Consider the following 254,302-nt stretch of genomic DNA (forward strand, 5'->3'; position numbering starts at 1 on the left):
ACATAGCCCATTATTTATGATTTCACCATGAATATGCATTGCCTGCATGGCAATTGTGGACAGCCTGAAAACTAGGCCTGCTTGTGACTCTCGAGGGCTGAAGTTGGCCACCCCTGCTTTAGCCAATGACCTGCTGACATTTTGTTTAAAATTTGTGCAGTGCTTCCTCCAGTTAGTATCAACCACACCTGTGGGTGATTATTATAGTGGTGCACCTTAACACAGCAAGCGGACAAGTCCATTTCATCCAATCTGCCTATTGCAGTTTGTGCATATGATGGTGAAATACAGCAAGCAGGCCAGTATGATCTCATCACAAGAAGAATACTAAGCCCTCCTGATTACTGCAATTCTAGAAACTTGAGTCTCCCTAAGAGTCAGCTGCAAGCTTTGCAGCTAATTCAGCATTTGGCCATCCAACTATAACTGGCTGTGGTCACACAGACCACATCACCCCTAGCCTTATTGAGCTCTACTGGTTGCCTGTTGTTTTATGGGCAAAGCTTAAGACATTAATCTTCAAATACAAAGTTCTCAAAGAATATGGTCCAGTTTGTTGAGAACAGGGGTGTTTAGTGTGCCCTTGGGCCTCAGCCCGACCCCAGATGAATCCAGGGCCGAACCGAGGGGTGACGGCATGCTCCAGCATGGCTGAACACGGTCTTACCCTCTGCCAGGCCTGCAAGCTCCCAGAGCCAACAACATGAGATGTTGGTAGGGGAACGGTCCTCCAACTGTTCCGAGCCCTTTCGGACCTGCCGCTTGATCGGCATTGGAGCAGCAGGCCTGGCCTGAGGTTGAGGGCAGACGGAGGCCTTGACACGTAGATGAGACTATGACTGATGCAATGGCATCTCGGACAAGACTGGGCTGATGCGACGGCATCACAAGCATGACGAGGAACTTGATCCAAACAAGACGAGACATAAGGCAGGAGGACATTGGCACTGTCTCTCAGGGTGCCCTACACAGCCCATCTTCATGGGCAGACCCAATGGGCTGGTCACGGACCACCCTGTCCCACTACTGAGAATGGGACGAGCGCAGGGCAGACCCAGGCAAGGAGGAACTCCAATGACGAAGCCAGTATCATCCGAAGCTTCCCCCAAGGCTGGCGGGAACAGATGCTCCAGGGCGCAGGGACGAATCCCACCTGTTGGCCACTCCTAGGCCCAACAGGTCAGAAGGCCCGGAGCTCATGACGAAGACGCAGGGAAGAACATCCTGGCAGGCAGACACAATAGGATGAGGAAGATCATGACGGAACATCAGGACATGGTCAGGGACCTCAGGCAAAACATCAAGACACGAAGACGTGGTATAAAAGCAGATGAGACGAGGAGCTCCACGAAGAACGGAAGACTTTACAAAGCTCTGGCAGGCGGAAGCCTCCAGAGAGAACTCACGCTGATGCAAGGCAAAGACAGACTGAACTAGAAGTCCTTTTATAGGGCTGCAGACCGGCGACTCCCTGGGAGGAGTTTGGCAGGCCCACACCTAGCAGGCCCTATAACTAAGGAGGAGTGCTGCGGGCCGGCCCGTAGGGGAAGGGCGTGGCTCACACCAGGAAGTCCATGCAAACACAAGCAGCCTCAGGCAGGCCCCACGGACATCGAGGCCTCCCAGGCCCTGGAGCAAATCCTGGACAGTTTGCAGGCGAGGCCCTGGCTTGGAGCGGCCTCCAGAAAGAGGTAAGAAGCCTCCCGTAGCCCAGCTACAGGAGGCTTCATAACACAGTTTACCTGAAAAATCTTTTACAGCCTTATGATGTTCCTTATTGAAGGCTCTGTTCAGCTGAAAAATCACTGCTTATTTTCCCCTCTTTTAAGCAATACATAGTCATACTTTTTCTGTAGTTAGTCCTCTGATTTGGAATACCCTCACATTAGAAATTAGGAATGAATGTGACCTTTCATCTTTCAGGAAAAAGGTATAAACCTTGTTTGAGCAACCTGCAGCCATTGTCTGGACAGCTTATCTCCGTCCTCTTACATTAGCTTTTCTGTTTTATGAGGTGATGAGATTAGTCTGTGAACAATGGCCCTCACCCTTATCTTGCAGCAAGCTCCTCCAGTAACCTGGAATCAAACAATGATCTGATCTCGGGACCTAGCTGGGGAGATACTATCAAGGATACTCAATCAAGCATTGTCCCTCTCCCAGCCTGCTGGGAAAATGGCAGAAGGACTCAATCTAGTCAACTGCTCCTGGTAACTGTATACATTTAATACTTTGTCACTGAACCTTGGTTTTTAGATTTAGGTCGTAGGTAGGATTGCTTAAAGAATCTATAATACCAAAAGAGAGATTTTATAACTTGGTGAGGTTCAGCAGAGATCCCGTGTCTTGACTGGCATGTGGCAGTGAAGGCAATGCCTTAACAAACAGGGAAAAGCTTTCTGCTCAACAGCAACAATTAGATAAGATCAGCACTGAAATGTGGACCAGGAGCTCTCTGGTGAGGAAACAGGCTGAGGATTCTTTAATAATTTGGGACAAATAACGAATGGGTTGGAAATTTGTTTACTGGGCCAGACTTTCAGCACTCTTTAGTCTTCCCACTAAAGTTTAGCTTTACTTATTTTAGCTATTCCTACTTTACTAAACTGAGATGCCATGTCTTTAACCCAAAAAGTATTCCACTGTAAATAGGAATTTAAAAACCACAGTACCACTAACAGCCAAGAAGAATGGTAGCCATCTCACTGTATTTTTTATTTCACCAAGCATTAAAGAAGCTACTGTCAAAGAAAGGGACATCTCATCTCAGAGACATGGTGGAAAGAGGATAACCAATGGGACAGTGCTATACCGGGGAACAAATTATATCGCAATGACAGAGAGGAGCACTTGAGAGGAGGTGTGGTGCTTTATGTCCGGGTAGGCATAGAGTCCAACAGGATAAATATCCTGCATGAGACTAAATACAAAGTTGAATCTTTATGGGTAGAAATCCCTTGTGTGTCGGGGAAGACTCTAGTGATAGGGTTATACTACCGTCCACCTGGTCAAGATGGTGAGACGGACAGTGAAATGCTAAGAGAAATTAGGGAAGCTAATCAAATTGGTAGTGCAGTAATAATGGGAGACTTCAATTACCCAGACAAAAAGTGCAGAAAGAATTTAGTCCAAACCACAAGGAAGTTCAAAAGCTCTACAGAGCAAGACAACTTTTATTCAATTTTAAGCGGCAACTCCACTGACTTAAAATCGCCCCAATTTCGACCGCGTCCCCAATTTCGACCGGGGGACGCGGTCGAAATTGGTGCGATTTTAAGTCAGTGGAGTTGCCGCTTAAAATTGAATAAAAGTTGTCTTGCTCTGTAGAGCTTTTGAACTTCCTTGTGGTTTGGACTAAATTCTTTCTACACTTTTTGTCTGGATATCATTGAAGTGCAGCAACTTGCTCTGTGGTGTTTTTGAGACTTCAATTATCCCAATATTGACTGGGTAAATGTATCATCGGGTCACGCTAGAGAGATAACGTTCCTGGATGGAATAAATGATAGCTTTAAGGAGCAATTGGTTCAGGAACCGACGAGAGAGGGAACAATTTTAGATCTAATTCTCAGTGGAGCACAGGACTTGGTGAGAGAGATAACGGTGGTGGGGCCGCTTGGCAATAGTGATCATAATATGATCAAATTTGATTTAATGACTGGAAGAGGAACAATGTGCAAATCCACGGCTCTCGTGCTAAACTTTCAAAAGGGAAACTTTGATAAAATGAGAAAAATAGTTAGAAAAAAACTGAAAGGAGCAGCTACAAAAGTAAAAAAGTGTGCAAGAGGCGTGGTCATTGTTAAAAAATACCATCCTAGAAGCACCAGTTTGTAATCCATATTGACTGTGTCCCATTTACCCAAGGGAAGTCTTGCCTAACAAATCTGCTTCATTTTTTTGAAGGGGTTAATAAACATGTGGATAAAGGTGAGCCAGTAGATGTAGTGTATATGGATTTTCAGAAGGCATTTGACAAAGTCCCTAATGAGAGGCTTCTACGAAAACTAAAAAGTCATGGGATAGGAGGCAATGTCCTTTCGTGGATTACAAACTGGTTAAAAGACAGGAAACAGAGAGTAGGATTAAATGGTCAATTTTCTCAGTGGAAAAGGGTAAACAGTGGAGTGCCTCAGGGATCTGTACTTGGACTGGTGCTTTTCAATCTACCTTATAAATGGCCTGTGACCGACGGCCCGCAAATGCGCAGTAGAGACCAGCTCTACCGCGCATGTGCGGGCGAGCACGTCGCTCTGAGGCAGCTTCAGAAAGAAAAAAAAATGGCGGCGTCCAGTGGCAGCAGCGGCGGTACCGGCAGCGGGCGGCGACGGCGGTAGCGAGCGGCGGCGGTGGCGACGGCGGTAGCGGGCGGTAGCGAGGGAGGGAGAAGAGAGAGAGAGGGAGGGACGGACTGAGTGGGAGGGAGGGACGGAGAGAGAGAGTGGGAGGGAGTGACTGAGTGAGGGAGGGATTGAGTGAGGGGGAGGGATTGAGTGAGGGGGAGGGAGTGGGACTGAGTGAGAGGGAGAGGGGGGGACTGAGGGAGGGAGTGGGACTGGGAGAGAGAGGGAGGGAGTGGGACTGAGGGAGAGTGAGTGGGACTGAGTGAGTGAGAGGGAGGGGGGAGGGATTGAGTGAGGGAGTGGGACTGAGGGAGAGGACGGAGGGAGTGGGGACTGAGTGAGAGTGAGTGGGACTGAGTGAGTGAGAGGGAGGGAGAGAGGGGGGAGGGAGTGAGTGAGACTGAGTGGGAGGGAGGGACTGAGTGATAGGAGAGGGAGGGTGGGGAGGAGTGGGTGAGGGAGGGGGTGGTGAAGAGTGAGGGGAGAGAGAAAGAGGGGGAGGTGAGAGACAGAGGGATGTAGCCCGTTTTAACGGGCTTAACGGCTTGTATAGATATAAATGATCCTGAAAGGACTACAACGAGTGAGGTATCAAATTTGCGGATGATACAAAATTATTCAGAGTAGTTAAATCACAAGCGGACTGGGTTATATTACAGGAGGACCTAGCAAGACTGAAAGATTGGGCATCCAAATGGCAGATGAAATTTAATGTGGACTAGTGCAAGATGTTGTATATAGGGAAAAATAACCCTTGCTGTAGTTACACGATGTTGGGTTCCATATTAGGAGCTCCCACCCAGGAAAAAGATCTAGGCATCATAGTTGATAATACTTTAAAATCGTCGGCTCAGTGTGCTGCAGCAGTCAAAAAAACAAACAGAATGTTAGGAATTATTAAGAAGGGAATGGTTAATAAAACGGAAAATATCATAATGCCTCTATTTCGCTCCATGGTGAGACCACACCTTGAATACTGTGTATAGTTCTGGTCGCCGCATCTCAAAAAAGATATAGTTGCGATGGAGAAGGTACAGAGAAGGGCAACCAAAATGATAAAGGGGATGGAACAGCTCCCCTTGAGGAAAGGCTGACGAGGTTAGGGCTGTTCAGCTTGGAGAAGAGACGACTGAGGGGGGATATGATAGAGGTCTTTAAGATAATGAGAGGTTTTGAACGAGTAGATGTGACTCTTATTTACACTTTCGAATAATAGAAGGACTAGGGGGCATTCCATGAAGTTAGCAAGTAGCACATTTAAGACTAATCGGAGAAAATTCTTTTTCACTCAACGCACAGTAGAGCTCTGCAATTTGTTGCCAGAGGATGTGGTTGGTGCAGTTAGTGTAGCTGGGTTGAAAAAAGGTTTAGATAAGTTCTTAGGGGTAGATCTTAAAAAAGTACGCGCGCGCGTACTTTTGTTCACACAACCGGCGCAAACAAAAGTACGCCGGATTTTATAAGATACGCACGTAGCCGCGCGTATCTTATAAAATCCGGGGTCGGCGCGTGCAAGGCTGCGCAAAATCGGCAGCCTGCGCGCGCCGAGCCGCACAGCCTGCCTCCTTTCCTTCCGCGTCCCCCCACCTTCCCCTATCTAATCCACCCCCCAGCCCTACCTAAATCCCCCCCACCTTTGTTATACAAGTTACGCCTGCTTGAGGCAGGCGTAACTTGCGCGTGCCGCCTCGCCATCCCCCGGCACAGGTTGCAGTGCCGGGGGACTCGGAACCGCCCTCCCGGCCCGCCCCCAAACCGTCGCCACGCCCTAGACCCGCCTCAGACCGCCCCCTGACCCCGGACATGCCTCCAGACACACCCCCGGACTGCCGACATGCCCCCGGACACGCCCCCTCCCACCCCTTTTACGAAGCCCCGGGACTTACGTGCGTCCCAGGGCTTTGCACGCGCCAGCGGCCTATGCAAAATAGGCACGTCGGCACGCAAGTGCCCTGCGCACGTAAATCCGGCAGGATTTACGCGCGCAGGGCTTTTAAAATCTACCCCTTAGAGAAGAAGTCCATTAACAGCTATTAATCAAGTTTACTTAGAGAATAGCCACTGCTATTAATTGCGTCAGTAGCATGGGATCTTCTTAGTGTTTGGGTACTGCCAGGTTCTTGTGGCCTGGTTTGGCCTCTGTTGGAAACAGGATGCTGGGCTTGATGGACCCTTGGTCTGACCCAGCATGGCAATTTCTTATGTTCTTAGATGCCACTCTCCCTGACATCAGAATTCACTTAGAAAGGGAGCCATCCATACCATTGAGTCCCTCCCACCTGGAGGTTCTGATTGGGTGCCTCAGCGATATTTAGCCCAGCCATGTTAACACTGGTGAGGTTCAGTTAGAGAGAGCTGCTGCAGAGTAAAGATGTATTTTCCCAGGGCCGGTGGAAGCACTAGGCGAACTAGGCCTGGGCCTAGGGCGGCGAGCATTAGGGGGCACCGAGCAGTGGTATACTGAGGGGAGGTCAGGGGGAGTCAATGCGGCTGCCGGTGGACCTCATCCCACTGGGGGCTGAGCAGCGAACTACTGCTGTGCTGTGCTGTGTGCCGGACACACCCAGCAGGAAGATCGGCAGGGCCGTGGTGGAGCTCATGTCACCGCGGCCCGAAGTAAAAGGTCGCGTCCAAACCTGCAGGTGCTCCTCCTCCTTCCTGCTCGCGCGGCCCCGGAAGAAAACGTTGCCGGAGCCGCGCAGGCAGGAAGGAGGAGGAGCATCAGCCACGTGCAGAAGAGGAGCAGCGTTTATAGTCATCCGCGAATCTCAAGTCACAGTGGGCTGAGAAGAGGAGGAGGCCCGGTAGCAGGGCCGCCGCCACGGATCCCACAAAACAGGTGGCCCGAGAAGATCAGGGCCGCTGCAGAGCCCATCCTGCAGCGACCCGTGAAGAGAAGACCCAGAGGCAAGAGAGAGGCTGAGGGCCTGTAGAGTGTGTGTGTGTATGTATGAGATGAGTTGAGAGACTGTGTGTGAGAGACAGCATGTGACATTGAGAGCCTGTGCTTGAGCAAGACAGCATGTGGGAGTGAGAGAGAGCCTGTGTGTGTGAGTCAGACAGCATGTGCCAGTGTGTATGAACGATTGTATGAGAGAGAGCATGTAAGAGTGAGAGCCTGTGTGTATGTGTGAGATTGAGAAAGCATGTAAGAATGAGAACCTGACTGTGTGTTTGAGGGAAGAAGATAGATGGAGAGAAAAGAAATAGAAAAAAAGACAATATAAAAGGAATTGGCAAAAAAATAAGAAAGGGAAGGTGGAACAAAAAAGCCTGTGACCAACCGATTAGAAAACTAAGATCAGACAGCAAAGGTAAAAAAAAAATTAATTACCTTTTACTGATTGGCACATGTAATCTTTGGTAATGTGCAAGAGTAGCACTTTCTCTATGTGGATCTCACAATGAATGAGATCAGCATGGAGGAAGTGGAAACCTACGGGGCCTGCACAGAGGAGGCAGCAGAATGGGCTTCAATGCCAGTAGCAGCAATCAGCGCCTCCCCAATAGCCATGTGGCAGTAGTGACAGTGGCAGCAGAGGAATGAGAGAGGCTCCGAGGTTGCTGGCAAAAAAAAGAGAGGGGGTCTGCCTTTAGTGTGTGCATGTGTATGAATGGGAGTCTGCCTGGGGGTGTATGTGTGTGAATGCATGGATGCCTGCCTGGGGGTGTATGTGTATGAATGCATGGATGCCAGCCTGAGGGTGTGTCTGTGTATGAGAATGAAATGGTGTTTTCCTGGGGTTTGTATATGTAAGAACAGGTGCCTGCCTGTGTGTGGTGTATGTGTGTGTGTGTGTGGGAATGAATTGGTGCCTGCCTGGGGGTCAGTGTGTGTGTGTGTGTGTGAGAATGACTGGGAGCTTGCCTGGGTGTGTGTGTTTGTGTGTATGTAAGGGAGCCAGTGAGTGTGAGAGCATGAGTGTGTATGTGAAAATCCAGGGGAGTAAGAGTTTGTGTGTGTGTGTGTGGGGGGGGGGGGGGGGGGGGGGGGAGAAAGTGTCTTAGAGCCTGAGAGTGTATCAGTGTCAGTGAGAGCGAGAAGTTATGGTGGGTATAAGAGCATGAATGTGTATGTATGTGACAGTATATGTGTGAAAGAGAATGGAAATGTGAGTATGTATGAGAGAGAGAGGATAACCTCCTAATCCTCGACAATATCAGGGTGACTGGAAATCAAGAGCTCCCATAGAAGGGGACAGCAAGGGCTTTTAAAAATCCTTATTAGTTTTAATTATTGGGTGTTATTTGATATATGTGCTGTTTTGAAATATTTTATTGGTGTTTGGGAAATTGTAAAAAATGTATATGATTTTAATTAACAGAAATTCTATTTATCAATAGTTTTAAAATATTATTTTATTAGTATGGTTTTACTATTATAACTGATGCTTTATGTTTCTTGATTTCATTTATTTATTTTTATTTATTTATATATTGGTTTTTCTTTACCGTTGTTTGGAGCAAGCCTTCACAATGGTTTACAGGTTTAACAACTAATTACATATAACAAAGTCAAATGTTGAAACGGTTTACAGATTTAACCACTAATTACATATAACAAAGACAAATGTTGAAAACATTATAACGGGAGGATTAAGGCTGGGCTCACATATTACCGGTGTGATTTGTAGTTTTTTACAGGAATGTCGGTATATAAAAAGTCCAATACAAAGGAGGAGGATGACTGCTCATCAAATGTGATCAACACACAGAGATAAACGAGAGCAGGAAATTAGTCAGTCCAAATCTTCATAAATTGAAAGTGTTCAATATTTATTTATATATTGTAAGGCAGCTACCCCACAAGCTCCGGTAAAAAAATGCAAGTTTTCCATCAGGTCCCCCAACACGGACCGTGTTTCGCCAGGAGCTGCGTCGGGAGGGACTGAGTACAGTGTATAATTTCAACCACTACAAACAAAACAGAACAATAAATTGCAATAATCACCTAAAGGACTATATAGGGCAAAACATACTAAATAAGCCGGGACAGATACCTTCACTCAGGTCCAAATTGGTTTAAAGGGAGAGCGGGCAGTACTTACAGAAACGCCAATTTAAAGAACTGTAAAATGGCGCGAAACCAGGCAGCCAATCAGAAACCAGCATCATGGATGACTACAACCAATCAGAAAATCATTAAGATAGAATTACAGTCAGAGGAAACGGAACCATTCGATTTCATTATTCAGCCCACCCGGGGTTAAACAATTTAACTGAAAAATCCATTTTTGTTCTCTGCGTGTAAGAGTTTCAGAGAAGTTCCCGCCACATGACGGGGGAAGCATTATATCAATAACCAAAAATTTCAAATCATCCACTGAATGCCCAAGTGAGGACCAATGAGAAACTAAGGGGGCCATATCACGATTCGTGTGTATGTTAGATCGATGTTCAACAATCCTAGTCCGAATAGATCTAATGGGCATTAAAAAGTCAAAATAAATAAAAATAAATAAATAAATAAATTACAAAGTAACAGGGCCAAACAATGAGAGCGTTATAACAAATAATTTGGGGGGAGGGAGGAGGAATTTTCATAACTGTTAACTGGGATTATAACTTATTACATAAAATGGGGCATTAGATCTATTCGGACTAGGATTGTTGAACATCGATCTAACATACACACGAATCGTGATATGGCCCCCTTAGTTTCTCATTGGTCCTCACTTGGGCATTCAGTGGATGATTTGAAATTTTTGGTTATTGATATAATGCTTCCCCCGTCATGTGGCGGGAACTTCTCTGAAACTCTTACACGCAGAGAACAAAAATGGATTTTTCAGTTAAATTGTTTAACCCCGGGTGGGCTGAATAATGAAATCGAATGGTTCCGTTTCCTCTGACTGTAATTCTGTCTTAATGATTTTCTGATTGGTTGTAGTCATCCATGATGCTGGTTTCTGATTGGCTGCCTGGTTTCGCGCCATTTTACAGTTCTTTAAATTGGCGTTTCTGTAAGTACTGCCCGCTCTCCCTTTAAACCAATTTGGACCTGAGTGAAGGTATCTGTCCCGGCTTATTTAGTATGTTTTGCCCTATATAGTCCTTTAGGTGATTATTGCAATTTATTGTTCTGTTTTGTTTGTAGTGGTTGAAATTATACACTGTACTCAGTCCCTCCCGACGCAGCTCCTGGCGAAACACGGTCCGTGTTGGGGGACCTGATGGAAAACTTGCATTTTTTTACCGGAGCTTGTGGGGTAGCTGCCTTACAATATATAAATAAATATTGAACACTTTCAATTTATGAAGATTTGGACTGACTAATTTCCTGCTCTCGTTTATCTCTGCGGGTATATAAAAAGTCAAAATAAAAATAAATAAATAAATAAATAAATTACAAAGTAACAGGGCCAAACAATGAGAGCGTTATAACAAATAATTTGGGGGGGAGGGAGGAGGAATTTTCATAACTGTTAACTGGGATTATAACTTAACTTATTACATAAAATGGGGCATTTGTTTTATGAGGAATGGTGGTTCTGTTTTTCCATTATTAATACCCAGAGTCTGGTTTCTTGGGGTTTCCATTTCAGTTTTTGTCTAATTTGTGCTCCTTTATTTTGTATTCTGTATTTGGTGAGGATCTGTGTGTGACCATGACGAGAGATTCTGCTAGCATAGGGATCTATAGCAATCTGGTTTGTTTTGTTTCCTCAGTAGGTGGTGTATTGGTATTCTAGGACCCAGTGTAATATTTACCCATGCTTTTTCACAGGTAGGGTTATTGTTGTTTGAGTCCTTGGTGTTATTACTGTTATGTTATGATGGGATTGCAGAATAGATTTTGAGTGTCTTTTTTGTGGGGTTTTGTGTTAGTTCACAATGTGCCTGGCAGTGGAAGGTGTTTGTGCTGCTGTTACTGTGAGGTGACACCAGAATTTGAAAATATCTTTTAGTATGATGAGCTGTAAGGGAAACATCCAAGCTCCATTGTTTGGGGGAATTTCAGTGGATGCACAGAGTTACAGAACTGGAGGTGCAGGATTTATATTGACATTCTGAACCTTCCTATAAATTCCAGACTTCACTCTCATAGCCCTATAGAATTAGTTGAATGAGGCAATCAAATAATTTTATAGTGTGAAACTGGCCAGCTTTTTAAAATTACGCAGAGGACCCTTTGGACTTTTTTATTAACATTTTTTTTAATAACCAATTTTAAAGCAGGGTCCATGCTATAGAGGTGGGTGTGATGAAGAAATGTCATTTTGGTTCCCCCCCAAATTCTTCTGTCTAGAGACGCCACTGATTTTCTGTGACCTTAAGCATTAGTACAAGAAGGATTCCGGGGGGGATGCTGGAGAGGCACACAAATGCATTGGCCCCCAGGCACCGGAGACCCTTGGTGCGCCACTGGGTGCGAACCATGTGGGGCCGCAAGCGGCCGCAAAGAGGAGTGGAGATTTGGCAGGCCGCAAGCAGTGCCCAACCTGCTCGCGACCCAGAAAACCACACAGTCGGTGGGCGTGATCGAGAATGATGTAGGAGTCGGGGCCGAGACCGGGGGTGGTGGCGCGACCCGGGGGTGCGCAAGGGAGAAAGCTCGCCTAGGGTGCCTAATCCCCTTGCACCGGCCCTGTATTTTCCCCACACTCTGGTAGGGCCTCCCGGCCTTGCCCAAAGGAGTTTTATTTTAGAAGAGACACTCACCGAGCACTCCCTGCCAGAGGGTCCTTCTTATAATTTACAGGGAGATAGACTTTTAAGCCTGATACTCCTTTGGGGCAAGGAGCTCTCCTCAGGGGACCAGAGACCTATGAGCCTACTCTACTCACTAGGTAGACAAGCACCAGTGATGAATCCTGCTGCGAGAAACGGTGAGGGCAGAGAAGCTATCCAGAGTAAGACTTAAAGTCTTTTTTGGAACTAAAAAGTAGTGGGGGAAGTTTTTGGGTCCCCCTTCCCCATTGGGATTGCAGTGCTGAGGAATCACCTGGTCCCCTGATGTTCCCACAAGAGAAATCACCTGAAGTAACAGCTAAGGATAAAGGAACAGCATAACCAAAGGAAGACAGGACAAGAGAAGGAGATCCCATCTGGATTTCCTCCCAAGGAAGCAGGACAGGCTGGGTGTCCACAGAAGAGAAGATTTCCAAAGGTAGGATTTATGCAAAGTAAAGGGGGACCCCTCCACTAGGATTCCCACAGCACAGCCGCTGGGAGAGTAAGCAACTTTAAAATCACCATGGGCTCTACCCAGAGGTCTGTAATAAGAACATCCACCTACACAGAAAGAAACCCTGTAACTACAGTCAGATGGACAAATGGACTTTATTTAACTTTATTAATCAGTAAACTTTATTTTAACACCCAGACCTGGTCCTGTCTGAGTCATTAAAGCCTCTCACTTCATGGGAAGCACCTAATGTACAGCGCACACACACCGGCGACCTTCTTTCATCGTCTGGGCCATAAGCGAGAGCTTCCCCCCATAAAAAGAATTACTCCCAGTGTTTAAGAGTCAGTTTGGGAGTCAGGGGTGGACTGCAGGAAAATATCGGCCTGGGGGATTTTTTAAAAACAAGCCCATGGGGTAACTGACGCATTCATGCACTTTCCCTGCAGCACATGTGTCAACAGCTCCCAAAAGCACGCCAAGTTAACTCTGGAACCCGACAGAACTGAGCCAAAATATCTCCAAAATAAACGCCTTGTGATTTAAAAATATCACTTGCAACATGTATATTATACTTGTAAAGAGTGCTGTAAAACTCTGCAAAAAAGTAGAAAAGACCTTGGAATTGGTATTAGGTCCATTGTAATGTGTGTTGGGTATGAGCTTGGCCCTCAGAAAGTCACATGTAAACTGGATTACAATTTCAATACAGTAAATCTCCATATCAAAACTGCAATAACTGCCAGCACGCAAACACTAACAACCCTACTTATGAAAAGGCAATACTGTGATCATTACACTAGACTCTAAAAAGCCAATACACCTACTGTTAGGAAAACAGAAAAATCCAAACTGCTACAGATCCCTACACAGAACCTCCACACTAGCAGAATACGTCAGTCACACATGCAAAATACAAACAGACCCTCACAAAAATGCAGAATAAAGTAACCATAAAGTATTATTACAAACATTCAGACAGAAATTGAACTGTTAACCGCAACAAGCCAGACTATTATGCAGTGCAACAACGGAAAAACAGAAATATTACAATTCCTCAGAAAACAGCAAAATCAGTAAATATAAGTCATCAGTAGAAGTAAAACATACTAATAAAAAGAATATTTCAAAACAGCTGACAAACAGAACAACATCTAATAATTGAAAACTCATAAATTTTCCAAAGACCAATAAAATATTTCAAACACCATCCAATACTTAAATCTTAAAAAGGATAAAAAATCCCCAGTTTTTTCACACCTGCAATCTTTTTGATTTACAAATGCCCTGAGATTGTCGTGGATTAGCAAGGGAGAGGTGAGGGGTTGTTCCTCACACACTCTCTCTCTCTCATATATACACGCATGCTCAATCATAGAACATGCTCTCAGACACACACACATATACACACACACACACACACAGACACACACTCTCACACACACACACACAAACATGCTCTCACACACATACAAACACACTCTCACACACAGACATACACACACATGCTCTCACACACATACAAACACACTCTCACACACAGGCATACACAAACATGCTCACATGCTCTCACACACACACACAGACATGCTGTCTCAGACATGCTCTCACACACAGACATGCTCTCACACACAGACATACACAGACATGCTCTCACACACACACACACAGACATGCTGTCTCACACATGCTCTCACACACAGACATGCTCTCACACACACACACACACACAGACATGCTGTCTCACACATGCTCTCACACACACAGTCATTCTCTCACATGCACACGGACATGCCCTCACAGACAGATATGCTCTTTTACCCTCACATGCCCTCACACACACACACTCTCACTCATTCACTTCCGCCCCCCTCCCCAGTAGAAGTACAGCAGCAGCCTCCTCTTTCAGCCCCCACGTCAGAGGGCCGTGGGGGCTGAATGCTGCTCCGTTTCCTGCGGGTTGGGAAGGGGGGAGGTGGCAGTGTTGCTTTTCCTCCGGTGCTTGATGCCTCTTCCTGCGACGACCTGGGGGATGTGCTTGCGAAGAGGTGGAAGCCGAGACAAGAGCGCTGTTGCTGCTGCTTCTTGGTCGCCGCGCAAACTTGGGACCAATGCTGCCTATTCCTGCATCGTCGACGCTCTTCTTCTTTTTCCCACTCGCATGGACCCACCACTTCCTCTTCCGGTCTGCGTGGGGAGGAAGGAGGAGAAGTCATGCCATCGCCGCCCCCAGACCGATGGAGCACCAGTTTCAGCGTCCCCGCAGATCCCTCTTCACACTGCAGCTTGCAGGTCCTCTTTCAGGCACAGCAGAATGAGCTCTGATGCACCCCTTAGGCCTCATTTTCAGTGCGGCTTCATTGGCTCTGCCACGACTTTGTAGATCTTTTATCGGCCACAGCAGCCCATCTCATTTTCTTTGGCGGGAATCCTTATTAAAAAAAAAGCACGATGGTAGCGACCAGCTCACCTATCAGGGGAAGCCCGATTCCCCAATAAGCCAATTCATCTCTATCTAGTGAGAGTGAATGGTTAGCCAGAGCAGCCCCGAAGAAATAAATTAGATTGTGTGCCTTTAAGACTTAAAACACTCCACTAAGAGTTACACAAAAACCACAAGAACCAAAGAACAAGACACTGGAATTGAAGAAAAGAACGAACACCCCGAACTGAAGATGCTGAGGCAACTCATGCTACAGAGGCTGTAGTAGGACCTGTTGCTGAGGCGTGGAAGAGATGCTGCAGTGGCCTTTTATAGGCCTTTCCTGATGATGTCATCACAGGGCGCCACTGGCCTTTTCCTTTCGAAGGCATCTGCGGTGTCCTGCCCCCAACAAGGAGCGGTGTCCCTCTGTGCAGGCAGGGGGAGCGTCTGGAGGTGCCGGAGTGTGGCTGCTGGGGCCTGGCTCAATAGGTGAGTGTGGCCATCTATTTGAGAAGCCCACGGACCGCCAAACGCAACAAGTTTGTACAAACTGGGCAGGTTTTCAAGATAGCCCTAATAAATACGCATAAGATTTACACATAGAGATCTGTATATTCTAAAAACGTGAACTGGTTTGTAGCCCTTAAGCACTGCAGTTGAACACCCCTCATCTAACAAAAGGTAAAGGACATTCTGAGCTGAAGAGATCCCCAGCAGGTAATAGGATCTCAGTACTGACAAATAGACAGGGAGATACCCCCAGCTTGTACCAGGATCTCGGTTCAAGAGAGGGTGAGAGAGACCCCCATGAATGTATCAGGATCTTGGCACAGAACGATGGGGGGAGATCTCCAGCAGGTTTTGGGAAACGGATACCAAGGATATAGCGGAATCTCAGTACTCTTACGCAGTCTCACGCTCACACAATAAACCCCTTCTCTCACGCACTGGCAGGACCAGAGCAGCCCAGCCAGCAGTGTTCCTCAGACTCCACTGGCAAAGAAATAGAGGAGGTGGGACTGAAGAGGTGTGATGGCCAGGGCCTCCCTAGGTCCTGCCCATGAGGAAGTGAAAAGGAGGCAGGCACCAGAGTAGCAGGAGCCCCGTAGAAAAACAAATGAAGTGGGAGTATTGGCTGAGAGGAGTGGAGTGATTGAGGTCAAAAGTGGGAGGGTTGCTGGGGGGGGAGGGGCAGATTGATGGAGGCCAAAGTGGGGGATTAGGAAATTGAAGTCAAAAGGGAGGGTTGCCTGGGGGGGGGGGGGGGGGGGCGCGGGGGCCATGAAGGATGTTTTTAATGTGATAAGATGTGTTTATGTTATAGATGCAATATGCTTTGTACAATGTTTGTTAAGAAAAATGCAGCATATACATTTTTTTATAAAGAAATAAAGGGTGGTGATAGAGATTTGTTGGAGATGGGATGGAGCAGGGAAGAGGATAAATGACTGAGGGAGGGGAGACAGAGCAGTGGGTGCTACACCCACCCACGCTCATGCACACATACCTACATCCATGGTAAAGGAACACCTTTGGAAAGACGGACACTGCGGTGCATCTTGTTTTCAAAGCGAATTAAAGAATTGTAATCGGAAAGGGCCCCCAGAGCAGGGTGCTGAGGTGCTCTTTAGAAGATCGTGGAGCCGCTGTGAGCAGGCCCCCCTTCTTCCTTGGGACCCCCTGCCTTGCAGGAGCTGCTCGGGTGGAATTTATACCGGCACTTACAACCGAAGTAAAACCAAAGAATGTGAAATATCACTTTGTACTGCTATTTTCATTTGCAGAGCAGTAGAACACCGAGATCTTTCCAGATTTATACCCTTGGACCCACCACCTGAAAAATCTCACTCTTTGGCCTCCGTCTCACTCAAGGGGGTGGTAAATCTCACTCTTTTGGATGGACAACTTTTGGCATCTGTCTTAAGGGAAAGTGAAGCTGAGGAACAGAAAACATGATTCCATTAAGGATGGGCCACGGATAGGGCCGGAACGATTTAATCAGATTATATTATCATTTCAGAGGCCCTGAGGCCTAGTGTCGTTGTTGTTATAAGGCTGCAGCGTTAAAAGCAGGCCGAGCCTGCCCCCGCTGTGAGCAGTCTGCAGATAAAGGAATACCATGGTAATATTCCATTAATCATCAGCGTGCAGTCACTCACATTTTATCCAATACTGGGATTCATTTATGACATATATGTACAGTTATATGTTGTAAATATTTACAAGTTAGAGTGAAACTGAGCCACAAGGAAGAGAGAATTTAAATAAACAACATCGGAATAATCTAGACATTAAGGGCCTCAATGGGTTTATAGGGACGGCCTCTTGGAACACTTCCCATTGCCGTGCACATGTGGTTGTGATATCTTTCGAAAGAGTAAAAGTTATACCTTTGTTAAAATAATATTGCAAAGGTTTTTTTCCCCCAGGGTATAAAAATGAAAGAAAAAAAAAAAAAAAGTGTGCGGTATCTGCTTTAAAATTGGCCAAAATGCAATGCACAGAATGGGGCCAGAGATCCCCTACCTGGGCCCCAGGAGGAGACTGGATTCAGTGTCAGCCAGAGAGTTATTTATTTATAAGTATTTGATTTGCCTTTCCCTAAATTCTTCTCTCTAGGATATGGGAAAAGAGATGAGTTGGGCTGAGCCTAGAGATTCCCTAACTGGATCACAGTAGAAGACCAGGTTTGTTGTGAGCTAGGGAAGCTCCTGTCCAGGACAGGGCCCAAGTATGGAATAGAGGAAGGGTGCACTTTACCAGGGCCCAGACCAACCTGCCACCCTGTTACCATGAGGAAAAAAAAAGATAAGGCTAAATTGTAGGCGATGCTCATTTATGAAAAAAGTGTTAGATCTGGGGTAGGCGGGGTCCGGAGCAGCCATGAAGCAGGTATCAGCGTTGGGCCGGTCCAGGAGCTACGGTTTCCATTCTCCCCCATCCACACACATCATAATAGTTTGGGGGAGATGCCCCCTACTCTTTGTTCTTTTGGGGGTGCGGCCTGCTCTAGCAGAATTGCCCCAGCGCCACAAGCCCCGTCTGATCCGCCCTGGCCACCGGTTTTGCTGAAAGGATGCACAAGCCCAAGCATAAGTAATGAGCTAGTGCTAGTGGTCTTAAACATTGCACAAAGAAGAACTGAAACAGGCATAAGGAACAGTGTCTGGAAGGAAAAGTTGTGTCCTCTCTCTTTATCGCTCTCACATACAGGCCGATACAGTACAGTGCGCTCCGACGGAGCGTACTGCTAGCCGGCATTTGGACGCGCATTTTGGACGCGCTAGCTTTACCCCTTATTCAGTAAGGGGTAATAGCACGTCCAAAACGCACGTCCAACCCCCCGAACCTAATAGAGCCGGCAACATGCAAATGCATGTTGATGGCCCTATTAGGTATTCCCGCGCGATTCAGTAAGTAAAATGTGCAGCCAAGCCGCACATTTTACTTTCAGAAATTAGCGCCTACCCAAAGGTAGGCGTTAATTTCTCTGGGCACTCGGGAAAGTGCACAAAAAAGCAGTAAAAACTGCTTTTCTGTGCACCCTCTGACTTAATATCATGGCAATATTAAGTCAGAGGTCCCGAAAGTTACAAAAAGTAAAAAAAAAAAAAATTTGAAATCGGCCTGCGACTCGCGGGTTGAAAACCGGACACTCAATTTTGCCGGCGTCCGGTTTCCGAGCCCGTGGCTGTCAGCGGGCTCGAGAACCGACTCCAGCAAAATTGAGCGTCAGCTGTCAAACCCGCTGACAGTCGCCGCTCCTGTCTAAAAAGAGGCGCTAGGGACGCGCTATTGTCCCTAGCACCTCTTTTTACTGCCGGGCCTAATTTAAATAAATTAATTTAGTGAATCGCATGCACAGGAGAGTGGCTGTATCGGTCCGACACAGTCTTATCGTGTCTGGCTGTAAATACAAATCAGTCAGTCAAAGACATAATAAGGTAAAAGAAAGGGAGCTAACAGAAGGTACAGGATACTAATCAATACTCCAGCTTTTCAAAACAGACAAGGCCTTTCTGTAATCTGGCTCAGGCAGTGCACTAACCACGGAAATAGGATGACCAACAGTGAAATGGAAATTGTTTTAATATGGAGACAGTGTCATGGAAGCAATTAATGATGGAGACAAGCTGCCGGCTGCATCGTGCGACTCCAAGCTGGTGCTTTCGTAAGATAGGTGATGCCACCGTTAGCACCACTACATCCGGGAGAAGGCTTACAAAAAGCAGACGTGAGTAGCACAGTATTGTCTGATGCATGCTTGTTCAAAAGGCCCAGGACTGGGACCTAAACACTCTAGCAAAAAAAAAATAAAAAAAAATCGTCCTGCCTTGTATGCCGACGTTTGAAAAAAAATGTGGAAGTTAGCAACGTCAGTTCCAAAAGATGTTGGTGGGAATAAAGTTTCCAGAATTTCTTCTCTACGGTAATACTTCTAATGGAGAACAGACACCAAAAAACTGGCTTGTTTGGAGTCTTATAATCAAGCACTGTATTGTTTTCCATGTCGATATGTTTTTCTAACGGGAGACAAAAACAGCACAGTATGCTGGTAAAAAGTGAAGGGTATTTATCAAATGGGAAACAAAATGATATAAACTACAATATATTTCAAAGAAAGGATAAACTGATTTTGCTTGCAGGACGGCTGAGAAAAAGGTAGGGACTTTAGTAAGTCTTTCTCATTTCTCTCAGCAGGTAACAGCAGAAGGATGGCCGAGATACTCCGAGTTGCCAAAAAAAATTTACCACTGTTCCAATTTCTGCCTCTGTCCAGATGGGACCTCCTGATCTGCTGGGAGAAACTGGTAATGCAAAAGATGCATGTCAACTTCCTCGGAAAACAGGCACGACAGAGAGGAGGCGGCAAGGCTGAGAAGCATCCTGGAACACGAGGTCTACATCAACGAAATGCTGGCTGCATCACAGATGGGGAAAACTTCAGCAGAAGGGCAGATGAAACTAGAGCACAAGCTGAAAGGCTGGACCCAGATTATCTCATCCTCTAGAGCCTGCTGGTGGACTGATGGAAGAAGATCATCCTCCAGACAGACAGCAAAGGGTTCATGTGCCTCCTAGCCATGTCACCTGACCCTGTGTGGGAGGGCGTAGGTCTGCAACACTGCCTAGATAGGACTTAACCTGTACTAGCGAGTTGTGTCTCCATCTTTCCCCCTGCCTGTTGTGCTGGTTATATATGTACCAGCACGATCACCTGTACAGAGCCATGTAACGTGTCTGAAATGTTTGTTTTCTATCCCAAGTAAAGAATCCTTGCACGCTGCCACAGAAAGGCTCTGAGTCATTTCTGCTTCACAGTAAGTGTTTCTCCTGGAGGCGTAAGCAGATCAGGCCAGAACTGGTTCCAGACAAGGAGAGAAAAGCCCATCAGACTCTACACCCCAACTCCATTTTCTCTTGAGCTCAAGAACCAGTAGGAGGAGGAGGAACTGGAACTCATAAACCCCAAAGCTGAAGCATCAGCAACCACTGAACCTAGGAAACAAAGGGAGGTGGGAGTCCATCACTCCCTTCTGAGGAGCATGGAGGCATCTCTCTGCCAACTAGACGTGATGTCCCAGGAGGCGTAACCACTGGCGGTCTGGCTCTCCCTTTCACCAAGTCTGGAACCTAAGAATTTTATTAGACTCATATCTCACTGCCGATATCCAAGTCCGAGCAGTGATTTGTTGTGGCCCCTGGCCGTGCCCCGGGTCCCCCACTTACCTCGAGGCCGGCCCAGGCCGCCGCGGATCCGATTAGGCCTGTTCGGGCCTCTGCCGCGGCTCTCCCTCCTCAAGGGAGACGCCGGCGTTTCGCCGCGGCTGGTCCCGCCCCCTAGGCGCGCGCGCGCAGGGGCTGGAGATTTAAAGGGGCCAGCGCGGGAAACCTCAGGACTGTCCCTGGATGACGTCAGACGCTCTGGCTTATTTAAGCCCTGCATCCTGGTTCCTTCCTTGTCTTGCAATGAGGTTCCTCAGCTTGTCTGAGTGCTAGTTGCCGCTGTATCCTTGGATTGCGTTTGTCTTCGACCCGCCTTGCTTCCTGACTTGTCTCTTGCTACTGCCCATTGGTTGTGGTATCGACGTCTGACTTCTGGCTTCTGACCTGGCTCCGTTCCACGACTTCGGCTTCGGCTTCTGTTCCTGGCTTGGTATTGACTTCTGACCTTTGGCTTCCGACCCGGCTCCTTCCTCGACTCCGTCTTCTGCTTTTGTCCCTGGCTTTGGTTTGGATCTCTGACTCCTGGCTTCTGACCCGGCTTCGCTCTTGGACTCCGACTTCAGCTTCTTCATCACCTCAGGTATCCGGTACTTGCTGGCCCAGAGGATTCTCCTAAGTCCCAGCAGCTCGGGCTCCTCCCAGGGGAGCCGCAAGCTTCCGAGGGTGAAGACTCTTCATCTACCTGGGCCCAGCCTTTGTCCAACTCTTCAGCCACTGCCTGGGTCCTTGGTCGCATAGGATCACACCTAAGTTCAAGAGGTCCGGGTCCCCTACGGGCTCCTCCTGGGGGGACCTCGGACTTCCAGTGGTGAAGCTTCCTCTGAGTCTCTTCCGAGCCGCCTCCCGGCTGGGACGCTTGCTGTGGTCTTCCATAGCATACCATCCACTGTCCCAACCGGCCCAAGGGACCACAATCGTAACATGATTAAAACAGCCTCCAACCTACACCAGCTACAGCATCTCTGGCTTCTTTATGACTCGGCCTTTGCACCAGCCATCCAGGCCTTTGTGATCTCCCGCCTGGACTACTACAACTCACTACACATCGGGCTGTCTATCAGACAGAACCAGCGACTGCAACTTGTACAAAATTCCACAACGTGTATATTGATACATTAAAACAAAATTTGAAAAAAAATTATACCAAGCTTACAGGCCTTCCACTGGCTCTCAACACACTGCATAATTGTCAAAGCAGACATCTGTGCATAAGTCTGCTTTGAAAATTGGTTTAACCTATGTAATGTATATTGTATACTGGTTAACTTATGTGTGGTGCCACAAAGTTACCCCCATAGAAGGCTTACATGCCATAGGTGCAAATAAATGTACTTACGTGTTTATTAAACATTGGGCCCTATGTACCACATAGACAAAACAGGAGAACAATTTTAGTGGATAGATCCCATTATATTGTAAGGTTGTGATAACAACATTTCTAGCCCTCTCCTCCTGGGCAGTCTACTAAACATTTAATTGTAACTGATGTCAGAAATGATTTTGTTTGTACCTTGCTTGCTCGGTGACTCAGCCTGAATTCTTATAGAGCACCGTTCTACTGAATCTACACGTTAGGCTCTGGAAAACACCCCAAAAGCTGGAAAGTCCATGAGAGAGAGAGAGAAAAAGCATTTCCTCACCTCATGTCTGCCTTTCCCAAGAAAGCAGGGGATAAGCAGAGAGGATCCTTAATTGCAAAGACTTGAAAGGAAAAAACAGAGATTAACTGAGGGGAAGTAAACTGGGACTACTAGATGTTCCTTACCGTCCTTATTTTGCCATCAAATTCTGTTTTGCGAACCTCTTATCCCAGTAGTCACCTCCGCTGATTCTTCTCTTGTACCCAAAGCCTTGTCTGTGTGTCTTGGGCTCTTCTCTTTTTGCTTGTCTTAGTTCCTTGATGCTTTTCACGTGATGCGATTAATCAGAATGAGGCTGGAGAGAGGAAGGACAGGTCTGGAGGTAAATGGAAGGAATATTTATCCTCGTATGCTGCCTTCTTCCATAGATCGGTGGTTCTCATCTTAGTGCTGGAAGCACATCTACCCAGTTTGGTTTTCAGGAGAAGCCACAATGAATAGGCAAGCAAACTGGTATGGGGTCTGCCCTGGAAGACTTATGAGATGAGACTGAAGGACCTAAATAATGTATGCGCTGGAGAAGAGAAGGGACATACTCTTAAATATCAGAAATGTATTAATTAGGCACAAGAAGCACACCTTTACCGATGGAAAGAAAGCTGCAGAACTAGGGGGTCATATGAAGCTCCAACTCGGGAACAATGCTGGGAAATATTTCTTCATGGAAGGGGTGGCGGATTCATGGAATGCCTGGAAGATGCAGTGACGACGGTGAGGACAGTAATGGAATTCAAAAGGGCTTGGGATAAACACCGAGGAGCCCCCTAGTGGCTAGAGGATGGAATGAAGATAAGGGGTAACCTGCAAGGAGCGGCAACGTCAACCCTTAACAGAAAACATGGGGGGAGGGGGGGGGGCGGGGATCTGCAGGGAGCGGCGTTAATAGCAATTTTAAAAAATTGCTGGGCAGCCTGAATGGACCACTTGGGTCTTTTTTTCTGCTGTCATTTACTATGTCACTGTGCATGAAAGAAATCTGCATACACTGCGTCTCCAGTCTAGATAAATACATCTCATACGTATTCATTACAACAGAGTGCCATTCAATAAAGATCTTAATGTTGTACTGGATAGGTTTTATTATGCTGGCTGGTGCTGGAGGAGGCCCTTAAAAGCGACGGTGAGGAAGGTTTTCAAGGCCTTTCTGAATTCTCTTGGCGTCTTCGACGTAGCTGCACAGGGAGTGAATTCCACAAGGAGGGACCCGGAAATGGAAAAGGCTCTTTTTCCCTTGTTGAGTCGAGTCTGGCAGCTCTGTGTGATGGAAACTTCCAAAGGTTGATGGCTGGAGGGCGCGATTGGGTGTCTACATGTTTAGCGCTGCATTTATCCAAGGAGAGGTGTGATGGTGCAGCAAATTGTGAATAATCAGAACTAGGGGTGAGATGTGGCACCATGACCCTTCGTTTACAACTGCCTGGGGGGTTTCCCCCTCCTTCCCACTGTTCCTGGTCTGCTCATTGCAGCAGTGGTCCTGAGGCCTTCCAGAATCCTCTATCATGCTCTCTACATTCATTAGATAGCGCCTGTAACAATGACCGTGACGCCTTTCCTCCAAGGACACTGAAGGCTGCTTCTGCCGCATCGCCAGCCCCAGGGGGGCAGAAAACCAAACTCCGGATTTGAACTGGGGATCTTCCGCATGGCAATGTGCAGCCCCTGGGCCCTATTTTTCTGCCTCCCTGGCATCTTCCCCCTTCCTCTATGGCTGGTATCTTTGATTGGATGGAAGCGCACGCAGGCGAGGAGGAATTGGCGAAGCAATACTGGAGACAAAATGAGACAGCCCAACGGCACTCCTGCTGCCTTAGGCTGCAAAGATTTGAGATATGGAGGGTGATTGGGGATGGAAGGACAAGTCAGATAGTGAATGATTGTAGGGGAGAGTGCATGTGAGAGGGGATTTTGATGGATGAGAGAAAACCAAAAAGGGGACGACTCAAGGGGTGGGGGGAAGGGTGTCAGAGCATGACAGAGGGGCAATGGGGTGAATTGTATAACAAGAGGTAATGGGGTGATGGAAAAGAGCAGGGCTTCCCAAACCTGTCTTCAGGATGCCCACAATGAATATGCATGAGATACATTTGCATATCAATGGAAACTCTGTGTATGCAAATGTATCTCATGCATATTCATGGTGGATATCCTGCAAATCCGACTGGCTGTGGGGTCCCCAGGACAGGGTTTGGGAAGCCCTGGATAAGAGAGAGGGAGGAACTGATAGTGGGAAAGGAAAAGCTTTTTTTTTGGGGGGGGGGGAGGGGGCAGAGCATGAGAATGGGAGGATGGGCTGGGGAGCATGGGAGAGGGGCAATGGGCTGAAGAGGGGGAGAGGATGATGGATAGAAATAAAAATCAGAGAGAGGGGAGCTAATCCCGGCAGCGCCTGTTGGGGAGAAAGAGAGTGGGAGGTGATAGGTGAGAGATAGCCCGAGAGGGAAGAGCTGAGTCCCCTGCAGTGAATCTCACCACACGTCACTACATATGGGCTTTAGACACAGAACCCCTTGTGTTCAGTTTCCTGCTGCTTGCACACCTCTGTACATATTGCTATTATTATCGGCTAAGAATATGTACAGTTTAATCGTGTGTGAGTGAGACTCTGGAATAAATTAGACTATAAATATCTAGAACATGGAAAATGTTTAAAAGAAGAATTGTGAAAGCAAAAGACTGACTTTGGGTCTGTAAAGAGTTTCTTAGTAAGAATTTGTATTTAAGGTTAAAGAAAAGGCTACTGAGCACAAAGGTGAAACCATTTTTAAACAACAGTCTTTGTACCAACTTTCAAAAAGGGAAGAATTTTCCCCTTTGAAAATTGCCTAAGAAAAAGCACCAGCTTTTTGTGCAGACCCATTTTTCCTGAGTAAAGCTGCGCAAAATGCTTTTGAAAATGTGAAAGTATGTGCACTCTTGCATGCCCCTCCCCCAACCCTGTCCCGGGACCACCTCCTCACTCCGCTGATAAAGTCACAATCGTAGTGGCACTGCCTGCGTAGTTTCACCTGTGCGAAGGATGGGCAGTTTTCCAAGCCCCTGTTCCCACAGTTAGAGAGCTCTGTTTTACCCCTTTGAAATGGCTTGGAAAACTGCCCTCATAGCAAAGAGTTCATGAGGCAAATACAGACTTTCAGGACAGGCTGATCCAGCCCTGGTTTTATGCCACAGCATGCAGGGACTTGTAGTTCTGATTTTCCTATTGCATCCCTTAAGTCTACAAGTACCTTTTCTTCTGTGTCCCCTGCGGGATGCAGGGCACAGTTATTTGACTGTTATTTCGGTGGGAGAGCGGGCTGGTGCCCCTCTCCCGGGCACTTTCGTACGGTCTGAAATAGGCCCTTAAGTCTACAAGTACCTTTTCTTCTGTGTCCCCTGCGGGATGCAGGGCACAGTTATTTGACTGTTATTTCGGTGGGAGAGCGGGCTGGTGCCCCTCTCCCGGGCACTTTCGTACGGTCTGAAATAGGCCCTTAAGTCTACAAGTACCTTTTCTTCTGTGTCCCCTGCGGGATGCAGGGCACAGTTATTTGACTGTTATTTCGGTGGGAGAATGGGCTGGTGCCCCTCTCCCGGGCAACTTTCGTACGGTCTGAAATAGGCCCTTAAGTCTACAAGTCCCTGCATGCAATGAGGTAAATCCAGGGCTGGATCAAACCGTCCTGAAAATCTGGAGCCAACTGGAAACCATAAAAATAGAGGCATTTGAGATGGGGCTTTCTAGAAGGACTCTGCAGATCAGCTAGAAGGACGTGATCTCAAATGAAAGGGGTGCACGAGATGATGGGAAGTGGATGAACCCTGGGAGATGACGCTGGTTGAAATGAAGGTGAGAGGAAAGCAGAGAGCAGTCTGAGGGAATGACATTAAAAAAAAAAAATAGTCAAGATCTAAAAAACGGGGGAGAATCAAAGAGGAAAGCAGAGCACAGAGAGAGAGAGCTGGTGCACCAGAAGACGGCCATTGATGATAAGGACACCAAGTAAAAAGTAAAACAAAAACAATAAATTATTCTTTAATTCCTTTGTGTGCAATTCCTCAAGCCGATCCATTGCTGGTCTGCTCCAGAGCTTTATCACGCAAGCTATAACAATGTTTCCCTTGCTACAGTTGTTTTATCCTTGATCAGTTTTAACCTCTGCTCTCTGGTTCTGGAAGTCCCTTCTACGTAAAATCCCTTGAATGTACAGTCCTCCAGCAGAACCTCCACGATATTCTCATCTCATACTGCCCCCCGCCCGCTCAACCAGTGGGAGCATTCTTTGTCTCGGAATACCGTACATGCACCATCCCCCAGGGCAGGGCAAGCTACTTACAGGGGTAAATAGCGGTGTGCCCGCATGGGAAGTGGCCACCATCCCTCAACATGGCCAAAAGTCCATACAGACAGGCCCAATGCAATAGGGCCACGCCAAAAAAAAAGGGGTCTCCAAACTGGGCGCCCGTTTTCCTAACACACGCCCCCCTTCCACCTCTCCTGGGCGTGTGATGCGATATGCAAATGAACAGCCGCGTTATAAAGGACGCTCTAGGGGAAACTGTGCATCCTTTGAGCATCCTTGGCATCGGGCGCCCAGGAGACGTGGCCGACACAGCCACGGGTTAGGAAAACGGATGCTGGTAAACTAAGCGTCCGTTTTCCTAACTTGACTGCCGTACAGACGTTTTTTTTTTTCTTCATGTCGCTGCTTTCTGTGGTTCCTCCTACTTAGTATCGCGACGATATTAAGTCGGAGGAGAACCACAGAAAAGCAGTATTTTCCTGCTTTTCTGTTGACGGCTTGGGGGCGCCTCAAGGCAACGCCAGCTCCGGGGATGGCATTCATCGGGCGCACGGTGATTTTTTACATTGGGGAGGTTTCTAGTTAACGGCCTCATCAACATGGCATTTACATGTGACGAGCGCTATTAGTCACGCGCAGGGTCTGGACGCATGTTTTGGACGCGCTAATCCCATCATTGCATCGGGAGTTATTCTAGCGCATCCAAAACGTGCATCCAACTGCGTGTCAAAGCTGTGCGCTAGGCTGAGCGCGGTTGCTGCATCGGCCCCCATAGTTCCACCATGCACGCACTCTCAGCCACGTTTGGGGGAGGGGCTCCCAGGGGCGTGTTTTGCTTGGGATCAGAAAATAACGTGCGTGAAATTGCATTTCCAAATCTGTGCGCGTTATTTGCCCAGAAAAAGATCTGCGGGTACTTTGCGCCCACCACAGGTTTGAAAAGGAAAGCACGGGTACGCTTTCTCATTGAAACTTGATGCAAAGGCAAAACGCCTGAACGTTGCCCTGTATAAGCTTTGCTGTTCTTCTTTGACCTACGTTGATCTTGTTGCTGTCCTGCCAGCATTCATCCTGGTGACCAAAACTGTACCCTGTTTTACAGCTGAGGGGGGTAGTGTCACCCAGGGGCGGAGCGAGGTGATGCTGAGGACCGGCGGTGGGGGCCACCTGTGGGCATCTTTACGCCACACAGAAGCAAACGTGCAGGAGCCTGGCACCCCCTCCCCTCCTCGACCCATCTCGCCCACCTCTTCTGACGGCCCTGGTCTCACCTTCATAGCCATACTTCTGATTAGCTTGGCCTTCCTTGTGCATAGGCGTGATGACCCGGTTCTCCCTCAGGATGCATAAAGAGCGCTAATCAAACTGGCCCATATTCCTGCAATCCCCGTGCATAGTGGTATATGCCACAATAATCAAAGCAAAATGGTGCCTGCACAAATTTGTGCCTGTTTTTTTTTGTTTTTGTTTTTTTTTTAGGTGCAGCCGCTTTTTCAAGGCAAAACTACATGGGTGGTTTAGATTGCTGGAAACTGTGTGCGGAGTCACCCTCCCCGAGCCATCCCTGCCTTAGGACCACCTCCAAATCGCCACACCGTCAACTCCATGCACACTTTTACCCAAGTAGAGGGTGGGCAATAATCACAAGTTAAACAGCGTGGACGTGGCACCTACAATTTGAGCAGGCAAAAGATTTGCTGTACAGTAACAGGTGCAGACTGAAAATCAAATCTGCCTGCCTTGTTACCCTAACCCACCCTTCCCCTTGCCACCCCCCGGATTGTGCTGCTTTAGACTAGCAGGGCAAATGAGGGCAATTTTCAGCCAGTTGACCTGGGTTGATGACCTTGAAAATAGTTTTCTGTGAGAGTGCAGTAACATAGAAACAGATACCCTGTCGACAGATAAGGACTGCCTAGTTTGCCCAATGTTACGTTCTTGTGCTATCCCAAAGATCCACGCATGAAACCCACTATGAGCCCACGCTGGGCACATGTCCAAGTTACAGAGGACCCGAAGCTCCTGTGTTGACTGTCTATGCCATATCCCTCTGCCCATTACTACCCCCGTATACTCCTGCAGTTGTTCGCTGCTCAGGGAGCTCCACAGCTCTCTCTCTCTCTCTCTTTCTTTTCAGTGGCTGTAGAATTGTTTGATAAAGCCATCATCTGTACTCCCAGGCCTAACAGAGCTCCAGTATGCTCGGTCCTCAGGACCCTTCTCATGGAAGAGAAGCCGGGTTCTGCCTGAAAGGTATTATTATCTATTTATTTGGATGTATTCCTTGCCTTTTTGAATACGAAATTCACTAAAGGCAGTTTACAGCACATTTGAATAGCGGCAGACAAGCAAAACGTTTATTTCATTACAAAGAAGAGAAGAGCACTGCAGGCCTTCCCGGAGAGCTAAGGAGGAAGTGACTGGGGCGGGCATGTGACCCCCCCCCCCCCCCCTCGGATCTGCTTTGGAGCATTAATGAGCCTTCCCGAGGAGCTCCTGCTAACAGGAGGAACCGGACACCTTGCAGGCCGGGTCAGGGTCAGACCGCGGCGGGTGCGCAGGTGGCAGCAGGCTGTGCCCTAGGTATACACTGCTGGGCAGACGTCCGCATGCAGTCCTGGGCTTGCTCGGCCCCGGCGCAAACTTTCGCTCGCTCGGAAACAGCTGTGGATTCCGGGTGGGGAGAGCGGGTTTTCGGCACCTCTTTGGCGCCCTCTACCGACAGCTGGAGAGTACGACATCGCGCGAAAGCAGACCATTCAGCCAATCTCCACCGACGAGTAAGGAGAGGAGAACGCGACTTTCTCCTCCCTCCTCACCTAAGTCACAGCCCCCCCCGGTCCCTGTCTGCTCGCCTTCGGCACTGTCACGGTGGTGGGCACTGTGCCGTACGCACCACGCTGGGCTGGAGCTGGGGCTTTTTTTTTTTTTTTTTGCACATCATTTATCTCTCGCACTTTCCCACGCAAGTGGTTCATGGCGGATAACAATTAAACACTCATAAAACCATAAAATACAATAAAACAAAATTAAACACAGTATAAACATGAATATAGCAACGCTTCTCTAAAATAGCACGCCTTTGACTTTTTTTTTTCCTGGCTTATGACCTTAGCCTGCTCCTCTCCTGTGGAGGGGGGCACTAGTGCTGCTGTGGGGGCCACCGGTCCGGGAGTAAGATACAATATTAGTGACTATAAAGGGGGAAATAGGAACCTCGGTAACACAGCGGTGCGAGCTGTGCTCACTGCTCGCAGACCCTGAGCCTCCTCTGCTGGTACTCGGAAAAGTAAAGTGAAAAATGTTTCCTGCGTATCTTACCCCGAGTATTTACAATTCTCCTCCCCTCCCCCGCCTCATCGCTGCAGGGTGCTGACCCTGCTCGTGGGGCATCTCATCCTCACAGTTCTTACTTATTGTTTACCCACTCTCCTCTCATTTCTCATCTATTTCTCTACCCATATTCAGTGCCCCAGCTCTCAGCTGCACAGATGCTGCAGCTGTTCTCACACACATGCACACAAATAGGTGAGACGTGTGCTGCAGACCCCTGCCGTCTGCATGTCCGAGCTGCACAGTTGCTGCAGCTCTGCTCATATACAGATGCTGCAGGTGAGACATTGGGTGCAGTCCCCTGCCGTCTGCATGTCCGAGCTGCACAGATGCTGCAGCTGTGCTCATATACAGATGCTGCAGGTGAGACATTGGGTGCAGTCCCCTGCCGTCTGCATGTCTGAGCTGCACAGATGCTGCAGCTCTGCTCATATACAGATGCTGCAGGTGAGACATTGGGTGCAGTCCCCTGCCGCCTGCATGACCGAGCTGCACAGATGCTGCAGCTGTGCTCATATACAGATGCTGCAGGTGAGACATTGGGTGCAGTCCCCTGCCGTCTGCATGTCCGAGCTGCACAGATGCTGCAGCTGTGCTCATACAGGTGCTGCAGGTGAGACATTGGGTGCAGTCCCCTGCTGCCTGCATGTCCGAGCTGCACAGATGCTGCAGCTCTGCTCATATACAGATGCTGCAGGTGAGACATTGGGTGCAGTCCCCTGCCGTCTGCATGTCCGAGCTGCACAGATGCTGCAGCTGTGCTCATATACAGATGCTGCAGGTGAGACATTGGGTTGCAGTCCCCTGCCGCCTGCATGTCCGAGCTGCACAGATGCTGCAGCTGTGCTCATATACAGATGCTGCAGGTGAGACATTGGGTGCAGTCCCCTGCCGCCTGCATGTCCGAGCTGCACAGATGCTGCAGCTGTGCTCATATACAGATGCTGCAGGTGAGACATTGGGTGCAGTCCCCTGCCGTCTGCATGTCCGAGCTGCACAGATGCTGCAGCTGTGCTCTTATACAGATGCTGCAGGTGAGACATTGGGTGCAGTCCCCTGCCGCCTGCATGTCCGAGCTGCACAGATGCTGCAGCTGTGCTCATATACAGATGCTGGCAGGTGAGACATTGGGTGCAGTCCCCTGCCGTCTGCATGTCCGAGCTGCACAGATGCTGCAGCTGTGCTCATATACAGATGCTGCAGGGTGAGACATTGGGTGCAGTCCCCCTGCCGTCCTGCATGTCTGAGCTGCACAGATGCTGCAGCTGTGCTCATATACAGATGCTGCAGGTGAGACATTGGGTGCAGTCCCCTGCCGTCTGCATGTCTGAGCTGCACAGATGCTGCAGCTGTGCTCATATACAGATGCTGCAGGTGAGACATTGGGTGCAGTCCCCTGCCGTCTGCACGTCTGAACTGCATAGATGCTACAGCTGTGCTCATACAGATACTGCAGGTGGGACATGGGCTGCACACCCCTGCCGTCTGCATGTCTGAGCTGCACAGATGATGCAGCTGTGCCCAGACACACACAGCAAATGTAGTTGAGCCATTGGTGCAGTCCCCTGCCGTCTGCATGTCTGAGCTGCACAGGTGCTGCAGCTGTGTTGATATACAGATGCTGCAGGTGAGACATTGGGTGCAGTCCCCTGCCGTCTGCATGTCTGAGCTGCACAGATGCTGCAGCTGTGCTCAGACACACACAGCTGCTGTAGGTGAGTCATTGTGTGCAGTCTCCTGCCGTCTGCATGTCTGAGCTGCACAGATGCTGCAGCTGTGCTCATATACAGATGCTGCAGGTGAGACATGGGCTGCAGTCCCCTGGAGGTCTGCATGTCTGAGCTGCACACATGATGCATCTGTGCTCAGACACACACAGCTGCCGTAGGTGAGACACTGGGTGCAGTCCCCTGGAGGTCTGCATGTCTGAGCTGTACAGATGCAGCTGTGCTCACACATAGACAGCTGCTGCAGGTGAGACATGGCGTGCAATCCCTTATGGTCTGCATTTCTCAGTTCCAAGTTGGCTTTTTTTGGTATTTGGATGGAAAGAAAGCACTGGCAGACACACAACCCTCCCCTTCTTTTTGCTTAAGACTTTTTTTGGCATCTTGCTTGTCTTTTTGGCAGGGAAAACAAAACTGGAGCAATCACAACTGAGCAAAACTAAAGTACAAAAAAAAAAAAAAAAAAAAAGCAAAAGTGAAATTGTTCTTGGAGGCTCAAGAGATTACCCATTTTAAATTACGTAGTGTCCCGTGGTCGCTCCCCATCTCCCGCGCCTTTCCTCCCCCTCCTTCTGTCCCTCTCCAACCCCCATCTCATTTTCTCTTCCCTCCCATCCTTCAGCCCCCACCTCCTCCTCCGCAGCTCACATCCTTGGAAGCACCAATTAAGCGGCTCTGGGATAAACACACTGGCTGAGAGGGAACTGGGGCATTTCTCAGAGAGATGGCAACGGGTTGACTGCTGTGTCCTCCTTCCAGGGGTTCTTCTCCTCTCCTTCCTCAAGTCTTCTCTCCAAGGAGGTAAGCACTACTGCTTTCTGACAAACCAGGCTTAGTTTCACGTTTTTAAAAGAGACAGCACTGCTAATGTGCGAGCCTTTCTGTGTTTTTGAGCGAACACAGCCAGGACAGTGGTGACTCATATTTGACATGAACATAAGATGGGCTTTCCTCAGAGTCTGGGCAATGATGACATTTTCTTGAGTCTGTGGGGCATTAAAGAAGGTATCAGTGCATTGAACTTTCCTTGGGTCTGTGGGGGATTATAGCAGGTTTCAGTGCAGTGATGAACTTTCCTTTGGTCTGTGTGGGATTATAGCAGGTTTCAGTGCAGTGATGAACTTTCTTTTGGTCTGTGTGGGATTATAGCAGGTTTCAGTGCAGTGATGAACTTTCCTTGGGTCTGGGGGGGGATTATAGCAGGTTTCAGTGCAGTGATGAACTTTCCTTTGGTCTGTGTGGGGATTATAGCAGGTTTCAGTGCAGTGATGAACTTTCCTTTGGTCTGTGTGGGATTATAGCAGGTTTCAGTGCAGTGATGAACTTTCCTTGGGTCCTGTGTGGGATTATAGGCAGGTTTCAGTGCAGTGATGAACTTTCCTTGGGTCTGGGGGGATTATAGCAGGTTTCAGTGCAGTGATGAACTTTCCTTTGGTCTGTGTGGGATTATAGCAGGTTTCAGTGCAGTGATGAACTTTCCTTTGGTCTGTGTGGGATTATAGCAGGTTTCAGTGCAGTGATGAACTTTCCTTGGGTCTGGGGGGGATTATAGCAGGTTTCAGTGCAGTGATGAACTTTCCTTTGGTCTGTGTGGGATTATAGCAGGTTTCAGTGCAGTGATGAACTTTCCTTTGGTCTGTGTGGGATTATAGCAGGTTTCAGTGCAGTGATGAACTTTCCTTGGGTCTGTGTGGGATTATAGCAGGTATCAGTGCAGTGATGAACTTTCCTTGGGTCTGGGGGGGATTATAGCAGGTATCAGTGCAGTGATGAACCTTCCTTGGGTCTGTGGGGGATTATAGCAGGTATCAATGCAGTGATGGACATTCCTTGGGTCTGTGGGGGATTAGATCAGGTTTCAGTGCAGTGATGGACATTCCTGAGAATCTGTGAGGGATTATAGCAGGTATCAGTGCAGTGATGGACATTCCTTGGGTCTGTGGGGGATTAGATCAGGTATCAGTGCAGTGATGGACATTCCTGAGAATCTGTGAGGGATTATAGCAGGTATCAGTGCAGTGATGAACTTTTCTTGGGTCTGTGTGGGATTAGAGCAGGTATCAGTACAGTGATGAACTTTCCTTGGGTCTGTGGGGGATTATAGCAGGTTTCAGTGCAGTGATGAATTTTCCTTTGGTCTGTGTGGGATTATAGCAGGTTTCAGTGCAGTGATGAACTTTCCTTGGGTCTGGGGGGGATTATAGCAGGTTTCAGTGCAGTGATGAACTTTCCTTTGGTCTGTGTGGGATTATAGCAGGTTTCAGTGCAGTGATGAACTTTCCTTGGGTCTGTGTGGGATTATAGCAGGTATCAGTGCAGTGATGAACTTTCCTTGTTTCTGGGGGGGATTATAGCAGGTATCAGTGCAGTGATGAACCTTCCTTGGGTCTGTGGGGGATTATAGCAGGTATCAATGCAGTGATGGACATTCCTTGGGTCTGTGGGGGATTAGATCAGGTTTCAGTGCAGTGATGGACATTCCTGAGAATCTGTGAGGGATTATAGCAGGTATCAGTGCAGTGATGGACATTCCTTGGGTCTGTGGGGGATTAGATCAGGTTTCAGTGCAGTGATGGACATTCCTGAGAATCTGTGAGGGATTATAGCAGGTATCAGTGCAGTGATGAACTTTTCTTGGGTCTGTGTGGGATTAGAGCAGGTATCAGTACAGTGATGAACTTTCCTTGGGTCTGTGGGGGATTACAGCAGGTTTCAGTGCAGTGATGGACATTCCTTGGGTCTGTGGGGGATTAGATCAGGTATCAGTGCAGTGATGGACATTCCTGAGCATCTGTGGGGGATTAGAGCAGGTATCAGTGCAGTGATGGATTTTCATTAGATCTATGGGAGATCACAGCTGATATCACTACAGTGATGGGATTTTCATGGCTCTGTAGGCATTGGGGGGAACCAAAACTGCTGTCAGTATAATGATGGGTTTCCTTGGATCTGTGGTGGATGTCTGCAGGTATCGGTGCAGTGATGAATTTTCTTTGGGTCTTGTATAGATCATACCAGGTAGCAATGCAACAATGGATATTCCTCAGCATCTGTGGGAAAATACAGAGGGTATCAATGAGGTGCTGTGCTTTTCTTGGATCTGTGATAGATTACAGCTGCTATCAGTGTACTGATGGATTTTTCTCCGGGTCTGCGGGGAATCACAGCAGGTACAAGTGCAGTGATGGTTTTTCCTTGGGTCTATGTGGGGGAGGTGGATCACAGGGAGTATCATTACACTGATGGTTTTTCCTTGGTCTGTGGTAGTGGTGGGGAATCACAGCAGGTATCAGTGCAGTGGTGGATTTTTTTTCCTCAGTGTCTGTGGAGAATCACTCAAGCAGCAGTACAGTGAAGGGTTTTCTTTTGGTCTGATGGATTGTAGGAAATATAAGTGCAGTCATGGTCATTCATCAGCATCTGTGAGAAATTACAGAAGCTTTCTCTCCAGGCTTTAGTGGGATCACACCAGGTATCAGTATGGTAATAGGTGTTCCTTCGGGATTCTGTGGTTTCTTTCCTTTTTATAGGAGAGGATTCAGTGTCTGTTAATAATTATGCAGAAAGTTAGCTCTCCGGTTGTATTTTCTGTCTCAGTATCATCAAATGTTGGACTGGTGACCACAGAAACTTGTAAATGTCATTAGTTGCACAGTCAATTTTGTCTTTCTGGCTGTTCTCAGGGCTATCAGACAGTGACAGCACACCAAAAACAGGCTGAGCACATCCCAATTGTAAACACACCCCCATTTCCTCCTCCCTGCACACATATATACTCCAGTGCCTGCTTCAGTAGTCCTTCCTTTCTTCTGTAAAATGTAGCTACAATCCCTGCATCTAATAAGACAAAACCAGGGCGCTACCTATCCCTAAAGATATAAGCCCTTCGGTGCCCCTGCTTGCCATCCTTTTGCCTCCAGAGGATGGTTGTTTCTCTTTATTCCTTGCTGGCCAGGGCAACAAATGTTAACTGCTTCAGAGCTAGTTTATGACTGCAAGCAAACTGTAGAGCAGGGACACAGGGAGAAATATGAGACACTTGATGGGTAACCTTTGGAGAAGAGATACAGGGAACCACATGAGAAGGGAGACGGAAATCCTCAAGCAAAGGAACATAGGCAGACACAAGGGGGGGGGGGGGAGGCAGAAACTCACAGGAAGCCATATGAGAAGGACATGTTGAACATGGATAACAAAAGGAGAAGGAACACACATAACAACAGAGGAAAGGAGACGTGAAGCCACAGGAGTCGGGATAGAGGAAGCTAAAAGAGAAGAGACCCAGGAGGAAGAGGTGGGAACAGGTTGCTTTGGATCCCAGGCTTGTGTCTACAAATCTATGTGCGCAGCCATGTTTGGCCCATCAAGGACATTGGAGGAAATATCAACAGATATCTATGTGGTCTGTTTTCAGAGCTATGCCATGCAGGAAACCAGAGGTGGTCCTGAGGTCGAGATTGTCCCCTGGTCCTTGGGTCCAGACTAATGGGTTTGCAGAATATCTTTTCACCTAGAAAACTAAAACCTATTTTGAGTATATTTTCCCAAAATTATTGTATATTATAGGGACAGATTTATAGAAATATATATTCCCTAAGAGAATGAACTTTTCTTTCCAATGTATTTGAATGAAGCAAAAATGTTTCATTCTAGTGAGGGAGTCTCTCCATTATAGGGAAGGAGATTTTTGGTATGTTGATGACTTTTCCTATTATAAACGTGTCTTCCTGTTATAGTGAATGAGCAGGAGCAATTCCATAATTAGGCAGGGTGAGGCAGCTGCCAAAGATGGCAAAGTTTTGGGGCAGCAAAAATTCCCCTCCCCCACAATATGCTCCTGCCTAAAGACCCAACATGTGGCACGGATTTTAATGATGTGCCCACGGAGGTTCCCACTCCCCATGAGCAGGAAGAGAGGAACTATGGTAGTGCAAGAAGGTGACATGCCGAGGGGGGTTCCAAACCCCCCCCCCCCCCCCCCATGAGCAGGTATATAAGAACATAAGAACATGCCATACTAGGTCAGACCAACGGTCCCTCGAGTCCAGTCTCATGTCTCCAACAGTGGCCAATCCAAGACACAGTACTTAGCAAGTACCCAATCATTAAACAGATCCCATTCTACTAATGCCGGCAACAAGCAGTGGCTATTCCCTGTGGATTAATAGCAGTTTATGGATGTCTCCTCCAGGAACTTAACAAAACCTTTTTTAAACCCAGCTACACTAGCTGCCTTAACCACATCCACTTGCAAAGAATTCTAGAGCTTAATTATGTGTTGAGTGAAAAATAATTTTCTCTGATTTGTTTTAATTGTGCTGCTTGCTAACTTCATGGAGTGCCTCCATTCAAGTCCTTTCAACAATTTTGTAGACCTCTATCATATCTCCCACCCCCCTCCCCCCCCCCCCTCCAGCCTCAGGTAGACAAGACCTGTGGTGGCACAAGAAGAGGATGTGCTAGCAGTGGTTTCCCACACCCCACAGGCAGGCAGACAAGAACCAAGCCATGTCACTGAAGATGATGTGCCCACAGGATTCCCATGTCCCATGGGCAGGAAGAAAGTATCTGTGGTAGGCCAGGGAGGGGAGAATGATCGAGATGGGGAGCTGAGCAAGTATAAGGGAAGGGGTGAGTGAGAAGGGAAGAGAGGGGATTGTGAGTGAGGGGAGGTTGTGCAATGAGGGAGAACGGGTAGAGATGGAACATGATAGAGTAGAGGGAAGGCAGGAGTTATGAGAGGGAAGGGGAGGTGTGAGTGAGAAGGGGTTGTGAGATGGAAAAGGAGGTGGGAGTGAAAGGGAGATATGAGTGAGAGGGAAAGGAAGGGAAGTGGTTTGAGGGGAAAGAAGGGTGGTGAGAGAGGAGGTGGGAAATGTAAGAGTTGGAAGAGGAGAGTGAGGAAAAGAGGTAAAAGGTGGTGAAGTGAGAAGGAGAAAGAATATAGAGGGAGGGTGTGAGTGGAGAGATGCAGGGACAGTAGAAGCATTAGGAGGACTAAGTGGTTACCTCAGCTGGCACAGCAGTGGCAGGACTATGATAATTGCGACTCCTTATTCTTCCCACCCATGTGGGCCCATAGAAAGAAGTTGTGTTGCGTGGGTCTGTGCGGCTTGGGAAGAAGGAGGTGCAGTCACTTGGCCTGAAGAAGCAGAAGCATCAGTAGCAATGGCCCCATATGGTCAGAAGAAAAGAGCAGTAGCAGTGTCTGCCCTGCTCCGAGAGGAAGCCCAGAGGGGGAGAAGAGAGTGTGTGTTGTGGATGTGTTGAGCATGTACATATGTGTGTTAGAGAATGTGAGTGTGTGTGTGTGGTTGTGTGAGCATGTACATATGTGTGTTAGAGAATGAGAGTGTGTGTGTGTGGTTGTGTGAGCACGTACATATGTGTGTTAGAGATGTTAGAGAATGTGAGTGTGTGGTGGATGTGTGAGCATGTACATATGTTGTTAGAGAATGTGGTGTGGAGTGTGAGCATGTACATATGTGTGTTAGAGAATGTGAGTGTGTGTGTGGATGTGTGAGCATGTACATATGTGTGTTAGAGAATGTGAGTGTGTGTGGATGTGTGAGCATGTTACATATGTGTGTTAGAGAATGAGAGTGTGTGGTGTGGTGTGTGAGCATGTACATATGTGTGTTAGAGAATGTGAGTGTGTGTGTGGATATGTGTTGCATGTACATGTGTGTGTTAGAGAATGAGAGTGGTGTGTGGTGGTTGGTGAGCATGTACAAATGTAGTGTTGTGAGAGAATAGAGAATGTGAGTGTGTGTGTGGATGTGTGAGCATGTACATATGTGTGTTAGAGAATGTGAGTGGATGTGTGAGCATGTACATGTGGTGAGAGAATGTGTGTGGATGTGTGAGCATGTACATATGTGTGTTAGAGAATGTGAGTGTGTGTGTGGATGTGTGAGCATGTACATATGTGTGTTAGAGAATGTGAGTGTGTGTGTGGATGTGTGAGCATGTACATATGTGTGTTAGAGAATGTGTGTGGATGTGTGAGCATGTACATATGTGTGTTAGAGAATGTGAGTGTGTGTGTGGATGTGTGAGCACATACATATGTGTGTTAGAGAATGTGAGTGGATGTGTGGATGTGTGAGCATGTACATATGTGTGTTAGAGAATGTGAGTGTGTGTGTGTGTATGTGTGAGCATGTACATATGTGTGTTAGAGAATATGAGTGTGTGTGTGTGTATGTGTGAGCACGTACATATGTGTGTTAGAGAATGTGTGTGGATGTGTGAGCATGTACATATGTGTGTTAGAGAATGTGAGTGTGTGTGTGGATGTGTGAGCATGTACATATGTGTGTTAGAGAATGTTGTGTTGTGTATGGAGAGGGGATAAACTTTGTGTACAGCCCCCCCCCCCCTCCCAGGGCCGGTGCTTCCATTAGGCAAACTAGGCGGTCGCCTAGAGCGCCAAAATTTGGTGGGGAGTGGGCAGCAAAATCACACTAGCATGAGGCCCAGGGATGGAAAGCCAGTACTGCCAAAGAATGGAGCACTGTGCTGGAGTTCCTGCCAGTAGTAAGCTGGAGGCAGGGGGGTGCATGACTGAAGGTTCACCTAGGGCACCAAATACTCATGTATCGACCCTGCCCCCTCCCCTCACTTTCCCACAGCAGTCTCAGGGTGACTGGAAATCAAAAGTTCCCAGGTGTGGAGAAAGGGAAATGTTTTTATCTTTATTAGTTTTAATTATTGGATGTTATTTGATGTGTCTGCTCTTTTGAAATATTTTATTGATTTGGGGGAGTGTTTGAAAAATGTTTTTGAGTTTATTGAATGTTACTTTTTTTGCCAGCTGTTTTGAAATATATATTCTTAGTATGATTTTATTCTTATGACTGACATTTTATATTTCTTGGTGGTTTTTTTTTTCCAAATAAAATTTTATTGAAAGAGATAACAAAGATAACATGTAAACAGGATGTACATCCCAGTTCTCAAAAGCCAAGGTGTACAAAGTCACAAGTTTCTCCCACTTTTCCTTCACCCCACCCGAACTGGGTAAACAAAGCCCTACACACCATGGAAGTATATGCAAAAGTACTATGCATACCACCTCAGCAGAGTCACAAAATATATGTACTGGAGATTCACAGCCTTCCATCTGACATATGGGGCCCATAGTTTCTCAAAGTTGGTGAACGTTCTTTTATGCAAAGCAGTCATTTTACTTAATGTGTACACCTTATCACGTCACCTATAGACATCTGTTAGGGTCGGCGCCTCAGATACCACCCATTTTAATGCAGTCGCTCCCCTCGCCACAAGGAATACCTGATGTACTAATAGATTAATTGAGAGATTACCTTCAGAGATGGGAAAATTGAGTAATAACATTTTTTTGCACTAGATATCAATTGTAGTCCTGTTCAATTAGTTCGAAATTTATAGATTTTTTTCCCAATATTTCGTAGTAATTGGGTAACTCCACCAAATATGCGCCACATGTTCTCCAACATCTCTCACTAACACTGGGGCACACTCTATTTAGTTTCTCTGGAGTCAGATACCATCCAAACAATAATTTATAGCTGCTCTCCAAAATACCTGCAGAAACCGAACTCTTTGACGAATGAAGGAAGATCAAATCCCATTCTTCTGTTGACATGGATGCTATACGAGCGGTTTCTCCTTTAATTCTGTGTTTAATAACCCATATATTTTAGAAATAGTGCCTTTTCATTGGTTGGCCCCATGGCAGTAACCCTCAGAGAGAGTCCTGCCCTTTGAAAGGACACGTATCTAAGAAAATATTTATCATCTAAAGCATATGTAATCCCTGCATCCACCTGCAATAACATATGATTACCACCTCATATCTGCCCCATAATAAAATGACCACTGTCAGCCCAACTTTTAAAGTGTAAGATATCTAATCCCGGAGGGAAGTCAAGATTATGATATAAATGGGTATTATAAAAATAATTTCTGTGGCCCACTATTGATCCTTTCCCTTCTGTCCAGATTTTTAAAGTGTTGAGGGTATTAGGCGGCAACAGACAAAGAGGGCGCCACGTTTACTTAGGTTGCCAAAACGTCCCCGTTATAGACATCTCACCCACAAAACTCTGCTCTATGACCCACCCATTGCTTCTTTTCCCCTCGTCTGTGCCAATCTACCACCGCTCTTAGTTGGGCTGCCACATAATACAAAACCAGGTTGGGAGCTCCCAACCCACCTCTACGTTTTGATTGGAATAGTACAGATTTGCTACCCTAGGTAGACGTCTCTTCCATATGAAAGCATACATATTTCGTGATGTTTTATGAGGAATGTTGATGTTTCTGGTTTTTTCTGCTGTTGCACTGCATACAGAGTCTGGCTGGTTGTGCTCTCCGGTTCAGTTTTTGTCTGCACACTGCTATGTATACTTTAAGGTCTCTTCTGTATTTGGTAAGGGTATTTTGCCAGTATATAGCTTCTATAGCAGCCTGGCTTATTCTGTTTTCCTAATAGAAGTATTGGTGTTTTAGGGCCTGGTGTAATATTTGTAGTGTTGCCTTTTCATAGGTAGAGTTGTTACTGTTTGAGTGTAGCAGTTAGTGCTGTTTTGATATGGGAGTTTACTATATTGTAACTCATGACTTTCTGAGGGCCAAGCCCACAAACAACACACTTTACAATAGGCCAAATATCATCTGGGTTCCAAGGGTCTTTTGTTTTTTGGGTTTTTTTGCAGAGTTTTCTGATTGGCACCACAGCAGTACATGTAAATATAACATACATGTTGTGATATTTTTCCTCAGAATACTGTACTTTGAATGCTCTTTTTCCATATACAGTCTTTTACTATAAATGCATAATTTTAAATTATGTGTTCAGATGAGGCCTGGGGTAGAGGTGGGGGGCATAAGGTTGTAAGTTTCACTTAGGGCGCCCAGTACCCTTGCCCTAGCTCAGAGACATTGCATCATACACAGACCCCCACCATTCACCCGTCTCCCACTTCCTAAGAGGGCACATGCTGGAGAAGGGTGGGAGACAGGTGGTAAGGTTGCCGGGAGTGTAGCAGGGTTATCAGCTTCCTTGAAATATTATCACTGATGCTCCATCTCACTCCTTGGATTCCTGGCCTCTGCCCCTCTCCCTCCCCCCCAGACTGCCTTGAGCCGCCCTTGTGATTGAGTTAAAAATGCCTCTTTCATGTGGAAGGCCTCCTGGTAGTGAAAGAGTTTTCCGGTGGTGCCCATGTCAGTAACCACAGAGCCATGCAGATTCCTTGGTGAGACCCAGGGAGGGCGGTTCTCAAAGGGCTTTAGCTGAGGGATTAAGTCCTTGACCCGGCTCGTATGCCCTGGGTGAACCCTGCACACCTCAGAGTGGCTCTAAGTACATCCGGGCTTCCACAATATGCACCCTTTCAGAGGCCTTCCCAGAGGTGTGGTAAGGTCGGGGGTGAGGGGGAGGGGAGGGAAAACAGCACGATGACATTTGGATTCTCAAATGTGCCTGCGGCATTCTGCCCCCATTCCACCGCCCGCAGGTGAAGCAGGCGCAGCAGGTCCCGGGTGCTTTTTGTACCATGTCGCCAGTTTTCAAAGGGGAAATCGCCTGCATCGTTTGCTTCTGAAAATTAGCTGCTGAGGTGTGTAGATGCAAAAGTGCCCCTGGACTCTGGAGTTAGGCTGGCGGCTGAAAAATGCTCCTGTAACCATTGCCAAAGGTCTCAATGTCAGCCCTGATGGCATGGCAGCACAGTGAGACCGAGGAGAGACAGAAGCACCTGGGGATGGTCTTTCTTCCTTGCAGTTTTATTCCTTGGCAGAGCACCTGACTGAGCCTTTGAAAGAGGATGAGGCATTTTGGGCTGCTTGGGCTTCAAGGCGCAGAATGCATTATTGGCCTCGATTCTGCATCCATGAACCTCCTCCTTACCCCTTCGTAGACATGCAAAGTAGATATGGGCAATGTTGATTCTCACTACCAAAAGACAGCATAAATTAAGGGCAAGAAGCCTTAATCATTGGTCCACACTTAAATCACAAACCTGTCTCATTTGCATACTCTCGACACGTCCATCCAGTTGGGATTTCAGGATATCCAGAATGAATATGCATGAGATAGATTTGCATGCTGATCTCTGGCTTTCCCTTCACTTTTTCCCCAACTAGGGATCTTCTGTGCTTATCCCGAGCTTTCTTGAATTCTGTTACTGTTTTAGCCTTCATCATTTCCACCGAGAGGTCATCCCATGCATCTACCACCCTTCCCATGAAGAATTTTCTAATGTTAGTCTTGAATATAACCCCTTGAAGCCTCATACCATGACCTCTTGTTCTATATCTTCCTTCCCACAAAAAAATAGTTTACTTCTTATGTATTATTTATACCGCTGAGGTATTTAAATGTCTCCATCATATATTTCCTCTCTTCCTAGGTTTGCATATTTAGGTCCTTAAATCTCATCTCCAAGGACTTTTCTTGCATATCCTGCATCATTTTGATAGCCTTTCTCTGGACCTGCCTGCACTCCATCTAGATTTTTTTTGAAGTACAGGCTCAGGAATTAGACACAACAATCCAAGTATTATCACCTCCTTTTTTTCTACTGGTTATGTTTCTCCTACTGGCTGTGGCCACCGCCTTGGTGCAGTTTCACCACCTTCAGATCATCAGATATGATCACCCTAAGGTCTCTCCTCCAGGTCTGGCACATCCCAAAAGGCAAACCAGGTGGTCGCCTAGGGCACCAGTCATTAGGGAGCGGCAAAGAGCAACCATATGGGGCAGCGTGCAGAACCCATCCCACTCTTGGCTGAAAGGAGTAGAGACTCAGCGGGCCGCTAGCGGAGCCTATCCCACTCATGGCTGAGAGGAGTAAAGACTCAGCACCTCTGTGTGTGTGTGTGTGTGTGTGTGTGTGTGTGTGAGAGAGAGAGTTAGTGAGAGGGATTGTGTGTGTATGAGAGAGCAATGGTATTAGTGAGAGAGAGGGAGGGAGCCTATGTAAGGGGTGTGTGTGAATGAGACAAGTAATCTAAGTGTGTAAGAGTGAATGAGGATGAGCATGGGCACAAGGCAGAAAGTTCGCTTAGGACACCTATTACCCTTGCACTGGCCCTGCTCTCCTGCTTGGTGGACATCCGTTTCTTGCCTCCATCATGTACTCTCAGATTTTTGCACCCCAAATGGCTATCTTGCATTGAATCTTAACGGACAATCACTTGACCGCGCCTCAAGCTTTCTTAGAGCAGGCCTTATTCTGTCTGCTCTTTCAGAGGTATCTGCTCTGTTGCAGATCTTAGGGCGGGGCGTCCCAAACCTGTCCCAGCAACCCCGCAGCCAGTCAGGTTTTCAGGCTGTCTGCAACAAAGTCCATATTCAGTTGCTGGGCGGTTGGCAAAGTTAGCTAGATAAACTTATTTGGCTAACAGGCGTGCTACTGAATATACCCAGCTATTTCTCAAGGTAAGCCAGGTAATTTTTTTCGTCAAACTTTAGGGCTGCTCTTTGGCTGCCCTAAAGCTATTGGCCATGGTAGCCATATAACACTGAAGATCAGCGTTTTCCAGCTAACTTAGCTAAATAATGCCACTCTGCCCCACGACGCCCCTGCATCATCCCTGACATAGCCAGATAAGTTTTTAGACAGCTAAAACCATATCCAGCCATGTCAGGGACAATCAGACCGATGGGATTTTCAGATCCTTGTGTTTGTCCGGCTACATGCCAAACGTAGCTGGACAAATGCACTGAATATGAACGTCAGTGAATATGCTTGAGATAAATGTTCATACATCGGAGACCCAGTATGTGTACTTTTATCTCATGCATATTCATTGTGGATATCCTGAAAGCCCAGTTGGTTGTGGGGTTATCAGGACAGGTTTGGGAAGCCCTGACTTAGTGTCATCTGCAAAAAAAGTCTAACTTTTCCTTTTACTGGCCTCACCTCAATATTGCTTACTATGATATTGGACAAGACCGGCCCCAGGACAGATCCCCGAGGCACTCCATAATCAACTTTCTCTCTTCCGAGTGAATTCCATTTACAACCTTCTGTTGTCTACCACTACCCCAGTTTTTAATCCAATCCACTACCTTGGGGCCCATCCCTAGACTGCTCAGTTTATTCATTAACCTCCTGAGTGGGATAGTATTAAAAGCGTTAACTTACTCACCACCAAAGTCAGGTTAACCAGACGGGGAAATGTGGATACTGCTGAGGAGGGGAGAGGGATCAGAGTGATTCTGGGAAGAGAAGGTCTGGAGGGGAATGGGGTCTGGAGATTTTGGGCAGAGGGTAGAGGAGAGAAAGGGGTTGGGGATGTGAGACAGGGAAAGGGTCAGAGAGAGATAGTGGAGGAGTGAGAGAGAGGGTCAAGGGGATGTTGGTCAGAGGATGATGAAGAGGATGGGATCTGGGAGATGGGCAGAGAATGAGGGAAGAAAGAGGTCAGGGTACTGTTGGAGTGGGGGGATGCGAGAGGATCAGGATAGGGAAGGGGGAAGAGATGGGATCCTGGGGAAGAGAAGGGAAGGAGCTAGAGGTGGAGCTTGGTTGGTTGTTTGCTTTTTCTCCCAACCAAAATGGCATCTACTGCCCTTGATCACACCTCTGCCCCTCTTCCTATCACTGATATACCTAAAATGACTTCACCTCGTTTTATTGCCTTAACCATCTTTTCATCTTCTCACACCTCTGCTGTCCTATCTTCCCTGCTTCTCTACTTTTTTTCCTGTTTTACCCTTTCTAAGATCCCTTGTAGTTTTAGAAAACTAATCTTTTTGCACTTACCGTACTTATATATTGTATCTGGATTTTCTGAAAGCATTTGACAAAGTTCCTTATGAAAGACTCCTCAGAAAATGAAAGAGTCAAGGGATAGGAGGCAGTGTCCTATTGTGGCTTGGTAAGTGGTTAAAAGACAGGAAACAGAGGATAGCACCAAATGCTCAGTTTTCCAAGTGGAGTACCACAGGAATCTGTACTGGGACCTGTGCTGTTTACCATATTCATAAGTTTTCATGGAAAATGGAGCGACAAATGAGGTGATGAGATCTGCAGGTGACCCAAAACTGTTCAAAGTTGTGAAAACAATGAACAGATTGTGAAGAGCTGCAGAAGGACCCGGCCAGACTGGGGAGTCGGGCATCTACATGGCAGATGAGATCTAATGTGGGGCAAGTGCAAAGTGATGCACCCAGGGGAAAAAGCACAGGGCACGAGATGCCGGATTCCATATCAGGAGTCCACCAGCCAGGAAACAGACCTTGGAGTCATTGTGACATTACCTCCAAACCTCAGCATGCAGCGGCAGTTAGAAAGCAAACAGAACGTTAGGAGTTATTCAGAAAGGAATGGAGAATGTCCAAAGGCCTTTATCAAGGGCTGGTGCTACCCCGCACTGAGTATTGCATCCACCTCTAAAAGACAGTGCAAAACTAGAAAAGGTGCAGAAAAGGGAACCCTACACGGTGAAGAGGATGGAACGATTCCCTTAGGGAGAAAGGCTGAGCAGGTTAGGGCTCTTCAGCTTGGAGAAGAGACCGCTGAGAGGGGCCATGATGGAGGTTTATAAAATCATGAGGGGGGGGGGGGGGGGGGGGGTGGTGGAACAGGGGATGATGATTTTTTTTTTTTTTTGCCCTTTTCCTTTTTTTATAATTTTTTTATTTTTGAAATTTTTCAAATATTATTCAAGCAATACACTTGAATTGTAAATAAAGAGACAAAAATGGATATCGTACCATGGATAAACAAAAAAGGAAATGAATAACAATAATTATCTCTATATCCAAGTCCTCTACATGAGGATCCATAACTCTGCCTCAGGAAAGGTCACAAATAATAGAAAGGCAGGCATTTGGGGATCGTTCCTATCTGCGACGGGTGACAGTGCTAGACTTTTATACTCAGTCTAAGGCAATGGGAGAAGAAGCAAGATTGGCAGCAGAAAAGCAGAAAGTTGTGCCGGAAGAAAGAAAAGATAAGACACATTCCGGTACTTAATGATGCATTTACACGGGAATTTCAGAAGGAAAAACCCTCCTCTCTCTAGTACCCTAGGTCTTAATAATAAAAAGGGCTTTCTTTTCTTTTGGGCTTGCCTTGCCGAGTCTGGATAAATGCAAATTTTATAATTTATTTATCAGGTTTTATATACTGTCATTCGGCTTCGTTATAAAGCCATCCAATAGGAAGGTAACACTAAGTGTAGCTGGTGAAATCAAGTCCCTTTGAGTGGCCTCCAACATGTTAGGAAAATCCATCTGGGGAGATTCAGTTGGCGATAGAACGTGAAGCCTCTTTTGATCTGACGGGAATTTTTTTAAAGGTGGAATGTAATAGACTCTTGAGACCAAAGGCAAAGTTTGTTCTGGGGATTTTTAAGGACCTCTAATAGTTATCTTCTCCACATGTGCTTAGGGAGGACTGTAGGATCTTTAGGGAAATGAATAATGCGCGAATTCTCCCCCCCCCCCCCCCCCCCGCACCTGATTTTCTAGCTGCTCCAATCTGTTAGCTAGGGATCTGATTTTCTCTAATCGTAGATACACTTCCCATTTCCAACTTGAGATTCGCACAGGAATTTTTATGCAAAGAAACGCCACTTTCTGCTATTTCCAGGCGATTATCTAGCGTGCCCAGGGAGGTAATCGCTGGGTTTAATTGCTTAGAGATATTATGATTCAAAGTCTGTATCACTTCCTGGATAGATTCTAGAGTGATAGAAGCGGGACTTACCAATTCAGGCAGCACTAGTCCGGGTACGCTATCTTCTTCTTCCTGCCGCCGAAGATCAGAGGAGCTAGCATTGTCCTCGGAGTCCCCGGGGACTTCATAAGACATCGGATCGAATCCCGGTGTAGCCACTGCTCCAGGACGTAAAGTGCTTCCCTCTTTAGCACCAGAGGGTGTCGCTCCGCTGAGCAATTGTGCTGTTCTGGCCTCTGCGGGGTTAACTGGGGCCAACCGTTGCTCCGGGGAAAATGATGTCAAAAGTTCAGGGAGGGAGTCGGGTGCCGCTTCCTCCTGACTCACCTCAAGCGAATCGTCTCCCGGACTGACAGATCCCCGGCGCACAGGGGCATCCATCAGGCCCAAGACTCTAGGGAAGGATGGTAGAGGCAATGCTGCTCGTTCCCTGGCCCGACGCTTCCTTTCAGAGACCGCAACGAATATGCCCCACTCTGGCAGGAAGCGGATAAAATGTGCATCCAAACTGGGTGCACGTTTTTTCAACGCGTGCACATCCCCCTTTCCTGGGCGCTTGTTGCAGTAAGCGAATGAGCTGCCGCGCTAGTGATAAATTGTGCATCCCTAGCGCATCCATAGCATTGGGCACCCAGGAGATGTGGCTGTGCACCAGTTAGGAAAACGGATGCTCAGTTAATGAGCAGCAGTTACTACCCATAACAGAAGGCATGGGGGTGACCTGCACAGAGCGGCAGTTACTACCCATAACAGAAGGCATGGGGGTGACCTGCACAGAGCGGCAGTTACTACCCATAACAGAAGGCATGGGGGTGACCTGCACAGAGCGGCAGTTACTACCCATAACAGAAGGCATGGGGGTGACCTGCACAGAGCGGCAGTTACTACCCATAACAGAAGGCATGAGGGTAACCTGAACAGAGCGGCAGTTACTACCCTTAACAGAAGGCATGGGGGTGACCTGCACAAAGCGGCAGTTACTACCCATAACAGAAGGCATGAGGGTAACCTGAACGAAGCGGCAGTTACTACCCTTAGCAGAATGCATGGGGATAACCTGCATGGAGCAGCAGTTACTACCCATAACAGAAGGCATGGTGTAACCTGCACGGAGCAGTAGTTTCTACCCATAACAGAAGGCCTGAGGGCAATGTGCATGGAGCAGCAGTTACTACCCATAACAGAAGGCATGGTGTAACCTGCACGGAGCAGTAGTTTCTATCCATAACAGAAGGCCTGAGGGCAATGTGCATGGAGCAGCAGTTACTACCCATAACAGAAGGCCTGAGGGCAATGTGCATGGAGCAGCAGTTACTACCCATAACAGAAGGCCTGAGGGTAATGTGCACGGAGCAGCAGTTACTACCCATAACAGAAGGCCTGAGGGTAATGTGCACGGAGCAGCAGTTACTACCCATAACAGAAGGCATGGTGTAACCTGCACGGAGCAGCAGTTACTACTCATTACAGAAGGCATGAGGATAATCTGCATGGGGTGGCAGTTACTACTCTTACATTTTAAAAAAAAACAACTTGTTGAGCAGACAGGATGGACTGATTGGCTCTTTTTCTGCAGACATTTCCTATGTTACTATTAGTTCACTGCTCAAGGACTTGCCACCAGTGATGTGGCACTGCCCACTATACATCTGAAGGCATCAGGCAGGTGCTGCTGGTCTTTGCATGACTGAGAAGGCACCATGGTGACAGACTGAAGCTGGGGCAACTCTGGCAGATCAACCCCTTCATCCACCTGCTTCAGTTAGGAGAGGAGCATGGTACTGTCGCTTTAAAACAGACGAGGAAGGCTTTAAAACCAAAGCATTGAAAATCTCTTCACTGATACTTTTTTTTAATGTTCCATTCTGATGAAATATGAAAGAATAAAAGTTAAAAAAAAAAGGTAGCGCAGGCTGATCCCCAGGATTTTCCATGAGAGGAAAAAAAAAGTCATTTTTCTTTTCTTTGGGAATAATAAGAGCTGCATAGAAAAAAGAAGTTGAACAGTTACTCCTGCCCTGAGCAGAGGCAGAGGGCTTTGGGAGGTGAATCAATGCCACATAAGTGTGTGGATGACCATGACCTGGTGGGCCAGGGCAGAGGAGGCAGAACGCAGTACGTAAATGGAAAGCCTATGGTGGATCCTCCTCTCCTGCTCACCCTGGATATCCTTTTTCTGGCCTTGCTGAATACATTTTTTTTTCAGCCCAAAATAAACGTGAATTTTCCCCAGATAGATCCTTTTAGGACCTGCTGATGTTAGGCAAAAGCTGCTTATGTGGTGCTAGTCACCAAGTCGAGATCCAGGAGGCCTTTGGAGAAGGGGAGGAGAATGAAGTCGAGCCCTTCTTGGCTATTGTATGATTCTAAAATTACAGAAGGAAAATACTCCTCGCTTAAAATCACAGAATTATGGGAAAATAGTACTGAAAGGCACGTCAGGAGGCATCTAGTGCATCGATATGCCATTGGGGAACTAATAAGAACATAAGAAATTGCCATGCTGGGTCAGACCAAGGGTCCATCAAGCCCAGCATCCTGTTTCCAACAGAGGCCAAAACCAGGCCACAAGATCCTGGCAAGTACCCAAACACTAAGAAGATCCCATGCTACTGATGCAATTAATTGTACATCAACCAACCTCTTCCCTCCAATAGTAAATCATAAACCTACACCAATACAAGGGACAACTTGTGCTCTGGTGTTGCTTATGTACGGTGGCTATGTTAAAGGACAGCCCATTTGGTGGGTGCCCTTATCTTTCGCCCCGTCTATTATTCTTTATTATCTCAATTTATTGTAAATCCTTTTTTTGTTTTTTCAATTTTCTGCAACGTCAATGATTATCATAAAAAACCCCAATTGCCCGTTTTTTTCGAGGCGTCCCGCTATTGATGTGTGTATACTTATCGAGGCAGCCGTCTCAAATTCTTCTCACGGGTACGCGTCTGCTAGCCCGACATGGGCCATGTTTCGGCACTTCCGTGCCTGCTTCAGGGGCTACGGGTGGGGTAATGCTGTGTCCGAACAGGTACACAGTGGCTGTTTGAGTTTCCAATTATGTGATGACCATACTTCTGCGTGGACGGCACCAACTCTTCCGTGTCCACGCAGAAGTATGGTCATCACATAATTGGAAACTCAAACAGCCACTGTGTACCTGTTCGGACACAGCATTACCCCACCCGTCGCCCCTGAAGCAGGCACGGAAGTGCCGAAACATGGCCCATGTCGGGCTAGCAGACGCGTACCCGTGAGAAGAATTTGAGACGGCTGCCTCGATAAGTATACACACATCAATAGCGGGACGCCTCGAAAAAAACGGGCAATTGGGGTTTTTTATGATAATCATTGACGTTGCAGAAATTGAAAAAACAAAAAAGGATTTACAATAAATTGAGATAATAAAGAATAATAGACGGGGCGAAAGATAAGGGCACCCACCAAATGGGCTGTCCTTTAACATAGCCACCGTACATAAGCAACACCAGAGCACAAGTTGTCCCTTGTATTGGTGTAGGTTTATGATTTACTGATGCAATTAATAGCAGTGGCTATTCCCTAAGTCAACTTGATTAATAGCCGTTAATGAACAAGGGGGGGGGGGGGGGGGGTTCAGGACAGAATATGCGTTCAGTATAAAACAAATACAGAGTTTGGTACAGGCCCCTCTGGTTCTAGAGCTACGTTCAGCAGAACTCTGCGGGAGAATTTCTATAAATCCGTGACTGCGTGCTCAACAAAAGCTCTGCAGGATTTTGAGAGCCGACCGAGCACTTCTACAGAGCATTCAAGGGGTTCCCCTCTTTGGCGAGCTCACCATGAGGAAAAGACAATCAGTGCTTTTAAGCTGCCTGGAAAAGGTGGCATTGGCAGCACCGGCAGAGACGTCTCTGCATGCCACCTCGGGCTGGCAAGGCACATCCATCCTTCTGCCCTTCCTCGGCAGTGTGGGGTTAAAAGGCCTCCTGCTTAAACAAGGAGGCACAGCCAGCAGTGTCACCTAAAGTAAGATAAGGCGACAGCAGGTGGGCTAAGAAAAATCAGCAAAACCGTTATTCCTTTCGGGGGGGGGGGGAGATGTCACCCGAGCCATTGGCCCTCTGGATGTCTTGCTGCTGTCATCAGCTCTTTCCGTGGCTGAGAGGTGGTGCTGGGAACAGCTCATGTTAAACCTGTCTGCAAGGCCCGAGCAGGAAGCAGAGGATAGGGCTGGGATTCAAGAAAGCCGGGGATCAGCACCGAGGAGTAAAAAGATATTCTCCTTCCCGGGATTTGTAATACGCGCATAACTCCTCCCGAGCTGCTCTTGTCCTAATACGAGTGGTATCTCAAGTAGACCGTGCACTAGACTTGAGAATGAGGGGAAAGCCCCCAAATCCTCTTCAAACACACTTTCCCCCATCTTGTAATATATGCGTTATTTGTGTGTGTTTTGGAGTCTTTCCAGTTCTTGGGTCTTAAGTATTTCTATGAGGTTGCTATTAGGGAGAAGAGACCGTTCCCTCCTCCTCCTCCTCCTTCTTGCTCCCCATCCCCACCCCTCCCTCGCCGAGAGGTGGTGCCAGACAACAGAGATCCCAGGAGGCATGGGAGCCAACTTTTGAAAATGACTGGAGGTGCTGAACTCCACCCGAGTTACAGCGCCCCCCCAGCAATAAAGAAAAACGGAGCCCAGTGGGTTGTAAGTAGGACGGACCAGCCTGGATGTGAATGTCCAGCGAGGAGCAGATCATGTGGGACACGGAAAAGACTCGTGGAGAAAAGAAAAGCTAGGGAAGCACCCAATCCCGCCTGGCGCTCTCCTTCCCAACTCCTCATCCCTACCAGCCTCCTCTCCCATCCACACCACAGTCTCTTCCCCCGCCCTCACCTGTCACTATCACTCTCTCAATCCCCACTTTTCTCTCATTCTAATCTCCTCTTCCTCCTCTCCCCATCTTTTCCTCCTTACTCCTTCTTCAATCTTAATTCTCCCCCTCCTGCATGGGCATAGTTTGAATTGTATATTTGGGGGAGAAGCTCCACTCCCTACATCCCCGTTAGCCTGCACTGATCTCCATTTCCCCTGAACTGTCTTTCTCTGTTCGTTCCTCTTTCCATCCCTCCACCCCCTCCTTAGCCAGCTGCCCTCCTCTACAGGCTTGGTTCACCCATCTCATCATTGATTCCCACCCTCTCGTCGGCGTATTAGGCTTCCCTTCATCGGCAGGCTCAGCTCACCTTTCAGTTTGTGATTCTCCCTCCTCCATAGGCTTGGATCACTTCCTTGCTCTGCAGGCACTTTTTTCCCCCTGGAGCTGCTCCTGCTGCCTCCCCATTCCCTGCAGCGCTTCCCCCGGCACTCGCAGATTCCAGGCCAGAGCCCGTCCCATGCCTGCAGAGTCCACAGAGGACCCTCCACTTCCTGCATGTCCTGAGCCCGAGCAGCTCTGCAGTCAGTAACCCCCAGCTCCAGGGCCACTGCTGCTCGTGGTGCTTCCTGCCCTCGATTTGGAAGCCCCAGAGAGAAACTGCTGTCCCAGGTGGGATATAGCAGGGCAATATTTATTTATTTTTATAAGAAGAGGACAAGCGTTCACCTCAATTCAAACCTGACCGCAGCCCCTCTCAATACTGGAGCTGCCAATTTAAAAAAGAGATTTTTAGCCTACATCATCAAAGGCCACTACAACCTGCTCCCTCTTCCCCATCCTTCCAGTAAAATACCTTATTTGCCCCACCCTTGACCCTGTTCAGCTAGCACAGAAATCTTCATCAAATAAATAATTTTCCAGCCTTTGTGTCTGAAGTTTGAATTTATCCTCCATCTCTGTATGTTCTTGGCTTTCTCATCATTTTGTTTCTGCTTCCTCCTTCCTTTTTCTTTTAAAGCTTATTTTCTGGTCTTCTTCTCAATTTTTCAAACCATTTCTCTTGTTTTTCCTCCCTGTGTGTGTATGTCTCTTTCCATCCACCAGCTGTCTCGCCTCAGCTCCTTATCTTCTCTCACTTAGTCTCACGCCCTCCAGCCAATTCCATTTCTCTCCTCGCCTCTTCTTGCATTTTCTGTCTACCTCCTTGATCCCTTTTCTTCCCATAACCCTTCTCTTGGTCCACCTCCCCTATCAGCCCCCCCCCCCTTCTCTATCCACACAGCTCCTTTCCAAGTCCTCTTCTCCTCTCTCTTCTTCTGAAGTTCCCTTCACCTCATCCCTGCTCCTCGTCTTATCACAACCCCTGTCCTCTCTCCCAGCTTGAATCTCCTTTTCCCTTCTCGCAGTCTATGTCCCCCTCTGGCCTCCCAGCCTGTGAATCCCTCTCCCTCTCCCACAGCCGTTCTCCCAGACACTCGCAGCATTATTCTCCTTCCCAGTCAGTATCCCCATCACCCTTCCACACCCTCCTGGTAGGCTGCAGGTGGAGGCGGGAGCAGTAGCTGGGAGACAGAAGTGCAGTGCCTGACCTCTTTCTGCCGTCCTTTGATGAAACATTCTGCAGCCGGCCAGTAGGATGCAGGGGAGGAGGCAGGAGCAGTATCAGAGGAAACACATGAGAAACTCCCTCATGAGAGAGGTCTTAGGAAATTAAAATGTCATGGGATAGGGGGAGGTGGCCTATTGTGGATTGCCAACTGGTTAAAAGATTAAAAAAAAAACCAGAGAGTCGGGCTAAATGGTACATTTTCCAAATGAAGAAAGGGGAATAGCAGAGTGCACCAGGGATCTGTTTTGGAACTGATGCTTTTTCATATATTTATAAATGATCTGGAAATGGGAACAACAAGTGAGGTGATCAAATTTGCTGATGACACAAAATTATTCAAAGTTGTTAAATCACAAGTGGACTGTGAGAAATTGCAAGAGGACCTTTGCAAAACTGGGAGACTGGGCATGCAAATGGAAAATGAAATTTAATGTGGATAAGTGCAAAGTGATGCACTTAGGGAAGAGTAACCCAAATTATAGCCACACAATGCAAGGTTCCACATTAGGAGTTGCCATTCAGGAAAAGGATCTAGGTGTCATCGTTGAAAATGCATTGAAATCTTCTGCTGAGTGTGCAGCAGCAGCAGCCAAGAAAGCAAATAGCATACTAGGAATTATTAGGAAAGGAATGGAGAATAAAACAGAGAATATCACAATGCCTCTGTATCGCTCCATGGTACAGCCTCATCTTGAGTATTGTGTGAAGTTCTGGTCACCACATCTCGAGAAAGATACAGCAGAATAAGAGAAGGTACAGAGAAGGGCGACCAAAATGATAAAGGGGATGGAACAATTCCCCTATGGAGAAAGGCTAAAGAGGTTAGGGCTCTTCAGCTTGGAGAAGAGATGACTGAGTGGAGTATAATAGAGGTCTATAAAATGAATGGAATGAGTAAATATTAATCAGTTGTTTACTCTTTCAAAAAGTACAAACACCAGGGGATACACAATGAAGTTACTGGGTAATACATTTAAAACTAATAAGAGAAAATATATTTTTACTCAATGCCCAATTAAGCTCTGGAATTTGTTGCCAGAGAATGTGGTGAAAGCTATTAGTGTAGCTGTGTTTAAAAATGGTTTGGACAAATTCCTGGAGGCAAAGTCCATAAACCATTATTAAGGTGGAGTTACAGAAATCCACTGCTTAATCTTGGAATCTGTCTACCCCTTGGTGACCTGCCAGGTACTTGTGACCTGGATTGGCCACTGTTGGAAACAGGATGCTGGGCTTGATGGACCCTTGGTCTGACCCAGCATGGCATGTTCTTATGTTCTTATGTTCTTATATTCTTGCCTGCCCTCCCCTGAAGCCTATTAGTCCACAGCCAGGCTGTAAGGGGAAATGGGAGCACTAGGAAGGAGACAGAAACACTTTTTTATTGTCCTTCCTCACAGCCCTGCATAAGGGATCTTTCAGGTCCCATTTTATAGGAGTGCAGGAGACATTATTGGGGTTGCTCAATCATCCATAGCATCCACAGAGCTGGTTTTTAGGCCAATATGCCTTGCTGTCCAGCTTCTCCCAGCAGATTTGTGATAGGTGACAGCCTTTGGGTTGTTGTGCAGGCAGCACCTGGTGCCCTCTGAAGCTGGAGGGGTTATCTTCTGTCTGCAAAGTTATATCTGCCCAACATAATTGTCGGAAGCTCTACGGGGCGTTTTCTTCCCATGCCTTCTTCCAGATAGCCACCAAAACATATCAGTGGCTAAGCAGGGGTAGGATGAAGCAAGCTGGGCTTTCTGCTCCAGGGTCTTTTTGCGGCTGGCACAGCTGTGGAATCACCGGGGGAGGGGGGGGGGCTGTGTGAGAGCAGAGGCTGTGGCCAACGCACGTCCTGCCCAGCACCGGGCGCAGACAGGCATTCAAAGCCACCATCCCCAAAGTCTGCGGCAAGAAGAGCCATCCATCCTGTCTGACACGAAATCCCAGCCAGGGAAATGGATCAAACATCACTCATCCCAGAAAAACAAAACCTCAAACCTGCATTCCGCTGTGAAGGCTCTGACGAAAATAGCTTTTATATCCATGGGAAAAATGCTTTGTACGCCTGATCCCTGAGAACCTGCTGCTACCTTCTGGCTTGGACATATCAGATTGTGTGTCACATTGTGTGTGCGGAAAACTCCCCCCACACGCCAGACTAAAGCACGAAACAGCAGGCAAAAACCAAACAGGAAGTGCTCTTTATAAAACCATAGTGACCAGATGAAGAGAGAAGCAAAGCACCTGAGGCACTGCCAGCAGCAAATATAGACCCTCTGTTTATCTATAATATGCCAAAAGCTTCTAGAGAGCCGCCTTTCCCCTCATACTAGTGCTGCACCTTGTGCCACTATTTAAATATGTGGTACTCTAGCACTTCTTACTAGGAAATGCCACAGGATCCTGCACTCTGGCCCAGGTCCGATGATGATGGAAGGATTTCAACTGGGTAGACTGCACGGGCCCATTTGGTCTTTATCTGCCGTCATCTACTAGGTTATCGCAGTGTCCATCCCTCTTGTCACTCGTCTCAATTAGCGCCAACAGTGCCTTCCTTCCCGGCGAGAGTACTGTGGTTTCTGCTTGAGGAAACACACGAGTAACGTACCCCACCACTCTGAACCCCTGCAAAGGTCAGGCAGATTGCAAATCTGAAGAGCTTCCGATTTCAAATCAGACCATATGCAAGGCGAAAGTTAATGCTAGGGAGTCATTTTCACAAGGACTTCCACGTGTTTCTCCGCTGATAGAAAGCCCTTTCCAGGCTGCCCCACCTCCCATAGTGCATGTACTTTCCCCCCACAGGGAACAGGGGCGGCACAGGGGGAAGGAGTCAGGGTGGACGCGACAAGCATACACAAGGAATTTTATTTCGAAATCCTCACACGTTCTTTACCTTGCACACGCTGCACCTACAAAATTCTTGGGGGTGAAAAAAATCCCCTCGTCACGGGCCTGCTGTCAGATTTTTAAAGAGAAACTTTGTGGGAAGGGGGGTTTCCTCTGAAAGCTGGCCTACAGGTCCATGGATACTTCATTTAATTAAGGAACATTTGTATCCCATTAGTCCTATGTAGCTTGCTCCTAGCAGGTCCCGTACCAGAACATGAAATACAATTGTCCCCATCAAAAAATAAAATAAATCACGATACGGCTCATGTACGTAAAACGTGTTAGTTGCTGTATTCTCTCTGATACCCAAACTAGAGAATTCAGCAACTAAACAGAAAGATATCCTAAAAATCGTTGCAATCAATTTGTGCGAAACAAGCACGCCACCATGCAACAGAACGTTAGTAATTCTCCCCTGGGAAGTCCTGACTGAAAAACATGGATTTCAGTTTCTTCCAAAAGGCCAAATAGGTTCTTGGTGAAAGTCCTCTTTGGAGCTTCACCAAGAAATGGAAAAAGACCTAGCCAGACGAAAAGCTGACACTGTAGGGATGCAGAGAAGATTTTTTTTTCTACCCGCACGCAATGCCCGAATAGGGCCATATTCGGTTAATACACATCTCACCAAGCAGTTAGTGCATCGCACTGGAGGGCACTGGAGAACAGGCAAAGAACCTTGGGGGTCCTGCTGTACTGAAGCTTAGCCAGACAAACAGCAGCATTTAAAAAAACCCATTTGGTTTTATCTGTCCTGACATGGCCAGATGGTTTTTAGCCAGCTAAATGTTTATCCAGGTGTGCCGGGGGCACTACAGGGATGGAGCAGAATTATCAAGTCAGTCTGATTTTGATAATGCTGCTTTTCAGTGTTATCAGGCTAACCTAGCTGCTGGCTTTAGGACTTCCAGAGAGCAGTCCCAAAGTTAGCCTGATAAGCTTATTATCTGACTAGATTTTAGTTAGCCAGGTTTACTCAGTGGCGCGCCCACACTGCTGAATATCCCAGCTAAGTTAGCTGGATAACACTGCCAGCCGCCCAGTGTGTAAAAATGGGCCTCCTTTAACGTAACTCTCCAAGAGATAGGTAAAATCGAAGTTCAGCTAGAAGAGGGGTTAAGGGGTTCATGGTATTTGGTCCCAGTGAGAAGGTGCGCAGCCGCCTCTTGTATAAGCTGCAGGACTCAGGTGAATGACAATGGCAGACCCAAAAAAAGAACAGAATTACAATAGTCAATACCAAAGCCTGAACGAGTGATTGTGAATCCCACGAAGAAAGGGAATAGCATTTCCTGTGCCCAAGCAGTTTACATATACAAAAGGCTGAGCAGGCCACTGCATGCACATGGACTTTTATTCATAACTTGGTAGTCACAAAAGACCCTCAATTTCTGAACCCTGCGAACAGAATCGGATTGACTTGTCATCAACTTGGAGGTCACCAGAGGGGTCGGAAATCGACAACCGGCTGACCCATAATGCTTCTGTCATCTTTACATTCAGTACCAGCCCTTCCCCCACATCCAAATATTTACTGCCACACTTTCTAGCACACAAGTCTCAGCAGGTATCAAAGGAAAAACAGCCTAGATATTATTAGCAGAAATTCTATTGCCCCTAGCAAAGGAGGCCAACAGTTGTCCTATTGGTTGGAGATAGATGTTAAGCCATACAGGGGCAGGTGTGAAATCTATGAGGAAAGGCTGAAGAGGTTAGGGCTGTTCAGCTTGGAGAAGAGACGGCTGAGGGGGGATATGATAGAGGTCTTTAAGATCATGAGAGGTCTTGAACGAGTAGATGTGACTCCGTTATTTTCACTTTCGAATAATAGGACTAGGAGGCATTCCATGAAGTTAGCAAGTAGCACATTTAAGACTAATCAGAGAAAATTATTTTTCACTCAACGCACAATTAAACTCTGGAATTTGTTGCCAGAGGATGTGGTTAGTGCAGTTAGTGTAGCTGGGTTCAAAAAAGGTTTGGATAAGTTCTTGGAGGAGAAGTCCATTAATGGCTATTAATCAAGTTTACTTAGGGAATAGCCACTGCTATTAATTGCATCAGTAGCATGGGATCTTCTTAGTTTTTGGGTACTTGCCAGGTTCTTGTGGCTTGGTTTGGCCTCTGTTGGAAACAGGATGCTGGGCTTGATGGACCCTTGGTCTGACCCAGCATGGCAATTTCTTATGTTCTTAACTCCGTATCAATATGTTTCCAAGAGGAACTGCTGCTAACTGCTGGTCAGAAAAGACTAAAACCATGTGATGATTGATTGTTAGGCTGAAGCCTGATGTTCTCAACTGCATGAGCATCATAGAATTGGTTCAAAGTATAAAATGCAGATGAGGTGTCTAAAAACATTTACAAGGACAGCACCCCTCTTGTCCAAATTTGGTCACAGGGAATCCAATGGTGAGAGCAATTATTATTTCAGTGACATTTATTTATTTAAATAGTTATAGCCCACATTATACAATAAAACTTGTTCCAAGCAGGTAACAGCATGATCAACATAGATTTAAAACAAAACATGGCAGATCCCCATGGAAGCCTGAATGGAAGGAATCAAGAATGCCTTGATTCTCCAGAACATCGTGAAGTCACGCTAATCCCACCTGCTCAATTTCCCTAAGAAAGGGAGATTGGAAATAGGTATTTACAGAGGTCCAATGGTTCTAAATTTATTTTCTTAAGCAATAGATAAACTAAGGCTTGTTTTAAGGCTGGAGGTAGACAGCTCTCAGATAAGGAGGCTGTGAGAGAGGATACAGGAAACTCTCTCAGAACACCTCAAAGGACTGGCCATTGCTATCTGGGCCAGTCCTCCTTAAGAACCAAGGGATTCTGGGCTGAGAGAGAGTCCTCTCAGTACAGGATGAGAAGCCAAGGCCCAGAAAGATTAGAGAGGCCCCAGGGAGAGGACAGGAAGCCAGCCTATGCAAGAACTACCTACATTTAAGAGTTTTGGACTGAAACAAAAGACGGCTGAGGTAAGCAGTCTTAATTACATTGGCAAAACAGAGGTCTAGGGCACAGTTGGGAGTGCCTTGAGGCATATATCAAAATGCCGCCGCTCGCATCCTGTCAAACACAAAGAAAAGAGATCACATCACCCCCGCACTTATGGAACTACACTGGCTCCCTATACAGTCACGAATTCTTTATAAAACTCTCTCAATCATACACAAAAGTCTATTAAACTCCAACCTCAACTGGCTCAACCCCCCCCTCATACCCCGTACCTCCAAGAGACCTACACGCCCAGCACTCCAAGGAACACTCCAAGCCCAATCTATTAAATCCTTTAAGCTTTCCTCCACTATTAACAGAGCTTTTTCTCTGGCCGGCCCCACGATATGGAACTCTATGCCCCATGATATTCGCACTGAGACCTATACCCCCACTTTCAAAAAGAAACTTAAAACCTGGCTCTTCCAACAAGCTTACTCCATCACACCCCCTATTACATAACTCCCCCTCCGACCCTTACCCTTACTCGGATTTCCTGATATGACCACCTCTATGCTTGTCGATTTGGTACTGTGCACTAATTCTGTATATAGTTTTGATGTAAATAGTTTTGATGTAAGGGCACTAATTCTGTATATAGTTTTGATGTAAATAGTTTTGATGTAAGGGCTCCCCCCTAATTTCAATTATATGTTTCCTAGTTCAGTATATTATCTGTTTTATGTAAGGGCCCCGCCCAATGGTTTTGTGTTCACTGTAAACCGATGCGATGTGCGAACGGTCATCGGTATAAAAGAAACGTTAAATAAATAAATAAATAAATAAATATATCAACTTTGTCACTTCTGGCCCATTCACTGGAAAAAAAAGTGTCCCAGTGTACCTGCTAATAAATTTGCCTTAGGAGCAGTTTTATTGATGGAAACAAATGCATCAAACAGCAGCCTGACTTTAAAGATTTAAAAAAAAAAAAAAAAGCTGACCGTATACTAACAATGCATAATTCAGATGTGGTATTTTTTTTTTTAACAGCCTTTAGGTTATAGTAAACAATTCACAAGATTGTTTCAGCTCGGAATGAACTTTTTTGTGCAAAATATGCTTTTTAACAAGTCAGTTGCTTTCTTGTAAGCTTGTAAAGATGATTGATGGACTTACTCTGAAAAAAGAATGGCGATAAGTGGAGTGCCTCAGGGGTCAGTTCTGGGACCTATCCTGTTCAATATCTTTGTGAGTAATATTGCCGAGGGATTAGAAGATAAAGGTTGTCTTTGAGGATGACACTAAAGAGAGGACAACCCTGAAGGAGCAGAGAGAACGATAAGCAATCAAAGAAAGCTCAAAAAGTGGTTGAAGGTTTGGCAGATAGCATTCAATGCCAGGGAGTGCAGAGTCATGTATTTGGAGTGTAGTAATTGATGGGCAGTAATTGCGTAATTGAGTGTAGTAATTGATGTAGTAATTGAGAGACCTCAGGGTGAAAGTGTCTGACAATCTGAAAATTTCAAAGCAATGTGACATGATAGTGGTGAAGGCCAGATCGAGGCCAGGCTGCAAAACGAGCAAGAAAAAGGAGGTGATAACGCCTCTGTAGAGGTCTTTAGTAAGGCCTCATCTGGGGTACTCTGTTCAGTTCTGGGGACCGTATCTCAAACAGGCTAGAAACAGGATGGAAGCAGTCCAGAGAAAGGAAAACCAAAATGCACCAAAAGACTTATGAGATGAGACTGGAAGACTTAAATATGTTTACACTGGAGGAGAGGAGGGATAGGGAAGATATGATACAGACTTTTAAATACACGACAGGTATAAATAATACACAAGAATCAAACATTTTCCAAAGGGAAAGGAGCTGTAGGACCTGGTCATGATATGAAATTCCAAAGGGGTAAACTCAGGATCAGTGTCAAGAAATATTTCTTCATGGAAAGGATTGTGAATACATGAAATGCCCTCCTGAAAGAGTTGATGAAGAACAATAATGGAATTCAAAAAGGCATGGGATAAACCCAGAGGATCCCTAGTGGCTAGAGAATGGAAAAGAAGAAACGGGGGTAACCTGTATTAATTTTAGGTGCAAGATTTTTCCATGAGGGTAACCTGCATGGAGCAGCAGTTTCTGCCCTTAACAGAAGGCAAGAGGATAACCCACATGGGGAGGCAGTTATTTCCCTAAACTGAAGGCATGGGGATAATCTGCATAGAGTGGCAATTACTACCTGCTGGACAGACCGGATGGACCTTTGTCTGTCCATCTGCCAGCATATATACTATGTTACTATGATAGGAGATTTAGATTGCCTTCATTTCCAATTTTAGCTTTCGTAAGGTCTTTTTTAGAATTGCAATACCCACTGAATACCAGGGAATCTGGTTTTTGTTTTTTTTTTACCACCTGCAGTCCCTTACATATCTCTATGGGGGTCACATCTCACAGAAACATGGAGGATGAAACATCAGGCAATTACTCCTTTTATTTTTAACTTGCAGCTATAAAATCTTACTATGGAGAAAAATAAGATGGATCTGCGTAAAGCCCCAAGTGTTCTTACAAATAACCACTACACCTCCTTTTCTCTTCGTCTCTCTAGGCTGATGCTTGCACATAAAACCTGGAGGGCAGAATTAACTGAAAAAACACTATGCCTGTATCCAAAAACGAGGACTCAGTAAATCACAAGATGTCAGTCCTATTGTCTGTCAATATTTCTAAATATTGGGTCCCTTGTTGTTAAATGATGGGGCATTCACAAGAGTTATTGCCAACTCATGTTGAGAGCAGCAGGGTAAGGCCTTAGCTGGCAGCAAAAGACCATGTACTGATCGTACAGGTAGACCGAAATACTTGGTCTAACACGTTGAGTCCCAGCACAGAAAATGGACAGCTGCAAGTTTTGAGTGAATAGGGATGGAGCAGTAAGACTGGCATAGGTGGAAGGGATAAGGGAAAGTGGGAAACAGAAGTGAAGAGGTAAAAGTAGGAGGAGGAAGATAGGCAGAGAAGAGAAAAAGATGGAGAGAAGCGACATGAATGACACAAAAGGGAGCCCCGGTTGGGGGTCAGACATAACCAGATGGAAGAGAGGGCCTCACGTTCTGGCCCTCTCTTCCGTCTGCCCTTCAGCTTTGCATTAGTCTAAATGAGGTTCCCTTAAAATGGGACTCAGATGTCGCTCGTTCATTGGACCTTTACCTTTGGCATCTCTGAGTGCCTTTCAAACATTGTAGAAGTGGGCTGAAGAGCTGGCAAGCGGCGTGCCGTCACTCCCGAGGTGGAATGCGTTTGCTCTTCTGTATTACCTCGCCCACAAAACTCCTTGTTTCTGTCTGAACATAATAGCTGTAGTTTTCCCTTTCTTCCCTCCTCTCTCGGCCTCTCTTCCATGGTCCCGAGCCTGTGATGCATTAGGAGATTAGTCCGGGACTGCCAGCCTGACCCACCGACACGCATATACACAGACACACACGTCTACAAACACTCATGCCCAGACACAGACATACACATTTATAGAATACTTTTATCCAAATTATTGCACAATTCAATGAGAAATACATGCACTGGAAACAAAGAGTGTTTTCTGGAACCAATATGTTTTTCTGTGGGGATTTTCGGCAGGCGCCAGATTGCAGAGCATGTGTTGAAATTCAGCCAGGCCACTGGGATTAGCAGTCTTAAATTGGAGAAAGTTTCTATAACAGCGGCTCTAATATCCACCAGGCAGTCGGGGGTTGCTTTTTAATATCATATCTGGGAGATGACACCTTTAACTATGTAATATACCCATCACTATTCTGGAAGACTGGGTCAGGACCCAGGGAGAAGCCTCCCCTAACACCAGGCTGCCAAATTAAGTCAAGGCTTACACGGGAAGAGTGCATCCAACATCATGCTAGGACACTGGTTCAGTTCAGGCTCAGGGAGAAGAATGTCCCTATTATCATCCGGGAATACTGGATCAGTACTGGCTCCGGGAGAAGAATGTCCCTATTATCATCCTGGAATACTGGTTCAGTACTGGCTCCGGGAGAAGAATGTCCCTATTATCATCCTGGAATACTGGATCAGTACTGGCTCCGGGAGAAGAATGTCCCTATTATCATCCTGGATCAGTACTGGCTCCGGGAGAAGAATGTCCCTATTATCATCCTGGAATACTGGATCAGTACTGGCTCCGGGAGAAGAATGTCCCTATTATCATCCTGGAATACTGGATCGGTACTGGCTCCGGGAGAAGAATGTCCCTATTATCATCCTGGAATACTGGATCGGTACTGGCTCCGGGAGAAGAATGTCCCTATTATCATCCTGGAATACTGGATCAGTTCTGGCTCCGGGAGAAGAATGTCCCTATTATCATCCTGGAATACTGGATCAGTTCTGGCTCCGGGAGAAGAATGTCCCTATTATCATCCTGGAATACTGGATCAGTACTGGCTCCGGGAGAAGAATGTACCTATTATCATCCTGGAATACTGGATCAGTTCTGGCTCCGGGAGAAGAATGTCCCTATTATCATCCTGGAATACTGGATCAGTTCTGGCTCCGGGAGAAGAATGTCCCTATTATCATCCTGGAATACTGGATCAGTACTGGCTCCGGGAGAAGAATGTCCCTATTATCATCCTGGAATACTGGTTCAGTACTGGCTCCGGGAGAAGAATGTCCCTATTATCATCCTGGAATACTGGTTCAGTACTGGCTCCGGGAGAAGAATGTCCCTATTATCATCCTGGAATACTGGTTCAGTACTGGCTCCGGGAGAAGAATGTCCCTATTATCATCCTGGAATACTGGATCAGTACTGGCTCCGGGAGAAAAATGTCCCTATTATCATCCTGGAATACTGGATCAGTACTGGCTCCGGGAGAAGAATGTCCCTATTATCATCCTGGAATACTGGATCAGTACTGGCCCCGGGAGAAGAATGTCCCTATTATCATCCTGGAATACTGGTTCAGTACTGGCTCCGGGAGAAGAATGTCCCTATTATCATCCTGGAATAGTGGATCAGTTCTGGCTCCGGGAGAAGAATGTCCCTATTATCATCCTGGAATACTGGATCAGTACTGGCTCCGGGAGAAGAATGTCCCTATTATCATCCTGGATCAGTACTGGCTCCGGGAGAAGAATGTCCCTATTATCATCCTGGAATACTGGATCAGTACTGGCTCCGGGAGAAGAATGTCCCTATTATCATCCTGGATCAGTACTGGCTCCGGGAGAAGAATGTCCCTATTATCATCCTGGAATACTGGATCAGTACTGGCTCCGGGAGAAGAATGTCCCTATTATCATCCTGGATCAGTACTGGCTCCGGGAGAAGAATGTCCCTATTATCATCCTGGAATACTGGATCAGTACTGGCTCCGGGAGAAGAATGTCCCTATTATCATCCTGGAATACTGGTTCAGTACTGGCTCTGGGAGAAGAATGTTCCTATTATCATCCTGGAATACTGGATCAGTTCTGGCTCCGGGAGAAGAATGTCCCTATTATCATCCTGGAATACTGGATCAGTTCTGGCTCCGGGAGAAGAATATCCCTATTATCATCCTGGAATACTGGATCAGTACTGGCTCTGGGAGAAGAATGTCCCTATTATCATCCTGGATCAGTACTGGCTCCGGGAGAAGAATGTCCCTATTATCATCCTGGAATACTGGATCAGTACTGGCTCCGGGAGAAGAATGTCCCTGTTATCATCCTGGAATACTGGATCAGTTCTGGCTCCGGGAGAAGAATGTCCCTATTATCGTCCTGGATCAGTACTGGCTCCGGGAGAAGAATGTCCCTATTATCATCCTGGAATACTGGATCAGTACTGGCTCCGGGAGAAGAATGTCCCTATTATCATCCTGGAATACTGGATCAGTTCTGGCTCCGGGAGAAGAATGTCCCTATTATCATCCTGGAATACTGGATCAGTACTGGCGCCGGGAGAAGAATGTTCCTATTATCATCCTGGAATACTGGTTCAGTACTGGCTCCGTGAGAAGAATGTCCCTATTATCATCCTGGAATACTGGATCAGTACTAGCTCCGGGACAAGAATGTCCCTATTATCATCCTGGAATACTGGATCAGTTCTGGCTCCGGGAGAAGAATGTCCCTATTATCATCCTGGAATACTGGATCAGTACTGGCTCCGGGAGAAGAATGTCCCTATTATCATCCTGGAATACTGGATCAGTACTGGCTCCGGGAGAAGAATGTCCCTATTATCATCCTGGAATACTGGATCAGTACTGGCTCCGGGAGAAGAATGTCCCTATTATCATCCTGGAATACTGGATCAGTACAGGCTCCGGGAGAAGAATGTCCCTATTATCATCCTGGAATACTGGATCAGTACTGGCTCCGGGAGAAGAATGTCCCTATTATCATCCTGGAATACTGGATCAGTACTGGCTCCGGGACAAGAATGTCCCTATTATCATCCTGGAATACTGGATCAGTTCTGGCTCCGGGAGAAGAATGTCCCTATTATCATCCTGGAATACTGGATCAGTACTGGCTCCGGGAGAAGAATGTCCCTATTATCATCCTGGAATACTGGATCAGTACTGGCTCTGGGAGAAGAATGTCCCTATTATCATCCTGGATCAGTACTGGCTCCGGTAGAAGAATGTCCCTATTATCATCCTGGATCAGTTCAGGCTCTGGGAGAAGAATGTCCCTATTATCATCCTGGAATACTGGATCAGTACAGGCTCCGGGAGAAGAATGTCCCTATTATCATCCTGGAATACTGGATCAGTACTGGCTCCGGGAGAAGAATGTCCCTATTATCATCCTGGAATACTGGATCAGTACTGGCTCCGGGAGAAGAATGTCCCTATTATCATCCCTGAATACTGGATCAGTACTGGCTCCGGGAGAAGAATGTCCCTATTATCATCCTGGATCAGTTCAGGCTCTGGGAGAAGAATGTCCCTATTATCGTCCTGGAATACTGGATCAGTACTGGCTCCGGGAGAAGAATGTCCCTATTATCATCCTGGAATACTGGATCAGTTCTGGCTCCGGGAGAAGAATGTCCCTATTAATATCCTGGAATACTGGATCAGTTCTGGCTCCGGGAGAAGAATGTCCCTATTAATATCCTGGAATACTGGATCAGTACTGGCTCAGAGGGGAAAGTGCCCCTAGCACTGAGGTCCCAAGTCACATGCACTTTCCGCGGCCCCAGCAACGGTTGATGACGTTGTCTGTGCTGAGTCTAGTCCTGCTGGTCACTGTATGAGGTTTCAGGGTTCTCTGGGAGTGAAGCAGCCTCGAGGCACTCGATGTTACTGTTTCATGATTGCTTGGCAGAATTTTATCAGTAAAATGAGTGGTGCCGCATCCGGAGTCTGGAGTGTGACTGACAGTATGAAACATGGCGTCAGAAGTAAACCAATAACCACAGAAAACTGATGAGGAGGAACTTAGTAAGGAGCTGGCTGGTTATGAATGTCAATCAGAAAGGAAAAGAAAACCAATTGAGGCCTGTAACATGGCAGTAAGCCAGAAGCATGGAGCTGCTGAAACAAGCACCAGAATGGAAAAATGCAAGGTAATTAAGAAGAGACACGGAAAATGTTTAAACAAAGGCTCCTCCTTTGTCAAAGAGCAATAAAGGCCCATGAGGAGGAGGATGTGCAAAAGATTGCCCTGTTTCTAACAGTGGCTGGCCAGGAAGCCAGAGATGTGTACAACGCGTTCTACTTTGCAGAAGCAGAGAAAGATAATTTTGATGCAGTGCTGAAAATGTTTGAGAGCTACTGCAGTCCAAAAGAAAATGTCATATATATGGGAGGCATGGTTTTTGCTTCCTGGATGCAAAAAGAGCATGAAACTGTTGAAGAGTAGATGACAGAGCTGAAGCCCAGGAGCCAGTTCTCTGATTTTGGAGCCCTCGCTGATTCACTGGTGACAGGACCAGCTAGAAACAGGCACAGGCAATGCCAAGAGTGAAAAAGAAGTTGCTGCATGAGGCCGACCTGACAGAAGAAATGTCTGGAGCCAAGGTCTTTACGACTCTAAACGCCTCTAGTGGCTTTTGGCAGGGACCGTTGGACGAGACGAGTCACCTGCTGTGTGCATTTACTACATCCTTTGGGGCGCTATTACTTTCAGCGCTGGCCATTTGGACTGTGCTCAGCCCCAGAGGTGTTTCATCGCTCCATTCAACGATGGATGGTGTGCCAGGTCCTCCGCAGTCTATGTGGACAACGTCCTTGTCTGGGGCAAAGATGCGAAGGCGCCCGATGCCAGACTTCAAAAGGTACTAGTGCAAATAGCTCAAGAGCGAAAACTGAACCGGAAAAAAAAATGTCACTTTTGAAAGGCTTCCAAACAACACCTGGAAAAATATCTAACTGACAGCGGTCTATGCACAGATGAAGAAAAAAGAAGTAATGTAACCCCCTGGCCTAGTGTCCCTTTACAGGAGCCCCAAAGACCACACCTCAAGTAAGATTCAAACTGGTAAAGTCTTTTCCAGATGTGAATTCAGTCTGAATATCCAGAATACCCAGTTGTGGGCAAGATTCTCTTCTAGGCCCTGAGTATTGTTTAAGTCTTAATCAAGAATAAAAGTCTATTGTAAGCAGCACTAAGAATCGTGCTGGAAGCTGATGTGGTTCCAACTCAAACTCTTACTGATTAAAGATGAAAACTGTGATGAAGAGGTTCCTTGCAGCTCTTAATGTTTACACTGTCGCTTTTACAGCTTCAGATCGCCTTACTCTTCCAGTCATTCCATTCTGTGGTTAAAGCCAAATCCAATTAATTCTTTTATTCCTTTTCCTTTCCAGGTAGTTTTTAAGCTTCCTCCCGATCGCTGGTGGATAGGAAATTATCCCAATTTAGATGTGTTAGTATAAAGTCCCATTTGTCATGCCTTTACTCCAATCGCTTTGTACTCTCTTCACTCCCTTGATGATGCCTGGATGGCACCTCCATTCTCCTCTCTCGCTTCTGCATCCTGGCGGATGCCCCGGATGGGTGCCACTCTTCTTCTTCCCACGCCTGACCCTCCTCCTCCTCCCCGGTAATGAATAAAATCTCATTCCCCAGCGGGGACACTGAGGGTCCACTGACTCTTTCTCTGTGAGAGACACACCTCTTCTTTCAGATGGTAAACAAACGGAGTCCCTGGGCCCTAGGGTGCTCAGCAAATAGCAAAAGAAAACCAGAGGAAGGAAGGGTGGGAAAAAAGCTCCTCCCCCAGACACAAAGTTTCCCATAAGATATGGTAAAATAGGCAAAGGTACCCTGTCTTCTTTACTTCACCCGGGTCTCAATCCCAGACAAGCCAGGGTCCTTCCCTAGAAAAAAAGACCATACTGGAGCAGCAAAAAGCCATACTGCCCATAGGAGGCTTAACTAAAAGATGCACAACCTAAGGATGATGGCAGGTTGTAATATACTGTGAGAGCTCAGCATCTCACATTCGTACATGGGGGAGCTGAAACCCAGCACAAGATACCTCTAACCCCCCCCCCCCCCCCCCCCCCATGGACAAATGTAACACTCCGGCTAGTAGCGATCCTTTAGGCTCTCTACACTAACAGCAGTGAAAGAAATGCCCACCACACAATGCAAGAAGGATGTTCAGAGAGTAAAGGGTAGGCTTAATTGTGTTGGCAAATTCATACCAGATTTTTCACAAAACTAAAGAAGCTTGAAAGACCTGCTCAAACTAGACACTGTTTGGGAATGGAATGAACATCATGAGATGGTGTTACGGCAAATAAAAAAAAGCATTAAATACGAACCCAGTGCTTCAGTTCTTTGACCCTGCTCTGCCCGGTAGGCTTTCTACAGCTTCCTCAGAAAGTGGGCTGAGTGCTGTTCTTCAGAAGACTGGGGAATGTCTGCCAGTGGCTTATGTGTCCCAGACACTGACCAACAGAACAATTATATGCACACATATAAAAAGACAAACACAAAAAAGGTTCCCCTGTGAAGACTTGCTTCAGTGTACTCTCACATATTGGATAACAATAGTAAGTAGGATGACTGTCAGTCTCCTGATACGCTGACTGCACTCAGTAATAGAGCAGCTGAAGTCTGAAGATCCAAAGGCGTCAGTGGGTTATAACCATGAGTCATCCACATGTAACATAATGCTTTGTTTTTTTTATTTGTCTTATTTAGTAACGTAATGCAAGTAAAAACTTATCTCAAAAAGAAGAGTGAAAATTCATCTCTCCGAAACTGGCCTGACACTGTAACAGTGTTTCGTGATCTGCATCAGGGGCACATTAAAAAAAAAAAAGCAAAAGTGTTATCTTAATTGTTATAAGAACATAAATGGAGAAACATCATATACAGTGGAAACACAGAAGATAAAACATAAATGTAACAGGCTATACAATAAAAAAAACGAGCAATCTCACTGTTAAACACTGAATCATCTCTTATATTTCATGAACACATTCACGATGAACTCTCTAGATTATAACAAAATATGGTGAAAGGCTTACTCCAAATTCATTCAGAAAGCACTCATCAGCGTCTCAGTGTTGAAAAAAATATTGCTATAATAGACGCCATTTTTAAAGAGGAATTGCACAGTAAACAAATAGCTGAACGTCAGTGGCCCAGGGACGGGCAAAACTCAAGTGAATGACAGGTCCGCTGAAAAAAATAGTAACCCCAGTCATAGAGTATATCAATCCCAAGCTTCATTTAAGCCAGGAGGAGCCGCACTGTTTGTTTAAACCAAAATTGTATCATTGCTTCTGACAGTTCAAAATCACCTATGTATTGCCTCCTCTCGGGGAAGAGTGGATCACTTGCAGAACAGATCATTTTAAATCGGACAAAGTATTGTTAGGATTCACATCCTGCAAGAAGACCCCGTGAGCCACGGCACTCACTCCAGCCAGTCACCGATGCCACCAGATCCAACTCTGTAGCGGAGACACTCCTGCTGGGCTTTCCCGCCACATGCTTCCCTAGGCGTGCACGCTCATCGCACGGCTCCTCTTGTGGGCTCCACAGTGGGAATCCTGAGTACCACCGCCCTCTGATGGCGGGTATAAAAGGCCCAGCCATGCGCCCTACCTTGCCTCAGAACAGGTCTCCTACCTGTGTTGCCAGTATTCATGATTCTTTGTCTTTCAGTCCAGCCTCAAGCCTAGCCTTCCAATCTTGCCTTGTCCAGCTTTGTCTTCCAACCTTGCCTTGTCTCCCTTACTTATCTCATCCAGTGTCTTCAGTGTGTCTTCGTCAGTTTCGGCTTGCCTCTTTGGATCTTGACCTCTTGCCTGGACCTAACTATTCCTCCTAGCTGTCTGCCCCGACCTTAGCCTGTTTCTGGCTCTGGTAGCCTGCTGCCTTCCCTGACCCTGGTGTGTCTCTGGACTCTAGTTATCACCACTGCCCTAGGGTCCTGCCTACGTCCTGTCAGCCACCAGAACCGAAGGGCTCAGCCTATGGGGGAGGAGGCTTATAAAGCTGAAATAGTAGTCTGGCCTGCTACTGGTCACCTGCTGTCAGCATAGGCCTCGTAGGTCCTCCAAAAGGCTGCGACAACTACGCCACAGCACCAAGGGCTCACACACCCTCTATCCATCACAAGTATGTGGTTGTTCCATGCAGGGTTTCACTACAAGTGCACTCAACATGGAATTGTTGATCCTACTGTGAAGTTCAATGAGTCTAACTCGAATGGTATGACTTGTGCCTCCCACATAAATCAGAGAGCATATAAATGATGCTCTTAGTGTTATGGTCTGAATATGATTTGTGTCGCACTATTTTATGAGGTCAGATGCTCCCATTCTACTCCAGAGATGTTCTTGCTGCACATATCTCACTGTACTGCAAACCTTGCGAGAGGAATAACCTGAAATTTGACCAAGTTGGCAAAGCTGGAAGATCTGCAAGCTGAGGGGGGTAGTAAAGCATGCCAAGTCTGTTCTACCCCAAGATTGTATACTAAGGGTTATCATTACTAACAATGGACCACAGTGTGCCTATAAAACCTTTAAAGACTTTGCTTTGACTTATGAGTTTCTGCACCTGACTTCAACACTCGACCATCCAGAAAGTACCAGATTAGCAGAAGCTGGAATTCAAATACTCAAAAGTATACTGAAAAAAAAAAAAAAAAAGACCGTGATTTGGTCCTGATGTGATACCATGCAGCTTCCACAAACCTGTGGCAAATCACCAGGAGACCTTTGATTTGGTCACTAGATAATTACAAGGGTACCTACCCTTGAACCATGGCTATCGTACAAAGATGAAACTGTGGTGTCTCAAAAGCTGCAGACAAAAGCCAAGGACAACAAGTCTCATCCTAAGCATGCAAGAGATCTCCAGCCCCTAGCAAAGAATTACATGGTTCGCATCCAAAGATCTAAATTCTGGGAAGGACCTGCAAAGCTACTTAAGAGACTGAGTCCCAGATCGTATCTGGTAAGCTGTGATTCATGCCACAAATGCAAAAGAAACAGAAAGCAGCTTCTTCAGATACCGGCAAAGGAATGCTCACTGATGTCAGCAGTTGCATCTCCAGCGCCAGAGTCCAAGGAAGAAGCCAACTCCCCAGCATCTGCTATTGAGGAAACCATGACTCCTACATTAATAACTGAAACAGCCAACGTGATGGCTGTGGCTGATGGGCCTGTCCAAAATGACCATATTATTACTGGTTATGGAAGAGTTAGCCGCAAGCTAATCTGATTAATTGTGGACTTCTAGGCCAAAAATGATTCAATGTGAGGTTATATGGTTAAGCATGCTGTAAAAGTTAATATTCTTTATGGTACATTATTTCTGAAAGGGAAAGATGTGCTGAGTCTAGTCCTTCTGTCCACTAGAGGGGGTTTCAGGATTCTCAAGAACATAGAATCACTTGTTACCATAACCCCTTCTTAACGTACAAGTTGAGTACAGAGGGGGACATGAAGTTATTTGTAAGTTCTTTGGGGCAGGGACCCTGGCTAGCTTTTTTATCTCCTCCCATCCCAAGGTGTAGGTCCTTCAGATTAGAGGTGGAAAGAGTCCTCTTCTGTCCCAGTACAGGGTGACTAGTGAACTGTGTTGGAGCTCCCTCATTCTGCTGTGTGCTGAGTGTTGTGTGTCAACCACACTTGGACCACATAGGCAGTGTCCAAAATAATGCTTTACTGATGCACTTTCATTGACTAGCACAATGGGAAGGGATAAAAGGTAAAGTTTGCCTATTTGCAGATGATACTAAGATCTGCAACAGAGTGGACACGCCGGAAGGAGTGGAGAGAATGAGACGGGATTTAAGGAAGCTGGAAGAGTGGTTAAAGATATGGCAGCTGGGATTCAATGCCAAGAAGTGCAGTCAGGCATCTGGGGTGTGGTATCCGAAAGAACTGAATGTGTTGGGGGGTGAAGGGCTGATGTGCACAGAGCAGGAGAGAGACCTTGGGGTGATGGTGTCTAACGACCTGAAGTTGACGAAGCAATGTGACACGGAGATAGCCAAAGCCAGAAGAATGCTGGGCTGCATAGAGAGAGGAAAATCTAGTAAGAAAAGGGAAGTGATTATCCCCTTCTACAGGTCCTTGATGAGGCCTCACCTGGAGTATTGTGTTCAGTTCTGGAGACCGTATCTACAAAGAGACAGAGACAAGATGGAAGCAGTACAGAGAAGGGCGATCAAAATGGTGGGTGGTCTCCATCAAATGACTTATGAGGAGAGGTTGAAGAACCTGAATATGTATCCCTGGAGGAGAGGAGGAGCAGGGATGATTTGATACAGACCTTCAGATACTTGAAAGGTTTTAATGATCCATGGTCGACAACAAACTTTTCCATTGGAAACAATTTAGTAGAACTAGGGGTCATGATTTGAAACTCCAGGGAGGAAGACTTAGAACCAATTTCATGAAGTATTTCTTCACGGAGAGGGTGATGGATGCCTGGAATGCCCTTCCGGAGGAAGTTGTGAAGACTAAAACTGTGAAGGATTTCAAAGGGGCATGGGATAAACACTGTGGATCCCAAAGGCTAGAGGATGGGAATAAATAAAAAAGCTTGGGGGTAACCTGCTCGGAGCAGCAGTTACTAACTTGGGAAGCTTGCTGGGGAGACTAGATGGACCATTTTGGTCTTTTTCTGCCGTCATTACTATGATACTATGTTACTATGTTACAGTTAAATATTTTATTTATTTATTTATTTAAAGTTTTTCTATACCGGCATTCGCGATAAATATCGCATCATGTCGGTTTACAATTAACAAGTGGATAGGGAACAAAGTCAAAAAATAACATTTAGTAATAAATAATAATAATAATAGTAGTAAAAACATAAAACAAGAGAAGGCTAAGGAATGCAGTTACAATAAAACAAGGGAGTAAAATAACTTGGATCGGAGAAAAGAAGCAGGGGTTTAAATAAAAAGAACATATATGCCAGTCAATGTGCTTATAGCATTGATGAATTGCCCTTATGAGGTAGGGATGTTAATTACCATGATTAAGGCAAAGTCTGAGCGACTGGTTGATAATGGAATAGGTTCAGTTTAGTTCAATCACACACCAGCGCCTCTGCAGTTTCTCTCAGACTTACAGATCTTTTCTCCTCTATCTGTGCAGTGGTCTTTATTAGGCCAGGAATCCATCCACACTTCTGGGTTAGAATGTGTAGTGGTCGGGAAACCCCTCCCAATGGCACAAAAATCTATCTTGGCAAAGAGTTAATGTCTCAATCCCTCAGGGCTGTCATGAATCCTGCCCGCGAGCCTCCTCCGCGGCCGGTGCCGCAGACTCAGTTTGCCTCTTGCGGCCCGGAGGCCGCCCATTGTGTCCTTCTTCACTGCGGCAGGAGCCGCGGACTTCGGCCTGCCTCTCCAGCACAGCAGGCCTGCCGCCATGCTTCTTGCGGCTGGAGCTGCCGCTGACCTCAGCATCATCTTCGCAGCTGGAGGCCGCTGTCCCCGGGCTTGCCTGGCTGCTGGAGCTGTCCTCGGGTCCTCCTGCAGCGGCAGGAGCCGCTGCCGACGTCGGGGCCTGCTTCTTCCGCGGCGACATCAGTGCAGGGCCGCTGTCCACGGTCCTGCATAGCTTCCTGTTCCTGCTCCTAGGCGCGCAGCCGCGCCTCCTTTCAAGATTTAAAGGGCCTACAGCCAGATATGCCCTGGGCCCCACCTAAGGACTGTTTCCTGTGTCAGAGGGCTGCTCCTGCATTTCACCTTTGCCTTGCATTGGAAACTTCACTCCTGGAAGTCCCTATCTTCCAGCGCTCCGTCAGGTCTCCATCTCCTTTGGAGCTCCATGTCTCGTCTGTTCTTGTGCCATGTCTTCGTCTCCTGAGGTCCTCGTCCAGGTTTCCTGATGTCGCGCTTCCTGATGTTTCAGCCTTCCTGATGTTCCTCTCCAGTGCCTTCCAAGTTCTCCTGACCTGCCAGCTCCATGGTTCTCTGGGTGACACGTCTCCGTCATTGGAGTTGCCTGCAGCTGGATTCGTTTCCTGCGCTCCTGAGCCTTCCTGACCTGCCAGCTCTTGCGGTTCTACGGGTGACACCGGCTTCATTATTGGAGTCTCGCTTTGGCTGGATTCCTTCCTGCACTCGTCCCGCTCCCTCGTGGTCCGTGACCAGTCTCCTAAGACCTTCAGATACTTGAAAGGTTTTAATGATCCATGGTCGACAACAAACCTTTTCCATTGGAAACAATTTAGTAGAACTAGGGGTCATGATTTGAAACTCCAGGGAGGAAGACTTAGAACCAATTTCATGAATAAATAAAAAAGTTTGGTGGTAACCTGCACAGAGCGGCAGTTATTATCCTTAACAGAAACGTGGGGGTAACCTGCTCGGAGCAGCAGTTACTACCTTGGGAAGCTTGCTGGGCAGACTAGATGGACCATTTTGGTCTTTTTCTGCCGTCATTACTATGATACTATGATACTATAAGAAGCCAGAAGTCAGAGGTCCGAAGCCAAAACCAGGGGCAGAAGCTGGAATCAGAGTCGATGGACGAAGCCGGGTCAGAAGTCCGAAGTCAGGAACCAGAAGAAGGGAACAGCAACTGGATGCTCTCAGCAGAGAGGGAACCTCGTTGCAAGGCGAGGCATAGCTGTGACTGGAGGAAGTGGTGAAGACCAAAACTGTGAAGGATTTCAAAGGGGCGTGGGATAAATACTGTAGATCCATAAAGTCTAGAGGATGTGAATGAAGAGAAGAGGCATGGGGGTGATTTGCGGGAATGACGGCTACTACCTGGAGATGAATATTTTTATTCAATAAACATACACACGGTTAATGCGACTCCAACATTGCTCTATGCTTCAATGTGGAAAATGTGGAAAAAAGGATTTGCATCCACATAAAAGCAGGGGAGTAGCTTGCTTGTTACGGCGGTTACTACCCCAAACCAAAAATGCCTGATACTTCACTTTCAATGCATATCCATCATAGCTCTCTGCTTCAATGGCAGGTGGAATGAAGAAAAGATGTTTTATATTCAGACATCTACCAACAAGCACTGAATTACATAGTCTGGGTAAAAACAAATAAGCATGGGTGTAGCTTGCTTACTACCCCAAATCAAACCTGATACTTCACAGAGGGGCGGATTTTCAGAGCCCTGCTCGCCTAAATCCACCCAAAACCGGGCGGATTTAGGCGAGCAGGGCCCTGCGCGCCGGTGAGCCTATTTTACATAGGCCTACCGGCGCGCGCAGAGCCCCGGGACTCGCGTAAGTCCTGGGGTTCTCCGAGGGGGGTGTGTCGGGGGCGTGTCGGGGGCGGGCCCGGTCGTCGCGGCGTTTAGGGGGCGGGTACGGGGCGTGGCTACGGCCCGGGGCGGTCCGGGGCGTGGTCGCGTCCCGGCGCGCTAGCGGCCCGCTGGCGCGTGGGGATTTACTTCTCCCTCCGGGAGGCGTAAATCCCCCGACAACGATAAGGATGGGGTTTAGACAGGGCCGGGCGGGTGGGTTAGGTAGAGGAAGTGAGGGGAAGGTGAGGGGAGGGCGTTAGAGGATTCCCTCCGAGGGAACGGGGGTAGGCTGCGCGGCTCGGCGCGCGCCGGCTATACAAAATCGATAGCCTTGCGCGCGCCGATCCCGGATTTTAGCGGATACGCGCGGCTCTGCGCGTATCTACTAAAATCCAGCGTACTTTTGTTGGCGCCTGGAGCGCCAACAAAAGTACGCCTATGCGCGCTATTTGAAAATCTACCCCTTAGAATACATATCCAGAGCAGCTCACTGCTTCAACGGCAGGGGGGAATGAAGAAAAGAGGATTTATATTCAAACAACCAACAAGGACTGAATTGCACAGGCTGGGTAAACAAGCGTGGGAGTAGCTTGCTTATTACGGCGGTTACTATCCCAAATCAATTAGCTGGATACTTCACTTAGATGCTGCTCCAGCACTGCTATCTATGATGGCAGGGGTGGAAGGGAAATAGAACCAAAAAAATTATTTAAAGGGGCAAGAGTAACAGAAAAGTATGAAAAAAAAAAAGTGTGAAAGCTTGCTGGGCAGACTGGACGGACCGTTTGGTCTTTTTCTGCTGTCATTTCTATGTTTCTATGTATGTATGTATGTATGTATTGTCTTTCTTTCCCTACTGCTGCTCTGAGGTGTGGGGCTGCTGCTAGTCTCCTGCTGCAGGCTCTCCCATGGGGCAGCTGTGGGTCACCACTACAGTCTCTCTGCTGTGGGGCTGCCCTCAGCCACCACTGTCCCATAGGACCACTCTGGACCGCTGCTCCAGTCTCTCCTTGGTTGGACCACTGCAGCCTTGTTGCTGCAGGCTCTCTTCCATAGGACCATTCTGACCTTGCAACTTTAGGCTCCTCTCTGCTGCCCTGTGACTCGAGGCAAGCTGAGCCCACTGTGGTGCAGCAGAGGGGAATAACCGAGGAAGGAAGGGTTGAGGAAACAGGAAGCAGGAGCGGGGAGGAAGGGAAGGGGAGCCGATGAGAGACCTGAAATGGGGGAAAGTGGAAGATTAAAGGAAAGGAGAAGGGGAAGGCAAGACTAAAGGGAAAGGAGAGACAAATGTCATCTGATAGAATAGGAGATGGGAGGAGATGAAGGAAGATGAAAGGAGAGGGGGAAAGAAAATCTGGACGAGAGGGAGCAGAGTCAGATGGCAGAAAAAAAGAAACCTCTTTGATAGAAGAAGAAGAAGACTATAGAGAGTGAAGAGGGGGAGGGGATAGGGAAGAAAAAGTTTTCTTTGTATTATATTATTTGTAAAAAAAAACCCTTTAAATGCAAAAGATTTTTTAATTTAAAAATGATTGTTTGTGTGCACATTAATATGCAACCACATGCAGATTTCTGCAAATAGAGCCGCACATCTCAGGAATGGCACTGCCATGCTCTCCAGCCTTTGCTGCAGATGCTAACCCATGAGCTGCTGCGGGAGGCCGGGGCCAGCCTGACCCCAGGAAGGGGGTCACTGGCCCTCTACCCCCTGGCTGTCCTGGGGACACAATCCCAGACCCTCCCGCGTGGGTGGGGGGAAGGGAGGTGCTCTTTCCTTTCAGACTGGCTGACAGCAACCGGAAAATTATTGCCCGTGCTGCTCCCCAACTGCACTCCTCACTGAGAAATGGAAAGCAATCTTGACTGTGAGCACAATTAACTTTACTTTTCAACAAGGCAGCTGGCAAGTCACAGGACCCCCTGAGTCGACCGCCAGGAAAAACCTTTCCAATGAGAAGCAGTTCAGTTCCAGATAAAACACTTGCTCTGTTCTTCTTTCTCTTGTACTCCCAGTGACATCTGCAACCCTGCCACAATAAAAAGCATCCTGCTGTCTCTGTCCTCTCTCTCTTCTTCTGCCAGTCCCTGCCCTCCCTCCCTCCTCTCCCCATGGCTTCTGTTCCCAGGTCTTCTCTGTCTCCACCCTACCCCCACCACCCGTGGATCTGTTGTTCTGGACTTTCTCCCGTCTCACTCGCTACATTCACATGCAGAGGAAAGAATACCCTGTTTATCTGGCACACTGAATATTGCAAACCCTTATTCCACTCAGGGCACTAAACGCCTTGTTCAGATGATGATGCTTGGGAATACTGAAGGGTGCTTAACCCAACTGTATTCCCTATATTCACAATAGGAGCATGCACACACGAGGTATTCAGAATAATATTTCTATCAGTGAATGTACGTCTGCATGACCTTTGACCCTCCGCGCAGCCCCTGTGCAAGACCTGCACCCTTAACTTGAAGCGTGCGCACGACCTGTGATTTACAGCTCGGTATATGTGCCAGACCTGTAACCCAGAGCTCAGTGGTGTGTGCATGACCTGTGATGTGTACCTTACCACGAGGGCTTGTAGGGCTGGATTGTATGGGCCTAACATGGATCACAGGAGAATGTGCTGCTGGTTACCTGGAAAAGGTATTGTCAGCACTAGAGTTAATAGATATACTGAGGCACATGGATAGAAGGCAGCGCTGCAAGAGTGACGTTTTTAATAGCTGGGTGGGAGAAATGAAGGAGAGAAAGGCATGGAAGCCAATCCTCTACCTGTCTGAGTGCTTCCTGAAATGTACACGCACAAGATTCTCTCGTTCATCGTCAAACACATGTACTTGCAGAACAGAAGTGCACTCATGTAAGCAGGGAATACAGGAGTTCCCCAGCCATATACTCGGACTATCAAAGTAACATTCCTATTATTTGCAGATAAATACAGGGTTGATATTTTCTTGCAAATCATATATAGACTAGAAAAAGATCTGCTGAATATCTATAGCGGCAGCATGACCCAGACTTCACATCCCACCAGACATCTCAATATGATTACAGGCGACTTCTGTATGGCTGGGGAGAGTTTATAGCTCTTTGGACTGTGCATATTACAATTTTACAGAGGTTATCCAGGTTTGGAATAAATGTGACTCCTACCTGCTTCCCAGGACAACACTTTCATGTGTGTAGCGATACGAACAGCTTGGGCCTCTTAGCCATGCCGACCTCTTCTGGAGGGTAATTTGGGGTCCTACCAGAAGAGGCACACTTTAATTTACTGGAACCGCAGCAGTGAGACTCAAACTGTATTGTATATTCGGCAGGTAAGCTGGAAACCCTAGTACCCCAACCAGCCACGACCTTCTGCTGGAATGACAAGATACTGCAGGTCAGGACCGAAGTGCATTAGCAGAGCTGTGTTGGGAGTCTCGGTGCCAGCACAGCAGAACGTGCTTCGGCTCAGGATTGAAAATGTCAGTGCTAGAATAGGAGCGAGTGCTGCAGATCAGGACTGAGGTGGAATGGCAGAGCTGTGTTAGGGGCCTGAGTACTGGAGTAGTACGGATGGTGCTACAAGTCAGGATTAGGATGTGGAGCCAATGCAATAAATCTGTGAGGAAAACGGGCGCTCAGGGTTGAGCGCCCGCGTTCCTAATGCACGCCCAGCCACTTCTCCTGGACGCGTGTTAATTTCTGAGGAGAATAGCTAATAGCCTCATGCAACCTCCATTTGCATCTGATGAGTGCTATTAGTTTCACCGCTGGGGGGGGTTGGATACCTGTTTTGGACACACTAATCCCCTTATAGAATAAAGGTTGTGGACAAGTGTCCAAAACCCGCATCTAACCACGGGTTAAACAGTTACGCTCGGCTGAGTGCACTGTATTGCATCGGCCCCTGTGTGTGTGTGAATAGCAGGGGGTGTTACAAGGCAGGTTTGAGGTACTCATCCATATGGGGTCAGATATTGCCCTGCATGAAATGCATGAATTGCACATCAGAGTTTAACCTGGAAGAAGAGTTAAGGGGAGTTTGGCTGAGTCAGTGCAGCTGCCCTCTCTCCTGGAGTAAAAGACTCTCTTCTCTGTCCTTGTCTGCGGCGTGTGGAGTCACCAGGTTTGATACCGAATGTGAAATTCCAGGTGGCAGAGCTACGGAAGAAGAGGATCTGTTGGAATGTCCAAGCACTGCCATACAGAGGGACAACAAAATACCAGACTCTCGGTACACAGGGCTCTGTCTGTGCTATACAGACATCCTAATGCTAAGCATACACAGTCATGCTAAACACAGACAAGTACTATCTAAACACAGCTACACACACACACACAAACACACATATATATATATACACACACTGAGGTCTGTATTCAGACACAGTCCGGATAGCAAAGTTAGCCGGATAAACTTCCTCAGCTAACTTTGGAGGCCTATTCGCTAGTGCAGCCGCACTATAGTGAATATAGCCCTCTATCTTAATTAGTTAGCCGGCTAACTATAGCCAGTGAACTCTAGGACAGCTCCTTGATTCGACCAGACTTAGCCGGCTAACTCTGAATATTATTGGAGTTATGTCCCCCGGAAGGCCCCCAACTTATCCGGCTACATTCGAGCTCCCTAATTTATTTGCCGGCTAGAATTTATCCAGATAAAGACTGAATGTAGCCGGGTAAGCCATTTAGATGGATAACTTTTGAATTCCACCTCACTGTATATAGACACTTATCTAGAGACTGTATGTACAGATATGCACACTGTAAATACACACACACACACACATACATACTAACTATAGAAATGCAAACTGTACCAAAGTGAAAAAAAAACGTTTGGAAAACAATTATGCAACCTGCAAGAATTTTCACAGGTTTGCCAAATTAGGTTGCCATATATATATATATATATATATTTTATTTTATTTTTTTTTTTTTTTGCCAACATCTGATACAGATTTTCATGCACCAGCAAATCCACATTGAATTTCAGTGAACGTGCTCGGGTTTTCACAAAGTTTTCCCAGTGAATCTGGGGAACGTCCAAAAATGACGTTGAACTGGAATCAAGCTGAAATGTGCGCGTTTTGAGCTGAACCTCAAATTATGCACCTGTTTCTACTGGTAACTTTGTGGATGTTGCCTGGTAGATTTGGCCCATTCTTGCCAGTCAGCTGCACAAGCTTGATGGCTGCCTAGAGTACGCTAGCTGCGGCCATCAACCTTCCTTTCTTTTATCCCCCCACTCCCAACTCACTGCACTAAGGATAACAATGTAGTAAGTGACAGCAGATAAAGACCAAAATGGTCCATCCAGTTTGCCCAGCAAGTTGCTTAGGGTAATAACTGCTGCTCCGTGCCCTTTCAGTGCACGCTGCACTCTCAGGCCCTGTGTTCGCTTACCGTCCCTTCCATTGCTCCTCTCTCCTGGCTGCTGGCACTAGAAAGAGTTGACCCAGCGATGGAAGGTGAGGAGAAGGGAGGGGAAGAGTAAAATCAGAAGTGGGGTGGTGCTTGTAGCTTGGGGGGAGGGGGGAGGGAGGCATTCAGGGCTGGTGTTAGATACACTGGGGCCCAGGGCAGACACTAAGAAGTGGCCCCCGCCAGTGCCAGGCGCCCTGAAGCTCTGCCTTCGTGCCTTGTGATGCCGGGGCCCTGCCCCCGCCCCTAAAACTGTTCCTGGCTACTTAAAGCGAGGCCAGCAGATTTGCAGCACCTACACTGCCAGTTTTAAGGTTCTGCCCAACCGCTGGCCCTCCCTTCAACAAAACTAGCCAAGCCAGCGGAATACCAGTCAGCGGGCAACCGCCTGTCTGCAAGGTACGCGGGAATGCTTCGGGATGTCACTAGTCTACTACAGGCTGTTCCATGTTTGGGGACCAGAGATCATGGATAATGTTTTATGATTTCATAATGGCGTTGAGCTAAGCAGTCAGAAGTATGTATCGTACATACAATTAAGGAACAGTGACACCTAGTGAACTCTTTAGCGCACTGCTGTATGGCACTCTTAGAACACCCTATATCACTTCACCCTATATTTATTGTATGTTATATCCTGTTCTGAAGAAAACGCAGTTGAACAGCAAGCAGCCCTTGTGCCTTAGTGTTTTCTCTGACCTCAGTGTATAATATTGCTTTTCTTTTCACGGCTCGATGCTTCCAGCCATAGGTCACAGGGGCTCGCTCAAGAGTGGCCGCTCGTTCCAAGCTGTGCGCCAACTCACAGGTGGTCAACACCGCCAGGATCGCTTGTTGCGTTTCAGTCCCGTCAACACAAGCGATGAAAGTTTGAAGCCGAGCCATCCCTCTGTGTCCAGGAAGCAGCTCCTGGCAAACCCTCGCAGAGAGGCTCATACCAGACACAAATATTTATCTTCCGCTTATGAGACAATATCAGTGCACAGGGCAGCAAGCAGACAATGTACAACTTGTGTAGATAGCTCTAAGAGTTACTGGTGGAAATATTGCACACAATATTCTGCTTAATAACAGCCATTCTTGTATGTCTGGTTACCAAATAGCTCCCAGAAGGATGAATGGATTTTCATGGGTGAGGAGCCAAACAAATGCACAAGGCCCACGTGTCTTACTGGGTCATGTTAGCCCTGACATGCTGATCCAGTTCTGCTTTTGCCCTGTTACATTTTTGGACTTTCAGTTCTAATTTTTCTAGGAAAGGGAAGATTCCAAATCCATAGATGCAACGGGGCAAAGGCAGAACTGATCAACCTGTCAGGATTGACCTAGGCCAGAAGGCAATGTTGTGCCTACATTTTGTGGTGGGGAGGAGGAGGTCCCGACGATAGAGATCCGACAGTTCTGAAGCAGAACACATTTATTTTATTGTAACCAACGGCACAAGGCTAAGCAATGTGTGATCAGACATATTAGGGATCGGAACTTGTTAAGGATATGAAAATCTGAACTGAAAACTCTTATGTGAGTTCCTGATAGGCAGTTCTCACCTCCTGCCAGCAGAGGTCTCTGTGGGCTTTTGGGACTATCTGATTAGTTCTTCCAGCTTCTTGGCCCACATTTCCTGCTGGTGGCCATGTTTTTTCATGTCTGGAGACATAATTTCTAGCTTCTAGCCAGCTGGTTGCCAGAGCTTGATTCTCATTCCCTGGCCCTCTCATTGGAGTCCTATTTCCGGAGTTCATCCCATTGCATTGACTCAGGCATTTTCCTTGTTTCTTTGGATCTGTGGATTTGTTTCATTCAGTCTTCTCATTTCCACAGTTTGCTTCTGCTTCCGACTGTATTCCTGCTTAGTTTTGGTTCCAGACCTCCTACCTATGCCTTGCCAGCCACTAGCACACGAGGGCACAGCCCAAAAGGACTGTGGCCATCGCAGGCAGAAGATGCCCTACCGCTGATCCAATTGGAACCCATCAGATTCGACTTGCCAATGTACCAGCCACTTTCGGCTTTGGAGTCACACTTCTGGCTGACTAGGCCATCACATTATGGGTATCAACAACTCATTAACTATTCCATTTACTATTCAGCACCAAACTCAAAGAGGCTTTAAGGAAACTATAGAAGTGTGAGGCCTCTGAGGAAAGATTTATTTACAGACATTTGATATTCTGTCTTTTTACACAAGTGGCCTGAAGGCAGATTATAAAACAAGTTTTAACTAACAGTTATGGTACATTGGTTGAAGATCATTTAAATCATAGTTAAATCTAATTTACAATGGAGAGCATTAGGAAACCTGGGTATGTAACTTATTGTCCTTCCTTGACAGTTCAAGTAGATAGGTTGGTAAGACTGAGTGGCTCTGTTGAGGAGACTCTAAGGGAAGGTGCGGCCAAAGAGCCATGCCTTATTTTCCTTGCTGAAAGTGAGGTAACACAGCTTGAGGCATGGTCTTTCTGTTTAGCTGCCATTTGCTCTGCCTCCAATTTACAATTTCCTTGCCACCCAGGCTCTCTGATGCCTTCCTCCTCCTCCAGATTGGCTGGGTAGCTGTCCCTCAGATCACCTCCCAGGGTCTTCAGCACCTTCCTTGTTTCTGATTGGCTAGCGGGCTGCTGCTCAAATATCCTATCAGGCTCTTTAATGTCTGTTGCCTTCTCCTGATTGGCTAGCTTGCTGACCTTCAGAACGTTTCCCAGTAATGGCTCAGTTCGGTCCATCCTCCTTCTCCCGGGTCTGTTAACTTTCAGGCTCCCCTGGCACAGTTAGGGTGCACATTTAGGCCTTAACATGTTCCCTTACACTCTCCCATCTGTGTCTCTGTGGTTCACCTCTCCACTGGTGATGTCACGGTCTTTTTCCTCCCTGTGAATTATGTCACAGCTTCTGTCTAATGTTATCACCCTGTAATGCATCTGCATCTTCCCAGTAAATAGCCGGTTGATTTTTAGTAGAACCAACAAGGACTAAATCAGCCTTCTCACATCACACGAGTTAACTGATAACTGAGGGCTGCAAACAGGTCTGGTTTTCAGCATCACCAAGCTAGGCAAATTAGCCTTGTTCGCTGTTCTTCGATTCTGCATATTGAAATATCTCTGATGAACAATTCATAGAATTGGAGAAATGTGATAGCAGAAAAATATCTTATAGCTTTTTTAAGGTAGGGAATTGAAGAGGAGGGACTGGCACCTTCTTGGCATGCTAGTGTTTTGTTTAGTTAGTTGGCTAACTTTAGGCCTGATATTTTTCTGACCAGTGTTAGTTGGATAAACTTACTTGACTGGTGCTGAAAATCAGTGCTAGACAGGTAAATTTAAGCCATACCCCATGGAAGGTTCTCACCCTGCCTCTTTTAACCCGACTATGACCTGCCCCCAATAACATTTAGTCATTCACTGAGGCAGGCTATTTAAAATTCAAGCATTGTCCAGCTAAGTCCCAAACTTAGCTGGAATAACTCCTTTTGAATATCGACCTCAGAGGAGCTGCCTGGGTAAATTCCTGGGCTGAAAATTGTTCTCCCCTTTAGTGGCTAAAAGTGCAGGCGCTTTTTCATAGGGCACAGCTTTTTTACCTGTGAATGAAAGGGGCAGGCCTGAGGACAGTGAAGGGAAAGCATAGCATGTAATTCAGAGAAAACTCTTTTTCACTCAACGCACAATAAAGCTCTGGAATTTGTTGCCAGAGGATGTGGTTAGTGCAGTTAGTGTAGCTGGGTTCAAAAAAGGTTTGGATAAGTTCTTGGAGGAGAAGTCCATTAACGGCTATTTAACAAATTTACTTAGGGAATAGCCACTGCTATTAATTGCATCAGTGGCTTGGGTTCTTCTTAGTTTTTGGGTAATTGCCAGGTTCTTGTGGCCTGGATTGGCCACTGTTGGAAACAGGATGCTGGGCTTGATGGACCCTTGGTCTGACCCAGTATGGCAATTTATGTTCTTATGTTCTTATGAGTGGTACTGTATGGGGGTAAAATTCTTCTATGCAGAAAACGAGAGGGGGATCTGGGGCGGGGAGGGGAGGGGATCATACCTGGTGTGGCCAAACAGGTAGAAAAGGTGATGGCAAAAGCCGGAAATCAGCTTGGGTGCAAAGAAGGCTCTGTAATCAAAGGTTATGGGATGAGGGTGAAAGGAGGTAGATCGAGGAGTCATCTTTACAGAAAGGGGGATGGATGGCTGGAACAGCCTCCCAGTGGAGGTGGTGGAGACGAGGACCGAATCTAAAGCCAAGAAAGCACGCGACAAGCACAGGGTTTTTTTTTTGGGGGGGGGGAGGGGAGGGATTGTAGAACTGACGGGCAGACAAGATGGGCTGCATGTATTTTTTTTCTGCCACCATGCTTCTATGTTTCTGTACTCTGAGCATTAATTAGTGTGCTTAGCTTCCCAGATGTTGCTCTTTTCCCCATTTCTTTATAAGTGTTTAAAGATTTATTTCGCTAAGTACGGTACTTTTACGTACCTTAGGGTTTTCTTCACCCACTCCCAGTGTCCCTGCTTGAAAGCCCTCCTGCTCGCTAGGTTTGCAGTCTCTTCCGGAAGACGCTGTACTGTCTCTTCTCCAGCAGGTGGATCCCATATCCACTCGGGTGTCCCTGAAACATCATCCCACGCTCTCACCGATATCCCTCTACGCGGCGGCCTTCCCTGCCTGGGAGGACTCTGGATATCCTGAAAAAGTCGTGCTTCTTACATCTTGACGCTCAGGGCCCAATATTCAAAGCGCGTTCGCCGCTATTTGGCCGGATAAGCGGGACCTGCCGCAACTGCCGCTGAATACGTGCCTGCACTCAGCAGCCGCCGCACAGCTGTATAAGTCCCGTACACAGCTAAAAGGTTATGTGCACAAAAGGTAGGCGTGTACTGGTTGGATCGGGGGCGGAGCGAGTTAGCCGTATAACTTATATGGCTAACTAGCGATATTCAGGGTTAGCCACATAAGTTTATGTCTAACATTAGATGCCCCATAAAGCAGGTCTAAATTCAGCCAGGTAGACTTATCCAGTGTAGAGCGGACATATATGCGTATATTCAGCTTTGCCGTGCTGTGGAATATACCTCGAAACTTAGCCGGATTAGTTATACCTGGCTAAGATATTAAAACGGCCAGCGCTGAATATCAGGCCCACGGTGTCTGGCTGGGGGACACAGTTGTTCAGGGCTCCAGTGGGACTTGCCGTCAAGGGTACATGTTCTAAGCAAGGACTGTAAAGAGGTCTGAATATCTGTCCTCAATTGCAGATCCCTCTGGAGCCCTGTACAGCTGTGTCCCCGATCCCAGCCAATATGGGTCGGATGTATGAAGCAATTCTTTCCATAGACACAAAATGAGGAAAAAAAACCCATGAGTACATCTGGGTTTATATTTCACTGCAGGGAGCCATCTAAGCTCCTTCCCTTCCCGGGGCAGTGGGTTGTTCTGTCTGCTTCCTGAGAAAAAAACCCATCCAAACCTGAGTCCAAGTGTGAAAAGCAGCAGTGAGGGAAAGGCTAATGCCCAACTGGTGGCTCAGGAGAGGCAGATTGATGACCCATGCTTCATGCAGCCTTTTGTACTGACCCATGTTATGGAATTTCTCACTGCAAAGCTCAGCCTTTTCTCCAGTTCATGGCTCTGTGACAGTGGAAATCTCAGAAGTTGGGGGTATAGACTTAAGGCCAGTGGAAACATGGAGATGGAAAAAGAATGACATTTCAGGATTTTTCTTGGATCATGCATTTTCTATGTGCTGATCCAGCCTCAAGTTCCCCAAGTCTTCTTATATGGCAACTGGAGATCTTTGCCCCCCCCCCCCCCCCCCAGAGGCTCCTGGGGACCCCGCATAAGGGATGCCGTTGAGTCCCGCCGTGCCGGTGCCTCGTCCGGGTCTACTCCTCAGTAACTGCGCTGCTGCAGTGTTCAGTCTGTGGCTGGTCAGCCTTCCTGCAGACCGAAACTGCTCCCGTCCTGGGTAAAGCTAATCTAAAATCATTTCTTCCTTGCATTTTGGTGCAGTATTTGCATCCAGAAATCCACAGACTCTTGCCTTTTTCTTTCCTGGGACTAGTGATGTCCCTCTGTTAATTTTGCAGATTTTTTTGAAATGACCCTTGCCCATCCTATACTGGGGGGAAAATGGTAATATCACGATGGAATCTCCGCACCGAGGAACATACCAGTCTGAGAGACAGAAGTGAGATACGCACCATTGATATGCATTTGAGGTCCAGGCAGTCTTTAATAAGTGATCAGAAGAAGTACAGATTGTCCTTATAATAGGGAAGGGTGGGTGAGTCCACCTGTTAGTTGTTTTTGCTCAGAGATTGCCTAGTTGTTTCATTGCATCCCTTTTCTGGGCAACACTTTTTTTTTTTTTAAGTTCCTTCCCCGATAAGCACCCAGTGGCTGTTCTTGATTTAAATTAGACCACAAGGCCACCTCACCAAGACAGTCCAAAGTTGCTGGTCCAGTCCTGGTTCTGCCCCACTGCATGCATGGAGATGCCGTTCTGATTTCCCTAAGAATGTTAGGCATGCAGTGGGGCAGAGCCGGGACTGGGTAAACGGATTCAAGTTGAAAGATCAAACAGCAACCTCAACGCCGTACTCAGGTTGACTTCAAAGCTGCCAGCTCTGAGAAATTATCATTGGAAGCAAAATTTGGAAACCCTGTGGCTCAACGAGAGAAACTGGAAAAACAGGTGCGGACTAGGTTGGACTGAATAAAATAATGCTTTGGAATTCAGCTTTGCCACAGATCTTTGATTTCTGGTTGAAGCACTCACTCCAGGCATCATGTGAAGTAGAGAAAATATTGTTTGACAGCACACGCAGAAGGTCTCTCCTATTTATTTTTCTAAGCAATCTTGGCTCTTGGATTTTCTTGTGCAGATGTGTTTAGCTTTTGGAAAAAAGGTTCTTGGAAGAGATGGTGGGGGTTGTGCTCCCTGCTGTATTGACTGTGGCTAGTCGGTCCCAGGTTTCACCCTACACCATACATTCGGAATCATTCCAGAGCTCGACTGGATGTAGACATCAAGGTCACCCTTCTTCAAATTCCCCAAGAGCGTGTGACTCTTTGTGGTCATCTGGAGGAAAACAAAACAAAAATACTTGAAGATTAATTTTGCGACCCACCCACCCCCCCCCCCCCCCCCCCCCTCAAAAATTGTATCTGATGGGAGCAGAGGTGCTGAATCCAGACATTATCCATTAGAATCTCAATTTGAGCACTCACTGGTGCCCCTAATTTCAACTCCTAGAAACTTTTCCAACCGGGAAAACCATGTCAAGAGGAACTCTTCCGTTCCAGCTGTGCTGGGGATCGGGCCCTGCTGCCGTCATTCCCTTCTGACATCATTGGGGGTCTGCGAGGGGTGGGTGTGCAGCTGGGAAGATTTTGTGGGCTGTGCTGGGGGCCGGTCACCACTGCAGTCATCCCTTCCTGATGACATCAGAGCCTGTGGGATCCTTAAAACTGCAGGGAGTAGTGGTGTCCAGATTTGGGACCTCGCCCACAGATCCCGTTGTGCTCTGAAGGTGACCCGGGGAAGGAAAGGTACCGTAAAGGCTTTCCCATCTGAGCCTTCTGCTGCCTCTTTGACATCCCCGCCTGTTTTAGAGCGCTTCCGTTTTCAATGTCAAGCCCATATGGAGCGAGTAGCACTTGGAGCTAATCCCTCTATGCTTGGTGATATATCTACATCGGTATTTCTGAGCCCCAGTGGTCCACAAATTTCACAGGATAGCAGTCTGATCTAGATCGGAACTGTGGCGAGGAATTTGAGCGCTCAAGGTGGTGCTCCTTCTCCCTCTCTAGATGGAGAGTTCCCCCTCAGCTGCTGGACTGGTGGCTTCTCTTCCTGTGCATTCTCACACTCAGATGGAGAAACCTGCGGTTACAGCTTTAGAAGTTCTTTGGACCCAGCTGGAAAGTTCTCCATCCCTGAGATTTGGTGCTCTATTCTGTGGGAGGTGTCACAGCCTTCGTTAATGCGAACTCAAGTGATAAAAGAGCACGCTAAGTAACTTTTGTCAGGAAAAAAGGACAATCTATTACTGCATCAAGAAACTGAGAATCGAGGGAATTTCAACGGGAGATTAAATCTAAGATTTTAAAATCTTCCTAGGTGCCCCATGATTCCTTCCATGGAAATGTTGAAAGCGTTATACTTAGATTTCTTGAGAGTTTCTAGGAAAGTAATTCCTTCTATTAATAAATTATATTATTTGCTGAATCTAATCTTGTTTCCTCAAGAGAAACAGGGCATGTCGCTTCAGATTCCTTTGATCTCTCGGATTTCTTGGAACAATCTAATTGTGTGGTTAAAGAGAGGGCTGAGAGTCTGATAAACAGTGAACACTCAGATTATGTCTTCAACTCAAGGTTACTTCATTTTTGGGACATAAGATATCTCTGCACCAGGATGAAGTTAGGGAAACTCAGCAGTGCAGGAAATTATTTATGTTAAAGAGAGAGAGGGTTGTGTTTTGAGATCGCCATGCACATGTACTATTAAGTCGCAAGAGGTTATTTTATGACTCTATTCAGCTTGAAGGTTTTCTTCAGAATAGATCGGTTACAGCTTGTTTAAAGCAGCCCTAGAGTGGGATCAAATTAGGAAAATGCCTTGTTTTCCTTTTTGCTTTTTAACGTCTTCCCCATATGTGGTCTAGAAATCAGGATTTAGGTTTTCAATTTGTTTTCATGATTTAATTATGTACTGGATTATTGTGGTTTTCTTTTATCAAGATGTCTCTTGCGTGTATAATTTGAAATTCATAAATAGTTTTTTTAAAAAATCCTTTTCCAACATGATTGTAAACAAATTTACTGAGGAGGATGGAACGGATCCAGTTCTATAATTTAACCATTCTCAGTGTAAAAACTTCTTTCCATGTATTAGCTTTAAGCAGTTTCTCTGTGCAGTCACTAGGATTAAGAGATCTGTTAGAGGAAGTCCTACTAAGTCTTCACTAAATGGCACAGTATGCAGCTCTGAACTGGATTATTGTAATCCATGGCTAGGAAGAACGCTGTAGGGAATAGTGCAGGATCGCTGACTGTGGGAAGGATATAGGAGCACTGGCTGTAGGGGAGCTGTAAAGGATGGTATAAGAGAATGGTGCAGGAAGCTCGGCTGTGGGGAAGTTGTAGGGGATCGCTTAGGACAGACGGCTGTAAAGTCCATTTTTATTTGTTGGTTGTATATAGAATCTCCCTCTGGAAAACGGTATCCATGCCAGATTTACTGTGATTTGTAGTCCCTGCTATCTTCCCATACTGAGACCCCCACCCCCCCAGAACTCTTTCCGAAAAGGTAGTCTGCTCTTGTGAGCTGCTGGAAGAATTAATTCCCTGTGATCATTCAGTGTCTCATTCTCCAAAGTACAACTAAGCCCTGCATGGCACCGGGGGAACTGAAAAAGAGGAGAAATCCGTGAAATGTGACCCGGATTAAGAGAGATTCCGGCGTGGTGTCGAGTGCACTGTGCACGCTCCTCAGAACCTGGAAGCGTGCCAGGCGTTTTTTCACATCCTGTCCTCCATAATACGTACCAGCACCGTCCCCTGTATTCCAACACCACACGTGTCGGGTCCTGCGTCTCAGCGCCGGACGCAGCGTATTAGGAGCCTCCTGAGCCCCGTCTGCAACAATGGGCTAGGAATCCTGCACTCTGATTGGCTGGCGCCCAACATTCTATTTACTTCAGACATCCATTATCCCGCTAGCAAGGCCCTGGAAAGTCAACGGAATGTTCGCTGCGGCAATTATAAAACTATTCTTAACTTCAGGAAACGGTTATTTCAGCTTTATGTAACCCCAGCGCGAGCTTTATCATAGTAATAATCGCCTCCAAGGTCAGGGACTTTTCGGGAGTTATTACCCTGTGTGTGGGGGAGGGGAGGGGGATCTGACTTGGGCTCTCACCTCCTCCCACCAGGGTGTTAACAGTCCCTCCATCATCCATGATTGCTTAATCATACCGCTCTCTTTCAAAGCAAAAAAAGATTTTGCAATACCCAAATCTCTGAAAGTGGAACTGACGGCTAGGACTTTCTGGCCTGTTATTTACGAGCTGGAGTCAGGGGGTCGTGATACGTGCGGGAGGAATGTTCTTACAAAAGAAATTCTTTCCATAGGAAGGAGCATCCTGGCACTAGAAAATGTCTCCTGTTTCATCCCCTATAGTTTCCACAGAATTCTAGAACTATAGAAAAGTTCCGTAGCCTATTTATGGGGGGGGGGGGGGGGGGGGGCGTTTTCTGTCTTTGGCCGGCCCAGCTCATTGTTTCTGCTTGTCGCCATGATGGACTGGCTAATTCAGGCAATGGGACCAGTCATCTGGCATCTGAAGGGGATGGGATGGGCAACCTTCAAATGCAATTTTGAGGGACGGTTTGGGATGTTTGATGTAAACCCCCCCCCCAAAAAAAGGTTTGGACTGGATGATATTTTTCTCCATATTCGTAACCAAACGGAGGGGCTCCATGACAGAGGGTTGCTCCACATCTGGAGGAAGAATCTCATACTTTTAGCTAAAGAAATTCATTTTCACCTGCTAACCTGTAAAAATATTTAGCTAGTCCAGTGTATTTCATTGGAAGTGGACGGCATATCCCTTCTTCCAACCAAGTGGTTACAAAGCCATCTGAAAGTGGGATGCATCAGAGGATGCATGAATTTAGCATCTGGCTTCAGGAGTGTTGTGTGAGCATGGTAGCAAGAGTATCCAGCAGGTTCCAAATTTTTGTTAGTTTGGCATTTTCAGACTCTGCAATTTACTTTTTTTTTTGTGTGTGTGACACTGTAGTGTTGTATGTGTTTCGTGTGCAAGTGTGTTGCTGTCTGTAGGATTGGAGTATGCATGTGTGTAGGACTGGGATATACAGTATAATCATTGGCTGGGCTAGCAGGGATGCTTGTGTGAGTGGGCGAGTATGCATGCAGCTCTGCAAGATGAGGGCTGAATGGAATAGCAGGAATCCTTGTGTATATGTGTGTGTGGGGGGGGGGTGTTTGTGTAGCTCTCTGTCGGATTAAGAGTGGGGTTGACTGGGATGGCAGTAATGATCCCATCACAGAGCTGTGCCGAGGTCCTCGCAGTTCAGTGTCTCTGGCACTGCCGGACTCTGTCTGCGTTTACCCTGACACTGAGTACTCTGAGGCCCTGGAGAGCAGCCAGTGTTATTACGGCAAAGTCCAGCTGTGTCGAGGCCTGTTGGGAAGTGTTTCTGGGACTGGATTTGCGCATGTTCTCTTTACATCAGTGCAACAATGCGATCTCAACAACAGTGATCGGAATGGTAGCTTTCGGGGGCGGGGGGGCATGATGCAGAGAGAGAAAATAATCTCCTGAGTCCCCAAGCAGAGGGAATATAATCACTATCTCATTATTGACTCCACTTGATATAAAAAATAAAACACAGCACTCTGGATTTGTGTTACCAAAGATTTCTCCTTTTACTTAGCAGTAGATAGCAGATACGGTTTTGCCACAGAGTGTACAGCTCTTTGTTAGAAGGAAGGTTTTTGCAGTGAAGATACTACTTGAGTAAGAAAGTCCTTCCCTTTCTCCAAGGTAATTTACACCTACTTGCTATTTCCAGCACAGTATTGTAGAGACCTGCTGGTCTCCACTAGATGGCCCTAGATATTCCATTTCCTTACAGTACCTCCCCTTGAGGCTGGCTCTGAATGGCAGCTCCTTAGTTCACTTGGAGGGGGAGGGGCTCAGGAGCGTAAGGAGCTGGGTTTTGGGAGATGGTTGATTTTTTTTTTAGGAGATCTCTACAGTGCAGCCTTGCCTGTCAGGGTTTGCCTCCAGTTTAAGATCAAGAGCCTTTAACTACATTTTTGGGCAGTTTTTTCCGGAGTTTACCTGTGTGACACTCTGGCCCCGTTTTGATGAGGGACAAAACCCGAATCCAGGGGCCAGGGGTGAGCCGACCTGTGTACCCCTTCCCCTGAAGTGGAAGGGCAGCAGTGGCTCCTCACCTGGGCAGAGGACTTTGAAAGTGCTTTGCCGTTTTTGGTTCGCGAGGAGGCTCAGTGCCTCCTCGCGTCCTGACGGTGGAAGCTGGGCTGTATTTGCCTGGTCACTAGCAGACCTGTATGAATGAAAGGGGGGGGGGGTCACTTCAGAAGGAATCCAAGGGGCAGAGGTCAGAGCTTTGGAGACACCCCCCCCCCCCCAATCTGGATCTCCAGGTTTGGGACAGAACCAGACTCGTGTGGCTCTCGGGTACGATTTTGAGGCTCAGGGGACCCACCACACACTTAGGGATTTACCTGCTCATCTGGGGTGCCTTTTTCTCTCACTCCCCGAGGAATAAATTTGCAACCCAGGATCAGGTACCGAGGACAGATACACAAAGAAAAGGAAGAAGAGTCTGCATAGGAAATCCCTAGTTTGAGTGTGCAGCTGTAAAGGAACAGTTATTCCGTTTGACTGGACATTTATTTATTTGGAAGAATCACAGAAGAGAGTATTATACGGTGTCCTACCTGTTCCCTGCAGCCCCATCACAAAAAGCATGTTATCAGCACCCAAAGGGAAGGCACTACCCCGCCTGGACCTAGAAGGCTATACCCCCCCCCCCCCCCCCCATAGAAAGGATCCACCCCTTGGGTCTAAAAAATTTGGGGAAGTGGCAGAAGAGTTAGCCCCAGAAATAAAATCTTTTCTGGACCCTCAGGATACTGTCAGATCCCCTAAGGTAGCGTTGCAGTATTATGTGCACACACCCTGGACTACCTTTGGGCTTTTACTCACTGGTTCCCAGGGATGTGCTCCCCTACGAGCTCTTACTTACAGGGCCTGAACTGGATAGAAAAGGTCGTTTGTTGAGCTCACGCGTGGCAGCCTCTGAATTCCCCCCGGCCTGCTCCTGCAAGGCTGAATGCTTCCTCTCTCCTTCGCTGTTCTGGGTTGCTTTTGGAGAAAAGTCCAGGATCTCGATCCATGCCCACACTCCAGTCCCTACAGGGGTTTCTTCTGCATGCCGCCGACTGGCAGAAGCCACGCCTTGTGTCAAAAAAATTGTAAGGAGCCCTTTCAGTGAAGCAAGGGGCCCTTCAATTAATAAGCAACATTGTGGAAGGGAGTTTTCTTGTTTGCAGATGATATGAAACTCTGCAGCAGAGAAGACAAGCCAGAGGGAGTGGATTGCTTTAAAAAAAAAAATTGGAAGAATGGTCAAGAGTTTTGCCAACTGAGCTTTAATCCCAAAATAATCCTAAATGATGTATCGGCTTGCAAAAACATAATGGTTTAAATATCATTTGGAAGGGGAGGAGCTAGCAGTCCCCAGTCAGAAAAAGGAATCAATGCAATAAAGCAGCTCGGGGAAGCTAATGGGGGGTACTTGGGTGCATGAAAAGCGAGCTCACTGGTAGAAAGAGGGAAATATTTACATCTCCCCAGGTCTCTGGAGAAATTCTGTTGAGTTGTGAGGATTAGGAGAATGGTGCATGACTTGCACTACAGTCCATACCCAGAGAAAACTCAAGGAGCTAAGGAGGGAGCGAGGAGATTTAATACAAATATTCAAATATCTGGCAGGCTTCCGTCAGGTACCGGAAGGTAGCGTCTGGCATAGAATGAAAAGCTCAGGGATGTAAGGGAAAGAAGCTGAAGGGAGAGAAGCTCAAAAGGAAGGAGAGGAAATATTTGTTTTTGCTGAGAGGGCAGGAGACACCTAGAACCTAGCAGAGGTAGGAGGAGTCAAAACAGTGACAGAATTCAAGCCGGCATGGGAGAGACACAAAGGGACAAGAGTGACAAGGGCGCCGAGGGAGAAGGCTGCAGGCTAGTCAGATCTGTGGCTGCACATTAGGCAGGTACAAATTAGCAAACTTTGTAGAGAGGGAGTAAAGATATATATATATACACACAGTACACACATACACATGGCAGGATTGATGCAACGGGCTACACAGACAGAAAGAACGATGGAGCGAGAAAATAGAGAGCAAGAGACATCAAGGGAGAGATAACTAGAGAAGGAAATAGAGGTGGAATGACAGAGGGTGACAAAATAAAAGAGAGAAGGAATGAAAGAAAAACCAGAAGAGAGGAAGGGACATAAAAAGGAGAGAGAGGGGGAGAGAAGACAGTGTGAGCTGGAGTGGACGGGAGGGAGATGTGCAGGAGCGATGGACTGGGGACAGCACGAGGACCAGGATTCATTCCTTTGGCAGGAGGGAGCTTGTTATCAGGCACCGGTTCTGCAAATTCCTCTGGCGCTGAGATCAGCTGCTCTGGAATTCGAGATCGTGCCCGATGCTCAGGCCCTTTCAAAAGGGGGGTTTGTATTTTTCCTAATTGAATCCAGACTCCTCGCTCTGCTTATTGTTGTTTGTAGGCGGCAGGCTTTTAGCAGCATGCAACCTGCTGCAGGAGGAAGGAAACGTGATTCATTCACAAGTGGGGTGCTCAAAGCTTCAGACCTCCTTTCCATGGCCTACACGTCCCATAGGCTGGCAGCTTTTCACAGTGCTGCCTCTCTCCTTGCTCCCACCCATCCAGCTGTCATCAGGGAGCCATCACACAAGGCCTCTCTCTTGCTCCTGTCTCTCCCGGTCACACACAGAGTATCACTGCAGGAGTGCTGCTGTCTCTCCCTCTCCCGGAGTATCACTGTAAAACCTGGGCCCGTCTCGCCCTCTCTCGTGCTCTCGTCTGTTTAGAAACTTGAGATGTTTTTGGTTTTTTTCACTTATTATAAGATTCTCTGCAGGCTGTGATCCCTTGTACTGGACCAAAATGAGAATTAGCCAGTGATGGTACAGACTAGGAGCTGCTGAGAGCCCACGGTTCCCTGGCCCTCGCCAGCTGACTGGTTTTCATTTTGAGAGTAGCTTTGCCAGAAGTGGTGTTGCTGTTATCCATCAGTTCTCTCTCTTTGCTTTGCAGGAGCTCCTGGAGCTGTGCCCGGGGCAGGCGGGCATTTCCCGGCAGGGGGAGTTTACCCAGGTAAGGCTCTGCAGCCCAGGCACTGAAGGCTTTGCAGGCTGTGATACTGTCATTGGGACCTACGTAGGAATTACCCGAAGATGAGGAGGTACAGGAGCTTTAGAAACCGCAAAGGTCCTAAGTCCAGCAGGGGGTGAATGTAACAGCATTTATTATTTGATTAATGACGCTAGCATGTGAAATGCTCTATGGGGTAATTAACCTGATTATAGTAAGAATGATTCCTTGTTAACATGTGAGGTGCTCTGACCACAATATGGGGATGTGGGGGTGCACTGGCAATAGAGCAGGAGAGGAGATGGGACAGAGAGTACAGAGAATGGAAATATCTCTCTGGTACCCACAGGTGGTTCTGTCTGCAGACTGAGGAGAGGTCGCTGACAGAACAGCAGGAGAGGAGACGGGACAGAGAGTACAGAGAATGGAAATATCTCTCTGGTACCCACAGGTGGTTCTGTCTGCAGACTGAGGAGAGGTCCCTGACAGAACAGCAGGAGAGGAGACGGGACTGAGAGTACAGAGAATGGAAATATCTCTCTGGTACCCACAGGTGGTTCTGTCTGCAGACCGAGGAGAGGTCGCTGACAGAACAGCAGGAGAGGAGACAGGACAGAGAGTACAGAGAATGGAAATATCTCTCTGGTACCCACAGGTGGTTCTGTCTGCAGACTGAGGAGAGGTCGCTGACAGAACAGCAGGAGAGGAGACAGGACAGTGAGCACAGAGAATGGAAATATCTCTCTGGTACCCACAGGTGGTTCTGTCTGCAGACTGAGGAGAGGTCCCTGACAGAACAGCAGGAGAGGAGACGGGACAGAGAGTACAGAGAATGGAAATATCGCTCTGGTACCCACAGGTGGTTCTGTCTGCAGACCGAGGAGAGGTCGCTGACAGAACAGCAGAAGAGGAGACGGGACAGAGAGTACAGAGAATGGAAATATCTCTCTGGTACCCACAGGTGGTTCTGTCTGCAGACTGAGGAGAGGTCGCTGACAGAACAGCAGGAGAGGAGACAGGATAGTGAGCACAGAGAATGGAAATATCTCTCTGGTACCCACAGGTGGTTCTGTCTGCAGACTGAGGAGAGGTCGCTGACAGAACAGCAGGAGAGGAGACGGGACAGAGAGTACAGAGAATGGAAATATCTCTCTGGTACCCACAGATGGCTCTGTCTGCAGACCGAGGAGAGGTCGCTGACAGAACAGCAGGAGAGGAGACGGGACAGAGAGTGCAGAGAATGGAAATATCTCTCTGGTACCCACAGGTGGTTCTGTCTGCAGACTGAGGAGAGGTCCCTGACAGAACAGCAGGAGAGGAGACAGGACAGAGGATGTAGAGAGAATGGAAATATCTCTCTGGTACCCACAGGTGGTTCTGTCTGCAGACTGAGGAGAGGTCGCTGACAGAACAGCAGGAGAGGAGACAGGACAGTGAGCACAGAGAATGGAAATATCTCTCTGGTACCCACAGGTGGTTCTGTCTGCAGACCGAGGAGAGGTCGCTGACAGAACAGCAGGAGAGGAGACAGGACTGAGAGTACAGAGAATGGAAATATCTCTCTGGTTCCAGCAGGGCAATTGATTGTGTGGCATGCCCAGTACTGCCAGACTCACATTTTATTTACTTTCATATAGATAAGGAATTCAAATGTATTCATCTTGAACTGGGACCCTTGGACTCCCTGAGAGTGATCTGAAGGTTATAAGGGAAGTGTGAAAGGAATTATTAAACAATTTAGTATTTCATGAAAATTCAGTTACTTATAAGCTGTACCTGCTTGAAAAACATTAGTTTATTATTAATTAATTTTCCCCTTAGTAAAACTCATTGAAGAGCAGAGGCAAGGCAGCTACAGATCTGCCAAGTGACCCAGGTCAAAGAAAGGGATACTAGGCCATGCCTGGATTTCTGACAGCTTTTCCTGATGCCTTCTAGTACCTGCAGGGCTGATTTCTCATGCTAGAAGCAGGGACTACAAATACCATATTGCATTGTGATATACATTTGAAACCAAGGACTGGTCTCTCTCTCCTGGGAATGTGTTTGTTTATTTATTTACAAGTTTTATAAACTGCTTTTCACAGTGGTGTAAAACAATAAAAAAGCAAAAAGTATCATAATAATATGTAATAAATGCATGAAAGAAAAAGTATAAATCATCATGTCAAATATCCAAAGAACATATTCAGAAAATCAGCCAAGCATAATACTAAGAACCCATCACCATTAGGTTATGTTTTAATTGCTTTAATATTTGTAATTTCTGTATTTATGATGTATGTATTATGCTTGCTGATTTTTATATGTTGTTTAGTTTTATTCTATGTCATGCATTATATTGTGTATATATAATATTTCCTGTTATTGAAAAGTGGTATATCATGCAAATAAACTAATCATTTTAGGGCAGTGATGGCGAACTCCAGTCCTCGAATGCCACAAACAGGACAGGTTTTCAGGATATCCACAATGATTATGCATGAGATAGATTTGCATACAATGGAGGCAGTGCATGCAAATCTTTCTCATGAATATTCAGTGGAGCCAGTTTGCAACCCTTAGCTGATGATGATAACCCTATGTGGGCTTTGCTTCAGGTCTGGCAAAGACCCGGCCCTCACAGACACTGAGAAAGGAGTGACAGGTACACAGAAAATCCTGGGCACAGTAACTAGTCAATAATAAATTTTTCTGTATTATCTGGAGGCCTCGTAACATTTAGTTTTAATGATCACCTTTGGAAAGCTCTTATGGAAAAATTTAAAAAAGAACCAATACCTGTTTTATTAAATCTGCTTGTAAAAATCCCAAAGGGATTTCCATGGGATCAGTAGAATGCCAGAGAGGAATTCTGCCTGCATTTCTTATCCGTGTCATAAACTTGCCACCTCGCAGTCTAGGTCAGGCGAGAGGCGACCACATTACCTATAGTCATGGTACGGTCTCCTGCTCCATCTTGTGGCTTACTGAGGATCAACAAGAACCCAGTCAAGCAGGACATGGGAACTGCAGGCTTATTGGCTGGAAATGCTAAGATGATGATCTACAATGAGTTAATAAAGCAACCGATCCCACAAGGCACCCTGGTTACCCGTAGACCAGCAGGCAGAAGCTGCGAGAGGGAGTAGGAAGGAGATGATAGAAGGTAGTTTTTCAGAGAGAGATGCATGTTATTGCCTGGTTGAGCCATCTTCCAGCGACCTGAGACAGAGCCATCTCAAGCCAGGCTGTACAGTTTCCCAAGATGCTTTGCGCATGCTGCAGGCAATACAGCGATATAGATGTGAAGGAGAAGGTTTAATGAAGGAGAGGAGGTTAACCAAGGAGCTACTTACTGGACTGTGCAAAGATTTCAGTCAGGGTGAAGTGGCAAAGAATCAGAAGACACGGGAGGAAAGATGGGTTTCATCAGTGGATCTGAAAATGGAGAGAGAATCAGTCACCTGAGGCAAGGAGAAGGCTATCCAAAACCTCAGGGCCCAGAGGAAGGAGCAGGGTTTCTGATGAGGAGGCGGGGGATTTAGGAGGGGAGGGAATGGGGAAGGGGAATAGCAACCGATATACAGTGACAAGCTCATGGGCCAGCAGAGCAAATGTATTAATCTGAATCCTAAAAGAGATGGAGCCAGGCCTGCCGATTCTGAGTGAACCTGTACTTGGGAAGTTTTGGGACATCACAGGGCTTTCAGGCCTGGGCTGAACAAGATTTGTTGATTTCCTGTGGATGTGGTCCTTCATTAAACCAATTTTCACCCAATAAATTCCAGGATTTTTCCAAAAAATGACAATTGATTTAAACCGATTTTCACCCCAATTTTAGGACGATTAAAGAGCACTCTGGATGCAGCACTTCAAGGCCTCCCACCACTGCTAGAAGCCAATGGGGGCCAGAGCAGGTGCTGCCTTTCAAAGCCCCCCCACCCATGAAAGCGCTCCCTGATGTGACGTTTCGAGCTCTGCCTTCCCGTCTCCTCCCTAACCAGCCAAAGCGCCTGCTGAATGGTGCCGCTCATGCGGCGTTTGAAGTGGGCCCCTTCCCCCACAATACCAGAACCCCCTTCCCCCGCGGGCTCCCTGGTCTGTACAAAATCAGAGCACGGGAGCCCCAGCAAGACCCAGGGAGGAGGAGCCTGGAGCCGTCAGCAGTAAAGGACGAAAACTGTTGCAGTAGAGAGGGGGGGAAGGCGAGAGGGCGGTTCTTGTTAGGGGCAGGGAGAAAGGGGAACCCGCCAGGCAAGGGATGGGGGTAGAGATGGGGGATGCTGCTGAGTGGGTGGGTAGGAGAATATGTGCTGTCCACCAAAATAAACTCCGATATTTACCCAGAAAAATGAGTCATTTTTTTCCCCCCAACTGATTTTCTCCTCTTTCTGTTCTTGTCATAATTAACCCTGATAAATTCCCAGGAAATATAAAAAAAAAATAAAAAATAAGAAAACGAAAATGAAGGGCCCTACCTATGGAGAAAGCAATTGACTCCTAACTTGATGCTGTATAGAAAAAAACACCTGTGTCTGGGTCACATTTCTCCATGTGCATGGTAAATATAAGCCATAGTGAAAAATCGCTGGTAACACTGTAAGTCTTATTTGTAATGCATGCTTAAATGATTTGTGTGGGCCACTGGAATTTGCTTGGTAAAATGAAAGCCTATCCAATCACAAAATGACAGCTGCATTCGAAATGCACTCATTAAACTAAAAAAAAAAAAAGTTGGAATGTATGGTGTTCAGCAGAAACCATTGTGTGCTATCAGTCGAAATTAATACAACAGAGTTTGCATAAACCAAAAACATTTGAATGTTATTATATTTAGCATCCAAAAGTTGGATCTCCTGGATTTGAGAGTCTTTCTCCTTAAACCTTGACTGCAGTGCACAGGAACATTTGTAACGGCGCTAATAATATGATAGCATGAATCATCAATCAGTGGTCTTGCTTGGAAAGTCCCTACTGTGCTTTCTCCAGTATTAATGCTTGCAACAATCTTCCGAAGGCTGGGCTTTAAATTCCTGGAGACTCCAGGCCAGGAAGCTGGCAGCCCTAAATGGGATATTCTCTGAGGTTTGGTGTCAGGAAGGAGTTGGCTGCAATGACGTTCACGCTCTCACTGCTGTTTGCAGGAATTGGTGGCATCGGTGGAGCAGGTCTATACCCTGGAGCTGGAGTAGGAGCTGGCAGCATAGGAGCAGGTGAGTAATGCGAGATCCTGCACAGAGAGAAGGACCGATTGCTCTGCAGATCACCAGTCCTCCATGATCGTGCTGATCACAGACATTGATCCGAACCGCAATGTTCAATCACGATTCCAGGGTTAAAGGCTTTTCCTGGTGAGAATGGTCAAATTGGAGAAAAATCGTTGATCCTAAGATCATGATCCAAACCCCCCCCCCCCCCCCCCAATAATGATCGTGACCCGTGGGATTGCAGATTGTCATCAGCACATCATGCAGCCCAGCTCTGATAAAACACACACACACACACACACACACAAATACAGAGTAATATATAAAGGCATGCCAGCCATACAAACAAGAACATGCATTCACGCATGTGATTAAATACATATGCATTGATATAAACTTCTATGCAAATTCATGTGCATGCAAACTATAGAAGTATACAATCATATAAGAACCGCTCACACAAACATGCAAATACTGTACATCAGCAGGATAGACATTGTTATAAATAAATAAATACATACAGACATGTCGGCAAAGAAAAGTCTATAAATAAAATAAATAAATACATACATACTCTAACCAGACCACTTACGGTAACTAACTCTAAGGCCTCTGAGAGACATACTCTGTGTCAGTGATATCTCAACTGCCTTTTCGGATCGTTTGGGGATTTATAGTCTTAAGTCGGCCTATACAGAATGCAAGATTTGCAATTCCAAAATACTCTTAAGAACTATCAGAAGTGACCCTGGTCATTAGCAGGTTTGGAATTGCACAGTGGACACAATTCTACAAGTATACCCATACTCATAACCTCATATTTGCATGCATGCAACTAATTCAATCCAGACATGCATGCAGTGACACACACACACACACACACACATAGATACAGTTCTACACATGCAAGCCCTCATGCAACAACATTGGGATTGGACTGGAGAGATAAATCTCAGATGGACACTTCTATCGTCAGGTAGAATTTTTGGCATGTCCAACACTAACCTATGACTCTTTCTGGGTGGACGACACAAGAACCTTTAGAAAGCAGGTGATAATACTCATGTGTTAAGTCTAGCCAAAGGCTCTTATCTAAAGATAATGGAGAAATTTAGTCTTACCTGTTAATTTCCTTTTCTTGAATCCTACTGTTCTGGAGCCACTTATCAAGCCCTACTCAAGGGAGAAGGAGGGTGGGTGCCCAGTAAGGGAAAACAAGCACCATCTCCCCAGTAGAGATCTGTTAGTGAAGCACGGTACAGGCTTTTTGCCTACATTGCACCATTGTATATACTAGAGATGATGTCACTGCAAGAGCTGTGATCTCTGTCTTCATCCGCTAGTAGATGGCATAGACCCAAGCATCTGGACCGGTCTAGTAGGATGATAAGGAAGAGGTCAATTTTCAAACTGACCACACTGGGTCAAGGACAGTGTGTACCGTTTACCTGCAGGCTCTCCACCAACTCTCAAGACGAAAGTATGTGCATGTGTTTTCTTTGAAACTGGCCGCGGGTACAAAGTACGTGTGGCCACTTGCACCTTGCTTTTTCGCTGGGTAGAATTTTGCTGGAAAAGTAGGCGTGAAGACTTGAAAATGTCCATCTACACACTAACTCTTCATCCCTCCGACTTAAAACCACACCCCCGGGAGCACCTCTGGATGCCAGTGCTTATAGCCATATTGAGGGCTACCTCCTACCTCCGAATTAAGCATGTAAAGTGCTCTGTGAATAGTGCACTGTCATTACTGGTAATACATATCTGTGCATTAATAGCCACACATGCAGAGCCCCATATCATCATCATCACGGTTTATTGATTGCACACTTTTCTTACAAGCAGAGCTCAAAGTGTATTACGACAAGATGAGATCTGCATTCATGAGGTACAGCATAGTAGATAAAAGCTACCTTCAAAGTACAAACATTTAGGATAAATAATTTGGAACTATCTTCAAGTACATAAGATATGACTCTCTAGCTAACAACTACATTTAAAGTACAAATAATTTAGAACACATAAGGCACCATAGGTAATAGCATGGGAAGAGAGGAAGAAGGGAAACCAGAATTGAAAATGACTAGGAGTTGTTTAGTCTAGTTTTCAGTTAGTCTTCTAGTGGTCTAGGGTACCTCTTAATGACCACAGTAGGCAGTAGCATATGAAGATGAGTCCTGGGGATCTCATATTTAAAGTGTCAGACAGCAAATTTGCTACATCTTGGATAAGCTACCTACCAGGAATCCATATTTAAAGTCTCTGAAGCACGATTGCTTTGCATGGACTAGTCTTAATTAAGAGCAGGTTTGCATCAGAATTTGTCTTCTGGGGACAAGGCGCCCTTCTCGTGTGGTAGGCGGTGTTACGGTTTTCTAAAGACCAGCAGGTTAGGCATTAGTCTGATGTTCAGTGGTAGAGCTTCATAGGGTTGGAACTGCTTCTGAGAAGGTTTTCTTTCTGGTTGCCATGGGGTGCAGGTCTTTGGGTGTTAATATAGTACAACTAGGTAGGACTGTGGTACTGAAGATATATATGGGGTAAGGCAACTGCTTAGGTAGTGCAGTGCACATCCTTTGAGGGCCTTAAAGGCTAGCACCAGCATTTTGAACTTTCTTCGATGAAGTATTGGAACCCCGTGCAACAATTTTAGGATAGGAGTGATCCTTTCAAATGTACTTGCATTTCACAGCATTCAAGCTGCTGCATTCTTGAATGAGTTGTAGGTGCCAGATTAGTTTGTTTGGTGGCTCAGTGTAAAGCAGGTTGCAGTAATCCAAGCAGGAAATCACACAGGCTTCTATGGCTGTATCTGTAATCTTTGATTTATAATCTTTATACTCTCTTCAATGTATCACTAATTATTGCAGAGTTTAATTTATATTTCTCCTCTCCAGCTTTATTAATTTGACATTTTTGCTCGTATGTTTTGTCGTTTTAAACTGCCGTGCATGAAGAATGCTTGTAGGGGAGTCAATACTGTGCTGCCTGACTCCCAACGAGTGCCCACACATGTAAAAGGAGACCACTAGACGTCAGGGGCCTGGCACATGCTATGTCCTCGGTGTCCTTATGCTGTCACGTCTCTTTGCAGTGAAACATGGAACTTTCAAAGATCAGTTGTCAAAGATCAGCAGTTTTGCACCTAACAGGCATTGGAATAAATTATATAGAGTTGACAGGATTAGCCAGGGCTAACACTACATCATTAGCAAAGAGACCACATTTATCTTCCACATTGCTGGTTAATACCAGGGTTGAATTTAGTTCTTAGTGATAGGAGTGAAGGGGTGGGTCCCTCTCCAAAAGATGGGGAAGTGGAGGAGGTCCCTCCTGAGATGCATCATAGTGAAATCTGACCGCGGCAGACCTCCGTGAGCCCTGACTTATAACACAGCCCCTCCTCCCAGAGCCGGATTTCCAGTCTGCCTTGATAATGATTGTTAGGGCACCTACAGTCTTGTCAAGGGGCAGTCAGATCTTTCTATTGCAGTTTTCAGGTTCTTTGCTTCAGCTGAATGTTGCGACTGTTACAGTTGCCATGGAATAGATATTCAAACAAATCCAGCTAAGTGAATTAGCCAGATAAGACTTATCCGGCTAACTCACACAGGATGCCGCTGAATATACCCGAATAAGTTGCTAGTTAGCCGGATAAAACTTATCCGGCTATGTTAGACCTACAAGTAGCTCCTTCCCGTTACGTCCATATCCTGCCCACCATTTAGCCAGATAAGTACTTATCTGGTGAAGTGGTGGCCGTTGAACAGGACCAGATATTCAGCCGCTGTCACTTAGCTGGATAAGTCCATACTTATCTGGCTAAGTAGCGCTGAATATCGGCCTCCAGCAGATCTTAATAGAGCTTTACCCCTTTCATCTTGCGGTCACTCTGTTGCTGTGCAATTATTCTAGCACTCCTTCTATTAGTCCAAGTCTTTTGAATGGGTATAAGTAATTCAACAATTGTTGCCGGCATTCATAGCATGGGATCTATTTAATGTTTTGGGTACTTGCCAGGTACTTGTGACTTGGATTGGCCGCCGCTGGAGACAGAATGCTGGGCTTGATGGACCCTTGGTCTGACTCAGTGTGGCATGTCTTATGTTCTTATGTAACAATAGAACAAATTGCAAGACAGAAAAAGAATTAAATACAAGAATCAAAACCAGATATGCACAGGAGAATTGAAGCAGTATAAACCAACATAATAAGCAGCTCAGCTACAATAGCAACAGGACTCAACGCTGTGTGCCTAAATATCTATCTACAAATCTCCATACCTGAAACAGTTTACCAACATCACATTACTTGGTGACTGTTTTTTCATACCTGTAACCACCCATGGGGTGTTTCACCCATAATGAACATCCTATCAACTGCAGTCTCTCCAATTCTTTAGAAGAGATAGCAACATGTGATGATTAAGGGGGTAATTTTCAAAGGCACTGACGTGCATAGAGGATAATTTTACAACAGCCCGTGTAGGGCTGCGCGTATAAAGTGCACGCGGACTTCAGCCCTAATTTTCAAAATGGACCTTACGCGTGTAAATCTGCTTTGAAAACTAGCGGGCGTACCCGGAGCCATGCGCGGCGTCCTCCCACACATTTACGTCTGCCTGAGGAGCTGGGGTAGATGCGTCCGCCTGCATTTGCACACATTCTCCCCAAAACAGAAAGTACGTACGTAGCACTAAATTCAGTCCCCAGTAATTTTCCATCTGTAGGCATTTTTTAATCCTCCCATAACCAAAACCCCATCTTTTTGGGGGACGGACTTCTTGGAGCATACTCAGAGGGTTAGGAGCAGGTGGAAGAGCCAGAGGGAAGGAGAGACCAGAGGGGGTCAGCAGCTGGCGATCCCCTTAGGATTTCAGGATAGTTATTGAATGGCTGGAGATTTTTTTGAAGAGAGAAGAGTCAGAAGATGGAGACCCCCCCCCCCCCTCAGGATTTTAATTCCATGATTTTTGGACTTTGAGAAGATCAGTCCATAGGGAAGGGCGGGCACCCCCCCCCCCCCCCCACACACACACACACACACACACTTCATCCCAAAAGACTGGATCAGAAGTTCTTTTCGCCCAGGCTGAAAGCGAAAGGCTGGGGTGAAGAGAAGCTGAAAGAAGGGAGGAGAGGTTTTGGATTACAAATCGAGAGTTGACCCACATTTTGGGAATTTTTTTGGCTATGGCTAATGGTGCAAGAGACATGGACAGAGAACCTATCTTTCTCTGGGGTCATTGGTTTGATGCTGAATTCATGTTTTACGATGCTGGACTGGATGTTTTTTTTTTTCCCTTTGAGCTGCAGTAAAGATTTTAGTTTGAACACCGCGTTTAGCGTCCTTGATCTTGTTTTGGTGATCATGCCAGGGGCTCTGAAGATTAACTTCTTCCCCTTCGGACCCGGACCTGTGACACCCCTGAATGGCGTTCACAGCACAAGACAGCAGCCAGCTGCATACGTAAATGGTTTCCCCAACCTAGCACCACCCTGAGGACATCTTTTTCAAGAAAGGGTAAAAGTATGTGCAGAACTGCTTCCACGGATGCTTTTCTGCGCACAACCCCCGGGGTAACTTTCAAAAAGACCATTTGCATCTGTAAAATATCTGCATAAATGCATTTGAAAATTATCTTCAGAAAATGCAGTTTGAAAACAGCCCTGGCAAGTTGTGCGCATAAAATTATGCACAAAACATCATTTCACATGTATTTCTGCACACATACCAACTAGGTGTTTTGGGGGCGGGGTGGAGCTGGGGTGGAATTTGGATTTTTCGAGCATACTCTCAAATTTCTGAAAGTATGCACAGTAAGTTATGCCTCCTCCTGAGCAGATGTAGCTTCCACGTGTCTGTCCCTGCATCTATGTGCCCGGGTGTAGCCAGCACAACCTGCAAATTTTCAAAGCAAACCTTTGAGCATTAAGCCCACTTTGAAAATTCAGGCTCAAGTCTGCGGATATATTTTACCCACAGACCATAGCCCTACCTGGGTTACTGTAAATGACTTTCCCCTTGTCTGGTGACCTTTAAGTACATAAGACCTTGACATTACAATCTGATAAGTTGTGTCGCTGTCAAGTCTAAAAAATTATTGAGATAATGTTCCATATTCTTTCCCCAAAAAGTTGAAAACAATGGCAGTAAAAGAACTTGTGATAAAAAAAAAGTCCCTACATCAGAATAACAAAACCAATATAAATATGTTTTACTAGTACCAACTTTAAATATTTAGGTTAGTCCAAATAATTCAGTGCGTGATAAAGTGTGTAAGACTGGTTGATAATGATAATGCTGACCTATCTCATTCAGAGTTGCCCCCATGAGGTTTGCAGTTCTCTGCTTCCTTAATCTGCCTCACACAATTTGTTTATGTCAATAAAGTCAGTTATGACCTTGAAGTTTATTCTAGCATTCCTTTTAATTCTCATAGGTATTGGGGCTGGAGTCAAACCTCCCAAACCAGGTAAGGAGCATTTTATATTTGTTCTCTGGGTTAGAGTGTCATGAAATGTTCGTCTCTTGGATTCCCGGTTGACAAGTGGATTAGAATGGAGGGTCGGTACTAGCTAAAGTGTTGACATCTCATTCGTCATTATCTCTTTGTTGAGTTAGGATGGATAGGTGGTGCAGGAGCATTGATGTCTTAGCCTTTCTAAGTGTATGTTGTGTTAAAATGGAGCAAAAGTGCTGCAATTAGTGCATTGTTGATTTTTCACTCTTCCCATCTTTTTTGTTGGGTTGAGGTAGTTTGAAGAGATAGTGATGGAATGTTGATGTCTCACTTTTTCTGTCTGTTGAGTTGAAATGAACAGATTGTACTAAATTCTTGATGTCTCACTCTTCAAATCTCTTGTGCTGAGGAAGTATGAAGAGACTGCATGGGAATGTTGTCTTCCTATCTCTGAGTTGGGTTAGGTTGAAGAAATAGTGCTGCCTCATCACCCATAGTTCTAGGTTGACTTATTCCAAAGATAGAGTTAGAATGTTAATGTGTCCTGACTTCCTTGCTCTGTGTGTCGGGTTAGGATGGAGGGACAGTGCTGCCTCATCACACATAGTTCTAGGTTGACTTATTCCAAAGATAGAGTTAGAATGTTAATGTGTCCTGACTTCCTTGCTCTGTGTGTCGGGTTAGGATGGAGGGACAGTGCTGGGATAGGAGACTAGTGAGAGATATGCAGAACTGCAAATAAAAGAGGCAGTATTTGCGGGTGCATTCAAGAAGATAAACCTGTGTTTAGAGAAAAAGAGGTATATCTTTGAGAGGTAAGGTGGGGCTCGCTCCTTGACAGTAGTGGAAAAATATTTTAAAAACTTGAGAGCCTGCCACAAGTTTTTAGGAGCCAGGGAAATTTAATTTTTTTTGTCTATTTTTTGCACTTTTTGTTTTGTTGCTTATTTTGCTTTTTATTTCCCAATTGTTGACTCTTTGCTTTCTCCATCCTCCAAATCTTCCTTTTCCTCCCTCCAGTTTCCCTCCTTTCAACCTAAGCCCTGCCCTTCGCAGCTTCTTCCCTCCAGCCTCTCCCCTGGAAGTGCCATGGCTCCTCTTGGCCTGGGCTCAAAGTGGGGCATTTCCACCCTCTGCCAGGTCACAGTAGTCTTCCCTAGGCCCAGTCCCTGCTGCAGCAGCAATGGCTTCTTCTGACCTTGGCCTGGGAACAGCCACTGCAGAAACTATTCCCTCAGTTTGTTCTCCAACACAGCAGCAGCAGCAGCAGCAGCAGCTCCCCTCAGCTCAGGCCCTGTCAAAGCAAGGGTGGCTGCTCCTTGGCCTAGGCCCCAATGCAGCAGCAGTGTTTCTGCCACTCAGGCAGGCACCAGATGTTAGGCTTCTGGGTGATGGAACGCTCAGGGTATCTCTCTCAAGCTCCCAGGTAAGAAACAGAATCACGATGGCAGAAAGAGACCATATGGCCCATCCAGTTAGCCCATCTGGCCAATTAATTTAGCATTACAATTCTCATTACTTCCTTAATGATGAGAGGGTGAGACTAAAAAGCCTGAGGCAGAATAAATAAATGTAACCCCTGGGCTAGAGTCCCGTCATAGGACCCCAGAGACCACACCCCAGATAAGGGTTAAGTTGTTAAAGTACTCAAGATTCTCTGTCAGGGAGAAGATTATCTTCTAGGCCCTGCTAGTTCAATAAATTCCACATTAAAGTTTTATTGTATACGGCACTAATAATCGCGCTGGAAGCTGATTTGGTTTCCAGCTTAACTTTTACTGATTAAGCATGGAGAGTTTATGAAATGATTCAGTAACAGTTCTTGTTATTTACAAATCCTTTTTTTACAGCTTTAGATCTTTTGACAGTTGTGTGACTTTAATCTCCCAATTTCATTTAGTTTTGCTTTCGATGTCAATTTATGTTGCTTTCTCCTGATCCATTCCAATTAACGGGGTAGTTTTTGGAGCTTCCTCCAGAATTTGGAGGGTAGGCTGACGGTTTCCCAATTTTTTAAGTAAAGTCTCATTTCTCTTACCTTAAGTCCCAAGGTTCAGAGTTCTTACGCCTTCTCCTTACTTTCCCTTGTTGGGACCCAGAAGGGGGGGGCGGGGCGGGGGAACAGGTCCTCTTGCTCTGCCAAATTCCGCTGCTCCTTCTCCCCAGGAATGTCATTTTTCAGGTGCCAGAACATGGATAGGAGCACCGGAGGTCCAGCCCTGCCAGGCCTACGCCTCAGTGCTGTGCTGCCTACTTCACTAGCAGCTCGGGGCATCCGTGTGAAAAAAAAAAGCTTTGCTCAGGACCCCCCTCTGAGCCCCCGGGCGCGGTGGCGTTCCCCGCTGCACCACGTCGCCGGTGCAGCTGCCATGGGCGGGGCTGGCTCTGTCCTCGCCTGCAGCGATAACGCCAGTCGCTGTCGGGAGACGGACGCCAGGAGGAGGCGACGGCCGTTTATCGGGCACGGGGTAGACCTGCTCATTCTCTCAAGCCATGGGGTGCACTCCCGCTGCCACCTACTGCTTCCTCTTCCCCCGCCTGCCTCCTGCCGCTCTCCTGGGATATGTCCCACCGCCATGCGGCCCCGGCTACCCATAGCCTCCCTGGGGCTCGGCCCACCTCTGCTCCTCCAAGATGAAATCTTTTCTTCCCAGTTGTATGCACATTTACTTTTGGTGTTTTGTAATCGTTTAAAAGCCGTAAGGACGCTTCCCTGCCCCCTCCCCCATTTAAAATGTGCGTTCAGCCTGTGCTGACTGAGCACACCTTTTAACTCGGGTTTGTGCGTACATTGTTTTGTTCGAACATACTTTAACTCCCGGTACGTTAACATAACAGCAGCTTACTGCATTGGGAGTTTAAAAAAAAAATGTGCATGTGGCATTAGGAAACCATGCGCTGAATTTCAGTGCTCGGTGTTAGCGCTCGGGCCTTTTGCCTTGGCCTACATGTAATTGTAAATGTGTAAGCTCTTCCCCCCCTCCTCGTATTCAAGGACGTGGCCAGGACAAGTGGTGTTCACAGATTGCGGCCTTTTCTGAGTAAACAAACCAACCAAAAAATGAATCAGGCCTTGCCGTGCTCCCATTCTGTCCTCGGGGGTTGTCTGTCCCCCTTGGCACAAATGCATTCTTGCCGTGATACTCATTGATTTGTTGCTTGATGGGGAAAGGGGCAGTTGTGGTACTGACCCCGAGAGGCCACAGGTGGGTACAGACCGGTAGAGTTGGACCAGGCTTCTGCTGTTGGCACCCAGGTTGCACAGAGGGGTCTCAGAGTGGTGCCCACTGAACGGACCCTCGGAGCATCAGGAGAGAGGGACAGGGGTGCACTGTGGAATTATGGTGGTAGGAAAGGTCAGGGACCAACCAGTTACATGGGAAGTAGAGAACTAAGGAGGTGACAGCTTTGATTTGTTGGAAAGCATTTATATTACTTGTTAAGTTTTGTACTTTTGAAAATGTAGTTACTATTAAAAAAAAGAAACCCATTGATGTCTGCTTATTCATTGTAACAACATGCAATTCATCCAGTTATATACCCCTTCCCCATGCTCACATTTTGTTGGCTTGGCACTTCAGCATCTTACAGATACCAAAAACATTGCTGAACCCTGTACTAGAAGTCTGTGTTTTCATATTAGGAACTAGCTTGTCCTAGACAGGGATGGGGGATTTCCGGCAGCCCTGGGATAGTGCTAAGAGCAAGCTTCTCCATATTAATTACATTTCTTTCCCCACCTCCACCCTCCCCTCTCTCTTTCTCTCTGTTTCCTGCTCTCTTCCTCCCTCTGTTTCTCTCTTCTTCCTTCCCACATTTTCTTGCTTTTCTCCGTGGAGAACTTTGCTGATGCACCTGTAGACCAATGCACCATGAGAATTTTAAAGATCCATATACAGCCACTGTGTGGCTCTGTTAGTTAGCCGGATAAACTGATCCGGCTCATTAGTGCTGTACATTCAGTGGCTCAGCTGTGCTGCTGAATTTACAGGTCTGCAGCATGACCAGACTTAGATAAGTTTTCCAGCTAACTCTGAATATTGGAGTCGGTTGGATTACGTATCTGGCTAATTCAGCTCCTCCCTGGACCACCTCTGGACCATCCCTGGAACGCCCCTGACTTATCTGGCCACATTCTAGCCAGCTAACTAGTTACTTGGCTGGAATTTAGCTATATTTGAGGCCTGGTTTTCATTTAGCCAGAAAACTTCTCAGTTATTCGGGTAAATGCGTTTGAAGATGGACCTCAGCGATTCTTCTCCCACACGACAAATAAAGTTAATAATGAGGCTTCGGCTACTGGACAGAAAAGAAAAGAAAGGAATTTGTTGCATCATACATTAAGCAAAACCACGTTTAGCTGTGAACTCACCCGCCGACCCTTTGCAGTGGAGTGGAACCCAGTGTGTCCTGGGCACGCGGGAGAAGCCAATTAGCTCCAGATGTTGGAGGAGAGGAACTGAGCAGAGGCAGAGGGATTCATCCTGTCTCACAAACATCTCCGAATTTACAGCACAATTTCTGGAGCAGACATCTGGGGGAGGGAGGGAGGGAGAGCGGGCAGAGGGCAACGGAGAGAGCTTAACTACCTGTAACCCGAAACTCGGGGAATACTTTTAAGATTCACAGGGGTCAGTCATCAAAAATATAGGGGCCCTGTTCATAGATTCTTCATCGCAGGGAGGGATGGGGGAAGTAGGCGGGGAAGTAGGCGGGGAAGCATCCTCCAGGGCCAGAAGTGTTGTGTGTCAATCACCAAGTGCATATAAAACAACAAAAGGGACACTTGAATGGTGTTCCACCATAAAGTCTTTATTGAAGCACTTGTGAAATAATAGAGATCTGACACTTATCCTTCGATAAATCCACAATCCAGAAATAAATACTTGAATCAGCAACTATGTGGCCCCTCCTTTCGGTTACTGGGTTCCCCTTATTCCTTTCTGAAATTTAGAGCCTCTAACAGGTATTCCAACTGAAATTTAGGCACTGCCCGGACTCCGTCCACTGGGTACTCCGTCCAATATAGAGTTGTTTTTTTTAAATGGTACCTGTGAGTAATGCTGTAGTTCTGGTTGGATCCTTTCCTTCACTTCCACTTCTATAAAAAGTTTTGGGTGTATTCATATTCATGCCATTTTAAAGAAAACAAAAACAGGCCTTCATTGGCCCTGGCTGGACCTGCCTATCCAAAATACTACCCAGAACCAGTGTTGGGACCTAGCATTGGCTGAGCACCGAGGCCTAAGCCTGGACCAGAGCCCAGCAATGAGGCCTGGTCCCAGCATTGAGGCCAAGGTCTAGGCCCAGTGTTGGGGCTGGTGATGAGGCCTGGACCCAGAGCTGAGGCCTGGTTTTGGTGTTGAAGTCTAGGCCCGGTCTGGGCTATAGCCTAGGCCCGGCATTAGTGCCTGGTGTGGAGGACTGATTCTGGCGCTGCGGCCTAAGCCTGGTGCCAAGGCCCAACACAGGGGCCTGGTCCTGGCACCAAGAACTAGGCCCAAGCCTTCAGTGCTTCTGCCATGACCCATCACTTGAAAAAATCACACAATCCACATGTAGGATAGTGCCAGAGTGATGTCATTTCAATGCCTTCCTCCAGAGCAGATGGCACCATTTTGATGTACAGCTGTACATCAAAATGGCACCAGCTGTACGAGTGGAACGTGCCAAACTGACATCACTCTGGCGCTGTCCTCCAGATAGATGGCATTATTATTCATGTATAGGAAAAAAAGTGGTAAATACACACACCACAAAATGCAATCAAATACGTACAAGGGGTGTAGTGCATAAAGTTAAAGAATCATTTTTCAAATAATTAACCATTTATTCAGAAGATGCACATTAAGATTTCAAATAAGAGATAAGTCCCTTGACTCTTATACCGCAAGACTTATCTCTTGTTGAAATCCTAATGAGCATCTTCTGAATAAATGGTTAATTCTATGAAAAAGAAGGACTCTTTAAATTATGTCATTTTTCAAGTGCCAGGACATGGATAGGAGCACTGGAGGCCCAGCCCTGCCAGTCTTATGCCTCGGTGCCAAAACCAGCTTCAGCACCAGGCCTAGGCTTTGGCCTGGACCAGGCCTTAGCCTTCACACTGGGACCAGGCATGAGCATTAGGCATCTCTGCTGGGAACAGACCTTGGCCCAAACCAGGCTTAGGCTTTGGTGTCAGGCCCCGATGCTGGGCCCAGACCAAGCCTAGGCCTTGTTACGGGGCCTGGACCAGGCCTAGGCCTTGGCGCCAGGACCAGGCCTTAGTGCCAGGATGGAGCTAGGCCTAGACCTCGGTGCTGGGCTTCTAGGCCTTGGTGGCAGGCCTGGCCTGGGCCTAGGCTTTGGCACTCTGACCTAGGCCTCGGCGCTGGGCCTGGCCTGTTTTTCAATTTCCATTGAAGTCAATGGGAGAAGCAATTCTTATGCCAGGGCCAAGGCTGACCCAGCCCTAGGCCTCAGCACCGGGACCTGACCCAAGCTTGGACCTCTGTATTGTGTTCAGCAGGGCCTAGGGATTGCTTCCCCAATTGACTTCAATGGAAAAATAAAAACAAAGGGGTATTCAAAAGCCATTTAGACGGAAAACAAGAGGAGCGGAGTTAGCTGGAGTTACTCGGCTGCACCACTGAATATCCCCGTTAAGTTAGGGGAGGAGGGAGATAGGGGCAGCGATGACGTTTTGCCAACATTGGCAATTGCGGGGGGGGTGACAGGAGAGAGATCGGGCTAGTTTTCACACTATCCATTTCGGGCCAGACTCCTTGGGTACTTTTGACATTCAGACTTTGCCACAAATTTCAAAGCAAAAGCACACGTGTACTCTCCCTTTGAAACTTGCCACGGTCACACTTGCCCCTGCTGCTTGAGCAGGCAGAGAAAGTGGACATGCAGAGCTGAAATTGCAACCTACTGCATACTCTTCTTCCCCTGCCCTGGGGACGCCTCCTGTTAATGCAGGGTCGTGGAACGCCTTTAGCTGCCCTGGAGAGGGGCGGCTTGCAGATGGGGAAATCCCTTTTTATCCACCTAAATGGCTTGGGTAATTGCTTTCGCTATCACCTGTCAAGAATGTAAGTCAAGGAAAGGGGGACGGGCGTGAGGAACGCTTGCACTGTTGCCACTGCGCTGCACCTGTTCCATTGCGGGGCCCGCACGCGTGTGTGTCCATGTGTGAGAGTGAAAGTGAGGGAAGCTGCGTTACTGCTGCTTGTGCTGTACCTGTTCTGTGGTGGGGCAGCGTGGGGAAGCTCACACATGCTTTGGCCTGGGCTGCATTTCGTCTGATTTCAGGGGCCTTGCTGCTTTTCCATCAGCTTCAGACAATTTCTTTCTTTATGGCAGGGTTTGGAGCTCAGCCAGGTCAGGTCCCTGGCGGTCTGGTCCCTGGCGGTCTGGTCCCTGGCGGTCTGGTCCCTGGTGGTTTTCCACAGGGCGCGTATCCTGGCTTCTACCCTGGGGCTGCCCAACCTGGTGCATTCCCGGGAGCTGCATATAAAGCTGCCAAAGCTGGTAAGTAGTTTGACTGCTGTATTAGTGCACCTGATGTACAGAGATAAAAACAAAAAAAATAAATACTAAGTAGTGTGGTTGCAACAAATGAATCATAAAAGGCATTTTAATGTTAGGACGGAGGGGAAGGGATGAGGGAAGTTTGATGGGAGACCAGAAGGTGACAGGTAATATACATTTATGATTCATAATGTGTTAGGAAATCTAGGTCTTTGCTGAGTCCTTTTGCTGTTAGTTCCAAAGTGCCTGATCGTTTTGACTTCAATAGTCTTGCGTTCCTGGATTGTTTTAAATTTTCCTTTGAATATCTGGATCAGAAGGTTATGAGGCAGTGCTCTCCAACAGAGGCATCCGTCTGGTCTTCCCTGTGGTGCTTGGTCTTGTGTCTGTGGGAATTGACTCTTGCCTTTAATGTTTAATGTTTGCCCCGTCTCACCAGCGTAGCCTGCATCTTTGCATGTTCGGCATTGAATGATATGCACGATATTGGAGGCGGAACATGCGTAGGATCGCCTTTCGCTGAATGTTTTTCCCCTGTGGGTGGGTATGGGGTCCTGTGTTGCGTGCTGGCATACTTTGCAGTGTGGTACATGGCAAGGACATGTGCCATTCCCTTCTTCCCGAGTTTCAGTTAGAAGCTTGTCTAATGTTGCCTTCAGGCTGGGCGGTTGCCTAAAGGCCAATAGCAATGCTTCATCCTCCTGGCATAGTGGCTGTAGGTCTTTTATTTTTCTTAGTTTTTCCAGCTCTGGGTTGTATATAACTAGAAGGGGGTTCTCGCTCTGTGGTTTTACCTTTTTTCATCTTGCAGTAGGTTTCTCCTGAGTGTTATAAATGATCAAGCAATCTTCTTGGAAATGATTTTGAGGCTGTAGCTCCCTTTGTTTGAAAGGTTCCGTCAGGTCTGTGAGGTGTTGATTCCGGTTCCTGTGGAACAGAGCACATAACAGAGCACCCACTAATAGGGAACGTGAGCTGGGATTAGACCGTCGTGAGACAGGTTAGTTTTACCCTACTGATGATGTGTTGTTGCAATAAAACGGTGACACCGGGTGGCTTGATTGTATATAACAGACTTTATTTTTGCACGTGGAGGGTGGAAGCTGGATCTTTGAAGGTGGTTGCACCTGCCATTGCTGATAGCAAATGTGGTATCCTTTCCATGGAGCAGTCCTTTTTGATTTTGATTGAAGGATGGAATGTATTAAAGGAATTGTAAAACTGGTTGAGAGTCTCCTCCCTGTGTTCAAACCATAAAAATAGTAACCAATAAGCTGGTAAAGTTTGAAGTGTCTGGTCTGATGCTTATTAAAAATGTCTCTTCCAGTTCTGCCATAAAAGGGTCGGCATATTATGATGCCATTCTGGTACCCATCATTTGTAGATAAATGTCATTATTAAAGCTGAAGTAGTTGTGTGTCAGGATGAATTTGATTAATTTTGTAATAGTTTCCGGTGTGTATTGCTGGTCCAGAGAGGATGTCTTTAGAAATTTATCACGTCTCTTTGCCATCTGCATGAGGAATGTTGCTGTATGGTGATTGTACATCCACTGTCACTAGGAGAGTGTTAGGCGGGGGCTGTTTCATGCTGTTTAACTCATTCGGAAAGTCTGGGGTGTCTTGATCAAGTGCTTGAGAATCTACTCTATAAGTCCTGATATTTCTTCTGTGAGTGTGCCAGTAATGGATATGACTGGTCTGCCAAACATCCAAGGTTTATGGATTTTAGGTAGCATTTAGAAGGTGCCAACAGATGGATGGGTTGGTATTGGGTTTTTCTGATGAGATTGCATGTGTTTTGGAAATGTGTTGATAAGACATTTTTTCAATTGGTAAGATGAAAGCTGCATCTGAGTGATGCTTGTCTGCCATAGTGCAGCAGTGATTCAATCCCTCTAGTAAGGACATCATTTTCTTAGAGGCATCACTGCCTGTCTTGGCATTGCAGTTTGATGGACATTCTGTTCTCTGAGGACAAGCAGGATGGTAGTCCTTGCACATGGGTGACATCATCAGATGGAGCCCAATAAGGAATGACTAGGAACACTGAGCTTACACAGTATGCCCTATACTGGGGTCCCTCTTTAGTCTCTTTTTCTTGGTGGAGCTGTGAGCCTCGCGTTTTGATTGAGCTCTAAAATCTTGGCTTTTGCCTAGTGGAAAACTTTTTTGTTTGCGTTTTTTCGCGATTTTTTTCTCTTTGTTCTGTCATCGGGTCCCTCTCAGTGCCTTCCTGTAGTAACCCCAGTCAGGGTTTTTGGGTTTTTGGTAAGTTTTCTTTCGCAGCAATTCCTCCGTGTTAGCGGTGCCTCGGTGCCTGCCGGCCATTGATGCCCGCTTCTATTGTTCATCTTTCGGCACTTTTTGTTTCGCCCGTCATGGCCATGTCCGGTTTTCGCCAATGTTCCTAGTGTCCGAGGACCATGTCCATCACTGATCCTCATGCAGTTTGTATTCTCTACCTGGGGGCATCGCATGACATCCAGGATTGCCGTTTGTGCGCCCAGATGACCTCAAAGGAAAGTCAACTTCAATTTGACAAGATGGATCAGCTTTTCGGGTCAAGGAAGTCTGAGCCATCAGCACTGGCAGCATCAGCATCAAAGGACCTTGGAGCCGCACCAATGAACACCATGCCATCGACATCGGTGGGATCGTCGGTTCCATCAAGGTTGCCAGTGGATAGGGGCACTGGAGACTGAGAGTTGTCGATCTCCTCTGGGCCGAGGATGCCAGGGAAGGACTGGGCCAAACATCGAGGGAAGCCTAAGAAGCATTGGTACCGATCCTTATCGATGCACATGCTGGGCACAGGGATGCACTGGATTTTGCCGTGATACCTGCGAAGCATCCCCATGGTGAGGAGTTCCTATCTTCCAGCTATGCCCGGGGTCCATGACAGTCTCCACCGGACCTTGTGCCAGTCACCAATATCTCTTGCAGGTCCGAGGAAGATCTGGCCACCCCTTCCTCATCCCAGTCCATGTTGGCATCGGCAACGTTCAAGGAGGAGCTGGAGCATCAAATCCAGCTGGCAGTGGAGTGGGCACTGCAGGGCTTTGGTCCTGTTGCACCGATGGCATAGGAGCCAGTGCCGCCCATCCGCATACCACTTCTGGAGAAGCTCAATGTGCTCATTGGTACATTACCAATCCAGCTGGTGTCGGTTCCTGGGATGGCACTGGTGCCTGGTGGGACACCGAGGCCTCCCCCTACCAATACGGTGGTCGTTGCCAGTTCCGAAGAGGAGGAAGCTCCACCGAGGCTGGCAGAAATGCCGAGGCCAGTAGCCCCCATCCAGTTCCATCAATGCCTGCACCTGTGGACGTAGGCTGAGCACCTAGAGCCTAATCCCCTGTGGCATACAATGAGGATGAGGGTCCCTGTGACCCCTGGGGGATGATCAGACAGAGTTCTCCTCTGAGGACTCTGATGGTCTCCCATCAGATCCTTCTCCTTCAGATGAGCGAAGGAAGTCTCTGCCTGAGGATCTAACCTTTGTAGGGTTCGTGAGAGTGATGGCGGAGGCCATCCCATTCCAGCTTTTGACAGAGAAGGATGCCAGACACAAAATGCTTGAAATCCTTCAGTTAGTGGAACCTCCTAAGGAGATCATGGTGGTCCCAGTACACAACATCCTCAAGGAGTTGCTGCCGAGGATTTGGGAACACTTACTCATGGTGCCTCCCATTAATAAGAAGGCAGACAGGGTTTACCTCGTCCAGAAGGCTTCTGGATTCAATAAGCATCAGCTGCCTCACCAGTTGATGGTGGTCGAATCCGCCCTCAAGATGACCAAGCGCTCTTGGCCCCATTCCTCAGTGCCCCCAGGGAAGGACCTTAGAGCGATGGACACTCTTGGGAGGAAGGTATTCCAAGGTGTCATGCTTATTGCCCACATTGCTGCCTACCAGCTCTACATGAGCCAATACTTGCAGGACATCTGGAAGCAGGTGCAGGAGGTGGCTGAGCAGCTGCTTCAACAGCAGCAAGGCACTCTCATGTTGCTGGAGTTCGGGAAACACAAGGTCTGTGCAAGATGGCATTGAAAATCTCTGCAGTGGGAATCAGTACCCACAGAACAGCATGGCTGCGAGTCTTGTATCTCCGACTGGAGGTACAAGAAAAACTTGTTGACTTGCCATGCACAGGAAATAATTTTTTGGAGATAGGGTGAAGGACGCTGTGGCACAACCCCAGGACCATCATGAAACTCTCCAATGACTCTCTGCCAGTACTCCAGACCCGTTCTCCTCCTCCAGGTGGCAGTCAAGGCCTGGGCCAAGGAAGACTTTCCTTCACCAAAGGAAGTACTACCCTGTATCACCTTGCTCCTGTCAGCACTGTTACGATCCCCCCTGTTGCTGCGCTACAGGTGGTCTCTCACCTTCCACCGGAGGCCGCTCCGAAGCCAGGGCCTCGCCTGTGTTCCATCCGGGACTTGCTCCAGGGCCTGAGAGGCCTAGCTGTTCCTGTGGCTTGCATGCCTCTGTGTTTGGACTTCCTGTTTGGCGACGCCCTTCTCCTAGGGGCCGGCCCGCAGCTCTCCTCCTTATTTATAGGGCCAGCGGTGGGCGGTCCTGGCAAGCTCCTCCCAGGGAGTTGCCTTCTACCTCCAGTATATAAGGACTTCCTTGTCATTTGCAACTGGCCTGCAGATTGAGCATTACAGTCGCCTGTAACCTTGCCGATCCAGGTCCTCCATGTATTGTTGGCTCCTTGTCCTGACCTTGCTTTGATGTCTGTTCCTGACCTTGCTTTGATGTCTGTTCCTGAAGCTGCCTGATCCTGTTCCTGTTCCAGTTCCGGTTGTTCTGCCCTATGTCCTCGTCTGGTTCCTGAGCCTTCTGTCCTGTTGGGCCCTGGAGTGGCCAACAGGAGGGATTCGTCCCCCGGGCTCTTGAGCTTCTGTTCCTGCCAGCCGACGGGCTTCGGATGTCATTGGTCCCGGCATCGGAGTTCCTTCTCGACTGGACCTTTCCTGGTGCACCCTCCTTTCCTCAGCGTGGTCCGCGACCAGCCTTCCTGGGCTGTGTAGGGCGCGTCTGGGACGGGGTGGTCCGCGACTCAGTCCCACGGGTGGGCTGAGTAGGGCGCCCTGATGGACAGTGCCATGTCTTCCTTCCAGCCCTCCTCTTCTACGTCTTGCTTCAGCCTGTCTTGGATGTCTGCTTCAGCCCCGTCTGATGTCTTCTCTGTAAAGGACTCTGTCTGCCCTCGCCTCTGTCCGGCCTGCTGCCCATTGCCGTTCCCAGCGGCAGGTCCGAAAGGGCCGGGAACAGTCGGAGGACCGTTCATCAGTCAACTTCCCCGTGTTGGCTACCATGGGCGTGCAGGTCCGGCTGAGGGTCGGACTCCCTGCTTCTGTACCCGCCTGGCTCACCATGCCTGCCCAGCTCACCTCCCACGGTGTGGCTGGGGCTCCTCCCTAGCTTTTGCCGTGGCCCAAGGGCTCACCACCAGCTCGAGACGACCGCGCCCGCGCGTGCTCGTAACAAGCACCATCAGAGCTCCTGCGGCCATCCCAGACTGCAGAGAGCTCCCAAGGTCCAGCCAGCTCCTCTGCCAAAGCCGGGGATGGGGCTTTGACTGAGCCACAGGGAGTGTAAGCCACTCGCCCATACCCGGGCAATGGACCCTCTAGTCGGGAGCAGGCTGCAGTTCTTTGCAACCAGTGGCCCAGTGTAACCTTGGGCCAATGGGTTTTGTCCATCATCTGTCGGGGATACCAATTGAACCTATTGGGTGACCTGCCAAATTGCCCTCCGTGCCCATATTGGGAGCCAGTAGCGCATCAGGAGGTACTACTAATGGAGCTCTCCTCTCTCTTAACAGCCAGAGTGGTCGAGTCCGTACCACCAAGCCAAAGAAGGCGGGGATTCTACTCTAGATACTTCCTGATTCCAAAGAGAACAGGAGGACTCCTTCCCATCCTAGACCTGAGGGCCTTGAACAAGTTTCTAAATAAAGAAACATTCAAGATGGTTTCCCTGGGCACCTTGATCCTCCTTTAGCAAAATGGGGACTGGCTATGCTCCTTTGATCTAAAGGACGCATACACTCGTATTGAGATTGTCCCAGGTCACAGGAAGAGCATGTCTCAGGCAGGGGTTGTCAGGTCCATGTGCTTGACCATTTGGGTGTTGGAGTCACTAGGGTCTGTTCTCCTGCCCCACACAAAAACTTCTTGACTTCCTTCTGCACCTATTGTAGGCTGGCTTAATCTTAGTGCAATTGGCGCATACCGCCATGGTGTAGACAGTATGCCCATCTCTGTAAGCCTATAGTTGTACGTTTCATGCGGGGCCTTCTTCAATTGAAGCCTCCACTAAGGCCTCCCGCTGGGTCTTGGGACCTCAACGTGGTGTTAGCTCAGCTGATAAAGGCTCTTTTTGAGCCTCTATGTACCTGTGACCTGAAGTACTTGACCTGGAAGGTCATATTTTTGGTGGCGGCCACTTCAGCATGCAGTTTTATCATGATAGAATGGTCTTGTGTACGCATCCTAAGTTCCTGCCTAAGGTGGTGATGGATTTCCATCTTATCCAGTCAGTCGTCTTGCCAATATTCTTTCCCAGGCTCCATTCGCACCAAGGCGAACGAGTACTGAACAGTTTGGACTGCAAGCGAGCCTTAGCCTTCTATTTGGAGTGGACAAAAGCCCATAGACAGTCCACTCAACTTTTTGTTCCTTTTGATAAGAATAGTTTGGGTGTTGCCGTTGCCAAATAGACTCTATCCAGTTGACTAGCATATTGCATCTCCTTCTGTTATGCCCAGGCAGGATTGCATTTTGGGGGTCATGTCAAGGCTCATTCTGTCAGAGCCATGGCAGCATCGATGGCCCACTTGCGAACAGTTCCCATGGAGGAGATCTGCAAGGCTGCAACGTGGAATTCTCTCCACACATTCACATCCCATTACTATCTGGACAAGGATGGCCAACACGCTGGTAGATTTGACCAGTCTGTCCTCCGGACCCTGTTTGAGGTGTAGAGCCCAACTCTTCCAACCTAGGACCCGTTGTTTGGGCTCAGGTTGTCTCCCTCTATGTTACCAACAGCACTGGTGTTGTTGTGCCTGTTGGCACTTGGTTGGGTGTCTGCTGGTCCCCTTTTGTGTTAGGGAGCAGTCTGTAGCTAGGGATTCACCCATGTGTGAGGACTACCATCCTGCTTGTCCTCGGAGAAAGCAGAGTTGCTTACCTGTAATAAGTTTTTTCCGAAGACAGTAGGATGTGAGTCCTCACGAAACCCGCCCTCCTCCCTGCAGAGTTGGGTTTCTCCTGTTTTTTATTTTATTGTAATTCTATGTTATGAGACTGAAGAGGGACCCTGTGAAGACGCGAGGTATAAGGCATGCTGGGCCTGCTCAGTGGGCCTAGTCAAAGTTCTAGAAACTTTGACATAAGTTTTCTGTATTAGGCTCCATCTGATGATGTCACCCATGTGTGAGGACTTACATCCTGCTGTCCTTAGAGAACACCTGCTACAGGTAAGCTATATCCGAGTTGGACAGTGACTTTTACTCTGTTTTGTGACCGTTGTTTATGCACTTCATATTTATTCTTTAAAATGTGATTGTTTAATGGAAGTCAGGTAGAAGCATTAATAGTAACCAGAATAGTCGGTGTATTGCAATGCTCGCAGCAGCTGTCTGAAGCCCAGGCCCCTGAGTGGGCTTCCCTCTCCATGCAGTACCAGAGGGGTGAAGGCTTCTTCTGGCAAAGAGTTGTAATTAATCATTCTCTCCCTTCTTATCATTTTGCCTTCACTCTCTTATTACCTTTTCCTCTCTTCGTCCTCTTTTTTTCCTCTCTTCTCCATCCTTCCCTCTCCTCTTCTCTCCCCTCTCTCTGCTATATTTAACTTTTCTTCCCTTCCCCTCTTCTCTCCTTGCCATTCATTCTCCTCTCTTCTTTCTCTATTCTCTTTCCTCTCCTTTCCACCTGTCCCCCCTCCCTCCTCTCCTCTCCTTTCATTCTTTCCTCTTCAGGTCTGATCCCAGGCACTGGACTTGGCGGAGTAGGTAGGTATGGAAAGTGAGACTGTTGGTTATTGTAAGGCACCAATCCAAATAACACAGGGGAAAAGTGATAAGAGAGGGGTTTGTAGCCCAGTCACAGTCCCCTCCAGGCAGCAGGTACGGTAGGGAATGGTACAGGAGTACTGGCTGTGGGAGAGTTGACGGCTTTAGAAGTTTAAACTTCTCCATGTAGAAGGTGCTGTGGGTAATGGGGTAAGCATGCTCTTAGGGCAGCTATAAGGAAGGGTGCAGGAGTGCTGGTTGTGCACTGGAGGCGTGCTCCTCCACAGTTGCTCTCATCAATGGATGGTGACATCCCCTTGTCCAGCCACGTCATCGGAGGAGCCCTCTCAGCCAACAGGGTGCTGTTATGTCTGGTAATAAAAGTGCTGGCTGTAGGGAACGGTGCAGGAGTTCTGACTCTGGGGGGAGCTGTAGGAAAGGGCACAGGAGCGCTAACAGTGGGGCAGAGCGGGAGGGAATGGTGGAAGAGTGGTGGGAGCTACAGGAGCACTAGGCTGTGCCAGAGCGTTAGGGAATGCGGGAGGACCGCTGATAACATTAGAGCTTTAGTTCCAGGAGAACTGTTTATGGAATCAGGGCTCCTCCGATTTATTTTTTGAGAGATAAATGTTTAGTCATCACTTTCTCAGTTGTTTGGAAGTGCCCAAGTGGCAGATTTTTTTTTAGAAGCAGTGCATTATCCTTTCTTTAAGCCATGCCGTGCTCTCTAACACATGCTTTGTTTCTTTGATAGGTATTCCAGGGGTTCCTGGTGCTCCAGGGGTTCCTGGTCTTCCAGGTGTTCCAGGTGTTCCACAACTGGGAGTGAAACCAGGGAAAGGCCCAGGTATGGATGGGTTTCTAAGAGTATGAGGTGGGGTCACTGGTTCTTGATGGAGAGGGATTCATCTGCATAAGTTTGCATCTTAGTTTTGTAAGATTTTAGAGTGCAATTTTGAGACCTTGCTAAAGAGCTGCTGTTTGCATCATTTATTGTATTCATATTTGTAAAGGGCACTTGCAGAGCTTACAGAAATTCTGATTGTTCCAGATTTTCAGGTAGAACAGGACATCTTGAGGGTGTGTTTCACACATTGTCTTCATGGGATGACACTCATTATTAACCTAATTATTACTGAAGGACTTCCGGTCATGTCGTAGGTCTGTTAGAGCTCCGGGACCCCCTCTCCTTATTATCACTAATTCCGACGCTATAGGGACCCAGACTTACTTTTGTCTCCAGCTGATTTTATCCTGACGCTGTATGGCTCTCAGCAGGTGGGTTTTCTAGGCTGTGGAGGTCGGGTTATGCGTCATAGAAGTGTTCGCTGCAGCCAGGAAAAAAAAAGCAGAGCGGTCAAGATGGCGGCCAAGATCGATGGCACCAAAATGCTAGTGGGGGTCTCGGCGGAGGCACTTTTACAGATTTCATTTTCAAGTAGTGTATCCGCGGCTTTGGATGGGTAAGATGCAGTCTTCTATGGGATGATATTAAGGGCAGTCTCGAGGGGCAGGCGAAGCGCCTGAACCAAGCAGAACAGCGCATCTCAGAATAAGATGAACGGCTTGTGGAAGCTGAGCGCCGTGTTGCAGAACTGCGCGCACAGCAGGTAGTGCTGCTGGATAGGCTTGAGGACCAGGAGGATCGCAATCGGCGGAACAATGTAAAAATTATCGGCTTGCCTGAATCTTTACGGGAAGAGGAGCTTTATGATTTTATTGAAAAAATGGCTGCCTGACCGCATGGGCCTAGTGCTTCCCGGAGATCGTATGCGGTGTGAACGTATCCATCGAGTTGGCCCACCACGAGACAGAGATAGCAAACCTCAACTGGTCATGGCTCGTATCCTGAACTGGTCACACAAGACATGGCTACTTCGGGCATTTCGACAATATTTGGTGGTGGAATTATTATTGTTATTCAACAACTTCTCAGCATGGGTTGCTGCGCAAAGGAAGGAAATGTCACCGGCCTGTTCAGAACTCCACAAAAGAGGAATCCGTTTTGCCTTGCTGTTCCCTGCCAAGCTGCGTATGCATCTCATATTTATGCACCTTATACTTTGTTACTCTTTTTTTTACAAAGAAAGAGGAAGCAATTTGGTTTTTGGCCACCCTGGACCAAGGAAGCGTGGCATGAGACAGTGTTGTTGCAGCCTGTTTTGATTTTTTTTATTGCAACTCACTATTCACACATCAAGATTCAGTGTTCGTTTGCCATTTGTTTTCTAAGCACTATCCCTGGCTAGCCTGATGATGCTTTGGAGTTCCGTACCCACTGGTTGCTGGGGCTAGGATGTCCTAAAAGGCTCGCTGGATGTTCTTTCTCAGGTGGTTGGCTAGAGGGAGTACCCCGTACATGATGACTTTATGTTTTATTTTTCCTAGAGCATGATCTGGGACTTCGACCTCATGTAACGTAATGTCAGGGGTCTTCGCATTTCTTGGTTCTCACTATGTTGGCATTGCATTATGGTTTTTGTTTTGCTTCTAAGGCATCTGCTGCGAACAGAGACAATGGGTCTTTCTTTCTGAAGGGGGAGGGGGAGGTCCCTGAGGGAGGTCCTTTCGCACAGACGCTGATGGTTCTTGGTTTCTGCGGGAGGGGATTTTGTGCTTCTTTGCGAGGGAGGGGAAATTCTTCTATTGGGTGATATGGTGCGTGATGTTGTGTGTGGATGTGTGTGTAGATGTGTCAGATGAGGAGTAGGGGGAGGGTGCTCGGGGGGAGGGGAAGTTTTTCTGGATATCTTGTATCAGGGGAAAGACAATGGAAAATAGTAAGCTTTCGAAGGGTCCTGGGGCTTAGACTGGGCGGCCGGAGGGCTACAGTTCCATTTTGTTTGTCGGATCTGCCTTGGGCCTGCATGTTACACGGTTAGAATACAAGCTGTCATGGCGAAGGTTAAAATCACTTCAGTGAACGTTGATGGGATCCATTCTCCAATAAAAAGGAGGAAAGCACTGTCTATGTTTCAACGGCTGCACTCCCAAGTAGTGTTTCTGCAGGAGAGACACTTGCCAGATGCAGAGCATGGGAAATTGAAAAGAGAATGGGTGGGACAGTATGTATATTCCGCCTTTACTTCTCAAAAACGGGCAGTAGCAGTTCTCATACATAATCAGTTGGCATTTCAAGCTGAACATTTGCTGCAAGATAAAGAAGGTCTTTATGTAATTGTTGTAGGGGTGCTTCACCATCTGAAGGTCACATTTTGTAATTTATATGAACCTAATGTATACTCCCACGAATCTTTTACCCATTTGATGGACCTACTTGCTAACCTGTCTGACTATAGCTTAGTGGTGGTGGGGAGGGGGGATTTCAACATTGTGGCGGATAAGAGGGTTGATTGTAAGCCTCCCAAAATCACAGATAGGAAAGACAGGGGATTGGGTCTCAATTTTCTTTGTCAGGAATTGGGACTGCTGGATGTCTGGCGGGGGTTTGCACCCGGGGGGAACAGGATTTCACTTTTTATTCCCATCCACATCAGTCCTGTTCCAGGCTGGACTATCTCCTAGTATCAGATAAACTTTTAACCTACTATAGGCACTATCTCCATCTCTGATCATGCTCCAGTCTCCGCGAATGTAAGAACATAAGAAAATGCCATACTGGGTCAGACCAAGGGTCCATCAAGCCCAGCATCCTGTTTCCAACAGTGGCCAATCCAGGCCATAAGAACCTGGCAAGTACCCAAAAACTAAGTCTATTCCATGTAACCATTGCTAATGGCAGTGGCTATTCTCTAAGGGGTAGATTTTCAAAAACCGTGAATAGGCGTACTTTTGTTGGCGCTCCAGGCGCCAACAAAAGTACGCTGGATTTCAGTAGATACGCGCGTAGACACACGTATCCGCTGAAATCCGGGATCGGCGCGCACAAGGCTATCGATTTCGTATAGCCGGCACGCACCGAGCCGCGCAGCCTACCCCCATTCCCTCCGAGGCCGCTCCGAAATCGGAGCGGCCTCGGAGGGAACTTTCTTTTGCCCTCCCCTCACCTTCCCCTCCCTTCCCCTACCTAACCCACCCGCCCGGCCCTGTCTAAACCCCCCTTACCTTTGTTGGGGGATTTACGCCTCCCGGAGGGAGAAGTAAATCCCCGCGCGCCAGCGGGCCGCTAGCGCGCCGGGACGCAATCTGGGGGCGGGTCCGGAGGGCGCGGCCATGCCCCCGGGCCGCCCCGGGCCGTAGCCATGCCCCCGGGCCCGCCCCCGGAACGCTCCCGACACGCCCTGAAAACGCCGCACGGTTCGGGCCCGCCCACGACACACCCCCCGACACGCCCCCTCCGAAAACCCCGGGACTTACGCGAGTCCCGGGGCTCTGCGCGCGCCGGTAGGCCTATGTAAAATAGGCTTACCGGCGCGCAGGGCCCTGCTCGCCTAAATCCGCCCGGATTTGGGCGGATTTAGGCGAGCAGGGCTCTTAAAATCCGCCCCTAAGTGAACTTAATAGCAGGTAATGGACTTCTCCTCCAAGAACTTATCCAATCCTTTTTTAAACATAGCTATACTAACTGCACCAACCACATCCTCTGGCAACAAATTGCAGAGTTTAATTGTGTGTTGAGTAAAAAAGAACTTTCTCCGATTAGTTTTAAATGTGCCACATTTAACTTCATGGAGTGCCCCCTAGTCTTTCTATTATCCGAAAGAGTAAATAACCGATTCACATCTACCTGTTCTAGACCTCTCATAATTTTAAACATCTCTATCATATCCCCCCTCAGCCGTCTCTTCTCCAAGCTGAAAAGTCCTAACCTCTTTAGTCTTTCCTCATAGGGGAGTTGTTCCATTCCCCTTATCATTTTGGTTGCCCTTCTCTGTACCTTCTCCATCGCAATTATATCTTTTTTTAGATGCGGCGACCAGAATTGTACACAGTATTCAAGGTGCGGTCTCACCATGGAGCGATACAGAGGCATTATGACATTTTCCGTTTTATTCACCATTCCCTTTCTAATAATTCCCAACATTCTGTTTGCTTTTTTGACTGCCGCAGCACACTGAACCGACGATTTCAATGTGTTATCCACTATGACGCCTAGATCTCTTTCTTGGGTTGTAGCACCTAATATGAAACCCAACATTGTGTAATTATAGCATGGGTTATTTTTCCCTATATGCATCACCTTGCACTTATCCACATTAAATTTCATCTGCCATTTGGATGCCCAATTTTCCAGTCTCACAAGGTCTTCCTGCAATTTATCACAATCTGCTTGTGATTTAACTACTCTGAACAATTTTGTGTCATCTGCAAATTTGATTATCTCACTCGTTGTATTTCTTTCTAGATCATTTATAAATATATTGAAAAGTAAGGGTCCCAATACAGATCCCTGAGGCACTCCACTGTCCACACCCTTCCACTGAGAAAACTGTCCATTTAATCCTACTCTCTGTTTCCTGTCTTTTAGCCAGTTTGCAATCCACGAAAGGACATCGCCACCTATCCCATGACTTTTTACTTTTCCTAGAAGCCTCTCATGAGGAACTTTGTCAAAAGCCTTCTGAAAATCCAAGTATACTACATCTACCGGTTCACCTTTATCCACATGTTTATTAACTCCTTCAAAAAAGTGAAGCAGATTTGTGAGGCAAGACTTGCCTTGGGTAAAGCCAAGCTGACTTTGTTCCATTAAACCATGTCTTTCTATATGTTCTGTGATTTTGATGTTTAGAACACTTTCCACTATTTTTCCTGGCACTGAAGTCAGGCTAACCAGTCTGTAGTTTCCCGGATCGCCCCTGGAGCCCTTTTTAAATATTGGGGTTACATTTGCTATCCTCCAGTCTTCAGGTACAATGGATGATTTTAATGATAGGTTACAAAGTTTTACTAATAGGTCTGAAATTTCATTTTTTAGTTCCTTCAGAACTCTGGGGTGTATACCATCTGGTCCAGGTGATTTACTACTCTTCAGTTTGTCAATCAAGCCTACCACATCTTCTAGGTTCACCATGATTTGTCCATCTGAATCATTACCCATGAAAACCTTCATCTGAAGGTTTTCATGGGTAAACCTTCTCCATTACGGGTACCTCCCCAACATCCATACGGGTACATACGGGTACCATTACGGTAAACCTTCTCCGTTACGGGTACCTCCCCAACATCCTCTTCAGTAAACACCGAAGCAAAGAAATAATTTAATCTTTCCGCGATGGCCTTATCTTCTCTAAGTGCCCCTTTAACCCCTCGATCATCTAACGGTCCAACTGACTCCCTCACAGGCTTTCTGCTTCGGATATATTTTAAAAAGTTTTTACTGTGAGTTTTTGCCTCTACAGCCAACTTCTTTTCAAATTCTCTCTTAGCCTGTCTTATCAATGTCTTACATTTAACTTGCCAATGTTTATGCTTTATCCTATTTTCTTCTGTTGGTTCCTTCTTCCAATTTTTGAATGAAGATCTTTTGGCTAAAATAGCTTCTTTCACCTCCCCTTTTAACCATGTCGGTAATCGTTTTTCCTTCTTTCCACCTTTCTTAATGTGTGGAATACATCTAGATTGTGCTTCTAGAATGGTATTTTTTAACAATGACCACGCCTCTTGGACATTTTTTACTTTTGTAGCTGCTCCTTTCAGTTTTTTTCTAACAATTTTTCTCATTTTATCAAAGTTTCCCTTTTGAAAGTTTAGCACGAGAGCCTTGGATTTGCACACTGTTCCTCTTCCAGTCATTAAATCAAATTTGATCATATTATGATCACTAGGGAAATGGCAGCGCACCTTCTTTTCTTGGTGCATGAGCCCCGAACTTTATCTAGAATAAAGCTTTTCAAGATTATTTGAAGCTGTGCTGGGAGGACTATTTCAGGTTCAATTCCACAGGCACAGTTTCACTCTCTATGTTATGGGAGGCCGGTAAAGCAGTAATGCGGGGACACGTGAATGAATTCTGTTCATTTTTGTACATAAGCAGAATGCAGAAATCTTGTGCTTAACTAACATTTTAAAGTCTGCGTAGTCCCAACATATGCTTGATATGTCTGATTCCACTAAATTTAATGTGGACCAAGCACGAGAAGCTTTGAATCAATTATTGCACCAGAGGGCTTCTAAATCTCTTCGGTTTTTCCAATATCAATTGTACAAATTTGGTAACAGGACTAGCAAACTATTTGCCAATTTGGTCAGGGTTCGTGGCCAAAACTCTTCCATAACCAGCATTAGAGATCACTCTGAACTGCATAAATCCTCTCAAAGTGACATATCATCACGCTTTATGGAATATTACAGTGCACTCTATAGTAGGAAGATTAGGAATGTGGAGCCTTGTGATTCCTTCTTCCAAGACTTTCCCTGGCCCAAGATATCGCCGGCAATAGAGGAGCCCCTAAATGCACCTATCAGGGATGGAGAAATTTATTCTGTTATCCAAGGACTAAAGTTGGGGAAGGCGGCAGGGAATGATGGGCTGGGGACAGAATTCTACAAAATGTTGCGGTTCCTGGTGCTCCCTGTGCTACCTCATTTTTATAATGATTTAGTCTCCACGGACTATCTGGCCCCAGGCATGAACCAGTCTGCTATCATGGTACTGTCTAAAAAGGGCAGTGACCCCTTGGAGATGGGATCTTATCGTCCTATTTCTTTAATTAACGTGGATATGAAATTTCAGACCGCAGTTTTAGCTGCTAGATTGTCTCATAGATAGAAACTGCGTCCGCCTTAATTGCGTATTCCTAGAGACGTCTGGGAAAACCTGGACTTTCTGGCCACAGAAATGAAACTCTTTATTTTAAAAAATATTTTGAAGAACTAACTTTTTCTCTTGTTCTAAACTGAACGCCACTATTAAGGTGGCTCTTGTTTGTATGTCATCAACAGATGCCTCTAAAAAAAGATGTTAAATTTGGGCTATCTGCTACTAGAATATCCATTTCACCCTCAGGTGAAATGGATATTTTCGTGTTAGATATATAGTACATTTTAGAAATTAGTAAATCATTAGAAATACACATTTCTTTTACATATTTTTTAAACATTTCCTGGGCTGACAGTAATCTCGTAAATGGGAAATTCAAAAAAAACGTAAATTTTTACTTCTTATAATATTTTCTAACCCCTCCAATTGCTTATAAATTATTAGGGTATCCTTAATAAAGGTAGCTCCTGTTGTTTGAAGAGAAGTAATTTGCGACGAAGAGGATGCACCTGTACCCAAAGGCTCAACCCGCAGGGAACGAGGGCTGGTATCGGTGAAGCGCCAGCCGACCTCCGTCCATCAGCCCACTTTGCCTGCCGATGGTGGGGACCCGTAGGACCCTTCCTACAGGTTGCGTCAACCCCACCTCAGCCGAAGGGTCCACCTCCGGCACAACATTAAATTGTTACATCATGCTTACCTTGACGATATGTGGAGGTATCATATGGGATTGACTTCCTCCCCACTGCGTATTAAGTGCGGAAAGGAAGATGGCTCCTTAATTCACTGTTTTTTGACCTGCACTAGTCTGGATATGTTTTGGAATACTAGGATCTGCCGTGGGTTCTTGAACCAGTGTTTCGTGCGCTTCTCGCTATTGCCCTGGCAGTTTCCCACGGACTCCGTCAAAGAAGCTTATCGTCTCTCCCTGCTCGATGGAAAGGCCCTGGTGTGGGCCTCCCCCCTGTGGGAGCGTAACAACTCCTCCTTGGACGACTTGCAGCAGTTCGTCACCAACTTTTAATTCCTTTTAATCAGGCCAGTGGCACCTGATGGGGCTCTCTGAATCTCTCTGCCCCATTTTCGCAGCCTTTTGATTGCACCTTTTGGTATTTGCTGCTCATCTGTCTTTTCCATACGTAGTAGAGAATAATCGCTGGGCACCGACACTTCTATTATCAATGCCGTTCTTGTGTTTTTCTCCTTGACCACTATATTCTGGCGTTTGAATTTTTAATTTATTGGTCTGGCGATGTCCCGGGTGATCACGGCTTCTTCATCCTCTGCAGTTCTCTCCGGGCCTCGTGATCCCAGGGTTGTTACGGTGGTTACGCTGTTTCCAGTGGATGAGCCCATGCTGCCTTATTGTGCCTTTCTGGCGTCAGCATGTCGCAGCCAGGCATGAGATGGGGAACAATGTCTTCAGTTCTGTGCTATAACATCTGCACTTGTCAATTTTTCCAGTTTTTATATGTTTGCTGTACGCCGTCATTTTATTCTCCCTTCCTTTCCTTATAATACCTAACATTCTACTTGCTTTTCTTGACCGCCACCGTCCGCTGAACCAAGGTTTTCAAAGTACTGGCCAAGATCTTTTTCCTTGGTGGCGATGTCTAATACGGAGCCCGGCATTGTGTAACTGTCGTTTGGATTATTCTTCTCTGTGTGCATCACTTTCCACTTGTCCACATTTAAATTTTCAACTGCCATTTAGCCACCAAAGCCCCCAGTCTTGTAAGGTCCTCTTGCAGGTCTTCACAGTCGGCTTGTGATTTAACTACTTTGAATCATTTTGTATCATCTGCCAGTTTAATAACCTCATTCATCACTCCCTTTCCCAGTTCATTTACAAACATATTAAAAAGCACTGGTCCCGGTACTGATCCAGGGGGCACTCCACTGTTTACCTTTCCCAATTGAGAGAAATGACCATTCAGTCCTACTCTCTGTCTTTTAGCCTGTTACCTATCCACATTAGGACATTGCCTCCCATCATCATCATCATCATCATTTATTCCTGTGCATGCTTTTCCACTGTAAGAGTTCAAAACGTGTTACAAGCAAACTAAGGGCCTAATTTTCCAAGTGGCTCGCATGCGATAAGGGACGTTTCGCACGCGAAAAGTCCCTTATCGCGTGCGATACCAGGATGGGGGCGGAGTTGGCCCCGGAAGAGGAGGAGTCGGGGCGTCACCGGGGCCGACTCCTCGAAGGCGCCGCGGATGACGAAAAGGTGAGGGCCTTTTCGCGTCCGAGTTCGCGCCCAATAGCTACACCTCCTATGGTGGCGCTATAGGGTGCGAAACCGGCAGCGATCGCACCGCGGTGGTGCGATCGCTGCCGGCTAGCGCAGGACCGCCCCCCAGGTCGACCCCCCCCCCCGCCCCTCATTACCTAAAGTATCGCAGGCCTGCGATACTTTAGAAAATGAGGCCCTAAATGCAGACAAACGTAGAGGTCCATATTCAAAAGCATTTAGCCGGCTAACACAGAAGGTAGCCAGCTAGATGAATGTTTGGGCGCTTATCTAGCAGCTAATAAGTTAGGCTAATAAGTTAGGCTGCTAGAATCCATCCAGGTAAGTCAGGGGTGTTCTGGGGGCATAACTGGTAGGAATTGAGTTAGCTGGCGTAAGTTAACCGGCTAACTCCGATATTCAGAAGTAGCTGGATGACATAGCCGGCTAAATCTGATCAAGCCAAAGAGCTCTCCTAAGAAGATAGTTGGCTGTATTCAGCTAACTTTGCTATCTAGACTGTAGATTATAGCATGTATGTGTACAAACATTTCAACATTTACATGTTCTAGGGATCCCAGAGAGAATTTCTAAACAGACAGCTGCTAGATTGTCTTTACAAGAGTCATACAATAGGACTTGCTGGCAACTGGCCAAAACTGCTTCTTGTAGATCAGATGGGCAGGGAGGTCAGATGGTCAATCTACTCCCAAAAAACTTGCTTCATGATTGTGATGCTGACAAGTCCGACGTTTCTTTGTCTTCTCTCATTTCTTTCATCTTTTTTGGCAGCCTTTCTCTGTCCCTCGCGGGTGATGACATCCCTGTCACTCGTGGGTCACGTTGCGTGCGCTCACTGTGACTTTCCACTTAGAAGTTATTGCGGCTGCACCGGCCTTGCAGCGTCTGTACAAAGACAAGAGCGAGCCAGTTCTCAGCAATTTCGGCAGACGTGTTATTCTTGGCTACGGCGGTAGCGTCAGCATGCTGAATTTATTCCATCTCGGGTCACAGGATTTAGCAGGAGCCTCATCTTCAGCCTGGAGAATTGCATTTGGCACCTTGCCTCGTGTATTCGGTAATGCAGTCCATAATTTGGCAGGCTCGAACCTGACCGCCACGTGCCAGTTGGCTAAAAATTCACCAGGCAGCCGAACTTGACTCCAGCGATGTCCCGACCATGTGCTTATGACTTAGCAGCTTTTCAGTGCTAACCGGCTAAGTTTAGCTTCTCATCCCCAGGCCCACAGATAGCTGTCCTAATTATATGTAACTCCAAATATCCAGCTAGAGTTAGGACTCATTTCAACCAACATCCTGGTCTGGTAGGTTCGAATGGAAATTGGCCTAAAGACGAGATAAAATGAGCTGCTCAGCAGCTTTTCAATGTTTTCCCGCCGTGAGCTGGACAGGGATGGATCACATTAGTACCTGGAGCTTTGTATATGCAGGACAGACCTCCATTACCAGGAGCCAGGAAATGTATTTTTGCTTCTCCTTTTTCCTGTTTTAGCTTTTATTTTTGGCCATTTTGATCTTCATCTTTGGTCTGGTTTTTTTTTCTTGCTTTTGTTTTCCTTATTTCCCTTTATATTTGCTTTTCTTTCCTCTCCCACTCCCTCTACTCCAGGCACTCTCTTCCCTCTTCCCCTCATTGCATGGACTCTTCCTGCTTCCAGGCACTCCCCCTCCTTTCCCTCCAGGTATTCTCCTTCTCTCTCTCTCAGCTCCTTCCTTTCCCCTTCCTTCCCCCCCCCCCTCCAGGCATTCTTCTTCCCCGAGCCCTTCCCTCCCAGCGTCTTCTCTTGCCCTCCCTCTCCCTCCAGGTACTCACTTTCCCCATGGCCCAGCAGTATAGTAACATAGTGAATGACGGCAGATGAAGGACCAATCAGTCCATCCAGTCTGCCCAGCAAGTTACTTTAGGTAGTAACCGCCGCTCCGTGCAGGTTACCCCACGCCTGCTGATAAGGGTGGCAGTGACTCGTCTGCACCACCTCTTCCGGGAGGGCATTCCAAAATAGGAACCTGCCAGGGGCGGGCAGCCTCATAGAGACTTCTTCTGCCTGTCCTGGGCCCTGCGGGCATCTCTTCCATTGGTCACCAGGCCCCAAATTTTAGCAGCCCCGAGTGACTGGCGCTCAGGATATTTCCATGTATTTGTATTTGTAGGCCATTTATACCAAGGCCCGAAGCGACTTACAATAAAACCGCAAGAGCCAAGAGTATGCGGCACAGCGATGATGTTGATATCTAGAGCTTTCTGTGTTTCAGGATGTTTTCGTGGGCATGCGCGGAGATCTCCAGCACAGGCATTACCTTAGTCATGCTGTTCTTAGACTGGCCCCATCTGCGTATTCATCGGTTTTAGGCGTCTTCTGCTGGTCTTAGGTTTGTGTGTTGGTGTATGTGTGTGTGTTTTGCTCTCTCTATGAATGTGGGGTCCGTTTTCAGAAAGATGCTGAGAGCTTCACTTGGATGGCCAAAATTTCAGCCGAGCATAGGCACTTGCTTTTTCTATTGGAAATTTTCCTGAATTTAGAGGCTTAAATTTCAACCTGCAAATCATTCACCTAGATTTTTTTTTCCCACCCTAACTCTGCTCCTTAGCCACCCATTTTTCATATCCTAAATTTAGGCACTCGGTCCTACTCAGTTTTCAAAGGCACCAATTTGGATGCCAAACTCCAAGATAGGCCGACATAGTAAGGTGCATTCAGCAGAATGCACAGTTTCACCCAGAGGTGTGGGCACATTTTGTGCCTGTAAACTTTACTGCCAATGCAGCAAGGAGTTTTATACGCATGAAATGTGCGTGTAAAACTGTGCGTTCTCCTTAGCGTCCTCGCATGGAAATCCCATGCAAACCAAGGCATTAACCATTACCTCCGTGGTGCAGAGCAGTGTGCTGGAAATGTTACTCCTGGTCAGAGATGGAGTAAAGTTTCCAACGCTACTGTGCTGGCACTTCTCAGATGATTATCGGTGAGAAGGGATGCATTGCTCGATATTACATTCCAAGCACCCTTCCCTTTAAAAAAAAGAAAACAAAGATTCCTTTCTAAGCATTAAATGTTTCAGAAACGCCTTCAAAAGAAATGTCCTGACTGTTTTTTAAGCTGGTTGCAAAATATTATCCTTTGCCCTTCCAAAAGCTAAATCAACATCAATAAAGGGGTTTTCTTTTGATTCCGTTTGGAAAGGGGGCAAAGGCTGCCTCTTAAGCTGTTTTATTGGGAGCCTGAAAGTTGTTGAGGATGGAATATCCACATGAAGGTCCTTCCCGTTACAAAGCGGTGGTGAGCAGCAAGGTGCATATGCAGCCTGTTTTCTACCCCTGGCATCCCAGACATCCCCTCTTTGGAAACAGTGCTCCGTCTGCTTCCCTGAGCTCCTGTTTCCTGTCATGGAAGCCTTGACTGCCTTATTCACACAGTTGCAGTCCTTATCTCACACCTGTCACCTCATGGCTTGCTGACTAGCAGAGCTGTAGCTCTCTTGTTCATTGTGCATTAATTCTGAACGGTCTCAGAAGTTATTTGTTGTAGTATCAGGTCAATGTGTTTTTCTATATCTAGTTTTGAGAGCAGCTGGTAATCCTGAGTCTGATTTTTTGGTGTGGTTCTGATCGCTCCAGTGTTTGTGTGTGTGTGCATTTCTTTGTTAAGTCCTGTTATGTTTTGGGATTGGCAGGTAGACGGAGTCCTTGGCAGGTTTCTTTCTTGCGGTAGCTGTGAACTTTAAAACACTCTCTCTTTCTGAAACCAAGACCAGATATAAATACATTCTTTGCAGAAAAGGGGGGAGGGAAGAACATGGGGGAGGGGGGAATTTTTAAATGTAAAATGTTTGGTCAATATTTTGTTCATGTTATTAAGATGATGATCTCCATATCAGTTTTGTAAATGTTATTTTGCTGATATTTATCTCAATAAAACTTTTAATTAAAAAAAAAACATGCATCAGCCCCCTCCTGAACTGTATTTAATTTCAGTTAATTCTCCCCTACCCCTCCTGAGTTTAAAATGTCTTCAGTCTATTCTGAGCACACTTTTTAGCTCTGGTGTGTGCATATTTTAATTCCCAATGCACTAGCATAACATTAGCTTACTGCATTAGGAGCTTATGTGTTACGTAAGTGTGTGCTGAATTTCAGTGCAGCTTTAAAGCTCAGCTTTCTGCATCAGCCTGAAAGTCACATGCTTAAACATTCTGAAAATATTAGCTCTGTGCCTCTCTCTGATTATGTGCATGTTTCTCTCTCTGTCTCTGTGTGCATTTCTTTCTCTATGCTTGTGTGTGTGTGTGTGTGTCTCTGTTCCTGTATTTGTTTCTCTCTCTCTCTCTGACAGGTTGCTCAGCTTCTGCCTCTGTTTCATTTCCAGGTGTTGGTGGAGTTGCAGGAGTGGGTGGCGTTGGCACCGGCCTAGTGCCAGGGATTTCTACAGGTAAAGGATTCACAATTAATCAAGGGTCATAGTATGTAATTGTACAAGAAGTAAGTGTTCACTTCCCAGATCTGGATGCTACTGCTTAGGCCAGAGGCAATGTTGCACCCTGAGGAGGGAATACCAACCAACCGACAACATGTCCAACTAGGGACTGGTTTAAGAGATCAAGTATTCTGCACTTTGAATGGAATCAAAATCTTTGCCCTATTGTCACAATTGGCTGGGACATGGAGGGGAAGGAAAGGGATTAAGAATGGGTGAAAACACTGGTCAGCTGTGAAAGAAGGCTTATGGCACAGACAGATTCTGATTGAACTGGAAGCACACAAGAAAGCTTCTGGACAAAAATAAAAAGGCCAGTAAGGATCCCCATCTCTGTTCAATAGGAGCCCCCAATCGTGCACAGTTGTTTATAAATTGAATACTGACTAAAAGATCAATAGGAAGATCCCTGTACAATAATCTTATGTCCCTTAAGTCTGTTGGTGCAAGTTGATCTTGGGCCGGCCTCCAGAGCCTCTGACAGATATATACCTGGAGGTCATCTTCGTTGAGGTCACGGAGAAGAAGCCCTTGGCTGGGGTGAGGTTAATGCAGCCCCATGGTCGAACCCCCTTTCCAATTGCAGGTAGACTTACTCTGAGAGATGCTAGAACTGGGCTTCACCTTACCAACCTCCATTCTCCGCAGGTTGAGCTCTTGGGTTCCAAGGGCCAGCAAGACTTAGACGAAAAAATCTCAGGGGCAAAAGCAAGTCAGAAAGCAGGCTGAGGATCAGGGCTGGTGGCAAACAGCAGCATCAGGTCCCAGGTGGTGATCAGAGCAGATGGCAATCCAGAGAATAGTTGATGTCCGAAGCAGGGGTCTGAACCAGGAGTCAGGCAGAGACAGAAGGACAAGAGGGCCCAAGACACAGGCAGGGCAAGGCACCAGAGAGGCAGGCAGGTCAAGAGGTCAACTGGGCAAGGCAAGAGGTAATCAAGGATGCAAGTCAGGAAACAGGGAGAGCAAACAAGGCAAAGGCACAGAGGAGAACAGCAACATGTACTGCAAGGCAGGAGGACCTGTTGCTGAGGCAGGGAATCACTGTGCCGTCAGTGCTTATGAAGGGTCAGGCGTGTGATGTCATCCCAGGGCGCTGTGGCAACTTTCCCGCCTTGGGCCCTTTAAGAATTGGTGCCTGCCGTGCACACGCACCTAAACAGGGCCCTGGACTAGCAGGGAGCAGGGCAGCATCTCCGAGGGGCAGCGATGGGGTGCCGTGGCCAGCCCATCATTACCCATTGTCGGTGTGCGTACCTGACATTACACTGATGCCTCTGGTGTCTCCGTTGATCTCATGCAGGTGTTGTTCCGGGAAGCGCTGCTGGAGTGAAGCCTGGAAAAGTACCTGGTGAGTCACAGCGCTGAGCCCTGAAAACACGAGGCTTGTTTGAGCAGGTCAATGTGCCCGGAGATCATGACCTTAGACCGACAACAAATGGGCTGGAATATTGTGTCTGTCATTCCAGGGGGGACAATGGCAGTGACCTTAGCAGGCAGCATCCCAGGTGTGGGGGGAGGAGGGGAAGGGGATGGGGAATGGAATAATTCCTTGCTTATTGTCCTCATAGCCAGATAGAGTGTGTCATTCTCTTTAGCATAGCTCTGTCGACCCTCTCCTCTCTCCCCATCACAAACCTGCATGCAGTGCAGGCACCAGAACATTGCGGCTGGGCATTGCACTCAGGAGGTGGCTGTGCAAGTGCCAAAAAGCATGAAAATTAAATTACATTTTTGTCCATACAGTGGGGAGAAAAGAACTTGTTCTCGGCTCAAACCTTGTGTTTCACTTTCATTTTCCTCCTTATTGCAGTGGTGGAGATACGCAGATTGAAGCAACGGTGCTGACCCTTTCCTCGGGCACTATTGCTGAGTCTTTGCTTCGGTCTGCAGACCTTTGCCGCTGCACTAGGGCTGCACTCACATGCCTGCCCGTGTCACCCGGCAGCGTCCCTTTAAGAGAGGCAGATAAGCGTGCTGGGTGTGACCGGTGTCTTCAGAGTATTTCAGCATGTGCTGTTCTTGCTCCGGCAGGTGCTGGGATCCCAGGAGCCTATCCAGGTGGCGTGGTCCCAGGAACAGGTGCGACTGCAGCTTTGGCAAGCAGGCAACAGAGTCAGAGACCCACACACCCGGACACACATAGGCACGCGCGCACATACATGCACCTACGCTGCATCACGCATGCCCACACCCATGTAAATGGCCACAAGCATCACCGGAGATGAGCAGAGAGTAGTCATCCAGGATGCCCCAGTGCCCTTGGATCCGGATACTCTCGGCTCCTTTTTGCCCTGGTGCTCCCCGGGGTCTTATGCTTTCCCCAGTACCCCGCCGCTCTTAACTCCTCCCCCCTCCCTTGCCTCTGTCCCGCTGCTCTCCTTGCGACCTCCGGCCTCCTATTGCTCACAGAGTCCAGCTGCTGTTCACTACCGTTTGCCCAGTGCTCCCCGTTTCCCACTGCTCTGGGGGGTCCTGCGCTGCAGTGCCCCCAGTTATCTGCAGCTTCCCATTGCTCATTGCATCCCGCCTGGTCTGTTTCAGGGGTCAGATATCCCGGCGTTGGCGTTCTTCCTGGAGTGCCAGCAGGAACTGGCATCAAACAGAAAGCCCCAGGTAGGTTTGGAGACTCAGCCCAAACCTCAGTGAGGGGGGGTGGGAGGGAGACTGGAGGAGGAAGAAACGGATTTACTTCCCTAGGCCTGTGTTTATTCTACTTGGACTTTCGGACCCGGGTGATGTTTAACTGATTTATTCAGTACTAGTCTACACCCTGCTCAAAACAGGAGATCCCAGATAGCTTGCTGCCCGCTGCCCCACTCAGTATCGACTTCTGAACATTCCCCTAACTATGGAGCCTAAAACGGAGCATGCTATTTATTCGTCCGCATTTAGGGTCTATATGTTAGGCTCCTAACACTAAACAGCAGCGCTAGGCACCTAACCTACCCCCCCGACCGGCCCCCACTCCGCCTACATTTTAGACAGCTGAATGTGGGAACCTAGTGAAAACAGACACCTCAAGTTCGGTGCTCAGCAGAGGAAGCTCTTCATTTGGGAAGCTTTAGGAGCTAAGTTTGCTGCGATTGTGTAAGAGGATGTAGCTGTTGCAGCCGTGGCAGGGAAGGACTGGGACTGTTGGAGGGCGTAGGGTTTGTCGCACTGAACAGTTTCTCCTGTGCTCTGCTAGATTTTCCCTGTGCGTTTGGGCACCTGTGTGTCTGTATGTTGGAGGGAGTGGGGCCGGGGGGGGGAGGCACTTGGGTGCTTGCATCCCCTCTGATCATTTCATGTGTTATTTGTAGGTACCGGGGGAGCACTGGCTGGAATCCCAGGTAACACAAGCTCTTGGCTTTATCCTATAATTGTGTATCTGCAGGGCATAAAACGGCATCCTGGGGGAGGGGGAGAGGGGGTGATGGCAAAGAAAACCCAACCCTTCCCTTTCAGGCTCCCCTGCTTGCAGACTCACAAATTGAGCCCGTTGGCTTGGTGCCAGGAGCAGTCACCCCTGCTTGCCCGCTCCTTGCCACAGCTCTGTATATCAGCAAGAGTTGGGGGAATGGCAGTCGGTGTGCGGTGCTTATGAAATGGTGTGTCAGTTTGTGCCAAGTGCAGTACCACAGCGATTGTGTCTTGTCTGTTGTGTTTCATGATGTGTACATACACTGTGCGGCAGAGCCTTAAGATGTGCTACACAGTGCACATTGTGTGCCTCTGTATTTTGCTGGGCTGCAATACAGTTGGAGGTCTATATTCAGATACAGTCTAGATAAACGGATCTGGCTAACTTTAGAGGCCTATTCAATAATGCAGCTGCACTATTAAATTTCGCTGGCAATCTTAATTAGTTAGTCAGCTAACTAATAGCCGGCTAACTTTAGGACAGCTCTTCTACTCGACCAGATTTAGCTGGCTAAGTGAGCCACCTAACTCTGAATAACGGAGTTAGCCGGTTAACTGATCCAGCTAATTCAACTCCTCCCAGTTACGCCCCTAACTTATCTGGCTGAATTCTAGCCACCTAACTTATTAGCCAAATAAAGGCTGAATATATCCAGGTAAGCCATTTAGACGGATATCTTTTGTGTTCTTCGTCTAAATGGCTTTTGAATATGGGCCTTTAGGTGTCTGCATTCTGTTGTCATACAATGTGTTTATTGTGTTGCTGTGCCTTGTATTGTGATGCAATTTGTTAGAAAGCAGAGTGTGTATTGTCTTGCAGTGCAGTGTATTCTGATGCAAGGTGAGTATTGTGTTGTAGTGCAGTGTGCTTATTGTGTTGCTTCTCATGGCGTTGTGGTATGTTGTATTATGCAGGGTGTGTATTATGTTTATAGTACAGTTTCTTTATTGTGTCGCTGTAGATTGTGTTATGATTCAGGGTCTGTATTAGGTTGTGCTCCTGGTTTTTATTGTGTTATGTTATATTGTGTTGTGGTGGATGTCAGATGCTTTGGAACAGGTTACATGCTCACATTCCCTGGGCTGCAGTTTTTAGAATAAATGTGCTGTTCCCCCACCTTGTGGCAGAAAGTGGTAGTTGATTTTTTTTTCCCCCCCCCCATTTATTCTTCAGGATTTGGTGGCTTTGGAGGACAGCAACCAGGAGTACCCCTAGGATACCCCATCAAAGCACCAAAACTACCAGGTAGGACTTTTGGGTACCCAGCCTAGCCCATCTTTTGTAGGTATTAGACTGTCCTTATTCATTACACCTTACCCTATGCAAGCATAATCCCATGACATCTCCTCTACTATAAGCGGCACAAGCCAATGTCATCACTGTTCCATTACACCTCATCAATGTCATCTGTTACACGTTATCCAGTGCCAACATAATCCTATGACACTTCATGCGACATCATCAGCGCAGTAAGTGTCATCACTGTTGCATTACTCCTCAGTGTCATCAGTAAGTATAGTGTTGGACCCTTTATTGAATGTCATCATAAACCCACTACACCTCATCTAGCGTCAGCAGCACAAAATAAGAATATCATCACTGTTCTATGGCACGGGGTCTGTATCGGAAGGCCTATGAGGAGAGGCTGAAGGACCTGAATATGTATAACCTGAAAGAGAGGTATGATACAGACCTTCAGATACCAAAAAGGTTTCAGTGATGTATGGACTTCAAACCTTTTCTGTTGGAAAGGAAACAATAGAAATAAGGGTCACGAAATGAAACTACAGAGGGGAGACTCTGTACATAAGTGTCAGGAAATATTTCTTCATGGAGAAGGTGATGGAGGACTGGAATGCCCTTCCAGAGGAGGTGGTGCAGAAGAGAACAGTCAAAGAATTCAAAGGAGCATGGGATAAAACCTGTGGATCTCTAAAGGCTAGAGGACGGAAATGAGATAAACATGCAGGGGGGTAACTTGCTGGTACGGCAGTTACTACCCTTAGCAGAAGGCATGGAGATTACTACCCTTAACTAAAATGCTTTGATGCTTTTAATGCAATTGCAACATTGCTTCCACTTAGACGGCAGGGGAAAAGAGCAATTGGATTCGGAAGGCAACCAAAGTCCCCAACTTCCATGGTCTGGGATATTGTTATGCAGACATAAGGAAAAAAGTACAGGACTGCTTCTATGGCCAAGTCCTAATTGAAACGAAGAAAGCATGCATGGGGTTAACTTGCTGGTGCGGTGGTTACTACCTTTAACCAAGTCACCTGAATACTTTTGATACAACTCCAACATTTGCTCTCTGCTTCAATGGCAGGGGAAAAGGGGAACTGGATTTAGACTGCAACCAACGAGGGCTCTGACTTTTACGGTTTGGGAAACTGATAAGCATGGGAGTAACCTGAACAGAACAGCAGTTACTTCCCTTAACAGAAGACATGGATTACAACCCTTAACCAATAAGCCTTGATGCTTTTGATGCAATTGCAACATCGCTCTCTGCTTCAAAGGAGGGGGATGGGGGTGGAGGGAAAGAGAAACTTGGATTCAGGGACAACCAACACAAGCCTCGACGTTTTTACAGTCTGGGTTACTGATGCGCAGACATTAAGGAAAAAACACAGGATTGCTTCTACGGCCAAGTCCATAAGCAAAACACATCAAGCAGCACTGACTGATACATGGGGCAACCTGCATGGCAGATATTACCATGGGAAGCTTGCTGGGCAGACGGGATGGACCATTGGACCTATTCTGCCATCATTTCTGTTTGTATTTTTCTATGGCATCAAGTGTCATCAACATGGATCCAAGTGTCATCAACACTATCCAAGCTTTTATGGGACCATGGTTATAGCATTGTGGGGGTAGTTTTGTTAGCCAGCAGACCTAACACATAGAAAATTACCCTCCTCTGTGACCCATCATTCCTGAATCTCTGTGTAAGCAGTACCAATGGGAAATGCTTCCTGTCTCAATTCCTTGCTTGTGCTAAATCTGGCTTTTGTCTGTGGGAGACCTTCGGCCTCTTATTTCTTCTTACCTGTGTGGCCTAATTGTATATGCATTGAGAAAAATATAAGCAAAAAAATGTATTTTTATACTCTGTTGACTGTGAGGCAATGAGGAGGGTTTGGTGGTGGTTAATGATTAGTTCGTTAATGGTCACCTAGTCATTACTAACTATGAAACCAACACCTCTTTCCTTTAAATATTAGCGTTTCCTCTTGAAAGCCAAAAGAGTAAAAAATGTGTTTCTGTCAGGGTGGGTTTTTTGGGGTGAGCATCTTTGGTAGAGGGGTATCTTGTGTGTGGTTGATTATATTTGGTGTGTTACCAGTACTGGTTAGCCAGCAGTTACTGAGCATGGCACTTGGCAGAGATGTGCTATCAGCGGTGACCTGGGATTTCTGGTCAAGATTCCTTAGGCCAGCGATTCTCAACCGGTGTGTGGCGACACACCAGTGTGTCGCCATGCACCGGCAAGTGTGTCAAGTGCTACCCGCAGCCGGTGGAGCCGAAAACCGGAGCTGCTGGCCACCAACGGAGACCAGGCAGCAAGGTCGAAGACTAGAAGACCGGAGGTGCTGGCTGCTGCCGCCCAAGACTAGGCCGGCGGGGCCGAAGACGAGCAGTTCAGCTGGGGGCCGGTGTGTGTGTGTGTATGTGTGTGTATATGTATTTGAGATCGAAAGGGTGCTTTTGGTGTGTGTGGTGTGTATATGAGACAGGGAGGGTGCTTGTGTGTGTATGTGTGTGTGTGATATAGATGTGAGGGAGGGTGCTTCTATGTGTGTGTGGTGTGTATGTGAGACAGGGAGGGTGCTTGTATGTGTGTGGTATGTGTGTGTGTGTGTATGTGTGATATAAATGTGAGGGAGGGTGCTTCTGTGTGTGTGTGGTGTATATGTGAACAGAGAGGGTGCTTGTGTGTGTCAGTGTGAGCAAGGGAGGGTGCTTCTTTGTGTGTGTGTGTGAGAGAGAGAGAGAGATGGAGCATGTTTCTGACTAGTTGAGGTTATGAGAGAGACAGGGGGCATGTGTGTGATTGAGCCTGTTTGTAAGTGCGATAGAGAGAACATGTGTATGATTGAGAGCTTGTGTGTAAGTGAAATAGAGAGAGTATGCATGTGATTGAAAGCCTATGTGTAAGTAAGAGAGAGAGAGAGCATTGTATGATTGAGAGAGACTGGTCAGAGAAGTGATATGTGTATGTGTGTGAGAGACTGGGAAGATGTGTGGTGTGTGTGTGTGTGTGTGTGTCTGTGAGAGAGAGAGAGAGACTGGTCAGGGAGATGATTGGTATGTGAGAGACAGAAACTGGTCCTGAGGGTGTGACTAGTTTGTGTGTGTGTATGTGTGAGAGAGAAGAGACTGGTTGTGGTCCCTAAGGAAGAGGACCATGAGGACAGCTTCAGCAGCTACTGCTGCTTCTGGTGTGGCCTGCAAGGGAAAGGAGTAGGAGAACTGCTGGAGAGGGTAAGTAAAAGTGGCTTTTTAAGTTCATTTTTCTTGATTGACTGCCATTTTAATTATTGGATATTATGTGATGTCTCTGCTGTTTTGAAATATTTTATTGGTGTTTGGAGAACTTTTAATAATTTTTAAGAGTTTTTAATTGTTAGATGTTCTGTTCATCAGCTGTTTTGAAACATTTATTCATATAGTTTTACAATTATTTCTGTGTGGGGATCTATAACAGCTTGGCTTTTTCTGTTTTCCTAATGGGAGGTGTATTGGTGTTTAGGGTCTGGTTTAATATTTTTAGTGTTGCCTTTTTTATAGGTAGGATTGTTCCATTTGAGTGCATGCCATAATGCAGGTGTAACTTTGTGTGGATTAGTTTGTGTTCATTATTGCAGATCCTGGTATTATTGTCTGGTGCTATATTTCTGTTTCCATTTATCTAGTTTTGTATTGCACGCAGAGTGGCTTTTTTTGGGTTTCCATTCCAATTTTTGTCTCCATATTTGTAATTTGTGGTCTTTCTGTACTTGGTGAAGGTCGATCTTGTATGACCAAGGTGAGGAATTTAACTAGCATGTAGGCACATAAAATACCTCACCTTATTTGTTGTGTTTTCTCAGGCGTACATGCATTGGTGGTGAACTGCTGTCTTTTTATAAGTAGGGCTATTGCGCCTGGTAGTAGAGGGAGTTTGAGTTGCTGTTATTGAGATAACACCAGAATATCTTTTTTGTATGGTGAGTTGTATGAGGAATGTTCTAGCTCTGCTTTATACCCATTACTGAGGGTGTTCAGTGTGTCTCGCACGTGAGGACCATCTCTCAGGTGTGTCCTGACAGAAAAAAGGTTGAGAACCACTGCCTTAGGCCTGTCCCATCTATGGGCTGCAACTCAGCACACTCGCCAGGAGAAAAAAAAATCACAAGCTTCATTTGTAGTCGGAATGGATGGCGATACCAGCAGAAGATCCTGGTCACCCCTGATATAGGGTCTGATGTGATGCAGAGTGAATCAGGAAAGGAGATGTGGGGAACAGTGTTCCATGTATCAAGCTCCAACCAGGGCTGCAGGGGCCGCAGTGTACCTTCCCCATGGGGGAAGACACAAAGAGAGGCAGGGCTGAAAAATAAGGGACTCCCCAAAAATTCATGCAGGCCCAGAGTATTGTGAAGACTTCTGGAAAGATGGGGAAACTTCAAGGTTCTGGCTACAGAGAAATGTTTACCTTCCCCAAGGTCACTGAATCCAGAGCCTCTGTTCCCAGACTGGCAGATCCAGGCCCTCTGAAGACAGCTACAGTAAGAACAGAAGCTCGCAGCAGACATCGCCAGCCGTGATAACTCAGTGAGAGGTCAGAGAATGCTCCCGGCATCCTGGATCTCAGCCATCACTCTCTCTTCTGAGAGATATGTGAGAAAGACAGAAGAAGTCTCATGCTGGAAGTTTCTCTTCCAAAAACGAAAACTGAGGGTTTGGTTTTTTTTGTGAAGATTACGCCCTTCCCCAGCAGTGGTTGCCACCTGCATATTTTTCATCTCAGAGGAGGTCCCTGGGAGCTCTCGGGGCCCCCCTCAGATAAAGTGGCTAATGGCTTTATAAGTGTCTAATTAATTCAGGGCCAGATAACCTGATTGCTTTTGCTGTTAAACATTCAGTGCTTCATTCAGTAAAGAATTTTGCCATCAGCATGGGAACGAGGGAAGACCTTTTTGAATCAGGCCCTTAATGAGTTGCGCCACAGCAAGAAAACCCAGCAGTCCTCACTAATAGGACTTAAATACTCTTGGGACTGCAAACCAGCAGAGTACAGTGAGCAGCAACTTCTGAACAAGGAAAGCATTCCCTCCTCCCAGACATGGGGGATCATCCAGAGACAGCCCAGGCACTCTCCAGGAGGTCTTTCCTGCAGCGGGAGAGGTTCCCCGATGCTTGGTTGATTTTCCCATAAAAAGGGAGGTTGGTGTGAGAGGTTCTTCTAACAGATCCAGAAAAACATAGCACATATTGGCAGACAAACCTGCCCCTTTGTGCCTGCATAGTCTGTGGCATTAGCCTTGCCTTGTTCTGACATTGAGGTTTCTTCCTGCCGGTCCCAAGCCTATTTGAATTCTAGCACTGTTGCGACTCGTACTGCTTCTGCTAGAAGTTTGCTCCAGATGTGCAACATCTTCTGAGTGTAAAAGTATTTTCTTGCATTCATTTTAAGATTCCTTCCCTTCAGAGCTCTTGTCCTTGAGCTTTTCATTCTTGGAAAATGCTTCCTTATCGAAGGCTGTGGTAAATATTTGAATGGTTATATTATTTCTCCACTCGATGTCCTTTCTTTTAGAGGGTATATCTTTAGGTCCTACCTCTCTGTGTATGGCTTTTAGTGCAGGCCATGCACCATTCTGGTGGCTCGCCTTTGAATTGCTTCCATCATATCAATGTTATTAGATGTCCCATCTCCAAAGCTTACCCACCTTGACGAAACCAGAGGGCATGCATTCTTGTCTGCAGGTCCTCGCCTATGGAACCGCTTATGAAAGGAAATAAGATGCCTCCAGGAAAGAATGTTCTTTAAAAAAAAGCACTAAAAACTTTCCTCTTCAGAAAAGCATTCCCAAACCTAAGTGATAATGGATAGTCCCTGACACCTGTCTACCTCAACGAGTCCTTGGTAACCTATTTATGGCCTCCTGTTAGCTATTTTGTCCTTATTAGAGTCAACACCTATGTTTTAATACGATAGTCTATGTTCCCTTATTCAAGAGTAAATAAGGTGTTATATGATTTTGTTCTTCTTATCGATGTATGTTCGTAATGTATCCCGCCCTGAATGTAGGAAGGGCGGGTAATAAAAGCTTTTAAATAAATAAATAAATAAATAAATAAATAAATAAATAAATAAAAGTCCTTTTATATAAGTACACAGTTCTCAAGGTGTGATCTCAGCAGAGACCTGTAGAAAGAATATTACTTCCCTCTTCCTACTAGTGACACCTCTGTAGCCCCTTCTTCTAGTATTATCCAGGAAAGCGAGAGTTACACTCAGTCCCGTATTATCCAGGAAGGCAGGAGTCACACACAGTCTCGGGGCTAAGCCCCTGGTCAGTCCAACAACCCTGGGGAGTAGATTCCTCAAAAGATGGAGAGGATAGACTTCTGGGGCCCAGTGTACAGGGGGGGGGTAACTCTTGCTGTGAGTACTGTGTCATTAGGTGTATGCTGTGGATGAGTGTAGGCGCCAAACCAAAATAGACAGGACACTCTGGATGGATGTCCAACTCAAAACCTTACTGCAGGAAATCTTCAGATAAAATTAACTGGCACCATACACATCTATTCTTGGTTACATCTAGGTCCCAAAGTTATTTTCAAACTGCTTCTCTATCCATGATTGTGACCGTTGGTTTTGGGGTCCTGAGATGGTCTCATCCTTCAGAGCAGTGAATGGTAATCAATTCCAGAAGGGGCAGGGGGTCTCTTAGATGCTGTGGCATTAACGTCCTGGTCAGTACCTGAGGTCCAGATGTCCTTCAGTTTTAATTGTGCCAGTACATTGTATATTCCCTTCCTTATATCTTTGCTTTTTGCCTTTGGTCTATCACCTTCACTACCTAACTTGAATGCCAAGCACAAATCTCTCTTGAAGATGCCTGCTTACCTGGTGTGTTTGCTGTGAGGAGCAAGGTGAGAGTGAGAGGATTCCCTGCAATGTAGGGCGCGATCCTCTGAGAAGCAAGGTCAGTGAGATGGGATGCCTTTGTGCTGATCTGTAAATCTTCCATATTTAGCTTTCCCCAAGCATTTACATCATTTTTAAGCTGGGCAGAACATGCTGTGCTTGCTTGCAGTTCCTCTTCAGTGCTTTTACTGATCACCCATTAAATATCCCTGTGTCAATGGAACTTGAACAAAGTTTATGTTGAGCGCATGAATCAAAACATTCTGACCAATTTTTGTTTTCTTTTGCCAGGTGGCTATGGATTACCCTACAGTACTGGAAAGCTGCCTTACGGTAGGCGTTGTTAACATCTTAGAATTCTGGGCTATGACAATTCTTGATTCTCAGAGCATTTTAGGTCTTGAGAATTTTCTCCTGTTTCTTGTAATCCTTAACATCCTAAAAAAATCATCTGAAAATATCCTGTGAGCTTCAAATCAGGATCGTGCAGGGCCTGTATACCCTAATTCCCTGACAAGCAGCTCCCCAGCAGCAGCCCAAGACGCTACCTCTGAATAGGAGCAAGACACGCTTGTGCAGCCGTGTCATCAGTCCCTGCCTCAGGGTGGCCAGCAGGCCTTTGAGGAATCTGTCCTTCCATGTCTGTGACTGCTGCTTGGTCGGAGAATGGCTCTGGTCCATATCTTCCTTAGTGCACAGCTATCTTTAATCGTAGGCTATTGGTGGGGGAAGAGACTAGGTTGGTAGAGGTCCATGCATACACTTTACCTGCAAGTCACTATCTCTGGGCGGGCGCAGGAGTCCCTGGTAAACGTACTTTAATTCATGGTCCCCGGGAGGGAGACGGATTTCCTTGGTACCTACTGCTGACGCGTTTGTGGAACGTAGCATCGTTTTCTAATCATCTCATGAGCTTAGGGGTTCTTACGCTCATTCTTGGGTGGCTGGTTTCAGGTTATGGCCCTGGCGGCTTGGGAGCTGGAGCTGGAGGAAAAGCCGGATACCCCACTGGGACAGGTATGATTCTGCATCCGCAAACTGAATCCGTATGCAGTAATGGTGGCCTGGCTGACTGATCTGTCTGTTGAGCGCATGGAATAAAGTATTTCAATCTCTGAGCTGTTGGATAGACACTAACAGCAATCCTTCTTCTCAGTCCCCTCTCTCGTCTTCAGTCATGAGCTCAGACACAGGTTGAGAGCAGGACTGCCCAATCTTGTCCTGAGCAACCCCATGACCAATTGGGCTTTCAGGACAGGCACAGTGGCTTATGCACGAGCTAAATTTGCGTATACTGGGTTTCCAGTGTATGCAGGTTTATCAAAGGCATAGTCGGTGTGGATATCCTGAAAGCCCTAATTGAAGTGGAGACACAAGGGCTACCCTTGTGTCTCCACTTCAATAAAGGATTGATTTTAGACTACAGGCATCTATTCTTTATTTCATCCTGACGGCTATTACAGATCGCCTTCCTTTGTGCTTTCTGTATCCTGAAACCCCGACAGGCGGTGGAGTTCCCAGGACAGGCTTGGGGGAGCTCTGCTGTAAAATCCAGTGAGCGCTTGGTGGCCTGTCATTGGGGATGATAGGGCAGTTCTTGCAGATCAGGTTTTTACGCACACTCAGGGGAGCGTTGCCTCTCAAGAGGATGTAGCCGGGTAACTAAATTGTCCCGCTGAGAGCAGCTATAAGTATGTGCGCTATTACCTGGGGTTAAGAAGAGACAATCCCGGTGGGGTTGGGGGGAGGGGAGGGAGGGGTATTCAGGTCGAGAGAATAAACAACATGCCCCCCCCCCCCCCCGAAATAGGTACAAAGTACATAGATTATTTTGTGGCCATGTGCCTTGTAGGCAGTTTTCACAGGGAAATTACCTGCATAGCTTTCCTTGGAAAATTGGCTACAAAGTCTGCAGGTATGAGAGCGCCGGGGTACTTCACAGCAACGTGGGCAAGTGAAAGTGACCCACTCAGCGGTTGGAGTTGAAAGTTCGTTTGGGCGGGGGGGGGGGCGGAACGTGAATAGAAAGTTGGGTCTGAATGCGTGAAGTGCCATCTACATCCCCTCGCAGTGCGTTATAAGGGTTTTATCAGTACAAGGCCTTTGATGGGTTTTGTCGGGGGTGTAGGAAGGGATTGGCCCACTGAGCCTTTTATTTCTTTCTTTTGTTGTTGTTTTTGACCGCGCTGCTTATCCGGATATCTTTTCAAGATATAGCACGCTATCTGGTCACACAGGGCCGGGTGACGTAGCTGGGTTATATCTGAAATTTGGATTAAGTTAGCCGGATAAGTAAATCTCTCCCTGGAATGCTCCCAGAATGCCCCATTTTTATCCAGCTAAATTATAGCCGGATAATCACTCTAATTTATCCGGATAAGGGGACAAATATGCCAGTTTTGCCATATTCTGGGTGTTCTGTGGGCATCCCCGGGAGAGGTTTACTTATCCGGCTAACTTATCCAAATTTCAGATCTATCCAGCTAAGTCACCCGGCCTTGTATCACCAGGTAACTTGTGAGTTACCCCTCTAAATGACTTTTGAATATTGACCTCATTTATTTTCTCAAGCGTTTGAATGATCTAATTGGCCATAGGTGTGGCGTCTTTACAATTTTAGATTAGAGTGAGGTAGTGCAGCAGATCTGAAGGATACATTTAGCTGGCTATAAATAAATATGAAGGCTTGCAATAATCTGTTTCTATTTATCTTGTTTTCTTTTGTTTGAGTTTTTTTTTTTATGAACGTTTTATTATACTCCGTCCTGAGTCATGAATTAAGTGCAGGCTCCAAATGTTCAAAATAAATAACCAAAGTGAATAAAAGAACTTTCCCAATTAATTTAGAGCTCAAAACGTTGCTGTCTTTGTACAGCACCACCAGACCTCAGCCATTGTACCCTCACGCCCTCTCCAACAAGGAGGAGAATAAAAGCTTTTATAGATTTTAGGCAAGGCAGTTGGGGTCAAGCAGCATCTATAAACCATCTGATTTAATTTTTCTTTTATCTGGTTTCTAGTTGATGAGTTAGCTACTCCTTTCCAGTTACTGTATCTATCTCCATGTCTTCCAAAGTAGCAACTCCCAACTCTCTCTCTCCCAGTTCTTCATATAAAAAAACAAACCAAGAACAACAACAACATTTTGCTTCCTGTCTACAAAAACCGTACAGATTTTAGAGAGACCACACTTAAGAGAACCGTAAATAAAAAAAAAAAAAAGCCTCTCCCAACACTAATCCCTCTATTACAACGCTTGCCGCATTATCGAGAAGAACCAACGAGGTCAGCGCGTTGGCTATAAGTGAGGACAGCGAGCTAGATTAAAGCCTTTGAGATCTGTCTGGGCCGAGCGGCTACCTTTATTCACACAAAGGGGCTTCTCCGGGTGACTGCAAAGTTACCTGGGCAAAAAAACCTTTAATTACATTTTACCCAGCTAATTTGTAGCCTGTGCCAGTTTAACCAGTTACAAAGAGGGAAGGTGGTGGGCGGGGCGGGGTTGGGGCACCAACGTTGAACGCAACCCAGCTAAGCTCACCTGAGCTAAGGCTGGTTGGGAAGACACATGCAGTCCTAAAGTTACCCGGGTGACATTAAGCAGCGGCACGCCTACCCAGATCCCCGCGCTGCTGAAGGTGGCCCTCCTAAGGTTAACTGAAGCGGTGGATAATTCAAACTACTCGCTCGCCTGCAAGGTCCCTTCCTGAGGAAAACGTGTAGCTACCCCGGCCCTTTTCCCTGGTAAAAATATGCACATATGGATGAAATTACAAACGTGTGTGTGTGGTTTCCCAAACGCTGCCCTCAGGAATTCCTGCCCCTACTGAGGATAAGCTCACCCACATAGAGGGTGGGCAGTATTCAACAAGGCCATTGATTCACCTGCGTAAATGGGCTTTAAATATTGTCCCCTGGAGAAGCAGCGTCCCCCGCCATGTGCTGAACGAGGGGCTGTGCTTGCCTTTGAGTGGCGGCGTGACGGACTGGCCCTCCTGCGTCCTGCTGACCCTTCTGAAGTACTCTGCTCGCTTGTCTGTCCACAGGTGTGGGAGCTCAGGCAGCAGCACTGAAGGCGGCTGCTAAGGCAGCAAAATACGGTGAGTTGTTCATCTCCTTCCTCAGACTGTCCGACCTTCTCATTTTTTATCCTGCGCCCTGAGTAATTTTACTTCGCAGAGCTCATCTTTTCAGCTGCGTTGACTCTGTGCTGAATCCTCCCGGTAACACAGAACGGTCTCTCTGGGTCAGGGGTGAGGTGACCTGGTGGCATGGAGGTTCGCAATCTAAGCAGCGTGCGGCCTATCCAGGCGAGAGAGAGAGATCCAAAAGCAGGACAGGGCTGATGTCCTGAGGGATGAACTAAGGAGTCTGAGCAGGGAAGATGGAGATGGGAAACACGGTCTCTCCCTGGAGTGTTCCCTCAAAATCATGGAAGATCTGTGGGAGAAGTAGGGAAGGAATGAACCCAAGAGAGGAAGGTCCTAGCAAGCTGGATAATCAAAAGATTTGTCAGATAACTTTGGGACAAATCTTTGGGCTTCAAATCCTCCTCTCCCCCTCCCACTCCCACTCGGCAGGAAAAATTTTGTCCGGGTAAATGTTGTGGTTATGTGTGTTTGGGTGGATCCTTGGGTGCTGTGGAGGTGACCACTCCCACGAGGAGAAGCCCCGTGAGGAGCCACAGCACTGGGCTAGACTTGTACTACACAAACACAAGACTTCTTTTATTAAACAGCTTGAAGAGAACCACCAGAGGTGGCAGTAGTGAGGCAGTCTCGTAGTTGCAGTCTCAGGGACCTCGGCAGAGGGAGCCCTTCTCTCCTTGATGACGTCAGGAGGTTCCGCAGCAGGTCTCCCAGCGAGGAGATACTGTGGATGAGATAGACTGAGAGTTAGAGTACTCACTAGGTATTTGCTGTTGATATGCGATTCCACCAGGTCATTTGTAGAAAGTACAGGAACCGAGGCAGGGAGAGCAGGCCCTCGAGGATCGAGTACCTGTTCCCTGTAAGGCACCTGAAATAAAGCAGAGGGCCCCCGAGGAGCGAGTATCCAGGATAGCTGTTACCCTGAAGGGCAGAGAGAGAGCTTCCTGCGGCAGCACGGAAGTGGCAGAGTAGCATAGACAAGAACAGATTCGAGTCCTTGCTAACTCGGGGAACTAGCACATTAGTGAAGGTAATATACCCCGATGGCGTGACGTCAGCATGAGGGAACGCCCTCGAGGTTCACGCCAAGGGTGGTACAAAGACGTGGGTTGCGCGCGCACCATAGTAGGTACCTGGGAGGAGCAATGGCGGGAGGCTGCACCATAGCCGTTCCGGGGGCGCCAGAGAGGTTGGCTTGTAGACGCGGCGGTAGCCATCTTGCCCAGGTAAGCGGGAGGAGCCGTGAATAAGGTGAGGCAAACGGGGCGAAGCTGTCGAAGACCGACGGACGCAACAGTAAATAGTTGCACAGACACAAATTATCTGCATCAGAAGATCTGGGCCTAGAGAGTATTCCCGAGGTGCAGCGAAACATAATTCAGCCAGTGATGGTATTCAGAGCTGGCAGGACAAATTAGGCAGATAAGTCTGGTTGCAATGAAGGCCTGCCCTAAAGTTGTGCGGATAACTTGGTCGGGAAAACTTTCTCCGGGTACATTGAGCAGAAGCTGAATATCTGGTTAAAGTTACCAAAATAACTTTGGATAACTTTGCCACTCACTGGCTTACCGAATACCGATGGCATTAGCAGAAACTATAAGTGTGAATGAGAAAAGGCATAATGTTATGCAGACTGTCACCTTCTGATCTCCTGCCAAACATCCACCTACCCCCTCTTCCCCTTCCCCGCATCACTGGAATGCCTTTCACGAGTCACTTATGTTTCCTGGTCAGTGTCATCTTTTGCTCATTCCTTTCTGACCTGAGGAAGGGAGTGTTAGCTTTCAAAAGCAAGTCAAGGAATGTATTAAGTTAGTCCAATAAAAAGGTGGCACCTCAGATATTTTCGTTGGTTTTGTTTCTTGAATTTTACTCTGGCATTTTAAACAGTGCACGTGTTGGAACTCTGATCACTGTCTGCAGGGGCAGGTGTGGTACCTGGTGCTGGGGTTATTCCTGGGGCTGGAGCCGTGCCAGGCTTGGTGCCGGGAGCCGGAGCTGTGCCGGGAGCTGGAGCAGTGCCGGGCCAAGTGCCAGGAGCAGGAGGGGTGCCGGGCTTAGTGCCAGGAACTGGAGTCTTGCCTGGCGCAGGTAATTACGCTAACCCCTCAGTGTTTACGGCAGCGTTTTTAAGCAAACATTATAAAGTGTTGGATTTTCCGAAGACATCGCCGTGGCTCAAACTAAGCGAGACTTGGTAGAGTTGCCGAAACAGACAATCGATGCCGTAATGGGAAGCGGTCAGGGAGGGAGGAATGTAATATATTTATAAGCCATCATGAAGATTCTCAATTCGTGTTTCAGGTATTCCCCAAATAGGAGTTCAGCCGGGTGTCAAGCCTCCCAAGTACGGTATGTAGTCACTGAGCTCAAGCTTGAACCTTTCTAGTAGAACTTTTAATTTATTTGCATGCTTTTGTTGAATAACAAAGTACGTACAATTGGCATGTCCTGCTGTCTTTTTCCTTCCTATTTACTGTTAATTCTTACAGATGGCATGGATTCTTGCTGCAGAAATTCACAACACACTGCAAAGATGCATTACCTTGAGTAGTAAAGACACTTAGCCAGAAACAGCAGCAGGCCAGGAAGTTACTGCCATAAAGCAAGGGGCTTTGCAGGAAACGTTCCTGCCTGCGCCTCACCAGTTGAACAAGTGTAATGTTGTTTTTTACATCATTATAGGGCAACATGCAATCATTTTTACATGGCTAAATGCGTTCCCCCCTCAAAAAAAAACAAAACACAGTCTGAAAATTCCCCACACCCCCATCCCCTTAGTGCGGGTGCAAGCACGCGGGCTGAAAAACAGCGCACATACCTGCAGTCAAAAAAAAGGGGGGGCGGGCTTAGGTCGGGGGAGGGAAAGTCCAGGCAGGGATTGCATTCTGAAATCCTTGTCCGTATTTTAACGTGGGCACTCGTCACCTGCTTCAAAAGGGCCCACGCTCCCCCTGCCAGCAGGTGGTCTGGTCTCCTTTGAAAAGCAGCATGCAGGCAGTTTCAGGATTTCCCTCTCTGGGGGGGGGAGGGGGGGGAGATAATTTTGTACCCTGTCCGCACTGGTGTAAAATCTATGGCTCGTTTTACCCGCAGACTTTCCATGAATTTTTCAGAGAAAAAGGCTGCAGCCTGGCTCTCCCTCCTGCTCCTAGCCCACTCCACACACAACGAAAAAGTTTGCATTTGTAATAGGTTTTGCATGAAAAAAGGCCCTTCAAAATGCGATCTTCTGAGGTATAAATATCACAGCGACATGTACATTATATTTCTACGCTCTGCTGTGCTGTAAACCGCTCTGAAGCGGCTTTTGATCGATCCCCCGACACTGACGTAGTTAAAGAATGCCACTTTTCATCTTTGCATTATGGAGAAATATTTACTTAAATATGACGTCCAAAATGAAGCCTATGTCCTCGCGCCCTCAGAATTTGTGTTTGCAGTCGCTGACACCTACAGCGCCCAGCATGGTTCTGGATACTTTGACTGAGGAATGACGTCTAGGTGTAATCTGATTCAGATGTTGTACGCCTTTTTAAAGAGCCAAGTTTTTTAATGTCGTCTTAAAGGCTTTAAGGTCTTCTTGTATCCTGAGTTCACACCATAATTGATTCCATCATTTAGGGCCTGCGATAGAAAAAGCTCTTTCTCTGACGTCTGATAAAATGAGCCGATTGAACGGATGGGACTGATAGTAGACCTTTGTTGGCGGACCCAGCGTGGCAACATCTTATGTTCTTAAAACCACACTAATAAAAAGAATAAATATTTCAAATCAGTTAACAAAAGAATTAAAAACTCATACATATATTTTTTAATTTTCCCAGATATCAATCAAATATTTCAAAATAGCACAGACATCAAATAACATTCAATAATTAATATCCCCCACTTTCCATACCTGGGAACCTTTGATTTCTAGTCACTCTGAGATTATTGTGGATTAAAGGGCAGATGGGAGAGATGCACAGACTTTCTCCTCGCTCTTTCATACACGCCCACTCTGTCACACACACATGTTCATTCTTTCACACACATGCTCAGTTACACAATCCCGCTGTCTCTCACACACACTCATGCTCATACATGCGCTCTCTCTCTCACATATGCTCACACAGACACACACACAGGTTATCTCTCTCACTCATACATGCTCTCTCTCTCTCACTCATTTACATATGCCATCCCTCATTCTCACACTCACTTGCTCTCTCTCTTTCAGATAGGTTTTATCCAGGTAAGTCATTACCCATGTAAAATTTATCTGGATAGGAGGCAGGGTTCCATGGGTATTTCCAGGTGGACTGGATATCCTAACTAGATATTCAAAGTTATCCAGGTGAGTAATACAGATAACTTTAGTCGTGCTAGAGAGGCAGTCCAAAAGTTATTGAGATAAACAGACTTAGAAAACTGGGTTTGTATGGATATGTTCAGTGGCAAGGCTGTGCCTCTGAATATTCAGTGCAAGCTACCAGGGTAAGTATCTGTGTGACTTATGAGGACAGCCTACAGCTAAATATCAAACTCAGTATGTTTAACCTGATTCATCTTCAAAATATTTTTACTACTCTCTGTACTGTGTTCTGTGATTGAGTTTCAATACATTGATTTTGATTAATGTGTGCTTAGCTGAGTTTGAGCAAATTAAATTGGATTAACTTGTGTTTTTCTTAATTTGGGTATATTAAATTGGTTTATTTTGTGATTTGTTGAATTTGGGTGTACTAGGTTGGGGTAGTTTTCATTTGGCTTCTTATGGCAGGTATGGCTGTGTAAGCAAGTTTAGGGGTGCAGAGACCTGTCTGCTACCGGACACTTCCACCTTACTTCACGATCCTAAGTCGGGAAAAGACAATGTGTATTCTCCTGAGAAACAGACTTTTATTTATCAGATTTGGCATGATATAGCATATAGAAAATAACAATTCCTGTCTCTAACATCCTGGCCACTAAGCACTGGTTTCCCTAAAAAAAAAGTTCTATATCATGGGTGGTTTCACACATGCCATAAGCCTTAGCCTGCTTAATATATTAATACTTATGGCTAACTTACTTACCCCTGGTCTCAGCTTCAGGCGATACCTCCTTGTTCATCTCTGAAGCAGATGCTGGCTGGAGGTCTGGAGAATGTGGGCAGGGGAGAAGCCTGCTTCCTGGGCTTAGGACTGGCAGAGTGGGCAGGCGGTCCCAGAAGGAAATTTGCTTCTGGCTCTTGTACTTGCCAGGCTATCTGGGCTTGCTCTCGCCCCTCACCATCTCAGACTCCGTGTCACTCTCCGCACCTGAGCAGGGCGTCTCCTCTCTGGTCTCCTGCCCCGGACTCTTGGCCACACCGAGTCTTCTCCCTCCTCGATAGCAGACCACCTCGATGCTGGTCTGCTTCAGGCTCCCCTTTCTTTTCTTTCAGGAGTCCCTTCTCTGGTTTCAGGGTTTTACTCAGGATTCACCCCCGGATCTCCCCTTTCTTCTTCTTTGCCCACCTGTATTATACTTTCCAGCTGATAAATATGCATAAGCTCATGCATAATCACATGGTGGATGGAGGGTCTTTGCCGCATTGCAGGTCTTTTCCCCCTTCCCCATTTCTTCGGGGGAGGGTCCTGCCATGTTGTAGGTATTCTTCCCCTTCCCCATTTCTTCGGGGAGAGAACTGCCATGTCTGTATGCCAAGCTGTGTGCCACAGTGTTTTTCTCTGTCTCTGACTGCCTCTGTCTCTGACTGACCTCTGGTCTCTGCCTGCTTATGAGCTTAAGTCGTATTGTCTCTCTGTCTGCTTTTTTATTTAGAAAGACATTTACAAACAGGCACATCTTGGTAAAGTATCCTTCAGTGTAAAGTTCATCTGGGCAAAAGTTCTTTCTCTTGCTGTGACTGTTTGGGGCCTGTTCAGTATTTGGCCTGAACATTTTTTGGCTATTATAAGAGCATAAGAAATTGCCATACTGGGTCAGACCAAGGGTCCATCAAGCCCAGCATCCTGTTTCCAACAGAGGCTAAACCTGTAAACCAGGCCACAAGAACCTGGCAAGTACCAAAACACCAAGAAGATCCCATGCTACTGATGCCAGTAATAGCAGAGGCCATTCCCTAAGTCATATTTGGTGATTCAGTGGTAAACATAAGATATCTTCCTACAGCTGGGTTATTTTGTGTTTAACTGCATTTGGTTAGTTTGTATTTACTTAGGTTTGGGCACATTGAGATGGATTACATTGTATTTGGCTGGGTTTGGATAGATTGACTTGAGTCAGTATGTTGTTGGATACATTAAGTTGAGTTAGATTTTGCTAAGTTGTGAATGGCTGTGGTATTCAAATAAATCATTGAGTCCAACCTACTAGCCCTTGGGGTTTCAAGATAACCCTAATGAATATGCAATATCCTGAAAACTCAACTGGCAGGGAAGGGTTCGAGGACCAATTTGAGCACCCACTGATATATGGAGCCATTATGTAGGGATAGTGTGGCTTTGGGGTTAGATTGTTTGTTGGGAAAGGCTAATTCACATTTAGTAGATTTGAGTTAAATTGTTATACTTCCATAAGTTTGTATGGATTAAGTTACAACTAGTCAGTTTGGTTTGGAGTAATTTTAGTTTTCTTTAAAACCATATTTCTGAATTAATTGCTTTTTTAGGTGTTCCAGGGGTTGGCATTCCAGGAGTTGGTGGCTTTCCGGGCGTGGCAGGTGAGTGTATAAACCCATGTCTCTTCCTAAGCTCAGATGCCTAAGCACTTATTCTTCCGCTGCCTAAGCTATTTAATATAATTTAATATATGTATATTAGTTTCATTAAATCTATGGTAACCCTCCGCTACCCCCCCCCCCCCCACCTTCCAACCCCCCTTCCAATCCCTCATTCCTACCCCCTCCCTCGGAACACCTTGTTACCCCAAAAAGCCAACTCTTACCAGTTCTTACCAGTTTTGACACGTTACTCCCCATGCTTAAGCTGTATCCAAGTTTTTCTCTCCCCCTGTTCTATGTAAGACAACTTTGTCACTGTTTTTTATGGTTGCAATGTAAACCGGAGTGATAATTAACTCTGTTATTTGAACTTCGGTATAGAAACGTTATAAGTAAATAAATAAATAAATGTCTAGTCATTAGATAATTATTGATGCTGAATGTGCATTACCATAGTTCCCTCATGTATATCTACTAGCGATATATGGAAACATTGTGTAGGGTTATAGTTTATCTTTGGGCTTAGATCGTTGGGAAAGGCTAAGTCATATTTAATAGGTTTGAGTTAAATTGTTATACTTCCATCAGTTTGTTTGAATTAAGTTACAACTAGTTGGTTTGGTTTGGGGTAATTTTAGTTTTCTTTAAAACCATATTTCTGAATTAATTGCTATTTTAGGTGTTCCAGGAGTTGGTGGCTTTCCGGGCGTGGCAGGTGAGTGTATAAGCCCACGTCTAGTCATTAGATAATTATTGATGCTGTATGTCCGTTATCATAGTTTCTTCATGGATACCTACTAGTGGTCTTTCATACCATGATCTGTTTATACCCAGCAATAGTCTTTGGAAAGGAAAGAAAGAGGGAAGAAAACGTGGGAGAATCAAAGGGGGCTGTACACAGAGGGAAACTCGGGGAGAAACTGAACGAAAGACAGAAAAGGGAGCGGTGGAAAAGTACGAATGGGAAAAGAAAGAAAATAGAGGAGGAGTATAATGGGAAGGATACAAATAGGGAAGAAATGGAGCAACGGGAGAGCGAGAAAGATTGAGAGATAGCGAGAGAGCGTGACACGGTAAAGAGAGAATGGTAAAGGCAAAGTAAAGAGAACGAGAGGCAAACCAAAGGGAAGGAAAGAGACAGAGGCAAAGCTTGAAAGTGCTGGTGGAGAAGGGAAAATTGGATAGAAGAGGAGGAAGGAAATAATAGGAGGAATGGGAGGGCAGAGAAAGGTTCAGGCTTTGCAATTTGCGGTGGTTTTGCTCTGCTGGGGGAGCTTCCTGAGCAGGATTCGTTCCTGTCCAGTGCAGTCCATCAAAGGTGCTCCAGGGTTTCCAGCCGGGTGAGCGATGAGACAGACACTGCTTCCCTTCTTTAAACTATAACACTTCACAAATGTATGACTGCATAAATAACGGTCTCTGAAGAAAAGGCAAACAAGTTCAACTCCCAAAGCAGTGTTGTCTTCTTTAATAATGGGAAACTGGGAGTAATTTGATGCAGCTTGAAAAACATGGCAAACATAGCTCAGAGAACAAACAGGCAATGTGAGAGCACTCACAGGCTTAGTCAGATCCCTCACAGCTCAGGAGAGAGAGCACTCACAGGCTTAGTCAGATCCCTCACAGCTCAGGAAAGAGAGCACTCACAGGCTTAGTCTGACCCTTACAGCTCAGGAGAGAGAGCACTCACAGGCTTAGTCAGATCCCTCACAGCTCAGGAAAGAGAGCACTCACAGGCTTAGTCTGACCCTTACAGCTCAGGAGAGAGAGCACTCACAGGCTTAGTCTGATCCCTCCCAGCTCAGGAAAGAGAGCACTCACAGGCTTAGTCAGATCCCTCACAGCTCAGGAAAGAGAGCACTCACAGGCTTAGTCACATCCCTCACAGCTCTGGAGAGAGAGCACTCACAGGCTTAGTCAGATCCCTCACAGCTCAGGAGAGAGAGCACTCACAGGCTTAGTCAGATCCCTCACAGCTCAGGAGAGAGAGCGCTCACAGGCTTAGTCTCAGCCTTCATATCTCAGGAGAAAGAGTGCATGCAAATTTAATCTAATCCCTCAGAGCTCAAGAAAGAGAATGCATTCAGGCTTAATCTGATCCCTCACATCTCAGGAGAGAGAGTGCTCACAGGCTTGGTCTGATCCCTCACATTTCAGGAGAGAGAGCACTCACAGGCTTAGTCAGATCCCTCACAGCTCAGGAAAGAGAGCACTCACAGGCTTAGTCACATCCCTCACAGCTCAGGAGAGAGAGCGCTCACAGGCTTGGTCTGATCCCTCACATCTCAGGAGAGTACTCACAGGCTTAGTCTGATCCCTCACAGCTCAGGAGAGAGACAGTTATAGGGAATGCACTACACAATGGCTAGGATAGCAGTGATGGTGTGAGGGACTGTTTGACAATGAGAAGTCTCCTGTCTGTTTCCTCTCCAGCCGTGCGGTAGATATCCAAGCCTGTGTGGGGAGAAATAGCATTGCCAGGTGTGGATGCAGTGAATGTTGTTAGTCCCTAAGTAGCACACTGCTGCTCTTCCCATACCTCCCATTTAATCCTTTCACAATTTTTGTGATTTTTTTCCCTGTAGCTGTCACTCCTGCGCCGGGGGCCGCTCCAGTTCTAGGTACGAATTAACACCTCCTCTCCTTTCAGTGAGTGAACTGGCAGCATACGTTGCTTGGCGGCAGCAGGTACTCTGTAAAGATGAACCTTTCCGAGTGCAGCTCTGCCGATTCTAACACTGCTCTGCTCAGTTCACTGGTTGAAATGTCTGTTTGCGCCCTTGCTCAGCGTGCAATGAATATAGTTCATGGCAGTGAAGATGTGCAGTGCTTTTTTCCTGACTGCACTGGCATGGTTGCACCTTTCTGCTTTAGTGCGCACATATTGAAGGTCTCAGGTTGCTTTTAGTATGATAGCAAGAGGTGTGCAACATGGGTATGTGATGGCACCACAAGGAGATAGTTTGCCGTGTGCACATATAGTCTGGTTGTGTGCAGTCTCTTAAGTAGCAATCCAGAATATTGCGGCCCTTGCATTGCCGGTGGCAACCTCTGCCCTTGAACTGCAGAAGCATCAGATCATCACTGCTCACTGCCGCAAGCCTACTTCCTGCACTGCTTTTCCCATGATGCCCTGCAGGCTAAAATCAAAGGCAATAACTTTTTGAATTCCTGTGCATTATTAAATGCGGTGAGATGCTAATCATATTCTGGATATATATATATGCATAGTTTACCCATTTGTAGACTTGCATTTATTTTAAAAGCATATATATTTCTAGGCCGCACCATCCCAAGTTCTAGGCGGCTTACAAAAATTACCTACGTAAAATTACTACAGAAGATAATTAAAACGATTATAAAACATATTTAAACAAAGCAGTAATTTAAACAATGATCGAAGCAAACCAAAACATCTTTAAAGCTTTATGGGTTGACCAATTGTAAGTGGAAGGCTGAGGTCATGTCTATGGCTGAGATGTGTGCACATCAACAAATTGCTCAAAGGAAGGGCCGTAACCGGTGCACACTTACATGTAGCACAATGGACTCTCCTTGTAGCTGGCTTCCTGCTGCTGTCCAGAACAGGGATCCTTAAACTTTTCGAGAGAAGGACCGCACAGGAGATTCCAAGCCGCCGAGAGGGCCAGTGCAGCGGGAGGTCCTCCTCAAGAGTTTGCTGAGCTGGGAGGGAGATGGAGCCCCCTTGCAGTTGTTTGCTGAGAAGGTTTGACAGGGGGGGTGGAGGGGGGCCAACCATGTCTGGCCCTGTGGGTGATTTGAAATGCTGGCGAAGTGGGAAGGAAGGGGCAGGATTCCTAGGGAAGTAGGATGTGGCAAATCCTGTCGGTAGTAATAATTGTAGATTTCCATAACGTCGATGACCCTGTCACATCCCCCAGCAACCCCTCTCCCCCAATATCAGCCCACCTAGGGAAGTAGAGGGCAGGGAGGGTGGAGGGTGCATGGTTGGCGTGATGGGATGTTTGTGTGTGTGTGTGTGTGTGTATGTGAGTGTGTGTGTGTAAGTGTGTGTGTGTATGTGAGTGTGTGAGTGTGTGTGTGAGTGTGTGTGTGAGTGTGTGTGTGAGTGTGTGTGTGTGTGTGTATGTGTGTGTGTGTGAGTGTGTGTGAGTGTGTGTGGTGTGCACTATCTCACGTCCACCCTTCACTCTTGCTCCCCTCTACTTCCCTTCCCTTTCTCATCTCTTTCCCCCATCCCTTCTCCCCTTTCCCCTCCTCTCACTTCCTCCTCTTTCAACATGCCAGATTCAAGGTTTGATCAAAGAGCCCCCTCTGGAGATCCTAATCCAGGGAGAGACACTCAGACTCGGTATTTGGTTTGCAGTAATGAAGCATTTCCGCATTCTGCATCTCCAAAGCCTGCATCCTTAGGGAACGATGTCCAGGCCCCCCCCCCCCCTCCCCACAGCTCCAAAGAGATGGCAGCATGGCCGGCAGCTGCAGGACCCATAAGAACATAAGAACATGCCATCCTGGGTCAGACCAAGGGTCCATCAAGCCCAGCATCCTGCTTCCAACAGTGGCCAATCCAGGCCACAAGAACCTGGCAAGTACACCCATCACCACCCCCTGGCAGCCCCGCAGAACTCGGGGTTCAGTACCGCTGGTGCCCTCCTCCCCTTCACTTACACTGCTCTCTGCGGCAGCTGAAAACTCCTTATGGCAGTGCTGCACCCCTTGCTCTCTGCCATTGGTCTTAAGTGGCGCCACCTGGACAAGTAGCACGGATGCCAGCAAATCAGTGGTGTCCTTGCACTGGCGTGCCCTGCCCATGCCGCTCTGACGGGCTGCCACTTGCATTTCTGACTTCAAGCATCTGTGGCGCGGTAGCAACGAATGCTCTCCCAGCGCCGCCACTGCAGGCCAGATCCTACGCCTTCCATCAAGGCTGCTGAGGGCCAGATCAAGCTCCTTCTGCCATTGCTACCAGGGGGCGGATGAAATTCAGCCAAGGGCTGCATCCGAGCCTAGGGCCAGAGTTTGGGACCCATGGGCTAGAAGAAAAAAATGACTTCTCCCATAATCCTAGAGGTCAGTTAAGTCTTTCCACCTGTCCATTCCCCCTGCTTACTGGCTGCCCTCTCTCTCAGGAGAGAGCACTCATGCAGGCTTAGTCACATCCCTCACAGCTCAGGAGAGAGAGCGCTCACAGGCTTAGTCTGATCCCTCACAGCTCAGGAGAGAGAGCACTCACAGGCTTAGTCTGATCCCTCACAGCTCAGGAGAGAGAGAACTCACAGGCTTAGTCTCATCCCTCACAGCTCAGGAGAGAGAGCGCTCACAGGCTTAGTCTGATCCCTCACAGCTCAGGAGAGAGAGAACTCACAGGCTTAGTCTGATCCCTCACAGCTCAGGAGAGAGAGCGCTCACAGGCTTAGTCTGATCCCTCACAGCTCAGGAGAGAGAGCACTCACAGGCTTAGTCTGATCCCTCACAGCTCAGGAGAGAGAGAACTCGCAGGTTTAGTCTCATCCCTCACAGCTCAGGAGAGAGAGCGCTCACAGGCTTAGTCTGATCCCTCACAGCTCAGGAGAGAGAGAACTCACAGGCTTAGTCTGATCCCTCACAGCTCAGGAGAGAGAGAACTCACAGGCTTAGTCTGATCCCTCACAGCTCAGGAGAGAGAGCACTCACAGGCTTAGTCTGATCCCTCACAGCTCAGGAGAGAGGGAACTCGCAGGCTTAGTCTGATCCCTCACAGCTCAGGAGAGAGAGAACTCGCAGGCTTAGTCTGATCCCTCACAGCTCAGGAGAGAGAGCACTCACAGGCTTAGTCTGATCCCTCACAGCTCAGGAGAGAGAGAACTCGCAGGCTTAGTCTGATCCCTCACAGATCAGGAGAGAGAGAACTCGCAGGCTTAGTCTGATCCCTCACAGCTCAGGAGAGAGAGCGCTCACAGGCTTAGTCTCATCCCTCACAGCTCAGGAGAGAGAGAACTCGCAGGCTTAGTCTGATCCCTCACAGATCAGGAGAGAGAGAACTCGCAGGCTTAGTCTGATCCCTCACAGCTCAGGAGAGAGAGCGCTCACAGGCTTAGTCTGATCCCTCACAGCTCAGGAGAGAGAGCGCTCACAGGCTTAGTCTCATCCCTCACAGCTCAGGAGAGAGAGAACTCACAGGCTTAGTCTGATCCCTCACAGCTCAGGAGAGAGAGCATTCATGCAGGCTTAGTCTCATCCCTCACAGCTCAGGAGAGAGAGAGAACTCGCAGGCTTAGTCTGATCCCTCACAGCTCAGGAGAGAGAGAACTCGCAGGCTTAGTCTGATCCCTCACAGCTCAGGAGAGAGAGCATTCATGCAGGCTTAGTCTGATCCCTCACAGCTCAGGAGAGAGAGAACTCGCAGGCTTAGTCTGATCCCTCACAGCTCAGGAGAGAGAGAACTCGCAGGCTTAGTCTGATCCCTCACAGCTCAGGAGAGAGAGCATTCATGCAGGCTTAGTCTCATCCCTCACAGCTCAGGAGAGAGAGAACTCGCAGGCTTAGTCTGATCCCTCACAGCTCAGGAGAGAGAGCATTCATGCAGGCTTAGTCTGATCCCTCACAGCTCAGGAGAGAGAGAACTCACAGGCTTAGTCTGATCCCTCACAGCTCAGGAGAGAGAGAACTCGCAGGCTTAGTCTGATCCCTCACAGCTCAGGAGAGAGCGTTCATGCAGGCTTAGTCTCATCCCTCACAGCTCAGGAGAGAGAGAACTCGCAGGCTTAGTCTGATCCCTCACAGCTCAGGAGAGAGCGTTCATGCAGGCTTAGTCTGATCCCTCACAGCTCAGGAGAGAGAGAACTCACAGGCTTAGTCTGATCCCTCACAGCTCAGGAGAGAGAGAACTCACAGGCTTAGTCTGATCCCTCACAGCTCAGGAGAGAGAGAACTCACAGGCTTAGTCTGATCCCTCACAGCTCAGGAGAGAGAGAACTCACAGGCTTAGTCTGATCCCTCACAGCTCAGGAGAGAGAGAACTCACAGGCTTAGTCTGATCCCTCACAGCTCAGGAGAGAGAGAACTCACAGGCTTAGTCTGATCCCTCACAGCTCAGGAGAGAGAGAACTCACAGGCTTAGTCTGATCCCTCACAGCTCAGGAGAGAGAGAACTCGCAGGTTTAGTCTCATCCCTCACAGCTCAGGAGAGAGAGAACTCGCAGGCTTAGTCTCATCCCTCACAGCTCAGGAGAGAGAGCGCTCACAGGCTTAGTCTGATCCCTCACAGCTCAGGAAAGAGAGCACTCACAGGTTTAGTCTCATCCCTCACAGCTCAGGAGAGAGGGCACACATATAGACTTAGTCTCATCCCTCACAGCTCAGGAGAGAGCGTTCATGCAGGCTTAGTCTGATCCCTCACAGCTCAGGAAAGAGAGCACTCACAGGTTTAGTCTCATCCCTCACAGCTCAGGAGAGAGCGTTCATGCAGGCTTAGTCTGATCCCTCACAGCTCAGGAGAGAGAGAACTCACAGGCTTAGTCTGATCCCTCACAGCTCAGGAGAGAGAGCGCTCACAGGCTTAGTCTGATCCCTCACAGCTCAGGAGAGAGAGAACTCGCAGGTTTAGTCTCATCCCTCACAGCTCAGGAGAGAGCGTTCATGCAGGCTTAGTCTCATCCCTCACAGCTCAGGAGAGAGCATTCATGCAGGCTTAGTCTCATCCCTCACAGCTCAGGAGAGAGGGCACACATATAGACTTAGTCTCATCCCTCACAGCTCAGGAGAGAGCGTTCATGCAGGCTTAGTCTGATCCCTCACAGCTCAGGAGAGAGAGAACTCACAGGCTTAGTCTGATCCCTCACAGCTCAGGAGAGAGAGCGCTCACAGGCTTAGTCTGATCCCTCACAGCTCAGGAGAGAGAGAACTCGCAGGTTTAGTCTCATCCCTCACAGCTCAGGAGAGAGCGTTCATGCAGGCTTAGTCTCATCCCTCACAGCTCAGGAGAGAGCGTTCATGCAGGCTTAGTCTCATCCCTCACAGCTCAGGAGAGAGGGCACACATATAGACTTAGTCTCATCCCTCACAGCTCAGGAGAGAGCGTTCATGCAGGCTTAGTCTGATCCCTCACAGCTCAGGAGAGAGCGTTCATGCAGGCTTAGTCTCATCCCTCACAGCTCAGGAGAGAGCGTTCATGCAGGCTTAGTCTCATCCCTCACAGCTCAGGAGAGAGGGCACACATATAGACTTAGTCTCATCCCTCACAGCTCAGGAGAGAGCGTTCATGCAGGCTTAGTCTGATCCCTCACAGCTCAGGAGAGAGCGTTCATGCAGGCTTAGTCTGATCCCTCACAGCTCAGGAGAGAGAGAACTCGCAGGCTTAGTCTCATCCCTCACAGCTCAGGAGAGAGGGCACACATATAGACTTAGTCTGATCCCTCACATCTCTGGAGAGAGCGTTCATGCAGGCTTAGTCTGATCCCTCACAGCTCAGGAGAGAGCATTCATGCAGGCTTAGTCTCATCCCTCACAGCTCAGGAGAGAGCGTTCATGCAGGCTTAGTCTCATCCCTCACAGCTCAGGAGAGAGGGCACACATATAGACTTAGTCTGATCCCTCACAGCTCAGGCGAGAGCGTTCATGCAGGCTTAGTCTGATCCCTCACAGCTCAGGAGAGAGCGTTCATGCAGGCTTAGTCTGATCCCTCACAGCTCAGGAGAGAGCGTTCATGCAGGCTTAGTCTCATCCCTCACAGCTCAGGAGAGAGGGCACACATATAGACTTAGTCTGATCCCTCACAGCTCAGGAGAGAGCGTTCATGCAGGCTTAGTCTGATCCCTCACAGCTCAGGAGAGAGCGTTCATGCAGGCTTAGTCTGATCCCTCACAACTCAGGAGAGAGCGTTCATGCAGGCTTAGTCTGATCCCTCACAGCTCAGGAGACAGCGGTCATGCAGGCTTAGTCTCATCCCTCACAGCTCAGGCGAGAGCGTTCATGCAGGCTTAGTCTGATCCCTCACAGCTCAGGAGAGAGCGTTCATGCAGGCTTAGTCTGATCCCTCACAGCTCAGGAGAGAGCATTCATGCAGGCTTAGTCTCATCCCTCACAGCTCAGGAGAGAGCGTTCATGCAGGCTTAGTCTCATCCCTCACAGCTCAGGAGAGAGGGCACACATATAGACTTAGTCTGATCCCTCACATCTCTGGAGAGAGCGTTCATGCAGGCTTAGTCTGATCCCTCACAGCTCAGGAGAGAGCGTTCATGCAGGCTTAGTCTCATCCCTCACAGCTCAGGAGAGAGCGTTCATGCAGGCTTAGTCTCATCCCTCACAGCTCAGGAGAGAGGGCACACATATAGACTTAGTCTGATCCCTCACAGCTCAGGAGAGAGCGTTCATGCAGGCTTAGTCTGATCCCTCACAGCTCAGGAGAGAGCGTTCATGCAGGCTTAGTCTGATCCCTCACAGCTCAGGAGAGAGCGTTCATGCAGGCTTAGTCTCATCCCTCACAGCTCAGGAGAGAGGGCACACATATAGACTTAGTCTGATCCCTCACAGCTCAGGAGAGAGCGTTCATGCAGGCTTAGTCTGATCCCTCACAGCTCAGGAGAGAGCGTTCATGCAGGCTTAGTCTGATCCCTCACAACTCAGGAGAGAGCGTTCATGCAGGCTTAGTCTGATCCCTCACAGCTCAGGAGACAGCGGTCATGCAGGCTTAGTCTCATCCCTCACAGCTCAGGCGAGAGCGTTCATGCAGGCTTAGTCTGATCCCTCACAGCTCAGGAGAGAGCGTTCATGCAGGCTTAGTCTGATCCCTCACAGCTCAGGAGAGAGCATTCATGCAGGCTTAGTCTCATCCCTCACAGCTCAGGAGAGAGCGTTCATGCAGGCTTAGTCTCATCCCTCACAGCTCAGGAGAGAGGGCACACATATAGACTTAGTCTGATCCCTCACAGCTCAGGAGAGAGCGTTCATGCAGGCTTAGTCTGATCCCTCACAGCTCAGGAGAGAGCGTTCATGCAGGCTTAGTCTGATCCCTCACAGCTCAGGAGAGAGCGTTCATGCAGGCTTAGTCTCATCCCTCACAGCTCAGGAGAGAGGGCACACATATAGACTTAGTCTGATCCCTCACAGCTCAGGAGAGAGCGTTCATGCAGGCTTAGTCTGATCCCTCACAGCTCAGGAGAGAGCGTTCATGCAGGCTTAGTCTGATCCCTCACAACTCAGGAGAGAGCGTTCATGCAGGCTTAGTCTGATCCCTCACAGCTCAGGAGACAGCGGTCATGCAGGCTTAGTCTCATCCCTCACAGCTCAGGAGAGAGGGCACACATATAGACTTAGTCTGATCCCTCACATCTCTGGAGAGAGCGTTCATGCAGGCTTAGTCTGATCCCTCACAGCTCAGGAGAGAGCATTCATGCAGGCTTAGTCTCATCCCTCACAGCTCAGGAGAGAGCGTTCATGCAGGCTTAGTCTCATCCCTCACAGCTCAGGAGAGAGGGCACACATATAGACTTAGTCTGATCCCTCACAGCTCAGGAGAGAGCGTTCATGCAGGCTTAGTCTGATCCCTCACAGCTCAGGAGAGAGCGTTCATGCAGGCTTAGTCTCATCCCTCACAGCTCAGGAGAGAGCGTTCATGCAGGCTTAGTCTCATCCCTCACAGCTCAGGAGAGAGGGCACACATATAGACTTAGTCTGATCCCTCACAGCTCAGGAGAGAGCGTTCATGCAGGCTTAGTCTGATCCCTCACAGCTCAGGAGAGAGCGTTCATGCAGGCTTAGTCTGATCCCTCACAACTCAGGAGAGAGCGTTCATGCAGGCTTAGTCTGATCCCTCACAGCTCAGGAGACAGCGGTCATGCAGGCTTAGTCTCATCCCTCACAGCTCAGGCGAGAGCGTTCATGCAGGCTTAGTCTGATCCCTCACAGCTCAGGAGAGAGCGTTCATGCAGGCTTAGTCTGATCCCTCACAGCTCAGGAGAGAGCATTCATGCAGGCTTAGTCTCATCCCTCACAGCTCAGGAGAGAGCGTTCATGCAGGCTTAGTCTCATCCCTCACAGCTCAGGAGAGAGGGCACACATATAGACTTAGTCTGATCCCTCACAGCTCAGGAGAGAGCGTTCATGCAGGCTTAGTCTGATCCCTCACAGCTCAGGAGAGAGCGTTCATGCAGGCTTAGTCTGATCCCTCACAGCTCAGGAGAGAGCGTTCATGCAGGCTTAGTCTGATCCCTCACAGCTCAGGAGACAGCGTTCATGCAGGCTTAGTCTCATCCCTCACAGCTCAGGCGAGAGCGTTCATGCAGGCTTAGTCTCATCCCTCACAGCTCAGGAGAGAGGGCACACATATAGACTTAGTCTCATCCCTCACAGCTCAGGAGAGAGCGTTCATGCAGGCTTAGTCTGATCCCTCACAGCTCAGGAGAGAGGGCACACATATAGACTTAGTCTGATCCCTCACAGCTCAGGAGAGAGGGCACACATATAGACTTAGTCTCATCCCTCACAGCTCAGGAGAGAGGGCACACATATAGACTTAGTCTGATTCTCACATCTCAGCGGGGAGCACTTACACATATTCAGTCTGATCCCTTGTCCCAGGGAATGAGGAGAGAGCTGTTCCTGGTGACTCTCCCCACTCTTCAGCTTTTCTTTTTGTCTTTTATTTCCTCATCCCTCCCTTGTTTTTCACTCTGCTCCATGTCTGACCCAACCCCTCAACCTTTTCTCATCTTTTTCCGGCTCCTCTTCCACACCTCTCTTCACTCTTAGGCTACCAATTGTCTTTTCAATTCCCTTAGTTCTTCTCATGTCTCCTGGATGCTTCCATCTCTAGCTTTTCTGCTTCTCCTGTTCCTCAGATCACTACTCAGCCCCTCCCCACCTCTTCATATATTTTGGGTGTCCTTTGAGTCTGCTCCCTCCCCCCCCATGTTCCAGCCTCCCCTTGTCTCTCCCTGCTCCTTAGCTCTTTGCCTGAAGCAAACTTTTCTGTAAGACTGAGTTAACACCATCCAGGGTTTGGAACTTCTTTCCAAGTGAGAACGGGCTCATCTTCCAACAGGAACAGGCTGAGTGCAGAGGGGAGGGAAGGCAAGAAGAGAAAGATTAGTAACATTAAGGAGGAGGAAGCAACTATAAGCAGATGGGTGTAGGGCAAGGTTTTGAGGTCACTGGAGTCAAGGACGGAATCTGAGGATGCAGCAAAGATAAAAAATAAGTGTTGTGTTTGAGGCTTTGTGGACCCTTGGTCGCAATGGAGATGACTCCGCCCACAGGGAGGGGCCCCATGGGGAACCACTGCGATAGGCTGACACAGTTAGCAGACACAGAATGGATGGAGTCTTTATTGTACTGCTGTAATTAGATGATCATGTAGGAAGGTAAGGCACTGATCCATGAAGTGTCAATACGCTCAACAGGCTCAGAAGTATAGTCTCACCCAGATGTTCACGATAGGCAGGAGCCCGCTGTGTAGGCGACGCTGCGGCTGGTGGGTGGAGTTGGAGCGCCGGTTCGTAGAGGTACTCACAGAGTGAAGGCGTCTTCCTGATGGTAGAATGGGGGGACTGAATGTCCATGGTGCAGGATATGAAGTAGATAGGCCCTCGTGGAGTGAGTACCCAATGGTCCAAAATCCTGGAATGAAATAAGAGAAAGACCCCCGAGGAGCGGTTGTCTAAGTTAGTGAGGACCCCGAAGGGAAGTTGGAAGTGAGAGACCCCCGAGGAGTGGGTGTCTAGAGCTTCTGCTGGAGCGAGGCCCTTAGTGATAGGAAGCGTCTAAGCTGGCAGCTTAGAGCAGGCAGAGTAGCGAAGCAAAGTCTTTGCTAACTCAATTTGGTAGCGGAAGCGGAGGCTAGTTATACCCTGAGGTACTGACGCTATGCGGAGGGGCCGCCCCCGAGGTTCCCGCCATGACGTGTATTTGAGCGTTAGAGATGTGCCCGTTCACGCCCTAGGAGACCACGGGAGTGAGCATGGCGGATGGGGACGCCCATGCTGGTCTGAGAATGCCGAGGCCCGCGGCAGTCGACACCGGAGACAGCCATCTTACCCAAAGAGAGGGAAAAGGGGAAAGAGGTAAGGCAAAGTGGTCGCAGCCGTCTGCGACCGACAGACGCAACAATAAGAAGGTTGAATCAAGTGAGAGCTTTGAGGTTTGTGTGTTAAATCGCTGTCCAGCCTGACACCTAAAGTAGTAACAATTTATTTGACTGGAATGGAAATCCCATCCATTACTGGAGAGGGAAGTGAGTCAGGATGGCTCCAGACTTTACACTCGTATCCATATAGAAGGATTGAGTGAATGATGCTGTCAAATAAATTTAGTGGTAGTATTACTGAGTGCTTTAAACTAGTCAAAATTGTTTGGAGGTTGGGGTTTTTTTTCATTTTTTTTTTTTTTTACATTGCCTAGAAGTTCCTTTGAACTTATTGCATCTTTTGTAGCCAATTTAAAGGCAGGGAGCCCTGCTGTGGGGGCGGGCATGCTATGTGGAATTGTGACTTTGGCTTGCTTCTCCTGCTGCCTCTCCCCTTCAGATACTTTTGCCTAGTGATCAGTGTATAAGAACAGGAGTTATGGCTACTCACAGTCTGCTCTCTTTCAGGTCGATACAGTAACGTTGAGTTAAAGATTCCCCGTCTGTAACGTGCTGGGAGCGCACAATACAGACGAGTAAGGCCATCCAGCGATACAGTCTCCAGTTTCACGCGTCCTTAGCGCTTCCTAAACCCTTTCCTAAACCCTTTCCGCACCCAGCATGTAAATGAATGAAAAAGCTGTATAATGAAGGAATTAGCTATTCCCCTGCGATACTGTAACAGGCGCTGATATTATCTCCTCCGTAACCCGCTGTTCTGCCGCGGCCTTAACCTGCTAGTTTACCGCCTCCCCCTAGTAGGAGTTAGTGTAGTGTAGTGTAGTGTAAAAACATTGCTTACCCGCCCTGGTCCCGTCCGGTCTCCTGCAGCCCCGTCCGGTCCCCTCCTCCCGAAGCAAAAAAAAAAACAAACGAAAAAGTAGCAAGGCTCGGGCCTGCTACGGTAAGTGTAAAAAGTGTAAAAAACAAAAGACCTGTGTGTTATATAAAAAAATAAAACAATTTTAAATACCTGTCGGAGGGCCGTGGGTCCAGGCGGCCGGTGGGCGGCGGGCAGCCATCAGCGGCATCCGGTAGTCCCTTCTCCCTTCCTCACGATTTCGCACGGGCATTCATCCAGGCAGAGGGAGCCGACGGCGAACGACCTCCGGCTCCCCCTGCCTGGATGAGCGCCAAAATCGCACGGGCGGGTCGGCAGCGGGGGGGGGGGGGCGGCAGCAGGAGCCGGGAGCGGCGGGTAGGCAGCAGCGGGGTCCGGGGGCAGCGGCAGCAGGATCCAGGGGCGGCAGTGGCAGCGAGATCCGGGGGGCGAGTAGCGGCAGCGTGTTCGATCGGGCAGGTAGGTGGGAAAAAAAGATGGCCGCCTGCACGGGGGAAAGCTGCAATTGGCCGCTGAAGACGTGACGTCACACCCCGTGACGCCAAACGTCGTGATGTCACGTCTTCAGCGGCCAATTGCACGCTTTTCCCGTGCAGGCGGCCATCTTTTTTTTGCCACCTACCTGCCTGCCCGATCGAACACGCTGCCGCTACTCGCTCCCCGGATCTCGCTGCCGCCCCTGGATCCTGCTGCCGCTGCCCCCCCGGCCCCCGCTGCTGCCCACCCGCCGCTCCCGGATCCTGCTGCCGCCCCCCCCCCCGCTGCCGACCCGCCCATGCGATTTTGGGAGAAGGGACTACCGGATGCCGCTGATGGCTGCCCGCCGCCCACCGGCCGCCTGGACCCACGGCCCTCCGACAGGTATTTAAAATTTTTTTATTTTTTTATATAACACACAGGTTTTTTGTTTTTTACACTTTTTACACTTTTTTACACTTCCTGGTGCCTGTCATTTCAAATGTCATTTGAAATGACAGGTACCAGCGCACCCAGGTTACTGTATAGGCGCTGTTACAGCGCCTATACAGTAAAATGGGTTGCGCGGGCATAACCCTTCCCTAACGCTTCACAGCCGCGGCATGCATTTGCATGCGATTAGAAGAGAGAATCAGGCGTTAGGTCAGGAGAACTGTGCGTGCGGAGAGGAAGGGTGCGCCTGACACTGCCGCACTGTTTTTACCGCGGCCTTACTGTATTGAGCCGTTTACTGGCTAATATTACTAAGAGTATGGAACACAAAAATCCTATCTTCTCAAAATAAGCAGCTTAAATGTGGCCCCCAAACCACTCAAAATGCAAAGAGCAGCCCATCCATACATGCAGCTTAATTAGACAGGTTTGCCCCCTCCCTCCCCCCAAAAAAAAACAATGAAGCAAGGTTGGAGGGGTCACAGTCACCATCTTCTGCACAATCAGCTGGTTCTGCTGAAGAGCCAGCAAGAGGTGGGGAGCAAGAGGAGACCACGGCCCACAGGCTTAACTTAAGCCCAGTTACGCTGCAAGGAGGGTGGATGAGGTCAAGATGGAGGAGATGTGGCTTGTCTTGCCTAGCTCAAGGGACTGGGTCAGAAAAGGATGCAAGAACTGGTGGAGAGTGCAGAGATGGCGGTAAACAGATTAGAATCAATTCTGTTGCCAAATAAAAGTTACAAACCACATGGTCTTTCAAGTCTTCCCTATAACATAAACATAAACAACCAACGGAGGACTATAGAATGTAATGTACACTCGTGTCCGGTATCACTTCTATGAGCTAAAACCATACATTGGTTATAGCTTAAATGTTTGTGTGTACCTTTTTAAATTTATATTAATAGTACATTGTAAGTGTTCCCAATCAAAGAGTGTCTTTTTTATTTCTAATTATTTTACCATGAAAAAGGTAGTTTTTTTAAGCATGTCTTTGACGATGAATATTGCGAATATAGGGGGAGCAATATAAACAATATATATACAATAGCTGAACAAACAAGAGTAGAGATGATGGCATCCTATGTAGAAATAAGATGTGTGTGCAGAATTTCCTGGTTAAGAACATGTGAATTGGGGTGACTGTGTGGGAGAGAGCGATCCTCAGACAATCTATTCATCGTCAAAGACATGCTTTAAAAAATGGTACACACAAACATTTGGGCCAAATCAAAGTTGCCAAAAGTGTTTGGAGAACAAAACAGATGTTTTGAAGACCAGCCTAGGGAAATACCTACAGTACCTGATTGTAATCCGCTTTGAAGTGCTGAAAAGCAGAATATAAATCAAATAAATAAATAATAAAGAGGCAGAGCAGCTGGATGAGGCCGAGCACTGAATCAGCTCACTAGACAAAGTGAAGGGGATGGAAAAGAACAATCAGAACCTGCTGAAGGGTGAAACATTTCAAAGTTCAAACAGTAGCTAGATGGCCACTCTATTTTTACCAGTCATTCAATTAGAGTGGCTTCTAGTATTCATAAATGTTAGATGTGTGACACAATGGAGTTTAGTTAGGTAAGAGAATGCATTCTAAAGAAAAACAAACCAGCCAAGGAGGTTTCCTCTTTTGAAGAGCAGTAAAACAGCACTGCTTTAATTAACAAGGTAAAAGGAGCTGTAAGCAGATAGCAACTCAATTCTTGCTTCCCAGTGACTTATGATGTCTTTTAAACGACAGATTTCCGTTTTGCGCCCTGAGATTATCTCAGTAATATTACAGAGGCAATAGATGTTGCGAGAGGCATTTGAGATCAATCCTTTCTGCAGCTTAGGCTTCGGGTTCAGAAGAGGGAATATACTCGGAAGTGGAGATTACAGGCGGGTAAAGCAGGGCTGTGCCTGCAGGAACGGGGTGCTATAGAATGGCCCACCTGACACGTGGGTAAATTTACACGCGTGTGCTCCGGACCTGGACTGATTAGCGGCGTGCTTGAGGGTGGAGTTTGCAAGGGGTTTGCATTTATGTGTGCACTTTGGGATTCTCAAAAATGAGCTTGCAGATTTCCTCAGACAATGTCTGTGTGACTGTGTGCAGGTAGTTTTGGACGGAGGTGATGTTCTATGTGAAACACCTGTGTAAGTTTGCTTTGAATTTTAGTGCAACTTATGTGTATATTTGGCAAAAGAGAAGCTTTAACTGTTAGTTATTATTTTTCTGCCTTGTAAAACTCCCTTTGAGAACTTCTGATGATTCTGAGCTGGACACTTACCTAAGGTTACAAGGAGCGTGTCCCAGAGTCACCAGCAGCTGGAGATGTCAGGGTTAATCCCAGAGTCGGAACAAGCTGCTGACCTCACTCTGCTGCTCTGGGTCCCTGAAGTTTCAAGTTTTGAGACATCATTTCTATGTATTTATTTTATTTATATTCCGCTGTTCGGTACTTCAGAGCAGATTACATTCAGACACTGTATTTATTTCCCTATCCCCAGAGGGGATCTAAACGTGTACCTGAGGCAATGGGGGGCGGAGAGACAGAAGCATCCCAGAGACCATTAGAACTGACTGAGAGATGGCTGGATAAAGCTGGGAGAGTGAGCCTTTCAGCTGGGATTTACAGCTGATTGCTGACAAGAAAACCGGCAAGAAATGTAATCTGATTTGTGTTTGTCTCTCAGCAGCCTAATAACACAGAGAGATAGTGGCTGGGACATTATCAGGATCCTAACTCTGTAGACAAGCTGATTTAAGTATAGCATTCAGTATTAATGTAAAAATCCATTTTCCTTTCTCCTGTATCTTGTAATGCAGGTTTTAATCTTTTTTTTTTGTTCAGTGAAAATGCTTTTTTCTAATAAGCTATAGTTCTGTGTTTTGTGACTAATTAGTTACCATGATAAGTGAGTAGCTATAGAATCCCAGTATTCTTAGTAAATTATCTGTGATTGCCTTTCTGAGAACCCTGTGACCGCAGGTTGTTGCGAGGTCACAGAGTCCTCAGAAACCCTCAGGGAGTAGCTCATGGGCAGGGTACTTATCCAGAGGCAAGGAGAAACCCAGTTGGCAGGTAGGAGCAGGCCCGGCGCGACCAGGTGTGCAAACCGTGCAATTGCACAGAGCAGCACACCTGGTGGGCCAGACGGTTGGCCAGTCAGTGGCGGCACTCTCTCCTTCAGCCCCCGGAAGAGGATATGAGCGCATATCCTCTTCCGGTGGCCGAAGAAACAGAGGGCCACCCGCACCGCCGTGGAGGGGCAGCATGGAGGGGGGGGCGCGGCAGCATGGGGGCAGTGGCGGGGACTCTATGCAGAGGGCGGCGCAGAAGCTAGCGCCGGCCCAGGGTGGGAGGTTGCCAGCAGAAAGGCATGTGATGCAGGTGAGGCCTGTTCGGTGCTTGCTGGGATCCTTAAGTGGCTAAGGGTTTAACCCTTTGTGGTTGGTAGGCATAGTGTGAGGACATTACATGACACCCTCTAGGACTCGTATTACTCCTTGTACTAAATTTTATTTTACAGAAAGTTAATCTTCAGTGCCTGATAAAATGTACTCTTGGTTTTTTTTTTTTTAAATGTTGTACACTACCAAGGGCAGGTCATGTCCCTCCCTGGGACCTTCAGCCTCCCCCACTCCTTGCAAAGAAGCTAGGGCTGGGCCTACCTTGTCCCAAACTTACCCCTTTCCATGGAGGTCTTCACCCTGCCTCTCGCCTAGGGGTAGATTTTTAAACGTTTCGCGCACGCGTCCATGTGTGTGCACTACCCGGCGTGCACACATGGACGCGCGATTTCATAACATGCGGCACAGCAGCAAATGGGGTTTAGGCATGTGACCGAGCCTTAAGCGCGCCGGGCCAATTTTCAAAGGGCCCAGCCACGTACGTAAACCCCTGGGACGCGTGTAATCCCGGGTTTTACGCATGTACATTTTTTTTTTAAATCCGGCTGTTAGTATAAAAATGGCACCAGCCAGCCCTGAGATCAATACCAAATTTGATATCAACAAAAAATGGCTGTACAACAAAACGGTGCCAGCCGCCCCTGAGATCGATGCTATTTTGTTGGATGTCAACGTGGTACTGACATTTTTAAAGAGCAAGCAGCTGTAGTAATAGTGCATGATCTACTATGTCAAATGATGCTATGGGTAGGTTTAATAAGACCAAAAGGACATTCTTCCCCATATCTATTTGCCTTCACAAATCAGCCATCAAAGCCAATAACTCCTACTCTGTTCCATAACCTTGATGAAATCCAGATTGTTTCAGATGCAAATCATGTTTTCCTCCAGAAAGTCTGAGAGCTGCAGATGGACGGATTTCTCCACCAATTTATTTGAGAAAGGAATGTTTGAGGCAAGGCAATAGGTTGCCTGGGACTGAGACATTCTATCCCTGTTTCTTCAAAACTGGTTTAATCACAACTTTTTTCAGACAGGGTGGAAGAAAACATTTTTCCCAAATAGTATTCACAATTGATAATATCCTTGGGAGTAGTTCAGGACCAAAAGTGTTAATCAGACAAAGAGGGTATAGGATCTAAGCAATGCATCATGGGATTGGCAGAAACCATGCATCTTTTTCAGGTTTTGAGGTCAATCCACTTTAATTGTTGTGGGTGTGGACCCTTGGACTGAGGTGGAGTTGGCGCAACCCGCAGGTCCCCATCGTCAGTTGGCAGATTCGCATGAGGCAGAGGCCCAGCTGGAGCTTCGCCTACCTGCAAGTCAACTGGGGCTGGGATGCTTCACTTACAGCTACTGGTGGGAGGGGAATCCTAGACATTGTGCAGCACCACCTAGTGGCCAGCTTCAGAATGCGTGATTGCAGGGCTCCAGAAGGAGCCCCAGTGCATGGCCCCCAGCTGAAGACTGTGACTGCAGTGACTGGGCTTAAACGCCACATTGGGAGGGGATTAACAATAAAATAAAAATCTCCCTGGTAATTGAAATAACATCTCATGGTCCTGGATCTCAAACCCGGTTCCAGCTGAACTGGAAGCCCAAAGGAGCAGGAGGAAATTTCAGCTGCCCCACCCCCACTCCCCTGCCACTCCCACCATCAGCACCAAAAAAAAAAAAAGAGAATAAGTATGACATGTTTGGATGTGGAATATAAAAAGGGCAAACACCACATTGACGTATGTTTGACTGTTTCTTGTTATGTTTATTTACTTTTTTTTTTTTTGTATTTGGAAAATGTTCAATAAAAAATACATTTATAAAAAGGAACTGGAATATACAGATGAGGACGTGCCCTCTCCTGAGACGTTGGACTAATGACTGTAATAATTAGCTCCAGAAAAACACAGCCTGCACTTTCTATTCTTTCTACTCTCTGCAGTAACCCAAGTGTGTAAAGGGGTTGATTTTTACCCCGTATATAGGTAAGACCCACCAGTCCCAGAGCAGCAAGAGACACTACAAGTCCCAGAAGGGCCAGTGCCTCTTTGCTGCAGTGCACTGTGCGTGGTTGAATGTCTCTGGCTGTGACTAGCAGTCACAGATTGTAATTTACTAACCCAGTCAATCAAAAAGGTGTTATACTTGGTATAATCTCATTCTTTATTATTCAGTGCGGATTCTTCACCTGCTTCATGTCTGGTGCCCCCCCCAATCCCATATCTCTGATTCCTTCCAGTAGGAATAGGTTAGGGATTAGAACAGCAGACTAAGAACCAGGGAAAGCAGGTTCAAATCTCACTTCCCACTGACTGACCTTCGGCAAGACACTTCGTCCTCCATTGCCTCAGATTCAGGCTTAGAGTGTAAGCTCTCTGGGACAGGGAACTGCCTACTGTACCTGACCGTAACTTGCCTTGAGCTCTGGTTCAGAAAGGCAACTAATGAAAGCTAAAATCCAAATCACATCTTTCCCCTACTTAAATCCCTCTGGTTCCTTACTCTTCTCATCTATTCTACAGGTCTCCCTCTCTGCCCTGTCCTCTCACCACTCCTCATTTTTTTCCTTTTGTTGGCTCTTTCACTTATTACAAAGATTATACAACTTTTTTTTTTGTCATTTTCTAGGTATCCCAGGAGTTGGAGTTGGGGGTCTTGGGGTGAAGCCTCCCAAACCTGGAGGTAAAGAGATAAAGACACTCCAGAAACCACTAAAACACACACACACACACACACACACACTATTATTAGCCATGTAGACTTGGGAAAGTCCTTGATTATTCCTGGTTATGAGCAAGGATTGGATCTATTCTTTGGGAGCTGCTGGGTACTTGGGACCTGGACTGGGCACTGTTGCAGACAGGATGATGGACTTGATGGAGCTTTGGTCTGACCCAGCATGGCATTATTTATGTTCTTAGTGAAAGACGAGACCCCCCTCACACTGTCTCTGAGAGGTGAAACCCCTTCACATTGCCCCCAGATCACCTCACACTGTCCCTGGGTACTAGAGAGTGAAAGGTGAAACCTCTTTATATTGCTCCCCCTATATGAGAGAGTGAGAGATGAGACCCCCTCACACTGTACCTGGGTACTAGAGAGTGAAAGGTGAAACTTCTTTATATTGCTCCCCCTATATGAGAGAATGAGAGATGAGATCCCCTCACAGTGTCCCTGGGTACTAGAGAGTGAAAGGTGAAACCTCTTTATATTGCTCCCCCTATATGAGAGAGTGAGAGATGAGACCCCCTCACACTGTCCCTGGGTACTAGAGAGTGAAAGGTGAAACCTCTTTATATTGCTCCCCCTATATGAGAGAGTGAGAGATGAGATCCCCTCACAGTGTCCCTGGGTACTAGAGAGTGAAAGGTGAAACCTCTTTATATTGCTCCCCCTATATGAGAGAGTGAGAGATGAGATTGCCTCGCACTGTCCCTGGGTACTAGAGAGTGAAAGGTGAAACCTCTTTATATTGCCCCCCCCCCTATATGAGAGAGTGAGAGATGAGATCCCCTCACACTGTCCCTGGGTACTAGAGAGTGAAAGGTGAAACCTCTTTATATTGCTCCCCCTATATGAGAGAGTGAGAGATGAGACCCCCTCACACTGTCCCTGGGTACTAGAGAGTGAAAGGTGAAGCCTCTTTATATTACTCTCCCTATATGAGAGAGTGAGAGATGAGACCCCCTCACACTGTCCCTGGGTACCAGAGAGTGAGATTTCTAACATTGTCCCCAGCCACCAGAAGGTAAGATATGAGACTTCCCAGGTACCTGAGAATGGCAGACTGTTAATTTTGTCTTTATTTTTATTGAAATATTTACTAAGGTTTAGATCCATATAAATCCAAGCATAAATATTATATAGATGGAGATGAGAGATAAATGAACCAGAAGCACGTGCGGGATCTTTATTTGGGCCCTAAGGGGTCTCGTACCTAAACTGAGCAGTCCCTGGGTGGTTCCCCAAGAGGTGGAAAGGATTATGAACTGGAGACAGGATATTAGGCTTGATGGCCCTTTGCTCTGGCCCTGCCTGGCATTTCTTACTTTCTTAACATCAGGATTTAACCACTCAGACCTTGGTATTTTGATTTTCTCCCCTCCCGCCACATTGATCAGCTCCATTTTGTCCAGACAAGACGTAGGCCTCACCGGGCCTGGCGCAGTTAAACTTTGACCAGTCAGCATTGATATTCTGCACTGCTTGGCCAAGGTTACCGCTTAACTCAGTCAATAGCAGGCCTCAAATTAACCAGGCAACTGTGCCTGGCTAAACTTAGACCCAGCCTTGTTCGGGCTGAATATCCGGACAAAGTTAATTGGTTAACTTTGCCCTCCCATGGCCAGCTGACATTGACAATCCTTAACTTCGAAAGCCTGGACTCGAAGCGTGATTGTTCTAGTCTGAATTACAGTCTGTGCTACGGGGGACCAGGCATCTTTCGAGGACATATCTGTCTTCTCATCTGATATTATCTCCCTCGCTCTATATACTCACGCCGGTTCTTTTTTTTTTTTTTAACTTACATCCCCATGCCTCATGACTCTTGTAGTCCTGGCTTCTATCACTTGAAACCAGCACTGCGGTAGCAGAAGGCATCAGAGTGGGGTGATCAGAAAATCCAGGACTGGCCTACAGTCCCTCTCCTTGAACTGGATCCCTGGGCATCTCTGAATACGGTCAGGACCTCCAGCCAAAAAAAAAAAAGGGATCCTCTAGCTATCCAGCTCAGGAAGGCCGTCCCCTGAAAGAGTACTCATGGAGGACAGTTTCCAAAGGGATTTAGCTGAGTAATTAGGCTGTTACTAATTAGCACCCTGGGTGAATGCTGCGCCCCCTTCAGAGTGGCTGCAGGTACATCCGGGCTTCCACAACGTGCGTCCTTCTAGCCTGCTTAATAAGAAACCTTCCTGGGGTGCGGTTGGGTCGGGAGAGGAAATGGATTGTCAGATGTCTGCAGGTACTTTTCCTCCATGGACTTTGCACCAATTCTTAAGGGGAAAGTGCACCTGCATCTCCTCTTTGAGGAGATGGGCCTGTGGATAAAGAATCCACAGAGAGATTTTATTGCGGTTACTTTTTTTCCTTTCAAAGCAACGTGCGTGGTTTCTGAAACTGCAACACCACAACGCACTGTTGCCTTTCCCGCACTGTTCCCACCCCGGGGAACACCTCCATTACAGGTGGGTGCAACGGTGTGGACAATTTCCAAAACGCACTTTTACTTGGGTAAATCACATCAATCACTTCTGAAAGTTACCCTTGTAGTGCTTTGTCCCGTTCCATCCTTCTCCCCCCCACCCGGGCAGATAAGAGAGGAGCAGAGTATGTGGCACCTTCTACCTGTAAACCTTGTAGGCAGTTCTTAAAGGGAAACCAGCCTGCACTGTTTCCTGTTGAAAACTGGTCATCGGGTTCATGTCTACAAAGGTATCCATGCGCTTCACAACAACGCAGGTTACTAAAACTTGCCCCCATTATGGTTACAATAATTAAATGTGTGACGAACGCAATCTGTCTTAAAGGTTTGGTTTTGTTTTTTTTGGTGGAGCATTTGCTAACGTTTTCCTACCTGCTCTCTTCTGCAGTTGGAGTTGGAGCGGGAGGATTGCCAGCAGGAGATCTGTGGATCTGCGTTCTCTCTTTCTGTGCGCTTAATATGCCAGGCTGGAACTGAAGTGCACTTTGTGGCCAGCACAGCCACAAGGGATGCAAGCAGAGCTATTACCAAGCCAAGGGGCTCCAAATAGTGCTGTCCCTCAGCCAGAGAGTTGGGAAGCAGCAGTGCCCTGAGCCATGTGGCTAAAGCAAAGTGGCCAGTGAGCCATAGGGCTTACGAGCCTATGACCCTGGTCTTAATTACCTTTAAAAGGGACAGATCATGGTGAAATGCCCCTTCAACTGGTTCAGTAGATGGAAGCTTTCTTTTGAAGTAGGGGTCCATGTGGTCGCAAAAGCTCCTGCAGGGCGTCTTTGTCTATATTTCACATTGGTCCAGTAACATGTGTCAAAACCTGCAGAGTGCCCAGCTCCCTCCAGGCCCTGTTCAGTGATAATGCCCTGCATTGCTGGACCAGATCTAACACTTTTTGTCTTCTCTCTCCCGCAGTTGGGGTCGGTGCCGGGGGACTGCCAACAGGAGGTGTGTGACTCCGTTTTATAGCTTTCTTCTCAGCTAATGTATCAGCCTAGTGTTGCACGGCGCTACCCTCCCACCTGTGGCTCTCACAGTTACCAGTCTGTTAGCCAGAGCTATCGCAAGGGGTGGGCAAGCAGCGTGGCTGCCCAGAGTGGCAAGCCAGGGGAGCACTGTATTACACTTTTTTGAGTGTTTCTGTGCATCTGCAAGCACATGAGCCCAAAACGGAAGAGGCGTGCTGAAAGCAGTCCTTGCCTAGGATGCCATTTTATCCAGCAGATGCCCTGCTATGAACCATGGGTGACATCTGGCTTATATCATGGCTGATTAAAATCTTTCCACATTAATCATGAGAGAATAGAATACAGAAATGGGGAGGTGTTCTTTCCACCTAAGAGTGTAAAGATGTCTGAGATCAGTTTAGGGAGAACACATCTTGTGCTTCCTATTCCATCTTCCCCTTGCAGTATTCCATTGTGTACAGAATGTGATTTTTAACATTAAATATATTTAAGTCATAGAGCTGGCATGGCCATTTGATCACTGAAGGATGCTTTAAACCACAGAAGTCAGCCCTCTGTACCAGCTGCATATGCTGGGTGCCAATCTTTTCATTTCCTAGTGCCAGACTGCTTAAGTTTGAATTGTGGGCTTCAGGGACACGAGTGGGGAAGAGGAAGAAGCAAATGTTTTAGAGTGCAGACAAAGTAATAATGGAAAAAAAATCAGAACCGGCATTTGTGCCACTCCCTCTATGCATCCATTTCTAACCCTCACCTTCTGCTCTGTACTGCAGTTATAAATCTAGAAAGAAGGTTTTGGGAGAGTGGCAGGAGGGCAAGCTTGGCATACTTAATAGAGATGTGCATTCATTTTAAAACAAATGATAATCTGAAACAAATATTTTCGTTTTGGTTCATTTGACCTGAAACAAATGCATAATCACCCCCCAAAAATCCCCAAAATTTTCAGGTTCCTTCTTTTTGGAGAATAGTGATAACTATTTTCAAAAACAAATAAAAAAATGATCCTAAAACAAATAGAACAAACTGAACAAAAAAACCCCAAAAAACAATTCCCTGCACAACCCCAATACTTAATGCATTATGCTGGTATTGTGGCACACTCCTGTGGCCAGCACAGTCACAAGGGGTGCAAGCAGTGATATTACCAAGCAAAGGGGTTAAGATTAGACCTATCTCTGAGCTAGAGGGCTGGGAGTGGCACTACCACAAAGTACTGAGACTGTAAGAAGCACAGCTGCTGAATGATGCAGCACTGAGCCATAGGCTTATGAGAGCAGTGCTTTTCCTGATCAAGTCTTAATGACATTTAAGAAGGGAAGATCATGGTGAAATGCCACGATAATGAGTTCAGTTGGTAGAATCTTTCCTGTGAAGTGGCCTGTGAGGTCAGAGAAGCTTCTGCAGGCCATCTTTGAATATATTTCACATTGATGCAGTAACGTGTCAGAACCTGCAGAGTTCCCAGCTATCTCCAGGTTCTGTACAACGATCGTGCCCCGCACTGCTGGATTAAGTCTAACATGTCTTCTTTTTCTGGCAGTTGGGGTCGGTGCCGGGGGACTGCCAACAGGAGGTAAGTGACTCCGTTTTATAGCTTCACTCTCGTCTAATATAGCGGCCTAGTGCTCCAGTGCTTCAGTCCCACTTGTGGCCTCCAGAGATACAAGTCTATTAGCCAGGTCCATTGCAAAGGGTGGGCAAGCAGAGTGACTGCCCGGGGCAACAGACCAGGGGAGCACCATGCTGCATTTTTGAGTGATTCTGGTGGTCTGCAAGCAGCTGAGCCCAAAAGGGATGGGATGTGCTGAAAGCAACCCCTTGTGCAGGGTGCCATTTTGTCCAATGACTGCTCTGCTATGAGCTGTCTGCGCGTGATGTGCCTGTGACCTCCAGCTCTTGACATGGACTGACTAAAACCCACTAAACACCAGAGATCAAGATACAGAGATGGGTAGGTGTTGATTCCAGCATACAGTGGAATAATAACTGGTAAAAATATCTGACATCAGCTCAGAAAGAACACAGTTTTTGTGTCCTGTTCCATCTTCCTTGTGCAGTACTTCAGTTTGTACAGAATGTGATTTTTAGCATTAAATATACGTGAACTGTAAGTCGTAGATCTGCCATGGGCATTTGATCATCAAAGAATGCTTTAGGCCACAGAAGGATGGCATAAACAGACGTCATCCCTCTGCACCCGCTGGATATGCTGGGTACCAGTCTGTTCATTGTGTAGAGTACAACATCCCTCCCAGGCAAATGATAATTATAAAAATCAGAATCTGTGTCAACCCCTCTATGCGTTCCCTTACTCTTTTCCAATCCTACCTCTTCACCATCTCCCCCTGTACTGCAGTGGCTTTTCTAGACAGGTTTGCCAGCTTGGCAGGCTTAATAGGGGATGTGCATTTGTTTTAAAATGGATGGTAATCCAAACCATTCTGGGCCTTTTCATTTTGGTTTGTTTTACCCTGAAACAAATGCATAATCCCCTCCAAAGTATTCCCAAAATATGAGGATTCATTCATTTCGGAAAGCAGCGCACATTATTTGCGAATAATGCACGCTGTTTTCTGAGATGGTTAAAAAATAAAAACGAAGGAAAAAAAAATCCTGTGAAATGAAAAAAAAAAAAATGATCTGAAAATGAACAGAATGAAAACGAACCAAACAAAAAAAGTTTTCCCGCAGTGCCCTATTTGCGGGTACTGCAGTGCTTGCCAGTGGCCAGCATAGACCTAGGGCTGCAAGCAGTGGTTATTACCAAGCCCAAGTGTCTACCAACAGAACCCTCTCTGAGCCGTAGAGCTGGGAGTGGCACTACCAGCGACTCCTGGGGCCGTGAGGAGCATCGCCTCTGAACCCTGCAGCACCGAGCCATAGAGCTACGAGCAGCGCTGTTTCTCATCCGGTCTTAATGACCTGTAAGGAGAAGAACATGGCAAAATACCTCTTCAGCGAGTTCAGTAGGAGGCATCTTTCTTCTGAAAGAAAGATGCCTCCTTGAATACATTTCACGTTGGTTCAGTAGCAGGTGTGAGAACCTGCAGAGAGTCCTGCTCTCTCCAGGCCCAGTACTGCCACCGTGCCCTGCCCTGCTGGCTCAGATCTAACACTTCCTGTCTTCTCTTCTCCTGCAGTCGGAGTCGGTGTCGGGGGACTGCCGGGAGCAGGTTGGTCACCCCCTCCATTTTCTAGCTTTTCTTCTGATTCAGTTATTATCGACCTAGTGTTGCAGTGCCCCATCCCTCAGCCCAAAAGGAGAGGCGAGATGCCAACCACAGGAGGTAGAACTGTCAGAGTGGATTGGTGGCAACAGGAAACAAAAAAACCCTTAATGCTGTAAATACTATGAATATACCATAACAGTGTTAATAATATATTTAACAAAGAGTAATAGAGGGATACATATTCAGAAGCCATTGAGACGGATAACTGAACGTTATATTCAGACAGTTATCTGCCTAAGTTATAGTCAGATAAGTCACTGTCCGGTTATAAGTTAGCCAGATGAAAAAGGGGCATTCTGGGGGAGATCCGGGGCATGATAAAATTATCCGGCTAACTCAGCTGATTTTCTGTTATAACCGCTAGTTTAGCCGCATAACTTTAGACCTGCTTTGGCACAGGTCTAAAGTTTGCCGATCTTGTATGGCCGGATAACTTTACACTTAACCGGCTATATTAAGTTCCCTTAATATCCTTAGATGTATTCAGTCGGGTCCCATCGCTTATCTACTTTTAATTTCGCTGACTGCTCATGAACACAGTCTCCTGAAAATTGAGTTTTACCTCACGTCTAGTCCTGTTTGTGTCCATTTTCTGTGATTCTACTCTTGCCTTGGCCTTTCCCCAGTGAACAATTCCACTTCTTCCTTGCCATCTTCTACATATTCCTCCCCTTCACCTTAGAGTCTCTCAATGCCACTTTTGCAGTTCCTCCTATCACTAACATATCTAAAAAAAAATCCCCTTGTTTTACCATATTAGCTTTTTCTTTTTTTGGATCTTTGATTTCCTAACTACTTTTCCAGCTTCTCTTAACTTTTCCAGATATTGTTGCCTGTCTTTCCCTTTTGTGATCTCTTGAGCATTAGCCTTTTCCCCCTTACCTTTATGCTACTTCTTTCAATAAACATTGTGGGTTTTTTTTACACTTAGTTGTATTTATTTTCCTGACCAAAAGGTTAGTTGCTTTACAATCTCTACTTTTAGTTTTGCCCACTGACATTCTACTTCCCCTAGATTTTCCAATCCATCTTATCTGTTTTTTTTATTCCTCACACTGCTGTTGTTACAGATTGGCTGCTCAGCGGGTGCTATGGTACTAATGATACCCTGTGCTATGAGACTCAGCTCTGGGGGTGGGGGAATAAACAGACTGGGAGTCTCCTGGAATACCTGTGAGGCTGTCTTACTTTCCCCATCAGAACAGTCTCTGTTTGGCCTAATGATATGTCTGTTGGGAGGACTCCATTCTGGAGGAAATATACAGTCACTGGCTGGATTGCAAAGTTAGCCAGATATGTTTGGAGGGATATTCAAGGGTGCAGCCACAATATTGAATATAGCTGGCTATGTTAAAGATAACAAATACGTTTTTCCAGCTCTTTTTATGTAAATATCAGAGTTAGTGAGATAACTTATTTATTTATTTATTTTAACATTTTTCTATACCGTCGTTTGGTGAGAACCGTCACAACGGTTTACATTTAGGCTAATTTAGCTCTGCCCTGGAACACCCCCACATAATCAGGCTAAATTTTAGCTGGATAGTGAGTTATCTGGCTAAACTTTAGCTAAATAAGGGGGGAAATATTAAAAAGCTGGCATTTAACCGGATAACTTTTGAGTTATTTGTCTAAATGCTCCTGAATATTGGCCCCGCTGATATTTATGTTTTAGCTATTAGGAATTGTATTGTGTACTCTTTAATAGAGGACACTACTAAACAGTTTACTAATGTTCCCGTTGACACAGCACAATTCCCTTTATAATTATTTGGATTAGTGGCATCACCACTAATTAACTCATCTGATGACCTCATGTCAGGAAAATGCCCAGAATGTGGAATCAGGTTAAATCATTTTTCTAGTTCTGGAACTTGCACACTGCTCTATTTGAGCATCTTGTGTAGTCCCCACTGTGAAGCCACATGGCATTCTGGGATTAAGGATCATGAGACATCCCCTGATTTTCTTCATCCTTCTGGGGGAGTGGGGATTCTGGAGGTGCTCGGTAATCTTTGATTGCATTTTCCAACTCTTTCTCTTTCTCTTGGGTACGCTTTCATCTTGGCTAGCATCTTCGGATTTTACCTTACCATTCTGGAATTGCTAAATCGGGCTTCGTTTGGGGCTGACGCCCCTGCCACACGTCTAGACGCGCTAGGTTTCTCCTCCTAGGTTCGAGATGGTTCTTTGTTCATGCCTGTTGCACTTGCTGGTAAGTGCTGTGTAAATCTTCCCTGAGAGGACCTCTGTGCTTTTACTTAGAGCATTTTTCTCACGTTTTTTTTCCTTAGGTCTTTCCATTCCTTGGCAAACCAGGCTACTTTTAGATTTATTGTCTTTTCTGGTGTGGTTTCTGATTCCTGGTCTAGGGGTCGGTGATTCCCTTGCTGCTGTGCGGAAAACTTCATTTAAATCCTTTACTGCTTGGTCGGTGTTCTGTGCTGTGATTTTTCATCAGGGAAAGTGATGATCTGCTTTGGTACAGCTGGATTGTCTACGTTTCTGTGATGTTTCTCATTGTTTTGTTGTGCCCATGTGTGCTTTGGGGAAAATCTTTGAATATTTGGTACAGGTATGTGCTTTGACCCGTTGATGTACAGGAACCACTTTGCTGTGGTCTGATGGCTAAGGTTGGGGATCAGACATTTAGGGCATGTACCACCATGACGTCTAGGACAGTTATGGCATAATCGATGGCAACTGTGTCACCCTGTAGTGCGTTGAAAGTAAATCTGCCCAGGCAGTCGCCCACGGATCTGCTATTAAGGATATAAAGGACCTAGGCGTTTCCATAAAATTAAAACTGTCTTCCCGTTCATGTTAGTTACAATATCAAAGCTATTTCCAAATAAAAAAAATCATTCTTTTACACAAATGTATGCTTGGACCTCTAATTGAAAATGAAATCTAGAGGTTGATATTCAAAGACTTTGCCAGGCTCACTTTGGGGGTTAGGTGGATGAAAGCTGAGGTATGAATACTTCCCTCCCACTGATCAGCAACATTTTGTCCGGGCGTCTCATTACCCGCACAAAGTTTGTCCGGATAAAAAGAGGCGGGGATGGGTGTGTGGTTACATTTTAGTGCTGGTATTCAACGCCAGCTGGCTAAAATGAACCTGGGAAATTTGGTGGGAAAAATACCCGCCCTAAGGATCTCCGGATAACTTTATCCAGGTGTATTCCACTGAATATTCGCTTAGTTACCCGTTTCCCGTTCACCGGCTCCTTGAATAATGATCGCCTTGTTCCTTTCCTGCAGGAATGCTTAAGACCCCAGATAGAAGGCTTATCCCCTCTTTGTTAGAAAGTGGCAGCCCAAGGGTGAATGGTTGTAACAAACTTCTGGTGAAAACCTTCTTACTTTTCTATCATTTCTTCTCCTTACAAAGCCCCTTACATCCCCTCCTCCACTCTCTATCAGTCCTTCCCCCATCAGTAGCTTTCTCTGCTCTTATCCCTCCTCCTCCTGCCCTCATATTTCCACCTCGCCCCTCCAGTACCGCCCTACTTCCCACTCTCTATTCCTGATCCTTACTACTCCATCCCTTCTCTCTCTCCCCTCCACCCTTTACCTCCTCCCCACACCTCCCTCTCCTCCGTGCCTTTTCTTCCTTCCACTCCTCCCTTGCACCTTATCTTCTTGCTTTCTTTTCTGTACCTTTGTCCCTCTTTTTTTCCTCCTCTGTCCTTGTTTTTTCTCTGTTCTTCACTGCTTAGAAATTATTCTGTCTTCATTTTCAGGGGTCCCTGGACTAGGAGTCGGAGGGAAGCCCCCCAAACCTGGAGGTAATGAGCGTTTCATTTTTCCGTCGTTTCCCCCAAATTATTCTCACCACCCGTCCCCCCCACAATATACACACACGCGCACGTAGACCCCGCCCTTCTCAGGCATTGCATGGCATGAGATGGGGGCCCTCACAATTATCCTGCAACAAAGGAGAAGACTGATTTGTTACAATGAGAGAGGATGGGATCTGAAGCAAAAAAAAAAAAATGCCCACAACGTTGCTGTAACCTTCTCCCCTAAAGTAACAGAGTGTAAGAGTTTTTACACCACTCCCAAGTATCGGAGAGGCATTCTGGGCTCGGCGTCTGAGCAGGGATTGGACTGACATGCAGGGAGCCTTTCTTTCAAACCTGTCCACGTAGCCCCGTCTATGCGCACGTCGGAGTCCGCAGAGATTAGCTCCAGTGTTTTAAACTCCGCGCCAAGCCATCTATGCAGGGTTTAATATACACATGTCTCCGCTCCTGCAGAGCACACGCGTGCTGGTTTGTGTGCATACTATTTTGTGTCTACTCTGGGAACCCAAGCCCGAGTGCGCACTGTTCCGCACGAGCGCATACTTCCGGTTGCACGGGGCGGGCTCATTCCACAATGGCATCCCTCCCGCATGGATGAATTATTAGTGGTCAGCGAGGATATCCTCTTCTCCATCCGAGGGTGGTCCAGCGAAAATGTGCACCGGACGAGCCAGACCTGGCAGAGCCTGACGCTTGAGTACAGTCGCAGAACCTCCTACCCCCCGGGAGGTAAGTGCCTAAAGGGAAATAGAGGGCAACCAGGGTGCAGGTGCAAATCTTCATGGCTTAGGTGCAGGCTCTTGCATGCGGTATTCTGTTTTTCACAGAAGCCAGAGGAAATGTTTCGAGAGTTCCCTGACACAGTGAAACCCTGGGGCAGTGTGCCGCCCCATATCCAGAGCTGTGGGAGCGGGATAGTCCTGCAAAGACCTTCAACGGACAGCACCAAGGCCTTTATGGCAGTAGGAAAAACTCCAGGTGTGGTGGCACAGGGCGCAGAGCAGCCAAGGCTACAGCTGTCAGCCTAAAAGTGACAGGGCTGGTGGGGGTGGGGGACCTAACAGAACATGTAGAGGTCAGGAGGACAGTGAAGAGCCACTGATAGGACAGGCCAAGGGACAGCTGGCACGAACGGAAACCTGCCATTGTGGCTGTCACAGAACCAGCATCATACAACTAAGAGCATATTTTTTACCCTCCTCATCTGTACAGATTGAGGACCTCAAGAAGAAGACCCGGAAGCTGCATTGCTTGGAGAGGGAATGGCTAGAGCAGCTGCACATGAGGCAGGAGGGGGCCAGAGGTAAGTTCACACAGCACCCATCTGGGGGGGGGGGGGGGGGGCTGTCAACCTTGTCTTCCTACGTGCCGCTTCCATCACATACCCCACTATAACCCTGCAAACCAATCAAACTCTGACTCAGCCGGCAGCTTTAAGTAATCCGTCCTGCGCATTAAGCACCACCTATCTAGGAAACATAGGCAACCATGCATGGAATGGTGGGCCAGGCAGAATTCCTGGTTCACGGCTGCATTGCAATGAGGCATTAATCTAACTGCAGTCATAGGCCCAACTATCAGTGTTATTAGGGTGTTAATGAGAGCGCTAAAATGTGCCTCCCTTCCAGTAAGGTCCTTTTGCCTAGTGGCAGCATCATGACCACAGAGGGTTTGGAACCCAAGGCAAACTACTGTCCTGCCACAGGGCCTCCCTCCAGGCCACACTTAAGTGGTCACCATGTTGTACAACTGTACAGAAATCTCTGCTTCTATTAGCTCCTATATATGAGACGCAGAGCAGATGGGAGTCCCACCGGTTGGATCACATCCCTTTCTCGCCCATAAATGGAACCCACTATTTTTTATGAAGCTCCATATCACACCCCCTTTCATACCAGCTAACAGCTTGCCTCACGCTTTTTTCTTTTTACAGATAACACCAGTTCCTCCTCTGACAAGGAGGAGGAGGAGACGAACCGGCTCCTCCTGCTGATGTAGCTGTGGTGCCAGCTGCAGAGAGTCATCCACCTCCGCCACCACCAGTTGTACCAGCCCACCCAAACACACCTCCCAACAAGGCAGCCCCGGATGTCTCTCCGAGCTGCTCCCCCACTCGTTGCCCCAAACTTTCAGCCTACCAATCTTGTCCCTCCTCAACCCCTCTCCCCCCCCCTCCCCAAATAGGGCTTCCTTGCAGTTTTCCCATGGAACCTCAGGACAAAGGTCCTGAAGGTATCTTCCCGTTGTTGGGGGAGAGAGGTGAGCATGATGGGGGACAGCTTGCCTCTGACTCAGGGCAACATCCCATGGCTGTGGAGGCTGGTTCTGTGGCAGGAGCACCTGCTGCTAGCCCAGAGGCCCAGTCTCTCACAGCCTACAGGAGCCGCTGTTCTGAGGATGGTGGAAGCGGTTGACCACATGGGAACCAACCCCAGGGAGGCTGGTGGCGGTGGTGGAAGGGCACGCTGTTACCCTTGAGCTGGTTGGCATGTGCCCACCCATAGCGCCCCCAGCCCTCTAAGCTTATCAGGACCTGTTCTCCTGAGGTTCCTGGGGCCTTTTCAGTTCTGTATATAGATATGTCCCTAGAATTTCCTTTCCCTCCCCGTTTTTTGTTTCTGATAGATACTTATTTATATGTTGATTAAGAATAATAAACATTTTATATTGGTTATCTTTTGGGTCTGGATGATTCTTTTATAAGTCGTGTCACCCCACAGTCAAGTCTCTTTCAGGACATCCATCTGCACTCACTCACACACACACTGGCCTTCATGCAGCTATGCATCTTGGTCATTCCAATAGCCTCTCTGCTACCCTATCAGCAGCCTCAGGTCTGCTCCAGATTAGAACGGTGTCAAGTCTAGGCAAAGCTTTCCTGAATGCCTTGTTGTAATGATATAACACTATAGAGCTATTTGTCTTCTTTTAGGGCTTACCTCCTCTGTGTGCCTGAGTTCTGTGTAAAGTAAAACCACAAACACAGAGACAGCCTTCAGATGGTAACATCTTGACTGCAAAATCACAACCACCATCACACAAAGAGAAGACAAAGCGCTGAATAAAACTGTCCTTTTCCCCAACAGGAAACCTTCCAGGATAGAAGAGATGTCATACAGGTGTGCATCAAGTTCTAATCATCCACCCCAATCTCCCGAATGCTGGAAATATTAAGGACATCCAAAGGCCCAGTATCCTGTCTTATACTATGGTGGCTATGGCTAACGTTACTAGAGGCCCAATTCTCATCGTCACTTTGCATACATTGCTTCACCAACCAGGTAGAGGGTCAGCTTTCCACCACAAGGGTCTCAGCTCACAGCTCTGAATCCATTCATCGCCTTTCCAACACAAAAGTCGCAGGAAGCTCCACATGCCAATGAAAGTCTGCTAGCCTTTCCAGTAATTTCTCGAGAGCTCCCATCTTCAATCTGACGCGTAGGCAAAAGGAGTTTGTGAAGGCTTTTCTTGGAAAAGCAAACAACTGTAAGCTATCTGGGATTCTTAGAGTTAACCACTATCTCGTTACCTCCCCCATCTGGCCTCCTATAATGGAGAAGGACCCACACAAAGAAGCCCTTGATAGTCTTAAGTGAAATTGCCTGATGCAAGGTCTCAAGTGGCTGTAGCCACACCAGCTTCCCGGCACAGGCACAGACATATACATTAACAACTATGGTGGGCGCAGGAAACAGAGAACTACAGTACCTGCAGGACAAAAATACTCTGAAGGCTTCTGATATACAAGAAAACACAGATGAGAGACTTATGGTGAATGAAGAGCCACACTATCTCCACTACAATACCTGCCACAGAGGTGAAGAGTTAGGAACAATGTCATACTGGAAAAGGGTTCAAGATAATAAGGTCAGTAATCCACATATGTCTTGGATTTCTCACATAAATTATCTAGCACATAAGGCAACTCTACACCCAAATATGTAGAAGATTTTATGTCGACCAAAAAATAACAAGGGACCTTGTACACGTGTAGATCTGAAAAAAGAATGTGTATATAGGTACCGGGTGATTTATTACTTTCTGTTTTATCAATGTACAAGTGTACATTTTTTTGTGCCTAGTTCCAACCCCATCTATGTATAATTATGCAACCATTTGGTGCCTATGAGAGTATTTAAGTTCTGTTCTCATTGCTTATCCTCCAAACTGCTTAGCAGCAGAGGACTTCTGCTGCGGAAGCCTATTTTCCAGGCTCCAGAGGTGGACCTCCTTGTTGGCTTGCAACAGGAAATGCAGAGCTTAAAAGAAGTGTTGCAAGAGTAGTTTCACAGAATTAACAGGTACTGTGGGAGGAAATGAATAGCATTTGGCAATGTTTTGAAGGAGATGCTTCAGTGAATTTCTCCAGGGTAGCCACAACCAACATGGCTCATTCCTTGTCAGCCACCGGTCCCTTGGATGCTGTCTCCCCCTGCAGTAACTCCACTGTCATGATTTCAATCTCCCACAACTGCAGGATTACCAGTAAGTTTTGAACATCTCCCTGCATGCCTGACATCACCATAGATGCCTCTTCCCACCATGGCTCTACTATCTCCAAGGATGCCTCCTCCCACCATGGCTCTACTATCTCCATGGATGCCTCTTCCCACCATGGCTCTACTATCTCCATGGATGCCTCCTCCCACCATGGCTCTACTATCTCCATGGATGCATCCTCCCACCATGGCTCTACTATCTCCATGGATGCCTCTTCCCACCATGGCTCTACTATCTCCATGGATGCCTCTTCCCACCATGGCTCTACTATCTCCATGGATGCCTCCTCCAACCATGGCTCTACTATCTCCATGGATGGTTCCTCCCATTAAGGATGTGTCCTTCCTCAGTAGACACAAAGGTTTGTTCCAGTCTCTGTGGGCAGTGTAATTTCCTCGTGTCCCATGCCCTCTGAAGAGGTCCATCAAACCAGAACTGCCAATCTGTTTTTCTCTGTCCCCCTCTCCCCCCCAAACCTAACTTCTTAGAAGCCTCTCTTGCCTCTGGGGGCCTCATATACAGTAGCTCTCTCCCCTTGCCACTGCCTTCCATGTATGTAGCCTTTGAGGGAAGACTTAGCAGTGATTATATGCTCCTTCGCTGAAGCACAAGACTAGACCAGTTGAAGATAACAGTGGCACCCCCCTACAAACGGAGAGGATGTCCCAGAAAAAATAATCCATGTCCAATGTACATATATGTCCATACACTTGCTAATAAATGCGCAATCAGTGGTAAAATGTCATTGAATCAGAGTGGTCTTTTCATACACTGCCTGGTGGTGAGTCTGGTACTGCATCTCCTCCCATTCCTCCTCTCCCATGTCGTTTGCCTCCTCTTCCTCTTCCTCTTCCTCATTGAGCATGGTAAGTTCAGCATCGTCCCCCTCTGGTAGAGGCATGTCACAGGTTTTGGCAAGGTTATGGAGCATGCAGGAGACTAAAAAGATGTCATAGACCTTTGTTGGGTTGTGGAGAAGTCATCCCCCTGATCTCTGGGTGTGCAAGGGGGATCAAGAACCAGGTTTCAAGTGGATATCCTCTCTCACCTGTTGGTGAGGAGGCAGTGAGAAGGAGAGAGAGATATTACAAGCTAGTTAGCTGGGTGGCAGGCCCATGGTAAAGGCTGGAGCAGGCCAAAACTGTAAGACCACCTAAAGACAAAGGGAGAGAAAAGTTCAGCGGTTAGTTGCAGAGTAGTTGTAGAGGGAGCCCTGGTGATGTGGTCATGGAAGTGGTCATGAATTCCTGACTGTGAGAGGATGTAGGCTTCATGCCAGAAACCTGGGCACTACATCCATGATGATCCTCTTGGCATTGCATGCTATCTGCATGTTGAGGGCGTGGAAGCCCTTGTGGTTGCGGAATGTGACCCTTGCTGCCTGCAGGTGGCCTTATAGCCATGCATTGGCAATCAATAGCCTCAAAAAGGAAGGGGAAACATTCAATTTGGTACAAATCGGTCATCATTTGGTGTTGTTCCTGAGTGACTAGCACTGGGAAAGATATATGCTGATGTGTTTTCCTGAGAAATGCTGCTAGAAACTGATCTACACATAGAGAAGTGACTGATTGGCTTATGCCTGTCGTGACCTCTAGGCGTGTCTGGAAGGTGCCAGTGGTTAAAAAAGGCCAGGGCTGTAGTATCCTTGAGATGTACTGGCAAGGCAATAGCCTCTCTGAGTGGAAAGGCACAGGTCCTCCTCTAACTGCTGCCATAGGTATAATATGGTTTGTCTTGTTGAACATGAACCTGCACAATTCTTGCTCCTCAGACAGATCCAAAAACTGTGACCTGGTCCTGTATACTCTCTGTAAGGGGGTACCTCCTCTTCCTCCTCCTCTGTTCTCTCTCCCTCCTCAAATGTTGCTGAGTGTCCACAAGATAATACTACTCATTTTGTCTGACACTTTACCACAGCTCAGAAACCCAGGCAGCCCCAGTCTTCCCAACCACCCAGGCAGTCCCAGTCAGCCTCACTCACACACAAACACACAACCCCCCCAGGCAGTTCCTTCGGCCTTTATCCAGTCAGCTCCACTTACATACACACACACACCCAGGCAGTCCCAATTAGCCCCACTCACACCCATACAAACACATAACACACAGCCTCAGTTAGCCTCACTCACACAACCTCCAATGCAGCCCCACTCACAACACACACACACACACACATCCCTGGGCAGCCCCAGTCATGCAGACACATACACACTCTCAGAAAACCTGTGACATCCACTGAAAGGCCCCTCCAACAAGAAAAGCAAACCCTGGATCAGACACAAAGATAGACTCACAAATCAAATACCAAGAGACGCCAAAAAATACTCACTGGTCAAGGACAATGATTTCACATTTAGCACCCCACACACTCTCCCTACACTCCTACCAAGGTGCCCTCTCCACTCACCACCAGAAGCCAGCACGCATACACCAGGGCTAAAAAGAAAAGGAAGGGTTGAATTTGGCGCAGTAAAGAGCAGGTTTAAAAGCATTCGCGCATTCTTGATGACATACACGTATACATTCGTTAGAAAATACCGAAGTGAGCGCAGATGTCTAAACCATGCCCCAAACACTCTCATTTCATGCGTTCTTACTTTTCTGCGCGATCACATGAAAACCCGTGTGGACCTGCCTTGTTCTGAAAGTCATTTCTTTATCTTTATTAGAATTGGTGAATCGCTTAACATGAATCTAAGCGATGTACAAAAAAATAATCATAAAAATTCAAAATGCAAAGCCCCTATTGAAAATTCACTCCATGTGTTTTTTTATTTGTAAAACTTATGGGCCTGTTTTTAAAAAGCATTTCCACCCTTGAAGTTGGGTTTTGCACGTGTAAATGCACTTTACCCGTGAAACAGGCCGATACAGTACAGTGTGCTCCGGTGGAGTGCACTGTTAACCGGCATTTGGACGCGTGTTTTCGACGTGCTAGCATTACCCCTTATTCAGTAAGGGGTGATAGCGCGTCGAAAACGCACGTCCAACCCCCCTGAGACTAATAGCGCCCGCAACATGCAAATGCATGTTGATGGCCCTATTAGTCATTCCCGCGCGATACAGTAAGTAAAATGTGCAGCCAAGCCGCACATTTTACTTTAAGAAATTAGCGCCTACCCAAAGGTAGGCATTAATTTCTGCCGGTGCCAGGGAAGTGCACAGAAAAGCAGTAAAAACTGCTTTTCTGTGCACCCTTCGACTTAATATGAAAACTGGATGCTCAGTTTTGCTGGCGTCCGGTTTCCGAACCTGTGGCTGTCAGCGGGTGTAAGAACCGACGCCAGCAAAATTGAACGTCGGCTGTCAAACTCGCTGACAGCCACCACTCCTGTCCAAAAAGGGCGCTAGGGACACGCTAGTGTCTCTAGCGCCTCTTTTTACCGTGGGCCCTAATTTAAATAAATTGACTGAATCGCGCACATAGGAGAGTGGCCTGTGCGCGCGCCGGGAGAGCAGGCGCTTGCCTGCTCTCCCGCGATTTTTACTGTATCGACCCGTAAGTGGGCTTTTGAAAATAGCTACAACATATGCCATTTAATTGTCCATAGATTTTCCCCCATAAAGTGCACTTCTTTCTTTCTTAATTTATATTTAATGACATTTTTTATTTGTTTTTATTAAAAATTACCCAAAGCGATGTACATATATTAAAACAATAAAAACAGTAAAACAATATACAGAATCAAAACGAACTTCACTAGATCTCAATTAGCAGATTAATAGATAATCCCTTGAAAAAGCTTTTCACATGAACCATGTCTTCAGCTTTTTCCTAAACTGCTTCAGATCTTTCTCCTCCCTCAATTCCAGAGGCAGTGCATTGCACAAATCTGGGACAACTTTACATGGGTAAATGGGCTTTTGAAAATGGTTACGATAGTGTGTTATATTTGCACATGGAACTCCTTTGAAAATTACCCTTTTAGTGCGTAAAATGTGTCTAGGCAGTTTTACTGGGATAATTTTCAAAGCAAAAGTACATGCATAAAACGTACAAGGAAGCTGCAGACTTTAATCCATCTGAAAGTGATCTCCTTCCAGGGTAATTTTCAAAGGCACTTCCGGGGATAAAACAGCACTTTCCCCGCTGAAATGGCTTGTTATAAACTGTTCCATGTGTAAACTTCCACGCCCGTGTCCTATATGCGCGTAACTTTTTCTGGAATGAGCGGAGGTGTTTCCTGGGGGGGAGTACAGAGAAGGGAGCATTTGGACCTGTGGGCATACTTTTGGATTTTCAAAAACATGCACGCAAATCTCCTTAAAACATTTCTAGGTACAAATTAGCAGGTGTGCATGTGTACGGGTTTGTTTGGGTGGGGATCATTTTCAAAGCGAACATACGCTTGTAAGTTTGCTTTAAAAACGTGTAACTTATGTATTTTTGCCAGCTTTCTTGTGTGGACTGTTACAAGATGATGCCTTTTAAGGATTGATTTCCAAACTGCTTTATTCTCACAAAACCCTGTTTTATGCACGTAAATTACACTTTGAAAATCAACCTGGGGGTTCAACGTGTAAACGTGTGTGCAGAGCCTGATTTCACATGGACTTTTATCCGCAGTTGAAGTAAGCGTTCTGGGCAAGAAAATTGACATGCATGCTTTCGATTTTCAAAGGCACGCCCATAAATCTACAGGCACAAAGTTACACCTGCTCGTGAATGTCCACGTTGTACGTGTATGTCCATGCGCGCACCTAGTGTGAACCCACAGATTTTCAAAGCAGATTTAATGCACATAAATGGTTTTGAAACTAAAAAGCATCTGCAGGCTTTAGCCTTATGCAGGGGGGGGTTATAAAATTACCCTGTCTGTAATTATCTTTCTTTGCTGAGGCAGGTCTAACACCCTTTTTTTTTTTTATTCTCTCTCCTGCAGTCGGGGTCGGAGTAGGGGGACTGCCCGGAGGTATGTGACTCTGTTTTCTATTTCCATACGTAGTTACACAGCTGATTAGGTTCCGATTGTCTTGTTGCATTGAGCCTTATACTGATCTCCTAGATGCTGTCTCTGTGGGATAAACCAGGAGACCGCCAAGAAACACTGAGCATCTCTAGCCAATTCTGAAGCACTAGGAGAAAGATTCTGCCCCAACCCCCAGACATGACAAAGAGCTCAGAATCACTGGATCGGCACTTTTCGCTGGCGTGTAGCTGTGTACCAGTATCATTGTCCTGTTAAAAAAAAAAACCTCCAGTTTAATTTTAATTTACTGATGTTCTCCTGCTACCATGAATTGAGTACTCTGAATAGATAATCCTTTCCTGTAGAGGTGGCGAATCTGTTTCCCCAGCACTGTGTGTGTGTGTGTGTGTGTGTGTATATGTGTGGTGTCAGGGGAATGAGAGGTTCCTCTGCACCATGTGTGTATGTGTGTGTGTGTATGTGTGTGTGTGTGTGTGGTGTCAGGTGTGTGTGTGTATGTATGTGTGTGTGTGTGTGTGTGTTAAGGGAGGGGGGAGGTTCCCCTGAACCTTGTGTGTGTGTGGTGTCAGGTGTGTGTGTGTCTGTGTTTGTATGTGTGTAGGGGAGGGGGGGCAGATAAAGTAAGGCCTATGCGGTCTCAGAAGCTCAGGTACTGTGCCAACTTTAGATTATTCTTCTGTTGGGCCACTAAGGAGTATCACAGCCCAGAAAGGATCCATGGCTGCTGATGGTTAATTCTACAGAAGACTATGCCATACCTAATCTGGTGGTGGTCTCTGCCAGTGTCCACGAGCATGGGGATAAAGGGCATACAGCTGATATCGTGCATTTGTATCTTCAAAAAGCTTTCAACAAAGGCTCTTAATCAAACCAAGTTGTTATGGGCTAAGAGGAAAAGTATTGGTTGAAAGGTATTTGTATTTTTATTGTGCCAACTTTGAGAGTGTTTCTGGGACGCGGTTAATCGAGTTGAAATAAATAGGTAAAAGTGACAGGGCCTGATGGTCATTGATCGACAATGGAGGAAGGTGACGAGCTGATCATTACGGGGGGGGACAGGTTTCACAACGCTGCCTAGCAGGCTGGGTACTGTTTTTTTTTATACCCAGGTACCTGTATGCAATTAAAAAAAAAAAAAAAAAAAGCTACCCGAGGAGCTTCTCTTTAAAGTTACCTAAGGAAGTGTGAGTTCAACAACACCTGCGCACTTTGCCCCTGCGTTTATTGCACATTTGGGATTCCCGAGGAGAAACTATGCACATGGCATTGAAAATGCGATCGTACGCCACGTAGTTTTCTCCCCCAGCCAAGCACGCCAAGTGATGACAGCTGCATCGTGGAACTGCATGGCTATGCCAAGCTTCTCTGGGCAGGGCGAGGTTGAAACCCAGGGATCTAGATGCCTAATTCCATGATTAAGCGCATAGATTCCTTTTAAAACTTGTATTCAATGGGGGGAGGGATTTTAAACCATCCGCACTGGGGCAAAAGACCATGCGTACTTTTTTTTTTTTTTACCTATGGCTTTGCACCAATTCTTAAAAGGTACTTTCACTGTGAAACTTGCCATGGACGCAAAGAGCACGGGGTCACTTGCACCTGAATTTCCTGCCCTCTCCTCCCCTCTCTATCGAAAGCTGAAACAAGTCTAATGTCTCCCCAACGACCCTAGTGCCACACCGAGTTTGGTGGAATTAGGACCCTGCCCTTCAAACGTTAGAAGAGGGAGCCAAAAAGCGGAACATGCAGACAGGAGAAAGATCCGATCAATCGCTCTTCGCATGGAACCAAGGCTGCGGATTTTAGAGGGTACGAAACAACTCCCTACGAGGAAACACGCAGAGAGCAAGAGATGGAAAAGAGATGACTGAGGAGAGATAGGATGGAGGGTTACGTGGAAATGAAGGTCAATAAACAAAGCACGCTACTTTATCCACAGAGGTTTACAAAATCAGGAGAGGGGTGAGGAATATGGGATTACGATTCACCGTGAACCAGGGGGCAGACACGGAAACTGTCGGGCATCAGGTTTAAAGCAAAAGGAAGGTGCGTCTTCACGTGGCGCGGACTTTAACTCGCTGGAATCATCAGCACAGGACGTTGTGGAGACAGGATGTAACTGGGTTCGAAAAGGGAATAGGCAGATGTTTGGAGGAGATCATTTGCAGGTCATTTAACATAAGCCATAAGGTCATGGCTCCAGAAACCAGACGGGTGTGACAGCAGGTGAACCGCTGCACCCATGCCCTGTTCCTTCTGTACTTCCTCCTAGTGGCTGCTGCTTACCACTGGCCCGACCCAGTTTGGCAAGCTGGCACTTTCTGCCAATGAAGTGACTACGTGGTGCTGTGATTTCTCTGTGCTGCCTATGAGGTTCAGTATTTGCCAGGGTGCAAACGTAGAACGTGAGGACAGATAGGGACCATAAGGCCCTTGTAGTCTGCTCAATTAACTTCCTGTTAACTCTGCCTGTCTTCTCTCTCTTGCAGTCGGGATCGGTGCAGGAGGACTGCCAACAGGAGGTTTGTCATTCTGCTGTGTATTTGTTTTGCATGCTGCCTTTGAAATGAATTGCAATAGGAAGAGGCAGGGTACCATGAGCTGTCAGCCGGGAGAAGTCACAACCAGGCAGAAAAGGTGATCAGAGCTCTACTGCAGAGACATAAGTCAGAGTCATAAGTCAGAACTTTTAAAGATGGCACTGGCCGTCCATTACTCCTACCATGTGACAGGGGCCGGCCAATGGCATGGATACCCTGTCACATGGTAAGGGCAAAGGGCCATCGGCGCCATTTTTAATAGTGGCAGCCGACGACCCGAGAGCAGGAGATCGCTCCCGGTTCTTCCACTGGACTACCAGGTACTTGTAAAAAGTTTTGGGGGGGGTTCGGGAGGGTGGGGGAAGCTAAGGGATCAGTTTTAAAGGGTCGGGGTGGGTTTAGGGATTGTTTTGGTGTGCCGTTTTTCCCGCCTTCCCCCAAAACGATAAGAGAACCCCACGAACAATTTTGTGGGGTTTTCCTATCGGTTTCGGGGAGCCCCCGATTTCTGACGATTTTGAAAATATCGTACGATATTTTCAATCGTCAGAAGCACGATTCACATCCCTAATGTTTATCAGAGAAAATACAAAGGCCAGGCAGGATGGGAGAGCTTGCATGCTTTCTTTCCCCATGCCCTGTCTGGGGCTTGGTTTGATGGCTGAGAATGGAGGGGGGTTCTTCCTAGCTGGGCAGCAGGCCATGGACTTAGCCTCCTCCTTACTCCTTTGGATTTCCAGCGCTAGCAAAGCGTGCTGTTACCGAGCTAAAATGCCACCCACCTTCATTCACAACTGCCCTGAGCGCCCCCTCCCCTGTTTTCCCCTCTGTCACCCAGCCCAGCCTTCGCAGAGGGGTGAAATTCTGACTGAGAGGCACAGATCGCCGCTCCGGGCAGTGGCAGTCAGTCAGTAGGGCCTTAGCGTGGCACGATGGCTGGAGCAGGCTCCCGGGGCTGCGAATGTTGCCCCCTGCAGCCTTTCCACATCGGGCCAGCTCAAGGACCAGGAGCTGGGCTGGGAATCAAACCCGGATCGCCCGTAGAGCAGTGCCAAGGACTGCCATTGGCCCGGTGATCCTCCATGTTACTTTCTTCTTATTTCCCGGAGCAGGCTGGCACCGCAGCACTTTCTGTAGCCACCCCCAGCCGCAAGTCTGCAAGCCAGAACGACCTTTAAAAGGGGCAGACCATGCTGGAAATGCCCCTTCAATGAGTTTAGCAGGTGGATTCTTTTTTTTTTTTTCCTGAAGAAGTGGCCTGGGTGATCATGAAAGGTCCTGCAGGGCTTCTTTGAATACCCTTCACATTGGTCCTGTGGAGTCTCCCGCTGCCTGCCCTGCTGGCTCAGATCTAACACTTCCTGTCTTCTCTTCTCCCGCAGTCGGAGTCGGTGTCGGGGGACTGCCGGGAGCAGGTTGGTCACCCCTCCATTTTCTAGCTTTTTGTTTTCTGATTTAGTGCATTGGCCTGGGGAATGTTCTGTCCAGTGGATAGCAGGGCAGTGACTACGTGATGAGGTCCGACATCGGCTCAGGAAGAGCTGTGTTTGCGCCTCCAATTCCAGTATCTCAGTTTGTCCGGGAGGGGATTTTAAACATTGAGGGGGGGGGGGGGGGGGTCAATGTTCTCTGCGCACATTGCAGTCACCTTTCAAAGGGAAATGATGCACATTGGACCCCCTTCAAAAATCAGCAGCCGTCAAAGTGGGTTCATTGACCACCGCATGCTCTGCATCTGGTAATTGTGCAAGTGGCCCGGCGTGGGGCAAAATAGTTCATGGAAATTTGGAAGATCGCACGTACGCGTGCCGTTCTTCTCCCCGGTCTAAACTCACCCATGGGAACACCTCTCTTGTAACCCGGCTAAAATTACATGCACCATGGAAGCCGGTGCCTGGAGAGGTTTTAGCCAAGCCATCTTATAGGGGTAAATGTCACTGTTCAGCCGGGTTAAGTGGCTTGGAACATCGCCCTCTAAATATGTGTGAGCGGTAAGCCACAGAGCTGCCACGGACCCCTGACCACTGATGCACACTCTAAGGCAGTCCTGAAAAAGGCATGGATAGCAGCTGTGGGGAAAAAAGAGAAACGCATGTGGGGTAGGGAAAAACCCATTCCACATCAAGTATAGGTTTCAGGTAGTAGAAGAGCTTGCTTGCTTATTTATTTGTGCAAAAGGCACTTACAATCCGCCTCTAGCAGAGACCAGCTGCGCCTTTAACCACTAGAGCGGCCCAGCTGAGAAGAGCAAGTTTCCAAGGGAAATGCAAGCACAAAGGAAAAATGCAACTACCCAGCTTTTCACTTTACCCTAAGCGGTCTGAGACCCGAAAAGAGTCGTTACAAAGAAAAATGAGAATGTTATGCGCCTCCACCAGTGACATGAGAGGATTTCCCCGGGTGTTGATGCTACGATTCCAGGGAAGACAGAGCTCGCCGGCCGATCCCAAGGGGCTGCCGTAGTCTCACAGAATCGATTGCCAGTGGAATCGCTGAAACACCTGAATAGATTCAAATGTGCTGAAAAGGCACTTACTTGATCGGGTTAGGGAAAATTACTCCCGTGTCCAATTGCATGAGTTCAAACCTGATCAACTAGTTTGCATCATTAATAAGGCTGTTTTTGTGGTGAACTGTGCCCTAAAGATCCAGACGTCAGCAGTAAGACCCTTCTTTCACCTTTTTTTCTGCTGTAGCTTGAAAAAAAAAGGCTGACAGTTTGAAGGTTGTTTGGTAACAGGAAGCTCTGCTGACTTTACCACCTTGGCCTGGTTTTAGCAAAGGGCATTTGGTAGTAGAGGGGATGGGGAGGTACTGTAAGTTCGTTGTGTAGGTTCAAGCAAGGGCTTTTGCCACCTCAGCGTGGCCTCTCCCTCGGAGCACGGGAAGCATTGCCTCTCCTGTGGCGGTCACCGCAGGCCTGTTTCAGCAGCAGTTCTGTGCCAGAGCTGTATCACGGGGATGGAGAAAGAGAGAGAGATCCTCTTTCCAAACACAGCAGGGTGTGGAGGGATCTGCGATTGTTTCGAAAGCCCTGCCCTATATCAAGCCTGATGTGAGAGAGCCAGTAAGAAGGGAACGACGACCATTTCAGGCCCCAGCCCGAGAAGGGACACATGTTCCCAGAGCCTCCAGTACTGTCTCCTGTGTGTGTGTGTGGGGGGGGGGGGGGGGGGAGGCTCAGTGTCTCGCGGGAGATCAGGAGTTCTGGGTCAATCTAGACTGGCGAAGTTCAGTTGTCCATGATGGCTTTCTTCCTTGAGTTTGTTGTGCTGATGCACCAGGCCTTTTGATCAGGCAGGGAGCCATTTCTTCAAGATCTGGCTCTGGTCTTTCAGGGTTCCCTTCTCTGCCCAGAGTATCTTCCCAGCCCAAGAAGGCTAGAATGAAGGTCAAAGTGGCTTCTATTGCTTTGGGGACAAAATCCCTTCAGGACCTCAGGGCTGAGGATGGCAGCGAGGCAGAGGTTGCTCCACTGGAGCAGGGTGAAATCCCCAGTGTGGAAGATGATGATCCCAGAGTGATCAAGCTGTTTAGAAGAGCTGTCAGTTCTGATAACTGAGGCACTGGCGGATTTGCGAATAGCGGAGGCGCAGGCTGCCCCCATCCCAGATGGTGAAGGCCATATATTTTGGAAGGGCTCAGAAGTCCTGCCAAGGCTTTTCCATTCCACAGGGTTACTAAGTCCTGGTATTGGTAGAGTGAGAGACTCCGGACACAGGGCTTAAGATAGGCAGGACAATAACAAAGCTTTACCTTCTCCCTGAAGAGACAGTAAATCAGTTGAAGTTCCCCAAGGTGGATGCGATAGTCTCTGCTGTGACAAAGAGGACAACGATCCCAGTAGGGGGGAATACTGCTCTTAAGGATGTCCAGGATAGAAAGACTGAGATAAATCTCAATCAGTCCTTTGAAGTGGCAGCCCTGGACTTATGGGTGGCTATTTCTAGTAGATTTATGGCGGGGTCATTTTTATGCTGGGCTCAGCGGATCCTGCTGGGCAACAGAAGTGAGGGCCTAACGGCAAGCGAGGCAGAGAGACTAGAGACTAGTCTTGTCTTCATAGCTGATACCCTCTATGATTTGATCAGAACCTTGGCTGGGGATAGCGGCCTCAGATTCAGCCAGACATCTGGCTTTGCTTTCAAAATTGATATGTAAACATATACTCTAAGTTCATGTTGAGTAAACTTCCTTTCCAGAGAAATCTTTTTTTTTTTTTTTTTTGGAGCAGATCTAGAGAAGTTTTGAATCAGAAGAAAGCACATAAGTTGCCTTAAGACAAGCCCAGGAGCTCCTTCAGGGGTCTTCCCAACAGACTCAAGTTAAGGCAAATGAAGTGTTACAGGCCGGGAAAAGGAAGTCCCTCACCAAAAGGTAGGACTGGTGGTAGGTCTCAGTCCTTTCATACTGGCAGAAGAAACCCGAGGTACGGAAGTGCAGGGGGCAGCCTCCAAGGGTGTGCAATGAGATCCAAAGGCTTCACTCTCCACTTCAGAGAATCGGAGACCATTTGTCCAACTTTTATGGGGAGTTGATCCGTATTACATCAGATCTGTAAGTCCTTTCAATTGTAAGAAAAGACTATGTCATTCCACAGTGAAGAAGAAGGTGATAAAAGTGACGCTAGAACATCTCCAAGCCTTGGAGGCAGTGGTCCTGGTTCCAAGGCAAGAATGGGGCCAAAGCAGGTATTCCGTCTACGTTGTAGTCCCAAAGAACGAGGGGACCTTCCAGCTGATTCTGGATCTGAAACATGTCAACAAAGCCTTAAAGGTTCTGCATTTCTGGATGGAGACTTGCCGGTCAGCATCGCAGTGGTCAGGAAAGGGGAGTTTCTTTTGTTGCTTGATCTCTCAGAGGCATACCTGCATATTTCTATTTTCCAGGACCATTAGAGGTTCCTCAGGTTTGGGGTCCTTGGAGGTCACTTTCAGTTCAAGGTGCTTCCTTATGGGTTGGTGACATCACTAAGCACATTTTCTTCAAGATAATGGTAGTGGTAGCAGCCACTCTATGCAAGGAGGGAGAGCTGTTGCATTCCTAATTGGACGACTGGCTGATCCAAGCAAAGTCAGAAGAAGAGACTCATCTGGCAAATTCAATAGTCTGGTTGCTCCAAGACCTAGGGTAAGTGATCAACTTTGCCAAGAGCAGTTTGCAGCCCTCTCAGGATTTAGACTTAAGTGATAATTCCCTTGTACAAGTCCTTGGTGAGGCCTCACCTAGAGTACTGTGTTCAATTTTGGAGACTGTATCTTAAAAAGGATAGACACAGGATGGAGGCAGCCTAGAGAAGGACAACCAAAATGATGTAGGATCTGTATCGGAAGACTTAAGAGGAGAGACTGCAGGATCTAAGTATGTATACCCTGGAGGAGAGGAGGTGTAGGGGAAATATGATACAGACTTCTGGATACCTGAATTATTTTAATGCACAAATTTTGAATCTTTTCCATTGGAAAGCAGACAGTAGAATTAGGGGTCACAAAATGAAATTCCAGGGCAGACAACTTAGAACCAACATCAGGAAATATTTCTTCATGTAGAGGATTGTAGATGCCTGGAATGTCCTTCCAGAAGAAGTGATGAGGACAAAAACAGTAAACAAATTCAAAAAGGCATGGGATAAACACTGTGGATCCCTAAATACTAGAACATGGAAATGAAGAAAAGGGTGCATGGGGATAATCTGCCCTTAACCAATTAGCTTTCATGATTTTGTCACAATTGCAACATTGCTCTCTGCTTCAATGATGGGGGTGCAAGAGGAATTGGATTCAGACAACAGACAACACTGGTGTTGCGCGTCCCAGCCGCGTTGGTACCACGACCGGGCCTGCTCACTTTGTGCTTCCCTCCACAAGCTCCGGACACTCTTCCCTCGCCTCGGCTGCCAGCTCTCGGCATCCTCTGTACCTCCCCCGCTCACCGACATCTTCGCAGGCCTCACAGCGGAGCTCCTGTTGGTGCTCCACATCCTTGGCCCTGCCCCTAGGCAGATGCGCGGCCCATGTTCCGCACTTTAAAGGGCCCTTGGTCCGGACGCCGCCTGATGATGTCACCTAGTCTCTATATTTAAGGCAAGGCTCTGCCCCCAGAACCTCACCTTAGCAAATGGGTCGTCTCTTAGGAGAAGCTAGTTGCCGTCCTGTGTTCCTGCATTCTTCTTTCTTGCCTGTTCCAGTGTTCCTGTGATCCTTCCTGTACTCCTGCATCTGTTCCTGTTCCTGTCCCACTACCCAGGTTGTACCTTCTCGGACTGATTTCATAGAACTGACCACTGCTTGCCTCTGACCACGATTGGACCGCTGCCTGGAACTGACCTCTGCTTGCTACTGACCACGCTCGGACTGACATCTGGAACTGACCCTTGCTTTGGCTAACTATCCTCGGCTGGATACCCTGGCTTTGACCCTTGTGCTCCATAAGGACACTCTCTTTGCTGCCCCAGTGACCACCAGGCCAGCCTGTTCGGACGCTACACGCGGCCTTCTTCTAACTAGACCTATAGGCGCTGCCTATCATGACCGGAGGATCTCCAGTTCCTGTCTTACTCTATTGGTCTCCGGTTCCCTCCATTCTGGTCTAGTCCAGTTGTTCTCCACAAGCCGCGCACCCTTGCTCGTAGTGGGCACTCCTCTCTGCTACCTCTCCGAGAGACCCTCAGAGGCCCACCTAAGCACAGGCGGTCTGGGAATCCAAGGGCTCAACCCAAGGAGCCCCCAGAATGTTATTTGTGAAGCTCCAGCTAACCTCGTTCTCCTTGTGTGCTCTGCCTCCTGGTGGTAGGCACCCCCTGGGAACCCTCAGAGGGCCGTACCAATCCTGCGCCAGGCCAAGGATCCACCTCCAGTGCAACAACTGGACCCTGATTTTTATGGTCTAGGGATAAAGCACAGGACTGCTTTTACAGCCAAGTCCCAAAGCAAGGCACGCTCAAGCAGCATTATCTGAATTATCAAGCCTACTCACCTCATAAAAATGTTGCTAGCAATATTACTACCCTTAACATAAGGTTTGGGGGTAACCTGCATGGAGTGCCTGTTACTACCATAAAGAACTTGCTGGGCAGTCTGGTAGGACCATTTGGTCCTTTTCTGCCATCATTACTATATTACTATGCTAGAGTATCTGGAGACCCAGTTCGATACTCAGAAGGGCAATGTGTTTACGAGGACAACTAAGCTGCAAGGGCAAGTGTGCTGTTTATTGGTCGAACTGGGGTCCAGAGAGTGGGATTTTTTGCAGGTCCTAGGCTCAATGGCAACAACTCTAGATTTGGTACCATGGACAGCAGCATATATGCAGCCACTTCAGCATAACTCCTTTCTTGATGGAGCACTCTATTGCAAGATTATAAGAGATTGGTGCTTCCAGAATCAGTCAGAAGCAGTCTAAAGTGATGGCTTTTAGATCAGCACCTTGGCAGGGGGCTGGACTTAAGAGTCATCAGATTGGATTATTGTGATGTCAGATACCAGTCTCACCAGTTGGGGAGCGTATTGTCTGGGGAAGATAGCTCAGGGTTGCTGGATGGATGTGGATGCAAAGTAGTCCATCGACCACTTGCAGACGAAGGCAATAAGGAAAGCCCTCCAAGAATTTCTCCTCTTGCTCAAAGGAAAGACAGCAAGTATTTTTTGGACAACATTACTAAGGTGGCTTATGTGAATAAGCAAAGGGAAAACCAAAGCTAGGCAGTATTCCAGGAGGTGAGTCTCCTGCTCACTTGCACAGATCTACATTTTCAGGCTCTATCAGTGGCTCACATTGCAAGAGTAGCAACGTTCAAGTGGAGTTCTTGGGTCATCATAGGGTGGATCCCGGAGAATGGGAGCTGGCGGGCTCAGTCTTTGTGCCAATTGTGGATAGGAGGGAAGGGTGCCACCTGTCATAGATCTGATGGCATTAAGGTGATATGCCAAGGTTACTGCCTTTCTTCAATTGAAGGAAAGAGTCAGGATCCAAATGGTTGGATTTACTGACTCAGAGGTAGCCAAAGGGAGTACTGTTGTACATGTTCATTCCATTGCCAATGATTGCATTAATAATTCAGAAAGCAGAGAGACATCGAGGACCTGTTGTCCTAGTGTTACCAGATTGGTCAAGGCAGCCCTGATATGCAGATCTCATGAAATTCAACAGCAAAGAACCGATGAGATTCAACCCCAGACCAGGTCTATTGCATCAAGGTCCAACTGTGAGGGAAGTCGTGGCTGCCCTTTATCTTGGGGCCTGGCTTTTGAGAGGAAAAGATTAAGATGTGGAGGTTATTTGGAGGAGATCGTAACTATTCTTCTGTAGGCATGAAAGAAATCCACTTCCTTGGCCTGTAGAAGAGTTTGGGCTGCATTTGATGCTTGGTGTGAGAAGAGTGTTTCTCCTTTTAAGACAGCATTTCTGGTGATCCTTTCTTTCTTGCAGAAGGGTTTGGAGAAGGGTCTGGCATTGAGTTCCCTCAAAGACCAGGTAGCTGCTGTCTCGTTATAGAGGAAAAGTAAAGAGTGTTTCCATATCAACTGTCCCAGATGTTTCAAGGTTTTGAAAGGTGTGAAATACCTGTGTCTGCCAATCTGGAAATCATTGCTACCTTGGGATCTTAATCTGGTCCTGTCAGTCTTGTGTAGACCCTCCTTCAAACCTATTAGGGCTTGTACAGTGAAGGATTTGACTTTGAAGACAGTATTTTTGGTAGCAATTTGCTCGGCAAGATAAATTTTGGAGCTATATGCTCTTTCTTGTCAGGACACTTTTTTTTGTAAAGATATTGGAGAGCGGGGTCTCAATTTGCACGGTGCTGTATTTTTTGCCTAAAGAGGTTTTTTTGCCTTTTCATTTGGAGCAATCGGTGGAGTCGCCTTTCTTTAAGAGGTCCAGGTCTGGAGAGCTTCTTTATTTGGATGTCTATCGAGTTCTCAAATATCTGAAGGTGACCAATTCTTTCAGGAGGTCGGATCATCTGTTTGTTTGTTTTTTCTTCGGGTTGGAAGAAGGGAGAAATGGTGATAAAATCCATGTTAGCCTGCTGGATCAAGGAGACTATTTCCTCAGCCTGTTGTTGAACGGGTCTGGTGGTTCCAGAGGGACTTAAAGTGTGATTGACTAGAGCGCAAATGGTATTGTGGGCAGAACATCATTTGATCTCCCTGGAAGATATTTGTAAGGTGACGACCTGGTCTGCCTTACATACTGTTTTCAGGCACTGCAGATTGGATGCTTGTGCCCAGGAATCCGCCTTCTTTGGGGTGAGACATTCTAAGGGCAGGTTCCCTCCCAGTGTAAGGGTGGCTTGGGTACAGTCCACTGGTTCTGGTCCCTTATCGTCCTGATAAGAAAGGAAAAATGTAGTTTTTATCGTGAATTTTCTTTCATTGAGTCATACTAGACCAGTCCAGGATTCCATCCGATTGGCCTTATTCTGTAGCCTGCCTTGGGAAGTGGGGTTTGTTCTTTACTCTTTCTCAGATCTGTGGTACATAGATATTCATTGTTATGTGGTTGAGTTTATGGAGTACATGTATCAGGTCTCATTTGCAGATCATTTTGGATTTGACCTCCTGTTTCTTTAGGGGAAAGTTTCATATGTTGTCTGCTTTGATATATAAATTCTGAGGAGCTGCATGTTGCACATTTCCCTAAGAGGGATGACATCATCAAAACAGTTTTTATTTCTCTGCCTGCATCTGCCAATAGGGGAGCAAACCCATTGCTCTGAACTAGTCTGGTCTAGTAGGACTCAAGGAAAAAACATTAACAGATAAGAATTAAAATGTTTCCTTCCCTTTTTTATTCTAGAGATAGAAAAGAAGAAAACATGAAGTCAAAATAGTTTTCCTAGTTGAGTATATGTCTAGGGTAAAAAAAACCTTTTACAATTTAGATGTGATTTAGGGCACAAACAACATAATCATCCACCCTTGGAAGAGAAAGGGTGCAAAAATGTGTATAACTATGTAAAAACAAAAAACTGCAAATATATAATCGGAGAGCAATTTTCAAAGTCATTTACCTATGTAAATGGCTATTTATGTGGCCAAAAGAGCTTTTTGGAAATTGCCGACCCTGTATGGTGGGTAAGAACAGACACGTTCTTTCACAAGGCGCTACTCTTACCCGCATTCTTTCAGAGGTGTTCCTAGGATGGGGTTAGACCAGGGGAAACTACAGTGTGTGTAGTTTTGTATTTGAATGTGAATTTATTAAACGTTTATAGACTGCTCTCGTCACAAGAACAGACCGTTCGAGGCGGATTACAAGTATAAAAACATGAATAAATTATTAACATAAAAAACCATGCACGTTTTTCAGAGCAGAGTCATTTGCAAAAACAGCAGGTGAATATCTCTATGGGTTCTTTTTCCTTAGAGAGTTTCATAGGGAAAGCAATGCCTGTATGTTCCCTTTGAAAACTGGTACAAAGCCTCACATAAAAGAATCTATGGGCTTTGCATCAAAATGCATAGTTTTGAAAATAGCCCCAACAGAAGTCAGTGTTCCAAAGGCATTTACCTGGCAAATGGCTATTTACTGGGTGAATAGGCTGCCTGATAATTGCTCACCCTGTACATGGGTAAAAGTTGTGCATTGGGGATCAGCTTCATGCATATTATGACCTGCAGGAAAAGTGGGTGGACTCAGAGGTGAGGTTAGGTCAGAGGGGAGGCAACAACTCTTATAGACTTACATTTTCAAAACAATGCATAATGTTTTTCAAGGAGAAAGTGTCCATAGAAAAAGCAGGTGCAAATCTCTGTGGTAAGCATTCTTCAAAGAGAAAGTACATGCATTGTTCTGAAAGTTTGAAATTTTCCTTATCAACCCGCCATACCAGTCCAGAATTGGACTCTACCAGGACCTCCAAAGGATGATCAACCGAGAGCATTTCAAACATTGCATCAGTCCAGATCTGTTGGCACATTCTAGAGAGAGAGATATACTGACAAGGTTTACTGCTGCATAAGCTGATGTACTGTGAGTGATGTCATGGAAAACTTGTAGTTCTGTCTCCCCCTGCTGGTAGGGAAGCATAACCTACTCATCTGGACTGGTTGTTGCAGTCCCGGTCGCTAGGCTAGCGACCGGGTCCTTACCTTTCTCCTGCCTCCCCCGGTCTCGCTGCAATCCGTTGCTCCTGGGGCCTGCAGGGCCGCATGGCAGCGTCTCTCTCCACGTGGAGACGCTGCCGAAGGACGATTCTGACTCCTCCCACTGCCAGGCAACGCGCGCGCGTGAGCAGGGGGCTCTTAAAGGTCCAGCACCCGGAAGTGCTGAACCGCCCTGTTCCTGACGTCAGACGCTGGCTGGCTATTTAAACCATCGTCTGACTTCCTTGCTTTGCCTTTGCAACGAGGTCGCTCTCCTGAGTGCTTAGTTGCTTCCCAGCGTTGCTTTCAGCCTTGGTTCCTGCTTGTTCCAGCCGTGCCTTGCTTCCAGCTCTGGTTCCTGCTTGTTCCAGCCGTGCCTTGCTTCCAGCTCTGGTTCCTGCTTGTTCCAGCCGTGCCTTGCTTCCAGCTCTGGTTCCTGCTTGTTCCAGCCGTGCCTTGCTTCCAGCTCTGGTTCCTGCTTGTTCCAGCCGTGCCTTGCTTCCAGCTCCGGTTCCAGCTTGTTCCAGCCGTGCCTTGCTTCCAGCTCCGGTTCCAGCTTGTCCCAGCCGTGCCTTGCTTCCAGGTCAGGTTCTGTTTGGTCCTGCTGTGCCTTGGCTCCAGCTCTGGGCTCCACTTGCTGTCTACATATCCTGACTCCAGCTCCGGTTCCTGATTCTCCTTTGTCTTCAGCCAGCCACGAACCTTGGTCTTCTTCACGATTCTCCTTTGTCTTCAGCCAGCCACGAACCTTGGTCTTCTTCACGATTCTCCTTTGTCTTCAGCCAGCCACGAACCTTGGTCTTCTTCACGATTCTCCTTTGTCTTCAGCCAGCCACGAACCTTGGTCTTCTTCACGATTCTCCTTTGTCTTCTGCCAGCCTCGAACCTTGGACTCTTTCACGATTCTCCTAAGTCCCAGCGACTCGGACCCCTACGGGCTCCTCCTGGGGGGTCTCGGGTTTCCAGGGTGAAGACGCCACCAGTCCGCTCCAGCTGAGTGCCGCCTCCCGGCTTATTAACTCCTGTGGACGCTGTCCACCTCAGCCGGCCCAAGGGTCCACTATTGACTTTACTCATAACATAACAGTTTGCAAAGGCCATGGACTCGGCGGACTCCGCTCCTATGCAGGCCATCCCTGGCATGGCCCAAAGAATCCAGCAGCAACAGCAATGTCTGGAAGTCTTGGCTGCTACGGTGGATCGCCTAGCCAGTCGCTTGGACGCCAATCCTCCACCGCTGGCACCACCCCCGCCTCCACTGGCGGTTCAAGCTCCCGCACAGACTCAGCTTCCAGCGCCTACTCGATACTCCGGGGATGCCAGATCGTGCAGGGCGTTTTTGAATCAGTGCTTCATCCGCTTCACGTTGCTACCAGGGCAGTTCCCGTCTGATGCCGTCAAGGTAGCATATATTTTGTCTCTGCTCGATGGGAGGGCTATGCTATGGGCCTCTCCCATGTGGGAGAAACAGGACGCCATGCTGCACAACTTGCAGGATTTCGTGACTCACTTCAAACAGACTTTTGATGAGCCAGCTCGTGCTACCACTGCTACCACTGAAATTCTACAGCTACGACAAGGATCCCGCTCTCTGGCGGAGTACGCTATTGAATTTCGTACTCTGGCGATGGAACTCGGCTGGCAGGATGACTGTTTGCGGGGTATTTTCCTGGAAGGTCTTGCAGGTCGTATCAAAGACGAGCTGATGGCTCGCGACCTGCCCCTCACTCTGAACGGGGTGATAGACTTGGCCGGGAGGATTGACCGGCGATTGCAGCAACGAGCTAAGGAGGGTCGAGTTCCTCGTCGGCCTGTCTCATTGGCACCCTCCTTCTCCAGGTCTCTGACTGTACCTCACAAGACACCATCAGCCTCCCACAGCTCCTCAGAGGAACTTATGCAGCTTGGACGGGCACCGCTAACCGAGGAGGAGAAGACACGACGCCGCACTCTGGGCCTGTGCTTATACTGCGGCACTAAGGGTCATTTCCTGGGTCAATGTCCTGCGAGACCGGGAAATGCTCGAGTCTAGGGAGAGATGAGGAGGTTCCCCTAGGCTATGTTAATGCTACTCCTCAATGTACAGTTCCTATAACGCTGGAATATCCAGGTGGCTCCTTGCAGACTCTAGCTTTCATTGATTCCGGAGCCGGAGGGAACTTTATCTGGAGAGAACTGGTACACCAATTAGGACTACCTACTAAGCGCCGGATACCTCCGTTACGGGTTACCTCTATCCGGGGAACCCCTCTACCTGGATCCATTTCTGAAACCACGATGCCTCTCACTTTACGGACGGGAGTGCTTCACACTGAGACAATCTCCTTTTTGCTACTGGATAAATCGGTGCACCCTGTGGTCCTGGGACTCCCTTGGTTGCAACAACATGCTCCGGTGATCCATTGGGACTCTCTCCAAATTGCGCAATGGAGTCCTTCCTGTTTCCAGAATTGCCTGGATCCCGTTCCTAGACCGGAGATATTACTCTCTCACTCTGCCCTGGACCTTCCTTTGCCGTACCAGGATTACGCTGACGTGTTCTCCAAACAAAAAGCTGAACTGCTTCCATGCCATCGGCCCTTCGACTGTGCCATTGATTTACTACCTGGTTCCACTCCCCCGCGGGGTAGGGTATACCCTCTTTCTCTGCCAGAAACCCATGCAATGTCAGACTACATTACGGAGAATCTTGCCAAAGGGTTCATTCGCCCTTCGCACTCTCCTGCAGGAGCAGGATTCTTTTTTGTGTCCAAAAAAGATGGCTCCCTCCGGCCGTGCATAGACTATCGAGGTCTGAACTCCATCACTAAGAAAGATCGCTATCCCTTGCCTCTGATCCCAGAACTGCTCGATAGACTTCAGGGGGCCAAGATCTTTACAAAATTGGATTTACGTGGAGCATACAATTTGGTTCGTATTCGTCCCGGTGACGAGTGGAAGACAGCGTTCAACACGCGAGATGGACATTACGAATACTTAGTAATGCCTTTCGGCTTATGTAATGCCCCTGCTGTCTTCCAGAATCTGATGAATGAGGTACTCCGAGAGATGCTTCATTCTTTCGTCATAGTGTACCTTGATGACGTTCTGATCTATTCCCAAGATCTCTCCTCCCATCGCCAACACGTCAAACAGGTCTTACAGGCTCTAAGAGACAATCATCTATACGCTAAATTTGAAAAATGTCAGTTTGAGCGCGAGTCGCTTCCGTTCTTGGGATATATTGTTTCCTCGTCCGGTTTCCAGATGGACCCAGAGAAGGTGGCGGCCATTGTCAAATGGCCTCGCCCGTCTGGCCTGAAGGCGCTACAGCGATTCCTTGGATTCGCCAATTTTTACAGGCATTTTATACCACATTACTCCCAGAAGGTAGCTCCTCTCACGGCGCTTACTCGCAAAGGGGTTAACGCTCACGATTGGTCCACTACCGCCTCGGCTGCCTTTGAAGACTTAAAACAAGCATTCCTAGACGCTTCCTGCCTACGACACCCAGATCCACAACGACCCTTCATCCTGGAGGTCGATGCCTCGAATCTGGCTGTTGGAGCGGTGCTCAGTCAACACGATACTTCGGGCAAATTGATGCCATGTTCTTACTTCTCTAAAAAGTTTTCGCCTGCTGAATGTAACTATGGCATCGGAGACAAAGAACTCTTAGCCATCAAGTTGGCCTTCGAGGAGTGGAGGCAATGGCTGGAGGGGGCTAATCATCCGGTGACAGTGTACACTGATCACAAAAATTTATTGTACTTGGCCCAAGCTCAACGACTAAACTCGCGGCAAGCAAGATGGTCACTCTTCTTCAGTCGTTTCAATTTCATCCTCAAGTTTCGACCAGCTGAGAAGAACGTTCGAGCCGATGCTCTATCTCGTACCTATCAGCCGGAAGAAGAGGACGACTCTCCACGAACCATCCTGGATCCTGCCTGTGTTCAAATAACTACCACTTCCATTGCTTCCTCAAATAAGACTACCGTTCCTAAGAGGCTTCGGAGGAAAGTCTTGTCTTGGGGCCATGACTCCTTGACCGGGGGACATGCTGGTAGACTAAGAACATTGGATCTTATAAATCGTTTCTATTGGTGGCCTGGTCTTCGACGTGATGTTTCCCTTTACGTGAATTCTTGCCCCACTTGCGCCCTGCAGAAACCGCTTAATGGCCCTCCGAGAGGGTTTCTACAACCGTTACCTATACCCACGGAACCCTGGACACATATTGCTACTGATTTTATGGTGGAACTCCCGCCTTCGCAAGGCAAGACTGTGGTATGGGTCACGGTGGACCGCTTCTCTAAAATGGCTCACTTTGTGCCTTTGCCCAAATTACCTTCCGCCACTGAACTGGCTTCTCTGTTCACACACCATGTATTCCGTATTCATGGTCTGCCTCAGGACATTGTATCTGACAGAGGCCCTCAATTCACAGCCAGGTATTGGAAAGCCTTATGCAAAAAATTTAAGATCCAGCTGAGTTTCTCCTCCGCTTTCCACCCGCAAAGTAATGGGCAAACCGAACGCATGAATCGTTCATTAAAGTTGTTCCTACGAGCGTTCATTAACCACAAACAAGATAATTGGGTGGAGCTTTTGCCTTGGGCAGAATTCGCCTATAATAATCAAATACATACGGCGACGGGGAAATCCCCTTTTCAAATTGTGTACGGTAAACAGCTCAAACCACCGTTACCTCTACCAGTACCAACCTCCTCACCAGCTGCTCAATTGACCGCGGACCAATTGAGTAAACTTTGGTCCTCTACTCAACACCGACTTCAGAAAGTCGCACGCACTTCTAAACGCTACTATGATCGACACCGAAAACCGGCATTCGCTTTTTTCCCAGGCGATCGAGTGTGGCTTAGTACAAAGAACATTCATCTGAGGCAACCTTCCAAGAAGCTCTCACCCAAGTTCTGTGGTCCTTTCCGCGTTGCAGAGAGGGTAGGGCTGGTCTCTTACCGTCTACGACTCCCAACCACTTTACGCATTCATGATGTCTTTCACGTCTCCCTCTTAAAACCAGTGATTCTTTCCAGATTCCACCCCAGGCCTCTTGAGGACGCTTCCATCACTACGGATGAGGATCCTACGTTTCAGGTACGAGAGGTCCTGGATGCTCGCTTCGCCAACAGACATTGGGAATATTTGCTAGCCTGGGAAGGTTGTGGAGACGAAGACAATACGTGGGAGCCTGCCCGCAACATCTTGGACAAGACTCTTCTGCAGCAATATCATCTGGACCATCCTGACAGGCCAAGCCCTCTGAAGAGGGGGCGTAAAGGGGGGGGGTACTGTTGCAGTCCCGGTCGCTAGGCTAGCGACCGGGTCCTTACCTTTCTCCTGCCTCCCCCGGTCTCGCTGCAATCCGTTGCTCCTGGGGCCTGCAGGGCCGCATGGCAGCGTCTCTCTCCACGTGGAGACGCTGCCGAAGGACGATTCTGACTCCTCCCACTGCCAGGCAACGCGCGCGCGTGAGCAGGGGGCTCTTAAAGGTCCAGCACCCGGAAGTGCTGAACCGCCCTGTTCCTGACGTCAGACGCTGGCTGGCTATTTAAACCATCGTCTGACTTCCTTGCTTTGCCTTTGCAACGAGGTCGCTCTCCTGAGTGCTTAGTTGCTTCCCAGCGTTGCTTTCAGCCTTGGTTCCTGCTTGTTCCAGCCGTGCCTTGCTTCCAGCTCTGGTTCCTGCTTGTTCCAGCCGTGCCTTGCTTCCAGCTCTGGTTCCTGCTTGTTCCAGCCGTGCCTTGCTTCCAGCTCTGGTTCCTGCTTGTTCCAGCCGTGCCTTGCTTCCAGCTCTGGTTCCTGCTTGTTCCAGCCGTGCCTTGCTTCCAGCTCCGGTTCCAGCTTGTTCCAGCCGTGCCTTGCTTCCAGCTCCGGTTCCAGCTTGTCCCAGCCGTGCCTTGCTTCCAGGTCAGGTTCTGTTTGGTCCTGCTGTGCCTTGGCTCCAGCTCTGGGCTCCACTTGCTGTCTACATATCCTGACTCCAGCTCCGGTTCCTGATTCTCCTTTGTCTTCAGCCAGCCACGAACCTTGGTCTTCTTCACGATTCTCCTTTGTCTTCAGCCAGCCACGAACCTTGGTCTTCTTCACGATTCTCCTTTGTCTTCAGCCAGCCACGAACCTTGGTCTTCTTCACGATTCTCCTTTGTCTTCAGCCAGCCACGAACCTTGGTCTTCTTCACGATTCTCCTTTGTCTTCTGCCAGCCTCGAACCTTGGACTCTTTCACGATTCTCCTAAGTCCCAGCGACTCGGACCCCTACGGGCTCCTCCTGGGGGGGTCTCGGGTTTCCAGGGTGAAGACGCCACCAGTCCGCTCCAGCTGAGTGCCGCCTCCCGGCTTATTAACTCCTGTGGACGCTGTCCACCTCAGCCGGCCCAAGGGTCCACTATTGACTTTACTCATAACATAACACTGGTATAGCAGGATTCAAGAAAATGAAATTATCATATTTGATTAAATTTCTCCTTTCTTATCTCCATAGTCTCACTGGAAAAGTGGCTGCCTGACATCAGCTGCATTTCTGTACTCAGAGCCAACATCAAGAGCAATTTCAGGCATCATTTACCAAATCCTTGACTGCAAGAACAGAATTTGGGAATTCATGCCCAAAACTGTGCTCTTGAGACAGGCTCCGAGAGCAAAATTCAACTTGTGTCAGTTGGGCACCTTTTCCTGTGGGGCCGCTTTGAGGCCGTTCTTGGGAAAAAAGCAGAATATCAAAGGTTTGCCAATAAATAAATGTATTTTTGCAGTTTTCTAGACATTCTTTCTTTAAGAGTCAGTGAGTCGTAAGATATGATGACCCGTTTTAAACATTATATCCATATACAGCTGGGAGAACTATTTCCGCTTGTGGCTTCTCTGTATCCCTTCTTCCCTTTTCTGTCCTCCCCGGGCCCTTACATGCCCTTCCTTTCCTGCTCTCCTCTGGTTATAGAGATTACAAAAAGGAGGAGGTTCATCCAATATTTTTGTCTTCATTTTCTAGGTTTCCCTGGAGTTGGGGCTGTTGGGGTGAAGCCCCCCAAGCCTGGAGGTAAAGACCAAAATCAGTTTAATCAGTTAATCCTCCCCACTCAGCGCTGCATACACGCAGACACCTCTGGGAACATGGAAGGGCCTTAGGAGACAGTCAGGATTTGGGGGCGGGGCACTGCGAGCTCGCAGACAATGTTAGTTATATTTTAGTGATGCTTATGGTGTGTTGTTGACCAATTCAGCAATAGTCCAAGATACAGAGGGCAATTTACGTGCAGGCAGGAGGGGTGCCCTAAGCGTTGGACCAGTTTTAAAACTCTGAGGGTAATTTTCTAACAGCTCGCAAGGAGCCGCTGGGTGCAAAAACTTACATCTATTTTCAAAGTGAACTTGGGCCTATGCCTTTCGCTTTGAATATTATCCTGACAAAACTCCCCGCACAAGTTACACCTGCTAATTTGCATGGGGAGTTCTTCTGAGAACATTTGCGTGCATTCTTTACAAAATAAGAAAGTGGGGGTGAAAGCACTAATTCCCCCCCCCTCGAAAAAAAACCAACTCTACCGATCTCCCCACACCCCTCCCTCCCCTAGGCCTCTGTTCTGTGTGGATACAAATATGTGTGAAACAATGTTTTGCACAGACTTCTAGCCGGAAAAACTCTGGGCAATTTTGCTCCTTCTCTGGTCCAACTGCGGAGCCGAGAAGGGCAATGCGAGTATTGTTTGTTGATGACCAAGTCAGCGCTAGTGTAAACCAAGCCGATCCTTTCATTTCCTTCAAACATGAATATGCGGTGCTGTGATCTCTCGCTGCCCTCTGTCTATATTTTTCCTGGGGCGGGTCTTAACACTTTTCTTGTCTTCTGTCTCCTGCAGTTGGGGTCGGTGCTGGGGGACTGCCAGCCAGAGGTTTGTGATCCCGTTTTACCGATTTCTTCTGATCTAATGTTGTGGCTGGGAGAGTGCCACAGCTTACACTGAGGCAAATTCCAGGCTACCAGTGTGAGACAGGCGCTGTTTCCTCCAAGAGCTGAGGGCATTATCAGCACCGTCTCCCCATCAAGGATGTCATCAGCCTCTCATGTCTGTTGCTGAGATTTAGGTAGCACCACCACAGGGCCACAGACTGAGCTGTATTACCACTAAGGGCCTGATTCACTAAGCTTTTTTCTCGTAGACACAGAACGGGAGAAAAACCATAGTGGACAAGCCCTAGCACACAAGCCATTTGCATACATAAAGCACTGTTTTATGCGTGGAAATGGCTTGGAAAATGTACATACCTGAGACCTCTGGGTTTGGGAATGTTCTTAAATTGCCTGGTTTCCGGGTGAAATACTGGAAAGCTCCAGCTGTTGGCATTTTCTCTGAAGGAGGAGGAGGTGGCCCACATGTGCCAGAAACAGCAGAAGCCATATCCTTGGCTTGTGTGGGCCAGAAGGAAGAGAAAGGGCATCATTGGCCCACATGGACCAGGAAGAGCAGGGGGGGCTGTGTCTGGGAAGCAGGTGTGAGGGTTGGGTCTGGAGGCAGGAAGACGAGAATGCGGGGGTAGGGCACAGGTAGCGTTACATGAATCTGAGTTGAGGGGGATTTTGTGTGAGTAGATCTGAGCCATGAGGGGAAAGCAAATTTGCACATGCATTCCCCTCCCCCCTCCATTCAACGTCTATATTCTGGTGACCAGAATGCAGAAGATCCCAGATGTGTCTAATATGTTCGGTCATTTCACCCTCCATTGCCTCAAGTACAAACTTAAATTGTAAGCACTCTGGGGAAGAGGGAAAATACCCACTGTATTTCATTTCATTTCCTAAAATTTTATATCCCGCTTGTAAAACGTTTTATCCAAATACACACATAATGAAAATCACACACATAACTCAGTCAAGACAGTCGGTGGTTTAAACAATTAAATAACTATCTGATAAGCACTCAGGAACAACAGCAAAAAGCAAGACAAGATTAATAAACAAATGGGCTGGCAGGGAGCTTACCAGGCTGAAGAAGCAGTTCCGCCTAGCGGACTTAATTAGCTGAATGTGACTCCAATGAGATGAGTGAAGATGGAACGTCAGACAGAGAAGCAGGGACAGGCCGGAGCCTGCAGAGTGGCTGCGTCAGGCTCCAAGAAGAGGCCAGATCAACCGCCATGAAACCACAGTAGGCTCTGAGCAGGGACAGGGGAGGCCTGGGTGGGCCAAATGGTCTTAAATCTGCCAATAATTAGGCCCAGATTTACTCACAGGCAACATAGACAGTTGCCTGTGGTGCCAAATTTTGGAAGCTCCGTGCGATCTTTGGCACCTGCTCGCAGCTTAAAGCGTGGTGGCGGACATCCAGATGCCACCAGGCTCCTCCCCTCTTCTGGCTCAGTCTGTAGTAGCAGCAATGGAAAAAGGTTTGGGATGGGGGGGGGCAGCCTGCAAGCTGGAGGTGTCCCCGATCTTCCCATGGGTTTCCTTAGTAACGGGAGGGCCCGTGCAGAGTCCGGGGCGCCGTCACCACAGAACCTATGAGCTCGCGCCGGCTCGCAGGCTGCCATTACTGCGGCAGTTCGGGCCGGAGGAGAAGGGGGTGAAATGAGGGGTTGGAAAAGGAGGAATAGGAGAGAGGACATGGGGGGGGACGGGGGGGGACACACTGTGCAGAAGGAGGATCTGAGCAGGGGCAATCCAGGGATCCCCACCCCCATGGCTGCTGTTATCCCAAATTCAGCCCTGCCAATATCCTGCTATATTACTGTTAGGTATCTAAATGTGGGAACCTCAGGCTTCTTATCTTTCATTGTCCACCCTACCCCCAATATAATCTTCAGATAATACTGCAAAGGTCAGGGGGTAGGGCGGGAGAGGGAATCTTGTGTGAGGGGGCAGGGCTACACAAATACCTCTACTCACAAGTCTCTTGTTAACATCGCTTGTGTAATGTATAATGGCAGCTCTCACTGTATCATCTCCCTGTCGTCTCTTTCTTGCAGTCGGACTGGGTGCCCTGGGACTGCCAGCAGGAGGTAAGTGACCCCAATTTATCTCATTCTTCCAATTCAGTATCTCAGCAGCACTCCTTGTGGCTGAGGGAGAGTGCATGTCCCCCCCAGAGCCTCAGCCACGTACCGGGGAACTTGTGTAGTCAGAACCCATAGCACTACCATAGGCTCAAACGCACCTGTGGCATAAACAAGGGCCTCTCATTAAACTAAGGGACCTTGACATTCAGGAGTCTTTGTTGGTGGGACTCCATTGAATTATTCCCAGTATCAGGTATTAAACTAAGAGAACTTTACATTCCGGGTCCTGTCCACAGTGCATGAGACTTGCTTTAAAACCAAGAGTTAGATGTGGACAACCACTAGGAAGAAGGTCTGTTAAAGGAAGGGATCTTACGTAGAAGCAAACAATAGAGAAATGTTTGTTGTTTGGCCAACTAAGATAATAGCCTTTCTCCTAAGATAAAAAAAATGGCAATTTTGCATTCAAATGCACTGTTTTATCCTTAAAAAATAAATATTGGCTCTATTCCACTCTGAGGCATAAAGGAAGCTGTGCCGAAGGGTCTAGAAAGTCATCTGTGTCTCCTCATTCTTGGTGTTAGTAATCCTGAGGGGGTCATCAGCTTGTGAGGGACACAAGCACTGAGCCACAAGGCTACCAGTAGTACCGCTGAGTTCTGGGCCAGCCAGTAATGCTAGCGCTGCATGAAGCGGCTATGAGGGGGACTGACACTGAGCCATGGGGTTGTGAGGGTCAGTGGGGCAAAGCGAGCATTAAGCCATAGAGCTGCAAGGGGCATTAAGCCACAGCTATGGGGGGAAACACGAACCACGAGGCTATGAGGGACAGTTTGAATGCTATGAAGCCACATTACCGATCAGCCATGTGGCTGTGAGGAGCCCCGTGACCATGAGAAGCACATCCACTGACCCATGGGCTGTGAGCAGTGCTACCACTGAGTCACAGGCTGTGAGATGCATTACCACTGAGCCACAGGACAGTGGAAAATGCTCCTGTAGTTTCCATCCATTGTGCATAATATCTCTAGCTCTCCTGCTGTTGGAGGATTCCTCACCTCTCTCCTTTCTTATTTAGAAGTCAGTATTTGACACTGAGATTTCGCTCTCCTGTCTGGACAGCATTTGCCGGACTAGTTCTGATACTTCCCGTTTTCTCTCTCCTGCAGTCGGAGTCGGTGCCGGGGGACTGCCACTAGGAGGTTTGTAAATGTTTGATGGGTATTTCAAGGCCTCCACCGTGCCCCAGCAGAGCCGGTCTGGAATCTCAGGATCTGAGCCTGCAAACCCGACCAACTCTACCGCTCAGCTGTCGACCCGGGGGTAGGGCGGGAGGAGAAGGGGAAGCAGGGGGCACACTGTGATGCCAAAAGAAGTTACCTGGATCAGTGGGAGGGGCAGGAGCAGAGGCAGAAGGACTGGGAGAAGATAGGGAGAGGGAGGGGACGGAGGGGTGGGGAGAGTGAGAAGCAGAAGGATGGACATTGTCATGCCAATAAAGTTATGTGAATCTGAGAGGGAGAGGACAGGTGGACAGAAAAAGGGCAGGGACAGAAGGAGAGCACACGGACAGGGAATGGTAGTGATTAGAGAGGGAAAGAGAGAGATGAACAGAGGGACCGGAGAGGGAGCAGTGGGGAAACACAAGGAGGGGAAGGGGTAGTGAGAGTACACAGGGGTAGGGGTAGGGATAGTGAGGAGGAAGAGGGAGGGGCACAGTTCACATTTCTGGCTGGGGTCTCCCCCCCCCAAGCCAGCAAAAGAGAGGTAAGATGGAGCCTCCAGCTGGCGTAGGAGGAATCACAGGGGGGGGGCGGAGACAGGAAAATCTTGTACGGGAAGAAGGACGTGGAAGGTTAAGATATGAGGGAAAGGGGTGGACGCCCAAACACCAGCAAGGAAGCAGGAACTAAAGAGCACAGAGAAGGGCCGGGGATGAGGGGAAAGCAAAGAAATGGTCAGAGGAGAATAGGGAAGCAATGACTCCCGACCAATGAGCAGAGTGGGGGACATGGAACAGGTGGCAGGGAGGGAGGCGAGGGGCAGTGAGGGGACGGGGAGAGGGGAGAGTAAAAATAGGGCTTGTGAGGGGAGGAGCGGTGGTAGTACAGAGTGAGGAGGGAGTGGAATGGGGTGGGGGGCGGCGGTTCATGGAGGGTGTGGGTAGAACAGGGACCCTGATGGTACTGGGACTGAGGAGAGGGTGGGATGGGGCAGGGAGGGATGAAGGGTCATTGAGGGTACGGGGAATGAGGGGGGCTAGAACAGGTGTCTAGAGGGGGGCAGTGAGCCTACAGGGACTGAGGGTACAGACAGTGAGGAAGGGTAAAGAGGGTATGGGCAGTGAGGAGTTGGTGGATTGGGACAGGGAGGGTATGCAAAGTGAGAAAAAGGTGGAAAGGAGCAGGAGGACACAGAATGAGCATGGGGCAGGGTGGGAGAAGGTGTGGAATAAAAGGCAGAAAGAGCTTGGGGGTCAGAAGAGGATAGAGGAGGGAGTGGGAAAAGGAACAGGGTCGGGAAAGAGTGAGGAGGGAGTGGGACAGGAGCAGAGCCGGGTTTGGGGACAGAGTGTTGATTATTCTTCTATGACCTGGCCTCTTTCAGGAGCCTTGTACCCTGGAGCAGCTGGTGCTGGAGGGAAACCCCCTAAACCAGGTACCCGCGGCGCCCTCCTCTTTCAGTCGCCTCCATTTATTGCTGTGCTAGAAAGAGACCTCAGCTGGAGAGCCAGGATCTGTCCGCAGCGTGCACCCTACAGGCCTGCATCCTCGGCCTGCAACTACACCCAGCCTGTAGGGAGCAGAGCAGGGTCCTGGATGCAGTAGGGGGACCCTCTCCCCACTTCTCAGCTGGGATTTTCTGCTGGAAAAGTCCCAGGAGCCAGGTCACCTGGATGTCTAAAATTCAGAGGAGCTATAAAATAAAGGAAAATAAGAAAAACAATATTCAAATAAACTAAACTAAAAAAAAAAAAAAAAAGAACAAAATAAGAGAAATAGCAACAGGAACAAAAACGGAGCAAAAATATGAGAGAAGAAAAAAATGTTCCCTAGCTCCAGAAACTGGCTGCCTGGCACCTAAATATATTCCAACAAAATAAGGGATATAGCTAGTATGCAATTGTGTGAAAAATAATGACTAGCTGTATAGAATATGTAACAAGTTGATCATGATGTATATTGGAAATAAACTGTATATAGATCTAACTATAGAGATAAGACCTCAGTTTTGGCAAGAGATCTGAATTAACAGAAACTTCTGTGGCCAATAGGTCCAATCATCGGTCTTATAATCTCTAATATAAATTTATTAGTTTTATAAAATTATTTTAATTGTGAACAGTTGCTATAAAGCATACTATCTTTTTATTTTTATTTTTAATTTTTTAAAATTGACACGAATGAGGCAACAATGTGGTTAATTTTAGGTAAATTGTTTGAACACTTTTTTCAATTGTTAATGGAATTGATATGAATCATTCAATGTTTCCTCTTGTTTAAAGATTTAAATGAACTGACACGTTTCAAAGAGTAAAAACATGATGTTGTTGTTTGGCAACTTTGTAACTTTAGGAAGATGAAGTAGCGATTCTTTTACTCCATCAACAAATAGTTGTAATCTTACTATGTTCAATTGTCCCAGTAAAGTAACAATGTTAATGTTCCAACAACTCGATGATCTTAAATTAATTGCTGAATGACTCAATATGTAAACCACAAAAATAAGCTGGTAAAGCTGTTACAAGCTAATTCAATCGCTTGTGCCTCAGAATGCCTCGGGTTCAGACTGAAATTTCAGTCTGAACCCGACTACACTAGAAGAAGGTTTCTCTATAAAGTAGTCCGCCCTGAAGCAGCGTTTTTTGCGAAACGCCGGCCGCGTTGGCGGCGGTTTTCAGACCCTTCGGGTCCCTATACGGCAGCACAAAGTGAACAAACTATCTGCAATGCCAGTGATCATTAAATTCATTGAATTAAGATAAGTGTTATGCCGTATATTAACATTGTCGGGAAAAAGACTTTATGAGAAGAGACGGGGTGAATTATACCGTCCGTCCTGCTATTAATTATAAGACTGAAATTTCAATGTTCAAGTTGCATCACATTTATGGTTGAATAAGATTCCGCCACAAATTTTGAGGCATTCTGAGGCACAAAGCGATTGAATTAGCTTGTAACAGCTTTACCAGCTTATTTTTGTGGTTTACATATTGAGTCATTCAGCAATTAATTTAAGATCATCGAGTTGTTGGAACATTAACATTGTTACTTTACTGGGACAATTGAACATAGTAAGATTACAACTATTTGTTGATGGAGTAAAAGAATCGCTACTTCATCTTCCTAAAGTTACAAAGTTGCCAAACAACAACATCATGTTTTTACTCTTTGAAACGTGTCAGTTCATTTAAATCTTTAAACAAGAGGAAACATTGAATGATTCATATCAATTCCATTAACAATTGAAAAAAGTGTTCAAACAATTTACCTAAAATTAACCACATTGTTGCCTCATTCGTGTCAATTTTAAAAAATTAAAAATAAAAATAAAAAGATAGTATGCTTTATAGCAACTGTTCACAATTAAAATAATTTTATAAAACTAATAAATTTATATTAGAGATTATAAGACCGATGATTGGACCTATTGGCCACAGAAGTTTCTGTTAATTCAGATCTCTTGCCAAAACTGAGGTCTTATCTCTATAGTTAGATCTATATACAGTTTATTTCCAATATACATCATGATCAACTTGTTACATATTCTATACAGCTAGTCATTATTTTTCACCTAAATATATTCCTCCTCCTGCCCACTCTGTGCTCAGGCCTTGACTGAAAGTCCATTAAGACCATGTGACTGAGCAGGTGCAGGGCTGTGTACACTGATGGAGTCCCAGACTGATTCTCGATGACTGGGCCCTTTGTTACTGGCTAATGGCACTGGGGAGAGAAGTGGCACTGTAACCCGCAGGCAGCGTTCCCAGGCTTGGGTCTAATCCGGACCAGCACCGTTGTTCCGACTCAATCTGGGAGCGACACAGCAGAGCCTGAGGCGTTGGGGACAGGTTCGGCATTAACCAATTTGCCTGTTCCGCTGCTAAAATCACAACCGCAGCGGCCAGACTCGTGCGGTGGGCTTTAGGGCAGGGGTGGCCAACTCCGGTCCTCGAGGGCCACGAACGGGCCTGGTGTTCAGCAGATCCACCATGAATATGCATGAGGTAGATTTGCATACAACGGAGTACGAATGTGAATATCATGCATATCCCATGTGGATATCCTGGCCTGTTTGTGGTCCTGGGGGACTGGGCTGCGTCTGACATTGTGACCCCCCCTGTCCTCATCCCCCCACCCCCCATCTGCTGAGATCTAGTTCTCTCCACCATGCCCAGGGCAGCTCATTACCCAGGTCAGCCTCCTCTGCCGCTAGGCTTTCACTGCAGTTTGAATCGCGCGGCGCCTTGTCGATTTGCCGGGCTCGCCTGCGCTGCGAGGCTCAGGCCGCGACATTGGAGCTGAATGGCGGAGGAAGCCGTAGGCGGCTGCGAAGTGCTGATCTGTGCTTAGTAACCTCCCGCTAGCCGATGGGGGGATGAATCGGGGGGGTCAGCGGCGTGGGCTGGGAATGGGGAATGATGGGGATTAAGGCCGTAGAGCTTGGAAGCCCCCCCCCCCCCCGGTGAAGTTACTCCAGCCCTGTACGGCGCATAATTCCAGGCGACCTAGAGAGACGCCGGAGGGAAGGGGGGGGGGGGAGAGTGGTGCCGTGCACGACATTAGCACTGCCCCAGGAGGCAGCAGAGATTTCTGTAACCTTCCCGCGTTCTCTGCAGGTGTCGGAGGTCTGGGAATCCCAGGCTACGGCGGCCAGGGATTAGGAGGCCCAGGAATCGGAGGACTGTTGTCAGGTATGAACAATCTTTCACGATCCGTGCAGGAGGGACCGGTATCCCGGAGACCCCCTCCGTCCCACCCCCAAGGAGGGGAAGCTGCCCTCCCAGAGTCCCCTTCACGCCACACTGGGAGCGGGGATTGCTGTCCCAGAGCCTCCCACTGGGAGGGAAAGCTGCTGCTCTCCCATAGTCCCCCCCTTGACTCACTACTGCCATCTCTGACCTCCTGCTCTACCTTTCCTTTCTGTTCACCTCCCTAAAGACACCTCCGTGGCCCCCTCAGGCTGCCTGCTGGTCTTGATTTTGCTGCTGCTTGAGTTGCTCTGGGGATTGACTTGAGAAGCTTTGAATCCCATATTTTTATTTTTTTGTTTGTTTCTTCAGGATTGTATCCAGGAGCTGGGGCCAAACCTCCAAAACCAGGTACACCCTTCGCCTGATAGCACTCATAGGAAACATTTGAAATGCGGTATAAGGGGTCACGAGGACCATGACTATGAACTCCTGCGGTCTCAGCCTCTCCCAGAGGAGGTGCTAGGTGCTAGGAGGTAACCAGTTTGTGCAATATTCTTTTCTGTTTTTAGGTGTCGGTGTTGGTGGTGTTCAGCCAGGTATGTTCAGTCCGGACTCGTGCATCGCCCTCCCTCTCACTTGGCGTCCTGTAAGAATGGTCCCTCCCTCTCCCCTCCCTCTTTCTGCACTAAGAAGAGTTTCTTCTCGCTGAAGGCATGTCATGCGGTAGGAATGCTGTTCTCTCCCCTCCCCTCGTGTGGTAAGGTGTCGCCCCCTCTCCCTGCGCGGCCTGCAGGATATCACCTTCCTTTGCAGAGGGAACGGGGTCCTGCCCCCCTTGTGTACAAGGTGCCGGGCGAGTCCTTCAGGTGCCTATGGGCTGTTTCTTTCAATGGTGAATTTAATGCTCTTCCTCTAGCAATGGGCGGTCTCTTTCCAAGGGGAACCCCTACCTCGCTTCTTCTTTCTGTGGCCCAGACTTGATTTCAGATCAGCTTCATGCACTGTTAACTCTGATTCTCTCCTTGCAGGCATCTATCCTGGCCAAGGTTTATCTCCCATTTACCCAGGTGAGAAGAAATAGCGAAGGGGGAATGAGGAGAGGTCCATTAACTGCTATTAATCAAGTTGACTTAGGGAATAGCCACTGCTATTAATTGCATCAGTGGCATGGGATCTTCTTGGTGTTTGGGTACTTGCCAGGTTCTTGTGGCCTGGATTGGCCTCTGTTGGAAACAGGATGCTGGGCTTGATGGACCCTTGCTCTGACCCAGCATGGCAAATTTCTTATGTTCTTATGACTCAGTAGAGAAAGGGGACTCTAAGAGAGACAAGAGGTTGCTGAGGAGGTCCCCAAGATCCAAGTAGGATTAAAGGGGGAAGGATGATAATGTCCCCAAGAGCCAAGGTGGAATGAGACAGTGATGGGGGGGGCACCTGATAGGAGAATGGAGGGAGGGTTGAAGGGTGATGGAGGTTCTTGGAGACAGAAGCAGAGTAGTCCTTGATTCTAGTGGCTTGCTGGTGAGAAGGTTGTATGGAATCTGCCTAGATAATTAAAGACACTTGCTTCTGCTTTAGGTGGACTGGCTGGCCAGCTGGGATACCCCTTGGGTGGTAAGTTACATTCCTAGAGGTCAATATTTAAAAAAAAAACCTTCAACAGCTAACTTATCCGGCTAAAGTTAGCTGGATGAGTTGACCCGGATATTTGGCGGAATAAATGTCCTGCTGAATGTCCCCCAATAAAGTTATCAGAGAAAGCGCCCCCACGTTACTTTGCAATCTTACCGGCTAGAGGTGAATATCGCTGGTTGGATTGGCCACTGTTGGAAACAGGATGCTGGGCTTGATGGACCCTTGGTCTGACCCAGTATGGCATTTTCTTATGTTCTTATGTTAGGTTGTAAAGTTATCCGGGAAACATGTTCCAGATAACATAAACTTAGCCAGAGATAGTCAAAGAATATCGCCGGACAGGCTGTTGAAAAAGTTGCAGGCCTCTGGGCCCAGTAAGCCTTCCCCACCCCACCTCAAATTTACAAACTGAAAATACGTATTGCCACAGCTTTTCAAATCCCCCCTCCTCTCCCACCCTCAGTAGAACGGAGGAGGGGAGGATCGGAAAAGCTCCGGCAATACGTACGTTTAATGTGTAGATTTGGGGGAAAGGGGTTGGAAGGCTTATCGGGCTCAGAGGCCTGGAACTTGTTTTTCTTTGGATGGAACTTGGGGATAATTTTGGGTGGGGGGTGGGGGAGTGGAGAAATTGGCAGACTGGGCTGCAAGGCCGGTGCGCTGGCTCCTTTTCTTTTTTTTTCCCCAACAGCTTAATCAGCGCCATTCTTCGAATATCTCTGGCTAAGATTAAATTATCCGGGAACCCGTTATCGGATAACCTAAGCCTCCTACCATGGAGATCTGGACACAGCCAAATCCCTAACTGGGCTAACTCCAAATATCCGAGTTAGCCACATAAGTTATTTGGCTATCTGTGCTCCTCCCAGGAACGCCCCCAAATCGCCTCTAAATTATCCGGATAATGACTTATCTGGTTAAAATAAATAAATACCTGCAATATTCAAAAGTCCGCATTTATCCAGATAACTCTTCCAGAGAAGACGAGGGATTACACTGCTCACTCAGTGGGTGCGATTGTTTTCTGATGGGAGCCGATACCAACACAATGGGACATTGCCAGAGTAAGCTTCACTCTCCCTAACCAGATTTTCCCTCTCACACAGCAAAACCTGCCAAGTCCTACACCGGATTCGGAGCACTGGGAGCCCTAGGATACCGAGGTAGGTGGAGTCCCTGGGACTGCATGGATTCGGGAGAAATCCCCTTTGTTGGTCCAGAGACTGCGGAAAAATGGACTGGAGAGCAATTACAACCTGCTCCCTACCAGACTTATCTGCACCCAGCACCAGCGTCTGCTGTCCGTCCCACAATCCTGCCCCCCCCCCCCCCCCAATCAATCTATAAACCACGAGAGAGCAGGGAGCAGGCACACAGGGACTATGTCAGCCTACGCTGTCAGAAGAGAGAAGGCAGGGGAAGCACACAGAGTGGGCGGCCATTACTCAAACCTAGAAACACGACCAGCAGAAAAAAAAAAAATCCATATGGCCTAGCTAATCTGCACATCCACGCCAACTGCTCAGCTCTACAAGCCCCTACCACTTCCTCAGAGATCCCCTGTGCTTCTCCCATGCTTTCTGGGCTTCAGACTCTGTCCTTGTCTCCACCACAACTGGGAGGCTGTTCCATGCATCCACCCCTTTCTGAAAAAGAAATATTTCCCAAGTCAACCCCCCCTTTCACCCTCATCAGATACAATCACCCCATATCCTGCTCTTGTTTCACGCCTAGAAAAATTCACTCCCTATACCATATCACTCCTTTGTCTTTTTGCAGCCTGCATTTTTTTTAGCATTAAATCTTAGTTGCCAGATTCTAGACCAGGGATGGCGAGCTCCATTCCTCGAGTGCCACACTCAGGCCAGGCTTTCAGGATACCTTCAATGAATATGCATGAGAAAGATTTGCATGCACGGCCTCCATCGTATGCAGATCTATCTCATGCCTATTCATTGTGGATATCCTGAAACCCTGGCCTGCTTGTGGCACTCCAGGACTGGAGTTCACCATCCCTGTTCTAGACCATTCCTCATGCTCTGCTAGATCCTTCCTTATATTTTCGACTCCTTCCTAGGTATCTACCCTGTTTCAGATTTTGATATCATCCACAAAAATACAAACCTTTCCCGACAGCCTGTCTGTAATATCGCTTGTGAAGAAGGTTGAGAAGATGCAGCCCAATGACCATTCTCTCCTCGGAGTGGACTCCATTTACCACTACCCTGTTGGCTCCTTCTCAACCAGTTTCTAACCCAGTTCATCACTTTCAGTGCTTGTTACTTATGTAATTGCCTTCTTTTTGTATGTTTGTATAGCACTGTGTATGTTGTGTAGGGCTATAGAAATGTTAAGTAGTAGTAGCAGTAGTAATAGTAGTAGTAGTAGTACCTTATTGGAAAAGGTACTAAACAGAGGATGTGCTAAATGCAGTTAGTATAGCAGGGTTCAAAAAAGGTTTGGATAAGTTCTTGGAGGAGAAGTCCATTAATGGCTATTAATCAAGTTTACTTAGGGAATAGCCACTGCTATTAATTGCAGCAGTAGCATGGGGTCTTCTTAGTGTTTGAGTAACTGCCAGGTTCTTGTGTCCTGGTTTGGCCTCTGTTGGATACAGGATGCTGGGCTTGATGGACCCTTGGTCTGACCCAGCATGGCAATTTCTTATGTTCTTAAAATGCTTATCAATAAAAAATAAATAATGCTACAATATCAAGAAACAGCAAGCAGGAGGAGGGAACATAGTGGGCAATGCCTACACCATAAGGAGAGGACGGGGGCAGTACACAGGGAATGGGTAATGCATACACTATCAGGAGAGAACAGGGAGCGATACGCTGGAAATGCGTACGCTATAAGGAGAGAATGGGGGGTGGTACACAAGGAATGGGTATTGCGTATACTATCAGGAACAGGGAGCGATACGCTGGTAATGCGTACGCTATAAGGAGAGAATGGGGGGTGGTACACAAGGAATGGGTAATGCCTACACTATCAGGAGAGAACAGAGAGCGATACGCTGGTAATGCGTACACTATAAGGAGAGAATGGGGGGTGGTACACAAGAAATGGGAAATGCGTACACTATCAGGAATAGGGAGCAATACGCTGGTAATGCGTACGCTATGAGGAGAGAATGGGGGGTGGTACACAAGGAATGGGTAATGCATACACTATCAGGAACAGGGAGCGATACGCTGGTAATGCGTACGCCTAAAGGAGAGAATGGGGGGTGGTACACAAGGAATGGGTAATGCGTACACTATCAGGAACAGGGAGCAATACGCTGGTAATGCATACGCTATGAGGAGAGAATGGGGGGTGGTACCCAAGGAATGGGTAATGCATACACTATCAAGAGAAAACAGAGAGCGATACGCTGGTAATGCGTACGCTATAAGGATAGAATGGGGGGTGGTACACAGGGAATGGGTATTGCATACACTATCAGGAACAGGGAGCAATATGCTGGTAATGCACACGCTATAAGGAGAGAATGGGGGGGTTGTACACAAGGAATGGGTATTGCGTACACTATCAGGAACAGAGAGGGATACGCTGGTAATGCGTACGCTATAAGGAGAGAAGGGGGGTGGTACACAAGGAATGGGTATTGCGTACCCTATCAGGAACAGGGAGCAATACGCTGGTAATGCACACGCTATAAGGAGAGAATGGGGGGGTGGTACACAAGGAATGGGTAATGCGTACACTATCAGGAGAGAACAGAGAGTGGGGTGGTGCTGCACTTTGAGGAGCAACAGTGGGCACACAGGGAGTGGGAACTGCCCAGCATTGTCAGGAGACAGCAGTGAGTGGGGGCAGATTGTGGATAATGCCGCAAGTCAAGAGAACGTGGGGGGGGGGGGGGGGAGTGGAATGGGCACAGGTAATGGATAATAATTTATACGTTGTTTTGTTTATAGTTATATGTAAAGTCCCTCCCTTTTGGGCATCTCACTGTTTATGGTTAAACAATTTTATTAGGTTTTTCTTTTATCATAGAAATACAACACTGAGGAGGGGTTCACTGTTTTATGTAAACCGGAGTGATTTGTATCTGATACAAGAAGCTCGGTATATAAAAATTAAAAATAAATAAATAAATAAATAAATAAATAAATAAATAACCTGCTGTCAGGACTTAGCAGATAGCTGTGATTCATCTCTCTCTCTTTCTCTGCCCTTCTCTCTCTCTTCCCCCTCATCTTCCCTTGTTTGGTCCGGCATGCAAAAACATTGTCCAGGTTTGTTGTCTTGTGGGCCTCTTTCCTGATTGTTTTCTTGTTTTTGGCTGTCTTTAGGTGGCGCTGGCTGTGCGCAGGGAAAGTACTGTGGTCGGAAAAGGAAGTAACCGAGCCAGATATCAATCAACCTCATAAACATTGGTGCTACTGCATGGTCTAGAACGTAAACCTTGAGTTTTATGAATAATAAAACTAAGCTACACCTTCCCCTGCCTTCCCACCCCTGCACCCTCCTCCTTTCCACCCTGGCTTTCCTCAACTGCCCTCTTCCCTCCCACCCTGCCCCCACCCCCACACAAGTCCAGGGCTAGATCCTTCCAGTTGGACAGCTTCTGTGCCAAGAGATAGAAGGGCAAACCATAGGCTGGCCTGGACTAACCCGTACATGTGGGAGATCCTACAGAGGAAGGGGAATGCCTACAGACACCCTTTGCATGACACAGACCACCTTCTCCAGAGAAGCAGCTTTCTCTTCTCAAAATCCCATCCCCCTAACCCAAGGTGATGGGACCCCTTGATATCCCTTGGTGCTATAAATAACCTTTCTGTTCCTGGTCAGGGGATCCCACTCCCTCTGCTGCTGCTTTGGAAAAGCTGCTGGGTAGACCCCATAGGTCAACTTGCCAGTGATACAGGTAGTGGCATGGGTCAGATCAAAAGGGGATTGGTATATGTCGGTTTCCTTTGCGTGGCTGGGTTAGCATGAGACCCTTATGGCGGGGCATTGCTTCTCACACCTTCCTATGGCACTTTCTGCCCAGGGAGATGTTTCTTCTATTAAGACTGAGTCTACTGGTGTCTGCCCCGTGAGAGGCCGGCGTCATGTCCTCGTGTCTTCCCCTGTTTACATGGATGCCCTTGTCGAGGGAGAGATCACTGTACCCAGCCACCCAGGTGCCAGGACTGTAACTGTACTTCTATACTATTGCTGGAGTCTGCAGCCCTTTTCTGTTGGTTTCTCCATCTCCACTCATGTAACCTGCTCCCCAACCTTGTAACTTATAAACTCAGACCATTCCTGTCTCATGAATTATCTTTGAGGTTTGCTTTTGTTTGCTTGTGCAATTCTGTGGGATGTTTTTTTTTTTGTTACATATTTTATAGGGGAAGGGGAACTAATGTTAAGGAGAAGCTTGCAGAGCAGGAAAACTAGGAGAACAATGAGAAATCCCTCCCACAGTTCTTAGCAGTGGTGCTATGGTAGGGTCTTGTCCTGCATTAAATACAAGCCTCCCGGCATGCCTTAAGCCTTAGCCATTCATCAGGTGCACGTCGCATCTCACACTTATTGCTGGAGGGTTGCTTCTCTCCAGCCCTCTTTGTAGGTTGTGACGCCGTAATTGCTATGTTAACTATAGGGATGTTTGTGCTGGTAGGGGGAGAAGAAGTGAGAACGTCCTTCTGCTTGGAAAACAATAAGGAAGCCAGCACAAGCTGCAGCAGAGTTGAGTTTGTGCCACTGACACAGTCCGTGGCCAACTCTAATCCCACCGCTAACACCACTGCCAAGAAGCGCATGTAATTCAGATCTGCCCTTACCAAGCTGCTGTAGCCCGTTTAATAGCTAGCACACGGCAGCACTGTACCGTCCATCTCTTGAGCCAGCGTGCCTACAACTAGTAAGTCTCTCCATGTCTAGCTGTATAGATTAAGAAAATAGTTTTATTTTGTATTTCTTTTGTCCTGTTTTGTTGTGGGATGGAATCTTTGTATCTGGAAGCCTCTCTGCACATGTTCATTTTAATCACTTTGATATAACTTGGATGGAACACCTTTTTTTTTGTAAAAAATAAAAATAAAAAAAATGTACTGCTTCAAAAAACAAGACTAATAAAGGACAGATTTTAAATGAAACATTACTGCCTCAGTTTCTTTTCTTTTTTTTTTAGAAATATCTTTATTAGAAGATAAACCAACGAATAACATACAGGAAATGCAAGATCAAATTTTTCCGAATATACTTAATCAGGTCTGCATTAAATAATATCATCTCTGGTAATAAGGGGCTATTACTTTGCAACAAGGCGTTAGAGTAATTTAGAACCCTCCCCCAAAAATACAAAATGGCAGGGCATTTCCAGAAAGTGTGAATGAGAGATCCCTTTGCAGATGCAGATTTGAGACAATCAACTGTAGAAGTAAGATTGGCCTGAGAGACAAAGGCTCTATGAAAAAAATTAAATTGCATTTTGCGTAAGTAGCCATTGGGAGACACAGTATTTAACTCTTTAAAACATGCCAGTATATTCTGAGCAGATAACTGAAGCCCCCCATCCAAACACCATCGAGACACAAGAGATGTAACCCCCATATCTGGTAAAAGAATCTGCAATTCCTTCTTAATCTGAGACAGGGAGAGCTTCCTCTGTTCTATTTGAAAGAAATCGTCTATTTTTTGGGTCACAGTTAACGCAAGGTCTTTAGCAGGCAACAAATGACTGTAGTGTGGTAATTGCTGATAAAAGAAAAAATCCTGGGCCCTCAACCCAAATTGCCTCTATAAAGTATTAAAGGAAAAAATAGTCCATCGGCAGATAACACCTGTTGAAGTGGCATAATCCCTTGAGTTTTCCAAAATATAAAACCCCTAGTTTGGGAACCCGGTTGAAAGTCTAAATTCCCTTGTAAGGGCAGAAAAGGGGTACAAGAGGCCAACAGTTGCAACCTCATGCTCTCCATGCCCAATGCAAAGGAAGCAACAACCAATGTTTAGCAAGACCAGGGGGCAGGCTATGAGAAGATGCTTGCAGTAGATAACGAAGGCCCAAGTTATGTAAAACCATCCTGTCACAATCAGTATGGGCAAAGACAGACCCACCATACACCCAATCCCAGACGATACACAAAAGGCATGCCAAGCTGTAATCAGCTAAATGTGGGCGACCCATGCCCCCCTTCAGCCATGGTTGTTTTAACCTAGACACAGCAATTCTGGGCTTTTTGCCTGTCCAAAGAAATTGGAGAAGTAAGTTATCCAAAACTTGAAATTCAGGACGCCTTAGCAAAAGGAGGACGGTTTGTAACACATATGGCCATTTAGGAAATAAAATCATCTTAAAGAGACTAACTTTCCCACCCAAGGATAATGGTAAATCCTTCCACACTGCCAGCTTATCTTGTGTAAAAGTAAGCAATGGTGTAATGTTGAGAGAATAAAGTCAAGCTAAATCCAACGTGATGAATATTCCCAAATAACGAAATGATCCTGTGGCCCATCTTAAGGGAAAAGATCCAGCCCACCTCTCTCTAATTGAATCTGGAAAGACCAGAGCTTCCAACTTGTCCTGATTTAACTTGAATCCCAAAAATTCCTGAAAAGCCTGAAACAACTGCAATAGATGAGACAAAGAATGTAAGGGATCCTGCAAGAAAACTATTAGATCGTCCGTGAAAGTGGGGAACTTAAAAAGAAAAGAACCCATCACTACTCCCTGAATCCCACCTGAAAGCTGGAGCACCACTAACAGCAGTTCTAAGGTAAGAAGAAATAACAGAGGTGAGAGGGGACAACCCTGCCTCATACCCCTATGTGCCATAAAAGCTGAAGAGAGGTCCCCATTAACCGTTATAGCAGCTAGAGGATTAGTATACAGTAATTGGATACCATTAAGGAAAAAAACATCCAACTTCCTATGTTGCAACACTGCAAAGAGATACTGCAATTCCACTCTCTCAAACGCTTTCTCAGCATCAAAACTTACTACCATAAAAGGCAGGGTGTTACTAGTGCAGAGTGAAATGGCAGATAACAACCTATGAACATGCACTGAAGTGTATCGTCCACGTACGAAGCCTACTTGCCCTGGTCCAATATAGTCTGGCAAAATCAATGCTAATCGGTCAGTCAGAATTTTTGCTAGTAACTTCTGGTCAAAGTTAAGCAAAGAAATAGGCCAATATGATCCAACCGATGAAGGATCTTTACCAGGCTTGGGGATAACTGTAATAATTGCTTTGTTCTCTCAATCAGGATATTGTCCCTCTCTAATCAGCTCATCAAACACATTGACTAGTAAATGGAAAACATCATCAATCAAAATTTCATAGAATTCGGTAGAGAAACCGTCCGGGCCTGGAGCCTTCAATGATTTTGCCAACCCACAAGTATTTCTTCCAGACTAATAGGGTGACTGAGACTGCGTAAATGCCATTCCTCAAATTAAGACCAAGATTAGCCAAAAAAGCCTGACAGTCAGATCACAACCCCAGAACTATATAGCTGCGCATAATATTCAGAGAACGATCATAGAATACCAGAATTAGAATAGATCAAATGCCCATTCTGATCCTTAATATGAGATACCCCGTTTGGAGAACAGGCCCCCCCTAATAAGACGAGCCAATAACTTCCCCATGTTACTTGCCTGGTGGTATAATTTAAATGTATAATATAGAATCTTTTTTTACTCTTTAATGTAAAAGAGTATTTAAAGCCACTTGCGCAGATAGAAAAGCCTCTCTATTAGCAACTGTATTAGCTACCCTCCCTGTAATATTGCCTTGGCAGTGAACCAGGATAAAATCAGCGAGCCCTCAAAATGGGCCTCATTAGTAGCCATGTAATTGGCCCAGCAATGCTTCAAATAGTCTTGAAACGCAGTGTCTGTGACTAAATAATAGGGACATTTCCAAGACAAGTGAGAAGGCCTTCGCACCCAGCCATTCAAGGTGAGGCATTTAGGGGAATGGTCGGAGATTTTTATATTTCCAAAACCCATGTCCTCCACTTGAGAAAGACTATCACTAGAACACAAGAAATAATCGATCCTTGACAAAGTAAAATGAGCCCTCAACAAATGTGTGAAATCTTTCTCCATAGGATGAAAGATACACCAGGTGTCCACTAGATGTAATTCAGATAGCAGAAAAATTATGCCCTTCCTGACACCCAATCGCATACCCCTAGAAGAGCTCGATCCATCCAAATCAGGATCCGCCACCATGTTAAAATCACCCCCAATAATTAAAGGACCCTCCCGAATGGAAACCAACTTCTGAATGAGCTGGAGAAAAAACATGTGATTATATGTAATCGGAGCGTAGAGATTACATAGGGTAACCCGGTTCTCCCCCATCTCTACCACTCAGATGATAAAATGGCCTTGTGGATCCGTTACTTCCTGAAGAACCTTTTAACACTACAGCCTCGTGTATTAAAATCGCTACACCCCAGATCTAGTGGAGGCAGAGGAATAAAACACCCGCCCCACCCTGTCACGCGTAAGTTTTTGATGTTCAATATCCATTAGATGAGTTTCTTAAAGGAACCCTATGTTTGCTGAAAGTTTCTTGAATGCTGTGAGAAGTTTGTGGCGCTTGATGGGAGTGCCTATCCCACAGACATTCCAAAACATTAATTTTAACTTTGAATTACCCATGAGGATATGAGAAAAAAGAGAGAAAATGAAGAAAGAAAGAAAATCACAGTCAAAAGTAGACCCTTCCCCAGTTAAGCGGTCCACCGCAACTAAGCTAGCCTTACTCAACCGTGCAACGGTCAGGTTTGCCCGTAAATAAATCCAGTGAGAAGAGAAATGAAAACCCCTCATCCTTGCACCCCCAACCCCCCCCCCCCCCCGATCACCCAGCAAAACACCCACAAATAAAAGGTCACCCACGAAGCCATACACCTCCTACCCTGCCAAAGCCATCCCCCGCTCACACTAAACATAAGGCATAAAACCCAGGAAGAGTTTAACTTCCCCCGATTTAAAAAAAAAAAAAGGAAAGAAGGACCACATATCCCAGAACCCTTCAGTAGCAAACAAAGTCTCTACAAAGTCCATCACTGCAAAAGAACTCTGTGTTCCCAGCAGAGAGTACTGTCACATTCCAGCACCCTCCAGGCTGCAATAAAGTCCGGACGAACGATGCCAAACAGCTAGCCAGTCCAGACAAAAGGGCTTCCACACAAACCAAAAAAATCAGTCCAAAGAAAGTGCCAAAGTGGCGAACAATGCAAGACACCTGGCTCATCCAAACAAAGGCCATCAGGACAGAAAAAAAATTAAAAGGTCCAGGAACGCTATGAAAAAAAAAAAATTAAGCAACTGGCCGCATTGAAAAGATTTATCCGAGACAAGCCGTGTAGAGGCGTAACACCTCAACGGGCTGAAGCCGGGTCCCTCTCGTTTTCCAGGCGATCCGCTGGTTTTGCTGCCTCCGCTGCAGAGTTAAACCGACATACTCCCTCAGATAGATGTACTCTGGGTCGGGCAGGATACAAAAGCGCGGGTCGCAAGCCCAATTTGTGCAGGCGCGAGCAGGCAGGAGAAAATTCCCTTCTGAGGACGGACAGCTTAGCTGGGTAATTTTGAAACACAAAAATGGTTTTATTTTCATAGGTAAGCTTATTCCCTGCTCGCAGCTCCCTTAAAATCTTGACTTGTGTGCAAAATCCAAAACACGTGCAATGACAACATGTGGCCTCTTCCAAGTGTTCGCACCGTGCCCCCAAGCTATGGGCCCGCGCTCTATGAGTAAAAGGCCCTCTCTCTCAGTACTAAGGCCCAGCTCTGACACCAGCCACGTTCCCAGGAAAGTGGCCAGTTCAGCCTCAGGTGATGATTCAGGAATTCCCCCAATCCTGAGGTTATTGCGCCTCGAGCGGTTTTCCAAGTCCTCCGGGCGATCCTCCTGCTGTTTCAAAGCTGATCGTAAGTCTGTGATCCCTGAAGTGGTGGCCATAACCGCACATCCCGGTTGGCAGAATTCCTTTGCTCTACTCCCCCAAAGCGGGTATCACAGGAGGCCATCTGTTCCAGAACGAGTCAAGCTTATCAAAAATCTTTTTTAAATTCCACTTCTAGGGTGGAACCTTCCTTCTGATCGGATCCCGACAAGGAGGAAGTGCCAGAGGCTGTTGTAACATCCGCCATTTTGCCAACCCCAGCGAGACGAGTAGACAATATGCCGCAGGGACAATCTCCAAGTGCAAACATGGTGGATCCTTCCTTCACTGAATGATCAGAAAAGGAAGTTAAAAACATGTAGGAAGGGTAGCTGTAGCCGGAGGTAGCGTGGGGCACCAGAAATCCCATCCTACTCACGTGACCTCCCTACTGCCTCTTTCTTAACTGGGATGGGGGGGGGGGGATATTATCACTCCTCAGGGCGTTTATTCTGGAGGGCCTTATTGCAATGGTATGATGGGCAGGGTGGGAGTGATGTGGATCAATTTAAAGCACTCAGGGCCTCATTTACTAAAGCATTTTTTTTCCTCAAGGGCACAGAATGGGAGGAAGGCCTGAGCAAATCAGGGGCCCTGGGATCGCAGCCATGCCTGCTACTGTGAGAGAGCAGGGGGCAGAATCCTCCTCAGTCAGTCCTGGTCCAGTATTCTTCCTTGTGTTTCATGATTTCCACTTCTATGTCAGCACACGGGGGGGGGATGGAAGATGAAATCCCCCCCCCCAACCCAGGACTGCTGCTCGTGCCCCTCTTCAACAGCTATCTCTAACCACTTCTTTAACTAGAAGCTCATAGAACTTTAAAACCATTACTGGCATCAGATGACATTAAACCTGAAATGTTAAAAAGCCACATTATGGGGAGTAGGGCCACTAATTTCCCTAATACCCTGCAGGTAGTGATGGCTCTCTACTCTTAACTGGATACGACAATGGAAGCGTCAAGCACAGTCCGACAGAACATACAGGCCGATACAGTACAGTGCGCTCCGACGGAGCGCACTGTTAACCTGCCCTTGGACGCGCGTTTTCCCTTCCCCTTTATTCAGTAAGGGGCGGAAAACACACGTCCAACCTGCCGAACCTAATAGTGCCCTCAACATACAAATTTATTATTTATTTATTTATTTATTTAACGTTTCTTTTATACCGATGACCGTTCGCACATCGCATCGGTTTACAGTGAACAAAAAAACCATTGGGCGGAGCCCTTACAAATAACAGATAACATAGTAAACTAGGCAACATATAAATAATATTTGGGAGGAGCCCTTACAAGAAATACAAACATCAATGAGTAAATGCTATGGGGATATGCTATGGGATTGAACTATAACAGAAACTATATACAAGTTAGTGCACAGTACCAAATCAGCAGGCAAAAAGGCGTTCATACCAGGATATCAGAAATGCATGTTGATGAAATGCATGTTGATGGCCCTATTAGGTATTCCCGCGCAATTCAGTAAGTAAAATGTGCAGCCAAGCCGCACATTTTGCTTTCAGAAATTAGCGCCTACCCAAAGGTAGGCGCTAATTTCTTCGGGCACTGGGAAAGTGCACAGAAAAGCAGTAAAAACTGCTTTTCTGTGCACCCTCCGACTTAACATCATGGCGATATTAAGTCAGAGGTCCTGAAGGGTAAAAATAGTAAAAAAAAAAAGAAGAAAAAAAAATTGAAGTCGGTCGGCAGCTGTCGGGTCGAAAACCGGACACTCAATTTTGCCAGTGTCCGGTTTCCGAGCCCATGGCTGTCAGCGGGCTCGAGAACCGATGCCGGCAAAATTGAGCGTCGGCTGTCAAACCCGCTGACAGCCGCCGCTCCGGGCCAAAAGGAGGCGCTAGTGTCCCTAGCGCCTCCTTTGCCCATTTCTACTGCCAGGCCTCATTTAAATACTGTATCACACGCACAGGCAATACAGGCGCCCGCTCTCCCGCGGACTTTACTGGATCGGCCCGATAGAAGATACTACTGGAGTTGTCACCTACTGCTGGCACTCAACTCTGGCAGATTACCCACATCATCCTCATCACCCTTATCCAGCTGCTTTCTCTGGGGGGTCTTGACCTACCATGCAGGAGGCCAGTAAAGGCTGACAGAAGCCAGCCATGAACTGCTGGCACTAAAACAAGCAAATACTTGTGAAAAAAAGAACAAGTTACACCATTAAATGAATACACCTATTACTGGGCAATAAACAATCATATTCATCATTCCACATCAGCAATTAAAAGGTGCTCAAAGGTTCTGCAAGGACTGCTATCAAACAGAAAAGGGAATTATCCAAACTTCATGTAAACTGTGGTATTACTTTGCTGACTAGGAGGGCAATTTTCAATATCTCTGGCTAGGTTCAAAGTCCGTGGATAGTTTTCCCTGCAGATTTTCCACCAGTTCTCATATGCACGTACTTTCCCTTTGACAACTGTGCAAGGTAAAAATACCTACAGAGATTTGCTCCTGCTTTTTCCACAGGCACCTATTCCCTGAAAACCAACGCGCCTAGACTTAAAAATGGAAAACTAGGTGCGTTGTTGCATGCCCTGCCCCAGCCCCACCCATCCTGCTCAATGCAGATAAAAGTACTAGGGATGATGTACTTTCGTTTCTGTCATTTCGTTTCAATGGGTTTTTAGCTCACGCTGAAATAATTTAATGTGCACCAAAATGCAACAACAGAAAACGAAACAAGAAAAAAAGAAACACAAACAAAACAAAATGACAAAAATGAAGATTTCTGGGGGGCTGTACACCCCTAAAATGTAAAAGTGTTGTGCAACTTGCATATTTATACCCGCATAAAGGGTGTGCAGGTTTCAATAAGCCCTTTTACCTGGTAAATAACCATTTACATGGGTAAATCATAAATGGCTTGTGAAAACTGCCTGCCAAACACGTTAAGGCCAGCAAAGTTGTAAAGTATATGGGCACTTTAAGCACATGCACTTAATGCTGCATTTCAAAGAGAAACTCTATGGTAGTTTCCTTTTGAACTTTAGCATAAATCTAGCTGGCTGAAAGCCCCTGCCTGCAAAACTCTGCATCTGCTCTTTTGTGTGGCTGGCCAAGAGGGGCAAAATAGCCCGTGTCCTTGAGAAGATGTCATGTATGCATGCTGTCTTTCTCCCCTCCTAAACACGTCCTCAAGAACGCCTCCTCACTGACAGCTGAAGGTCTGGGCCCGTAGAGAAGCCCACATGGACTTTAAGACGGGAATGTCTGTGCATTGATCTGTTTTAACACACCCAGATTGCTTTGACAATTGTCCTGTGAACGATCTTCTCAAAATAAGCCTGTGACCGGAGTCGCTTACAGGAAAACCATGTGCCATCAGCTCGTTCTTTTCACAAGTCAGGGATCAGGCAGGCATGTCCTTCCTGGACGTGTAAGAGATGCCGCGTGGTGGGGCATGAGAGGGCGTGAGCACTGCAGGTTGATTTAGGGACTACAGAAACGACAGGTGAATGAAACAATGCAAAATAGTCACAAGAATTCAAATCTGGCTAGCTGATAATATCTCGTGACCCATACCACGACCCATAACTTAACGACGGCATAGAAAAGATTTTAGATAAATAAATAAATAAATAAATACAGGAAGTCTTGCCAGACAAGGGTCCATGGTAAAAAAACTGCTATTAAATTAATTCATGTATTTATTTTACAAATTTGTAGCCCGCTAATCCACAGACCTTGGGGGGGGGGTAACAAGAATTGCCTACATAATAAAAACACAGTCGCTCACAAACAGTACAAACACCAACACTGACACATGAAGAAATGAACTGCTCAGCACGGGCCTGAACTGTTGACAGCGGATGGACTTAACTAGAGAAGAGAAGGTGCCTTTGGCCCTGGCGGCGAATCCCTCACTCCATCCTATACTGGGATCCTTTCCTAATATACTGAGAAACAGCTGTTTTGGGTGTAATACAGGAGAGAGGGAGAGGTGACCTCTCAGCAGCTTGGATTTCTGATTGACCATACATTCAGACCTTTCTTCCGGTGAGACGAGAAAGGCGCTCCTAGTCCCGGGTTACTAGCAGAAGAGGAGTCCCTGCTCTGCTGGCTTCCCCTTTCAGAGCTGTGAAAGGCAACGAGCGAGCGCATGGAGTGGAGAGTGGTCTAGTGGTTAGAGCAGCAGGTGGCAAACTAATTTCAGAGCAACCATTTTCCTAACTGCGCACAGCCACAGGTTGGGAAAATGGATGCTTGTTAATTGAGCATCCCTTTTCCTAACTTGACTGCCGGCATCCTTTTTTTTGGGGGGGGGGGGGGAAGGGGGAGACATTTCTAATTTTTTAGTTTCTCCGACTTAATATTGCCACAATATTAAGTCAGAGGAAGTACAGAAAAGTAGTATTTAGATAAGAGCCTCATCAACATGCATTTATATGTGATGTGTGCTGCTACCTATGCGCGCGATTGGATGCGACTTTTTGACGTGCTAACCCCCGTTTTGCGTTGGGGGTTACGGCCGCACATCCATTCACGTCTTGCGCCGTGCGCTGCAGCCCAGCGCACAGTATTGCATCGGCCTGTTAGATTACAACGCCTCTGGGAACAGGGAAATACTTACGCTCCTTGAACATAAACTGCTCTGAAGTGCTGTGAAAAGTGGAATACAAAAGATTCCCTTGTGCGTCCATCTGCTCTTAAGAGGGGACGATGACAGTGAGACAACAGGCCCGCCCTTTACTTTCCATCACCATTGTAATGCAACCTGTGCTTCACTTGTGTAGCAACAACATTAGTGCCACGTTGGGTCAGTCCGAGGTCCATCAAGCCCAGCAACCTGTCTCCCACTGTGGCCAGTCCACGTCACAAGTACCCGGCAGATCCCTAACAGTTTATCTATTCTTGTTTCTCACTGAAGTTAGCATGGGGCACATTTAAAACTTATCGAAGAAAGTTCTTTTTTACTCAACGCACAATTAAACTCTGGAATTTGTTGCCAGAGGATGTGGTTAGTGCAGTTAGTATAGCGGTGTTTAAAAAAGGATTGGATAAGTTCTTGGAGGAGAAGTCCATTACCTGCTATTAAGTTCACTTAGAGAATAGCCACTGCCATTAGCAATGGTTACATGGAATAGACTTAGTTTTTGGGTACTTGCCAGGTTCTTATGGCCTGGATTGGCCACTGTTGGAAACAGGATGCTGGGCTTGATGGACCCTTGGTCTGACCCAGTATGGCATTTTCTTATGTTCTTATGTTCTTACTACTAGGGTAAGTGCTGGCTTTCCCAAGTCTACTTGGCTAATAACTGTTAATGGGCTTGTCCATTCTTCTTTTGAACCCAGAGCCCTAGCCAGGCAATTTGGCAGCTATGGCCAAGTGAAAAACTGCGCCCTCATCTATCACACAACACAAGACCCCCACGAGATGGGAGGCTGTTAAATGTACAGCAATGCCCATGGCCAGTACAAGGTGCCCTAGGAAAACCTTACGGCCTTGCACCCCCGACCACCCTCACACACAATTAAAAATTATGCATTTATAATAATATGTTTTACATGAAAAAGGACATTCAGAGCACAGTCTTCTGAGGTAAAAATATCACAATATAATTTATTTAATTTATTTATTTATCGAGTTTTATATACCGTCGTTCGGTTTCGCCATCACAACGGTTTGCAAAGTTTCGATGTTTAACAGAGTTTCCAAAAGGTTCTTGTGATTGTTAACATAGATATTGTCGGGTTTATAAACGTAGTTCGGTTGTCAAGCTGTACAGGTTTCGCTTATGTGTTATCTTACTGTCTTGCATTGGTTCCACATAAAGATTATATTAACATGCACTGCTGTGGTGCTAACCAAAAAACCCTCAAAAAAAGCAAGAGATACTTGCAAAAGTATTCAAGCCCCTACAAAGTCAGCAGATGTGTGTGGATTACAAGTGATGCTTACACAGATTGTTAGTGAAGTCGAACTTGTGTTGCCCACTTCTCATACCTTTACCAACTGTTAAAAATCCCATTTTTATTATGTTATAACAATATTCCGGAAAATGATGATTTGGGAATTTTTTTTTAAATGTTTTATATATTTTTTTATAATCCGAGGAAAGACCACAGGACTGGCAAAGGATCTGATTTATACAGAAAGTCTATGGCGATCGTCAAAACAGAAAGCTGAGAGAGCAACAAGTCCGCCCTGATGCAGCGTTAAGCGAAACGTTAACGCTGGCGGCGGCTGAATGAAATCAGCAGTGTTTGCAGGCACACACTTGTTATCTGAGAAGTGAAAATATGGAACAATTTGCAAGATAAGTGCCAAGATGCTATTTATGAAGTCGGGATATGTTTCAGATTAAATTGAACCTGTGAAGTTTTCTCCGTTCTGAAATACAGAACATATGAAGTTGGCTCCGTTCTGAAGATTTTATTACTTGGGCTACATTGTCAAACTGAAGTTGCTACTTTAAATTCATATTATTGAGAATATTGTTATAAAATCAATTGCAACAGTAGCAGGAACATTCTGCATTGTACCTTATGGACAATTAAGATACCAAGAAGAAAAATATACATTTAGGGGTAGATTTTCAAAGGGTTGCACGCGTAAGATACGCGAGCAACCCCCGAAACCTACCCCTGCCTCCCCTGCGCGCGCCGAGCCTATCTTGCATAGGCTCGGCGGCGCGCACAAGCCCCGGGACGCGCATAATTCCCGGGGCTTGAAAAGATGGGCGTTCCGGGGGCGGGACCAATCCAGTCTCAGTCACTGAACTCTTTAGCTCGTCAAACTGATTGTTGGCCTCTCTGTGGCTTCCCTCACAAGTCTCCTTCTTGCTCTGATGCTGAGTTTTGAGGGACTGCCTCTTCTAGGCAGTGTCTGGCTGGTATGATGCAGCTTCCATTTCCTCACAATTGATCCCGTGGTGCTCACTGGGATAATCAAGCAGCTAGATATTATTTTGTAGCCTTTCCCTATCTTGTGCACGTCTATAACTTTATCTTTAATTTCCTTAGAACGCTCTTTGGTCTTCCTTTTCACAGCTTACCTTAAGATTCACAGTTTGACCAATGGTACTGAATTAGGGGGGTCTTTTATCCAGAAAAGCTGACCTTTTTTAATGATTCCCAGGTAGAGGCCAATTTGTTAGGGCAAAATCTTTCACCTGTATAAATTGGAGCTTCCACAGCACAAGGGTCGAATACTATCACTTATGCAAGCAGCATTTTTCAGTTTTTAATTTTATTTTACAAAAAATGCAGATAAATAATGAATTGTGACTTTGAAAATGTACTTTAAGAGCATACTGGTTTGCAACAAACATACTATCTGAAACAATCTGTGTAAGTGTCATTTGTAATCCACACAAATCTGCTGACTTTTTAGGGGGTCAAATACTTTTGCAAGCCACTGTATATAGTGTTAGGCCTACTGTAATGTATCTTGGGCATGGGCCTGGCCCTCTAAGAGCCATGTGTTATGACCGTCGGTCGCAGACGGCCGCGACCGCTATTACTCGCTTCGTGCCTCACTGCCCTCTCTCCTCTGGGAAGACTCGCGACAGCAGCTAGCCGCCTCCGACCCTCATGGCTTCATTTCAGGCCTCCTCTGAGCGGCGAGGACGCCGCCAACCGCCTTGTTTCTCCCGGACCTCCCTAGGCGCGCGCGCGCTCCAGGGCGCTTCTTTATGGACGCCAGGGCGGGAACCTCAGGGGCGTCTCCCCTTGATGACATCACTAGCCCTGGACTCTTAAGCAGCATCGGGGCCTGCTTCTCATCGACTTGGCAATGAGTTCCCTCCTTGCTGAATCCTGCTATGCTCTCTATGGACATTGGTTCCTGCTTCCTGTGGCGTGAGACACTCTCAGGTACCCGCTCCTCGGGGGCCCTGCTCCTGTCTCTGCCTATCCGTTCCTCGGAGGGCCCTGCGCCTCGGGTGCTGTTTACCTTTCTCCGCTCCTTGGGGATTGCTTCAGGAACTACTCTGCTTGTGAGCCTCCACTTCGGTGTACCCTGCTCTGTGGACCATTGCTGTGCTACTCTGCCTCGTGGAGAACCAGCGCTGGTGTACCCCGCCCCGTGGGCCACTGCCATTGCTAGGGACCAGCCACGCCTCCCTTTCCTCGGGACTGCGCTTGTGAACTGTGCTTGCTTGGCGCTCTCCCGCTCCTCAGGCCAGCACCTTATTACTGCTACTACATCTTGCTCCCCGCTCCTTGGGGAAGCATTCCTCCAACACCCCGAGACTGTGCCACACTTCCCTGCTCCTCGGGGTAGTGTTCCCTTGCATTATCAGAGTCCCCTGGGTTCCCCGTGTCTCGGGTAACCTACGTCATTCCTCCAGTGTTTGACTCTCTCTCTCTGCAGCTCCGCCCCGAGGTCGCTCTCTCTGCTCTCCCCGCTCCTCGGGGCCTATTCAGTCCTCCACCACCAGGGGGATCCTGTCTGGCTCATTTCTCCCACAGCCCAGCCTCCCACTCCCTTCCTACTCGCTGGCCTGTGCTACCCATAGCTCTGACCTCGCCTCCCGATGGTGAGGCTCAACGGGGCTCCTCCCCGTGGGCGGTACCATCTCTCACCTCGGGCCAAGGGCCCACTAACCCATGAATCCTAACACCATGAGAAAACGGAATCTCTATATCAAAACAGCACTAACTGCCATCACTCAAACAGCAACAACCCTACCTATGAAAGTTAATACTGCAACCATTGTACTAGGCCTAAAACAGTAATACATCCCCTACTAGGAAAACAGAACAAGCCAAGCTGCTATAGATCCCTACATAGAAACTACACACTAAAGGAATACCTTACTTCAGTCACACATGCAAAACACAGAAACACAAAAATACAGAATAAAGAAACCATACAGTATAAATAGAAATGTACAGACAAAAACTGAACTGGAAACCACAATAAGCCAAAGCCTGTATGCACTGCAACAATGGAAAAAATAGAAACATTACCATTCCTCATAAAACAAAATTAGGAGAATAATTCTAAACAACTAAATAACATTCAATAATTAAAAATGCATATACAAATTTTCCAAACACCAATAAAATATTTCAGAACAGACACATCAAATAACACCGAACAATTAAAATAAGGATTTTAAAAAATTCCCCATTAGCCATACCTTGGAACTTTTGATTTCCAGATGCCCTGAAATTATCATGAATTAGCAGGCAGAGTGAAACTGGGGTTGTTGTGTACTCACGTGTTCCCTCTCATACACACAGTTGCTCTGTCTCACTCTCCCACACACTTGCACACATGCTTTCTCTCATTTTCCCCACACACAGGCACACATGCTTTCTCACACACATATGCACGTATGCTCTTTCTCACTTCCCCCTTGAAGTAGCAGGCAGCAGCAGTCTCCCTCTTCAGCCGCCGCGGCCAAGGGAACGACTTCTGGCTAAGGAACTGACCCATTTCTAACACTGGACTCCTTCTGGTAGGGCAGGGTGCGGTCCTCCTCCTCCTCCTTCAAAGCAGTACAGCCTTGTCAAAATCAATGGCATGGTAAGCGGGGCCTCAGTAAAAGGAAAAGTGGTACAGGACCACCAGAATCAGCAGCATGGCCAGCAGGGCCGCGCTCTATTCCAGTTTCTAAGGCCATGCCGAACACGCTGTTGATTTTGACGGGAACCGCGCTGCTTTTTCTCTTGCTGAGGACCCGCTGGCCGCACTGCTCTCATTGGCACATGGCAGCACTATGACGCCTTTTGGTAGTGGCGCCTATGGCCATGGCCATATTGGCCTTAGACCTGCTACGGCTCCGTTTCAACCCCTCTCTCTTAGTTGCCTTGACCTTAGCTTGATTGTGCACTGAGTAAACAAATTCTTCCTGTGATTTGTTTTACATCTTCCAGTTGCTAGTTTCATGGAGTCTCCCCTAGTCCCAGTGTGGTTTGAAAGGATAAATAATCATCAAACGGTATGGTTTCATATCACCAATACGATACGGAGAAGTCGCACGAAGACCAGGGTTTTGTCTTTCAAAAACACGGACTTTGTTGAAATGGGGAAGTACCTGGAGGAAGAACTAGAAGGCTGGGAGAAAACGAGCGATGTGGGACAACAGTGGGCCAAACTAAAAGGAGCACTTACTGAAGCGACTAATATATACGTTAGCAAAGTAAAGAAAAGCAAGAAGAGAATGAAACCTATCTGGTTCACAAAGGAGGTGGCTGATAAAATAAAAGTTAAAAGAACAGCATTTAAGAAATATAAAAGATCCCACAGGGAGGATCACAAGGAAGAATATCTGGTTAAGCTGAGGGAGACAAAGAAATTAATCAAGAAAGTGAAAAGTCAAGCGGAAGAAAGGATTGCCAAAGAGGTAAAGCGAGGTGACAAAACATTTTTCAGATACATCAGTGAAAGGAGAAAAGTCCAAAGTGGTATAGTGAAATTGAAAGGTGAAAAGAATCAATATGTGGAGAGAGACGAAGAAATGGCAGAAATATTAAATGAATACTTCAGTTCGGTGTTCACTAAAGAGGACCCTGGAGAAGGACCGTCACTAGTTAACAAGAAACTGGAGGGGAGTGGAATGGATGAAACTCAGTTTACGGAAGAGAATGTATGGGAAGAGCCAGGAAAACTGAACGTGGACAAAGCCATGGGGCCTGATGAGGTTCATCCCAGGATATATCTTACTTAAATTCTGAACATGATGTTATAATATGTAACTGTGCAATTTCCCTGACA

The 254,302-nt window shown here is 47.2% G+C and overlaps 1 protein-coding gene across 1 annotated transcript; it reads left to right on the forward strand.

Annotated features, from left to right (window-relative positions):
- The first annotated feature begins 30,104 nt into the window (after window positions 1-30,104).
- ELN (elastin) lies at window positions 30,105-238,791 on the forward strand. The gene is made up of 43 exons (XM_029613541.1): window positions 30,105-30,573; window positions 30,677-30,995; window positions 32,226-32,404; window positions 96,613-96,672; window positions 101,796-101,864; window positions 108,301-108,333; window positions 115,669-115,836; window positions 123,834-123,866; window positions 124,621-124,713; window positions 138,151-138,213; window positions 139,562-139,609; window positions 140,293-140,340; window positions 140,803-140,874; window positions 141,564-141,593; window positions 142,838-142,909; window positions 150,099-150,140; window positions 150,762-150,824; window positions 153,854-153,907; window positions 155,882-156,049; window positions 156,263-156,310; window positions 160,599-160,649; window positions 161,329-161,364; window positions 163,235-163,270; window positions 181,509-181,562; window positions 184,993-185,025; window positions 186,589-186,621; window positions 188,189-188,221; window positions 192,025-192,069; window positions 201,474-201,503; window positions 204,011-204,043; window positions 205,444-205,476; window positions 222,140-222,187; window positions 223,008-223,040; window positions 225,112-225,144; window positions 226,311-226,343; window positions 227,749-227,799; window positions 230,981-231,055; window positions 231,425-231,463; window positions 231,625-231,651; window positions 232,084-232,122; window positions 232,634-232,669; window positions 233,797-233,853; window positions 236,995-238,791. The coding sequence occupies exons 1-43, from the start codon at window positions 30,105-30,107 to the stop codon at window positions 237,042-237,044; spliced, it is 3,069 nt and encodes a 1,022-aa protein (XP_029469401.1). The 3' UTR covers window positions 237,045-238,791.
- The last annotated feature ends 15,511 nt before the right edge of the window (window positions 238,792-254,302 follow it).

The sequence above is a fragment of the Rhinatrema bivittatum genome, chromosome 8, assembly GCF_901001135.1.
Source record: "Rhinatrema bivittatum chromosome 8, aRhiBiv1.1, whole genome shotgun sequence".
Lineage (NCBI taxonomy): Eukaryota > Metazoa > Chordata > Amphibia > Gymnophiona > Rhinatrematidae > Rhinatrema > Rhinatrema bivittatum.

Bases quoted from the DNA above. Each gene is read 5' to 3' on its own strand.
- ELN (XM_029613541.1), top strand. From the start codon at position 30,105: ATGTCCGAGCTGCACAGTTGCTGCAGCTCTGCTCATATACAGATGCTG. The intron at 138,214-139,561 runs GTAAAGGATTCA...GATCTCATGCAG, and splicing joins AGTGCCAGGGATTTCTACAG to GTGTTGTTCCGGGAAGCGCT. The intron at 231,652-232,083 runs GTATGTTCAGTC...CTCTCCTTGCAG, and splicing joins TGTTGGTGGTGTTCAGCCAG to GCATCTATCCTGGCCAAGGT.